The sequence below is a fragment of the Lissotriton helveticus genome, chromosome 6, assembly GCF_964261635.1.
Source record: "Lissotriton helveticus chromosome 6, aLisHel1.1, whole genome shotgun sequence".
Lineage (NCBI taxonomy): Eukaryota > Metazoa > Chordata > Amphibia > Caudata > Salamandridae > Lissotriton > Lissotriton helveticus.
In genome coordinates, this window is record NC_136067.1 from 1,061,884,504 (window position 1) to 1,062,172,861 (window position 288,358).

The 288,358-nt window shown below is 44.5% G+C and overlaps 1 protein-coding gene across 1 annotated transcript; it reads left to right on the forward strand.

The window, feature by feature from the left end:
• Window positions 1-32,125: 32,125 nt before the first annotated feature.
• Window positions 32,126-166,033, forward strand: LOC144763261 (interleukin-20 receptor subunit alpha-like). Its single transcript, XM_078648712.1, has 7 exons — window positions 32,126-32,510; window positions 83,945-84,080; window positions 123,483-123,664; window positions 127,526-127,695; window positions 136,131-136,275; window positions 140,787-140,923; window positions 163,410-166,033. Exons 1-7 carry the CDS (start codon window positions 32,417-32,419, stop codon window positions 164,223-164,225), a joined length of 1,680 nt encoding a protein of 559 aa, XP_078504838.1. The 5' UTR covers window positions 32,126-32,416; the 3' UTR covers window positions 164,226-166,033.
• The last annotated feature ends 122,325 nt before the right edge of the window (window positions 166,034-288,358 follow it).

Consider the following 288,358-nt stretch of genomic DNA (forward strand, 5'->3'; position numbering starts at 1 on the left):
CGATCGTCCTCTACTCTCTGTTGCTATCGCGGCACTCCTGGTGGTTCCCAGTCAGGACCGTAGATCACTCGGGAGAGGTCAGCTCGGAATCAGTGAAGTTCAGATGATCGGCTGTCAGACGAGGGTCTATCGGACAGGAGCTCTTTCCGATCGTTGCAGTTGTTCACTCTGTCGTCGGGACCTCTCCCACTGGATCCACGTGTCGCTGATGGGCCCAACGTTGGGCGCCAATTGTTAAAGATCAATTCAAAATGGTCAGGCGATTTCAGTAGATGTTTCCTAAGTTAAATTTGCCCGGCGTAAAACGCCTCTAATACCATACGAAGTTATTCAATAAAGAGGCAGGCGCTGGAGACAGGAAGACAGGAAACAAGTTTATTCCGTCGGAGTGGAACACATCAGATCAGACAACAAGGTATCGTCTCGAGGTGCTCCCCAACCTCTTTGAGACCTGGTCTTTTATACACTGGTTTAAGGCATGTGAACGTCCTTTATTACAACAGGGACATTGTGAAGTATGAGAACGACATCACCGGCACCCCCCCCAGTTCCGGCCCATTCCAACACATGACAACAGTAGAGGCCCTTTCCTCTCATATGATTGGGAGGGGCCATCACGCAGCTGAGTGTTCTGCCGATTCCTTTGGAATGTGTGCGCCTGATCGAATCTCAGGGGATGGGGAGGTCGTGATCAATAGTGGCTCCTTTCAGGGAGAGGCGAGTGAATACAGTAATGGGCAATAAACTGTATCCTCGGGCTAAGGGATGACCAGCGGTTCGTACAGGCAGTCGGGCTCAGAGGAAGGGGTCATCAAAGGAGGGGTATTCATGGACGGAAAGGAGGTGTTGGTCAGGCGCGGGGTGTGATTCCTTGAGACAGAGTCATGGGAGGGGAGGGTTCATGACTTGTGCATGTGAGTGCGGGGGCAGCCAGGGTGCACGGGGAAGACTTGCAAGGTTCAGGGAAGTGTGCTGACGGGCGATCGTGAACAGGGAGACCGTGGTACCTAAAATGGCTGTCGTGTGTGTTCGTACGTGAGTCTGCAAGATGGCGTAGATAATGTTCAGTACACAAACTAAAATTCCACCACATAATGTCCCTTAAAATCCCGTAAGAACAGTCGCACTCCTTCTGGAGAACAACAGATAACTGCTCCAAGATCTTTTAATGTCTTCATACCAAGTAAGTTTTCTGGACATGATTTAGTAAGTAGCAAGTCTGTGGTACGTGACAGTGGACCAACCCCGAGGGAGACTGGCTTCGATACTTCATTAACAATAGGCTTTCCTGAAAATCCCAGGGAAACATTCTGTGAGCCCGAGAGAGGTGCCCCTGGAACCTCGTCATGACTGATGGTAGTTCTGCTCGCCCCTGTGTCAATCAGAAACTTTCGGTCCTGACCTAGTACACGACTATGTACGTACGGACCCTCTTGATCTACAGGAACTTCAATAAGGGGCAAGCCAACTTCCCTCTCAAGGCTGTTTCATGAGAACTGTTGATATTCTGGATAGTCTGACTGTGTGTACTGATACATTTGTGGTGTGGCATGAACAGGCGGTGGTGGAGGTGGAAAACTCGCTACTGCCTGCTGTGTGTTCTGTTGGGTGCTATTTTGTCTAGGAGTGTATTGTCGTTCTTTTGTCTTGCCTGTAGCTATATTGTGTTTCAGAACTGTACATTCCTTTACATAGTGACCTGGCTGTTTGCAATAATTACAGTTCCCCTTGACATGTGTCGTGTTAATCTTGTTCGTATTTGCCGGTACCGTTTGGGCAACCAGCACCTTCATTTTTGTTTCTTTCATGCGTCTCTTTTCCTGATCCTGCTCTTCTCTAATCCTGTTCTGGTGATATTGTAGCATCTGTAACATTTGTGAAGGGCTGTTTGCTTGCCAAGTACTCTCAACCTTCAGTACTCTATTCTTGATCTGGGGTAAGGAATTCTCTACTAATTTGCTCACGAAAAGATGTGGATATGATTCGCTACCTGGCTTAAGGCCACTATTAATAGTAAAGCATTTCTCAAATCTAGAATAGAAATCACTCGTGTCCTCATCTTGTTTCTGTTTACAGGCTGAAATAGCATCCCAATCTTCCTTTTTCGTAATCAATAGTCTCGGTAAAACCTGTATCAGGAGTTCAGGCAGTTCCTTAGCTTTGTCCCCAAGACCTATTCCTGGGAGCCTGCCTTTGTCTTCTGTTTCCAGTGCAGCCCAACTTAACTTTTTCTCGCCTACCTCCCAGTCTTTTTCCTTAAGCTTTTCGTAAATACCTGCAGGCAACAGTACTTTCAGTAGCTTCAGAATGTCAGAGTACGTATAATCTATGCGGAGGATGTCTTTTAATTCTCGGTGAAACCCCCCTGGGTCTTTATCATGGCAGGGCAACATCTTTTTCATCTCTAGAATTTCTAATTTCGTCAAGGGAACATAAACATACACCCGTTGTAACACATTGTCCGCATTTTTGACGGGATGTACCTCTCGTAGGGGGTTCTGTCTGTCTACGTGTAAGTTATTTCTGTCATGATGTGAGGTTGGAAACATACATGTAGTCAAAGAATTTATGTCGTTGATCCAGGATGACATTAATTAATTCAGTACCCAGGCCTGTCCATCTGTCTAGAAGCAAGTCGTCCAATAATTTATACAATTGACCGGGATCGGAATATTGACTCTCATACAATGTTATTAAATGTTGAACCATGTAAATACCAGCCAAACGCTGTTCGTTCGGTGGAAGGCTCAAGAAAGTCTGGGCCAATATATCACTGCTGTATATATTAGAATTAGACACCCACTGGGTGGCTGACCGGGCCAACTCTATTTCGTGTGAGGTGGGAGGTCTCTCGCTCCCTATCCGTTGTTTCAGGGCTTTTTCAGTAGCTTGGAACAGATTTTCAAGGGAATATCTTTCTTTTATAGCTGACCCCTGTTTACGGTAGTCGAGGCACTTGGGCCTGTCAAACCGTCGTGCATTACCTACATAATTCATTTTGTCTTCTACCTCTTCCGTTGATGACTCACCCTTCTCGTCAGACCCTGTTCTGTGTATTGCCAATATTTCCTTTTGTATTTTCTTGTACATGCTCTCTGTCTGTCCCTGTTTATCATGTCGACCGGCATCTATGTGGTCACTCCATTCTATCAAACCAGATCTTACATCTCCGTCACCTCCGTCTTGTTCCCTGATCAGGCAATTAATAATAAAACGTAGGATATAATTCTTAACCCCTACCTTTCTGTGTTGCATGGCTTGTACTATACAATTGGGTTCCTCCCCCGTTCTAATGAAACGGTACATTTTATCTAGGTGCTCTTTCATGTCTGGTAAGTTTTCCAAATATGCGACAGCTTGTCTCAGTCTTAGTGAAATCACAAGCATTGGACCCTTTCCTGGTTCTGGATCATATATACAATGTGGAATTGCTACATCTACAGTAGGTAACCCTCCTACTGCCCCTGGCCCTACATCGTCTTTCACGAGTTGCTGGAGCTGATCCGCTGCTGGAGGCGGAGGGAAATCTGTATTTGCGTAATCTGGTATGGGCTCGTCTAGATACGATGAAATGAACGCCTTGGATGCTGTCGGCTCTGTTCTACGTACTCTATATGGCACAGGTGGTGGCGTTCGCGACCTACTGGGTGTTTCTGAGGTGGTCACTCTAGCTAGTTCTTCTGAGAGGACGGGGTAAATACCAGTAACGACGGCATTTCTTTCTCTATCAACCTGTTCTAATTTGACCCGTTCCCCCTCCTCCCATAGTTCCTTTTCTTTCGCTTTTTCCCCTGCTTGTTTAGTTCTCTCTGCTTTGTTCAATTCTTTCTCTGTTCTCCTATGTGACTCTTTGCGCCATAACTCAATGGCATCTTTCTGAGAGGGTCTTGATTTCTTTTTCCATAGCGCTTCCTCTACTCTCATAATGCATTCAGGATCCCATGTTCCCGAGACAGGCCATCTATATTTCTCCTCTAAGTCCTTTGTGTAATCTACCCATAAATCTAAAAACAAAATGGCGTCTAGCCCGTGCTTATTATACATAAAATGACCAGGTGTGTCTCTGGGCGGGATGTTGACTGACTCTTCTAGTATACCTTTCCTGGTCCCTATCTGACGCAATTTCGAAAACAGCGGCATGTTGAAACCAACACAATGGAAATACAATACACATAGAATAGACTGAAACAATCAACAATCATTCACACTACAACATTAAAACACTAAAACAGATACAGTCTAACCTGATACATGGAATAAAACACATACTTGAAAACAGTTAACTTTATGCACTGGAATACAGTACAACCATACCGGTCCCAAAAATGAGACACGTCTTTACCGTGCCCACGTTTACCGTGGACCCGTCTTTACCGTGCCCACGTTTTACCGTGGACCCGTCTTTACCGTGCCCATGTTTTACCGTGGACCCGTCTTTACCGTGCCCACGTTTTACCGTGGACCCGTCTTTACCGTGCCCGTTTGAACGGACACGTCTTTAACTTGATGCGTTCCCCATAGTGGTACTCACCGGGAAGCAGAACTTGAAGGCCTCGGAAACTTGATACTTGATACTACGCATGCGCCTCGGAACAGGTGGGCCTTCGGAACCTCGGACCTTGCTCTCTCACGGGTTGGGCTCTGGTTGGGATGATCCGCGATCCTCACCGCCTCGTGTGGACGCCTGGTCGCAGTCCGTCTCCTCCGTGGGCCTGAGGGAGTAAGCAGGAAGTCCCCCTGGCGTGTACACTTTGAAGTCCGTCACGGCTGTAGAAGGGGGCAAAGGCTGGACCTACGTCTCCGGCGTGTGGGGAAAGGGATTAGTCCCTATTCGGGCGCCGGATTAATGTGGTAAATAAAATATTACCCTGTCATAATTTCCTTAAATAAACAAAGTGTCATGCATTAAATGAGAGGCAGAGTCCGTGGTATCTGAGTCAAAGGGCTTTATTCCAATAACTCGAGTTAAGGGAGAATCTGTTCCATCACCTCTAAGGTTCAGGAAGGGTCTTCTAAACATTATTTTCTGATTACATATTTATACGTGCAATCTTGTACATAGGAGAGAAAAGAAGATAAGAGCATGTGGGCGTGCATGAGGGTATACACTTGATGAGTCATAGGTGAGTCATAGGTGGGTGGATACATGGAGGGGGGGTTGCATGGCAGGCTGGAACTTTGCCCTACTTGTGCGTGCAACTTGATCATGACGTGCAACTGACGTGTGACTGGGGGGAAAGCTGACATTCAGTCTAGCAGAGAGGCCTTTAGTGTCAGGGCGACCAGCACGTCTGGTATTATCTGATATCTTGAGTCCGGGGATGTTTTATCTGAAGCAAAGGTCGCTCATCACTAAGAGCCAGAGAGGGCATATATTTCTTCGTGCATTGCATGGGGCCGTGGGCTTTCTACGGATGCAAGCTCTGTAATTTACTTAAACGGAGACAGAAAGGCTAGGCCCTATCTCTGAAGACGGGTTCTGTTTACCTTCTTCACTGGGCAGGAATGTAATTCTGTACAACAAGCAGATAACTAATTTGCAAAACACTGTCTTGGCACCCCGTGCTGGGCCTCGGCTGAGCCAGAGGTATGCAAGGTCAGGGATACGTAACTGCAGCTCTCAGAGTGTCTGGAGACCTGGAGCCCTAATTCAGAAACAGGCTCAGGCTGAGCCACCAAACGGGTTCATCGTGACTTATTTAAAAGTGCACAATGCAAATACATGGGCCTTAAATGCTAACTTAATATTTCTTACATGGGAGACTTGAAGACTGGCATCCTAATGCAGGACGTAAATGCAGAGGCCTTGTGATTCAGGCCACTTAAGGGAAAATGCATGTATGACATGCACATACATTAAACATAGGGTACACGCAGGGGACATATTGGTCATGTAAAATTTCATCTTCCTCATTCCGATTAACGAATCTTGGTCAAAGTGTCATCATCAAGCCTCGCAGTCCGGTACCATGCCATCGTCTAACCTCTTACGATACAGGCACTGCGTCACCATCAAACCTCACAGTTTAGTCCCACCTCATTGTCAAGCCGCCGAGGGATGTCCTCGGATTGGGACTGAGTCGGCATCTAAGAGGACTGCATCAGTTCCGATTGGCGCAAAGCCGTCACTGAGTCAATTCTGATAGTTCTGGAAATCACCTTTCAACGGCCCATGACTGGATTGGGAGAACTTGGCAGGGCAGGACTCACAGATGTCAGAGTCTAGGTCTTGTTGCAGAGTTGCAGGAAGTCTTTGATGGCCCTGAGACAGAAGGACACCTCAGCAAAGCAAAAAGCATTTCCTTGAGATCAGCCATTCGACAAAGTGGCAATCCTTGTAGCACCGCAGTCCTTACTCCCGGCAGAGTTCTTCTCTAGTCCAGTAGTGTACTGTCTTGTTATGGTCAGATGCCCATTACTTATACCACGGTGTACCTTTGAAGTGGTGGTGACTTCAAAGCAAGACATTGAAGTGCAGGTACACTGACAAAATATCAACACCCAAAATATCCCCATACAAAAATATTGTGACCAAAATATTGATGTCAAAAATATCTACATCCTATACTTATAATGGCAAGTACAAAAATAACTTTTTTTAAATATCGATGTTGTAAATATAGTTGTACAAAATATAATTTTTTATATAATTATATATAAAATAAGTTTGTTATTAAATATATTAAGGAATACAATTAATTAAAACAAATATTTGATTTAATATTCATTTTAACAAATATAACAAATAAACTTAAGTTAAAAAGTTAAACACACATATATAATAATTTATATATATATATGTCTCAAAACAATTATTAAACTAATACTTTTAATGTGTTTATAATTTTAACATTATATAAAAACTTAACAAATAAATATATATATATATACATATTTACATATACTAATAACATAAAATCTATTTAAAAAAAATATTCTATTATAAATAAAACTTAAAAATCTTTAAACTTAAATTTCCCACTCCAGTCAGTGCAACAGCACGGAAAGTGTTGGATAGCTGAGGGGTAAAGATTACTATTCCCACTCCAATGAGTGCAACAATAAGGAAAGTGTTGGATCTCGGAGGGGTAAAAATTACTATTCCCACTCCAGTCAATGCAACAGTAGGGAAAGTGTTTGATAGAGGAGGAGGGGTAAAAATTACTATTCCCACTCCAATCAGTGCAGCAGTAGGGAAAGTGTTGGATAGCGAAGGGATAACATTTAATATTCCCACTCTAGTCAGTGCATCAATAGAGAAAGTGTTGGATAGATGAGGGGTAATGATTACTATTCCCACTCCAATGAGTGCAACAGTAAGGAAAGTGTTGGCTCTGAGAGGGGTAAAAATTACTATTCCCACTCCAGTCAGTGCAACAGTAAGGAAAGTGTTGGATAGAGGAGGGGTAAAAAGTACCATTCCCACTCCAAAGAGTGCAACAGTAGGGAAAGTGTTGGATAGCGGAGGATAGCAATTTCTATTCCCACTCCAGTCAGTGCATTAGTAGGGAAAGTGTTGGATAGCGAAATGATAAACTTGACTATTCCCACTCTAGTCAGTCCATCAATAGAGAAAGTGTTGGATAGCGGAGGGACAAAATTTACTATTTCCACTGAAGTCAGTGCACTAAAATATTTTTTTTTAAGTAATTAAAAAAATAACATTAATCACCCAATTTCAATATTTAATTGTCAATTCGTTAATTAATATCAATTAACAACGAATGATTTATTAATTAAAATATATTACTTCCCACCCTTTACCCCTATAAACCCCACAACCCGCACCTAAAATGAATTGCACAATTACCATAATTAATTGTAAGCTAATTAATTAATATACATTAACAATTAATTAATAATTAATTACAAATAAATTACTTCCTGCCCTTTACCCCTATAAACTCCACAACCGGCACCTAAAATTTACCAAAAACAATTGAAAATACAATACACATTATAAAACCTCAATTAAAAAATATTAATAAATAAATACATTCATTATTTTATTATAATTACAGTACTTCCCACCTTGTTTTCCTATAAACCCATAACCCACTACAGAAGTAAAAATTACAAAATAAAATCAAAATAAAATTCATAACTACTAAAAATGTAACACATATATTAATGAGCATAAACAATACATATGCAAAAAAATCACAAACATTTAAAATATATTCTAAAATACATAAAACTAATAGAAAAAATCGATATTTTAAACAAATATATTTTTGCAAGCAATAATAATGACTTCTATATTTTTAAAATCAATGTCTCTTACCTTAAAGTCAATATTCTTGGCCACGATATACTTGCTGTCGATATTTCTGTGTCACAATATTTAAAACTTGATATTAGTGTAAGTGGACATTTCCAATTCGATAATTTGACTGAATACCGAAGTGCAAAGGTCCCCTTTCATCCCAGCCCTGTCTACCTACCAAGCTATCTGTTGAGTTTAATCAGCAATTTGTGTGGGAAACAAAGCGGTGCCTATTTAGTTGTCAGCTCCCCCTCCCTGTTCTAGCCCATTAAGAGCTATCAGAATGTAGATTAATGCAGATGAGTTTTCTGTTACACCCACCCTTCCTGTGTTTATGGCTGTCTAGAGGAAATGCACAAAGTGTAGCTGTCACCCATCCCACATGTGTATTGGAGACAGGCTGCAAGGTACACAGAGCAGTAAGAGCAGAGAAATGTCTCCTTTCTATAAGTGCTATGCAAACAAATGATGGACGGAATGTTGGGTAAATCATACATTCACCCCCAGTCAAAAGATCTGGGTTAAATCCATTGTTCTTTTGCTCACCATGCCACCCAGTTTAGACCCAGCCATATGCAAATCAGTCTTTACCCTGTGCCTCATGGGAACAGTCCAGACCAAACTGCCAAGCCAGATCCTCCCTGGACCGGAAACAAGCATCCTGGGAATGGTTTCTGGGTATTACCCTTCATCAGCCAGGCTAGCTTGAATCCAGTGGCACAGTGAGCAAGGGAACCACGTCTGCGCATACCCATCCCACAAGGGTGAAAAGTGCTATGCAAACAAATGATGGACGGAATGTTGGATAAATCATACATTCACCCCCAGTCAAAAGATCTGTGTTAAATCCATTGTTCTTTTGCTCACAATGCCACCCCAGTTTAGACCCATCCATATGCAAATCAGTCTTGACACTGTGCCTCATGGAAACAGTCCAGACTGAACTGCCAAGCCAGGTCCTCCCTGGACCGGAAACAAGCATCCTGGGACCGGTTTCTGGGTATTACCCTTCATCAGCCAGGCTACCTTGAATCCAGTGGCACAGTGAGCACGGGACCCACGTCTGGGCATACCCATCCCACATAGCGTGAAATGTGCTAAGCAAACAAATGATTGATGGAATGTTGAAAAAAACCATACATTCACCCCCAGTCAAGAGATCTGAGTTAAATCCATCATTCTTTTGCTCACCATGCCACCCCAGTTTAGACCCAGCCATATGCAAATCAGTATTTACCCTGTGCCTCATGGGAACAGTCCAGACCAAACTGCCAAGCCAGATCCTCCCTGGACCGGAAACAAGCATCCTGGGAATGCTTTCTGGGTATTACCCTTCATCCGCAAGGCTAGCTTGAATCCAGTGGCACAGTGAGCAAGGGAACCACATCTGGGCATACCCATCCCACAAAGGGTGAAAAGTGCTATGCAAACAAATGATGGACGGAATGTTGGATAAATCATACATTCACCCCCAGTCAAAAGATCTGGGTTAAATCCATTGTTCTTTTGCTCACCATGCCACCCCAGTTTAGACCCAGTCATATGCAAATCAGTCTTTACCCTGTGCCTCATGGGAACTGTCCAGACCAAACTGCCAAGCCAGATCCTCCCTGGACCGGAAACAAGCATCCTAGGAATGGTTTCTGGGTATTACCCTTCATCAGCCAGGCTAGCTTGAATCCAGTGGCACAGTGAGCAAGGGAACCACGTCTGGGCATACCCATCCCACAAAGGGTGAAAAGTGCTATGCAAACAAATGATGGACGGAATGTTGGATAAATCATACATTCACCCCCAGTCAAAAGATCTGTGTTAAATCCATTCTTCTTTTGCTCACCATGCCACCCCAGTTTAGACCCATCCATATGCAAATCAGTCTTGACACTGTGCCTCATGGAAACAGTCCAGACTGAACTGCCAAGCCAGGTCCTCCCTGGACCGGAAACAAGCATCCTGGGAATGGTTTCTGGGTATTACCCTTCATCAGCCAGGCTACCTTTAATCCAGTGGCACAGTGAGCAAGGGACCCACGTCTGGGCATACCCATCCCACATAGCGTGAAATGTGCTAAGCAAACAAATGATGGATGGAATGTTGAAAAAACCATACATTCACCCCCAGTCAAGAGATCTGAGTTAAATCCATCATTCTTTTCTCACCATGCCACCCCAGTTTAGACCTAGCCATATGCAAATCAGTCTTGACCCTGTGACTCATGGGAACAGTCCAGACCAAACTGTCAAGCTAGGTCCTCCCTGGACCGGAAACAAGCATCCTGGGAATGCTTTCTGGGTATTAACCTTCATCAGCAAGGCCAGCTTGAATCCAGTGGCACAGTGAGCAAGGGAACCACATCTGGGCATACCCATCCCACAAAGGGTGAAAAGTGCTATGCAAACAAATGATGGACGGAATGTTGGATAAATCATACATTCACCCCCAGTCAAAAGATCTGGGTTGAAATCCATTGTTCTTTTGCTCACCATGCCACCCCAGTTTAGACCCAGTCATATGCAAATCAGTCTTTACCCTGTGCCTCATGGGAACAGTCCAGACCAAACTGCCAAGCCAGATCCTCCCTGGACCGGAAACAAGCATCCTAGGAATGGTTTCTGGGTATTACCCTTCATCAGCCAGGCTAGCTTGAATCCAGTGGCATAGTGAGCAAGGGAACCACGTCTGGGCATACCCATCCCACAAAGGGTGAAAAGTGCTATGCAAACAAATGATGGACGGAATGTTGGATAAATCATACATTCACCCCCAGTCAAAAGATCTGTGTTAAATCCATTGTTCTTTTGCTCACCATGCCACCCCAGTTTAGACCCATCCATATGCAAATCAGTCTTGACACTGTGCCTCATGGAAACAGTCCAGACTGAACTGCCAAGGCAGGTCCTCCCTGGACCGGAAACAAGCATCCTGGGAATGGTTTCTGGGTATTACCCTTCATCAGCCAGGCTACCTTGAATCCAGTGGCACAGTGAGCAAGGGACCCACGTCTGGGCATACCCATCCCACATAGCGTGAAATGTGCTAAGCAAACAAATGATGGATGGAATGTTGAAAAAACCATACAATCACCCCCAGTCAAGAGATCTGAGTTAAATCCATCATTCTTTTCTCACCATGCCACCCCAGTTTAGACCTAGCCATATGCAAATCAGTCTTGACCCTGTGACTCATGGGAACAGTCCAGACCAAACTGTCAAGCTAGGTCCTCCATGGACTGGAAACAAGCATCCAAGGACCAGTGTCCGGGTGTTACCCTTCATCAGCCAGGCTAGCTTGAATCCAGAGGTACAGTGAGCAAGGGACCCATGTCTGGGAATACCTATCCCACATAGGCCCAGATCTCTGTCTGGGGTGAATGTTTGACATTGTTCTGCATTCTGTCCATCAATTGTTGTTTTTGCATTTGTCACCCCGAGTGGGACTGGTATGCTCAGACGTGAGTCCCGTGCTCTCCATGCCACTGGGGTCAAGCTATCCTGGCTGATGAAGACTGAAAGCCTGAAACCGGTCCTAGGATGATTGTTTCCAGTCCAGGGGGGACCTGGCCTGGCAGTTCGGGCTGGACTGTTCCCATTGGGCGCAGGGGCAAGACTGATTTGCATATGGCTGGGTCCAAACTTGAATGGCATGGTGAGAAAAAAACCGATGGATTTAGGCCCAGATCTCTCTATTGGGGTGATTGTATGACATTGCTCTGCATTCTGACCATCAATTGTTGTTTTTGCATTTGTCACCCAGAGTGGGACAGGTATGCCCAGACGTGGGTCCCGTACTCTCCATGCCACTGGAGGTAAGCTATCCTGGCTGAAAGCCCGAAACCAGTCCTAGGATGCTTGTTTCCAGTCCAGGGACGACCTGGGCTGGCAGTCCGGGCTGGACTGTTCCCATTGGGTGCAGGGTCAAAACTGATTTGCTTATGGCTGGGTCCAAACTTGAATGGCATGGTGAGCAAAAAAACGATGAATTTAGGCCCAGATATCTGTACTGGGGCGAATGTATGACATTGTTCTACATTCTGTCCATCAATTGTTTTTGCATTTGTCACCCCAAGTGGGACGGGTATTCCCAGATGTGGGTCCCGTGCTCTCCATGCCACTGGAGTCAAGCTATCCTGGCTGATGAGGGCTGAAAGCACAAAACCGGGTCTAGGATGCTTGTTTCCAGTCCAGGAAAGACCTGGCCTGGCAGTTCGGGCTGGACTGTTCCATTTGGTGCAGGGTCAAGACTGATTTGCATATGGCTGGGTCCAAACTTGAATGGCATGGTGAGCAAAAAATGATGGATTTAGGCCCAGATCTCTGTACTGAGGTGAATGTATGACATTGTTCTGCATTCTGTCCATCAATTGTTGTTTGTGCATTCGCTACTTTCTATAAGTAACATTTCTAAAACAGTAATAATAAATCCACCTTTACCCGTAAAGAGGATTTCTCAGGACCATTCTAGAGGTATGAAGCATGATGCAGCTACTCCTTTCTAATCAGGAATTTCAGCTCAAAAGTGTTTTAAGGAATTCCCAATGCTAATCTATGAGAAGAGTTGGTCTCACAGCAGTGACAAATTAATTGAGCTGTTTGTCACTACCAGGACATGTAAAACCTAAATGTATATGTTCTTCCTTTTAGTTACGCAGCACCCTGCCCTTCAGGCTACCTAGGGCCTACCTTATGGGGGACTGTAAGTAATAAAGAGACGTTTAAGGCTTGGCAAGTGTTTTTTAATGCCAAGTCGAAGTGGCAGAATACTGCACACACAGGCCTTGCAGTGGCAGGCCTAAGACAGGTTTTAAAGGCTACTTGTGTGGGTTGGCAAAACCAGTGGTGCAGGCCCACTATTAGCATTTAGGTTACAGTCCCTGGGTGTATGGTATACCACGTTACTAGGGCCTTATAAGTATACTAAATATGCCAATCAGGTATACACCAATGTCACCATGTTTAGAGGAGAAACACTTGCACTTTAGCACTGGTTAGCAGTGGTAAAGTTCTCAGCGTGCTTAGGCCAACCAAAAGAGGAGGTAAAGAGGCAAACCGTTTAGGGGTAGACCACCCAAAGGAGATCTTTAGAGACGGAACATTTCTAAAGCCCAGGTCTTTCAGAATGTTAGGAGGAGTACACTTTGACATGGACAAAGGTCTCTCAACCTCAGGAGCAGCTCTTGCGGATCAAGACTAACTCCAGAAGAAGTCTTCAGCTGGGTCCAGGGGAAGTCCAGTTGGAATGGGTCAGCTGTGCTCTTCAGAAGAAGGACTTCTAGCAGCTTCTATTGTCCCTGTAGCTTAACAGGAGATCAGCCGACTAACTTGTAGATTCCACTTCTTTGTGCTGGGTACACATGGGACCAGATCCAGCCTTTCAGGTATCCTCGCAGGTCTCAACAGTAGGTGCAGTCCTTCTTCTGTCTTCCGGTGGAGTTCTGAAGAAGGGGCCCAGGGGTGCCACATTTATGCATGGCACTAGCCTGTGAAAGGGGCTGACTCCCAACTGCTCCCAAGCCAAGAGGGAACAAGTTCCCAGAGGTAACCCCACTGATCTTTGCAGCAGTTTCTATGTGCCGTACTGCAAATAGTCCCACATTACCACTCTATACCTAAATAGACATGGCAGAACCTTTCTTCCCCTGGGCAGAGATCTTGCGCCCACTCCGGAGATATGCTCAGGGAAGTGAACAGCTTTCGTCTGTGGGAAGTTCAAACAGGTTCTGGGAGCTGCTCCTCCCCCAATGGGATTGGTGCTTGCCTGAGTAGGTGGACAAAAGCAGGTCCTGCCTAGAAACAGCTAGAATGCGCCTGTGACAGGATTCGCCTCCTTGAAGTTAATGAAGTTCCTGGGCACAGTCCAGATGGTCCTTCTGGCAGAGGAACAGAACACCTCCCTACACTAAACACGTTTTTCTGAGTTCTAGGAGCAAGTCCACACCTCATCAAGGGTGCTATTCAGCTGCTGGGTGATAACTGGAAACTTAAGCAAATAGGCTTCTTGAGGCTTTAGGGAGTGAAAAAGTGACTTACTAAAAGTCCTTTTTCTAAAATATGCATTACAAATCCAACTTTACCAGTAAGTTGTGCTTGTAATAAATATTTTAAAAGTCCAATAATTAACTGTGTAGCTGTTTTCTAGGGGGATATACAATTATTAACCGCTAGAAAGAGTCAAAATTTTTGATTATCTAGGGTTGACTCTTACCGACAAAATGGGGTGGGGACCACAAATGGCTAAGGCAAATCTAAAACTAGTACAGACAAACGGGGGAATTTCTAAAGACCAAAAAAGCTGTGCAAATAAAATTATAAGCGTCCCACTGGAAATCTATAAAGTCCAAGCAAGATCATCTTCCCTTTATGGGGCGGAACTTTGGGGACATGTTTCCTCCACTGACTTAGTTATCACAGAAAACAACTTCATTAGGCAGATCCTAGCCCTGCCCAGAAGTACTCCTTTGTTCCACTTAGGCTGGATTTGATCATCAGGCCTTTAGCCGAAGTTATTGCCTCGCGCCCCCTTCTTTACTGGAGGAGGCTGTGGAGCACTCCCGAGCTGGAAAGCTATAAAAGGGAATTAAAGGTGGTTTTAGCCTCCCCAGGAGCAAGCAAAATTCCATGGCTACGATTTGTGAGACAGTCCTTAACACAAATTGGATATGAAAACCTGTGGCCACTTCATTAACTATTTCTAAGAATACTCTGGCCAGCGCTGTGAAGGACTTTAGACTTGCGAGGACCATCAGATCAGCATCATCAACAAGCCAGACTGGTGCCTTCCTGAGCCATAAGTCCATATACAGCTTTGAGCAAGAAATAGATGCTATCCAACCCATTTTGGCGAAGAAGCTGTACTTACAGTTTAGGTATGGAACATTGCCCCTTAATTCCACGACTGACAGGTGGATGGGGGGCCCAACTCATCTATGCCCTGGATTTAGAATAAAAAATTAAACCACCCTGCATGTTACCCTTTTCTGTCCAGCCTACTCATACATACGAAGAATGTGGTTGATACAATTATGTAACAATCTGGGTATAAGGGACTACCAAGCCTTTTTTAGGATCTTAAAGTCCGATATGAATCCTTTGATAGTAACTGCTATCACTAAATTGTTGTTCTCTATGTGGTATATAATAAGGAAACTACTTAAATAATATGGCATTCTCTATTTTTAAATTACTAAGACGCTACATTTATTCTGGATCAACAAAGGTTATTTTAACTTTCTATAAAATAAGGATTTTATATTATTTAAATTATTTAAATTTTTATTTCTTATGAATCTGTCTTCGCCCCTCCGAAATTGCATGATATATTTTAAAACTGATATTTACAAATGAACTGTGGTAATGTGAAGATGCTCATTTTATGTACTTTTATGGTTAAAACTAACCGAAATAAAGTTTATTAACAATAACAAACAAATATTAAACTGCATGTTGTATCCCAATGTTTTTCTATGGAATAGCTAATCCCACTAGAGTGAAAATTAAATGTGGAGCCATTTCACTGGAAAGACATGTTTAACATTAACCTTTATAATGTCCTAGTTTTACACACAGCGCACCCTGATTTATGGGCATTAAGGGTGATTTAATAATATTGAAAAGGAGGGTTTAGACCTGTCAAAAGGGAATATTTGATAGGTTGAATTTGCAGTTGTGAAACTGTGCAAATAGGCTACGGTGGTAGACCTGCAGTCATGTTTGCACTGTCACTGTAGTCTGTTGCATAATAGGAGCTGCAGTCCACCAGTGACATTTAACTTACAGGCCCTGGGCTCACTTTGAACCATATATTAGGGACTTATAGGTAAGGTAAATATGGCAATAAGGAGTGTAGCTAATTTCGACTTTTTAGGGGCCATAGCGTATGCACTGAGGCCTGGTTAGCAGAGTCCCAGGACACAGGGTAAAAAAAAGTAGTATTAGCCCCCAAAAATATGGGAGTGGTCATGCAAAAAGAGGCATGTTCAAACATTCACCACCAGCACTTTGAATACAGTGCTTCAGGACTGAACTGTAGGATACTGTTATATTCTGTAGCTTTCCTAATTACCCATTTCTTTTTCACCATATTTTTCCTTTTGAATTTATACACGGTCAAAACAAAATTAACAAATCATTATAAGCTGCAGGTCTGTTGATGGATCTTTGTATTGCGTGTTTTTGAACAATCGACAAACATTATATATGTCTGTGACTGGAAAATGTAGATTTAGATCAGATTTCAGTGCACAATCTTATAGAATGAAAACTTTGGGCTATACTCACAAAAGTACGTTCGGTAATAAATATATGTTCACTTTGATTTTAACTTTTTCACACCTGCCGGGAATTCTAAAAGGATTTTTTTTAAATATAATTTACGCTTTTAAACTTTTGTTTCAAAAAAATTATAATTTTTATTAAAAAAGCACTTCATTTTTCAACAAACTTTACTACATATTAAATACAAGTAAAAATAGATAGAGAGGGTGAGAATTTGTGTTGTTTAAACATTATTATGAGTACATTAAATTAATAGACTTAAATTAATTCATTATTTAGCAGGCATTTAATTTGATGAGTTAATGTGCAGTAACATTCCATTGTTTTGTACGTTAGATGTAAATATTTGAAGCTAATTTATATTTTTATTGCACATTAAAATATGTTTCATATTTTTTTTAACAATTATAAACTTGAAGAACCTTCCCTATGATTTCCCACAGGGAGAGGATCTTCGCCTAAATGAACAAAGTTAATAACAGTAACTTACATTCGTAAATTCTGTTGCAGAAGGGTCCACCTCCAGGTTTCAGGAGGTGGACGGAAAGTACATAGCTTCCTAAAAATACCTCTTCACATATTAATGTGTGTTTCAGCATTGCTGGTCAAGTATACCACTTCAACTGTTGTTGTTTCAGAGATATGTTTACTTTTAAAGAGCTACGAAGTCACTATGTGCTTTGCAAATGGTATTATTACTAATGTATGTGGTAATACATAAATTTGCCGAGGTATATGCTAAATAGCTTGCTGATTTTCTCATCTGTTTGCTTTCTGTGCTTGGGCAGGTGTGTGTGTGTGTGTGTGTGCGTGTGTGCGTGCGTGCACAAGGCAGTGACATTACAGGGCCTATTTGGAAAACTTTTGTCCAGGGGAACAAAAGGGGAACAAAGACACAAGGTCTGACTAAGGTGGCCAACCGTCCGTAATTTTCACGAGAAACAAGAGTTATATCCTGAGCATATTACACAATCAGTCAGAGTCCTTAATAAGTCAACATCAAAAGGTCTTCTCAATCTTCTTTTATTTCTTAAAACTTCTCCAAGAACAGTCCTAGCCGCCAACACGTGTTTCGTCTTTTTGTGGTGTGAGCCACAGACTTCCTCAGGGCTAATATTACACAGTGTTCCTAAAGGACCAGCAAAGTTCAAATGAAATAGAGACTATAATGTATATATCGAATTTCTAAGGATTTAATGTGGTCCTGTTCCATGAGACAAATAAATAGTCTCTCCAGTTCTCTTGGTGTTAGAAGAAAAACCAACATGTACCCGTAAATAGCAGCGTAGCAAGTAACCAGGTATAAAGAACGGACCGTCCGCAAATTAGCCCTTAAATCCATTGTCCGAGATGAATGTCTTCACGGACAGCATTTGTCCATAATTTCAGCCTCTCTGCTAAAGTACAAAAGTTTATTTACACAATTTAATTTCTCCAGCTACAGTGCAAGGGAGTATCCTGTGCTCATTTCTTAGAGGGGCAGAGGGCTGAAAAGAAATAAGCCCAGGGTGTCTGCTTCCCCAAAGAAATGCAAATGTGTGAAAGGCTGATTGGGAGGTGTTTTTTGCTGCAATCCTTGGAGCTTCTTGATGACAAGATATTTTGTTTTTGCAAGGTACAGTTAGTAGACAGAGTTCCTAAACTCGAAAATCTATTGAAAGACCAAGAGATTAGGACAGAGAAAGCTGTGAAAGAGGAGTTAAGCGACAGAGAGAAACATGCAGCAAACTTGAGAAATCAAAAGGCACAGAGATGGAATTGCTAAATACCAGCTGATGTGCGATTTATTTTCCACTGCTGTATTACAAGCCGTGGTATAGCCACTTAGGAGTTTGGCAAAGAGAATATGGTCCTCTAACTATACATTTTCTACTTTATGAAATAGTTTGCAAAAGTGTGCAATAGCACCATAACTGTAGGATGACTCAGTGAGTCAAATTCCCATTGCTGACTTTCGTATATCCTACAGCACACGTGTCTGAATCCTGTCAGGGTTCTCTCAGCTATTTACCCTTCCAAGTCTGATAAACTGTTTCCAACTCTGTGTGTCAAAAAAGAAACTTTGTAAATAGGAAGTTATTCTTATTCTCTGATCCTCTGAGACATAAAAAACATGTCTATTTATTTACTTATATACTATTGCGCGACCTCCTCTGATGTGTGTATAAAACGTACCTTTTGCACTGTATTTTTGTCCTGAATTTTGACCTTCTGTCCTGAATTTTTGACTTGAATTTGACCCTTTGTCCTGAATTTTTACACTCACCGTCCTGAATTTGCACCCATGCCAGTTGGTCATCGTAGGACTGACCCGGTACAAGCAGCACAGGACAATTAAAACTAAGCCTATTTCTGCAACTTATTACATACCTGAAGATAACGTGCAACTTTCATACTAGATGTGAATATGTATGATTTTGTAAATTCGACTAAAACTTCGTCACTGAAATGAAGTTTGAAAAAGCTTCCACTGTTATTTTTAAGCACACACTTCTCAACATTTCCTTATTTTAATATTTTTCAGCCGGCTACTGCCACTCATGGGGAATATTATTTTTAGGGTGAATATTCTCCCAGGACGAAAATGTGGAATGTAGTTTATGAATGATTTGATAACATCAACGCACTCCTCTGCCAGGAAAAGCCCTAAGAATCCGGAAGTGCAAAGTATGCTTGTCGTTTTCACGTTCTTATACAACAAATCATGACCGATCCTGTTAAACAAGAATTGGAAAAAAATAGCCGTAGTTTCTGTGTGTTTTTGCAGAACCACATAGCCAGATACAAAAATAACATTTTAATGCTAGACTGCTACTTAAGTTTCACCCACCCTCAGGGGCTTCCAAAACTGAGTGATCGCTTCAACGTATAAGGAAGAATTTTTTAATGATAGGTAACTAAGGAGCAGCCTTTGTCACTGAACGCAATTGTGTTTCTAAAACAGGGGCTTACGCCTTGCTAATTTTATATTACCACTCCTTGTGGTGGACAGTGATTGGTCGGATGAACTGAATATATAGAACACGAGCCTTAGCCACCGTTGTTTTCGTTCTGAACTCAGTGTAATTGTGAAAAAGGATACCGAACAGATTGTGTCCAGCTGTTTGCAGGTGATGGGTACAGGCAGGGCTTTAAGTGGGTCGGGTCCTGCCGGTGTTCAGCACCGGTAGTTCTAAAAAACCAGCTGCTGAGACGGGTCCCTATCGGGCTCCATTTTTGCTCTCACCCTCAAGGTGAAAAAAAAATCTTCACTCTACATCTATACCACCCTTCACTGCCTTTGAGGTAACTTCAAAGAGACTTGTTATAGTTAATTCACAACCTCATCATTTCAGAATTGAAGCATTTTCAATATTCTACACAACGAAGCCATAGTTGTTGCCTCCTTATCTTACACAACTAACAACCATTGGAAAAGACAAAAGCCCTGACTTCTTGTAGGTGTAATGTTACTTGTATTATATATCTGTATACAATAACAGAAGCAGAAAAATACCAGTCGGGTGGCACACTACACTAAGCACAGATTTTTAGCTTGCATATTTTTAAGCCACACCCTTAATTTTCATCAGCCACGCCTCTTTGAGAGACCCCCTAGTTTTTTCATTCCACTTAAAGCCCTGGGTATGGGCATTCATTTTTGAAGACAGGAACATGTGTTTCGTGACCCAGAGAAAGACAGAAAAGAGAGAAAGAAAGATGGAGAGAAAGGTAGGAAAATAGTGGCAAAAAAAGAAAGCAGGCATGAAAAATAATCTGCACGAGGGAGATAAAGAAATAAGATGTGTAAGGTAGTTCCAGAAATGAAGTGGAATCAAGGCTACGTATTCATCAATTCTAGCTCGGCAACGTTTACGTCTGGTTCCTAGGAAAAACTTTGTGGCCATGCACTTTTTAAAAATTGTTACTGATTACGCATGGTGCGGGACACAGAATACGTGCACCTGCACAGGAGGTTGGTGTGTGAGTGCTTACAGCCTTATTGCCTAGCAACTGTCAGGCCTTAAAAGAGGTTCATTGTCATTTCTCCTCATTGTGCAGCCAATGGCATGGCTATGTCATACCGTTGCTCATAAGGCAATTAAAAGCATTTAATGTCTTCAGCAGAGAGTACCACCGAAAAAGTGTTCCAAAATAAAACATGCTTGAAGAAAATGTGTAATGTGTTGTGCCTGCCATCCACTAATATCAATGTTAGAATGTTTCCAAAGACACGGGCCTTCCTGGAATTACAAAATAGGCAAGAGTTTCTGCACATAGCTCTTGACCACAGACTGATAGCTTCTGTTTGTCACTGCAGACAGCTGCCAAGGAAATGTAATAATGATGCTGAGTATTATTTCATCTGTAGTTCGACAGTAGGGAGCATGTAGACTTGAAAATGTTCATAACCAAAAGTGAGAGAGAGATGGGTAAGTAAGAACTCCTTCACTCCCAACCAATAATAAATGTAACTAGAGAACAAGTTAGCTACCTATAAATATTGTCGTTATTGAGACACGTTCCTCATAATCTTTAAGGCTGGCATGCCTTGGAACCCACAGGGTGTTTAAAAAGAACCCTCACTCACCAACCTGGTTGGTGACATGCTTCATCATAGGGTTACCACCCTGGTCGCCAAATGCTTCCAGGGTGAGCTACGACGCCTGATTATAGCAGAGCTGGTTTTCTTGGGGATCAGTGACTATGCGTGTGATGGTGTAGAACGGTGTTAAAATTGGCTCGGGATCTCCTATCACCAATACTGAATGCGTTTAATAATAGTGGAGGTCCCGGTGACATTCTTTTGAAAATGTACCTCATCCCCTCCGCTACCTCATTTCGGTGTATTAGGTGATTTGATGCTTCATTGGATAAATATCTCTGTCCAGTGTGCCTTGTATATGGGATTTAATGAGCTGAGGTGAAACTTAGGACCAGATTTACTTAGGCTTTGCCCCATTGCAAAGTGATGCAAAGCGCTGAATTGGTATTTACTTTCAGGGCAAAGGTATTTTGCACTTTAAGGATGTCCTTTTTTATGCACAAAAATCCGATTTGTGGGATCCTTCAGAAGGATGCCTAGGAAAAGGAATTTGTACTGGAAGGGTATCCTTCTGTACAAATCCTGTGCTATGCAGTGAGCACTCACCTCTATACCATGGTAGGAGACTGTGCATCACATAAGACCGCCTAGTTAGAGCACCAGCATGGGTAATGACAGCATCAGCCACGCAATCCTAGTAGATATGACTGCACTGTTTCTCTCCCTTGCGCAACACCTCACAGCAATTTTGTTTGCTGTGCTACGTTCCATGACACATTAGTAAATTTGCCCCTTGGTTTTTTAGTACTCAGTATGAGATGACACAGTAGAGGTTTGTCCTAAGTGAGATGGGACACTGGGGACCTAGAAGTCTCTAATGTGAAAGGTCTTTAAACAACTTAGCTCTCATTTCTTTTAGCCCTGAACTGATTTAGGTGCTGCCTTTTGTTTATTCAACTGTAGTTCCACATGTCTGAGAGAACCTTTTTATTTATTTCAGCTTGTCCCAAGTCTGGGCGTCCCTTCGGATCTGGCACCTCGCTGGGGATTCACCTTCACCAACCTGCACCAATATTTAGGTAGTTGGTTTCCCCAATTTCTGGTATCGAACCCCACATACCGCATGATTTCCTCAGTGCTAGGTTCAGGTGACATTTTTTCCTCCCAATAACCTTAATCCAAATGGGAGTTTGCACTCAAATCAAAATCATAAGCAGTATGCCGATTTCTTAATTTTTTTCCTCGCACAAATTTCACCAAAATTTCAACTATTACAGCTCATGCAGGGGGCGAATCGTAGAATGTTACTGTTCTATTTTTCAGCCAGAAGTGTGAAACTCAAAATGCAGAGGTATTACCACACTCGGTAATACCATACCCTCATAGAAGATTTAGAGGATATGTCGAGTAAACAGAGCAATTTTATGAACAACATCGTGTTGGTTCCAAGCAGTGAACCAAGATGTATGGAAGGTTAATAGCCAACACGTTCTGTAGAAACTCCTCTCTACAGGTCCGCAAAGGAGTTCTTGCCGCCCCAGACCTCGTAGCACTTTTCGTGAACCTCTTACAGGTTTGCCTGCGTGTTGGACCCGGCCTCGTGGCGTGGTCCTACCCCTCCCGCATGGCGGGCCCCGGACGACATCGGCCCTCCATTCAGCCCGGGTCGGCCTCGGGCACACCTCTGCACGACTCACAAACCACCAGATCCGCCACCCGGCGGCCCACAACCACTGACACGGCACACTCGGGCCGCCCCAGCATTACCGGTCCGGTGCCCACCCCGGACCCTCATTCCAGGCCCGACGCCATCTTGGGCCCATCACGTCACAGACACGTGGTCCCGGACCAGCCGCGGCCACAGCCCCAGCGAGCCCGCCATCGAGGCACAAAGAACCCTCCGGGTGGTAGAGTGGCCACTCAACCAGAGACAAGGAGAGGGGAGTTTCGATGGCTCTCCGACCGTCCCCGGACGCCTGGTTTCGATCGGCCTCTGGCCTCCCTGAGCGATGGCTCCACCCCCCTGCTGGGTGTCTGGACACCATCATCCCGGCCACTCTGACCCCCAGGCGAGAGGGTCCGGACATCAAAGGACTCCAGACCTATATCTGGGCCAGCCCCGGAGTAGGACGGCAGTTGTATCCCGGAGTCGAGAAGCCCTGCTAACGCTGACGCGGCTGACCCTGAGACAAACTCCCCTTGCTGTTCTACCTGGAGCCTGCTGGCGCTGCCGCGGTCCATCTTCGCTGTAACCATCTGGGAGCCTGCTGGCGCTGCCGCGGCCTACATTCGCTGAACCATCTTGGAACCTGCTGGCGCTGCCGCGGTCCACACTCGCTAAACCATCTTGGAACCTGCTGGCGCTGCCGCGGTCCACACTCGCTGAACCATCTTGGAACCTGCTGGCGCTGCCGCGGTCCACACTCGCTGAACCATCTTGGAACCTGCTGGCGCTGCCGCGGTCCACACTCGCTGAACCATCTTGGAACCTGCTGGCGCTGCCGCGGTCCACACTCGCTGAACCATCTTGGAACCTGCTGGCGCTGCCGCGGTCCGCACTCGCTGAACCATCTTGGAGCCTGCTGGCGTTGCCGCGGCCCAACCTTCCGGAACTCCCCAGCTCGAGGATTGAGAGCTGTGCGTAGAGTCTCCTTGCAACCGACCATCTCTAAGACTGTCCCGCTACCTTGCCCTTTGTCACAAGACTTTCCAGGTCTCGGGATCTGCTGTATATATTGAAACGATACTTATTGCCAGATAAAGATTGAAAACTCTATCTACGTGTGGTGTACATTTGTAGGGGTGTGGTTACTCTGCTGTACGATTCTAGGAGAGGGCCCTCACGTCGGAGGCCCCTCGACATCGCTCGGTCCCTTCTCTGAAGGAGGGGTAGACCTAGGGGTGGTCAGTCAGACACCTTCTGCCTCCCCCGGGTTCGCCTTTCTAACATTGGTGGCAGGCGCTGCGATCCGAGCCAACGCAAAATCGTACAGAGAGTGATTTACCCGCTACGACGGAAAAACACACAGAGACCATGACGACCCAAGGAACCAACCTACCTGTCGAATTCCAGAAAGAGAAGATAGAAGAATACAGCCACAAAGAACTAAAACAATTCTGTAAAGACATGGGTATCGCTACCACTGGCCTGAGCACAAAAGAGGACTTCAAATCGGCCCTACAAGCCTGGGTGGGAACCCGAGACAGACCACCCCAAGAGGAGAATAGCCCGAACGGGCAACAGGAAACCAGCGCACCCCCGACGGGGGAAAGAACCGCAACACTAAACGCGGACCTCATCTATGAAGACGCTCGAGAACGAGAGCGCAACCGGCTAAACGAATTGGAGCTGGCACGACTCCGGCTAGATGGAGAACTCCAGCTAGCGGAGAAAAAGATAGCCCTCGAGCAACTACGGCTGGAGGGGGATCTAGAAGAGAAACGGAGACAACGTGACCTCGAAGAAAAACGGCTAGCATATGAACACGAACGAGGCCTGAGAGAACTAGAAATCCAAGCCAAGGTCAACGAAGAAAGCGCGGCCGGGGCCAAGACCTCGGCCCCTCCCGTGGACACCAAGGTTCACCTACCGAAAGATGTAGTCAAAGAATACTACAAGAACGATGATATCCAGCAATGGTTCAAAGCCTACGAGGTGGCCATGACCGCCCATCGGGTGCCCCTGAAGGAACCTGTCCGACCTGCCAAGCCAGCGGAAAGAGTGGGGGGAGAATCAAGGCCCCACTCCAACCGTTTCCCGTGGTGACCACTCCCTTCGAGCGAGCAGGGATCGACATCGTGGGGCCCCTGGATCCTCCAACCTCTCAGGGGCACCGCTTCATCCTCGTCCTGGTGGACCATGCCACCCGCTACCCAGAAGCTATCCCCCTCCGGACTATCACAGCCCCCGTAGTGGGTCGGGCGCTAATGGGGATCTTCTCTAGAGTCGGCTTCCCCCGAGAGGTCGTAAGTGATCGGGGCACAAACTTTATATCGAAATATATGCGGTCCCTGTGGCAACAGTGCGGGGTCGCGTATAAGTTCACCACCCCGTATCACCCTCAAGGGAATGGACTAGTGGAGCGATTTAATAGGACCCTGAAAGGAATGATCAAGGGCCTAGAAGAGCCCCTCCGGCGCAAATGGGACGTTCTGCTGCCATGCCTCCTATTCGCCTACCGGGAGGTACCCCAGAAGTCCCTGGGGTTCAGCCCCTTTGAACTTTTATATGGACACCCTGTGCGAGGCCCCCTCAGCCTGGTCAAGGAAGGCTGGGAGCTGGCCGCCTCCGATACTCCGCCCGATGTTTTCCGATACCTTTTCACTCTCCGCAACCAGACTCGGAAGTTCCGGGAACTGGCCGAAACCAACTTGAAGGCCAGTCAAGAGGAGATGAAGCGCTGGTATGATGAAAATGCCTCGTCCATTGAATTCGAGCCGGGCCGCGAAAGCTATCGGTCGAAGCAGATCGGTGGGCGAGCAACCGCGTCCACCGGAACACCACAGGAGAATACGGACGAGGGTCCCCGGGGAACCACCGGCCGCGAGGCGGCGGGTCTGGCATCAGCCGAGGCCGAGACCTCCCGCCGGGGTCTTCGCCCGCCTCCTCTACACCAGCCTCCAGCCCGAGGGGGGCCCATCCAGCCCGACCAGGACCACGCCCCAACGTTACGTGCCACAGATGCCAGCGGCTGGGGCACTATGCCAATGATCCTCTCTGCCCCATGAACCAGCGGCCCGGCACCACCGGGCCCCCCGGTCGACAAATCGCTGCAGCCGCTCTGAGCGAAGAAAAGGATGAAGAAGAAGAGGTCCCTATGGAACCAGAAGAATGGGAGTCCGCGGCCATGTGCCTCGCCTCCCTGGCGACGAAGACATGATCCCCCGAGACCAGATTCCGATCAACACCCAGAAGTACCGCCAGTGGGTCACCATCAACGGACGCCGGGCCGAGGCTCTCCGTGACACGGGGGCCAGCATAACCGCCGTCCGCTGCCATCTGGTGACCCCAGAACAAATCTTGCCCCACGTTCTGTGCCCTGTCCGGTCAGCGGACAATTCCGAGAGCCGGTGCCAGATGGCTCGCATCCCCTTCGAGTGGGGAGGAGTGTCCGGCATGCTGAAAGTCACCGTCCGAGACGATGCCCCGGTGGACTGCCTCCTAGGGAACGACCTGGAAAGTTCCCCCTGGGCACAGATCGAGCGAAGAGAGCATCTGGGGATGCTAGGCCTTCCTGAATGGTTTTGCGTAACGACCCGCTCCATGTCCACCCGGGACGCCGTCCCAACCGAAGACAATCTGCCCGAAGAACCTGAATGGCCGGCACCTCCGCCACCCGCCACTGCCACAGCCGAACCCGAACTGGGGCCACAGGGCCCCAGCCATGAAGAACTTCCCGAGCTCGGGCCCCTTCCCGAACTAGCCCAGTGGCGCCAAGAAGGGGGCCCCACCCGCGAGCAGTTCCGTCGGGAACAAAAGACATGTCCTTCCCTCGAGGGACTCCGAGAACAAGCCGCCACGCCAGCCACAGGAGACTCCTCAGGGTCCCACTAGATCTATTGGGACCAGGACCTCCTGTACAGTGAACAAAAGATCGCCGAGCTGGGGGCCGGCCGAGTGCTAGTCGTCCCCCTCCACTTCAGAGACTATCTCTTAAACCTGGCACATGATGTGCCCCTCGCCGGGCACCTGGGGCAGGACAAAACCTACAGCCGCCTGGTGACCCACTTTTATTGGCTGAAGATGCGCAGCGATGTGTACAACCACTGCCGAACCTGTCCGACCTGCCAAGCCAGCGGAAAGAGTGGGGGGAGAATCAAGGCCCCACTCCAACCGTTTCCCGTGGTGACCACTCCCTTCGAGCGAGCAGGGATCGACATCGTGGGGCCCCTGGATCCTCCAACCTCTCAGGGGCACCGCTTCATCCTCGTCCTGGTGGACCATGCCACCCGCTACCCAGAAGCTATCCCCCTCCGGACTATCACAGCCCCCGTAGTGGGTCGGGCGCTAATGGGGATCTTCTCTAGAGTCGGCTTCCCCCGAGAGGTCGTAAGTGATCGGGGCACAAACTTTATATCGAAATATATGCGGTCCCTGTGGCAACAGTGCGGGGTCGCGTATAAGTTCACCACCCCGTATCACCCTCAAGGGAATGGACTAGTGGAGCGATTTAATAGGACCCTGAAAGGAATGATCAAGGGCCTAGAAGAGCCCCTCCGGCGCAAATGGGACGTTCTGCTGCCATGCCTCCTATTCGCCTACCGGGAGGTACCCCAGAAGTCCCTGGGGTTCAGCCCCTTTGAACTTTTATATGGACACCCTGTGCGAGGCCCCCTCAGCCTGGTCAAGGAAGGCTGGGAGCTGGCCGCCTCCGATACTCCGCCCGATGTTTTCCGATACCTTTTCACTCTCCGCAACCAGACTCGGAAGTTCCGGGAACTGGCCGAAACCAACTTGAAGGCCAGTCAAGAGGAGATGAAGCGCTGGTATGATGAAAATGCCTCGTCCATTGAATTCGAGCCGGGCGAGCAGGTCTGGGTCATGTCCCCGGTCGACCCCGGCGCCCTCCAGGACAAATGGACGGGGCCCTTCAAAGTGGTGGAGCGCAAGAGCCCCATCACCTACCTAGTGGACATGGAGTCCCCCGGGAACCCCCTCCGGGTCCTACACACCAACCGGCTCAAGCCCCACTTTCTCTGCACCGAACTGAGCCTGTTGTTGGCTACCGATGACGGAGCAGAGGACGACTCCGAGCCTCTACCAGACCTCCTGAGCACCTCCGAGAAAGATGGCTCCATCGAGGGGGTCTCCCTCTCTCCCGCGCTGACACCCAAACAGCGCCAGGACTGCCAGAAACTGCTGTGTCAATTTGCGAACTTATTTTCCCTCACCCCCGGGGTCACCCAGTGGTGTGTTCACGACGTCGACACCGGGGACAGTCCGCCCGTGCGGCACCGAGCCTACCGCGTCCCCGACCAAGTCCGAGCCTGCATCCAAGCCGAAGTTTCCAAGATGCTAGCCCTAGGGGTAGTCGAACCCTCAGACAGTCCATGGGCCAGTCCCGTTGTCCTGGTCCCTAAGGCCGCCGCCCCCGGGGTGCCCCCGGAGCTGCGGTTCTCTGTCGACTACCGGGGACTGAATGCCGTCACCAGGACCGACGCGCATCCCATTCCCCGAGCGGATGAACTGATCGATCGCCTGGGAGCCGCAAGGTACCTCAGCACCTTCGACCTCACGGCCGGATACTGGCAAATCGGCCTCACGCCAGGGGCACAAGAACGATCCGCTTTCTCGACCCCCGATGGCCACTTCCACTTCAACGTGATGCCCTTCGGCATGAAGAATGCTCCGGCCACCTTCCAGAGACTAGTGAATCGGGTGCTGGCAGGGCTGGAAGAGTTCAGTGCCGCCTATCTGGACGATATTGCGGTGTACAGCCTCTGTTGGGACGAGCACCTGACCCACCTCTGGAAGGTCCTGACGGCCCTCCAACGGGCCGGACTAACAATAAAAGCCAGCAAGTGCCAGATCGGTCAAGGGTCCGTGACCTATCTGGGACACCAAGTGGGGAGCGGCCAAGTGGCTCCCCTTCAACCCAAAATCGACGCCATCCAGGCCTGGGAGCCCCCCGTCACCCAGACCGCCGTCCGAGCCTTCCTGGGGCTCGCTGGATACCATCAGCGGTTCATAAAGGACTATGGGAGCATTGTGGGGGCCCTCACAGAACTAACCTCCAAGAGACTACCCCCGAAGGTGCACTGGACCCCCGAGTGCCAAGTAGCCTTTGAGACACTAAAGACTGCCATGTGCACCGCCCCGGTGCTCCAGGCCCCCGACTACAGCCGAGAGTTCATCGTCCAAACTGACGCCTCGGAACACGGCATTGGGGCCGTACTCTCCCAAATGAACTCTGACGGAGTCGACCTTCCTGTGGCCTTCATCAGCCGACGCCTGCTGGCCCGAGAACAACGATGGAGCACCATCGAGAGGGAAGCATTTGCCGTCGTATGGGCCCTAAAGAAGCTCCGGCCCTACCTCTTCGGCACCCACTTCCGAGTACAGACCGACCACCGGCCCCTGCGGTGGTTGATGCAGATGCGGGGCGAAAACCCGAAGTTGCTACGTTGGTCCATCTCCCTCCAAGGGATGAACTTCACCGTGGAGCATCGCCCTGGCAACGACCACGCCAACGCTGACGGCCTCTCCATATTCTTCCGCCTTGGCGAGGAGAATCCCCAAGAAGATGGGTGACTCTCCCCTGCCTTCAGCTGGAGGGGACGTGTGTTGGACCCGGCCTCGGGGCGTGGTCCTACCCCTCCCGCATGGCGGGCCCCGGACGACATCGGCCCTCCATCCAGCCCGGGTCGGCCTCGGGCACACCTCTGCACGACTCACAAACCACCAGATCCGCCACCCGGCGGCCCACAACCACTGACACGGCACACTCGGGCCGCCCCAGCATTACCGGTCCGGTGCCCACCCCGGACCCTCATTCCAGGCCCGACGCCATCTTGGGCCCATCACGTCACAGACACGTGATCCCGGACCAGCCGCGGCCACGGCCCCAGCGAGCCCGCCATCGAGGCACCAAGAACCCTCCGGGTGGTAGAGTGGCCACTCAACCAGAGACAAGGAGAGGGGGATGGCTCTCCGACCGTCCCCGGACGCCTGGTTTCGATCGGCCTCCGGCCTCCCTGAGCGATGGCTCCACCCCCCTGCTGGGTGTCTGGACACCATCATCCCGGCCCCTCTGACCCCCAGGCGGGAGGGTCCGGACATCAAAGGACTCCAGACCTATATCTGGGCCAGCCCCGGAGTAGGACGGCAGTTGTATCCCGGAGTCGAGAAGCCCTGCTGACGCTGTCGCGGGTGACCCTGAGACGAACTCCCCTTGCTGTTCTACCTGGAGCCTGCTGGCGCTGCCGCGGTCCATCTTCGCTGTAACCATCTGGGAGCCTGCTGGCGCTGCAGCGGCCCACATTCGCTGAACCATCTTGGAACCTGCTGGCGCTGCCTCGGTCCACACTCGCTAAACCATCTTGGAACCTGCTGGCGCTGCCGCGGTCCACACTCGCTGAACCATCTTGGAACCTGCTGGCGCTGCCGCGGTCCACACTCGCTGAACCATCTTGGAACCTGCTGGCGCTGCCGCGGTCCACACTCGCTGAACCATCTTGGAACCTGCTGGCGCTGCCGCGGTCCGCACTCGCTGAACCATCTTGGAACCTGCTGGCGCTGCCGCGGTCCGCACTCGCTGAACCATCTTGGAGCCTGCTGGCGCTGCCGCGGCCCAACCTTCCGGAACTCCCCAGCTCGAGGATTGAGAGCTGTGCATAGAGTCTCCTTGCAACCGACCATCTCTAAGACTGTCCCGCTACCTTGCCCTTTGTAACGAGACTTTCCAGGTCTCGGGATCTGCTGTATATATTGAAACGATACTTATTGCCAGATAAAGATTGAAAACTCTATCTACTTGTGGTGTACATTTGTAGGGGTGTGGTTACTCTGCTGTACGATTCTAGGAGAGGGCCCTCACGTCAGAGGCCCCTCGACATCGCTCGGTCCCTTCTCTGAAGGAGGGGTAGACCTAGGGGTGGTCAGTCAGACACCTTCTGCCTCCCCCGGGTTCGCCTTTCTAACACTGCGCATAGCACGATTGCATCTGGGACTCTATTGACTTGCTGCATTGAGAAAGCCCCAGGCCTCAGCGCCAGGAAGGGGCGAAACGTGTTGGTGGTTAATGTTCCATACATATTGGTTCACTGCTTACAACCAGCACTTTGGTGTCAACACAATTGCTCTGTCTAATTCAAATATTTGGACCTACAGAGCTATATACTTCAAAAATACTTACCTACCCGACTCACCCTCTAAATCTTCTATGGCTTATGCCTTAATGGATAAAGGGCCTCCCACCTTGATGATAATCCATACCCTTCATTATAGTTTTTCCCCTCCAAATAAGAGATGACTCTCAATGAGGCTTGTGAAGCTGTTCTGGCTTTAATATATAATATTTACCCACCAGAGTATGTTTGCTGTAGCACTTAAAAAACTCCCTTGATATTATAGGGCTCTGTTGTGTACAATTTTGTCGTTCGTGTTTTTGCTGGATGACTTAAACCACAACAGCATGGTGGAGGCAACATTCAATGCGTTTTCCTCTAGTGTGGGTGCTCACTGCTAGGTTCAACACCTTCACCCTGGAGAAGCACATCCGACAGTACATCTAAGTAACTTGTGGTGACCTCTCATTGAGGCTGGGCCATGTTTCCTCCCCTTCCTAGGAGTAGGCGCCACATCACAATAAGAGGGATAAGAGGATGGAATAAAGTTAGCCTGATAAAGAAAGTGGTTTGTAAGCGTGCTTAATTTGTACTTTGGCTTTCAGACCAGGAAGCAGTTAGCAATCGCTTTATTCAGATCACTTCTGAAAACGGCTATATTTTCTTTTAACTGAACATCTTTTTCCAACTTAATGAACTCTGTACCTCATGTTTAGTTATTGCAAGATTTGGAAGCACAGAAAAGTGATGCGGCTCAGTGTACTCAACACACATATTGCTTTTTTCACTATAAAAGTTGCTACAAAAACAATACCCTCAGCGATCACTTAATCTGAAACGAAACTGAACCTTGCCTCTTGGCTCACAAAGGGCAACATCGTTAGGGCTATCTTTTAAGTCTTTTTGAAGGCTCCGTTTAGAAATTACTTGTATTCGTAAATGTCAACCATGCAGCCATGTAATCTAATGATTTTAATTGAACGATACATAAAAAAACGAATTTAAAATTTCTAAGAGTATTGTCATTTTAATGCACATTTGATTTCTAAATTGAATTACTTAATGTGATTCGACAGCTCGGCTCCTGTGTCTACAATTAGGCTCTCACAGCGCATTTCAGGAACTATAGGCGTGAGAGTGTTTTCATTCTCACAGTCGCCGTGTTTTTAACTACGCACTTGCTGTCATTCCGTTTCAAAGGACAGATACCACACACCGCAGCGTAGCTGTATAGGTGTGAGGCGAGGCGGCAAATGGGCGAAAGGTGTGAGGTGAGGCGGTTGTGGGCGGATCAGCCCTGCAGCTCGCACCCGTGCGGCCGCCCACACCGGCATTCCTGCACTGCCCACACACACAGCACGTCCGAGAGTGAAGCAGGTGTATGAAGGGAGGGACCGCGAGCGCCTCGCCCCGCCATGTCCAGAGCGCAGGTGTCGCTGCCGGAGCAGCGGCGGGAGGATACCTAGAGGAGAGCTCCGGCCTGGCCTGACGGATCCCCGCCATGCCGCCCGGGAGGCCTGGGCGCTTCCAGCCAGACATCAACACGAGCTCCACATTTCACTTTCAGTGATGCAGCCAGCCCACTGGAGGTGGGCGAAGGGCCCCGCCTGGGCGCCGTGGATCCTGGCGGCTCTGCTACTGCTCCCCCTGCAGGTGGAATCAGGTAACAGTCACAAGCTAAGCAACAGGGACCTTAGTCAGAGGTCGTAGTACCTCTAAAGTAGGGACAGTGGTGTCATCCTGAGCATACTGGGGGCGGGGTTAGTGAGTGTGGAGGCTGGTCAGAGATTAGCAAATTAAAAAAAGATATTCCATGACCAGGGTCGGACTAGTAAAAAAATAGGCCTTGGAACCAAAGTAATAGTTGCCCCCACTAGCGAACCAGATAGCTGAAAAGGGTCCCTCGTTTGCAAATCAGACCAGTTTTAAACTTGTAAAAACACAATGCAAGGATATTATGCACGATATGAGAGACTGGATTCATTTATGTTTCTGGCAATCAACGTTTGTAGTAATATCAGGATAATCCACAGGAAAAACCTGGACCACCGGGCCATAAAAAAGACCCACAAACTTCTAAAAAAAAAGGCCAAGATACCGATCTGTCAGACCAGTCCATTGGACACTACCCGATTGCCCTATAAGCCGGTCCGACTCTATCTCTAACTATTTTGTTGTGTTTCATTTACAGGTAACTGATTATATTCAATATATATACCTTAAATTAAAAATACATGCAAGTTAAACACATTTGTGTACAATGAAGCGATGTGTTTAATGCAGTCACGTCAGGTGGCTGATTATGCAAACGAACTGGGACAGATTTGATTCCTGTTTGGTGCACTTTGGAACACTGTCATGTGTATTTATAGTGCTACGAGATCTCAGCTTGTAATGAAACCACTGTAACTATGTTAGTCATTAGTTTAAAAATGTTGATAGACTGCCACAGTTTAAGAACTGTAATAAACTATAAGATAAACTGCTGCAAAACGTGCAAAAGATTTTAGTGCTTAAAGTGCTTTCGAAAGTTATAATTTTTGTAACACACAATCGAGTGCAAATCTTGAAAAGGAAACCTATAAAAAAAAGAAGTTATTCCACAACTGGTATTGTCTTTACAGAACCTCTAAAAAAGAATAACTCTTTGTCACAATACAGCTTCAAAGAATTCTATCAATTAAAGCCTATTCTGTCCCCCAATAAACCTTTGGATTTGCTACTTAACCAACTGCTCATATTTCATTGTTTTCCGGTAGCAGTGCACCCTGGGGAGAAGGCTTGTTTCTTCTTTAACTGTCTGGCTCTTCTTTCACTTCAAAGTACAGGAGATTAGCTCATCTCCCTTCTGCCCAAGCCAACTCGAGATCGGCATTGACTGTTCAGGAACGGTCATATTTTAGCAAAAAAATGTGGGGACTGTTTTACTAAAGTTACAAAAAGCATGGTAACAGGGTTCCCACAAGACCCCATTCACTGCGACCTCTGCCCTCAGCTGAACTTCAAGGGTTGTCAGCTTTGTTTCATTTTGCCTGACACTTGCATTTCAAAGGTACCATGGCCCTAATCCATGTAAGGAAAATTCAATCCACCTGTCCATGGTTTGGTAATGAAAACCTTCTGTACCTGGAATCCAGTTGGCCCTGGTGCCACTACACCTGCTGAACTATTTACAGCTATATCCCTGCTGTCTGGTTGCAGTGTTGGTATGTTTAAACCCCTCTTCGTGTACTCAGCCTGATACGAACATTTTTGATATATTCTACATTTAGTTCCCCACCTCGACCTCTAAATTTGCTCGTTTTGGTATTAGTGGAACCCGAAGACTAAATTGAGCCTGGGTTCTGTGCGAAAGCTACCTGCTGCCAAGGGGCACAATTTATGTGCCCTTCGCCTCTTGACACATAAGTGTGTAACAGTAACTCACGTGTGGCAACATAATGAATGAATATTTTTATTTGTATAACGAATGAGCTATATCACAAAACACAGACTATTATGTAGCAGTATTGTAATTTCCCCAGTCAATCCTGAATCCAGAATTCAGTATCTAGGCGGCTGTAGAGAAGCATAGAGCTAAAGGCTTAAATATGCTAGTGAGTTTACAAACCAGCATCGAGTTTCGAGAGAGCAGGGGCCCAATTCAAAAAGATTTTTCTGTGAGTAGATACCATTTACTCTAGTAATACTCCTGACTTACTCCAAATTCAAAGAAAATGCATCTAAATCTCTGTGACTCGGATACCTACTGTTTAGACACCGAGGAAGCTGGAAAATGTTTGAGCATATCTAAGAAAATAAAGTTATGCATATTTTGGTAACGTTAGTTCGGATCACCACTGTTTTTTCTTGACAGATCGCTTATCTTTCAGTCAGCCCCACAGCCATGCCTGTGCCTCTCAACTTCTGTCATTGTGTCATTAATCTGGGGACTTATGCTAGAGCTCTGAGTAATATCCTGGGCCTACTGGCACAACCATGTCCATCATGTACTCTGGTTTGATGTACTAGGTACAGTTGCACGCCGTGCCCATTTGACAGGGGTTATGGACACAAGGCTTGATAGCCAAGCCTTGTCTGAGTGCCAGTTCAGCATAGCCATGGGCCCAGACCCTATAGGTGAATTGGCAGTTGTACATGGCCCTTGATACAGGGTGTGTTGAAGTGCGTCGGTAGTTAATTTGACGTGTTAAAGATATTATGGTTGAAAATAATTTCGAATGTAAATTACAAACCTGGCTCTATTCCTACCTGGCTCAATGCTCTCCTTATGAAATTTATGTTAACTCATTCTTAATCTCTTATGTATGAGCTGAATTGCGCATTGCACTTTTATGGCCTCGCTATGTATTTCATGTCTTATCCTAATGTTTAATCTTTTATGTGTGAGCTGCACTGTACATTGTACTTTTATGGTCATATGACCGAAATATCGTTTTTGATGATTTGTATCCATCTAAGAATAGCAATTTTATACTTTCCACTCCTGTTTCAGTGCCTCAGTAGATTAGGTTGCACATTTTCATAACAATATTTGTCCACTGTAGGAAAGTGACCCTTTTTGGATTGTTGCCCCCCACTTTTTGCCTGATGTTGATGCTCTTTGACTTTGTGTGCCCAGGATTCATGCCAACCAGGTACTCGGGGCCTATATTCTTTCCCTGAATCTGTACTGTTACACACCCAAATTGACAACTCTCTGGCCACATGTAAGTACCTTATAAAAGGTACCCTGGGTACCCATGGCACTGTGACCAGGGAAGGCCTCTAAGGCCTGCAGCACTTATTGGGCCACCCTTAGAGGCCCTGTACCTTTTCACACACACTGCCATTGCAGGCTGAGTGTTTTGATGCGGAATAAAGTGAGGAGTCGACATGGCACACATCCCCATGTGCTGTGCCTACAACCCACTGCCTAAGCCAAATGTCAGCCACCCCTCTAGCTGGGTGGACTATGCCTCTGGTGAGGGTACAGGTGCATGAACTATGTACACCTACAGTGTCTTAGTCCATTCTTTGAATTATAAGTGCAGTAATGCCATAAAGAGTATATGGCCTGGGAGTTTGTCATTACGAACGCCACAGCTCCATAATGGCTTTACTGAAAACTAGGAAGTTTGATATCAAACTTCTCAGCCCATTAAACCCACACTGATGTAAGTGTGGGATTTAATGAAAAATGCAAGCAGAGGGCATCTTAGCGATGCCCCAGCAAACAACTGAAACTCTAGTGTCCTGGCTGAGTGGCAGCTTGCCAGCTGCCACCACCAGACATGTTTCTGAACCGCTGGTTGAGAGCTGTTGCTCATGGGGTCCTGAAACAAAGCACATCCTGGGTCGGGGTGCCAAGCTTCCTCCCCCATGATGGGCAGGGTCCATGAAGGGGAAGCCTCAAAGGCTTTCCGCCTTTGTAAGCTGACCCAGCCCTTGCTGTTCCCAGCAACTGGCCCCCACCAGTTCTGACCCCCACTTTGGGCCGGAGATTCAGCGGGAACACCAACATAGGCGGAGAGGTGTGCCCACCTTTGCCAACCCATCCCCACAGGTGGGTGAGGCGAGGCACAGAAGAACTCTGTCACCACCATCTTGAAGATGGGGTGACCTAGCCAACCAGTGTGAGGCTTTCATGTCCCCCTCCCACTGGAGGTTGGCTTAATAGGGGGTGTGCCCACCCCAAGGAAGGGGTCCATTGGTCCCTACCTTTACCTACCTGAAACGCCCCTAAATTTAGTATTTAGGGGCACCCCTGAATCTTGCCTCCTCAGACAAGAAGAAGAATGACCGAAGAGCCATGCTTAAGGAAGAAGAGGAGGACACCAACTGACTTGGCCCAAGCCCTACCGGCCTGTCCCGATCTCAACCTGCTCCAGCGGACTCCCGGTGAGTCCTGCAGCCAGCAGCCCAGCAGAACCTGGAGGACTTGCCCTACCTTCCCCAACCAGACTTTGTATCCCATAAGCACGGGTCTGGCTGCGGCCAAATCTGCAAGTCTGCACAACTCTGCACCCACGCCCACTGCCTGAGTTTTAGTGGCCCAACACCACAAAGAGGTCTCCCCAGCGATCCTGACCTGCCTCAATTCTCCCAACGACACCTGCAGCCCCTTTATGGAGGATGACCACGATCAGAGCGAGTAAGGAGAATCTGACTCCAAAAGACACACCTGCACCCGACACTCCACGTCCTTGGATGACCCAACCTATGGTGTGTCGCCATCCCATGACATCCTAACTTACCTCTCCAACCATTGGTTGCCTCCAGAAGATCTTCATGCCCAAGCCTGCATTGTTTGTTCAAACCGGAGAATCCCCATTGAAAGTGACAGGCTTCTGACCCCAAAACAGCACCCTGCAACTGTCCGACCTAGTGCCTCTGTGGGTGTACCCTGGGTGGTGACTTGAACCGCCCCTTTGCCTTGAATTTAAGTCCAGGAGCTTTGCTCTCTCAACCTTGTGGCCTACTCGTGAGCAGCCACCAATCGGAGGTCCCCATCCTCCATTGGAGAATATTAGGCCTCAGCACTCTGCACCCAGCCCCTAGAGCCGCTTAGGGTGCTTTGAGACAGCATCCTTGACCCTGGGGGGAACCTTGTTCTAACCCAAGAAATTCACCTCTCAAGACCTTTTACTTACCTGCAAAATGATAACCCTATTTTCCTTTATAGGATTGCATTGACTGTTTTCCTCAGAAAAACTTATAAGTGTGAGAGTGTTTTGTATGTGAACCTAACACACTGTGTTTTCCAAAAAACTGTTTCACTTGCCTTTTATCTAGAAAATGTCCCAGTGTGATATCTAGACATATCACAGTGAATACGAAAAGTAATCTGAAAAGTAATCATACTATACCTCCAAAGTAACTTAAAAGAAAACTCAACTGTTTCTAAATAATTTACCTACCTGTATACAAAATAAGTACTTACAACTGCATTCAACTCCATTGTTTTTGCAAAGTATTATTTCACTCACCTGCACCAGACCTGGCTTGGTTCTAGAAATAAAATATAACTAATTAATGTTTTTATACAAACAAATTGGTCTGAGTTCAGTCTTCAAGTGTGTGACATCATTTCTTGCCTGGGTGTGTACAATAAAAGGCCACACTACCACAAAGAGAGAGTAAGATATTATCTACTTTTACCTCTGCCTCCCTTTGGGGTTCCACTGGGCTCTGTGCACACTATACCTGACTTTGGTATAGTATATACAGAGCCAGCTTCCTACAATCACCAGGTGGTGCTCTCCAGCAATGCAATCTGCTGTCTTAATTTTTATTATATTTAGTATAACTTTACCAATTTTAGTGTGCAGAGAGAATGACTGACAAGAAGTCGACCTTGTCTAGAAATAACGAACCTTATTTTGATTGAAGTGCTTAAAAGAATTCATTTGCATATTCATACTACAGAAATAGAAGTCTCCCGAAAAGCAGCGGGTTTTACAATTGGGTAACCAAGGAATTAAACACTATTGTTCAAGTACCCACTAAAAGATATATATATATATATATATATATATATCACACAGCTTGGCTCAAAGTTAATGTGGTCCAAAGGCGCTCTCTCAACCGGTGCCGAACTACTAAGCAGAGCCCTGCTTTTAAATATTCTCCAAATCCCTTGAGTTAAGGGAGAAAGTCCGCAATCAACAAAAGCGATTCTTCCCAGTTTTCTTTTATTTGTCAAAGATTCAGCATAATTAAGTACAAAAAACCAACGCGTTTCGCAACTAACCAGTCGCTTGTTCACGGTAAGTTTCCGTGAACAAGCGACTGGTTAGTTGCGAAACGCGTTGGTTTTTTGTACTTAATTATGCTGAATCTTTGACAAATAAAAGAAAACTGGGAAGAATCGCTTTTGTTGAGTGCGGACTTTCTCCCTTAACTCAAGGGATTTGGAGAATATATATATATATATATATACACATACACACACACACACACACTTAAAGCGTAACTTTCTATTATAATCCAATATTGTCAATGTGGGTTTCTGAAGACAAAATAAACCATGAGGTATAAGGCTGTACTTCCATATTTTGCATTACATGTGTATTTGTATGCGTCTTTTATGAAAAATATACATTTTCTGTAAACTGTTGGGTTGTCTGCAGTAAGAACTTAAGACCTACCTGGTATATTTAAACATCACAACAAAAACAATATTAAAGAACATACCATTTTGATAATATGGATCGGTATCTAATTTCAGTGAAAAAATAAATCCAAGGGCACTGGCAGTTTCTAAATTTGGAATCTGAGTTAGCTGCTCAGCTTTCCTATATTAAACATTAAAAACAAGAAACAGAATTTAAGACATATGAGTAGAACCTGAATGTGTTATAATAAAAAACGTTTTGGGTAAATGTGCTATTACATAGACAAATATTGTTGTAATCATTTATCTTCATGTGAGACATACCACAGAGAACAGTAGGCCCTCCAAAGTACGCATTGCTTTAAATTTCAATCTGCGCCAGTGGTCAGACCTAGATAAGGAGCTTGAGAACACCATAGACAGATATGCATAGGAGTTACCCATATCCACACGCCCAATTTAATCTTGTTAACTACCAACTAGATCTAAGTTTCTTCTGAACACAAACCAATTTATTTGTGTGAACACATCGTTAGTCACACAATAACAGGTTAAAACAGGAATCTTTGAAGGTCAGTAGTAGACTGGTCCATGCTAACTAAATCACCTGCAGACAGCATATGGCCTGTATGTGGTGGTTCAGTTTTAGGATAACAATAATGAGTGCTAGCTATATAAGAGTGCAAATGAGCAATATACGAATAAAAAAAAACAGGGGCCATTATGTAATCTTGCTTCAGGCTATTATAATTTGGAATCTGAGAAGATAGTTTTTCATTAAGGGATAACTCAATCTTGGCCCAGTTATTGATGTGAAGCTGCAAAAAACATGAGAGCAACCATACCGGGATGCCCATGGAAATCAATTTTACATAATCAGAGGCTTAAGTAGAGGGCTGAAGGGGACTTCAATGTACCAGCGAGCTGCCTCCCACAGTGTGAAACTGTGATCCACTACGGAACAGTCCGGCTTAAAGCCAGCCTGCTCCATGAGAATCAAGTAATGTTACAGTTATTAAGTTTAATTAGTACTACTTTTGTAAAGATATTTTCGGGCATATTAATGAACTATATCAAATGATAACATGAAAAATTACATCTTGAGCCCTTCCTGAAAAGACTCTTTTTGAAAAATAGTTTGAGACAGCGGCCCATTTTCAAAATCCAGGTATAAATGCAATATCAATAACCCACTTAAAATAGGGACAAAGATGTTGCATGAAATCCCTAAATACAACCTGGTAAATCAGTTTGTCTTACAGTGCAAGAGAAAGTCATGCAGTGATTTGAGTTCAGTATTTTCCACAGTGATTGATGCCAGCGTTTTTTTTCTCAAAGAATAAGACAAAGTAAAATCATTAACATGAGTACACTCATAGGTTCTAAAACACCAGGCAAACCAATCTGTATAAGCGATCGGGCTCTAAGGGCAATCCACACTGCACTTTTTCCCTCATTGACAGAAACCCCCAAGAAACACTTGAATCCATTTTTTTAATCATCATTTCCTACTTTTTCTTGTAATATAATTTATCTTTTCCCCAACGAGATTTCTGTTCAGTACACTCCCCATTAAGGCTACCCAACATTTCAAGGGTTCTATTGCCATGAAATTTGTTGAAATAACATCAGAATATTATTTCTTGTCTCAGATATTCTACATCAAACCATAATGCATATTTAAAGCTTATAATGTTCGCACAAAAACCAGCCTAGCTTTTCATGCAGTTCATTGTAAATATATTCCATGATATGAAACCAAGGAATCCCTTTTATCAAATGGAAGAAAAGGCTCGGGATTATCTTGCAAATACTTTGTTCTTTTAATCTCCATTGAGGAATATCATATATGAAGTTGTTCTGAATATTCTTTAGGAATAATAGGTGTATGGTGTTGGCTACCATCCATAGACCAAAATTCAATTAAAGAAGGGAGTGATCACTATGATCAAGTAGAAAATGCAGAAACATTGTGCCACTTGCCAAATAGTTAAGGAGAAACAAAAAAAACACTTTTCTTTTCATGTTTTGAAGAAAGAAAAAATGAGAGCCAGTCCTTTACTTAAAGTAAGTGCTTCATTTTTCTGGAAGGGGCTTGTGAAATGTATTTTGAGGTAGAGTAACTTACAAGTGGAGTCCCTTGATTACTCCTAGAGTCTACTAATGGTTGAGCAGCAGCAGAGGGATTGGTAGTTTAAAACGTATTTGTCATTTGAAGTTCCTCTCCCATTTCAGTCATCAAGGAAGATTGACCATTTGCAGCTAAAATGCCCTGGAGTGTGATTTGTATATGCAAGATGCAGTTGTGTCAGAGTCGCAGCAGGGAAGCTGATTAAAATAGTGTTAATCCTACTCAATTTAGCTGCTACATTATCACTGAAAAAAGCTGAGAAAAGGAGTGGAGAATAAGTGACCCACTGGCTCTAGCTAATGGAAAGGTTCAGTAAAAGAGTGATTTGGTTGAGCTAAACTTCAGCTCTAACAAAGGCCTGTTGTGCTTGATCCCTTGGCCAATAGTGATTGTTTCTTGCTAGATCAATTAGAAAATATTTAGCCACAAACCTTCTTACTAAGGCTGCCATCTGCAAGTCATTGTTCGAGCTCTAGGTGTCAGCCCGCATTGTGGCACCATTCCCTTTGCGCCAAGTGGGAACCCTCCTCCTCCAGATCTCAATGGCAGGCCCTCTTGATGCATTACAATATCCCCCACCATTATAAAATTGAACCAGACCCCCACCACCAGTAAAATAGGACAGCAAAATAAAACTTAAAACCTACAAACACAAGACAAGCATTCCTGGTCTGTACACTTAGCTTATACACTTGTCAGTATTTCAGTGACATGCTGGTTGTGCTTATTGCTTTGACGAGTCGCTGATTTCCCGCATCAGTGTCAGCGCTTAAAAGAGGGTGTGAGTGTGAAAAACAAAGCTATCAACCAATCAGTACATGGGGTATGACCCAACAGCCACAGGCACTGCTCTACACAAACCTATTCCTCACAACATCTCAAAGTGACTTATTCACAGGTCAGCTTCAAAATAAAAGATGCAATAACAGTTCACTCGGATTAGCCACAATAGTTTCCTCTTCATTGGATCGCATTGACATTGGGACATAAAAAGAGGGTATGTGCATAGCAAGGAAAACAATCAACCAGTCTGGCTGGAAGTTATGACCAGCCCCTACAGATGATACTCAACGCAATCCTGTTCACCACCAAACCTTAAAGTGACTCTTGCACAGAGCAGCTTCAAATTCAAACATGCAATGTCAGTCCACTCACAATAGTCTCTCAGTGATTCCTCTCCCACCTTATCTGGAGGGAAGTAAATCCGACAATCTAGGCCTCCCATCATCCTAGTGAAATATGAGATTTCGAACTACTTCACAGTTGGGATGTATCCAGATAGGTTTGTTCATCTTTTCAGAGCATAGAATATATGGTGTAGACATTTAAAGTGAAGTAATAGGTGTGGCTGTTACAATGGAAAACCCACCTCATCTGGCCACATATATATTCCCAGTCAAGGTCTGGTACTACAGTACCCACCATTAACTCCCACTTGGTCTTACTGGTAAAATTGGGTCACACACTATCACTTATGGGAAGTTTGGAGTCCAATCTCCAACCTCCCCACAAATGTGTGGCCCTTTCCAGTACAGTACAGGCTTGGTTTGATTCACAAATCCACCAGTGGACCGGCCATTGCTTGTGGGTTCCTTAAATGAGTCAATGTCAGAAGAGTATTTAGATCTCCCATATTCTGCTCCTGTTCCAGACTTAGTCATTAGCAAAGCCAATAGGTCTCGTGTTGGCTGCCAGTCTTTCGTTTTGACAATTTTTCTTTTGTTCTGTCATGATTTTTGCAAAACCTTATTGATTGAAAAGCAAAACTATTGTTTTGGTCTTCAAAAGTACACATTTCCCATAACACACAGTGAAGTCAGTGGCTGACACATGATGCATACTGGAATGGGTGGACGAAAAATGTGAATGACATGAGAGACTAAAGGATGAATTCTGGCTGAAAACGCCTATAAGTAATTTTGCTAAACACACAATTTTAGTAATATCACAAGATCCTGGCTAAACCCACTCTTGAAAAAGAAGCCAATTGGTCTAGAGTTGGCTGCTACCTTCTTGCTTTTGCTAATGCTTTAAAAAAATATTTATTACATATAGAGGTTTGAAAATTTAGATAAATAGAGAGGCCTGCAAAGGCAGATTGATAGAGAGAGTTTGATAGATAGATCTTATATATAGATAGAAAGATAGAAAGAAAGATAGATAGAGTTACAAAGGTAGATATAGATAGCCATCAGGCAGAAGAGTCTATTTCACATTTTATCTTTTTCTGTCCTGGATATGCCAGGCCTTGGCATTACCGGATAATTCTGTTTTGTAGACAGTTTAGGTGGTGGTCACTACCTTCAGGTGCTCAGACGTCTAAGCACAGAAACAAGAGAGGTGGTAATATGTGCTGTTGCTAAATATCTTCAACGGAGCTGGGTCATAAGAGCTAAAATCATGGCCACCTCTCACATGGCACAAGAAAACAGTGATCGTAAGCCTGTGCTTTTGCTCTTATTCTCTAACAAATGCTGTATTTGTAATCCTCTGGACTATTCTGAATACGGACCGTGGGATGTACTTACTGAATAAAGTGGTCTTATCTGTCTTGATTTTTCGATTATCGTGTTTTTACCACAATACTTGGTATTGTTTTTAAAATAGTTTTTAATCTAGTGGATTTTATATTAACTTGTATGTTTTTGTGGTAGTTTACATATTTAGTCTGTTTGAAAAAAACGAATAAAGCTGATAATGATGATGAGATATAGATAACTAGGGTTCCAAAGATGTAGCTGATAGCTAGACAACTGTAAAGACAGACAGACAGTTAGATAGAGTTGCAAAGCTAGGTAGATAGGGTTACAAAATAGATAGATTAGATAGATAGATAGATAGATAGATAGATAGATAGATTGATAGACGTGCAGGTGTATAGACAGGTGGGTAGATCTACAAACAAATAGATTTGAAAAGATAGATAGATAGATCGATAGATAAATAGATAGATTGATAGAATAAAGCTGATAACGATGATGGGATATAGATAACTAGGGTTCCAAAGATGTAGCTAATAGCTAGCCAACTGGATAGATAGAGAGACAGTTAGATAGAGTTGCAAAGCTAGGTAGGTAGGGTTACAAAATAGATAGATAGATAGATAGATAGATAGATGGATGGATGGATAGACGTGCAGGTGTGTAGACAAGTGGATAGATATACAAACAGATAGATTTGAAAAGATTGATAGATGGAAAGATAGATAGATAGCTAGATAGCTAGATAGATAGATAGGCAGGTAGGTAAATAGCTAGGTAGATAGGTAGATGGAAAATACAGGTGTATGGAGTGGTGAAAATATAGGTTGATAGATAAAGTGGTTATTAGGATTCTTGCCATGCCCAGCCAGTCATCCACCTCCCATACATTTATCTCTTTGCAGTTTGTTATATTTTGTTCCACTATGATCCAATTCAGTGCCTCTGGTCACGCCAGAGCCCTCCTCTTTGATGTAGGACTTAGTCAATGTAGCCGGTTTTACCAAGACTGGACCTCTGCTCAGTGTAGCTTAGCACACTAAGGGCCTGATTACGAGTTTGGCAGATATCCTGTTCTGCCAAACTCGTAGTCAGGCTGTAAGTCCTCAAAGTGGCTAATACTGCCCCAGAAGCCTCATAAGGATGTTCATGAATAAATAAGGTATCTGGGAAGCACCTCCATCTTCAACTAAGGGATAGGGCAGTCATGAATACCATCAGTTTAGTCCATCTTGACAAAGAGTTATTCATTTGTCTAGAGCAATCCTATAATTACTAGTCACACCTAAGCTCCGCATTGTCTGTGGCTGTCTAGGAGGAAGACACAAAGCCCTACTGTCACCCATACCCAGTCATGGGGCCCAGAGACAGGCGACTGGCACAAATGGCTCAGCCAAGAAAATGTAAACTTTCTAAAAGTGGCAGTTCAGGCTGGACTGTTCCCATGGGGAGCTGGGTCAAGACATATTTGCATATGGCTGGGTTCAAACTGGAGTGGCGTGGTGAGCAAAAAACTATGGATTAAACCCAGATCTGTGACTGGGGGTGAATGTTTGATTTATTCAGCATTCCATCCATCAATTGTTCTTTTAATTGTCTAAAATAGGCTTTTTCAAAACTGTAATTTAAAATCTGGCTTGATCATAAGTTAGGGTTGAAATTCCATTTCCAAAGACATCAAACATGAACCGATTGAATGTTCCCATTGAGGAATTTCACGTATAAAAGGTAATAAGGTAATTCCAAGGTTATCCTATTGAAGATGTCGGCCTAACAGTAGTGTAAAATGATGTTAAGAGTTTTTCACTTCCAGGACATTTAAAACTTAAAAGTACATGTCCTACTTTCAAAATACATTACACCCTGCCCTCTTAGCTGTCCAGGGCCTACCCCAGGAATGACGTCTATGTACTGAAATGGAAGATTTGGGCCTAGCTAGTGGTTTACTTTTCCTGCTCCATATGGCAGTTTAGGACTGCACACACACTGGCTGCAATGACAGACTTCTGATATGTTTAAAGTGGTACTTAAGTGGGTGACACAATCAGTGCTGCTGGCCCACTAGTAAGTAAGTAAGGGGCATATGTATGAAACAAGTTTTAATTAGCAAACGCTGCGATTCGCAAAAAAACAGCATTTGCGAATAAAAAAAAGCGATGTCTGAGCCTTTTTCGTATCGCATTTTTAAGGAATCTCTAATTTTGTGATTTCTTAATTTTGCGTAAGCATTTAAGGAATCGCAATTGCGATTCCTTAAATGCTATGTAATAAGCACCCAAGTTGTGCAATTTCTAATTAAGAAATCGCAAATTACCACCAACTTCAAATTGGTGGTAATATGCGATTTCTTTCAAAAATGCACTTTTGGGCATTTTTCAAGGTGCCATGTGGCGCACATACATGCCCTTAGGGCATGTATGTACGCCATATGCGCAAACATGTTCATTTCAGGAGTGCATCAGGGTGTCCTTATGACACCCTTGCACCCTTGAAATGATTCTCAATTTGCGATTCCCAAATTGCGAATCGCAAATTGAGAATGACTTCCCATTCATTCCTATGGGCCTCCTGGCCCATAGGAATGAATGGGAAGGTATTCCTTAATTGCGATTTCACAATTTGCTAATCGCAATTAAGGAATACCAAGAAATCGATCGCAAAAAAATTGTGAATTTTTAAATACTTCCCGTTTTGCAATTCTCAAATAGCGATTCTCAAAAAATCGCTATCTGAGAAACGCAAAAACGGATTTTCATACATATGCCCCTAAGTAATTTTATTGATTGTTTAGTTGAAAATCTTTTCAACATACATTAGCAAACATGGACCAGCAATCAATAAAAGGGTAAAAGCCTATATAAAGCGTTAAATACTGGAGCCAGTCCAGGACAGCTGTATCACTTGTATGTATTAATTCACATAAATAGGCAATCAGTGTTTAAATAAAATCCTCATTGGAGGATTGAGTGCTGGAGCTGGGAAGGCCAGTCTGTGAATAGAGTGCTTAATGCTTTGTGTATGATGGAACTGCACCAACTAGTCCAGGGATGAAGTGCTTGAAGTTTTGATATGGCAGTAACGCCCCAGGATCAGGTTGGAATCGGGTTGAATTTCTGCCAACACCATGTTAAAGTCCGACTGAGAGGATCCTTGAGATAACAGGTGCAAAATCCATTTTGAAGAACACAGCGGATCAGATACTGTACCCTTCCAGCATATTGGAGGCATAGTTGAGAAACCTCACAGCCTTGCATGATGATTGCACCGAGGTACCTCTTAGCAGGGCTATAACTGCTGGGCGACATGACCTAACATGTAAAGAGCTTATGGTTGGTCATAAGAGATTCCGCCTTTGATTTAGCATGGCCAGACACACACATAGTAGATGGAACAGCATTTTATTGGTATATTCGCAAACGTGGCACTGTTTATTGGTCCAAGACTGCTTCCAGGAAGGGACAAGGTCCTTGGATGGGAGGACGCCAAGGCGATTAAGCATCGGATCTTGTTTCCTGGCCACAGAAAAGTGGGAGGCCAGATTGTGCTGTGGGCCCTAGGCACGCAAATGCAGCCTTGTCTGAGGTGTGTGATAAAAGCTTGGCTGCTCTGTTGGTGAGTTGTTTAAATGCAGCGTATTCCATTGAGGTGTGCCAAGCATCCTAATTACAGTGCTTTGATTGAGTAGGAATTACAGCGTACAATTAATTATTTTCGTGGGCCTGCTTTTCGATTTCCAGCCAGCACCTGTGTGTCAGCAAATAGGCTTCGGCAGTTCTCAGCCTCCAGCACAGTTTGACTAAGGCCCCATTCCATACTGGGCCCTGACTGTACAGGCCAAACTAAAGCAGAATTTGGGCTTGTGAGATGTGTGGGGTATCACAAAGAGCATTTTGAAGAAGCACAATTGTAGTATGTTTAAAGTCACCACATCTTTCCCTTTAAGCAGTTCTGAGCCATAGGAACCAGGCCCATTAGTAGCAAATAATTTACAGACCCTGACTACATCTCCCTTTTAGGGACTTACAAGTCAATTAATTATGCCAATTGAGTAAAAGCCAATCTAACATGTTTTAAGGAGAGAGCACAAGCATTTTAGCACTGGTTAGCAGTGGTAAAGTTCACAGAGTCCTAAGGGCATCAAAACAAAGATTTATTTATTTATAAAGTTTTATATAGTGCAAACAAGATCCCGAAGGATATCAGAGGGCTTTACAAAAGGATGAAAGGAAGGACAAAAATGCAATATCGACATCAAGTAAGAATACAAAACAAATGATTTAAGGAGAGTAATACAATAAACATGTATATAGCGGGCTACGAAGGAGGGCACACAATGAGGTAAAGAAGAGCAGCATCAAAGGATGGTACAATGGTTATAGGATCAATGACTTCGAGCAAGTGAGCCTAGCCCAGTTAGGGTAAGAATTTGTTCATTTGGAATCTTTTGGCTTCCAGTTTGAAAGCAGTCGTTGAGGAGGTTCTGCGTACTTCCAGTGGAAGAGAGTTCCATATCTTCGGGGCAGCGCCAGAGAAGGCTCAGTGACAAGTTCTGTTTTTGCTACGGATGAGTGGTTTTAGGAGGAAAGTGTTAGCGCTTCTTGAGGCTCTACCACCATAGGATAATTCAAGCTTTTGCACTAGGTACCTGGGAGTTTTGAAGCCCAGGACTTTGTGCGTCAGAACGGCAATCTTTAACTGGATTCGAGCTTCAAAGGGCAACCATTTAAGAGATTTTAGGACTGGGGATTTGTGCTCATTTCGTTTGTAACCTCTGACCAGTCTAGCTGCAGCGTGCAATGATGCCCTTAGTGGAGCCAGGGTGTATTTGGGTAGGCCACAGAGCGTAATGCTGCCGTAGTCTAGCCTCAGCAAGACAAGTGCTTGGACCACCTGCTTGAAATCCTTTTGTGGAAGGAATGGTTTGATATTTCTAAGTGTCCTCATCAAGTGATTAGCTCCCTTACACACATTGCTGATATGATTTTTCATATTCAGGTGCTTGTCCAGGGTGATTCCGATAGCAAAACAGGAGGTCTGAAGGCAACAAGTTAGGTGGAAGATCATGCCAAGGATGCCAGTTCTAACATAAACCTAAATATCAATGGCCCTGACACAATGAGATTGTTATGCCATTGCAGGGAGTGTCATTATTCCAAGTTCCTGTTTGGGACCACTGGGCTTTCCCCAGAAGTCCTGAACATGACAAAATGCAGTCCCAACTTCCATTGTCAATAGGGTGCAAAGTCTGGCAATTATTGATTGATGGCCAAGTGTTTGTCAAACTGTTGGTCAAAGGATTCTGTTGGCAAGACCAGCAGATGCCCTGCCGTCTGAAACATGGTATTTCCTGCATATTGTAAATAGAACAGGGGAACTGTGAGTCTAATAGACCGGATACTCGCCAAACCTTTTCAGCAAAATATCTTGTCTGCCAAACTCTACTTAGGTCCCTTAGTCTAATCCCACTTCTTTTGTATTATCAGTCAGATGCATCAGATAAGACCTTTTCCAATTTATACTTGTTCCTGAGCATTGACCAAATTCCGTTATTGCTTCAATCAAAGAGTGCAATTATCCCTAGCTGTTTTTAAAGATCTTTTTATTGCAAATACATAAAAAAAGAATGTGATCATGTTTGGCATGTTGTCACTCAATAGGAAAACATAAACATATGGTGACAAATTCCACCCAGACCATGCAATCCCCGCACCTCCAGCCAACCCCTTAAGAGATCACAAGGTGGTAATAAAGTCAGGATGTCTTTGATACCCAGCATCTCTAGTGACATCAGAAATTGGGGTACACAGCTCTCCCCAATATGCATTCCATTTCCCCCATATTCTAGTCTATTTATTCGGACAACCCCGCCCTCGTAGACCACTCTCTTTGCTTACATACACCAGGCCATGTCCCTCTTCCAATCAGTGGTAACTGAGCTCCTCAGTCGTGGCACATTACGTTTAGCTACAATCAACCCCAGTTTGAGCCAGAGAGACAGTCCATACAGGTAAGATCTGTTTCATCCCAGATATTCAGGAGCACCAGTCCACTGACAGTACCTTGTCACTCCCACCCACTCTATTGAGACATTCAATCACCTCCACCCAATAGCTTTGGAGCACCGGGCAACTCCATAACATATGAAAAAATGTTCCCTCCTGACCGCATTTGTTGGGGCACAATGCCATATTAATCAATGTGGTATAGACGTAATAACACCTGTGGTGGATTTTGAGCTGCACCAGGCGTAATCTTGATGTAATAGCTACCTCCCAGGGGAACGTCAAACCCTCAGGCCATTCAGTGTCCTCCAGGCTCCCTAAATCACATTCCTATTTCTATTGCAGGCAGATCAAAGGGTCAGGGGAGTTATTTAACAATGTTCTGTACATAAGTGAGGTCTCTTTTTTGGCATATAGTCATGTAAAATCCTCATAAAGTGTATGGTGGTACTGTATGTGTAGTGGGCAAGAAAAATAAAACTGCAGACCCCCTCCTGTGCAGCACAAAGAATGGAATTATGGTTCAGCCTCTGTTGAACATCCTCACTGATACAGAATTCACTGATTCTTTTCTGTGCTTGTTCTTTTGTAGGATATTTACACATGCCTACATTTCAGAAATATTAGTCGCAGCTCCACAAGTGAGTAAGAGAGCAATAAGGAAACCTTTGAACACATCATGAATCTTACTTCGAGTTCTTTATCATTCAACTGATGTCTTTAAAGTGACACGGACTATGGCATAACATCTTGAATTACCTTCTCTTTAAAAAAACACTTATTGAATCAAGTGCACATTGCTGCAGTATTAAGTATACCAATTTCTAACTAAGTGTTATTAATTTCCCATTATCCTTCACTCCCATGCCAGTCAAGATGCTTGAAAATCAGGTGAAAGAGCCATACACCCATGTTCTGTGGGAAGGACGATGTTTTGCTTGCACTTAACTAGTCCAAGTCAACATCTGGTGGCCAAGATAGAACTTTTCTGCACAGATAAAAGTCTCTCGGTGAACAAAGAAGAATGATTGTGTATGGACCCAACAACACCAAAACAAAAGTAAATCTTACTAGAAAACTACCCTATTGAAAAAGTGAAAGCATTTACAAAACTGGCGATAACCCTGGAGACACCATTAGAAAACAGTTATTAGAAATGGAGTCCAAAGCTAGGGTAGATTAGTCAATACATTGATGGACTTTCCTGCTTAGGGCGATAGAACACGGACCCTGTCCCACAACTGCAGGGGCCTGTTCCAGTTTACACCTCTCTGAACCAAGTGGCATTTCTCTGACTATGTTCTCAAGGCCCATTAAGCTAAACCATGGTGATCTCTTCTCCTCATGTGTACACCACATCTGTGAAGCACCGAACTTTACCTTGCTCACAAATGTATCCCAGTCAGCAGAGTGTGTCCCCATGGCCAACAAAGTGATGTGGCCCATTCCACCCCTTGGTTATGACTTCGGTTCCCAACCTAGGGAAAACTCTGTCCATAAGGAGAACAACCAGGAGGGGCCACTGACAGCTGTCAGTGTCAAGAGTCATGCCCCAGACCAACCAGGGGTCTCTGACGTCTGCAGTTTCTCAAAGTGGCGGGCAGTAGTCCCAGAAACCATGCACCCTTTTTACACTTCACCTCCCACCAGCTCAGGGGTGGTATCCTGAGACTGGTCCGTCAGCCCAGGGTCTGTACCCTGAGACTGAACAGGAGACAGGGGTGGACTCTCCCTCACCCTCTTCCTCTCTTTGGTATCTTGTACTTTTCGCTTGGGAGAAGTACCCCCAGAAAATTGAACTGGTAGGTGGCTCGTGGCAGTCGCCACTCCCAGTTATACTGGCACCTGGGGCAACACATTTCCCAGAACGCAGTCTATGGGCATCTATGGACTAACTACGACCCTCCTCTGGGTTACCTCCCCACCTCATTATAGGCACATCAGGGCCAAAGTGTGGAAGAAGTCCTGCCCATGGGTTGAAGTTGCCCTACACACCTTGGTCGTGTACTGTTCTGGACAAACTAGTCTTTCCACATCATAGTGTGGCTAGTCCCTGTGTCTCTTAGAGCATTGACTTTGACCCCATTCACTCCCCCCTGGTGTAAGTGACGACTCCCACCCTCAGGGATCACTACCTTACCCTCTGAGTCCACCTCCCAACTAAGGGATATTATGGCATGGTCTACGACATGCCCTGGGGACTACCTTCCCCTAAAGCCACATTGGCCACCCCTGTAGTGATACCATCAGTGGATAGTTTCTTTGGACAGACAGGGCCCTCCTGCTTGTGAACTAAATGGGAGCACTCAAAGCAGTAGGGTTGTAAATGTGGTTCTCTGGCCACCGACCACCGGAACCTCCCCCTGTTTCTCTGAAGGGGCATGGGATTCCTCTCCTTCCCCCTTACCCTTGGACCTGTCTGTGTCTCCCTTGACCTCCCCCAGACTCTGCTGAGGGGAGCCTGAACCACCCTTCCTGGTTGGTTCTCCCACATACAACCTCTAGTGGACCCTGATACTCACCCAGCGGCCCGCCTCCTGAGCAAGCTTCCTGACCTCAGAAAGCTTGCTGTCCATCAAGTCCTGGCGCAACTCTGGGGAACACAAACCAGACAACCACACAATCAAATTGTACTGTCCCTGATAATGTTTGACTTCACTGCCCTTCACCCAACCATCCAGTGCTCAGTAAAAAGTATCTATACACTCAAGCCATGCCTGGGAATTAAGTTTATTGCTCTGCCTAAACATGTCCCAGTGCCTTGCTGGGGTAGGACCATACCTAGTGATCAGGGCATACTTCATGGCTGGGTAGGTGAGCTCACGTGTGTCCCTTAAGGCCAACAATGCGTCCCTCCACTGTAAAGTAGTTCCACAAACCCACCCTCCAATATTTTTCATGGACCAGGTGCATGTAGAGAGCTGACTCATACCCCTGAAACCACCTGTGTATGTCATCCTCCTTGGTATACTCTTTCCCTATGCCCTTGGTATGTGCACTTTAAAATCAGACTGCACTTTTGAATTGCTGCCACCATCTGTGCTAGACTTGGCCTTCAATTACAGATCCTTCAAGCTCAGTTTCTGAGCTAAAATCATGTTTCTCCCCTCTACTGCCAATTTATCCTGCTTCTCTGTTCAGTTTGACTAGTTCCAACTGGAGCTCCCTCTAATGCTTCATCTTGAGCTTTTCCAGCTCCATCTGGTGCTACCTAGCTCCCACCCATCCTCCAATTCCTCTGGAGACAGACCTCTTGAAGAAACACTGCTTTTTGCTCTAGAAGATGCCTTCCTCCCTGGTGGATCCTAATTCACAAAATTCTCATTCAGGCTCTGCTCCTCCATATTTACGTTATCATTCTCATCCTCTGTTTTCCCACCAGCCTCCTCTCCTGGTAACCAGGCCCTCAGAACCTTTTACAGCTCCTCCTTCTTAGTGATGCCTCTAATAGGACATTTGAACTTCTTGCAGACTTTTTGTCCTGAGATACTGTATAGGCCTCCAACCTCTCTAGCTCAGACACCAAATCTGCAGGTACTGATGATGGCTCTCCAAACTGAGACCTGATTGTGGATCAAAATCAAGCGTTAAAAAAACAGAGAGAAGAAAAACAGTATGCAAACACAAGTCCTTTCCTCACCGCTGACCACCAGTGTTAGAAATGGGACCTCTAGTTGGTAGTGATTTGCACCTTGTCCAAGTAGGGACCCTCACTCTTGTCAGGGTAAGGAAGTCTCACAGCTAAGATAACCCTAGATCACCCCTTGGTAGCTTGGCATGAGCTGTCAGGCTTATCTCAGAGGCAATGTGAAAAGCGTTTATACATACACACTCAATAATACAATTATTATTAAATACTGCAAATACAGTCCATTGCAGTATAGAACAATAGTCAATAATTATCTCCATAAAACAAAACCAAAATGACAAACATCCAACATACACAAGTCAAGATATCACTTTTCAAAGATTAAGCAAGTTTAGTCCATAAAAATCAATGGATGCGTTTCTTTTAGTGCAAAGTAGCTTGGATGCGTCAAAAATCAACAACAAATTAGGTGCAGGGAAGGTGAGGTGCCGGAAAAGCAAAGCGATGCGTCGGTTGCTTACTCCACAGGGGAGGTGATGCCTAGTTTCCTTACTTCCAGGGGAGGTGATGCATCAGCTCCTTACTGTCAGGGGAGGTGATGCGTTGCTTCCTTACTGAAAGGGGAGGTGATGTTTTGATATCCGGACACCCAGCCTTAGTTCCATACTGTGGTGCGACGGTGATGAAGAGTCGGTGTCGAGGGACGATGTATGAAAATCCACATGCGCTGCATCGATGAGATGTCCCGATTTCATAGCTGCCTAGCTGGTGCTGCGTCGATTCTTCATAAGTGAGGCAGGTGCTGCAACAGAGTCGGAGCAGGTGCCACGGGCGTCAGTGACACGGTGCTCGGGACTCACGCTTCAGCGATTGTTCAGCTGGAAAGCAAGGGCTGCATTGAGAAAACAGGCGATGAGAATTGATGCGTGGATTTGATTTTCTCAGCTGGTTATACTCCCAAGGGCACTGGAACTGTATTTGGAACCACTTGGCAAGTCAGGGCTCTCAGCAGAAGAGCCCACGTTCTGCTGGGTGAAGTCTTTGATGGCTCTGAGACTTCTTAACAGGTGACAAGCACGCACAAGCCCTTGGAGACCCTTGGAAGCAGGATGCAGAAAGCAAAGTCCAGTCCTTTCACTCCCAGGACAGAAGCAGCAAGCAGGAAGCAGCTGACCAGCACAACAAAGCAACGGGCAGAGTGGTAGTCCCTCCACCAGAACCAGATCCTGGCACAATGTCGTCAGTCCAGAAGTGTTCTGACTTTTGGGTGTCAGAGGTCCAATACTTATACCCCTTTCTGCCTTTGAAGTAGGCAAACTTCAAAGGAAAGTCCTTTGTAGTGCACAATGCCTGCCTTTCCCTGACCTGGCTCCAGACACACTACAGGGGGTGAAGGCAGCTTACTGTGACAACTCCTTACACCACTCTAGCTCAGGAAGGCCCTTCAGCCTGGTGATAGCCCATCTGGAAATGCAAGGAATACCTCCCTTCCCTTTGTGTCACTGTCTAGAGTGAATGCACAAGAGCCCAACTGTCAGCCAACCCAGACATGTATTCTACAGACAGGCAGAGGCAAAGAATGGTTATGCAAGAAAATGCCCACGTTGTAAAAGTGGCAATTTCAAACATACAACTTAAAAACCAGCTACACCAAAAGATAATGAATAAATGAATGAATGAAAGTGGATTTATAACAGCGCGATTGCTGCCCTGAGGCATCCAAGCGCTAAAAAAGGAACCAGATGACGGGGTGAGAGAGGGAGTGTGCCAGAAAAGAAAGGGGAGCTAAGATTCATTAGACAGAATTGAACAGGTGTGTTTTTAGTTGTTTACGAAAGGAGACGAGGTCAGGATTGGATCTCAAATGAGACGGGAGGGAGTTCCAGATCTTGGCGGCGTTGAAGGCAAACGTCCTTCCACCCGATCTAGTCCTTTTAACTCTGGGGACTGTTGCCATGAAAGCCTGACTAGAACGCAGGTCTCTACCTGGGCGGTACTGGCTTACTAGACTGCGAGTGATTAGGGATCCCGAATCCCAGAAAGCCTGGTGAGCAATACACATTGCTTTAAAAAAGACTCTCTTACGCACTGGGAGCCAATGAAGATTGGTCAGTGCCGCTTTAACTGGCAGTCTGCGAGGAATCTGTAGCAGAGTACGGGCAGCACAGTTTTGTACCAGCTGTAATCTCTTTAAGGTGTACTCTGGTGCACCTAGGTATAGGACGTTGTTAGAGTCCAATCATGACTGAATCAGGCCCTGTATGGCTATCTGCTTTGCCTCCATTGGGAGCAAAGGAAGAACTTTTTTCAATGTCCTAAGCAATGCAAAGCAGATGGCTGAGAGCTTTGTGACCTGGGTGTTAAGTGAGAGACTCCTGTCCAGCCATACCCCTAGGCTTTTGATGTTATCTTTCGGGGCCGGGGGGGGGACCTAGACAGGTGGGCCACAGTAAGTTGAAGAAGGTGGGATCGGCAGGGCCCAGGACCATGAGCTCCGTTTTGTCACCATTAAGTTTTAATGATGACTGAGTCATCCAAGACTTCACCTCCTCCAGACATTCGGTCAGTCCACCTGACCGTGGCTGGAGAGCCTCCTGCGCTAATGAGACCACCAACTGGGTATCGTCCGCATAGGATATGATCTTGACTCCATACGGACGAACTACCTCAGCCAGTGGCCTCATATAGATATTAAAAAGCGCGGGGCTTAAAGAGGAGCCCTGAGGGACTCCGCACTTCAGGGGGATGCTAGAAGACACTGTCTGTCCATCAAACACTTGGAATGACCTATTGCTCAGGAAAGATTTTAACCAGAGCCACGCCTTGTCCACAATGCCGACATTCGAAAGACGGTTCAGTAGGGTGACATGACTGACCGTGTCGAACGCCGCGCTGAGATCAAGGAGGATCACTGCCACTGATCCTCCCTGATCAAGAATTTTCCTGGACTCCTCAATGACCATTAGGAGGGCGGACTCTGTTCCATGCTTAGGCCTAAACCCTGTCTGGGTGGTGTCTAACAGCTGGTTATCTTCAAGAAAGCTGACCAGCTGGAGATTAACATACCTCTCCACGATTTTGCTCACCCAGGGAAGCAGGGAAATTGGACGATAGTTCCCGAAGTCCGATGGATCCAAATTGGGCTTCTTTATCAGTGCTCGGACCATCGCCCGTTTCCAAGCAGGAGGGACAATGCGAGAGGCGATGGAGGCATTTAGAAGGTTCCTAATGATTGGTAGGACAGTCTGAGAGACCAGCATCATGGCTTCAGGGGGTGCCGGATCAGATGGGGATCCAGATTTTACTTTCCTGGCCATGGACTCTAAGACTTCGAGATCCATGCAAGGAAAGTGACCGAGCAGAGGTGGAGAGACTGGAGCAAAGTCTGACGCCCTAGTTTTATCCTGAATTAGCAGAGGAGTGGGAGTAAGAGGGTTAGGGAAGGAGGCATATATTTTATTTACTTTGGCTGAAAAGAATTCGGCCAAGTCATTACATTGGGAGACAGACTTTTCCTCCAAAGCACTTGGAGGGGAGAGTTTTGTAAGTTTTTTCAAAGTTTGAAAGATTTCCCTAGGTTTGGATTTTGCAGCTAGGATCTTGTCAGAGAAGTACGCTGCTTGGGCAACTTTTACTTCCTTTTTATAGGCTTTTATCGCCTCTCGATATCGAGTCTTTTCCTCCATGGAATAGTCTATGCGCCATTTTCTTTCAATTTTTCGGCATTGGCGCTTTTTGTTCCTGAGGGCCTCCGAGTACCACGGTGCTGTTTTATGGAGGCGTTTTACCGTTGTTTTCTTAAGGGGGAGGATGGTTTCAAGAGACTGCAGAATCCAGTTTTCATAGGCCTGGTTAGCCAGACATGGATCCTCGTTGTTAGGGGGAAGTTCTTTCATCAGTGTGTTTTTCCATTCCTCTGTAGGTATCCGTGCCCAAGATCTGGCATGTCTTATCGACGGTTTTACCGGACTAGATTTCTGAGTGAACCAAGTAAAGGGCACCAAAGAGTGGTCAGTCCACGGGAGGGGGAGCGGAAGCCCAACTCACAGTTACTGAACACTGGGTCTAACAGGTGTCCCTTCACGTGGGTCGATGTTTTTACTCGTTGGGTAAGTTGCAGCGCAGCCAGGTCATCGGCTAAAGTAGTAGCCGACAGATCCAGCAGTGAATCAAAATGAAAATTGAGGTCGCCTAACACAGTGTAGTTGGCGGCAGTGCTAACGTGTGGCGCCATAATTACTGGTAGGAGATTATGAAATTGTTTAGGGGGACCAGGTGGGCGATATATCAATGTGCCCGAAAAGCAATGGTTGGGAGAGAACTCCAGCGAGAAAGCTAGGCTCTCACAGTCTGGAACGGTTTCTGGGATAAGTCTGCAATGATATTGTTCTTTAAATATAATTGCTAGCCCTCCACCTCTACCCTCCGGACGATCTTGTCGGGTGATTTGATAGCCCGAGGGGAGGGAGGTTACAACGGCAGGATCGGAATCGGACGTCAGCCATGTTTCGGACAGAAATACTGCGTCCGGCAGACGCTCTTCCAATAGAAGAGAAATTTCCACCTTGTGTTTTGGTAGGGATCTGCAGTTAAGTAGAAACATATGATATTCCTGCTTCGGTGTTTTGGTCTGCCACCGATTGAGAGGGACATTGCAATTTGGGCAGATGACTGGCAGGGATGTTACCTCATAGCGATGCAATTCACAGATCGGTCCAGAGGACCTCATGCCATGGAGAACATCCGCACTGTAGGCGATGGGCTGTTTGGAATAAGATGTAGGGGACGTGGCCTCTGGCCCGGACTCGGCGCGGACGAGCGCAGACGAGCTTGCCTTATGCGTGCCTTTGGCGCGCAATCGTCGCGCCCGCTGCGCGTCCTGTATAGACACATGATTTATAGAGGCAGGAAAGACGGAATGTGGGCGTGGCCTAGCCCGGTGGGCGTGGCCTGTGTCCTGGGCAATGGCGGCAGGGGAAAACAAACAACCCTCGCCGGTGGCAGCGTTATACTCGGCTGTCAGCGGCGGATGTTCGTGGCAAGAGCGAGGTGCTCAGGGCGGTGAGTGCAAGGTTAAAAACACAAACACAATTTGGCAGTTTTAAAAGCAATTCGCACTACTCCCGGCTCAAGCCTCAGGAGGTTCCAAATTTTATACAGGCAGCGCTTGTATTCAGCGCGCTCTATATAGCGATGAGGGCGGAATGTGGGCGTGGCCTAGCCGCACAAAAAGTTCCAAGTCCAACACAGTACATACAACACTGCATTAGATAGGGTGGGATTGCTGGAGTATGGAAAATTCTCAAAAATGTACAGAACAAATATGTCCAGATTCACACGAAAGCACTGTAAATCAACATGGATAGTAAATTACATTATGGTGCCAAAATTGAATGCTTGAAACCTAACTCGCACCAAATTAGCACTGCTCACAGTTGCCGTCAGAGAGGACACCTATCCCATAAGTGCATACGCTGACTAGAATGCTCTCTTCCCGTTCAAGAACCTTATTCCTTATTCCATTTGAAGCTCACCATATGAACTCAGCCAGAAACAACATGGACACATTTAGCTGTGCAGAAAAAAAACATCTATTGTGTTAGAGTAGGCTAAATTCAGAAACCCAAAGACCTCTTTCTAGATCATGGCTAAAATTGAAAAAGAGATTTTATGAGAAAGACCGTACCCAATAATGGTAAGGAATTTGTAATAATAATATATAAACCCCACAGCCACTCAGAATTCACCATGAAAGAAAGCCAAAAACAACTGACCACAAGAAGAGGAGGAGAGGTTACACAAATAAGTGCCTTGATGGCCTTAGATAGCTGCATTCCAGACGGGTTGCAATGAAGCTGCTGAGGTAGTGAGTTTGACTTCTGGATAGCAGGGACACAGTGTTCCCTCTTGTGATTCGTGCAACTCAATAAACACAATTTCGATTTTAAAGTGACTCTGGTGTCATTACTACAATTTGGCAATGATCGCCATCAGCAATAGCCACATCCCAAGAGGCAGCACAGAGAAGGAATCAAGTAATTAAGAAGATACAACCATCAAATTCTATTATCAAAACTAGCACAGGAGCCAAAACCTACAAAGAAATTCATGACTACCTGCTACGTACAGGTGGGAGAAATGAAGCACTAGTAAAAGACTCATTTAATTGTCATAAAATATTGCTGCTCTAACATTAATGCTGGGCAAGCGCGAGTAACTTAAGTGTCACGTACCATTTTAACAACCAGCATAACAAACCATATCAATCTGACTGACCCGCTCCGCCATAGAACCGTACGGCATGAGCTTTCCATGTTTAGAGTGCACTGTGAAAACAATTGAAAGGTACAACAACATGTGCATCACTGTGCACGCACTCTGGAGAGAAATAAATCAATAAAGGACTCAGGTCAAGCCCTGGATAGCCTTACGGGCAGGAGCCCAGAGTGGGTTCTCTCAGAACTATTCTCCAAATCACTGCAATCATAGACAAGGACCCATTTCAGCATACAAAACAAGTGACATGCGTGCACCACGTTCTCTGGATCCACATGATATATAGTAGGCAAAGAAGATCATTGCATCCAGGGAGAACACAGTTGTATACCTATAAATTAGCAAATGCCTATTTTTTTACAACCCCAAGAATTTACCAGCCACACTATTGGTGTACTATTTAAAAATTAAAAAAGGGCGTATCTCATCCATTCAAATTTCTATTGATGTGGAGCTAAAACCCTCAAAGACCAATCTATCATGGAAGATCCTCAATTCATAACTAAACCACCCAATTTCTTATCCCAGCCTAGTCAACCTGTAACAGAATGAGAAACCTGGATAGATTTATTTTATTTATTTAATTTCTTATATAGCGCAGGAATAGACTCCTTACGGAGTATCTCCGCACTGGAAAACTATCTGGTAGCAATGGATTTTACTCCAGAATAAAAAAAAGACATAATGAGTAAATTCATTTGGAAAGTAAGGACAACATACAGTCATGTTTTTACCAACTGCAGTAGATCTTTAAGGCCACCCAATAACAGGCATTTATAAAGAGGCAAGACAAAGCTCAGAAACGAGATTTGCAAAATTAGTGAACGTGGCAATAGCAAAACACAGTCACAAAGGTTGGATGAGACAGAGGAGGAGTTTATAGCACGATTGAGAGAGTTTGCAATAAAGAGCTAATTCGGTAACATCACAGAAGAATTGTAAAAGACCACCTAATTGTGCGATGTTTCAATGCAAAAATGCAAAAGAGACTTTGGCCAGGAAGGAACCTAACACTAAGAAAGGCTATTGAAAAAGCAAAGATCATTGAGGAATCATTTGCATGTATGAAGGAGATGGAACACGAAGACCATAAACAAGACAGAGAGGTTCCAGTGACTGTAGATATGAACAATGATGTTAATTGGACTCATAAAATTCATAGGAAATAGTTACTACGATGGGGAGTGGTGCATTTGAAAAAAAAGGTAGTGACAGTGAAACTATGCACCAGATATAGAAGTAACTACTACTCTTCAAATTTTAAGAATTGTTTTGCATTTGACAAGGGGTATGGAAAATATGGTGTAATGGGCACTTTGCCACAGTTTGCAGAAGTAGATGCAAAGGAAGAGCAGCATCATTAGAAGATGGGAACAGATTAGGGAAAAGATATTGAGTATGCTGGAAATAGATGGGAATGAGCATTCGGGAAGGAAGGAAGAAAAGACCCAAGGCAACAATCACAGTTAATGCTAAATTGGTATATCTAATGGTGAACTCCGGATCAATGTTTACCAGAGCACCTGGAGATCTGTGGGAGCAAACATGGAAAAGGTAGGATCTAGAACCGAAGAATATTAATCCAGCAGGATTTCAAGGAAGTACAATTGATGTTTTGGGATTAATGAAATCTCTTATAGTGTTTACCGACAGGACGATAAAAGTGGTGGGGGCTTATTTTGTTGATGGGGACCTGCGTGTGATTTGAAATAAAAAAAGCAAAACGAATTTCGTTTTGCACACGCAGGTCCCCATCAACGAAATAAGCCCCCAGCACGGCAGCACACACAACTGCCCGGTAGCCAGTCCGGCCCTGCTTGGAATAGGCCAAGGATGGTTAGAGCAGATTGGGAGTGTTGAGGGATATGCCCATAAGATTATTTTGATTGAAGTAGCAGTACTGGTGAGGCATAAACCAAAATGGATACCAGTGTTGTTCAGGTAAGAAGTTAAAGGGTTGCTTGAGGAGATGGTTCGAAAGGATGTGATAGAACCTGTGGAGTCAGCCCAGTTGTTATCAACAGTGGTCATCTGAAGAACGATGGGAGGTTGTGTTTTTGTGTCAACCTTTGTTCTTTGAATCAAAATGTTGTCTTCATAATAGTAGTGGTATTGGCCCAGATGAATGGGAGTGTAGAGAGAATGTGGCCTTTGCTTTTTCCTCATTGACAGATGCTGAGAGGATAATCTGTCATTGAGAAGGGGGCACTGGTAGCTGCATGGGCCATGGAGTACTTTTGAATCTACATTTGGTGGATAAGTGTAACTATTAGGACTTACCACAAGCCATTGTTGAAAGTGTTGTTTCCAGGTTGCATGATTAACGTGTCAACTAGAATAGAAAGACTGGCTTTGAGGCTACAAGATTTCAAGTATAACTTAGAAGATATACCTGGACGGAGTAATACATTGGCAGACTAATTATCTTGCTTACTGTTGCCTGCACATGTAGAGAGTGAAACTATAACGTTGATGAAGTGATTGCCAGCGTGAATGATAATCTAGGAGTGTGTAAATGGGCAATAACACAAGAGGAATTGATGGGTGCTTTTTAAGAAGGTAAGATTTTAGACAGGGGTAAACAATTGCTAATGAAGACACGTGTGAGAGAGAGTTGTGTGAGTTGATGTGAGACTTTATTAGAAAGTCTTGGATGAGTTGTCCCTTTGTAGGAAATGGAAGGTTAATGGTAGTTAAGGTTGTGGTAGAGTGCACACCAAATGGATTGGATTTGTAGTTTGTGAGTGCAACACCATCTACAATGATCAAAGTACTCAGCAAAGTTTTTGCTAGAGAAGGTGTGCCAACATATTCAGTTGCAGACAATGATACACAGTAAACATTGAAGGAAATGAGAAACGCTCTGCTTCAAACTAGAGTTTGGGCTGGACTGTTCCCATGAGGCACAGGGTCAGACTGATTTGCATATAGCCATGTCTGAACTGGGGTGGCAGAGTGGGCTAAAGAACGGTGATGGATCAAACCCAGATCTTTTGACTGGGTGTGAGTGTTTGATTGGTTCGAATGCTCCGTCCATCACCACCACCCTTTTGTACCATCAAACTAGAGTGAAGCATTGAAGGGCCTCGGGTAGCAACATAAAGGCAAATAGCATTGTGGAGAGGGCGAATAGGTTGGTTAAGGGAGTATTTGAAATTGCATTTTAGAGCAAGCTGGCCGTGGAGAAGGCACAATTGAATGTTGTAGTGGTGTATAAGATGTGTGTGAACAGTGTAACTAGTCACACACCATTCATGATGATGAGAGGAAAAGAAGGGCAAATTAACTGGTTCCAGGGGGGATGAATCAAGAAGATGAAAACAAATTCAAGATTCCAGGGAGCGTTAGGTTAAAGTGAAACCTGAATGGTTGGGAACTGGTCTCTTGAAGTTCAGAGGACTTTACTAGATGCAAAGCATGAAGGGAAATTATGTGGAATTGACTAATGGACAGCAGTAGAACAGTATAACAGAGAAGCAGTGAAAAATGTAGTGGACAAATATTTATGAGTGATTTTGAGTACTTGGTTGGTTCACCAAAGATAGGTGCTCCTGTTGGAACTGGCGATGTGAATGAATCACAAAGGAAGTTAAGTGGTGAGGGAAGTGTACGACCATTGTGAGTGAATCCCCAAAGAACTCAAAGGACGCCAGGTAGACTAATGTGGTTTGTGGGATGACTTGTGCTAGCCCACTCTTCCCTAACACTCATGTGAGGTTTCCCTCAACCATGCCACACAAATGCGGCTTTATCTGCAGTTATTCATTAGATAATGTTTACTACTTGTAAGTTGTGTATGGGCCACTTTTTAACCAGGGTTCCTTGTGTGTGATGTTTGTATGAGTGTTGTGTTGGGTTGGGCGTTGTTTGGATCGTGTACTGTTATATGTATAAGTAGTCATGTGTTTTTCCTCAAATTAAATTGTAGAAAATAGGGGGATGTGTAGAAGAGAGTATCTGTGTGCGTAGCCGGCAGTGAAATGCTGGGACGCCTGCTTTCAAGGTGTGTTGCTATGGAGCTGTTGAGGCAGTCAGTTGGACTCCTGGTTGCAGGGACGCAGCGTTCTCTCTTGTGGCCTGCACAACTCAATAAACCTGCATTTCTACCTTGGAGTGAATCAGGTGTCGTTACTACAGATATGTTCAACTGTGCAGAAAGAAACATCTCATTTGTCAGTCTAGGCTGAATTCAGAAACCCAGAGAACCTTTTCCAGATCAAGGCTAAAATAAAAATGAAAACATTATGAGAACAAGTGTGACCAACAGGAGTAAGAAAAATGTTAATTATAAAACATAAAGCCCACAGCCACTCAGAATTCACCCTGGGAGGAAACCAAAACCAATTGACCAAACAAAAGGGGGTGCAGTTACACAAATAAACGCACTGACTAATATTGAAGCAAGGATTAATGCTCTTAAGGCTATGATGACTATCAAATGCTTTCCCACACCAACTTCCCAGTTTACACATGCAACTATGCAGTGCCTAGCATGTCACTGATGTTTACATACCTCAACCTTGTTGCAGATTGTGGGCATAAAAGCATCTCACTTTAAAATTACACAACGAATCCAGTACTGTTTTGTGACAAAATAGTGTAACCAATATATCATCTGCCAGAAACATAATGTCCTAAATACGTATTACCTTTCAATATTCTGCATTTAGCTAGAACACCCTGTCACCCCCAGGACACTGAACACATATTTGGCTTAGCTTAGACAAAGGTTACCAAATTTATATCACCCACAGTGGAATAGAGTCCCTATGCCTCCTCGTTAAACTAGTTGTGTACACAATCTTATTCTTCACCTGGAGTGAAAGCTGAAACAACCTGTGACAAGCTTGTGCTTAAGTGACAAGAAAGATGGGGGTTCGGCCCCTGAAGAACTAAAGAAGGTGGGCCCCCGAAAGTGGGGTGTATGCGAGCATAGATGTCAGGACAGGCTCAAGAGTAACAATGACAACTTCATGTGGATATAGTGTCCATGAGAAAACTCAGTCCTTGACTGCCTTCTGTGTCAGTTCTTAGAGAGGAGCCTGACCAGACCTGAATATCCCTCTCTCCAACCTAAGTCAATGGTTTATCTCTGAGTCAGTCAGCAGTAACACCACTCTCTAGCTTCTGACCAAATCCTTGGGGCCGGCACTTATTGTTTTTCAAAATAAGATCTATATTAAGGCGAAAGGTGTAGAGTCATTCTCAGGAAAGTTACCATATTCGGCATATAAATGAAGTTATAGCAGATCGCGTACCATAAACAAATAACCAATGAAAAGTAAAGGTTCTGAGTTCATTTTCAATGCAATGAATGATGAATGGTGAAGTATTTCTAAATTAGTAGCCATTTTAAGTTCTTCCTAAAATCATCAAAAGAAGGATTAGTGTGACTCTTCTGTGATTGAGTTCCATATCTTGTGAGCACTTCCGGAGAAGGATTGTGAGCAGTTTTTTTCCGTTTCATGGTTCAATAAGTAAAGATTCAGCACCGCGGATAGGTCAGCAACCCCTAGAAAAGGCGAATTTTTGAGCCAGCTATTTGGGGGTGCCACAAGTTAAGACTTTGTGTGTGCAGGCTGTTTTGAAAATGCTCCTGGCTTCATCGGGAGCCAGTTGAGAGAGAATATTCCATGTATATATAAAAGAGTAATACACGAGTACTTCTTTATGTACTTTGAAATGCATTTGTGAATATGTTCCTTTGCCTGTTAAAAGCAACTCACTCTCTATCAGAAGCTCTGGCTCAGACGTATAACTGAAGTGCTTCATATACCAATCCACCCTTCTGAGGTCAAACACTACACAATAATTTTACCTCATACCACTTTGGGTTCTCTTGGTTCCACCAAGTCATCTCTTCTCTAATTCTTCTTCATCCTTAACGTTTCTGGTCATCGTTCTCATGGAAACCCAAGAGTGACTAACTCACAAATTCCATGAACATGAGGTAAAACTGAGCACACTCATGAATTAGCTGAACACAATTGTGCCTTATAGTTTGAAGAAGAGAAACACGTCACATGCTTACAATGGCTCCAAAACAATAGTAAGTTGCTTTTCCCTACAAATGAAAGCAGAACACATCTTCCGTGAATTGGTGAAGGCTAAATATGACCAGGCTTGAGTGTTCGTTACCCAGTTGGTACTATCAAGGCCGAACTGGCCATTTTGTCATGCTGGCATTTTCCCAGGTGTCTGCAGCGAGGGAGATTTTGTCAGAGCAGCATGGACTGCCATGACCCAACCATGAAGCCCCAATATGTTGTCTGCTTCCTGCAATGTGGAGCTGGTTAGAATAATTTAGCTATGGTTGATTTTGGTTTCCTGTGAGATATTCTAAATGGCACAGATAAAAGGGCAGGACATGGTTCCCACACCCTTACAACCCTGCAGTTGTCTGCCCATTCTCCAGTTCCATTGTTTCCTTCTAACCCATCTTTCTGGCTTTATCACTCTTTGCTTCATCACCCAGCCATGGCCAGTGCAGGTAAGAGCGTTGGGTCCGGGTGGGGCGTTGGGGCCGGGTTGAGGGGGGGGGGGGGAGTATGGGGGTTTTGACAGATGATGATGAGGGAAAATTAAATAAATAATTAATTTTCCCTTGTCGTCGTCTGTCGAAATTCCCCCCACCCTGCCTCACCGGTCTTACCTGCACAGCCACGGCTGTCATCACCTCTGCAATACAAATTCATACCTGCTTAAAATAGCTGCACAAGTGCTGTGGCCCACACAGGCTTACATAAACACCCAAGAAAAAAGGCTCAACTTTGAAAAACCTTGCCTAGGCAGTGGGAACACTAAACAACCATTGGCAAAGTCAGTGCGTGTTGCCTTTGGGACCTATTAGCTTTGCCAATGGCTTTTATGCTGCTATACGCATGTGCACGCATGCGTGTGCCTACAGAATGACGCAGGTGTGTTTTCTTTTTACATATCAATCCAGGCAAAGCATTTTTTAAGCGGGTGGCGAAGCAACACTGGGGCGTGGAATAGCCAAGCAACACGCACAGTCTTCACATATTGTGGCTTTCAATGTTGCCACCCGCTATCTGGGAAGCACAGTGCTGAAGTCCAAACCAATCATCAAACACGTGATAGTCACTTTTATTCTTAAATAAACAAACAAGTTGATCTTCCAGCATGTTCACTTTAGTACAGCTCTTCTTTCTGCCTGGAATTCAATGAGAGACTGAGAAGTGGTATTGGAAGTTCTTAAATAAGCGAGGGCTTTATCCACAAACTCCTAGGCTGCAACTCCAAAATGCCATTATGCTATTTACAGAAGCAATTTTACAAGTCAGTAAACCCATTCCGACTCGCAAAAGGGGTTTTGTGACCCTCTCCCAACTGTAATTAGGGTGGGCCCCACCCGGAGGGCCCACCCCGACCTATTTGCGGTTCGGGGGCCCTCCCTATTTGCGATTCGGACAGCAATGTATCAATGTTTTTTCACTGCAATTATTGTCATACACCCTTGATCAGATGCAAACACCTACAGAGGGGGTAGTATCTGAATTGCAAGAGGGAATCTGTACCCGTGGCAGACCCTGTACTCATTAGAAGCACACGAGGCTTTCCCTGTACCTGTGCCTGGCATAAAGACTAATTATCACCTTTTCGGTGGGACTGACATTTACTTTTGGGATTCATTCATTAGTCATCGATATTACACTCTAGGAGAATCGGTGAAGACAAGAAGGATCTTGTTGGACTGACTGCAAAACACCTTGCAATTTAAAGTTTATTTTAAAGATTAGCCTGGAAAGTGCCAAGAAATGTGGACAAAATCCATTTCCTTTATTTCCCTTTTGGATTGAATGTGTTTTGTTCTTTCGTTTTAATTTGATCTTTGGTTCTTAGAAAGATAACAATGAGTGGGGTAGGAGTCTAGGCTGGTAGGGAGCATCAGAAACATGCGGTATCCCAGGCAACTAAGTTTCTGGTCTGCCCACAAGCAACACTACAACTGGCATATTCTCCAGCCCTCTGCTGGTCTAGCTCTAATCTGGCAATATCACTTTCCACCCTAAATAAATAAATTAGTTTACTAGAATCCTAAAAGTAAATGTCTTTGAATAGCACAACGCTGATATATTTCATCATGTCCCTGTGTTACAGTACATAGGTACATTATATGACGCATACTCAGCCACCCCTATTAAGTAGAATGCCGCAGACTGTCGACCTAAACGGACAAAAAGATCCAAAAGCAACGACATGGGTTGTTGATCAATTATGTGATGGTACATGCAAATAACCTGAAGATGTTGCTTAAACTGCACATACATTCACAGAAATACTGTATTATGAGAGTAGTGGGTATGCTTTTTTGCACTAACAACATTAGGGCCGGTTCGCAAAAGCATTTGAAGTAAGAGGAGTAGTATTACAGGAGTACTCTTTTACATACTCCTAATTACCTTTGTGAATCAGTGCTGAACCTTCCAACTCCCTGTTTGTAAAAGTGCACACAGTCTTATGGAAATTGACCACAATACCTCAGATTCCTTAATAGTAAAAGTGCACAGAGGGCACCGTCCCTTCTATTTGTGCTAACTTTGTATTTCACAAAGGCATGTAAGAGTACATGGAAGTGTAACACAGGAGATATACTTTACAAAATGCCTTTGTTAATCAGCTTCAAAATATGCAGAGGCAGGATTGCACATTTAATTTCTTGGCCCACACAATTTACTTTGATAAATGTGTTGTCGTCTGAAAAGGAGGAATCGTGTAAACAGATTTACTAGAACATACTTTTGCTTAGACAATATATGATATATATATTCCCTACTGGCGATAGCCAGTAGGTATATATAGTTAGGACCTAGTTTCCATAGGAAATCCACAATATTCTATTGGGAATAACTTTGGCGTCGATTGAGGAAATTGCGTGAAATTTTCCAACATTTTGGCCAGCTCAGTTCTGCTCCTTCCCTGAAAGATTTGGGGAGATTCGTCAAGCGGGGGCCGAGAAAAAAGGGGGGTCCCAAAACATGTTTTCCCCATGTTAATTTCCATAGGACGTTCAGACACGGCTACAGCCCGAACCGCTGAATGGAATTACACCAAACTTTGCAAAATTGTAGGGACTGGTACGCAGAAGTGCCCTTTCTATATTTGGTGAAAATTGCTCCAGTGGTTTTTATGAAAATTAACTTAAAAAACACATATATATCTATATAAGCTTACTGTAAGCTTACTGTAAGCTTACTGTAAGCTTCCCGAGTATGAGCTGCATTCTGATTGGCTGCCAATGTCTGTCAACACACCAAAACAGAAATTGTTGGCAGCCATCTTGTACCTCGGTAGACTGAGGCCCAGGAAAGCAGAAAAACAAACGTGTAGAACTCAAAAAGGGGGCAGGGTAGAAGCACCCTGACCCCTAGGCCTGCTCAGGGGGTCCCACAAGGACCCCCCAGCCCCCCCCCACCCCACCCCCATTTTTTTTTTTTTTTTAAATCGCGGGATACGCCTGAGATCTGATTGGCTGTCAGCACTTCATCCAAGAAGTGTTGGCAGCCATCTTGGGACCAATATACATGATAGCACCTCATTAAAAAGCATTGTAGTTAATTGAGGGTTTTAGGACTTTAGGTACATTATAAATCATTTGTTGATGGTACCATATTCATTTTAGGAATTGTGGTGTGTTCTAAGGTGATTTTACAATATGAAAAAGCCTTCTGCTGGGATATCATGAATCAAGTTTGAAAGAAAACTATTATCTCATGCTTTTCCCACAGTGGTTTGGAAGGGGCTCTATAAGCAACACCGAAAGCATATTTTCTGTAAATTCACATTATCTTTCTCAGTCATGTGAGAATGAAGTCTGACATTCTCAGTAAAACATGTACATCCAATAAGGACAGAGACTGTCAGTTGATTCCTTTGTGTTCTACTGCAGCCTCCTAGAGTGTTCCAAAGAACAACTAGAGCGCTAATAGTCCTACTTATTACAAAGGTATGGCACACCTGAAGCCATCTTGATTGGAATAAAGTGGTTACTCTTAAAACATTTAATTTAAAAAGGAACAAAATGAGGGGGTATATTTTGCCATAGAAAGTATGATTAGTGCTGCAGAAAGAAAAATTAGGGCACATTTTGAGTGACTTCTCAAATCCTCTTCTATTTCATTAAAATAATTCTGACATGCAGACTGAAACATGCACTTTGAATACCAGCAGCAGACTTCCCTGGTGAGCAGTAGCTTTACTACAGTGATCTAATGAGCAACTAGAGTGCTAACATTCAGAATTTATGGCAAATGTGTGACACATCTGAATGCCTTCTTGATGGAACCAAAGTAAACAAGCATTGAAAATGCAATAGATCTCGCCCTCGTTTAAGTTAAAGCCATTCTGTTTGTAATGAGGTGGCTTTTTAGCTTTGCTTTTATTAGTGTTTTTAAAACTTTCATGTAAATAATATGCATATGTATGCATATATGTATATGTATGCATGCATTTATATTTGTATTTATATAGATATGCAGATTATATATGTTTATATATGTATGTATATATATATATATACACATACATATATATAAATGCATATGCATATATATGCATATATATGTGTATATGTGTGCGTGTAGAGAGAGGTAGAGGTAGAGGTGTAGAGGTAGAGGTGTAGAGGTAGAGGTGTAGAGGTAGAGGTGTAGAGGTAGAGGTGTAGAGGTAGAGGTGTAGAGGTAGAGGTGTAGAGGTAGAGGTGTAGAGGTAGAGGTGTAGAGGTAGAGGTGTAGAGGTAGAGGTGTAGAGGTGTAGAGGTGTAGAGGTGTAGAGGTGTAGAGGTGTAGAGGTGTAGAGGTGTAGAGGTGTAGAGGTGTAGAGGTGTAGAGGTGTAGAGGTGTAGAGGTAGAGGTGTAGAGGTAGAGGTGTAGAGGTAGAGGTGTAGAGGTAGAGGTGTAGAGGTAGAGGTAGAGGTGTAGAGGTAGAGGTAGAGACTAGTAGAGAGAGAGAGTAATAGAGAGTAGAGAGTGAGTAGTAGAGAGTAGTAGAGTGAGTAGTAGAGAGTAGTAGAGAGTGAGTAGTAGAGAGTGAGTAGTAGAGAGTGAGTAGTAGAGAGTTAGTAGAGAGTGAGTAGTAGAGAGTAGTAGAGCGTGAGTAGTAGAGAGTAGTAGAGCGTGAGTAGCAGAGAGTAGTAGAGAGAGAGTAGTAGAGAGTGAGTAGTAGAGAGTAGAGAATGAGTAGTAGAGAGTGAGTATTAGAGAGTAGTGGAGTAGTAGAGAGTAAGTAGTAGAGAGTAGTGGAGAATATTCCAAAGTTTGGCACAGCACCACTTGCACAATAAGTCCAATCAAATCATATCACTTAGAGTCCTTATTGAAGCGCTGAATCTTGGTGTATATTCAAATGCTTTTATTTTCTTTAAGTTTATGTACCACAGCCAGCCGACGCGTTTCGTTCTGTACAACAGAACTTCTTTAGGACGTTCTTATTTCCTTCAAGTTATGTCGGTATCCTGTTGTCATATAACTAGATATTTCTTCCAAATGTTAGACGAGACGTAAGTACATTCTTATTCAAAGTGACTAGGTATCAATTTTAGTTAAAGCAAAGGGGTAACCCTGTTTCCCTCAGAACCTGGGCATTTGTGGTTTAAGTAAAAAACGGTTCTGTTGGGTCGGACCAATTTCTTTGGGAGAAACTCATTAAATGTAAACAAAAACAACAGCTCTCTGATACAAGTCCAACAATTGAGAAATGAATGCTCAAAGACTTGAGATTGTATGATCAATCTATTGTATTAAAAATTCAAACATTTAGTATCCGAATTGTACTCATTCATGGATAACTTTCAATGCATGTTGTGACTGTCAAAAATGAAGTGACTTTTTGTGAAGGGTGCTCAATGAATGACAGAATATACAGTGCAATAGATTTCTTATATACAAATATATACAAGTATTTTCATTGGCCAGATGACAATTCTAAACCAAGGATTCCTAGTGTTTCTATCGGGATCCTGGTCCTTCTGGGCCTATGATGTTCGGTATCAATTTTACCCACACAATTCGGGCAGACTTGAGTAATTTATAGCATCCTCAAAGTCAGTCTTTCAAAAATTTCAAAGTATAGGACATGATAATCCAAACCCAAATATTTCTCAAGAAAAGTCATTTTCAATCGTTCGGAATATCGGCGTTTGGCAGATATGACCCAGGGACCCCCAGTATGCAAGGGGAATTAGTCCCCCCTCTGCAAATGCGCCAGTGGCCTGCATTGCAGAGAGGTGTAAAAAGGGGCATAGCCTCATTACACCTCTGTGCAATGCAGCCCCCTGGCGCATACTGGAGGTTCCAGGTGGGCTAGTAGGCCCCCAGGGACCCCCAGTATGCAAGGGGAATTAGTTTCCCCTCTTCAAACATGCACGGGGCTGCGTTGCAGAGAGGTGTAAAAAAGGGTGTGGCCTCATTACACCTCTCTGCAATGCAGCCCCCTGGCGCATACTGGAGGCTCCTGGTGGGCTAGTTGGCCCCCAGGGGCCACCAGTATGCAAGGGGAATTAGTTCCCCCTCTTCAAACATGCACGGGGGCTGCGTTGCAGAGAGGTGTAAAAAGGGGCGTGGCTTCATTACACCTCTCTGCAATGCAGTCCCCTGGCACATACTGGAGATTCCTGGTGGGCTTTCAGGTCTTATATAGTTAGGAATTAGCATTTAAAAAACCTTGCAAATTCACTGAAAAAACCATAGGTTTCAGGCCTTATATAGGTAGGAATTAGCATTTAAAAAAAACCTTTAAAATTCACTCAATAAACTATAAGTTTTAGGGGTGTTCTAGTTAGCTGGACATTTCACTCATACAAAACCATTGAAATTGCTCCTATATAGTTAGTTGTACTAACTATATTTCGCGCACCCGCAATCCACTGCTGATGATGTCACATATTACATCATTCATGACATGGTCAGTGACATCACTGATGACATCTCAAATGACATCACTGATGACATCACTGATGACATCATCCACGTGACCATCACATACACCTTTCCATACACTAGTAAAATCTTTCATCACTCTTTGTAAAATACAGAGTATCATATTTGAATCCATTGTTACAGCAATACAAGTATCTAAAAGCCCACTCAGTGATTCATAGATGTATACACACATCTAATCACTTACCTGTAGATTCACTCATACATGCTGTCAATGAACAATAGAACACTATCAAAAATACTTATACACCTAAATCGATATTACACACCAGCACACATCCTATTCACATATGAAGTCATCCTACTCACTTATGAAAACAATGGATCATACTTACATATTTACTTAGCTACACACTTCTACAAACACAACTTCATCTATTCATTTAGATAGTAAGTCATACTTAGTGAATTATAAAATCATTATTACAAGTATGAAGTTATCCATACAGTCACTCACACAATCATTGAGTCTTATGTATACTTATTTATATACAACAACTGACACATACACTGCCTTTTATTTTTCTAGTTTGTTGGACATGTTCCATTGAAAAATATATTTGCTCATCACCACACCCATAAAGATATTCACTCACCGAAACAACTGTTAGAACATGTAGTTTTAACTTCATATATCTAGTGAATCAACTATTCACACATCTTTGGGCAGTCACACCCCCCCCACGGAACCACACACACATTCACTCTCCCATACAAATACTCAGTTAACTAATCAATAACTAATATAGACTTTCACATAGCTAGTAACCAACTGGAGAACCAGTTTACACAACAACTGACAAAGTGATACAGATATTCAAACAGTTTAGTCACTATCCACTATATTTAGTGAGACACTATAAATTGGTCAAGTAAACAGTCAATTACACTGCTACTAAATCCTCCATCCAAATATTTATTTTTATATATCCACTCATTCTTCAATGCAAATTGCTATATATATAATGCATATTTAAATAACGAAGCAAACCACATTCACTGGATGATGTCATCAGTGATGTCATCAGTGATGTCATTTGAGATGTCATCAGTGATGTCACTGACCATGTCATGAATGATGTAATATGTGACATCATCAGCAGTGGATTGCGGGTGCGCGAAATATAGTTAGTACAACTAACTATATAGGAGCAATTTCAATGGTTTTGTATGAGTGAAATGTCCAGCTAACTATAACACCCCTAAAACTTATAGTTTTTGAGTGAATTTTAAAGGTTTTTTAAATGCTAATTCCTAACTATATAAGGCCTGAAACCTATGGTTTTTTCAGTGAATATATATATATATATATATATTCACTGAAAAAAACATAGGTTATAGACCATATATAGTTAGGAATTAGCATTTACAAAACCTTGAAAATTCACTGAAAAAACCATAGGTTATAGACCATATATAGTTAGGAATTAGCATTTAAAAAACCTTATTTTACTCACACAAAACCATTGAAATTCCATATATAGTTAGTTGCACTAACTATATATCGCGCACCCGCAATCCACTGCTGATCATGTCACATATTACATCATTCATGACATGGTCAGTGACATCACTGATGACATCACTGATGACATCTCAAATGACATCACTGATGACTACATCCAGTGACTGTATAATTCTGTAAAGTTAAAATATGTCTTACATATTGAAGAATGAGTGGATGTATAAGTGTCTTGATGAAGGATTTAGTAGGGGCATGGCTGACTGTATGAGTGACTGATTAAATGTGTCTCACTGAGTGCATGGGTTAGTGACTAAACTGTCTTAATTTGTGCATCATTATGTCTGTTGTTCTGTAAACTGCTGCATGTGTTGATCATTAGCTATATGATTAACTGTATGGGTTATTGATTGGTTGCCCAAGCATTTGTATGGGAGACTGAGTGTGTGTCTGGGTGGCTGGGAGGTGTATGACTCTCTGCATAGATGTGTGAGCAGTTGATTGACTAGATGTATGGGTTCAAAAGTGCATGTGGAAACAGCTGTATGGGCGGTTGACTGTGTGCATGAGTGTATTGGTGAGTGAATGGATATCTCAGTGCTACATGTCAAAGTAACTACATATGTAAAACACAGTACATGTGAGAGTTGACATATATAAATAACTGTGCATAAGAGCCAGTGAATGTGTGAGTGGCTGTATGGATCATTGTGAACTTGTATCCAGGATTGTATAAGTGAGTAAATATGTTTTAGTATATGTTTGAATAAGTAAGGTGTGTATAACTGTATAGTTGAGGAAATGGAGGTGTGATTGATTCTTTGCATGACTGACTAAGTGTCTGAGTAACTCCATGGATGAGTGACAGTCTATGAGTGTCTGTTTACACTGAGTGTATCTAAGGTTATATTAGAGTCTGAAGAGGTTCATCGTATTATCACATGAATGATGTCATCAGTGATGTGATCAGTAATGTCAAATGAGATGTCATCAGTGATGTCATTTGAGATGTCATCAGTGATGTCATCAGTGATGTCATTTGAGATGTCATCAGTGATGTCATCAGTGATGTCATTTGAGATGTCATCAGTGGTGTCATCAGTGATGTCATTTGAGATGTCATCAGTGATGTCATCAGTGATGTCACTGACCATGTCATGAATGATGTAATATGTGACATGATCAGCAGTGGATTGCGGGTGCGCGATATATAGTTAGTGCAACTAACTATATATGGAATTTCAATGGTTTTGTGTGAGTAAAATAAGGTTTTTTAAATGCTAATTCCTAACTATATATGGTCTATAACCTATGGTTTTTTCAGTGAATTTTCAAGGTTTTGTAAATGCTAATTCCTAACTATATATGGTCTATAACCTATGGTTTTTTCAGTGAATTTCAATGTTTTTTTAATAGCAAATATCATAAGCTGTTGAATGTCAAGTACGTGGTAAGTGAAAACATTTTCGTGTTTATGCACACTGATCTGCTTTGAATGGTGCCCCCCCCCTCATTTCTATTAGGAGTACTCTCTCTTTGCAGATAGTGAAAGGTAGTTAACGCAGGCCTTTGCCCCCGTTGTAATCCGTCGTGCCTGCTTCTCTCTCCATTTGATTGATTGTTATCCAAGTATTTACTGTTTTAGAATTAGTTCTCTTTGGTTCATTCTCTATTTACAAACAAACACAGAGTCGCAATACTCTGTTTAGTCTTTGCAGATAACGAAAAATCGTGTAAAAAAAAAGAAAAGGAATCGAGCAAAATCAGTAGGCCACTAATGGGATCTCTTTTTGACCTCGCTAAAATAGAAACATTAGGAACAACCCCTCATGACAAATACGAAACTAGTGAGATGAACTGAACTCCACACCATGATGGCTGCAAAACAGCTCGGCTCCGCCACCCACCCCGCCCAAAATAACGATAAAGAGCGGCTGCCATGATTGGTTGCGGAATGGCCACGACGGAGCTACGAAATGGTGCTGCTCTCATGCTAACCCCAGCTTCAGTCTGAAACATCCAGAAACACTGTAGACTACCAATTCGATCAGTTCCGGTAGCGCCCCAATGTAACCCGGTAGAGAAGAACTAGCCCTCCCCTCTTTGACTGATGGTTCTTGTTGCCTGTCCCTTCTGTTGTCATTTAACAGAACTATTTAGCCTGCTGAAAGGGGTTGTGTTCCGACCGCTGGTTGGTGGAGACATTTTGACTATATTCTGTACCTGCGTTGTCGCGTAATGCGTCATATGACGCGCCGCGTTAGCGCATCCGGAAGTCATCCGGGGCGCGCAGCGCGTAACGTAAGCATAACAAGTCATGTGACTTGTTAATAAAACTTTTCATTGGTTCATTTTACTTTTCTTATTGTAATGATGAAAGGCTTGGTCATATGACCTAAAAATTACGCTTTTCATTACTTCCGAACATTATTTTTTCTTAAATATATGTTATAATGTTCCAGGCTAATGTACTTTCCCGGAAATTTTACAACTGTCCTGCAAGTAAAATATATTCTTTTTTCGAGAAAAAGAGCGTTTCTTCGTCCCATGACGGAGCCGTTGAGCAAAAGAGGGTCGACCTGCTGTCTTAGTCGCCGATACGCCTGAATATGAGATTCTTATCGATCACTTTATGTTGCAGGAATAGAAAACACAACAGCCCTTGACCATTTATCTTTACTGCGTTCCTTCGTATTATACCTTTTACCCTTCATGTAATTGGTCTGCTTTATTTCACTTGCCTTTTAATGATTCTAAAACAGTCACTATTATTAAAAACTTTACCAATGTATATACTACTACCATGTTTTCTTTTAAAAACCTTTATTGTGAAAATTTCATTATACAAATACGAGCCTATAACCACGTGGGCCTGCCACGGAGCAAACTGTAATCGTATATGATGAATAGACATTTACACTGTAGAGGAACGTAACGGGCGGGCCATTAGGTTGCAAGAACTAAGGTGTCTAACAGTTACGGAATCGGTGGACGTACATTTTATAATTAAAATACGACAGGGCCAGTTACAATAAAATTATCTAGATATACATTTGCGGGCAAGTACCATGGGTGACGTTAATTCGAACTTTCAACAGTACAGTAATCAATAACACATCAGAACTTAATATCAATAGGGATGTCGAAATATTCAATCAATTCTCGTCCCCGCCCGCCATGTGCTTCAAAACTGCATACGTATCTCGTGATTTCAAGGTTCTGCAACCAGTACACAACAAGGAGTTACGAGTCCCATTTATTCCGGCGCCATTTTGGGCGAGGACGGGCAGGTCCAGGATATAGTCAAAATGTCTCTACCAACCATCGACTATGATGATGTTCATATGCTGTATTTATTAGAGTAACACTCATCTGTCCACATGAAATTAATTTGCCACAATCTAAACATGTCATTTTAATCTTTCCAAAGTTCTTCTAAATATTTGGGACCGTTTCCCTTGCCTCTGAAGCTCTCAGTGCCACTTCTTTGATGAATGTACTAGCAGGTCAGGGGTTCTCCTCCAAATCTCTCTTTTATGCAGCACTATAATTAATTGGTGCCACCTCTCCATATGACGATGCATGGTATAGTTACCACAACTATATTTTTTTTCGGTTCCTCTGGAGAGTTCATCGTGGCAGATGAAGCGTGTAACGTACCGGGCATTTACCTTTTTTTGCATGTACAGGAAAGGAAAAAAAAATCGAGCGTCCGAGTTCTAAGGTGTCCCAGGGCCATTTTAGTGGACCAGGCCCAAATCCAAAGAACAGGCCGCCATTTTGAGAGTCCTCTTGCAGCCGCCTCTCGCTGTAGCATCAAGAGCAGCCGAAACTCAGCTGAATGGCAACTGAAACGGTAAAGGGGCGCCCCACTACAGCAGACGAGCCTCCACCTAGGAAGGCCCATTCACGCCGGCTCCCCCCCCCCTTCGGGCACCCCACGCCGTTATTCGGAGCAGTATTGTAGGATGGCCACACCAGTGCGGCAACTTGCTAGACATCACCTCGGTGGTAACCGAATCTCAACGCCTTGTGGTGTCTTCTATTCAGAAAACATTGTTATGCTGCCTTCGACCTATTCGCCGCAAGTGCGCACACAACTCAACTGCATAGCTTGCTAGACACCACCTCGGTGCCATCCGGATCTTGGAATGTCAGCACCTTTTGGTGTCTTCTCTTCAGAAAATATTGTTGCGCTGCCTTTGGCCCCATTCGCACATCAGTCCGCTACTGACACCATCTCACAGGCTAATGGGGCGCCCCACGCCGACTTTCAGCATTGTAGAATGACCACACCAGTACAGCAACTTGCTAGACATCACCTCGGTGCCATCCGGATCTCGGCGCCCCACTGCAGATGAAGTGCCTCTCAACTATGAAACCACCACGGTGACATCCGGATCTTGGCGCGTTGTGCTGCCTTCGGCCTATTCGCACATCGGTCCGCTACTGACGCCATCTCACAGGCTAATGGGGCGACCCACGCCGAGTTTCAGCATTGTAGGATGACCACACCAGTACAGCAACTTGCTAGACATCACCTCGGTGCCATCCGAATCTTGGCATCTCAACGCCTAGTGTTATCTTCCATACAAAAAATATTGTTACGCTGCCTTTGGCCCCATTCGCACATCAGTCCGCAACTTAGACATCACCTCGGTGCCATCCGGATCTTGGCATCTCAGCGCCTTGTGGTGTCAGTCAGAAAATATTGTTGCGCTGCCTTTGGCCCCATTCGCACATCGGTCCGCTACTGACACCATCTCACAGGCCAACAGGGCGCCCCACGCCGACTTTTACCATTGTACGATGGCCACACCAGTGCCACAACTTGCTAGACACCACCTCGGTGCCATCCGGATCTTGGCATCTCAGCGCCTTGTGGTGTCTTCAAATCAGAAAATATTGTTGCGCTGCCTTTGGCCCCATTCGCACATCGGTCCGCTACTGACGCCATCTCACAGGCCAACGGGGCGCCCCACGCTGACTTTCAACATTGTAGGATGGCCACAGAAGTGCGACAACTTACTAGACACCACCTCGGTGCCATCCGGATCTTGGCGCGTTGTGCTGCCTTCGGCCTATTCGCACATCGGTCCGCTACTGACGCAAACTCACAGGCCAACGGGGCGCCCCACGCCGACTTTCAGCATTGTTGGATGGCCACACCAGTGCGGCAACTTACTAGACACCACCTCGGTGCCATCCGGATCTTGGCGCGTTGTGCTGCCTTCGGCCTATTCGCACATCGGTCCGCTACTGACGCAAACTCACAGGCCAACGGGGCGCCCCACGCCGACTTTCAGCATTGTAGGATGGCCACACCAGTGCTGCAACTTGCTGGACACCACCTCTGTGCCATCCGGATCTTGGCGCGTTGTATTGCCTTCGGCCTATTCGCACATCGGTCCGCTACTGACGCCGCCTCACGTGCCAAAGAATTTTCTCCGCATTTTATACCCTATGCCGCATAACAGGTCATGTGACTTGTTTATAAAACTTTTCATTGGTTCATTTTACTTTTGGTTTCCTAATGATGGAAGGCTTGATCATATGACCTAAAAACAACACTTTTCATTGGATGAAAACTTTTTTTTTTCCCCAAACGATGAAAGCCCCACCTTGTTTCTGGATGTTTCAGACTGAAGCTGGCGTCAGCATGAGAGCACCACCATCTCGTAGCTCCGTCGTGGTCATTCCGCGAGCAATCATGGCAGCCGCTCCCCACCAGAAGCCTGCAGGAGTCGGGGCCCCCAAAACTTTTGATGAATTCTCAAGGCGGAGGGGACGCTTTCGAGAATGGGGTCCAAGACCTAGCAGACAAGCGTCCGATTTCCAAGGTGTCCCAGGGCCATTTCAGTGGACCAGGCCCAAAAAGGAAAGAGCCTGCCGCCATTTTGAGAGTCCTGTGACAGCCGCCTATCGCTGCACCGCAAGAGTGAGCGCAACTCAGCTGAATTGCGGCTTTTGACACAGTGGACCAAAAACGGACGGAATGGCAACTGAAACGGTAAAGGGGCGCCCCACTACAACAGATGACACTCCACCTGGAGAGGCCCGTTCACGCCGCCTCCCCCGGGGCGCCCCACGCCGTTATTCGGAGCAGCATTGTAGGATACCAAAACCAGTGCGGCAACTTACTGGACATCACCTTGGTGCCATCGTTCTGCTGCCTTGGAACTATTCGCACAACAGTTTGCTACTGATGACCCACCCCCCGCGACGCCCCACGCCGTTATTTGCTGGGTGGCAACTTACTAGACATCACTTTCGTGTCATCTAGATTTCGGCGCGTTCTGCTGCCTTGGAACTATTCGCACAACAGTTTGCTACTGATGACCCACCCCCCGCGACGCCCCACGCCGGAAATCTGGACGTTGTGCTGCGTTGGGACTATTCGCACAGCCGACCGCTACTTCGTTGTTTTTCCCTAAAAATGTTTATATGTTATTACTATTTTTGTTTTCTTGTATATATTTATAAATTATTAAAGTTTTATAATCTTACTACTTTGTCGGAGTGCTATATATTTTTAATGTGACACATAATTGTAAAAACTTTGATGTACAAAGAGTCATCCCTGGAATCTTCCGCTTCACGCTCGGTCCCCTCCCCAATCACAATACAGGATGGTTTTCAGATAATAGCAACGCTTCTGCTGTGACGGATCTCATCGAGTGTGGGCCTTGATCTACTATAACTCCTTTGAAGAGGGGTGATTCTTTACAGCTGTGGCCATAAACTACATCTGCAGGGCTAGCTGATAGCCTAGGACCGGCCTGGACAATCGGACACAGAGGAAAAGGAGTGTCAGAGGGTGCGGTAGTGAATAGGGCGAAAGGGAGGTGTCGGGCGGGCACAGGGTGTGATTCTCAGGGAAGAGCAGCGCAGATGGGGGTAGGTTTATTACCCATGCATGAGACAGAGAGCGGGGGTGACCACTGCCTGGGTGAGATGCTTGCGAGGGTGGGGAGCCATGCTAAGGATCGACAGCGTGCACAGAGTGGGTCTGGTCAAGGCATCTAAAATGGCTGCCGTGCACGACAAAAGTGTGGCATTTGAAAAAAGACAAGATGGCGCAGACAATGTTTTTCAACACTTCCTGATTTCCTTCGAATCGAACGTTAACAGACGTTGGGGCATATTACCAAAGTTAAGCGATATTTATCCCTAACGATGCATTGCAAAGATTTTTTTACCGTCAGAAATTATCGCAGATAAACCTTGCTATTATCAAGGTTTATCGCAAATACGATAAAAAACGACCGCAATGCATTAATATCGCTGAAAATTCAGCGATATTCATGCATTACCGAGCTAATGCTCTTAGCCATGTTATCCACCTCCCATTGGATAACATGGCTAAGAACTGCTCAGGGCAGCTGTTACTTTTTGGAGATATTCGCGCTTATCTCGAATATTTCCAAAAGTTGATAATAGGAGATAGCGATGTTAGCGACTGTTTCCAGTCGCTAACATCTTGGCATGCCCACTTTGCATGTCATTAGTGATAAATATCACTCACATGCAAAGTGGGGCCCAAGATGGTCGCTATCTCCTACTAGCCGTCGCTAACTGGTGTTAGCAACAGCTAGGTAATACAGATATAATTTTATCTCCGCGAAGCGGAGCGCTGTTACAGATATATATCTTGTTTTTGAACGTTAATTTCTCAAAATGCACTGAAGCACATATATTGAGACCTAGCAAAGGCACATCGGGCTACCAGTCCCTAATATTTTACCAAGTTTCGTGCAAATCCATTCAGCCGTTCGATTATTATTATTATTATTTTTTTTTGCCCCGCGGGGCCCTTTTAAAACCTCCACATCAAACCTAGGGGGTCAGCGAGGATCTACTATGCCCCCTTATGGTCATTTGCCCCTTCGCTTTGGCCTCCTCTTGTCTCTCGATCCTACCGAGAGACAAGATGGCGGCCGCTACGGACTGTTTGGAATGTTTACAGACACCGGAGAGCCAATCAGCTTCGCTTCGCAAAGCTCCGTAACGCGAAAAGTACGCGAAGCGGTGCGCTGTTACAGATATATATCTTTTTTTGAACGTTAATTTCTCAAAATCCACTGAAGCACATATATTGAGACCTAGCAAAGGCACATCGGGCTACCAGTCCCTACAATTTTGCCAAGTTTCGTGCAAATCCATTCAGCCGTTCGATTATTATTATTATTTTTTTTTTTTGCCCCGCGGGGCCCTTTTAAAACCTCCACATCAAACCTAGGGGGTCAGCGAGGATCTACTATTCCCCCTTATGGTCATTTGCCCCTTCGCTTTGGCCTCCTCTTGTCTCTCGATCCTACCGAGAGACAAGATGGCGGCCGCTACGGACTGTTTGGAATGTTGACAGACGCCGGAGAACCAATCAGCTTCGCTTCACAAAGCTCCGTTGCGCGAAAAGTACGCGTCCTGGAGCGCTGCCCGGTCCGCTGTTACAGATATATATCTTTTTTTAAACGTTAATTTCTCAAAATCCACTGGAGCACATATATTGAGACCTACAAAAGGCACATCGGGCTACCAGTCCCTACAATTTTGCCAAGTTTCGTGCAAATCCATTCAGCCGTTCGGGCTAAAAGTGAGGCCAACCGCCCTATGGAAAACTCAATGTTAAAAACACGTTTTGGGACCCCCCTTTTTTCTCAGCCCCCCCTTGACGAACCCCCCCCAAATTTTCAAGGGCTGCTCAGAAACAAAATGTGCCATTTTCCTGAAAATTTCAGCCAATTCCGTCCACAAACGCCAAAGTTATTAGACATAGAATTTTCAAAAATCCCATAGAGAAAAAATCCTAACTATATATACCTACTGGCGACCGCCAGTAGGTAATATATATATATATATATATATATATATATATATATAATTTTTTTTAAAGCTTAAGTATGGGTGCACAAGCAGCATTTCCACAAAAAAAGAGCTGTACTAAGCACTGACATGGTGCAGTGGGATGTAAACGGTTTGGATGACTTATACTCACAAAATACTTGTGTATTTTTTTGTAGTAGTTTTTATAGAGCGCAGATTTGACCCGAAGGTTTCAGAATAATGACCTGAGGGACATACATATGTCCTTCTTATTTGCAGCTTCTCTTCATGCATATAGTTAGGTTATGTCATGCATACACACAGAGAGGCACAGAGAGTGATGTGCCACATGTTGGTGAGCTGCACAGGTCCAAAAGATGATGTGCACCTTGGGGAACACTGGATGATGTAACTCAGGAGAGCCCAGAGTGTTGTGCATGACGGGTACTCCTATTATGATATTATTATTTAGGATCATCTCACGTTTCTACGTACGTACTGATGCTGCCTGGCCTTTCACGGGACTCGATTTTACCAGCCAATAAAGTCTCTTGAGTCTTCGCCTGCAACAGCAGCCAGGCTTCGGAAATGGTCCTGACTGGCCATTTTCTCTGCGAAATGGGGAGCATACAATTGTTGCCCGCGCCAGAAATATTAGAACATTTAAACTATGAAAGTGTTTTACTGGCAATGACATTCAAAGCCCATGAGCATGACTATAGAGTTTTGGCAACATTAGTTTTCACAGGGATCAGAAGAGACGTCTCTTTGAATGCATATGATTTAATTTTATACAGGATGTAAGCCAATTCACAGGGAATGGAGAAAAAATCGTGCTATGTTTTGGAATTTATCACTGTTGCCAGACACCTTGTGCAAAGTGACAACGCATTGATTGATTTAGAGTGTACATAGGCACTTGATAAATCACAATTACAAAAGTCAATTTCTCCATGGAATATGTGCTGATACATTTATCTATTTGATCTACTTTGCATAAAATTTACTATTACTTGTATTTTCTCTTTTTCCTATGATATTTTATTGCTTTGTTGCTATTTCTGTATTTTATTGAATAACCCAATAAAAAATTTCAACAAAAAAAAAAAGTCAATTTCTCTTTGCACAGCAGAATTACAGCATTTCCCTGACCCAGGGGCTGTGCAGGAAGAAGCATGGATCAGTATGAGCTGTTTTATGCCAGCATTTAAATGAGAATCAAATGACTGATTGTTTTGACTGTTTTTCCATAGTTGATTGGCTCTTATTTTGGTATATTTCAGAAAGTAACCAGCAGGAATGCTCTTTGCCAAAACCACGTAATGTCCACTTCATATCTAGAAACATGGCGGCGGTCGTGCATTGGTTTCCCCCATTAGGACTTGGCGATGGAGCGCTTTACTCTGTGCAGTACAGAATGTAAGTTTTCTTTGCTGTATCAATGTTTTTTGGTAATACTTAAAACACTGCTCCAGAGTTGAGGTAGCCAATAACTAACATCTGCTGACCATCTCTAAATCCAGAGCTGCTTCACAAACCATCTTGATGCTAACATGTATGTATGCATGTTTCTAGTTTCATAAATCAAAATTTCCTATCACAGCCTTCTCTATTTTTAACATGGTATTCAAGTTAATTCTAGAACCTTTATGTGACCAATTCAGACATAGTGAAATGCATTCTGGTTCCAACAATAATCCCAAAATTGTCAGATAGACTTTGGACCAATTTCAAAATGTATTATGTGCTGAAGTCCGACTTCTATGCCTAAATGTGATTCACAAAGGCAAGATTGGGTGTTTCTGAGAAGCAATGTGTCACACGTATGTACATTTTACTGTGTCCTTAATCATAATTTTAGTGGGGAAAATATGATCCCAGTGCAAACCAGTGTTACTTTTCCTGAGCTGATACTCGTGGCATGCTGGTATAGCTTGCCAACCTAAAGTATAAAAAAATAATAATGGACTGGGATGCAGCCTGAGCAATTACTTGGGGCTGTGATTGATTCAAGCCTTCCATCTATCACCCTCTTGTACTCTTTAGTGTGTAGTCCTAAGCGGGATGGGTATGCCCAAGCGTGGGTCCTGTGCTCACTGTGTTATTGAAGCCAAGCTATACCTAACTGATCAGCCCTGACTATGGTGTTAAGGGTCCTGGGTTCCTTGTGTTGCAGTTTCGGGAGGACCTGGCCTGGTGGTTCAGTCTGAACTGTTCCATTGGAGCAGGGTCCAGACTGATTTGACTATGGTGGGGTCCAAACTGAAGTGGCATGGTTTGCAAAATAATTAAGGACCGGGATGCGGTGCAGGTAATTACCAGTGGCTGAGATTAATTCAAGCATTCCACTGATCACTTTTTGGTACTCTTTTTATGCATATTATTTGTATTCTTTGGTATGCTGTATCAACTGATGTTTCTTGGCCAGTTGTCTTCCTGTGTCAGCCTCGTTCCCAGATATTATGAATTATATCATGGGCCACTTTCATGTCATTTTGATCTTGGGAAGTTTTATAATCTGAGCTGACCAGTGGGAAAGGAATCAGTGTCTTCATTTAGAACCATCTATAGGCAAGCGGTGTGATGCACCTGTTATTGAAGTAATTCTTGCTAACTCACTGGCCATGACTACTCTACAAATCGTTCCAAACATTCATGATCTGTTCAGAATATATTTGATATAACCAAAGGCAACAGCTCTAAGATGACAACATGGCAACAGCTCTAAGATGACAACATTATCTTCACAAAAAATCTTCAAAATTGAACAAGCTGTCTGTGCCCAAAAGTGACAAATGTCAACTACCGAAATCAAGCACATGTCCAAAGCAAGGAGGTCAACTTTTAAACCAATCACCAGTATGTCTCTTTCCAGGGAGGTCACTCACAACAAACCTCCTAACACTGATGTCTCAATCTCCACTTCTTTAGCAAAAATACAAAATAAAAATAAGTCCAGGATAGGGCTTGATTTAGATTTTGGAGTATGGGTTACTCTGTCACAGTGGTGACGTATATCCCGTTCGCCGATATATAAATCCCATTATATCCTATGGTATTTATAATTTGGTGGATGGGATATTTGTCGACGGAGAGGATAAACATCACTGTTGAAAATCACTGTTGTGATGGAGTAACCCGTCTGCCAAAATCTAAATCAGGCCCAAAGTTTCTTAGTAGCATATATGCCTCTCATAAGCATAAAACAGTACCTCACTTCTTAGAAATGTACACGTTAAGCCAATTCTTAAAACACACTGGATCCAAACAACTGTAGGCGCTCCCCTTTCCTCCGTTATTAGCCATTTGGCGGGTGCTCAAGAGTTGTCACATTCACATGCCTGTGTTACTGCTCTAACATTGTGCTGCCATCACTTGCTTGTATAGAGTCCTGGTAGCAAACCTGTTCCCTTTTGTGCATAAGGACATGTGCGCCTGACCCTTCTTTAAATATGTGTGTTACCGGTATTTCAGGGGTTGCAGTAATTATTGAGCACAACTTATAGGGACTATCTGATATCTACGTTCCCAGGTGTGATTTCAGTGGGACTTACTCGCCCCAGCAGTATCTCTTTGTCTAGGATTCTGAGATGACTGGCCCCATCCAAACTAGGGGCAATTGTTTCTACCTATTTGTGGGATTCTGCCACATTCTTCCTACTGTAGCAGCGACCCAACATTTGTTGGCCAAGGGACGCACTAAGGCACACAAGGTCAGCGGGCACATACTTGCAACACTGACCTATCTTGAGATCCTTACTTGACAGAATCGGGGTACTATTACCTCAAATAATCGATCAAGAAGAAAGCACCTGAATTAGTCTCTAAATTACCGTTTTAATTAAAAGTCAAAAAACAATATTACACCAGCCAGTATGGAGTATTCCACCAATTTCACATTCTCATAGTGTAGTGAACAATATTAGTGGATAATGGTGTTAAAAAAATTTTTTTAACCCAGAGAAATGTGCTATCTTCACGTTACTGAAATTTAGCAAAATTCCAAAACCATTTGAGAGCAAAATGTTGGATTATTTTTCCTTGCAGGTGAAAATGTTTCACGGGCGACATTTTCCACTTGAAACAGTCTAATGACGTTTTTTCTGTGACTTTTAAATGTAGGGTGTGACCACACTTTCAATTTTCAAGAAAAATACAGAGAAATGACTTTTGATAAATTTCACATTGTTTTTATGGAATTACAGCAAAATAGATTTGCGCCTTTGCACACCTTTAGTCAAAAGTGTATTGTGGATCTAATAATATTCGACAATGTCTTCATCCAGTTGCATTCTTAGATCATCTAGAATGGATGTTATTACCATCTCACTACGATGCACAAGTCTTAAACCTGTCTTCATTTTATGCAAGATGCCTTTGCATATGATAAAGGGTGTCATTGACCTGATGTAGTCTGCTCCAGTAGTGTTGGAGAGTAGGAATCGTAAACTAGGCAGAAGTTTGGCAATTCTGTCCAATCTGCCAAAGGCAATATGACAGTGCCGGAAGGGCTGTTGTGACAGATCAATGTGTGGGGTGGTTCTTTGGCTATTTGTGTGCCTATTTTATTGTTTGGTGGGCCAGTTGTTCATAATGAGTTCCTTCATAGTACCACAAACGTTGCCTGCATCAAGCACAAATGCATGAAGTCTCCAAAACCTTGCAAAGCTCATATACAGTGTCTATAAAAGTTCCAATCTTTCCCCTTTTACAAATGTGTACATTTGTTTAGCTATCTGATTCGCTAATGGAGCCATTTTTATTTTGGTGTCCAGTTCTATTTGCTATGCCAGTCCGATCCTGACATTTTTATATAGTCCATTAGGAATCTGCAGTTATGACTGACTGCTGCAGTTGTGAAGGTCTTAGCTGGAAGGTGTTCGAGTGAGACCCAGAAGCTCTGCTACATCTATTCAGATCATCAAACTGGGAAGTATAGACAAACAATCTAGTCTGCCTGTCTGTGGGCTCACACACCATTCATTGCACATACATTCAAAACATTTTAAAAGAGATTGGCCCGTGTACCTGACTTTAGCGTAGTCACTTAGGGACCGAATGCGAGTCTGGCAGTCTACAGACCGCAGGACTCGTGAAGGCTCCTGACCCCCCTATTACGATTAGGGCAGTTGGACCGTCATTGCCCTGCACAGCCTCCAGGGATCCGCTGTTCCCTGCGGTGTTGCGGCTGTCAGGAGGCATCAATATGCTTGGCTCACCGCAGTCCCACCAAACATATTAGGAGTTTCCTCTCTGCCATGGTTTTCAGGGCAGTTCCGCCCTATGAAACCCCTTGCGGAGAGGAAACAAAGGGGGTCCTACATGGTTGTATGATGGTACAACATTAGTAAAAACATTGCCTGCCTTTAAAACACATTTGTTACCCCACATTTGTTTAACACTCATATATATGCTTTACCTTTTTCACATGCCATTACCATGCATTACTGAGGTAAGTATAAATATATATATTTATTTTTTATCTTTTTGGGGGGCGACCCCCCATATTTGCCTTAAATACGTGGTAAAGACCTAGACGTGCTAAACAAATGCAGGGAACAAATGTGTGGTAAAGGCACTGCGATGTAAAAATCACGTTGCAAAGACTGTATCTTGCCCTCATTGGCCCACTTGTGCCCCTGCACCCTGGGGTGCCAGCAGGGGGCACAACATGTGCCCCCCGATGTGCATGCATCCCAGTACCTGCACAGCATGGACATTTCAGTCCATGCCATGCAGGACTGTTTTTGGCCGTCCCATTGCAGTGCCCATTTTTGGAGGCACCACCGTGGGAAAGCCAAAATAATGCCAGACAGAAGAGAGGAAACTCCCAATCTGGCAGGTGGCCCGACCACGGCTTAGGCAGTGCAGCAGCAGGGCGGACCGGCGCCGCATCGCCAAAGTCGCATTCAGACCCTTATGCGGTGACTGAGTTACTCCAAATAATAATGCCCTCAATCGGGGCAGCTGCTTCTTCATACCAAAATAAGATTTTTTTCCTCGCAAATTAGTACCCATGTTTCATCACAAAAAACTCAACTGCATTGGCTTGAGGTCCATAATCCTTCAAATGATTTTCTCTTCAGAGCTCACCTACAGAGCCTTAGGCCAATGTTGCAAAATTGTTGAATAAAGCATTTGTACTGGTGCTAGAGAGTGTAAACATCACAGCCATCCAGAAGAGTGTGCATCACTGTAAGCAAGCAAGAGAAAACGTGTCACCAGCAGTAGGATGGCATTTGCTAACAGTACAAGCAGCAAAAGTGGCACCATTTTGGAGTAGGTGGTGCAGAAAGACTGCCTTATCACGTGGTAAAAACCTTTGCTCTGGCTCTAGGTGGTAGAGAGAACATTGAAGTAAGAGATAGGAGAAAGTAATGGAGGAGGTAGGTAAGTGATACAGCGGGTGATAGAGTGGGAAACAGAAAGGTGTGGGAAAGTGTGTTGAAGAGAGTAGGTTGGGAGAGAAGACGGCACGAGAGATGCAGGAGAAGAGTATGAGAGAAGTGCGGAAATGGAAACTGGGTCGAAATATATATCAAGGTAAAAGAAGACGAAAACGAGAAGAGATTGAGAAAAGAGGTAAGTGTGAGATGTCAAAACAGAGAGAGGAGTATCCCCTATGAAGTTAAAGGACAGACGTATCTGGAGGGCAGGTTTTTTTGGCAAGAAGGAGACTATTCATCCTTTTGTTTAAAACCCCTCACTCACCAACCTAGTGGTGACATGCTTCATCATCGGGGTCCACCCTGGCGTCCTAGCGACACCAGGGTGTGCTGCGACACCTGTACTACAGTGGAGCGGGTTGTGACTGTGGGTGTGAAAAAATTAAATGTTAAAAATTGTCCTGGTTGTACTCAGAGCAGAGGACGTTAGGAGTAGGTCTGAGCTGATTCTTCCCGCCAGTAACTAATATGTTACTCCTATGGCATTGAACCTACGCCCTGCCCGATGAAGCCCTGAGAGCTCATAATCGAGTCTCTTTTTCACTCTTTCATCTGCTCACTTATTTTACTGAGCAGTCTATACCACTGGCCGTTTTGCCAGTAGGTACACAGGGGATCAAGGTACGGGTGAGCTTTTTAGGGAGCACACACCCCCTGTCCACCTGTTTTTCTGGTCCTGATGAATACCGGGCAATCGCCCTTATGGTAGAAACATGTTGACCACTCAACACATATAGAGATCCCCTGGTCGTAACTTCCCTACCAGGATCTCGCCCTCTTATTTTTTAACATTGTTCAGTTGCTCTATAATTAAAATTTTATTTTTGAGTACAACCAGGACAATTTTTAACATTTAATTTTTTCACACCCACAGTCACAACCCGCTCCACTGTAGTACAGGTGTCGCAGCACACCCTGGTGTCGCTAGGACGCCAGGGTGGACCCCGATGATGAAGCATGTCACCACTAGGTTGGTGAGTGAGGGGTTTTAAACAAAAGGATGAATAGTCTCCTTCTTGCCAAAAAAACCTGCCCTCCAGATACGTCTGTCCTTTAACTTCATAGGGGATACTCCTCTCTCTGTTTTGACATAATTCCTCCTAGGGGAATAGGAGTGATCTCTAGTTCACTTCTGAGTGAACAAACTCCCTTACTCTCTCCTTTGATTGTAGCGTAAGTGTGAGATGGACAGATGCACAAGAAGGAAGGTGTGATGAAAAGAAACAGAAATAGGGGAAAAGAAAGGAAAAGATCAAATGGATGTGGGGAGGGAATGCATAGAAAGAGACTAAAAGAGAGAGGCGTTGAATATGCAAAACATTGCCGGGAAATAGAACATATTTGGCAATGGAGTGGGGAGAATATAAAAGCAGCAAGGCACTGCGTTTCTGTGTTTTGACATTTTGCTGTTTGAATTTTTCTTCGGCTCAGAAAAAATCCCTTGCTGGGGCTCAGGCTGCTGCGTCTGGGCCTCAAAAAGGAGCCAGATGCTTATTAATTTTTGTATGTGGCTAAGAAATAATCCAAACAATGACTGGCTCTCTCCTGGGTCGCATGTCTGTGCCCCAACAGGAAGCCAGACTCTGTTAGTGTTTTGGGCTCCTCTAGGCTCACCATAAGTCCCTGGCCATGCCATTTCAATTAGCTGTCACCCTCACCGATATGTTAAAAGATGCCTGAAGTTTCTGACCGTGTAACACAGATTGTATCCATGTTCAATTCGGATCACTGCAGGGTCAGGACCCTTGATCTTTTGAGTCCAAGTGTAAAAATGTATGCTGCATATCTGGGTCACGAAGTTTTCATGAATGTGGGTACTGACCCATGTCCACCTCTAGGCTTGTGCATCTTAATGTTAGTGAGTGCATATTAGTCAATTGTAAAGCTGACCCCAAATGAGCTCTTGATATATTTAATTCATTTGAGTCAGTGCCTTGAATTCCAGCAAGGAGGCAGTGGCCATTTCACTTCAAGGTCATCCTCTGGGCTGTTATTTTCTTCCTGAAACAGTCCTGTTCCCAGGTGGTAGATGGGGAATGGGATGGCCATTGTTTTTAAATACCCCTATCAGGTGCCCAGAATCGTGGGCACAGTTTCTTTTATCATTTGAAGCTTTCGAAGTTACCAAAATGTTATTCAGAAAAGTCAAAATTTCTTTCATGAAGGTTTATAGATCCCTCCTAAAACCTGATGCCACTTTAACTTCATCTTTAGTAGATGGCACTATAACATAAGGAATAGTATAGTTTACTATTCCAACACCTTCCCTACTGTTGCGTAGGCTGGAGTTGGAATAGTAAATTATATATTCCTAATGTTACGGCGCCATCTACTGCAAGTCGATGTAATGACTTGCATCATAATCGCATTGCGTGGTAACAACGCCGTCGTTGTAACTACCGCATTGTAAAGGCACGCGATGTAATGACTCGCGTAGTAAAGAGTCATATTCCTGATTCAGAATATTGCCATAAACATTTGACACATGCACACTCTTTAGTTATCCATAGTGACCCATCAGCAATGACATTCAAACGCTTCCCTATAATTGGGAAGGATCATTTCAGTTTTTTAGAGCACTTTCTCACCTGTTGTTGCTTTTGATTAGTCCTGCTTGACTCGGTAACTTCTTGTCATGCACTAACCAAACTATATTGTTGCCAGTCGCGGATTGTGCAGGTAAGAGAGGTGTGGGTGGGGGGAGATTCCAACAGATGACTATGAGGGAAAATTAGTCAAATCCCTCCCCCCCCCAACCCACCACCCACCGTTCTTACCTGCACGGACCGCGGCTGATTGTTGCCTCCCTTCACTTTCATTACATAACAATGGATTCTCCAAAAAATAACCAGAAGGACCTGGGTAGTTAATGATACATAACAGTGATCCAATCGGAAAGATCCCCTCTGTGGATAAGGTTGTAATGAATAAACTTATCCCAAATGTTTCTCAAGAGACCCAACTCATATAACTTAAGGATGGGAGTAGGCACTCTTTTTAACCGCAAGGGACAGTTAGCTTCCAATTATAACATAGCACTTCTTTCCTGAGCACCCTTTCACATATCTCTTTAGGAGCAGCCATATATGTATATAATATACCCATTTTTGGTGTTTTTCAAAATACAGAAAAATTCATGCATTCAAATATGTTTCCTGGTTTTGAGATGTTCTAATGGGAAGTTGACTCTTCCTTGCGGTTAAAAAGAGTACCTACTCCCATCCTTAAGTTCTATGGGTTGGGTCTATTGAGAAACATTTGGGATACGTTTATTCATTAAAAGCTTATTCACAGAGTGGATCATCCCTTCACTTCCAAGCCAGTGGACATTGGACCTGCCATTGTACTTTCCCCAGATAAAACTAGTACTCACCTCTTCAGTCATGCCAAACACATATTAATGAGTAGATAGAGGCTGCCTTGCGAATCTCAGACTGTGGTAATAGTCTAACTAAACATGTAAATCTATTTAAATGGACACAACATTTCTGAAGCATTTCTGAAGTATACAGCTAGCCATGAGTATCCCAGCTTTGAGCCCAGATAGTAACTAGGAAATGGAACTGTTAGATAAGGTCGTTCCTGTGAGAAAACCCATGTCTTCTACTGTGGCTGAAATGACGATAATTGTAAACTCGCCTCAGAGGCAAAGGAAGCTAATTCCAGAGAGGTGGTCCGAGAAAAGAGAAGGATCTCTGATGCTTAAGTAATTCAATCGTATTTAACATAACCTGTTTTTTATAATTACATACAACAAAAGTTTCTAAATGAGGTTGTAAATAAAGAATTGATACCCATACAATGAGGAACAATAAAACAAGGCAGAGTAGTAACACACTATGATGATTTGAAGCATGGAAAATTGATGATATAGGGGACAGCTGTTATGAACATGTTTACAAATCTCCAGGTTGTTCATATTGTTGGGCTGAAACCAGGATGTTCATTTTACGAGGCCAAACCTGTGATTTTCAGATCCTGTGTTTTGGGTTTCAGTTCTCTGTTCTGCCAGGGCTTTTTACAGGTTTCCGTTACCACAACAATGCGGTTTTTGTTTCATGATAGTACTTGGTTCCGATCATACCTAAATACTATGACCTCAAATTCGTTTTTAGGCGTGACAACGTGTATTTTGATCAGTTTAGTGTGGATTTAGGTTTGTTTTTGGCCCGAGGATTTCTACTTTTTATTTGACCTTATAATTTCTTGTTTTGTAGGAGAGCCCATTATACAATCGTAATTTAAATGTTGCCGCTTTAGCTGACACCTTCAGGGGGGTTCAGTTCCTGCTTGGGACCAATCACTTGTTTTTACAATTCACTGTTAGTCTTTGCGGTTGCTTTGAGCGATTCTAAAATTATCCTGGTGCATCCACTAAGCTGTGTGGGGAATCACCAGAGATGTAGGTTATTGACTGTGCTTTCGTTAGTTTTCACATACTTCATTTCCTCCAAAAATACTGTCCTTTCTTTGCCTGCCCAAGAGGACGAAAGGGGGTCCCATTGACCCTCAGACTTACCCTGCAGTCACTCACTGCACCTGCCTGCAGGGGGATCTCTAACCGCTCTTGAAAATAAGGAGGGTTGCTGCCTGCACAGAGAAACATGGAGCAGCTTTGAAGCTGCCACTCCTTATTTCATTAATGGGCTGCCCCCAGGACCACATATGTTTATAGCCGCCCTGGGGGCAGTGCATTCATTGTAATTAGGTGTACTGTCCCAGTTTGTGTCTGGCGCACCTGCTTATAGGTGTGCTGTGGTGCAAACAAGGACTGTGCGGCCTATATGTAATACGGACCCTGATGTTGGTTGCATTCTGTTCCTTGGTACAAAGTTCTCAGCTCTTACATTGAGTCTTTACTTGAGTTGTACATGGTCATTCATTTGTTTTGTAGCAATGAGTTCATGGCCACGAGCCAATCATAGAGACAAATGGGGCATGATTATCCATGGGCTACAACAACTGATTTGCGTACTAAAAGGAATTAGCATTTAACTAGTAATATAGTTATAGGACCTAGTAGCAGGTTCTCAATCTCCATAGGTAAATACCACCATTGAGAAGGTGCTAGAGAGCTCAGCAGCAAGATGTCCACTGCACAGCACACACGGCCATCGGACCCACGCCTGGATGAACCCCCGCTGATTCAATCAGAGCGGAACCCCTTGATTTACTCCCCCGTACTCCGGACATATCGGATGTGCAGCAATTGAAGTCCCCGCCTAGATCTGATAACCGATACATAACGCATGACCCAGTTCTTACCCTCACTACCCTCGTGATCTCAGGGCTATCGCAACCCCAATGAGGCGCCCGTGACCACTCTGACAGCTCAGAATCGTACGCTGCTTTCCGTTTGGAACCGCAACAAGGCCAGTTCCACTCCTCTCCTGCTTGGCCACCACATTATTAATTCACCACTACCCGGTCCTGAAGACGATCCTGAGACACGCGGATCGAAATGTCATCGACAACACAGCGCATTAAATGGTGCAACTCCCTCAGTGGCTCACCTGAATTACTACCTGTAAAACTGTACTTAATTGGATTGCAATATATTTTTGAGCCTCTGTTTTCACCATCCACACTGTATATATTGCTCCACTTGCACACCTTGCGCTGTCCACGCTGTCCACAATTGTCACTTGCGTCGCCACCTTTGTCACATGCACATACCGAGCACCAAGTGCAATTCGGGTTGTTTATTAATTCACTTTAATACAGTGCTGCTATAAATGTATTCATGATCTATGCTTAAATATACGATGCGATGAGCACGTTCCAAAACCAATTGAGTCTCCTTTTTCTTTCGAAGTAATGCCTTTGGCATACATGTCTAATTGTCCATGTATTGATACTTGTTGAAATATTGTCTGCTTATTATACACTGCACAGCAAGACTTTTTTAATCCGTTATTTACCTTTTGGTGTTTCTGCGTTATATATGCATGTAGAGCCCTGGCAATATGCTCAATACTGAGGTGACTCTAGCTATTTGGCCACAAGTGCACCCAGGGTGGTGAGATTGCGGGTCGATATCCTGCTGTTGGGGCTTTAACCACCAGTGAAGCAATCTGTCATTTGGCTCTTTAGGAAAGTAGGATTTTTCTGCATAGTTACCACCACTGTTTGCTTGGTGCTGTGCTGGCTTTTGACTAGTCTGACTGGCATCCTGCTAATCAGGACCCCAGTCTATCTGCTTTCTCCCTAAATTGTTATGTTATGTACATAGGTACCCTCCAGATTGGCTACTGGGGTACCCTTGTCAGTCCCAGGTATATGGTACCCATGTACCCAGGGCATAGGTACCCTAGAGGCCTCCCATGGGTTGAAGCATGTATTATGCCACCTATGAGAGGTCATGCAAAATGGAACAACAGGCCTGCCATTGCAGTCTGTGTAAGATGGTGCATGTAGCACTTACTTTAGATATAGTTTTACTATATCTATGGGTCACTGTACTTAAAACCTATAAGTCACCACTATAATAGGCCTTAACAATCCCGAAGGCATGGTGCTTGGTTCTAAGTGAGAGGGTGCCACTGCATGAGCAGGACACCCCTGTAGCCCACGGAGTCCATTCTCCTGGGTTGTCAGTTCATCAGCCGTTTACAACATATAGAGTGGCATTATGCGACCGCGTGATGACCAACTTTAAAAAACGGCTGAAAGTAACCCTATCGTGTTTGGTGTCAAACATTGCGGAATCATACCCCAGTATGATTCTACCCCTCAGAAACGAGCTTTGTGAGGTCCCTGTTGTTCCCAGTTGCAGCCTTCTAGTCCCGGACAACATAAAATGGTTGCTGCAGACCAGAGATATATTTCTGCCCTCCTGTTGCTGAGCCAAGCTCGATCAGGGGAAGACAGAACAATAGGCATCCTGTCACAGGGAGGTGTGACCACCTCCCAGACAGGATTTTGTGTATTAGGCCTGGGTGGGTGCTCTTGCCAGCAACTGAAAGTCTGCATGAGGGGCACATTTGGTGTCCCTGTGCATAGTCCAGTTCAAACCAGTCCTGGGAGCCTTTGGCTCCTGCTCTGGTGTGAAACTGGACAAAGGACATGGGAGTAACCTCCCCACTGTCCTTACCCTCCCTTTGGAGGGTCCCCTGAATCTGTCCAACCCTCTCCTATGGGTACAAAAGGACTTACCTGGCTGTAGAACCCTAGATTCGATGTGGACAAGATTCTGAACCAGAAACTACTGAACTTCGACCGTCTGGACACTCTGTACTTCGCTGGTCTTCTTTTGGGCCCGACTTCATCTCCCTCTCAGTTTGAAGCATCGTCTGTGCCCATGCACCATACAGGCTCCATGTAAGACCTGTGGAGCATCAAGGACAACTGAAGGACAACCGAAGATATCTCCCTTGGAGTGAAGGAGTCACTCCACTGTAACCGCAAGCACCACACCACAACCAACGGGTCGCTGCCCCTGAGCTCCTACGGACTCTGAAGGCTCCAGCAACACAGAAGCTGGGTTTCCAAGTCCCTTGAGGTCCAAGCTGTCCTCTCACCAAGTTTGAGGTCAGAATCCCTCGTGGGGGCTGCAATACCCATATCTCTGTGCACTGCGTCCATTTGCGAGTGCATTTGCTTGTTGGCGATTCCCGAGCAAGTGCATTGGGCTACGAGTAACCCCGACCTCTGACACTATTTCTTCCAAAGAACTCTGGCTTCCTTGCACTGGGTGCTCCGTGGGCTGTTGCTTTGTGAAACTGCCTGAGCACCCCTCGCGACTCCTGTGCCTCTGGCCTGTGGATCCCTTTGAGGGTCAACTTTGCTTTCTTTAGGCTCCTCGGGTTGTTCCAGATCTGCCCTGAGTCCGCTGTGTTTGGTGAGTCTCCTGGACCTTGCTGGTCCGAACAGTAACCTTCTTTGACCTTCTGCATGGGTTGCCGGTGCCAAGGCTTGTTGGTGGTCCAGCCAGACACCGACCCCTCCGTACTCGACATCCTTTGTGGGACAGCTCATATCCAGCTCCTGGTTGTCCTTGATATCTCCTGGTCCCGGTGACTGCAGAGTCAAGAACCCCTTCAATGCTTTCAGGTACTCTTCAACTAGAATCCACCTTTGTATTCCAATGGACACTTTTCTGCCTTCAGCGGCTCTTCTTCAAAGTCCTCCATTGGGTTTGACTGCTGTTTCTGACGCCACTTCAGACCTATGCACCCGGCTTCCCTGGTTTAGGTAACTCTGCTACTACGGTATCCACGGGTGGGGTGGCTCTCCAACCTCCTAAGTTCCACAGGGTTTCTTCGAATTCCAATGGGAAAGGTCCTCAAACTTTAAAACTTCTGCCATGACTCTCCCATAGAATTTTACGGCGCATGCTGTTGTGTTCCCAAACTGCACCCGTCCTCCGTGGGGTCCAAACTTACTCACCTTGGATGGTTCCTTGAACTGTGATAAGACTGGGCCGGGCCTACCCTTTTGGACTGGGGCTGCTCTTCGCGCTGGTTGCCTGAGAGGCGGTGGGACCTCTCCTCAGTCCTTGGGCCTAGTCGGACCCATCTGGCCTCGAAATAACTGTACATATAGAGCTCTCCCCTCACTAGCCCCCACATCAGGACATTTGGCCTGCTCCTGCCCCCCAATTGTGACTCTGCTGGCATTGCGTTAAGGTAGGGCCCTGAAGGATTTACTGGTTAATTGCAGAGCCCCTCACACCATCCTAGACTGCGGTACAGCAGTAGCCTGGGAGTGCTGCCCTTGACCAAACAAGTGCATTACAAACCAGCACTGTGTGGTCTCTTATGGGGCTTCCAGCGGTTGGGTTTGCTCATGCCCCCTGTCCCATGCCGATGTGAGGCTGAGAAGTGGCAGGACCCTGCATACGCCTCCCCCACTGGCCTGTGCAATATGGGGAAGATGGAAGTGTGCCAGTCAAAACTGGCATATGAAGGAAAGCACTAGACGATTAATGTGTATCAAGATATATGAACATAAGATCCCCCAGAGCAACCCCAAAGTGCCTCCATGCAGGATACATATCTCAAGGAGATACCAGTGGAAGTAAAGAATAGTCTACATACCATTGAAGCCAAGATTGACCTCCTAGCAAGCCAAATTGATTGAATAAAAGACAACTAGACAAACATGAAGAAAACACAAGGAGATGATGGACGGAAAGCTGAAACTTTTCAGACACTCACTCCCAGTCACAGATCTGGGTTGAATCCATCCTCATTCCTTAGATCACTTCGCCACTCAAGTCCAAACCCACCCATATGCACATTAGTCTTGACCCAGTTCCTCATGGGAACAGTCCAGCCTGAACTGCCAAGCCAGGTCTTCCCTGGACAGGAAATAAGTATCCTGATACAGGTTTCGGAGTAACACCCCTCATCACCCCTCATCAGCCTGGCTAGCTTGAATCCAGTGGCAAAGTGAGCAATCTTTGCCAAACTCCTCGCAAATTGCTTACTTCCTCTGCTGCCAGATATCGTTCTCACAGACCAGTCAGGATTTATGCTGGGCCACTCCACAATTCTCAACCTTCACACACTGTCCACCCTAATTCATGGTATAGACCCCCAGCTCACTGCAGTTGCTGCTCAATTGGATGCTGCAAAGACATTCGACTCATTAGAGTGGCCATATTTATTCTGCTTGCTCCAGCGACTTGGTTTTAGCCCCCGGTTCATGCATCTGATTGATTTTTTTATATGCTTCTCAGATAACATGGCTTCTTCTCAACAGGTTGATCTCTGATCCATTCCCTGGCATGCACAAACTAGGTAGAGGTGCCGCCTAACTCTAGTCCAAACTCAACATCATGGCCCGGAGTATTTTTAGTGTCCTTGTATGCCGATGATGTCACATTATACATATGAGAACCCCAAACAAACTTGGCTTCCATCATCCATGATGTAATCAGATTTGGTAGCTATTCAGGCATTCACATCAATTAGACTAAATCTACTCTATTCCCCCTTACCTTCGTAACATAACTGTTCGAATCTGAATATCCCATACAGTGTGCTACTGACCAGGTGCGCTAACTGGGTATAAAGCTCAGCGTAAACACGGACGAACTCTGGAGGGCCAACTATGGCAGGGCCATAACGTGGTGAGAGGACGGGGTTGTCTCTCTCCATGACGGGGAGGATTGCTATTGCAAAAACTGTCTTTTTACCCACATTTCTTTATCTCTTTATCAACCTTCCACTCCTACTTACTACACACTTTTTGCAGCCACTACCCTCCAATGTAATATCCCTAGTCTGGGCCAACAGGCAGCCGTGGATCGCGTGGGAGATGGCCTGAATGCACCTCACATGACTCTACACAGCGCACAAGCCCAATGCATTCATTTATCGCTATGTCCCACGTGCTTTCATCCTCACACAACAAAACAAATACCATCACTAAGTGGTGAGGACGGGGGCATCTTGGGGTGTTTGGGGTGTGACGCCCCCCAAATAAATTTACTCTTGGCTTGATATTTGTGTCTAGGAGCCCTCAGTCGGCTCTGCTTAGTCTGTGTTAGTTTTGTCATCCTGATTTCACTAAAAAAGTTAACTTGCCAATTGTTAGGGCCAGGAACTTAAATATCTATAGGTCCAGATTTACAAAGAGTTTTGTTTGGGTTTGCATCAGTTTTTTGTCACAGCCCAGATCTAAAATCCTTTTTTGGTATTTGTAAAGCCATAAAAAAGTAAATTTGGGTGGCTATGTAAAAACAATAGAGTAATGCAAGGTAGTGCAAGTTACTTTGCCTCTGGTACGCATTCGATAGGTGATGCATTGGTGTTCCCGTGCATCCACCCATGGATTAAGGCACAAACCCAAATTTACATAGGCCTAGTTCTAATTTTCCAAAGATTTTTGTGACTGATTTGCATCACTTTTTAGATCTAGCCCGGCTCAAAATCATTTGTGTATTTACAATGCCACCCAAATGCTGATTTGTGTGGCTTTGTAATGAAAAGTAACACAACACAGTGCATAACACTGGCCTATGTTACTCTGCGCCAGGTAGGAGTTTCATGGGTAGCGCATGGAAGTTCCTGTGTATCCATCCATGCGTTTTACTGCAAACCCATATTCACAAAGAGTTGTAGACATGAGTTTGTGCCAAAATGGTGCACCTGTCTGAGACTTGGGCAATGAGGAGAAATATTTGTATTTCTCCTTATGATTTCCTCTTTGTATGCAAAGAGGAAAAACCCTCCAAGGATAATTTGGTGCAGAAAGGAACACCTTCCTGTACATAAACTATCCTGACCATCATTTCTAAAGAGTGCCTGCATTGGCACTAGGCAGCCCAAAGTGTGCCAGCGTATGGCAAGAGCAGAACTGTGTGATTTCCTTGAAGAGATGGCACAGTTATGTTCTCTTCAGGTGGCATGATGTATCACAACAACTTTGCATGTTGTACGGTGTTGTGCCACTTTTTTATAAAAAATATCCCTTAGTGACCAGTTTACCAAAGAAGTAGCTAATGTGCTCTCATAGAATTACTCATGAAATGGATGCAGATTTACTATTTTTTTTTAATTCAGAATCATTGGCATTAGTTGGCTTGGAAAGCTACACCACTCTCAGGGTTCCAAGCATACTGCTGGCATCCAAATACCCAAAAGGTGATAGGACGAATGCTTACAAATAGTATAACCACTGGCAATCCCTTGGAGTAGCATTCCAACCCACTGTTTTTCACCTAATATGCCACTCTAGACGGAGGGCCTGATTTAGGATTTAGAAGACAGAGTAAAGGTAGACATGATGACTTAGGACTTTACTTAGATGTTGTTGCTTTATGCAGAGAACCCTTTTTTCAATATCATAGACATCGGGTAACCTGCTGTTAATTCTCTTAGACTTTCTGATTGCCTTCCACACACTCAACCACAGTGTATTAGTACTACATTTGCAGGATGTGGTAGGAATTATGCCGTTAGCCAGGGAGATTAAACAGAAGTACTATAATTATGAGGTGTTGTCTTGTAATTGTCAAATAACTGGCTAAGACTTATGAGGAGAAAACTGAGCTTTTGATTACTGTCTCACCTTAATGAAAATCGCTATATGTAGTATGGAAATCCCAGTAAAAAAAGTTAAAACCATTGGGGTGTTCTTTGATGCAAGTGTGACTATTGATTGTCAAAAAACTGCAACTGTTGTACTAGCCTCCCATTTGCATCTCAGCAGAATTCGCAGTTTTTGAAAAAAAGCCAAAGTAGGGCAAAATGTACTTTGGGCTAAAGTGAATGTTTTGTAATGTACTATTTGTGTTACAATACAAAACATTGTCTACCTCCAAGTACTTATGAATGCACCAGTATGGGAAGTTGTCAATGCAGCTAGATGGGAACATACAGTAAGACAGCCTTTAAAGCAGTTGCCAGTGAAAAAAATAGCTGCAATTCAAACCCTAGCCTGACACAAAAGACAATATATGGACATTCTCTTCAGTTCCTTAAAAACCAGCATTACCCTCTGTCATTCTTGTCATCCCTCCAATCAAGAGGAAAAGAAATGCCAGTGCATCCTAAATGTAACCAAAATATGGTAGGTAGTTGGACTATCCATCTGAAATGCGCAAGCTGTGGAACGAAGTACCAAGCCACCTGTGCCTAAATGGTGAGCTTCCATCCTTCTGGAGGAATTTAAAATTAGCCTGTTCTATTGGCTATGAGGTACAACTTCAACAACCTTAACTAAGCAAGTGATGTGGGGCTACCATTTTAAGCATTATATAAATACCCGATCTTCTAATCACCCTGAACTGGAAACAAGCATCCTAGTACTGGTTTTGGGGTTTCACCCCTCATCAGCCAGGATAGCTTGACTTCCAGTGGCATGGAGAGCACGGGCACGTCCCACTCGGGGTGACAAATGCAAAAAGAACAATTGATTGACAGAATGCAGAACAATGTCATACATTCACCCCAGTACAGAGTTCTGGGCCCAAACCCATAATTTTTTGTTCCCCTTGCCATTCCCCATTTGTCTTTTGATTTCTCGCCGTAAGTGTGCCGGGTATGCCCAGACGTGTGTCTCAGGCTCACTGTGCCACTGTGTTCAAGCTGTCCTGGCTGATGAGGGGTGAATTCCCGAAACCGGTCCCAGGATGCTTGTTTCTAGTGCAGGGAAGACCTGGCTTGGCAGTTTGGGCTGGACTGTTCGCATGAGGCACAGGGTCGGTCAAGACTGATTTGCATATGGCCAGGTCTAAACTGAGGTGGCATGGTGAGGTGAGCAAAAGAATGATGGATTTAACCCAGATCTCTTAGTGGGGGTGAAATGTTTTGATTTGTTCTGCATTCTGTACATCAATTGTGTGTCGTTTGGTTTCTCTCCCTAAGTGCGCCGGGTTTTCCCAGACGTAAGTCCTGGGCTCACTGTGCCATTGGATTCAAGCTATCCTGGCTGATGAGGGGTGAAATCCCGAAACCGGTCCTAGGATGCTTGTTTTTCGGTCCAGGGAGGTTCTGGCTTGGCAGTTCGGGCTGGACTGTTTACATGAGTCACAGGGTCAAGACTGATTTGCATATGGCCAGGTCTAAACTGGGGTGGCATGGTGAGCAAAAGAAGGATGGATTTAACCCAGATCTCTTGACTGAGGTTGAATGTTTTGATTTGTTCTGCATTCGGTACATCAATTGTGTGTCTTTTCATTTCTCGCCTTAAGTGCGCCGGGTAAGCCCAGACGTGTGTCCCAGGCTCAATGTGCCACTGGATTCAAGCTATCCTGGCTGATGAGGGGTGAAACCCCGAAACTGCTCCTAGGATGCTTGTTTACGGTCCAGGGAGGACCTGGCTTGGCAGTTCCGGCAGGACTGTTCCCATGAGGCACAGGGTCAAAACTGATTTGCATATGGCCAGGTCTAAACTTGGGTGGCATGGTGAGCAAAAGAATGATGGATTTAACCTAGATCTCTTGACTGGGGGTGAATGTTTTGATTTGTTCTGCATTCCGTCCATCAATTGTGTGTCTTTTGACTTTTAGAAAGTTGGCATTTTCCTGCCTTAGCCATTTAGTGCCTGCAGCCTATCGCTGGGTTGCTCAACTAGTTGTAGATGACAGTTGAGATTTCAGTATTCCTCCTAGACAGCCACACACTATAGAGAGCGTAGGTGTGCCTGGATGGGCCATCACTGGAGAGATTGGAGGGTGGAGCTAGGCACAGCCTAACTTACACTTGAACAGGCTTTGTCCTGCCTTCACACAAAGGCTGCATACCCCCTGTAATTAGTCTGGAGCCAAGGAAAAGTCTGTTACATATATTAGAGCCCAGACACCAACTCCTCAGAACACTTCTGGAGCTGTGGATATTCTGTCAGAAAGAGGGACTGCTGTGCTGCTGAAAGGACTGCCACTCTGCTGGAATGCTGCTCTGAAGGACTGCTTCTTTGAAGGACTCCTGGCCTACTGTGCTGAATGGTTTCCTGCTGCCCTCTTGCCTGGGTGAGACAAACAGAACCTGCATCCCAGGAGCCAAAGTGACTCCAAGGGCTAGTTGGCTGGCATCCTGACAGGAGCCTCAGGGACAGAAGACTCCAACAACCTTGAACCCAGCACCTAGACTCTGCCATCAGTGAGTCCTCCAAGTGGTGCTACCTCAGTCCTGGACCCTTGAAAGTGGGCCTGAAGGTGCTCTGCCTGCCCATCTGTGGATCCAGCGCAACCAACGCATCTTCTCTGCTGCGCAGTATAATCCCAAGCAGAATCAATGCATCACGTCTGCTACAAGGGTTTTTTCAGTGCAAGGACTCCGCATCGACCTAGCAGCCTGCATCCAACCGCCGATGTGCACAGCTTTACCGACACGGGCCCTTGCATTGCAACTCTCTCATCAATGGCAACCTTGATGTCAAAACAGGTTCTTGCATTGCACGCACATCCTTGAAGCGGGACCTCGCAACCCTCTGCAACCAGGGTTTAAGGTACTCTTATTCAATGGGCCTACCTGAGTCCCTGTAGCTGGCCCAGACTCTATCGTGGTTGACCTGAACTTGTGACTTTGTCCTGGTCTGGCGTGACCAGATATCCACAATTAGTGCTTTGTGCTTTCTGACACTATATTTACTGAATCTTTAAACTTGCATATCTCTGGCTCAACTAATTGGATTTTTGTCTTTTTGGTCTTGATGTATTAATTAAGCTGTACTATATTCTTCTGATTTGGTGTGGTATTTTCCTTGTATTGTGTTGTCACAATATTACTGTTTGAAGTGCTGCATAAATACTTTGCACATTGCCTCTGAGTTAAGCCTGACTGTTCTGTGCCAACCTACCAGAGAGTTGAGCACAGGTTAATTTGAGGTTTGCTTGTGCCTTACCCTGTGGTTGCTGCTTGAGCTGCTTGAGTAGTGTTTCACCTGCCTCGATCAATAACCCCAATTACTCACAAAGGCAAAAAGTCAGGAGTGTTACTGTAGAATGTCAGCACTAGAGACAGGAAGAACTAAACCAGTAACTGATCATTAAGATCTTGGACGGTGAACAGCAATAGCAGCACTGTAGAAGAGACAACACTTGCACAATTTTTTTACATCAGTAGATTGTTTTTCACTAGATTCCTTTTTCCAGTATAAATAACTTGTGCGCAACAATCACTCTGCCATGCCTTTCTCTATAAAGGCATTTTTTCAGAAAGGTTCTATTGTCAACATCACCACAAGATGCCTGACTCACTGTTGCAGTACGCAGAACTACACAAGATCTCCATATGGTCTCAAAACAACAGTTACAAATCATTCTTCACACGTCTCCCAGACTTACTCTTCAATCACTGGACATCAGAAACACTGCACCACTTAATACGGTTCACAACTTGACAGAAGTGTCTCTATCTCCAAGCTCTGAAATTGAGTACAGAATAGCTTTCTGCACTCAAATCAAAGACTTGCATTCTGGAGGGTAAATTAAAGTCCATGACAGAACAAGATGGCAAACTCCTATACAACAGAATGATCCTCATGAAAGTGAACATCATATTATGTTACATGTGTTGATGACATGAACCGAACCCAATGGAACTGTCAAGGTTCTGCCTTTATATCTTCAAAGCAGAGTACAGTCACACACATACTGGCAGCCAACACTGTGGTGCTTTCCTGTTTAACTGCAAGAATGCACTTACCCTTGGTGCATCTAAATGTCTGCTTCACAAGCTATGATGAATTCACTGTATGAAGGCTCTTCCTGCATCTCTAGATGATCACCGTAACCCAGACCTAAGTGTCTTTCACTGGCTCCCAATTGCAGCAAGAATCTTCTTCTTTGCCGTTATGACATAGCGTTGTGAATTGCATGGAGCTAATTCCTCCTTTCTTCTGAGGAAAATTTGCAGATAGTGCCACACATAAATTCTCTGCTCAAAGATACCCCTCAGAATAAAAATCACAAGCTGCAACACATCCCAAAAAAGAGTGATCAATCTTTTCAGTCAAAACTGCAAAGTTTTGCTATGCATTTCCAGCTCCGGTAATAAGTCTTTGCGACAACCTCGCCTTTTCCAAAGCCCTGTAAACATTGCTGTTTTGATTCACCTGTTCCACATGGTGAGACCATCTTGGTTAGCGTGGATATATGAACTATTCACACTAGTGAAAACAGAAGATAGGCCTCTCTTTTCACGCAATAACATAGTAAGAACACTCATAGGAAAAAACTGGACTGCTGAACACACAGGATTGCTTCATAAAGCTTCATTGACTTTGCTTTGCCTGCTGATCTCTGTCCTTTGATTGGAGCACATCCTTGATCCTCATGCACGTCAACCACTGACACATAGCTCACTTATCATCACTATACATACCCATCAATAGGCTCTTCACCTCTGCACTGTGACTATTCTATTAACGTGCAGTACATCGCACTTCCATCTCCAGACATGACCACCCCATTACGCTTCTACATACTTCAAGGTTACAACAAGATCACATCTACAGAACCTCTGAGCAACGCGTCCCTGCAAACAAAGTTACCAAGCAACATCCTTCTCAGTGACACACACATGCCACTCCAGGCCTCCCTAAGGGCAAGGTAGCAGTGCTTTGTTGCTAACACAACAGAGTACTACATAAATGCAATGACAAAGAGAATGTCCAGTCACCAGAAGTTCATTGCTAAAAGTCTTTATATACAATGTAGTAGGAACATGAGCATGACAGTGTTTCATGCGCCAATGCGGAAGTGGCTGGGTATGCTTTGCTATGACCCACCTGCTGTTTATGAAATAAGGAGATCTTCATCTTTCCAGTCTGCCAGAACGTCTGACCACTTTTGAAGATCTGTTGGGCCCTCGGGTGAGCTGGTCAAAATCATGTGTTTTTTGGCGCCCCCTCACAGGTTGGTCTTGGGCAAGTCACACTCGCAGTGGGTAGATCGCTCATTTCGATACCTGGGGGATAATATTTATCACAAAACATTGGATCCCCTGGTTAGCCCAGATCGCCATTTGAAGAACCCCCCCTTTATCTGGAAAAGGTTGTTTAGCCATTGCAAAAATGGTAATGCTTCTGCTTCAGCCTCTGCTTCAACACTCTCCCAGTAATTCCCCGTTAGTCGCTTTTTCGAGCTCGGCACCTCCTACTTAGGGATCATATCTGGCACTGTGGCAGTTGCAGAGTGGCTCAAACCAAACTGAAGCTACCACAGGATTCAGGTGGCCTTGGTGCCCCGAACTTTGAACATTATTTCCTAGTGGCACAGCTGCATTGGCTGGCCCGCTGGCTGGCAGGCTATGATTTGGCAGACACCAGTGCAGCCCTTTCCGCTTTGTCCAAGGTGACACTTTTGGCCCTCTGGAGCTCGGCTTCCCCGGATGCTCCCGTGCCTGGTGCGATTGGCGCTCTACTGTCTTTGGAGAAGTTATTGGCTCACTCGCAGCTATCCTTTCTATGCTCCCTCTACTCCCCTAACGGTACTCGCTGGCAGAACAGGTCCCCTTTCTAAGCGAGCTCATCAAGCTTAGGACCAAGCTAATCATTCTACTCTTGGCTATCTGTTTGCCAATGGTTAACTGCTCTCGTTCAAAAAATTGGTAGATCAATATCGACTTCATGAAGGGCAGTTCCTAGCCTATAGTCTCCTTCACAATGTCCTAAGAGACCGCTGGCAGTTCGATACCTCTGAACCATCCACGAATACCCTGGTAAATATCCTACACCCTATAGGGAGCGGGGGTAGAGTGGTAACGTGACATATGAGAGCCATGATCATGCATACACAGCACTCTTTACAATCTCTCTGTGACACCTTGGAGACTGAGTTTGGCTCAGCCCTCCATGACAGGGAATGGCAGAGGGCATTGATACGCCCGCACAGGATCGCCCATGATGCCAGATTACAACTGACTCAATTCTACATATGACTTAGGGCGTACCTTTCACCACAGCGATTGCACCGTATCTTCCTGACTGTCCGTGACACATGTGCCCGGTGCAAACTCCAGAGGCAGATCTCCAGCGTGTCTTATGGGACTGGCCGACCCTGGCTCAGTTTTGGCGAGGCGTCCTATTGGCTATATCCTCGACCATGGGCCGCCCTCTAGTGAACAGTTGGAAAGCAAGCGCATTATTCATCTACAAGCACCAAAACAGGTATGAGACAGCAGCTTGTTTCACTGATCTGGCCCTGGTGAAACATGCCATGACCATGCACTGTAAAAGTGACAACACTACAGAGAAAAAATGTGCTAGGGGCCGATGGCTCTGTCCTACAGCACCCCTCTGGGGCCACCTACTCTCATGATTCCTAGATTCTGACCAGGAGCCGCACACTTCTCCCTCCTAATGGAATTCCCTCCATTACTCACTCCAGGGAGTTCCTGTCATAATAGTCTGCAATCGGGCATCATCCCTGCTTAATGTTGATCAGGAAATCAACACCCCTATGTCAACCCCGCTCTTCGCCACAGGACATGTATTGAGTAGGACCCATCTACATCTGCATAATCTTTCCCCTTTCCTGAGCCAATCCCTCGGCTCGTTCCTGGATGCCCTCAAGCGGGTTGAATTCTGACCTGGCAGCTGACAGGGTACTATGGAGTCCTCCTTGACTGTCCACTTCTGAGACTTTGATACCCTCTCGCGTTGGATGCTGGACTTCAAAGCATACCCTGTTAACCACTGTACCCATACACTTCTCCGAAATGTAATCTGAGGCTGTTGAACCTGTTTACAAAAACAATATAATTTGTTTACAAAAAAATGATACAGGCAGATCCCCTATGGTCTGTTCGAAAAACAACCTTTTGAACTTCTTCGAGTTCGGAATTACACATGGGTATAGATTCACACACCCCTGCGACTCTTGCCCCTCGACGTGCCCTTACACCCGCTCATCCCCGGATGTTCAGCTCGCAGTTTTTGCATATGCACTTTTATTATCACCCAAACGATGCTTCTTTTAAGGTTCGAAAAACCCACTCTTCAAATATATTGTCATTTATAACACATCTAGCTAGGCCTGGTGCCTCAAAACAGCTATTTTTGCATTGCATTCTTTTCCCTGCTTAAGTAAGGGCCCTGTGTAAAAAGCCGGTAATGTTCCCACCTTTACTTTAACTTCTCTACATTTAAAATGCTCTCCTGAAATGAAGGAACGTGTAGGGTGACCCCCTCACTCCAGGTTACTACGTACACTCTCTCCAGTCCTGAAATTTTCAACTACCAATCATTGATTTCAGGAGTTAAGTGGAAGGCAAAGTAAGACTACAACAACCAAAATGCATCATGATAACGCATAAACTTCAGGAACTGGAAAAATTGTCCATACTGACGTGAAGGGAGGTGGTCACTTTGGGAACATGTTAACGTGGAAACTATTGACCTGAATGCTACCTCAAGTCGGAAGAACACCTTTAAACTGCACTCATTATTTGGCATGCTTCTTGTTTGCAGCTGAGGGTTGGGGTTATTATTCCAAGTATTGCTCCAGCTGTATCCATGTAGGTTCTTGAACACAAGATGGCTGACCACAAAATGCTAAAGATGTGAAGTGGAACTGGATGAAGCGAAAAGAGGGTATGCTTTGTAAAAAGTCAACTGACACCTGGGAGTTTGGCAATACTTGAATTCCATTAATAAATCCAGAATTCCACCTATTTTATATATTATTCTGAATTGCTTTCCGAAACAGATTTAAAGTGGTTAAACGATGTCTTGTTATTAGCAGAAAAGCTAAGTGGTCCTTCCTAGAATGGGGTAAACTGATAATTAAAGAATGTATTACAGAATTGCTTACATGAGCTAGTTGAAAAAGGTTATATCATGAAACAAGAATGAGCCATACAATGTTTACACCAGGCTTGTCCAAAATATGGGGCCCCATTCAACAAGCCATTTATGAGTATGTGTAATTTTATAAGTGTACGACCTAAACGTGCATGAGACTGCAAAACCCACAGGCCCATTCTAAATGTGCGCGCAAGCAACAAAAGGCCAACCAGTGCCACTACAGCAGAAACCCCTCTGCATGTAAATAAGTACTACGCAAATGATGTAGTGAGTGTGGACATGGAGGAGGGTCTAAAAAGGGAAAATATATACTATTAAATCGGAAGGGAACTGGAATACTCTAGGGAGGGCTATTCACGCCATGTGACACACCAATAAAAGACTAGGTCAGGCCCAAATTACTAAAGTTACACCCAAAACTACTCAGATAGTACTAAAGGCCAAACGGGTTTAAATGCAATCCTACTCAACACACCGCACCAGGACTCCCATAGGAATGGAATGGAATTACACAGAAATCATTGGAGGCTGCAAATAACAGTACCAGGACAAAGAAAAAAAGCTTCAATGGGCTGCTGTTGCTGGTCAGTACAATAGTGCATACTCAGGGTCTAGGAAGTGTAGAGGAGATGATTCGCAACACACGTTTTCATTGCGTCAGTGTGGAGATTTGGTGTTCCACTTAGGTGTGGTGCAACTATTGTGTAAATGAGTGTTTATTGTGTTGGACTCAAAATGGTATTCCACATGCTGAGCTTTATTTTGAGCCTGCATGTGATTTTATATTTAGTTCAGGCACAGCCGGCTCAAGTATGGTTTATGATCAGGCAGCATCACATGCTTCACTTTCTCTGGCAGTCAGCGTGCCAGGCTTAGGTTAGCTCGCCGCCAGCCATGGCCCATGCGTACGGCCAGTGGGCCCATGTCCCAACCTTTTTACCAACAAGAAGAGTGTCTGTCAAGCTGGACAAAGGTCAGCTTGACAGACACTCTTCTTGTTCATGTCAGGCAGCCAAGAGCTAGACATGTGCTAAATGCTCAGGCTGCTGGCTGCTTCAGCTGAACTTTGCTAGGCTGAGGCTTTCACAGCCGTGTGGGCGTGACCTCAGCCAGGCAAAAGTGCCTTGCAGCCCTCCCCCTGGTGACGAGGAGGAGCGTCACGGATTGCTTTGTACCCAGGTGCTTTAGTTTTAAGCCCTCAAGTGTCTATGGCCGAGTGTCAATCCGTAACACCTCATCACAGATTAGGGTGGGCCCGGTGCTGTCAGCAGTCTCACTGAGCCCCCTCTTCTCTGTGATGAGTGAGGGATTGTTGCCTTCCGGCCTCTCGTCAGCTCATGAGGGAAGTCAGCAGTTTCAAGCCTCCGAGGCTTCAATGAAAGTAAAGTGTGTTTTTTTATGTTTGCTGTATGTATGTATGAATGTATGTGTATTTGAGTGAGTGTTCTGAATGGATGTGTGTGTGGGTGTGAATGCATGGGTGAGAGTGAGTGTGTATGTGTGCAAGTGTGCCCCCCACCTCCTTCCCAGATAAAAATTACAGGCCACCACTGACCATCACAGCAAGTAGACGTACAGACAGAGGCATGTTGTAAGGTGGTACACATGGGAGGAAGAGTGCATAGCACAGGGAACTCTGGCATACTGAGGATTCCCACCAGTGCATGACATCAAATCTCTCTCTGGCGTGAAAACGAAGTGAGAGCCACCATTAACGTTAATGGTGAGCAAACAATAGCGGGAAGTATCTTAGTTCAAGAGACCAGAATGCCTAGGAAGGCTGGCAGGTGTGCCTGTAAAGGGCAAGTGTTGGAGTGTTGAGTAAGTGTGCAGTGCTGCCAGAAAATGTTGTGTTACAAATAAGGAGTTGCCTGAGCTCCTGGTCAGCGCCCCTCTTCTTGGCTGCTGCTTGCACCACAATTGACTATAAGAACAACATAGCTAGCACCTTAAATCCTGAAAGATTTCCAATTAGAATGAAATGCTCACAGAGAGGTTTTACAGACAAATCTGAGAAGTATTTGGACTGCAGAAATTGAGATTTGAGAAGGATTGCTAAGTGGCTGTGTGGCAAAGAACCCCTTCCTTGCTTGAACAGAATTGAATTATGTAATAATGACAAACAACTACAGAGGGTCGAATGCCTAGGGAGGCTCATGGGTGTGCCTAGTAAAGCATAGGTGCTCGAGTGGAGAGGGACTGCGCTGCCATAAGATATTGAGTTTAAGCCTTGCCAGCAGCACAGCTCCTAGTCCAGTCAAGGAGAAAAGCTGACGTGAAGCGAGAGCTCCTGCACTTGGGCTCTTGAAGACTGTCTGTCTGCCACTGTGCTTAATTTGAGCTGGTGGTTGCCAGTGGGGCCCGTTAGCACTCATTTTTAAGGTTTGGCACTTATTCCTTCTCATCAGACTTTGACCCAGCGCAAGAGAGCTATAACCCCTTCGCTGCGGGGGTAATTCCTCCACGGCGCGGGGGGGCCAGGGGGGGGAGGGGGGGCGGCGCCGCGGTGCTCGTGACGAGCCCAGCTCGTCATGAGTCACAGTAGAGCTGTACTCATGACGAGCTGGGCTCATCACGACTCCACCCACTGATTATTTGGCCTGCACAGGTGGGGAATCAATCGCACGTGGACGAACCGCAGCAGTTCGTCATGAGCACAGCTCTACTGTGACTCATGACGAGCTGGGCTCATCATGAGCATGGAAGAGGTTAAACACAAAAGGGGAATCGAAGGAGGAAGAGGAAGATTGAAAAATAAATACAACGAAAGAAGAAGGAATGGAAAAGAACCTGAAAGAGTGTGATAAACAGGCAGTGAGTGTCTAGTGGTGCAATAAACACTAAGCAGCCTTGGTAATCAACACCCTCGACATTCAATAGCACTGACCAGAGTTTATGAATAAAACTGTGGGAACCAGCGCTTATTCTTTTACAAATTAAGCAATAGAGCAACCACAGACTGAGGGAGACTGACATAGGTCCAGGTGACTGTACCTATTTAAAGATATCTGATTATCTGCTGTAATGAAAGTACAACTAACTTGAGCAATAAAATGTGAATATTTACATGAAAACGTGCCTCGTGCTAAATACATCAATATAAAACCATAAGTGCAGCATTGGGATACGATAACTAACTTCCTGAATAAATTACCACTAGACTTACTTTTGGGAAAGTATTAATATTTGCCTCCATGGACGTCATTTAGGGGCCACCAGGGGCCGCAGGTGCGTCGCCTGGCGACCCCCTGCCCTTTATTTGTGACCCTAGGCTTCAGAGGTGGCAAAATCTGTGCCAGGAACACAGTGGCAGCTCATCCTGATGGATGTCGGTTGAGGGCTCCACGCTTTTTCTTTCTTTTCTTTCATTTTTTATTACACTAATAGAGAATAATATTACATTATCCACTATTAGTTTAATAAAACATGGCGTACAAATAGCTGGAATATGACCTTCCCTGGCAGTGGAGGTAAGTAATGCAAATGCTTTCCAATGCCTAATATGTGTATGCTTGCTGGTGAGAGTGTGTTTACGTGACCCAGACTGTGTGTATGTGTAAGTGAAAGTGAAGGTCAAGGCCGTGTGGTGTGACTTCCGCTAGCCCTGGCATTTTGGGTAGTTGATGTCCATATTTACCTCCATGTTTTTCTGCTGCACGGTCTAATTAAAAGAGCTTTTTCCGCATTCCGTTCAGATATTGTTTGCATATAACTTGTACATGCTGTGAAGCGCTCTGATACCTCCGGGTCCAGCTAGCGCTATACAAAACTTTAATAAATAAATAAATAAAATGAGTGAAGAATTGGGTAGGCATTAAAGTTTGCATGATCTTATCTCCCTCTGGGCCTTACGTCCATGCAGCCATGGCTCCTATAACACACACACTGTCTACCTTGGCTTGTCAGTAGTGGCTTTGACGCAACATCAATGTAACTCCTTCCACAGTAGTAGTTCTACAATCTCACTTCTGCCTAATGCACTCTGTCATAGTTTCGCTATTAGTCGTGTCTCTTATTTATGAATTATGAATAATTTCCACTGCCATTCATTTAGTCCTGGTGTGTTGACTAATTCTGTTCTGTTTCTCAGCCAGCATGCTCTCTGCTTCTAGTTATCCTGTAATTGTATTTCCACTTATGCCGGTTTATAGAAGTACTGTTCCCATCTGGAACATTATACTTGGTCTAGGCTAGCTCATTCGCCCATTAATTTATGGTCTTTTTATGACAGTTTCCTACTTTTGTCATCAAGGTGATGAGTAGTCTCCCTGTAGGGTGGAGGGAAAATTGAACCATATATGGTACATCTGGGACAATTTTGAAATTAGGAACAGTGTATTTTCAGACATTAGCCAAAGGTTGCCCCTATTTTCAACAGTATCATACTGTATGGCACAGCTCTTCTCAAGGAAGTTGAATATTCCCTTTCCCCTTTTTGAAAAGGCAAGTCACTACATCAAGATATTGTAGAAAAGTGCTGGTGTTTTTCTCATTACTTATACATTCTATTTATGAACCGCCTTCCCAGCTCATTCTACTGTCACTACCTTTCTGTGATGCCTTTTTTGGCAAAGATCGTGCCTTATCACTTCCTGATGTGACATGACTTCTTATGATCTTCTCAAATATGGTGCGTCCTCCACGTGGCTGACAAAAAAATGTAACCTGATCCCTCACCTAAAAATTTGGATAGAACACTTTTGCACCCCGTGGCCTGCGTTTATGCAATGATGCGTCAAATTTACAACCCCTCAATTTGCACAATTTGCCACGCTGCAGAATTCTATGATAAACTAGTTTAGCAAATTTGATTTTGCTGTTTGTGCAAAACATAAAATAAACTTTGCATTCCCTCTGTTTACTGTTGGTTATCATAAACAAATACAGTCAATATTTCCATACATTGATTTCTCATCCCATGCTCAGATTTTTAGCCTGTCAACATCCATCCAGTGAATTAGCATGCATTTATGAATTAATATTCATGTTTTACATTTTAACGTTGGAGAGGAAATATAATATATAATCCAGTAAAAAAACAGAAATAACAAAATATACTCTACCAGAAAATGATGTCCTCCGAACTATATGGTGAAGGTAATTTTGTCGGAAGAGAAATCACCAGATGAAAATTGCAGTTAGAGAGGAATTTATCTTATCACTTCTTTCTAGAGACTTCTATTTTGCCAGCTCTCACTGCATCAGAGTCCCTACGGGATGATTCTTAAAACCATTTATGTGTAAGAGAAGAGTACTTCAAGACTTTCGTATACGTCCCAAAACACCCAACCCCCAATTGCAAAGAGGACACAGCCCTTTCTGTTTGTACTAATTGTATATGAATATTGCATGTTAGGTACAGTAAGGCAACTTCACAAAGACATATGAGTACGTAAAAGAATACTACCAGAGTACTGCTTTATGTACTGTAAGATATGTTCCTGAATAATTGTGCTTCTTTCGAACAAACTATAAAATGAAACAGACGTGCACGCCAATGTTTAAGATCTGTGCCCAAGTACTTTCCTGATATCTGCTTTCAATAATTGTCCTAAGTCAGATCAGGGTGGCAGTTTGTAGGCATAAAGGAACCTTGGTGATTGCCGACACTTCTCTTATTCGCTTTTGCTTTCACTTCCATATACAATGCATGACTCACAACGTTTTATTTACTCATGAGTAGGTGTTTTGTTGGCAGTTCAGTCTCATGGTTACTTAACAAAAAAGTAACAGCTGGTCCTGCCGGCTGCGGTTTCTGCTACAGGCGTTTCACGTCCGCAAAACCTACACCGCGCCTTGTGCCCAGGTGCATTAACAAACAACACTCTTTGCCCAGCACTCCCCTTGAATGTGTTGCGCCCAGAAGAAATTTCGAATACCAGCTTGGTGCGAAAACAGCTCTACAGGAAATTGCTTTACTTTGGCATGCTTAGGTCATACATGGATTGAGTGTCATGCATACTCCCCAGCACACTGTGATCAGGGGCTATTTGTAAAAGCTAAGCAACCTCTGAAGGTGAGCTAGTCTTGGTTAGAACAGACTACAGAAATAAGCCGAAAAGTGGTGTGAGAAAAGCATTTACAATTATGACTTTTAGTTCCACACACAAAACCACAAATCATAGCATCGTACAAATTGCCATGATGCAGAACCTAGAACGGCCAACCACGTACTTACTGGACACACCATGCCTGGTGGTCGCGGACGAATTGGTTTCCTGCAGCACTGTTCTTTATCTTGTTTTATCTGGTGTTCGCAGTTTGCAGTCCGAGTTGGTCACTATGACAGGCAGGAGATTAGGAAGAATGTTGTGTTTTAGGGTCCTATTCAGATCTCAGCGGATGGAATACTTCATCACAAACGTGATAGATATCCTGTCTGCCGTATTACAATCTCCATAGGTAATAATGGAATCGTAATATGTTGGACGGGATATCTTTCATGTTTGTGACTGAGAATTTCCTACTGCCTAGATCTAAATCAGGCCCATAGTCAGTTGAGGTGGTTAGCAGCTCTCCTCCCCCCCTTTTTTTCTGTGAGAGATATAACATATAGGTTTGTGGCAAGCACAGCAGACATTCTTGTTTTGGTGCCTCTTGGCTCATGCTGCCCACGAAGAGGTACTAGGACACTCCTCCTGCACACTTCCCATGTTCACCACCCCCTTGGACTGCTGACTTTGTTTCAAGGGCATGCTGCCCATCCCAGTTCACAGAAAACCAGGGCAGTGGTTCACCCGCCTCCATTTGATCTTTCCCCACTTTCGCACACTGCTTGGCACCATACACTCACTCCTACCTGCACCCAGTCTCAACGTAGAGTGACTTTGTTGTACTAGTTTTTTCAGTGAAGCCCACCGTTATGTTGGAGTGAGGATTGTGAGTCATGGCACACTGTTGATGTTGTCTATGTATTGCCTCCCCTGCTATCGTCCCCCTCCCAACACCTATGGGAAATTGTTGGGATATGGGGTCAATGCGTCCAGTCAGTAGCCCTTGCAGCTTTCCCTTCCTGCTGTCATCAGTTGATTTTGGTGATTATTGGGGAGAGTCAGGGTTTCATGCCTGTCTCATTTATGGCCAGAGGTTTCTTCTCCACCTTTCCTTTCCTTTTGTAGCCTCCCGCCTCTTTGGAAATGTATTTCAGGCACATCCCCCACTGCTGTTTGCCTTTCATCAAGTTCTGGGTCTCGGTGGGCCTGTTGTTCTGAGTTATGGATGGCGGTAATTGTAGATCCTCTTGAGGTTTACAGCCTTTTGCTGTACACATACTGTCATTCCATAGCGTGAATTTTCCTGTGCCGTGCTCCGCCAAGACCTTGGTGTCTATAGTGTTTTGTCTTTCGTGCCTTTTCTTCCCACAGGCTAGCTGTGCTGTCTAGAGCTTAAGAGGTGATTTCTAGGGCAGTGGAAAGTTTCTGGTATCTAGGCACCTTCTCTTTATGGCATAGCCAAATAAGCAATTGCTGGAAGCCTGTGTGGAGGTGCATGATGCTTGCAGACATGGAACTCTGGAACAAAGATGCCCCTCCCCATCCCTTTGAGGATTCAAAGTCCCTGCGTATCACAAATAATAGAGTCTGTGAACCCTTGGCTAGCCCACTTGAGTGGCAAACAGAATATAGTAACAGACCCACCTGACTGTTAATGGTAGAACCATATCTTCTGCCATGTCATCTTCCCAGAGGTTTCCAAGATATTTCAGTTTTCTATTGAACTGTCATTCTTAGGGTATATTAACCTGCCCTCCATTCATTGAGGCAGCTGGGCACCAGAAAATACCCACTCCGGAGACAAAGGAACTTTGTTTCCAAGCAGGATGGCCTCAAGCTTGTCTGTATTGTTAGACAATGGGACTGAAAAGCTGCCATTGCTAGAATTGCAGTGCAAATTTCCATTTGCCCATTGAAAAATATATTTCTATGGCTGCTCTGTATGAAGCTTATTTTTCGATTCATTCAACTTCTTGGAGTGGACACTATTTATTTATTATAAACACTGTTGGGACAGGAATGTCCCCTGCATGGTAAACAGGTCTGTGCCCCTGCCCTGAGTGCCTGACTGCTTGTAAATGCCTTTACCTGTATTTTGGCCCTTGCATCACACTAATCTAGCATGATCACAGAGGCCTAAGACGGAGGATGAGGTCATCTTGCCTAGACAGTAGAAGTACATTCCTGCATTCTTGTGGCTAGAAGGTGGTGAGCCTGACACTGAAATGTGGAGGATGGAAATAGGGCTACCTTTAAAAATTCCATGAAGAGTTTGTTAGCAAAAAGCTGCTGGTTTGTTCTGCCTGCACACTGCCAGTTGGTGGATGGTAGGGGTGAGGGTGGAACTGCAATTTCTGATGTTCAATGTTAGGAAGTTTTTAGTGTAGGCCTTCTATCTTTTATGCTCCTGATTACTGTCTACACGCTTATAGCAAAGCTGGGGGAGGTTTTCTTAGTAACAATGGCCCCTTGTTGAGTTGATGCTGTGATCCCCACTTTAGTTTTAAAACTAAATCTATGTGGTAATAACTGTGCTCCTGGTGACTGGCCCATTTTTCATTTTTCTTTTAATAACTCTTAATCGTGGTTGCTTTTTGGCACCTGTTGCATTTTGGTACTCTTCTAATACATAGGGAGAGTTGCTGTTGCAAACGGTTTGCTCTTTGATATTATGTATTATCCTTGATACTCCAAATGTATTACCTTATGTATGGTGAATACATCAATTTGAAAACCTGGTTGTTTAATCTTTTTAATTTTATTGCCTTTTGCACTTTTTGCACTTTTTCAGTTAAGGGGTCGGCTGCACTGAACAACTGTTACCTCCTATGTCAATGTTAAACAGTTAGCTGGATTTTGCTGGGGATTTCTAAATGGACCCCTGATAGGAGATTTAATACCAACACATTGTCTCTTATTTAGATTTGGCCTTTTAGCATTTCCTGTTTTGTATGCATTGTGTATACCTATGTGAATGCCAGTTAAGGTAGTATTAGTATTTGTAAGGTATATTTAGGAATAGGTTTCAGTTTCCTTTTAATATTTAAAATTTAGTTTTTTAACTTTTTAAATGGCTTTCTTCAGTCAACGTACTTAACGCCTTAGCTGCGGCTGTTATTTCGGCACAGTGCTGGGCGTTCCAAAGAGTGGGCGGGGCAGCGTCGGCTGTTGAACGTTCGCAGCACCAGCCAGGTAGTGCTCCGAACGTTAAGCGGCCGACGGCAGCAGCTATGAGGTCAAGCTTTCGTCTATGTACTGATGCCATTGCAATGTATTTATGTATGTACACATTTTATGATCTTGACGATTAGAATAATGCATGTTGATGATGTTTCAGGAAAGCTGATGACAGCCAGGTGCAGAGCTCTTGATCTTCATTGTTCTTATTCTTTCGATGCTTCTGCTTGGAGTCAGTAGTTGTGCTACCTGCTATAGGAACCATCACTTTGCACAAAGGCTGTGTGTGGAGCACAGGGCATTTCAAAGAGAGCAGCCTCAAAGTGGTTCTTTGGTTTGAAAAGGTGGATCCACGATCTCCTGTCTAGAAAATGTGTCTTAAAGTTAGATCCGAATGACCCCACTTTGTCTCGGTCCCACGTTATTTTTGACCTAAGTAGGGAGTGCTCCGCAGAGTACTTGAAGAGCTGCTGTTTAATCAAGGCAAGTGTCTGCCTGGCAACCAGTCTCCCAGAAATGAGGGGATATCACCTGAAGGCTGCACTTTCTGCTTGAGGAGGGGAAGAGGGTCTGTCTGGTGCCTCGAAACATGTCTGCCTGCTGAAATAGGGAAGAGGTGTGCCTGACCCTACAGATGAAGAGGCTGCTCAGGAGGAGAATTTCAGCATGTTCCCTGCATGAGGAACAGCCAGAGAAAGTGGACTGTATTAGAGAGTGAAGTCTAGAGGACCATGAGTGGGTCTCCCAGTCTCGCTGCGCAGTTGAGAACTACCCAAAGATTTCACCAAATCAAGTATGACCATGTCAGGGTCGGCTCTAGGCATGTGCAAGCTGTGCACCTGCACAGGGCCACCAAACCCCAGGGGCCACCACGCCAATATATATCCTTAATATATTAATCCTCTGAGGATGGATACATATTTGCGTGGTGGCCCCTGGCAGGGATTTGGCGGCCTCCGGCTCTGTTCCACTTCTAAACACCCTGACCCCCTCCCCTCTTTACTGGCCTGCGCGCTCCTCCCCGCCCGGACCCCCTCTTCCGGGCCCCCTACCTACGCTCCTTGCCCAGGGCCACCATGAGCCTAGAGCCGCCGCTGACAACCACTGCTGGGCACAAGCTTGTGCTGCTTTCTGACATCAGAAGGAAACAGGCCAAATCACCACTAAGTGAAACCTGGTCGGCCTGGGAGGCTGCAGCTAAACATCACTGCTGAGTGGTTCCCGGTCAGCCTGGAGGCCATAATAAATACTGTAAATGCCCATCGACCCTAGTGGCATAGGGAAGCTGCCATAAAGAGGGAAGGCACAGGCAGCGCCCTTCAAATTACCCGATCTGCAAGATTGTCTCACAGCTACCATGAGGTTTCATTGTGAACTGGACCAATGACCTGAGAACCACTCCTAGGAATTCAAGCATGAGGTCTTCAGATTTCTCCCTTCTGCCAAAATAAACCTGCGGTAAAAACTTTTGAACCAGGTGCACATCTAAACCTATGGGGTTAATAGTGACCTAATCTGCAACCATGCCTAATTCAAGTCTCAAATCTCACAATACTGGGGATTGAAGCTAATAGGGTCACCGCGAAGGAGAGAGCATACTGGAATGGGTAGGTGTGGCACTTTCTGGTATTACAACAAGGCATAACTGCCCTGTATTCTCTAATCTCATTGAACTGTGTTTGGATTTAGCTCTGATGTATAAATAAAGTCCTACTGTCTACTAAAAGACAAACCCTGCACTGGAAATTAAGTTATTATGTGGATTGGATGACTCTTGAGTTCTGAGCTCCTGCCCCCAAATGGCCTCCCTGAGAAGTTTGTGATGTTACACCCTCGCTACTCAGAGAGTCAAGTGGAAAAAGGATTGTACTTGGCCCAGTTTGCTGCGTCACAGTAGGACAAACTCCTGGACACCAATGCCAAACGGCTACAACCACCACACCTAGAACCCAATAGCTCCTATCTCCCCAGTTGCCCCACTACTTTGATCCAACATGCACACTTCAAAATGATTTGTCTATAAGCACCTACCAATGCAAGAAACAATCATACGACAAAAATACATTGCGTCACTATAGCTATATCAGTGTGAAGGAGAGGCTTAGGAAGTGAGCCAGAATGTTGTACCAACTTCCTGAAGCTTAACAGAATGAGATTAGCTTTCATTTCTTGCAACAGAGCCAGCAGATGGGAAGATGCAGTATGTGAATGATTATCGGAGGGTTTGAAAGAATACCTTTGAGCCCTGAAAACATTTATTCACACGACTCGGAAATCAGTGGTTTCTTTATCTCTAGCAAATTACCCGCATTGTCAAAAACGCCGACCCTCTTCATGTTAGAACCTGGTACAGTGGATGGAGTTTCAAGATTGCTAGAAGTGTCCGGATAATGTGCCACCATTTAAGGTGGGTGGGGGTTGCATGGTTATGTACTTGTATTCAGTACGAAAGTTGAATAAAACAGATTCCAAAACGCAGTTTGCTAGAAGTCAAGGTCCCCACGCTGCAGACATCATCTGATTTATCCTATCAAGAGAGAAGGCAGCACTGGAGGGTGTCCAAAGTGTGATGTGAACGCATATCTGCACAGCAAAAGTTATTCACTCACACGGGGACAAAGGTTCACTAACTGAATGTGATCTTGTGCTTTTAACTGTGGCTTTGCCCATGAGCAGTCCCACATCAGTACAAAAAGAAGGCAGACATTTGAGATATGGGTCAGGCTGATGGCCAAGCATGAATTGTGAGTTACCTGGAAGTAAAAGTGTATTTCACCAATCAGTAAGGAGGGAAAGAAACTGCAATGGGTTTCACACCAAGAGACCAGATTATGAAATAGAGGAGAGTCGAAGCCCACAAGCAGAGTACCTGGTTCCAATTTAATGTGCTGATAAGCAATATGGACTTTCTAGATCAAGTATACCACTCGTGATACTATTTACACACATTTATGGTATCATTCAAGGTTGCATTCTCTGGGTGAGTTTCACTGTAGTGACCTGGTGAGATGAGTAAAGACAGTCGGGAGCCGAGGGGATCAGCTCACCAGGAGCATAGGTGTAGACATCACTAGTGTACCAGGTTTTCAAAATGTCACCAGTTCATAAATGGCAAGAGTTTGTTTTTGAATAAATTGGAGGACGAGAAGTACTCCTACCTGGGTTTATTGACACGGATGGTGACAAGTCAATATAATAAAGTGTGTTGCCTATTCAAGCATGAATAGGCAACCATGCTCCCTCTTATTGTCACTTTGGAACAGTGTTTATGGAAACCTTGGAAATGTATTTTTGTTGATAAAGGTTTCACGATCAGGTCTTCAGGACTGGATTGTCATCTTAGATCCATGGGAATCAGATATGTTCAAAGGCATATAAGGCTGGAGTGTCCATCGCAGGTACAGAGGATCAAACTTCCATAATAACCACTGAATGTTTAAATGATTTCTGTTTAGATTTGTTTTATGCAAATGCACCTTCTGTATATGTGCTAAAAAATATGTCTGGGCTCCGTCTCTCCTGGGAATACTCCTGTAAATACATTGAGCACCCTTTTGAACTTAGTTCCCCCTCCCAGTTACCGTCCATCACAATTTTCTGCCTCGGAAATGGGGAAAACATATGGCACCTGGAATTATCAAGTCCAATTCAGCATGTTTTTCCTGATTAAACAGCCATCTTTTAACACATTTGGTTTTATCTGGTGCTTCCCAGCCCTTGCTAAAGCTTTTGGAATTAAATGAGGCAGTATCCCCAGAAACATTGATCCACCCATCTTGGAATTGGCCCTTTAGCAGGTAGTGGTAACTAATAAATTGAATATTCAGCAAAAGTGTGTGACTGTGAACTATATTTTGCACACAAAGGGGCCTATTCGCAAACTGTATATTTTAGTACGTATAGTAGTACTACTCAAGTACTAAAAAATTCAATTCACAAACCTGTGGCTAGAGACTTGTTCCTCCACCTGTCTTTTGTCTTCTATGCAGAGGTCTACACCACAGTGGCGAACATCTCTGCGCATGTAAATATTTGTTTTAGTAGCAAATGTGGCAGGGAGAAAGGGGAGTAGATTGAACATTTAGAATACTACTAAATGGGAGAGCTTTAGGTAGATTTAAGGAGTGATTTAGAGAGAGGTATACTAAAACAAAGACACACTGACAAAAAAGTATGGTAATTGCTATTCTCAAACTAGAATTCTATAGCGCTAACGGTGTCAAAACAGGCTCAACTGTATTGCAGTCCAGCAGTCACATATGACCAACAACTGGTACTGGAATACACTCTTCTAGAGAACAGGGAAGGCAGGGAAATCAAATAACACCCAAAAGGAACTAATGTTAAATACACTACTTAGGTATGAGATTTAAATTATAAATGTATACTCTTTTTAGCGTTAGAACATTATTTATAATTAATAATGATTATTTAATTTAAAATTAAATAATAAACTTAATTTAAAAAAACTTTACACCTGTATTAAAAATTTAAGAATTAAAAAGTAGCAAATCAATTCAAAACATAACTTTTAACTTAATTTACTATATATTAATAAAATTAAAAATGTTAGTAAGAATGGTATTTTTTTTAAATTTCTGTTTAAAAATTATTCCCCAAAAAATTTCTATATTTAAATTAGTTATTTAATACACATTTAATTTGATGAGTTAATATACTCTAACATCATATGTATTAGTTCTAGGTTACAATAGCGTAGCGTTTCCTGGGTTAGGGAACGTCCCTCTGAGCACAGCAATACGAAATCGCTGGGAGCGATATTATAAGTCTGTCAGAGGTTTGAACAAGAATGTGATCTCTAAAATGCCAGAAGTCTTGTCAAAGGTTTAATGATGAAACGATATTGAGTCAAACACATTGTAGTTCAAAACACATCAGCTTGTAAGCATTTTGTATGTAGCATTTCACAAATCCCATTAGGGAGCCCTAATTATGCCCACTCTGATGCCTGTTGCCTTATTTCCTTTTCCCTTTATACCATACAGGTATGGCCCTGATACATGGCAGTACAAACTGGAGTGCACAAACATTAACAGAACCTGGTGTGATCTTACAAATGAGACCTATGACTATGAGGAACAATACTACGCAAGAGTTATGGTCGCCTTCAATGGAGGCAACTGCTCAAAGTGGGCACGTACAGACAGATTTAGTCCTACTGCGAACAGTAAGTCAGATTTTCTTACACATAGATGTTTATGACTTCATGTATTTGCACAAGAGCATGCTCCATTTTTATATTGAATATTTAAGTACATATCATTCATTTAGCTCATGAAAAGTCATGTTTTGTATGCACATATCTGTGTATATTATATATTGATCAACATATTTTAGAAAGTCGGTCAGAATCTGCTGTATGTGTTCTCAATGATTCCAATAATGTCAAGGAACAGTAGTGGACCGACCTCTGGCGTTGGGGAGATGAAAGCTAGTTCTGGCTACTAATAATCCACTGTGAGAGCAGCACCAGGGTGTCTCTCTTGTCTTGGCAATTTCCCTGAGCCTATCGGAGCTTCATGCAGCGCTGAACTGTTGCTTCTATGTCCCAGTTCTAGGGTGCTACAAAATTAGCTGAGAAGTGGACAGGTCACATTGTAGCTTGAAGCCAAGCCGAGGTACTCTTTGATGCTGCCCTTATCAGAACCAACTAGGCCATTTGTCCTTTTTTATTTATTTCTTACATAGGTCTTGTACCTCTCACTGGGGGTCTCTGAGGACTTACAATTGGCAGACCCCAGGGCAGTGGAGGACTGCCCATGAGGGCGGGAAGAAGGGGACTATTGTGGCTATTGTTTGTCAGTGGTGCTACTACTTTACAGTTGGGGCCAGTGTAACGTGGCAAGGCTGCTTTGTAATGTTGGTCAATATGGATGCTGAGTTGCAGTGATGCTTAACAAAGATGGCCAGTTTTGATGTTTACTGGTTTATAAGTTCAGGGGCAGCTGGTAGGGGATGGAGTTAGAACATTTTTTTTAAAAAGAACTTACCTGTCACTTTAGAACTGTGGGTCGCCAGTCGCTGCCTCTCCTCGGTCTTCGCTGTATCCTACCTCCCAGAAGCACCCAGGCTCCCAGACTCCCCAAGCCAAACACGACGCTGCCTTACAGTAGTGTTGTGATTGGTCCGAGCACTGTGGTGTGGCTCTCAGACAGGGACTAGGAGGCTGTGCATGTTCTCCTCCCAGGCTGTATAACACAGCTTGTGGAGAACATGCAAAGTGTGCATGAAGGTTTGGCCGGCTCAAACCAGCCGGCCAAAAAGTCATGCGCACTTAAAGTACAGCAGCCACTCCTTTTCCCTCTGGGTCACGGAAGCCTAGCCCCGTCCCACCCCAACATGGAGCTTGGAGCCAGACTAAAAACAAGTTCAGTTATTATCATTTTATTTTTCCTTTGCACTGCTCTGAAAGCAGTGGGGAGACGCCCCCCCCCCGCCTTAGAGGAGAAGCCACCGCTGTTTATAATACAAGTTTGTTTGAATACTGCAAGGCAGTAGGGTTTTGAAGTGGAGTCTAGTAGTAATGGCATAGCAATGGTGCTCTACAAAGAGGGTCAGGTTGGGTACTGCATGGCAATCTTGCTTTTCAATGAGTGGTGCAGTATGTACTGCCTGACAATTGTGCTTTGCACGGTGATCACTGTGAATTGTGCATGGCAGTGGTATCCCACAGCTGGAGATGCTGGATGCTAATTAGTGTTATTAGTGTGTGGGGAACGAGAAAACTGGCTTGGGAATGTGAGCTTTACATACTAGGGTGTGATGTGGATGCAGACATGTCAGAGGTTTTTACATACTGAGTCAATGGGAACACTGTCTTCAGTGCAGCACTTGGAACCTAATGGTCTCTCAGTCTGAGGCCCAGGCCTTCTAAATCGAGAACTTAAGTGTACTAGGTAACCTGAAGTAGTCCTAATTTCCTGAACAGCAGATGTCACGCGCTAAGCAGCTAAATGGTGCAAAGAAGGGGCTTGGCTAACCGTGACCAACTAACATAATCTTCCTGTGTGTGAAATGTACTTGTGTAATCTCCACTTGATGTATACGATCATGTAAATTGTCTCCCGACCCCTCATGTAATGTACAACGCTCGGTTGGTTCACGCAGTAGAAATACCAGTACATACGTTGACCTCAGCATGTTTTTAAATCGCTCTATTATGTCACTTGTTGTCAGCAAAGTACTAAATGCTCCACACTGCGTAAAAGGGCGAGGAACACATAGCCTACTCATAATCCTTGGCATACCATTTAGAACACATGTATGATTAAAATCCAGATTATAAAAGAAAAACAATAGTGATAATAACCAGTTAAGGTGATCTATACACTATAAGTTTACCCAGTGCATTGCTCATAACCTTACATATCGTAGACAATATCACAAATTACAGAATCTATGATATCATTGGTGACATCACATATCACATCACAAATGACAACATCAAGTACATTACCAAGGCGACTATGGAATCAGAGCTATAAGTGCAGGACCTGCACATCAAGTGATGTGCTCCACATATCCCAAAAGAGTAAGTCATGTGAGGAGGACAACGGATGAGTTGGTGATGGTCAGATGTAATCTCAACTACTCAGAATCAAGTGTTACTTGTCACAGTCTTGTTATGCCTCGTAAGAGCTGCCCTACTGGCATAGATTCTTGAGTACCATGGTATGGGATCGTTTTTGTGTGGTGTTTTTCACTTTACTACTGTTTGAAGTGTTGCACAAATACTTTACACATTTCCTTTACGTTAAGCCTGACTGCTCTGCACCACACTACCAGAGAGTTGAGCACAGGTTAATTTAGAGTTGGCTTGTGCCTCACCCTGTCTACCAACAAGGAGCTCAGAGGGAAAATAGGGTCATAGGTCGCCCTCCACTCAAGTGGCAAGTGGAGTATGGTTGGATAAGTAGTAACCACACTCACTTTTTTAAGAATCCACAACCAACACTAAGGAGAAAGAATAAAATTTGTTATCCGTGTTGTTTGTGGTATTTATGTTGTTTTGACTTCATATTTGTTATTTGTTGTCTATCTACACTGCACGTATTCACAAACACATTTCTTGTTTGTTTATTGGACACAATTGCTTTCGAGCTTGATGGCGCCAATGATGAGATCAGGGCAATCCTGGTGAGTACCTGCCAGGTTCCCATTGGTGGTGCGCCCGTGAGGTGCCATCTCGCTCACACACTCTTTTTTTCCTTTGTCTGAGCTTGACACTTGGGTGTGTGTTGTTCGTTGTCTCACAGCTGCTGTTTTACAAAAGGGACAGGGAAAGTTTTAAATATGGCACAATGTGGATGTATATCCTACCCCATCAATTGAAAGAGGGGAGGTTAGTTGTAATGTCTTACGACATATGGTACACCATTAAGTTTAGAAATTAGTTAGTGCCTTTGGGTCTAGGTCTATTTTTGTGGTAATTGTGCCTCACCCTGACAAGAATTTTGGTTGCTGCTTGACCAGTGCTCACACCCTAGTCAAACAACGCCCCAATTTCTTACAGTAAAAAGTAAAGGTTATAAGTGACTGCTTGTCACAACACTTGTTAAACAACAGTAAAAATACAAAAGAAAATCAGAAAATCCCCCAAAAATAACAAAAACTGAAAAAGAACGGTTCTTATGAGATTCATTGACAAAATCAATCAAAGAGCTTGTCTAAATTAATTCTTAGGCCTTATGTTCTTCCTCACACCCTTTCCTCTGCAATATCAACACTAGAAGAGAGATCAGTCACTGCAAATGTGTAAGGTAAGAAATTTGTACACAAGTACATGTTCACTAAACATATTACTCTTGCATTTGTGGACTTTCTTCCCACATCTATATTACCACTGCTTATCAACACCTGATTGTGCATCTGGACTTGTTTTATCTCTGATGCCACTGGGAACCACAGTGAAGACCTGCTTGAAAAATTAAGTACTTATGTGTTTGACATGCTTCACATATTTTCTAGGAGTTAGTTGTTTTCTTTCTAAGCCTTAAATTCATACTATATGCCTTTTTGTTTTTTCTAGCTAAAATTGATCCTCCCATTGTCAGATTATCTTCTGGTGATAGATTCATTTCTATAAACCTGTCTTCGCCAGAAAAGTGGAAGAGAAACCCGAAAGACAAATCTTTGTATCAAATCTTCCCTCTTGTAGAATTTAAAGTCTCCATACTGAACACCAAAACAAAAAGTGAGGTAAGTTCATTTGTTGCCAAATGTATGTACACTTCTCACCATTGTTTGTTTCAGACAATTGTGGCAAATATGATCTCATCATAAACACCTTAGGTTGTCTTAACAAGCGGTTTGCCACCAGAGATGGACTGCACAACTATGCTTTGGACAGAAATGAACAATACTATCTGCCATGTGGCTGTTGACCAGATTTTTAACATGAGTGTATATTATCATTCCAAACTGACTTGGAAGAGCTGTGCCATGAGTGAGCTTATTTCTGAGTTGCCGTCTTATATGAAATGCACACTACATTATAGATCGTATCATTTGAGATATGCAGGCTTACATTCAAAACAGAGTGGTAAGCAGATGTTGTCAATCTCATGTCATTCCAATTGTTTGGACACACACATACATTCATGTGTAATGTCTCCTTGAACAGTATATAGTAATGTACATCTGCTTAATATTGGTTTGGGAATTGTATTTGTTGCAGTCTCCACATACACTCCTACTAATAGAGTACCTTATTCTGTGCATGTTTTATTACACAAGTAGTTATTTCACAATTATAATAGGTATATCACTTACTATTACAGTAACAGTACCAACAATATGGTCTGATGTTCTTGTTAGGCAAGGCTGCAGAGGATTCTAACTTAGCGAGGTCAGAGACTTCTGTAGGCCTTTAAATGGGCTGACACTGAACAAGGAGACTGTAACCTTTAAACCACATAGGTGATCCTTCTTGCCCCAATGCTAGTGATAGACAGTGCAGTGACTATCACCTTGCTACTGATTAGATGCAGAATGTTATTGTAAGGCGTTTGACAGCTGTAGTTAATATTGATAGATTAAATATAAAATATTTACAACAATAAGGAAACTTTAAATTATTTGTTGCTCTTGTTATGGGGTCCTTCAGTAGAAATTAGTTAGAATGAGACATCTTATCATTTTGAAAAGGCTAATGCAAGAAGTTGCCCAGATAACAAAGTTTTTCCTAAAATGGTTTCAAATTAAGGGTTAAAAAAATAATAGGCATTAGAAGGAAAAACATTCTGGAGACCGAGACACTAAAATAAGATAGTTTGAGAGAGATGCCGTTTTGTCGCGTCAGATGTCAGACGCCTGAAAACGCAGCCATAAGCTGTGCTTGTGCCCGCCAACAGCTATTATCCTATGCTTTGCTGGAGTGTGGTTCTTCTGACTCCTGTAGGCTGACTATCAATTGCAGTTTGTAGATTGCCACCTGGTGCCCACTGTCCGCAGATATTTACGGGCCCCCATGGGTACTGCGTTCCTCACAAGTGTAACTTTGCTTTGATTGCTTCCATATCATTTTTGACAGTAAAACTGCTGTTTGCTGACTCTGCCCTCTGCTGACTCTGCTCAAGATAGTTAAACTCTGACAGGAAAACGGCCATAGGTTTCCCCTGCTCACTAATTAATGTATACCTAAAAGGAAGGCACAATGTACATAGCATACACAATGGCCCTGGAATCTGTTTTTATGGAAACAGGGGCCGAATGCCAGGTCCAAGAGTCAAACCCAGAACTCAAGTGGATTTAAGTGAATTAAAGTTATAATATTAGTGGTGGATGGTAGTAGGGATAAAAAGAGAATAACGTACCCCCTATACTAACTGTCTATGGTCTGAACTCCAGTGCCATTTGAAGGTTCTTCAGACTTGAACCCTTCTTTGAATTGGGTATCGCTCAACTTTGACACAGTGTCCCCTATACCAATCAATCAGGGAATTGTAGGTGCGCTACTCACCTGTGATGGTCTCAAGGCACTGAGGTGGGGCGGGGGGTCCGCTGATCTGTTTAGCCAAAGAGCCATGTCTTGAGGGTCTTCCAGAAGGTGTTCAGGGAGGGGCGCGTCTGATGTCTGCCGGTACCTCATTCCAGGTCTTGGCTGCAATGTGAGAGAAGGATCTTCATCCTGTTCTGGCTCTGTGGATGCGCAGGGTTTCGGCCAGTGCGAGGTTGGAAGATCGGAGGTTTCTTTTGGGTACGTGGAAGTTGATTCTGTCGTTGAGGTATTTGGGTCCATTGTTCTGTAAGCATTTGTAGGCATGAGTGAGGATTTTGAAAGTGACTCTTTTCTCCACTGGGAGCCAGTGGAGACTTCATAGGTGTTGGCTGATGAGTTTGTGTCGGGGGATGCTGAGGACGAGTCTGGTGGCGGTGTTCTGTATTGTCTGGAATTTGCATAGTAGGGACTTATTGATGCCGGCCTAGAGTGCGTTTCCATAGTCCAGTCTGCTGGTGATGAGTGCGTGGGTGACCGTCTTCCTTGACTCAGGGGGATCCTCTTGAAGGTCTTGCGCAGGATGTTGAAGCAGCTGGATGTGAAGGCTTTGACCTGTCGGTTCATGGTGAGTGATGAGGCGAGTACGATGCCGAGGTTCTTGGCGTGGTCTGAAGGGGTAGGTGGGCTTCCGAGCATGGTCGGCCACCAGGTGCTGTCCCATGCAGAATGGGTGGTACAGAGGACGAGGACTTCTGTCTTCTCGGTGTTGAGCTTCAGGCAGCTGTTGGTCATCCAGACTGTGACGTCTTGCAATCCTTTCTGGAAGTTGAGTTTGGCAGTGGTGGGGTCTTTGGTGAGGGAGAAGATGAGCTGGGTGTCGTCGGCGTAGGATACGATGTTGAGGCCGTGTTGTCGGACGATGGCTGCGAGGGGAAGCCTTGTAGATGTTGAAGAGGGTGGGGCTCAGTGATGAACCCTGTGAGACTCTGCAGATGATTTTCGTGGGGTTGGAGAGGACGGGAGGGAGTCTGATCCTTTGGCGTCTTCGGATGAGGAATGATCGGATCCAGTCCAGGGCTGTTCCTTGTATGCCTGCGTCGTGTAGTCTGGTGACTAGTGTGCGGTGGGAGACGGTGTTGAAGGCTGCTGATAGGTCGAGTAGGATGAGGGCTAAGAAGTGGCCTTGGTCCAGGAGGGTTCGGATGTCATCTGTGGCAGCGAGTAGGGCGGTCTCTGTGCTGTATTTGCGCCGGAATCCGGATTGGGAGAGATCGAGGACGGCATTCTCTTCAATCAATCGTGTCAGTTTCCTGATGACTGTTTTGTCTGCAACTTTGGCTGCGAAGGGGAGGAGCAAGATGGGCCAATAGTCCTTGAGGTCGGTGGGGTCAGCTGTGGGCTTCTTGAGCATGGGTCCGACTTCTGCATGCTTCCAGTCATCTGGAAAGGGGCCTCTTTTGAAGGTGGTGTTGATGGTGCATTGTAGTTTGGGTGCGATGGTGGCCGCGGCTCTGTGGTAGATGTGAGGGGGGCAGGGGTTAGTGGGGGCCCCCAAGTGGATGCTTTTCATGGTTGAGGTGGTGTCTTCAGCCATGATTGATGTCCAGTTGGAGATGGTGAGCTGGCTGGTGTTTCTGAGGGGCAGGGGCCCATCTGTGGCACCTGGTGGAGGGTCGATGAAGTTTTCATAGAGGTATTTGATCTTGAGGTGGAAATAGGTTCCAAGCTTGTCGCAGAGGTCTTGGGATGGGGTGATGTCTTCGCTGAGTGGGTTGGTGAATTCTTGAATGACACTGAAAAGTTCCTTGGAGTTGGTGGAGTTGGCCAGGATTTTGTTGTGGATTAAGTTCCTCTTGGTGGCTCTGATATGGTTGTGGTTGGCGTCATGGCGTTCTTGTAGGTAGTGTGGTTTTCGGTTGTCTTGGTGTTTCTCCAGTTCTTCTCCAGGCATCTGCGGCTATGTCTGGCTTCTTGGAGAATGGTGGTGAATCAGGCGAATTTCCTGGGGCGTTGTCTGTCGGGGCTGCGTAGCGGGGCAAGCTCATCTGTGCAGTTGGAGATCCAGATAGGAGTTCTCTGGCTGCGTTGTTTGCGTCGGGTGCCAAGGTGTGGTTGTCTTGGGTGAGGGTGGAGTTAAGTTGCTTGTCGGTAACCTTGCTCCAGTTCCTTAGTGGTGGGTGTGGGCTGGTTTGGGTGCCTTGGGTTTGTTGATGGCGAAGTGTACGCAGTGGTGGTCGGTCCATGGCGGCTTCTTTGTGTGGCTGAATTGGACGCTGTTTCCTGCCACGAAGATGGAGTCGAGGGTGTGTCCTGCTCTGTGGGTCGGTGTGTTGATTAACTCTGATGCTGGCGAGATTGTCACGAAGGATAGTGGAGTTGGGGTTGCTGGGGTTGTTGAGGTGAAAGTTCAGGTCTCCAATGAGTATCTAGTTTGTTGAAGTGATGGCGTGGTGGCGAAGTGTGTTCGGGGGCCGGGGAGTCTGTAGATGTGGGTTCCTCGGAGTGTGGCTTTGGGGGTGGTCTGGATCTGGAAGTGCAGGTTTTCGGCGGAGGGGAAGGTTTCGCTGGAGGTGGTGAGGCGGAAGGTGCTCTTGTGGGTGATGGCGAGGCCCCCTCCTGGGTGGTTGGGGCAGTCTTTCCTCTGGATCTTGTATCCGTCTTGGATGGCGGTGCTGATGTCAGGGGAGGCCGATGCGTTGGTCCAGGTCTCTGTGAAGAAGGCGATGTCGGGCGAGAGAGAGTAGAGTAGGTTCCAGATTTCCATGGCGTGTTTGTGTACGGAGCATATGTTCAAGAGGATACATTTAGGCTGTCGCCCGTGCTGGTGTCGGCGGTGTTGGAGGCCGGGGTGGCAGTGAGGGTCTGGCGGCTGTGGAGGCAGGAGAACTGGCCGTGGGTCATGTTCGGTGAGGCCTGTTGGCATTCTTAAAGTCTTCCATGGTTGAGTGTGAGGAGGGTGGTGGTGCCGCTGCGATGGGTAGTGGGAGGTCCAGGGTTCCTAGCGCTGGCTACGGATGGGCAGAGACGGGCCTTTGGCATGCCGGTGGCGCGACCACGCAGCGGCCGCCATTAAGTAGGGGAGGTGGGAGGGAGGAGAGGCTGGGAGGCGGGAGAGGGGGAATTCCGGGGGGGAGGGGCCGTAGGGGCAGCAGCGGCTAAAGGCGAAAGGAACAGGCAGGCATGAGAAAATAAAAACAGTAGTGGAATTAGAGCAAGACACAGAGGGGCACAATAACAGTGGCACAACAGGGAAAAATTAAGAAAATAAACAGCTGAGAAAGGTTACAGTGGTTGCGGGCAGTCTGGTCCAAGTTGGAGTGGGCAGCAGGCGCAGAAGGGGGCAGCAGCCTTGAACCTCCCAAGGAGTAGGTCGGGTCTGGAGGCAAGAGACGGCACAGCGAAGCTGCGGGGAGAGAGTGGACCTAGACCGAGGGTCGGAGGTCTTACCCTGGGATAAATTCATGTTCTCTTAAATAGGTTGTTGTTTTATAATCTCTTTTCATCCCTTGGATGTCTAGTAGAATGTAGGGAAAACCATGCTGACTGTGGTGGCCAGCTTGTCTTTGATTTCAACATTTTGCTTATGTTCATTGTGGGGGGTTAGAAACCCAGAAACATTCTTTTATTCATAGTCTAAAGCACAGACTTTTATTAATATGATGACTTAATATTAAGCCACTGCATCTACATGATCTTACTCCCTTTGTATTGGTTGCAAATATATAACATTATCAGGTTCAAAACACTTTCAGGCACATGCATCAATATAGACTTTTGCGATTCCTTAATTGCGATTATTAAGGAATCGCAAATAAGGAATTGCCAAAGCCTATGCATGTAGGAATCGCTATAAAATTAGCGATTCCCAAACATTCCTTAATTGCGACTCGCAAATTTCGAGTCGCAATTAAGGAATGCCCTCCCATCATTCCTTTCGGCCTGTAGGCCCATAGAAATGAATGGGAGATTACATGCACAATTTGCGAGTACCGGTACTCGCAAATTGCCATGCAATGTCAAGGGTGCAAGGGTGTCAAAAGGACACCCTGTTGCACCCCCTGAAATTGATCTGTGCACGCATGTTGCGCGCACACATGCCCCAAGGGCATGTGTATGTGTAACCTACAACTTTGAAAAGTGCACTTTAAATTGCGAGAGGTTGACAGGTTGATGCATCGCAGAAGCCCTATTTGCGGGCGCAAATTGCACCGTTTGTGCTCACAAAAATGGTTGATGCATGTGCCTGTTTATGATCTAAGGTAAGAGGAACTAGAAGCAATGAAGGGGACAGAAGCAATGACTCAAGTCTCTGTCCCTCCTGAACTTCAGAGGACCACTCTGTCATAGCACGTACAGAGGCCCATGACTCAGAGCTTGTCAGCAGAGGACCTGTAGATGGGGAGGCAGAAAAGCATCAGCTGCTCTCTTGCCCGCAAGTGTAGAGAAGATATGGAGGAGACAGAGATACAGTAGGCTTGGGAAGTTCGGGATCCAGCAGCAGAAGAGTAACAGATTCTGATCTGCCCAACTGCCTGCTGCATGAAGACAGAAAAGTTATGAATTTCCAGATGTAACATTGGGATTGGTACTGTCAATTGTTTGCCAATGATTTCTTTATCTCAATTTGTATATGTTCTACTTCAACGTCAGGAGTCCTTTAGTTCAACTGGCTTTGAAATGCTGTTGGTCCTAGGTTTAGTTGATGAATCTTAGCTTTTATGGACAGCTATTACACTTCTGGAAAAATGAACACCAAAAATAAGTATATGTGTAGATATATATATATACACACACACACATATATATATATATATATATATATATATAATCTTTTTAATGAGACCGTTGGTTTTTACCATGTATTTGCTGCTGGAAATTTTAAGCATTTTGCAATATTGAAATCTTTTATGTGTAGTATACTTTTTATGCCTTCATTGTGATAGCGAAATAAATTTATTCTGACTGAAGTTAGTCTGCCTAGTTTTGAAACTCGTTGGTACTCCCAATAAATCTAGGAACTGCTGTAGTGCAGGAAGCGGGTGAATGAACTCTTTGGGCACACTGGCGATTGAAAAGGTATAGACATTTCAAGGGCATGTACCAGAGGAGTGGCAAGTGGGCAAAACTGGATGGTGTGGGAAGTAGAGCTTGATCTCCTTCAAGCTTGACCTTTGTAACCAGTATCGATAAGAACATCTAGAAAACTGGGATACTGCAGGATTCAGGCTTTAATCCCTCCCCTTCAGATGTATTGTCTAAAGGTGTGAAAAAACTGCTCCGTTGTCTTTTGTCAACATTTTGTTTTCACCTTTTGAAATATCTAGAGTTTAAGGCTGGATAAAACAGCAGATTCCGAATTCCACAAGAACATTTTGCTTACAGGCAGTTTTCAGGTGGAGAGAGTTTCCAACATTGTAAAGTTTTGAAGTTGGCCACCTTCACAAAACTCGCTGAATAGTAGATCATGGCGATAGTTTTGCACTGTACCTCTGTTACTCAGGCAGGATTGGATATTTTAAATATATTGGAGTTAGGATTCCTTATCTTTGGAATAGAGGTCATAAGAGAAGTGCTTGCCAAGGACTGCACCAAGATAGGAAAGCACCTCGAAGGACTTCCATGGAAAGAATGATCCCTTCTGAAGATGAATGAAGGTTTAAACCGCTAAAGCCAAAGGAACCATCGCATTGACTTTCACTCCATTCACCTGCAACATTACATCCCCTTCCTAGACCCTTGCCCAAGAGGACAGTTGAATGTACACTTAGTACATTACCCCCTTTCTTTCCTATTTCTTTGTTTTATTCCCCCAGCCTGTGAAAGAAACAAATACTGTTCCCCTACATCCATTCATACATTTTTATATCCTCTAGTAAATGTGTTGTAGTGTTATTTTTGTAGCAGTTACATTTATTTTACCAGGTGCACTATGAAAACAACATAACTGTTGGCTGAGATATTTGAGTTTCGTTCAGGGTGTACATGAATCAATTATAGGCCAACCCTTCAGTTTGTTTTTTTCACAGCCTGTTACCTCAGGCCATCGAGGGGTTAAATCTAGTTGTGTCAAGGGAGACATGCTAGCGTTGGTTTTATTGGTCAAGCAGGTCACAGCCTGTCAGCTTCAACCAAGGTACCATACTAATAGTTCTTTACTTGCAAGGACTTGGATTAGTTCCGTAGGGGTCACTGACATAATATTGATTACCAAAATATCCCCGTACACAAATATCCCAAAACCCTATAACCATCCCTTAATGCTGCCATTCACTAAACCTAAAAACCACTCACTACCCCTTAATGCTACCAGTCCCTGAACTCTACCAACACTATACTACCTCCTAATGCTTCCCTTCCCTGAATCCTAAAAACTCCCACTAGCCCTCTGTGCCCTACCCTCCTTACTGTAAATGCTCCTCTGTACTTTAGTAGGAGGATGCTCCCTTGCCCCTGCTCCCAGTACACTTACCTTTGCTGTACAAGTCACAAAATGTTTCGATTTATTTTTTGGGCATACCACATTTATTATGCAATTTCTTTGCAGTCTACTTTTTTCCCCACAATATTTTTACTGCAAAGTTTTAGCCCTTGTAGCTTGCAGCAGATATATATTAGTTAAGTGATCCTTTTGAGTTACATGTTGTTAATAATTTGTACTGGCTCTTGTAAATACAATGTTCATTTTCCTTTGTAGTGGAATTTGTCTGGCAAAAATAGTTTCCTGAATGTAACTAAACTAGACCCAAATTCTACTTACTGTGTTACTGCGGAGAGCTATATTCCTGGACCATACGGAACCAGCCAGCCTTCAAAAACTGTGTGTGCAACAACACTGGCAGGTAAGCAGTCCGCACCAGAACTATACGGCCTGAATTTGCGTTATTTCAATAAATACCTTAGCAAAAATACCTTAAAAGAATTGCCTTAACAGAGACATGCATTCACAAAGACACCGCTGCAAACCAATCTCAAGAACAATGTTTAAATTAATTTTAGGACACCTAAAATAAAATTTCTACAACAAATTCCGTTACAACATAACTATATTTATCATCTTTCTCTAAAGCATAATCTAACCCCAAATATAGCCCTACCTAAAATCTTAACTCAAAACGTAACACTAAAAATATCCTTTACCTTAATCTTAACTGTGACCATAATCCTTGCTCTGACAAGGAGCCTTAGTCTAAACCATAGCCACATTCATTTTACTAACCTTTATCATTTTATTTTGTTAGATATGTACACCCTTTATCTATTGTTTTACCTAATCTCAAAATATATATTTCATTAATGAGTTGTATATGTCTTTGCATTAATCAAAATAATTTTCTTTCTGACAACTGTTTTGGACGGGTTTGCTGTTGTATGTCCGGTGTAAAGGCATTTCTTTATTAAGGTTTCTCTGTATTAACGTAATTCCACACCTCCTACAGTCAAACACAAAATATTTATATTTCATTTTGTAGCCATTCTACATATTTTAGACAAAAAAAGCAAACAAGCAGAAACTTTCAAGCAGTGTTGTGACTGGTGAAATAAACATGTGTGTAGTACTAGTACCAGTACATTTGCTAATGACAACATGAATGGACAGATTTACTTGGAAAGGATGCACCGCAGCATCAAACATAGCTGCGTTGTGTGAAAGTGTGGTAGCAGGACAGCGCCATATCTTCAAAGATATGACACATGCTGCTGTCACCCTCTGTGCTGGCATGCTTTAGGCTGCCAAGCACCACGCACGCATGACTAGCATAGGTTTTGTACTAGAAAGGGAACCTTCCAGTACAAAATGCTATACCTAGATATAGTTTAAAACTTTTCTAACATTTGAAGGTGTGCTGTATATTACATTGAGAGATATGGGAAACCCAACAAACCCTTGTAGGCTTGGGCAATAAACAGTGCAATGTAAAGATAGTCTACAAGGGAATTTGTTTCTAGTACAATTGTGATTTTTTTCAATTCAATTTGGCGAGTAAGTCATGTAAGATCAACCTCTAACGTGTCCACAGGTCAACAACAACAAATGTGGATGAAAGGTAGAAAGCACATGGAGAGTCCTATATATATATAGAAATAGTTTATATATTTTGTATATCAAAAGTTAATTCAGGGGGGATACATAAAAAGGAATGAACCATCAGCAAAAAATGTAATGAAAAGATGTATAAATCAATTAAACAAACAGTTCATAACATGCATCAGCTCCTAAAGTGAACGGAGAGCATCTGTAAACCAAAAGTGAATAAACGTTACTCTTCAGGCAATACATTTCTTTGGAGTTGATGGGGGAGTCGACGTTTCGGTCTTGGAAGCCTTAGTCTATAAGACCATCATCGGGACAATTGATTTTTGCAGGAGAAGCCCCTTCTATTAGAAAAGAGGTTGATGCGGAAAAACACAATATATGTGATCTTGTTGCAAGGTGGCAGTCAGCACCGTATTGCTGTCGATCTGTCAAAATTAATATTCTTGGAAGAGAAGAGAGACCCAGCATCAATGATGGAATACTCTTAGAGTACGTAGTTACTCAAAATTATTTCCCAACAGGAAATCCTCAAAATAGGTGATCCAGCAACTGAAAGTGCATGCATCAGTTGCTGGATCACCTACTTTGCTAAGGCTGCCAAGACCTAACCCCATCGACCACGCACATAACCTCAGAACTGTCCTGGCAGCCAACTAACCATGAAGCAATAGATCAACGCTATCTCCTTTGCCTGCTTCAACACCCTTCGCATGCTCTGCAAGATCTTTAGTTGGATCCCCTTCTCCACCAGGAAACCGGTCACCCATGCCCTCGTCTCCAGCTGCCCTGACTGCAGTAATGCACTATATGCAGGGACAACCAAACAGCTCCTAAAGCACCTCCAGATCATCCAGAACACAGCAGCAAGGCTCACCCTTAACCTCCCCGGAAGAACCGGCATCACCCCTCACCTTAAACCTCTTTACTGGTCTCCCCGTCTAGGAAAGATTCCTATTCAAACTCCTCACACATGCCTACAAATCACTTCACAAAACACAACCTATCTACCTCAACAACCGTCTGACGTTCCACTGACCAGCCAGGGAGTTCTGCTCTTCCTCCCTCGTCCACATTCCCTGCATCCACCTGAGCCCCTGCAGAGGTCATTCCTTCCCCTACCTCGCTGCCAAGCCCTGGCACAACCTCCCCCTGCATCTATACACCTCCGCACCTCCCCATCAATTGAAGAGTTCAAGAAGAAGCTCAAGACATGGCTCTTTGACCGAGGCCCGCAAAACCCCAGTGCCTGGAGACCCCCCCTCCCACCCCCCCGGGTGACAAGTCGTGATCGACAAGAACCAACTGATTGATTGATTGATTGTTTTCCAAAGGCACAGTTCTACGCAATCAGAATCCCAACAACGTTTGTACAAGATCGTTAGACATGTGATTATAAGTCACTGTGGCGAACCAAGATGACTTAGACTGAAGTTTTAACAGCTTTTATGGCCGAAATATAGCCTAAAAAAAAGATTAAGTCCCAAATATCTTTGCAAAAATATTTCCACATTGGAGTTTATAATAAAAAATGTACATCCGATAGAGTGAAATTTTTGTTAGACCACAGCATTTATAGCAGACAAATTTATTATCGATATTTGACATACAACCGATAGAGGGATGCTGTATAAATTCAAGAACCTAGTTCTATTTTGAGAAATTATCAGAGGTGGGAAGCTGAAATGGCACCCATTTAAGAGTTAGACAGGATAGCACCAGTAAAGACGTTGATCTTCGTGAAGCCACTTTCTCTACTGGCTCTTCTGCTGATGGTTACAAAAAGTTAGTTGCTGCGCATTCAGCTGTGTGTCTTGCACTGTGCACTGAAAAGGTAAGAAGTCCACAATGACTACAAATCCTCCAGTGATTCCCAAATTTAGTGGAGGGCTGCCTTTCCCAGTACTAGAAAATACTTGTATGCATTAGAACTCTGATAATAAATTATTAGGAGGCATGATATACTACCACTACTGGGCCTTCGTTGAAGTAACCATATCTTGGAAAGCCCTCTAAATAAGCGCCTTTACTTCTATACATATGAATTTAGAATTCTCACCATCATTGGAAGAGATTTCCTTTAAGAATGTGTGGAATGGAAGGTGCAGATGAATTATTAATATCTGAAGAGGTCAATCTGTACCTTTAAACAAGACTTATGGGTAACAGAAACTCAGAGTTAAAATTAGGAGGGGATATATTAGGTTCTGAACCCAGTTTTGAGACAGAAGACCAGAAGGTCAGTAACACAGGTTGAGAATCTTCCAAAGTTCATAAAGTCTAAATGCATGATATCGGCCATTTACAGATAAAGTAAGAGAAGATTTACAAGATGTGCAAGAAGATATAGAAGATATTGCAGGAGTAGGACGCCCTTATTTCATGCTTCCAAGGGGAGTTGATAATAATGTGTTTCTGTGTCCAATGCATGTAATCGTGTTAAACATGAAAGTACTCAAGCCAGCTGAATTGTTCATCACGTGTAGGTAACAACCCCAAAGACAGGAGCAGCTCCTCCACTAAGGTCGAGGGGCGCCGCTCCACTGAGCAGGTCAAAGAGGAAAAAATAAAATGAGAATAACTCATTATTATTATCATTTTATTTTTCCCCTTGCTCAGCTGGGTAGGGGCAGGACTGCACTGCTCACAGAGAAGGGAAGGATTGTATTGCCCACTCCAAGTGTGTAGGACACGTTGTCCAGCTGTCTCGGACCGGTCAAACCATTATGAGCACTTTGCATGTTCTCCACTCAGGCTGCATTATAGCCTGCATGAAGAACATGCCCAGCCTCCCATTCTATGGCTGAGCGCCGATCCACGGTGCTCAGACTAATCACGTTACATTGCGATGTGATTGGCTTTCAGGAGGCTGGGAGCCGGGTGCTTCCTGCCCTGGAAGCAGACGAAGAGAGAGAGTAGGCGGCAGACAGGTAAGTGGTTTTTTTTCTTCATTCCTCCCCCCACCCCCCAGGCCCACGACTCGCTTCTCTACTGCTGTTAAATACCAGCCACCACTGCCCAAAGAGGTCAATATAGGGATCCGTTATTGAAAGATATTATTCCGGGTACTATACACTGCAGATGCTCAATAATAAATGTTTGAAACAAAACTAAGTTAATAATTACAAGTCAGTACAGTGGATGTAAGTGGTTGACATGACTTGACGTGATGTGTAGTATGTAAAGTGTGAACTTTAAAGAATATACACCAGATGGAAAGTTATACGCGGAACTGATGTTCCTTAGCATTTAATTGTACTCGGTGCAGTAGATAATGTTATAATAAAGGTTTGTCCTGTGTTTTCCCTTTCTTACTAGACAACACTGAAAGCCTCATGCTAATCCTTTTCGGTTATGTTCTGCCTGCTGTTGTTGCAGTCCTTCTCACGTCAGCTATGAGCTATGCTGCGTACAAGTACATCCATGTTGATGAGCCAAAAAGTCCTACAAGTCTGGTAAGTTTGGTGGGATAATTCATTCTTTTTTTGTTTAATGAAGCAACATTTGTGAATGAATATCAGGTGGGTGAAGGTTTGCATGTTAGATTTGCAAACAGTTTTTTGAAAGCCAAGAATAGGACCCTCTCAGGTGTGTAGCCAATTTCAACATGTTTTAGGAGTCAGAGCGCATGCACTAGGGCCTGGTTAACATTGTCCCGGTGCACAGCTGCATGAGTCCAGAACAAATGGGAGTGAACATACAAAAGATAAATTTTCTTACACCTGCTTTGTCTATTGCAGAAGGGTAAAAATACGTTTTTACTACTCAATTCATCTTTGTGTAGTTGTGAAGGGTAATGAAGTAAGCTTGCTTACTATTGGGGCTGGGACCCAGGGCCGGACTGGCAACTGAAACCGGCCCTGGCAAACTGCTCGGCCGGCTTCCCCTCCAAGGGGGAGGGGGGTGGCTGAGCTGGTTTCTAAGGCCGGTTTCGGCAAATTTTGTTATCGGGAGCCGTTATTCCTGGGCCCAGGTAACTAAAATGGCCCCCCTGAGGCCCAAATTGGCCCCCACCCTGGCGGCCCACCGGGGAAATGCCAGGTGCCCACTATGGCCAGTCCGGCCCTACTGGCACCACAATCTCACAAGCTTTTTGCAAACTCTCTTCTGTTGGCATATTTTATCAGTGAACCAGGGCTCAGAGGACCTAGTCTGCACGTGAAACAACCTTTTCCTAGGAACTATAACATCTAAGGCTATGTTGGCCAATCTATTAATGGACTCGCTCAACTCAAAAGTGTCAGCCTTATTCAGGAGGTGGCACCCACTCCATGGCGGAGGAGCGTCACTGCCAGCCAGCCTCAAAATTCAAAAAATAAAACAATAAAAAAAGTGTCTATTTTCGTTTTCTTTTTCTTCCATTGAATGAAGCTTGGGAGAAAGGGCAACATGGGGTAAGGAAGGAGGGAGAGTGGTTAGCACTGTGATTCACTGTGCATGATGTTTTGGCTGGCCATCTCAGGGCGGCCAAAGAATCATGCGCAGAGAAGCTCTCTCCAACCCCAGTTGCATTTCCGGGTTGAAGATAGCAGTCACAGGCTTCCAGTCTCCCTTGGAGAGCAAATCGAGGGCACTCAGACCAATCCTGACTCTGCTGTCATGCATGACAGCAGCATCAGGATTGGCCACATGGGAGGCTGGAAGCCTATGCTGCAGGAGGAAGAAACAGAAGAGCAGTGTTTCAGCTGGTGCGATTCAGCAAGTCCTTTTTTTTAACGTTTTATTTTATTGTCTTTTTCATCTGTCGTACCAACCCTGCCCATCCACTCTGACGGCACACCAGTTCCTGCTGTTCAGGGGATCAGAACTAAATGATTAAGGGATTAGTATTCAGAACTATTATAAATGACTCCTGCAACATTTTACACCAAGTTGTGGCACATATGATTGATTATTGTTTGGAGTCCTCTTATGTGCCTTACGATTAAGAAGCAATTTGAACAAAATCAAATAGTGATCATTCCATGGTAGGTGGAGTGTTTGGTTATGGAGAAATCTTAGAAATAATAGAAAAAACAAGAACCAAAGTGTGCTCCATGATATGGGTGGGACCTTGAATGAACTGTTTGAGACACAGAGAGGGACACAAATCCAGAGATTCTCTAAAACTGGTCTGAAAAGAGCTGTCCACATATAGGTTGAATAAGAACTGACAAAATCACAGAAAACAAAACAAATTAGCATTACAATTGAGATCAGGGTGAGGAGGACTATAAATTGTAATCACAAGATGGAAAGCAACACTTTAAAACCATGCGACTCCACTGCATGAAAGTCATCTTGTTGTAGAGAGGAAATGGAGTAAAACCCTTTAATAATAACTGCTCCCCCCACCTCTACCTACCTGCCTTTCAAATCTAATTACCTCAAAACCATTGGGCATGGCTAATGCACTGGCAGTTTGGTCTGGACTATTCCCATGGGGCACAGTGTCAAGACTGATTTGCATATGGCTGTGTCCAAACTGGGGTGGCGTAGTGGGCAAAAGAACGATGGATTTAACACAGATCTTTTGACAGGGGAGAATGTTTGCATTGTCAGCATTCCTTCCATCATTTGTTTGCTAATGCGCTGGCTGGGCGGGAAGCCTCCTGAAGCCAAGTTTCATTTATAAAGAAAACAAATCCAAATCATAGTGAAAAATAAGGTCATATCCTTCTAAAATAGTGTTTGGGTAAAGCATATACATTAATAAGTCTGCAATGAGGCCAGAAAAGGGTTGTTGATGAAGTTGATATTGAATATGGATTTGGGTCCCAAGATTGTGGTTGCTACTACAGGTAAACGCGGGGAAGTGAATGTTGCTCGCAGCCTTGGGACAGCATTTGAGACTTTGGCTGTTTTCTTCACTACGGGAGAAAAGCGGAAAATCGGCGTACCTTGCCAGGATTGACCGGGGAGGCTCTGAAGGCAGTGTTGTGTGTGAGGACGGGACTGCGAGTCCCAGCAGGAGCAGCGCTTCGATCACCAGCGCACCTGCGACTCTTCCCGCCCTCCCTCCTCCCCCTGCTGCTTAAAGAGGCTCACGGCCCCCGCTCCGCGGGAGCCGCTCGCAGCCTTGGGACAGCATTTGAGACTTTGGCTGTTTTCTTCACTACGGGGGAAAAGCGGAAAATCGGCGTACCTTGCCAGGATTGACCGGGGAGGCTCTGAAGGCAGTGTTGTGTGTGAGGACGGGACTGCGAGTCCCAGCAGGAGCAGCGCTTCGATCACCAGCGCACCTGCGACTCTTCCCGCCCTCCCTCCTCCCCCTGCTGCTTAAAGAGGCTCGCGGCCCCCGCTCCGCGGGAGCCGCTCGCAGCCTTGGGACAGCATTTGAGACTTTGGCTGTTTTCTTCACTACGGGGGAAAAGCGGAAAATCAGCGTACCTTGCCAGGATTGACCGGGGAGGCTCTGAAGGCAGTGTTGTGTGTGAGGACGGGACTGCGAGTCCCAGCAGGAGCAGCGCTTCGATCACCAGCGCACCTGCGACTCTTCCCGCCCACCCTCCTATCTACTTAACCCCGCCCTTGTACGCGCACGCGGGACGCGCGCGGGTCGCAGCCCGGGCGAAGCCCGGGACAAGGGCGGGACCGTCTGCGGCCGTCCGCGGTCGGACGAGGTTGGGTTGGGCCAGGACCCCTGCTAAACTTCCCTTTTGACATGATTGGACATTATTAGTGCAGCACACAAAGGTATTTTATCATCATTGTCTGTTATCTTCTGGGAAGGTTATAGACTGCTCTGCAACGCACGGAAGAACACCCCACTTTGTATTCCACCATGACATTGAGATCAGGGAAGGAACGTCTAGTTCAGCTAAATACATCAAAGGGTGTAGTTTCAGGCCCCTTAGATGCTTTTATCACCAGAGATACTGGGATCCTTGAAAAGGAAATCGAAATGGTTGAAAAAAGGTTGTCATTAGATTTAGTCTCTGGAAAGCGCTCTTCCATAGGGGGCTTAGCATTAGCGAAAAGCCCTGTTTCTCATGCAGCATCTAACTGCATTTACTCCATCGAGACAGAGGCAATAGTCCATGTAGATGGAGAAGGGGTTTTGCCAGTGTTACCATTGGATTATGGGGCCCAGAAACTTGGTGTAATTCTGTCAAGGGATGGGGAGGATTGCCCAAACACAGGGGTAGACGATTATAATCTGGTTACCCCACCTCAACTCATTGACATTACTCCACCTAATGTAGCGGAGGGGATTCAAACGAGCTCAAATTTGATATCCCGAAAGAGGAAACATGTTTCAAGCCCCCAGGGGGAAAAAGATCAAAAACAGCCCAAACTGAATGATGATCATTTTAGCGGGTCAACTTCAGCCCCACAATCACCCCAAGGTTTTCCTCATGTGTTTTGTCCTTCATACGCTTCCCTGGGGCCTTCTAATACCTGCCCAACCTGCCTCAATAGTGACGCCATCTTGCTGGTCAAGATTGAGGCTATACTAAAAACCATCTTGCTTCCGGTTCTGGAGAGAACAAGATTGATGACCTCCAAAATCGACGCAATGGAAACAGTGGTTAACACCAATATGGGCATTTTGCAAAAACTCTCCACACCTAGTCCTGCGGTGGGGGCACATAATTTGATATCAGGTAAAACACAAACAGCTAGCAATTCAATTGTGAAACAGGCAACCAAGCCGGTACCATCTGGGGTATCTATTAATAAAATGATAGCTGGGGCTAGGACTACCAATACGACTATCACTGCTAATGGAAGTACCCCAACTAAAGCACTAGGGAGAAACTACCCACCTAAATCTCATCCAGACAAAGTGAATCCGCCCATGCTAGATAGCAGGCCAAAGCAATCTGACAGTATTCCACCTCAGATGATTAGTAGGGGGAAACCTAATCCCCAATCCTCCAGGACACCATTGGAGGGTAAACAAAAGATGCGCCCAACACCCCGAGCAAATCTGCCCCCAGAAGCGGCCCAATATACCATAGTCTTAACTGGTGTAGCCCCCTTAAGAGACGGTATTAAGGAGACGCAAGGAGAACTGCGCAATAAAGTAATATACTGGTTAAATAAAAACCGTCCCCTACCACCATCATCACCCACAGAAATTTTATTTGTGAGAAGAGTAGATTGGGTGGGCTATGGTACCAAAGACTTGGAAGGGGACTGTATTTTGATCTCGTTTAAAGATCCATGGGTTGTGGAGCTTATACGAAGGAAAGCCAGGTTTGCCCGTCAGGGCGATGTTCAATCCCTAGATCTCTCCTATTTCTACCCACACACAAATAGTAACCGCCCTACTGGTACCAGCCAGTGGAGAGTGAGAGACGGGAGGTATAAAGGACCCAGAACACCACTCCCATCCCAGTATCCACTACTCTTCAACCACTTTGGACCGTTGTCTGACCTGGAGATGGTAGGCTGACGGTGTTCTCCCGGTCTGACGAGTGGCTCCATTGCTGTTGATGTGAGGGAAGGACAAACTCCACACCTAAATTCACTGATATCCGAAATAGGTGATCAGATTGTACCAGATAAAATAGCTGAAATAGTGGTTATGGCACAGGGGGAATGTTTGCAAAATAGCAATGTTGATGCAACAGGGGATAGAATCCTGTCCATTAGGTCTACCCCAACAAACGCCTCCTTCCCAGCCATCCCATGTAATATCATTGTAGAATCTACAACAACATTTAATATTGTGTCCTGGAATGTTGCAGGAATAAAAGCCCGCATGGTTTCAGAGGATTGGCTGGATTTTATCACTAAATATGATGTCGTGCTATTACAAGAGACATGGGCAATCGAACCTGTACACATAAATGGTTACTTAAACTTCTTTAAACCAGCAATTAAAAGTAGTAAAGGGCGAGCATCAGGGGGATTGTTTATATGGGTCAAACAGGCATGGGGATTCAAAATCACAGAATTCTATGTGGATAACCCCGACCTACTGACCATCCGGTTGAGCAAGAAAGGCGGTCAAGATATGCTAATCTGTAACATCTATTCCCGTGGCCTCCCTGGTGGTCGGTGTCCCCCAATTGTGGATGTCCTGGATAGACAACTAGCGGGATGGAATAAAGGCTCCCTAATCCTTCTAGCTGGTGATTTGAACTGTACCATAGAGCCGCTCTACGTTGCAGGGGACAGTTGGGGGTCCGCGGAGGGCGTAACATGGAATATACCGGACCTACTGATTAGTAAACCCGTGAAAGCAACGGAGGCTGCTCTAAATTGGACTGCATTATGTCTTACTTGGGGGCTAAGGGCAGTAAATGGACGTTCACCCGCTGACCTTGGTGCCAATTTTACTTTTGACAATGGACTAAGGAAAAGTCGTATAGACTATTTTCTTCTCAAAATGGAATTTTGGTCAATCATGGTCGACATGGAAGTTGTCCCTCGCCCAGAAAGCGATCACAACCCGCTGTCACTGAAATTAAGGATGGATGGTCTGATAAGAACAGAAGACCCAGTTCCCACGGCGCAAGGGGTTGTAACTCTATCAAATGACCGTAGGAGGCTGAAATGGTCTAACATTTCGAGGGATGAATCCATCCAGATTAATATTGAGAAAGTGGTTATGCTTGCCCTAAACAAAATGCTTACAGATGACACTGGGAAGGGTATCTTAGAACCAAATGAAATTTTGGATATACATGAATTATGTTTTGATGAGCTCAAGTTACTTCTCTCGAAACCCTGTCAGAATGGAGCTGGCCGACCACTCGCCACTCGAGCAAAGTGGTACATCAAGGAATGCAGGGTGGCACACAGTAACCTAGTAGAAAAAGTTAAATCTAGGAATATGTGTGATGTAAAGGAGGCCAGGAAAAAGTATAAAAGAGTTCAGTGGGAGGCTAAAAGGACGTGGGAGGATGGTTATTGGGCCGACCTGTTGGATGCCACTAAGTCCAACAATCAAGCAAGATTTTGGGATATAGTTAAATGGGGGAAGGATGTTGATTCCCGTACCCCAACCAATCATGTGTCACCAGAAGTCTGGATAACACACTATTCGTCCCAATTTCGCATGGTGGGCATTGATCTCCCCCCTACACTAAACAAGCTGCATGCAACACCCACTTGTGGAGAAACTCTGACCTTTACTATCACTGAGACAGAGTCTGCCCTTGGCTTGACTCAGCGGGGGAAAGCCCCAGGGTTTGGATCAAATACCTGCGGACTTGTTTAAATCAAATGCAGATCTCTGGGTGCCATACATAACTAACATAGCCAACGCATTGGCAAAGGGTGCATGCATTCCTAAAACATGGAAGGGGGCTGAGATCGTCCCTATATATAAAAAAGGAGACGGGTCTAATCCGGGCAATTATCGCCCGATTAGTTTAATTGACTGCCTCCAAAAAGTTTTTGCCCGCATGATCCTGGCCAGAGTGCAGGGGTGGATGGACTCAGAAAATATACTGTCTCCAATGCAGGCAGGTTTTCGATCTGGGACGAGCACCATCGACCAGGTATTTCGATTTTGCATGATCTTCTGGAAGGTGGTTATGCTCGGCGGTGGCACCATTTTTGCCGCATTTATTGACCTAAAATTAGCCTTCGATCTGGTACCTAGAGGTAAATTGTGGCAGGTACTGAGGGACTTAGGGTTACCGGTCGAACTACTAGAGTTAATCATTAGAATGCACGAAGAGAATTATGCAAGGGTAAGGTGGGGAGGACAAGGACAACATACAGATTCATTCCCGGTAAGCCGTGGAGTTCGCCAGGGCTGTGTCCTCGCGCCCACTCTTTTCCTGCTCTTTATAGATCAGGTAGTAAAATTTTTCTCTGATACCCACACTGATGCCCCATCTCTGGCAGGGACCAAATTCCCCATGCTCATCTTCGCGGATGACACCTTACTCCTATCCAAGACACGGTCAGGCCTACAGCGGGCATTGAACCGTTTTGAGGAGTTTTGTGCAAATAATGACCTCCAAATAAACGTGAGTAAAACCAAGTTCATGGTTTTAACCAGGAATAACCTTCTACGGAGCAACGTAAAAATGAGTGGGGTTAACCTAGAACAGGTTGAAACCATGACTTACCTGGGGGTCACCTTGGATCGCCGTTTGTCATGGAAAGAGCAGATTGCGGCCCAACAGCTAAAATTTGCCCAACTGACGGGTTGTCTTTTGCGTGAGCAGAAGAGATCAATAACTAAACGGGTTATCCCTGCCATGAAAATTTATGATTCTAAAATAAATGCTGCTATACTCTATGGGGCTGATTTATGGGGATTCATGGATTTGTCAAGCCTCTATAAAATCAAGTGTAAATTCCTCCGGAACCTGGTAGGGTTACCACAATCCTCTCCCTCGATACCTCTCTGCCATGATATGGGAAGCCTTCCCATTAACGATATGGCAAAATTTAGAGTAGTGGCTCTTTGGAGGCGTTTGTGGACCTCGCCGGATCTCACACTATTTGCAAAAGTACTAGCAGATGTGAGGGCGATGGGGGGTTCAGAAAGAATCCCATGGCTTCAATCAGTGAAAAAGAGTTTACAAGATATGGGCCTAAACGATCTGTGGGTATCTCCTAGTACCAACACTTTCCCCTCTAAAAAAGAATTCAAAGAATTATTTTGGGCCTCAAGGCGTCAATCCTTGGTAATTGCTTCCAGTGCTGGTAGTCTAACAGGAAGATTCCTATGCTTCAAGCAGGACTCTTCCCGGGAGACCTACTGGGATATCATTACTCGATCACTGGACAAGAAACTATATCATCAGTTTCGAGTAGGAGCCCTACCGCTGAATTCATTTACTTCATCTTGGGGAAAAACATCTTCATGTTTTTGTTGCTGGTGCCCTGGTCAAAAGGAAACAGAGGGTCACTTATTGTTTGTTTGCCCGCAGTATTTAGAACCGCGCACTACATGGCTAAAACCCCTGTTTCAGCGCCTATCCTGTAAAAGGTCTTCAGAAGCAATATGGGTCTTGAAAACTAATACCTCGGAAACCGTTGTGGTATGCTTGGCTAAATTTTTGGGCTGGGCGTGGGTAATACGGGCAAGAAGGAACTCTCACTAAACTGCTTTAGGCTAGAGCTCACTAATCCGGCACTTTGAAATGTGTTAGCTTAGTTTATTTTTTAGGCTCAGATGTAATTATGTCTTTGTATATTCTGATGGTTTAATAATTTGTTTTAGCTGTGACTTAAGTGTAATAACATGTTTAATGTTTTAACTTTCAATTTACTGTATTATGGTCGAAATATTTCGTATTTGTTTTTTTTAAATGTGTCTTTTATGATTTTATTATCGAAATAAAGACATTAAAAACCTGAAAACCTGAATGTTGCCTTTAGGGACTCAATCTCAGAACTAGACTTACCCAAGCATACCTTTGTGAGGGAGATTGGGCAGAATAACTGGGGCTGGTCACCGTACTGGCACCGAACTGACAAATGCAGGTTACCTTGCTTTTGGCGCAATAGAGGTGCATCTGCTGTGCAGACTCGCTCCACCCACTTTAAAATAGGTGGAGTCATCGCCTCTGCACATAATAGACCACCATAAGTCTAATAAATTGCCTAATTGATTTTTGTCGCCCCCCCAAAATGGCTATGGCACCAAGCAGAAAGCCCAACTAAAGATGACAAAATCGTTCAATTCCATTAAAAACATATTAAAGACCTTTTTGCAGCAAAATACAATATTAGCAGAAACAAACACCAAACAGTGTGGCTCACAATATATCAGAATGCCTATTTAGGAATGGCGGTACAAAAGGGGGTGGTGATGGACGGAGCATCTGAACCAATCAAACACTCACACCCAGTCAAAAGATCTGGGTTTGATCCATCACCGTTCTTTAGCCCACTCTGCCACCCCAGTTCAGACATGGCTATATGCAAATCAGTCTGACCCTGTGCCTCATGGGAACAGTCCAGCCCGAACTTCCAAGCCATGCCTTCCCTGGACCGGAAACAAGCTTCCCAGGACCGGTTTCTGGCATTACAGCCGTCTTCAGCCCGCTTTGCTTGAAACCAGTGGCAAAGTGAGCAAGGGACTCACGTCTGAGCATACCCTGCCACACTTATGGCGGCCAAAAGTGGTACAAAAGGGGGTGGTGATGGACGGAGCATCTGAACCAATCAAACACTCACACCCAGTCAAAAGATCTGGGTTTGACCCATCACCGTTCTTTAGCCCACTCTGCCACCCCAGTTCAGACATGGCTATATGCAAATCATTCTGACCCTGTGCCTCATGGGAACAGTCCAGCCCGAACTGCCAAGCCATGCCTTCCCTGGACCGGAAACAAGCTTCCGAGGACCGGTTTCTGGCATTACAGCCGTCTTCAGCCCGGCTTGCTTGAATCCAGTAGCAAAGTGAGCCAGGGACTCACGTCTGAGCATACCCTGCCACACTTATGGCGGCCAAAAGCGGTACAAAAGGGGGTGGTGATGGACGGAGCATCTGAACCAATCAAACACTCGCACCCAGTCAAAAGATCTGGGTTTGATCCATCACCGTTCTTTAGCCCACTCTACCACCCCAGTTCAGACATGGCTATATGCAAATCAGTCTGACCCTGTGCCTCATGGGAACAGTCCAGCCCGAACTGCCAAGCCATGCCTTCCCTGGACCGGAAACAAGCTTCCGAAGACCGGTTTCTGGCATTACAGCCGTCTTCAGCCCGGCTTGCTTGAATCCAGTGGCAAAGTGAGCAAGGGACTCACGTCTGAGCATAACCTGCCACACTTATGGTGGCCAAAAGCGGTACAAAAGGGGGTGCTGATGGACGGAGCATCTGAACCAATCAAACACTCACACCCAGTCGAAAGATCTGGGTTTGATCCATCACTGTTCTTTAGCCCACTCTGCCACCCCAGTTCAGACATGGCTATATGCAAATCAGTCTGACCCTGTGCCTCATGGGAACAGTCCAGCCCGAACTGCCAAGCCATGCCTTCCCTGGACCGGAAACAAGCTTCCGAGGACCGGTTTCTGGCATTACAGCCCTCTTCAGCCCAGCTTGCTTGAATCCAGTGGCAAAGTGAGCAAGGGACTCATGTCTGAGCATACCCTGCCACACTTATGGCGGCCAAAAGCGGTACAAAAGGGGGTGGTGATGGACGGAGCATCTGAACCAATCAAACACTCACGCCCAGTCAAAAGATCTGGGTTTGATGGATGTATGACGTTACCACGCATACTTTTAGCACGCATACCTTTACAACGCAATTTTTACAACGCAGGATCCATTACAACGAAGTACCATTACAACGCATTTTTTTACAACACAAATACCTTTAAAACGCATACCATTACAACGTAAGTATAGGTACGTATATAATATTTTAAAAAATGTAAGTTATTAAATTCAATATAATTTAATTTTATTTAATTTTTATTTAATTTAATTTAATTATTTTTTAAACCCAAACCTACCCCTGAACCCTAAAAATACCCCTTTACCCAAAAACCCAAACCTACCCCTGAACCCTAAAAATACCCTTTTACCCAAAAACCCAAACCTACCTCTGAACCCTAAAAATACCCCTTTACCCAAAAACCCAAACCTAGCCCTGAACCCTAAAAATACCCTTTTACCCAAAAACCAAAACCTAGCCCTGAACCCTAAAAATACCCCTTTACCCAAAAACCCAAACCTAGCCTTGAACCCTAAAAATACCCCTATACCCAAAAACCCAAACCTACCCCTGAACCCTAAAAATACCCCTTTACCCAAAAACCCAAACCTAGCCCTGAACCCTAAAAATACCCCTTTACCCAAAAACCCAAACCTAGCTCTGAACCCTAAAAATACCCCTTTACCCAAAAACCCAAACCTAGCCCTGAACCCTAAAAATACCCCTTTACCCAAAAACCCAAACCTAGCCCTAAACCCTAAAAATACCCTTTTACCCAAAAACCCAAACCTAGCCCTGAACCCTAAAAATACCCCTTTACCCAAAAACCCAAACCTAGCCCTGAACCCTAAAAATACCCCTTTACCCAAAAACCCAATCCTATAACACTTTTACTATAATAATATGCTTACCTATACTTACGTTGTAATGGTATGCGTTGTAAAGGTATTTGCGTTGTAAAACAATGCGTTGTAATGGTACTTCGTTGTAATGGATCCTGCGTTGTAAAAGTTGCGTTGTAAAAGTAGTCCGTTGTAAAAGTTGCGTTGTAACGGTTGTTTACTGGGTTTGATCCATCACCGTTCTTTAGCCCACTCTGCCACCCCAGTTCAGACATGGCTATATGCAAATCAGTCTGACCCTGTGCCTCATGCGAACAGTCCAGCCCGAACTTCCAAGCCATGCCTTCCCTGGACTGGAAACAAGCTTCCGAGGACCGGTTTCTGGCATTACAGCCGTCTTCAGCCCGGCTTGCTTGAATCCAGTAGCAAAGTGAGCAAGGGACTCACGTCTGAGCATACCCTGCCACACTTATGGCGGCCAAAAGCGGTACAACAGGGGGTGGTGATGGACGGAGCATCTGAACCAATCAAACACTCACATCCAGTCAAAAGATCTGGGTTTGATCCATCACCGTTCTTTAGCCCACTCTGCCACCCCAGTTCAGACATGGCTATATGCAAATCAGTCTGACCCTGTGCCTCATGGGAACAGTCTAGCCCAAACTGCCAAGCCATGCTTTCCCTGGACCGGAAACAAGCTTCCAAGGACCGGTTTCTGGCATTACAGCCGTCTTCAGCCCGGCTTGCTTGAATCCAGTGGCAAAGTGAGCAAGGGACTCACGTCTGAGCATACCCTGCCACACTTATGGCGGACAAAAGCGGTACAAAAGGGGGTGGTGATGGACGGAGCATCTGAACCAATCAAACACTCACACCCAGTCAAAAGATCTGGGTTTGATCCATCACCGTTCTTTAGCCCACTCTGCCACCCCAGTTCAGACATGGCTATATGCAAATCAGTCTGACCCTGTGCCTCATGGGAACAGTCCAGCCCGAACTGCCAAGCTATGCCTTCCCTGGGCCGGAAACAAGCTTCCGAGGACCGGTTTCTGGCAGTGCAGGAATGGCAGCGCAGACACATTTGTCCTGCTTTGAATAGGTGGAACCTATGCCTCTGCGCAAAGTAGGCGACCAGAAGATTTGAGCATTGACCAAAATATTTGAATCCCCTCCAAGATTCCAACCGCTTGTCAATGGCATCTCAAAATTGTTGAAAAAGCTTCCACATAAAACAAAGAGCTACCCTAAACAGATGGCATCAAAATGTATGCTGCTACTGTAAAACACTTATTTAAAAACCTTTAGCACAAAATATACCAAACAGCGTGGCTCACAATATATCCACATGCTTGTTAGAGACAGTGGCGCAGGATGCTCCCACCTGCTTTTAAATAGGTGGAGCCTCTTCACATAGTAGGCTGCAAGAAGACTGGAGCATTGCCTACGAGATTTCAATACCCCCCAAGATGGCTTCTGCTTGTCAATGGCACTGAGCGGGAAGCCCAACTAAAAATCACAAAATTGTTCAAAACAATTTCCCATAAAATAAATAGCAACCAGAAACAGATGGTGTCATATCATTTGTTCGGTGTAAATAAAATACCTATTAAAAAAAAATCAGCAGCAAAATACACATTTACCAGCAAAATGCAACATGCAGACTGGCTCATGATAAATCTAAATGCATGCTTAGAAATTTTTATTACAGAGCACTATAATGCCACCATCATTGATGTAGCCAAGCAAGCATTGGCACATTTGATAGGTCTGACCTTGGCAAACTGTGCAATGGTTTTTTATTGCAAGCCAAGAGAAATATTTCAGTCAAAAGGGAACAGATGTTTGGAATACAGATTTTATTCAAGGGACATAAGTAACAGCATTTCCTTATTTTCTAAAATTCCACAGGATAATAAACAGTACCCGTAAGCATTTGCTCTTTCAAGAAACAATCTGAAACAATAGAAGGAAGATGGGTGAGGGAAAAACCCATATATGGAGAAAGGGACCATGGAATAAAATGATGTGTGTATTAAATTGACGTGATGACCCAAATACAAGATTTTAGTGCAGTGAATTAGGCAGAAATGTGACTCTGAATCTAAACAGTAAATAAAGTTTCAGACCCCATTTGGGAGGGGCTGCAGAGCAGGCAGGGGCCACTGGGACACATTTGTGGAGGATCTGGCCATTTGCCTCTAAGTGCTTGGGTCTTTCGTACTATGGTTTTTCAGACTGGGCTAAGTGCAACCACTTCAGCATTTGACTCTCAGTCATTGAAATAGTGAGCGCTCACAGGCTTCACAGGTATGTTAGTGTGGGGAACCAAAGAATGAGATCTCAAAAGACACCTAGAACATGGTTGTCCAGCCCAGAACTTCACTTAGCAAAAAGAAAAATACTTTATTACACAATAAGGTGCAATATACACATTAACGGAAAATGTATTAACTACCTGATAAGCAGGTGAAATGCTAATGCAACTATACTTATCCCACTCTCCTCGTTCTATCCCCCCTGTTTAGTGCTTCCACTATTTGGTTTTAGTATTTCAGGGCAATATTAATGTTCAGTCTCTCACGTTGTGGTATGCCTCACGTAGGCCTACCACTCTAAGTCTATGCTCACTGAAGTCTTGAACGCTGAAGTCGAGACACTGCCATAAAAGCCACACAACAGTGTCCCAAAAAAAGAGATGCCTGTCTTCAGTCGCTGTTCCTTTTACGGGAATGACCGCATCAGCTGTAGGTAATCCGTCCAGTTCAACATGTCTACTCCCTCCAGACTGGTAGGTCTTGTTAATAGTCTCTGAGCCGCCCTGTGTTAGGGCAGTGTATGTAGTCCTCCTTCCAGATACAGATAGTGGTGTGGCAACTTAGTAACTTTTAAGAGCAATGGCTGGCCCACCAACACACCTGAGGTACAGTTTTTATCAGTAGAGAAGTGGAAGCACTGGGTTGTGGGACATTTTGCTATTCCCCTCAAATTGCAGAACTTTCCATCACAGAAATGTGATGGAATTTTCAGTTTAGAACCCAATTGTAATATTTTCAGGGCATTCTGGGTTAAAAAAAGTGATGCCATCCTCACAAGCCACAACACCCAGCACTCCCTCTGGTGAGTAGTTTTCAAAATTGTTTTCTGGGTGTAAGAAATTGGCTTATTTGTTAAAGGGTGATGACCCACCTTAAGTAATAAACACAATCCTTATCAGTATGAGCCACTCAAGTCACTAAATAATCAGAGCTCAACCCACTGGTAACTATGGCATAGAGCAGACAGGCTTAGATAGAAGCAATGTATAAAGTATTTGTTCAGTACCAAATCTATATATATAAAAACCAAAGTATGTCCATTTGTTATTTATGCATTACTACACCATTCATCCGATCGGCATTAAACTTTGGGAAGTTGTTGAGTACACTCCCGTGAAGGTTTCTGGCTAAACAAAAATTAAGAAATTGTTTTTAAAGTTGTTGAGTACACTCCCGCGAAGGTTTCTGGTAAAAAAAAATGTGTTAAATATCGGCCCCTCGGCACCCCAGGGCCCTCATAATCTTTCAAATACTGAACGTTTACAGTTTCTGGTGCGACTCGCTTTTGCAATGATCATCAACAAAGCACAAGGACAATCGCTGCAAGTGTGTGGACTAGATTAGGAGAATCCGTGCTTCTCACATAGACAACTGTATGTGGCCAGCTCACGCGTCGGAAAACCTTCTGAATTATTCGTCTACGCACCAGACGAAAACCAAAAAATATTGTGTATCCACAAGTACTCGAATAAAAAAACAGAATTAAAACAACACTTTGAAATGTTTTCCCTATTAAAATGAATAATTTTCAATAAAAATGACACAATGTAAATTGAATGTTATCATAACAAGTTTACTTAAATTTCCTTTCTTCTGAGATCGCAGCAACGCGCGACGGGTAAGCTAGTTAGTAATAAAATCAAAACACAGGAAGAATCACAAACCAATTTAGAAACATAGAGTACATTTTAATAAATTAAATAAATTCAGTGACACTAAAACAACAAAAAGCTAATAAGGGGAACCGGAGATATGAATTTATGAAGTTTTAAATAAAGACAGTGCCAAAAAGCCAGGACCTGCAATGGAGCAAGGGATGGATACAGGGACCCGGCTTGACCAGGTTGGAAGTTTTACCTTGGCACTTAGGCTAAAAATGGAAGTCTAAAATCTCCAGCAGCACAAGGCAGTAGGCTGTAGCTAAGGAGGACTTCACAAGGTTGCATAGCCGTTGGATGAGGTCCCATTTTGGTAGGAAAGTTCCAAGAGGGACAAATTCGAATTTTTCACCCAAGAAATGTCCATCACAAGCTGAATACTGTAGGTGCCTTTGCTCCGTCAAGATTTCTATATTCACACTTAGTCACTTTTTTAGAGCTTGAATTCCTTCAGTGGGGAAAGGCTGGAAGCAGTAGCATAAGAGGGCTCCAAGACACTGGTTACCTTCTGTGCAAAGTCCTGTTGAAATATATTTGCTGCTGAGGAAAAGTTCAGAGCGGGAGACACCTGAATCTTCAGCCCTTGGTCAGATTGGCTTGGCAGGTTTGTCCCAGTTTTCCACAGGTCTTTGGAGACCAAATGTTTCTGAATCCAGGATTTCAGTGATGGTAGGAGAGGTCCACACAGACTCAGCCAAGGGTTCTTGGACCTCCGAAACTGTACTTGGGTGTCAGGACTCACTGACGAAGAGGCCAACAGTAGTGTCCAGGGCAGGACCAGTTGAAAATGGTCCACGTAAATCTTCAGGAGAGTCTTCTTGTAGCTTTGATAGGTCAGACATATAAACCTTGGAGTCCACCTCTTTGCTCTGGGTAAAAGGGAGAGAGCAGGTCCAGGAATTTAAAGGCTCTTTTTGGGTCTCAGACAGCAGGTTCACTCCTCTTCTGATTTTCCTTAGTTTCAGTAGTGTTCTGAGGAGGATAATGAGGATGCCACATGTATACCTAGCACTATCTACTGAGTAGGGTGACCCCTCCCTCTTCCCTAACCAATGGGATAAAAGTTCCCAGTGATTACCCTAACCATACTTGCAGCATTTGCTGTGTGCTCCACTGCAAGCAATCCAACAGTGCCCTTCTCTGCCTTAATCCAAGATAGTGGAACCTTTCTCCCCTTGTGCAAAGACGGTGTGCCCACCCCAGAGGCATGGACAGGGGCATGAGTAACCCCTCCTCTATGATCACTTCAAATCAGTTCTAGGGGCAGCTCCCTCCCCACTGGGATTAAAGCAACCTGTGAGGACATCTTTAATTTTAGATCTTTATATATCCTACTTTTTATTAACATGAACCCTGTCTGATGGGCCAACTTTGGCATAACTTATTAATATTTGAATGGAAAAGTGTAGACCTGCAAAAAGGGTTTATTTGGACAGGTCAAATTGCTGAAGCTGATGTTTGCACTGCCAGTGTAGTGGATGACAAAATAGGTGTTCCAGTCCACTAGTGGCATTTACCTTACAGGCCCTGGGTACACTTTGTGCTAATTCCTATCGACTTTAGGGAAGTGAAATATGCCAAGTAGGTTTATGCTACACACAGTTGTGCCATTTTAATGGGAAGTGCAGCATTGTCTGATATTTGCTATTATCTATTACATTTCTTTGTATTTTTGGCTTCTGTAAGTCAGTGTCCCCAATAACACCTTTTCAAAAAACTCACTCTGAATTTCCTGGCATTATTGGTAATCTAGAACTTGGATTGGTTCAAATGATTACTTAACCTTAAACTCAGATTCTTGTGGATATTTCAAAATAAATACTTTTTTCACCTCCACTTTATATTAATTAGAATTTTAACTATCAAGTGATGCATGTTCTGTACTTAATGAAACTATATAAACCACAGCTCCACTGTTGGCTGTGGGTATCATGGGATTGTTAACAAATTAGAAGCATTAAAAATGTATGCAACTGGAATGGGGCTATTCACAAATATAAACTTACATGTGAGCAGATCTACACATTTAACTTTACTCTGTTGTAAGTGTACTACTTTTGGCTCTACACCATTTATGTGTGTGTATTTACTACGGAGTGTAGACATATATATCTCCATCCCTTGAATTGAGGGGGTGGAGTCTAATTTCTGAGTGCAAAGTGACTAATAGAAAGTTTCACACATAGGCACCAGGATAGAAAATCTCCCTTCAGTAAAGTATATGGAAAATGTAAAAAGTATATTAAACATTTTTCAAAATTTGAAAAAATGTTTTACTGTTAAAAATTCATGGTAAATAATTATATTCACTTTTAATGTAGAATAATATAAACATGTTACAGCTTGAAAACATAATCTTAAATTAAAATTTTAATTATTTTAAATATATTAAATAAAAATAAAAATTATTTTTATGAGTGATAACACATCAAACTGTAGTCATACGTTAAAGGCGCACTAAACACAAGAATCATAATGTTTTGGAAATCCAAGGGGTACTATACCCAAATGATACATTAAAAATGTTGTGCATGTTGAAACATCGCTTAAAAAGCAATGCATACTAAACTAATGAAAACCAAATCTCTGAAATGCAATATCCTGACTAAAGCGCGATTGTCCTTTTTGTATATATATATAAAGTTTATTCAAAAAATGCGCACTACAAATCCCATAATGCCCATCATGGCAGAGATGGGTATATAAAGCGAAATCAAAGAAGGAATAACCCTGAAGAAAGCTGTGTGAGAGCTGTCATTGTTTTAGGGCTGGGGCATTACAATTAGGACGATCGCTCACATGGTCTAATGGTACGCCAGGGAAGCTCTGGTGTATCTGCGTCAACTAGAATACTCTGATCCTATTATGCTGGCTACCCTGTCGGATTTATGAGAGCTCTCCAGGCTTAACGTGAACTGGGTTAAGTCTAACCTGTTTCCATTGGGTGGAATGGGGGAGGTTCTTTTACAGGGACTACTGTCGGTGAGACTCTCTTGGGAGACCTCTAATGTTAGGTATCTTGGGATAAGGATGAAGAGGATCCTGAGATATCGATTCCCTCAATATTGGCAGGGTGCTGGAAGGTCTAAAACCCTCTGTGAGATTCTAGAACACTCTCCGGTTGTCCTTGATGGGCAAGCTAGCATTGGAAAAGATGAATATCTTACTGCGCTGCCTTTATATCTTCCAGGGTCCAATGTATTATATCCCTAGAAAATATTTTGCTGAACTGGATAGATTGATTGTGGAACTGCTTTGGACCTCAGGGAGAAAGAGGGTAGGCCTGGCTATTCTCAAGGGGACCTGGACGTAGTGGGAATTGGAATTTGCATGTTTGGAGCTCTATTATCTGGCTGCTCAATTGCAGCATTGAGTGCACTGGTTCGATGAGGTGGACAATTGGGATAAAAAGTTGTTGGAGGGCACCTTGCAGAGGTTCCACTACCAGCGCTCCTTATGTTGGGTGCTGGAGTTCCAAGCTCAGTCTCATACATGACCTGGCAGGTGTGTCACACCTGGGATAGGGATGCACCAGCCATGTTATGTTATGCTATGTTAATCAATTTCATAGAGTGCACAGCTGCCCAGCCCGGGAACCCCAGCACTGACCGTAGGATAAGCAACGAACTGTCTAAAAGGTTTTTAACAGAAAAGTTATCTGAAAATATGGGTTTTTAGTAGCTTACTAAAACTTAACAGTGAGGTAAGCAAATTAATCACCTCCGCAGCTCGCTCTCTTTATTCCAGGGACAGCAAGGAGGGAGAGGTGGTTCGACCTTAGTGCTCTGGGGGCTGTATGTACAGTAGTGAGTTGCTGCAGGACATGTGGAACAGGTCAATATTTTGACCTGTGGGCAATGCATAGGGCCTTCAATTCTATTAGTTTGTTGATAGGTAACCAGTGCAATTGCACAAGAGCCGTGCATGCTGAATTCAACTTGGGCAAACCCAAAAGGGCTCGTGCTGCAGCATTTTGAGTGACCTGCAATTTCTTTGTGATGTTAGCTGGGCTGCCCCAGTACAGGAAGTTGCCGTAGTCGAGGCATGAGAGGATCAGGCCTTGGACCATCATCCTCCAACACTCCATAGGAAGCCACTTGAGCATTTTTCTAAGGGATTTTAGAAGGCCAAAACAAGTACCAGTCACTTTCTTTGCCTGGGAGATCATGGTCAAATCTTTGTCCAAGGTAACACCAAGGCTCTTACCATCAGATTGATGGGTGGGGGACTCAACCAGACAAGGGGGGCATATAAGTTCTTCCCAGAGCGATGGGTTGTTGCTCATACCATCACCTCTGTTTTGTCTCCATTCAGCTTAAGGGAAGTTGCCGCCATCCAGCTGGCCACCTGTTTTAAGCATGTATTAAATTTCTTAGAGGTGCATATGGTGTCAGGTGACATGGAGATGAAAATCTGAGTATTGTCTGTGTAGGATACCATAGTAAAACCATGGGCACAGAGGTCTAACATATATGTTGAAGAGTGTAAAGCTCAAGGAGGAGCCCTGCGGCACTCTACATTCCAACTTATGGGCATCCGACAAGAAGGGTCCTTCACTAATTTGGAAGCTTCTGCTGGTTTAAAATGCAGTTAGCCATTTTAATGCTGTTCCTGTAATCCCTATTGCTTTCATCCTGTCACTCAAGACTGAGTGAGAGGCGGTGTTGAAAGCTACACTCAAATCAAGAAGAGTGAGTGCAGCTGACCCGCCTCAATCTAAGGTAATTCTCAAGTGTTTAGTGGCCAACAGAAGAGCTGTCTTTATGCTACAACCAGGGCGGAAACCAATTTGTGAGTAATGCAGCATATTATTGATATCCAGAAAGTTCAAGAGAAACCATATAGTAGTTTCTATAAGATTTTACTTATCCCTGGCAGCAATGAGATAGGCCTGTAGTTTTCTGGCCTATCAAGGTCTGGGGAGGCCTTCATTAGCCGGATGATAGCGTGCTTCCATGTGTCAGAGACACATCCATCCTCCAGAGGTGTTGTATACGGCAATTAAGGCAGATGATATAACCTCCTCTCCATTCAGCAGGATGTTTATTGGGGCCTCTGGAAACTGCCCTTTTGTGCTGATTTGCGGAACAGTGTTCGTCAACCGGTGGCATGCTGGGAGTTGTGAAACCCTGCGAAATCTATATCCCAATGATAAATTTGTTACACTGGCCGATGCTATGGAAGCCATTAACTTGGGGCCAGGGCAATTTTTACAGTTTGACAAGACTGCAGTTACAGCAAGAGGAATCTGGCTAACATTTCTGGATGCACCCCAGGAGTCCCACACTCTTGTGTCACAGCTCAAAATAGCTGGGGGCGCAAGTTGATATCCCATCTTTGCAGGGCACTGCGGAAGGACTTCCCATTGCGCACCCTAACAATTCAGGGTAGAGAGCAGGATATACTGGGTGACCCACTTACAGTAAAGGAGTGGGAAGGTATATTTGAGGGGGTGAAGAGGACGTCCACCAATGCACAATTTAAAAAACTTCAATATAATGTACCCCACCAGGAGTACATATTCCTAACAACATTGCAGGCTATTTATCCTGGGAGGGTGTTCTCCTGTCCATGCTGTTTTTCAGCTGGAGCAGAATTCTTGCTCATGCTGTCGGGGTGCTCCAGGCTTGACACGGATTGGCAAGACTGAGTACAGCTACTGGATGGGATATCCCCAGATGTATTTGTCGCGGCCGCGATTTCGCGGCAGTGCGGCACTTCCGCCAGATGGGTGGGGCCGCGTCGGCCGTCTGCAGCACTAGCGAGGTAGTGGTCCCATGGGCCAACGGCCGACGGCAGCACTCCAGGAGTTAAACAGAGCTTGCTAGGTATGATTCCAGTACGAAAGAAGAAACATTTGAAAATTTATATTGCTAGGACTAGTGATTGCTGAGCATAGGGTGGTGATCCAATGGATCTCCCTTGGCCATACCTTGGTGGACAATTGGATGAGAGACATGACAGAGTGGACAGTGGAGGAAGAAAGTCACATGCGCATATCTTGTAGTGACAATAAATTAGAGGATAATTTACTGCCATGGGCGGCGAGGCTCACTTAGGTCCTCGAGTTGCCATATGCTAGACCACCGTGAGAAATCCTTGGGACATTGGATGAGTAGTACAGAGGTGATACATGGAATGCTAGGTGGGATGGGAACATGTGGAGGGGGGAAGGAGATTTGGCGATGCAGAGTGTATCTGGAGCACCATGAGCCTCTGGTGCCCACCCCTTAAGCATGCACTCTCGACAGCTCTCCTTCGACGACTTTAGTGAATGTCCTATATATTGTCCCGTGCGGGTGTTAGTGATGCACAGTGGGTGGGGGTGAGGGTATGTTAATGTGATATGAAATATGCTATAACTTTGTGTTCCTGATTATAACCAATGGCAATAAAAATGTATAGTTAAAAAAAAAAACAAGAATATCTGACCTGCAAAGGTCCGTATCTGGGGGGATAATGTGATAAGTGGGACAGAGGAAGTGAGTGCTTCCACTTATGACGTCACCGCTGTGAAAACAACTTTTGTTACCCACAGCTGAGATTTAATAGCATTAACTAACCAGATTCAGAATGTGGTACTCACTCTACTGGTACTCAATGGGAGACATACACAACAAAATGATTATCTTTGTTAAAGCTCAAAATTCTCATTCCTTCTTCAATGAAAACTACTGTTGAGTTCATTACAATCATTTGTTGAGTAATCTATTAAATGAAATCTGTTTTATCTATAAAGGTATTGGATAGTACATGAACTTTACTAATGCTAAACATTTTTTTAAGTGATGTTTTATATAAATGCTATTTCTAGAGGATATATTTTATGGAACGTGTTTTATTTCTGAAACTCATTTGATGCTGGTTGACTCGCCACATCATTCTTGGATTAATTTGTAAAGGAAGCTCAAGTCTGGACCTTGCCGGTGAGTGACCATAGAAATAAAATTAAAAGACAGTTCAAATGTTGATCCACCTTACAGGCAGCTTGACAGACGAAATTCATTGGAACTTGTGTTTTCATGCAGAAACTAATTTTTTCAATTACTCACTTTTCAGCAACAGCTTCAAATCGAACGTTGTCGTGAGAAATTCCTTACTCCTGAGATCAACAACTTCATCAGTATCATTGTGATGAGTGACTCACACCCACCCTGGAAAAATCAGGATTGGGCCATAACTCAAAACGGAAGCACAGTTGGAAAAGTTCTTGAAGAGTTAATACCACAAGTGCAGCATTCAGGTTATTTACTTCAGTCCCCAGAATTGGCATCTGGGCTGCACGAGGGCCCATCATACAACCGACAGCAGCCATGTCTAGGCGCTTCATCTGGGTGTGATCCCGAATCTCAAAGTACTTTATCAAGTGAAACATATGGGCTAGTTTTGCGTGCATCAAACTCTGCTCCAGTGCAAGAACAGAATTATCGGATCCAGAATGGCATGTGTCCAGCTGACATTGCCTACAGGTCACAGGTTAGTACAAACCTTCCAGGTGAAAGGACGCATGAGTTGGACTGTCCACAGCAGACCACAATGCAGTTAGGAATATCACCAGTGACGACCAATGTGGATCCGAGTATAAACAATTTCTTACAAACACAAACTGAAGCAAAGGCAGATGAAGGAGCATGTAATACTATTGTATTAGACTGGGATTGCAGAACTGGCCGGCTTAATATTCCCAGTCTCTATGATCTTGATATTGAACCTGATGAAGAAGAAGGACAAATATGTGGTGAGTGTGACCAACATCCAGGAGATGGACTTTTGTCCAAAGTGTATGTGAAGCAGGCCTCACAGGAATCCACAGAAGAAGAGGACTTGTGTCTCTTGCAGTTCAGCGGAAAATGGGATTTGCACATACAAATGTAACTTCAGAGATTTCGGGTTCTCTAGCTAGACATTTGTGGAATATGCCATCAGTATGTTTGCCACCCTGAAGCTCATGCCAATGCTTCTGCCCCTTGCTACTTTAGAATTTGACAGTTTGTTTATTTTTTTTCTCTTGTTGTGTCTGTCACTGCTCTGCAGTGATGCCTGTCACACATGTACTTGTGTTCACATTTCCTTTTGTGTAGTAGTGCAATATGATCATCTTGAGCTCTGTCTTGCACGGTACCACAAACTCTTGCACAGATGCCCCTCAAATGTTCCTCACATTTTCTTTTTTCGTTTTTTCTGTGGTCTCGTTATTTTATGTTCATTGAAAAAAAAGTAATCCGAGGTTGACCACACCTTAAAGATGTCTTTTCTTTTTCTGTGTAACTGCATAGTAATTGTGGGTAGAAGCCTGGTTTACTTTATTACAAGCCTTTCTAAATCAGATAGACCTTCCTCCAAGCTTTCCTTTCGATGGACCTTCCTCCAAGCTTTTCTTTCACCTGGTGCTTAATTCTCTGCCAGTGAGGTATTTTTTCATTTATTTATCCGGCGTTTGGTGTTTGACACCTTACCTTTATATCTGAATTATCACTTAACTGTGAAAAAACTGTCATATATATAATATTTGTAAATTTTGAACTTCTTCCACGTGAGATATATGGATTGCTTCTTCGCTTTTGAAAGAGGCTTCCATAATATGAATGAAGAATGAAATAATTTATAGAGCGTGCAATACCCGAGGGTGTTTTATCGCTACACAGACTATAGACAAGGAGACCTCCTGCCAGATGGACACATCTGGAAAGCGCATTGATCTATTGAGTAAACAGCCAGGTCTTCAGTTGTTTTTTTTCTTAATTAATTATTGTTCCTCAGCTCTTGTTGATTTCCTTTCTTATTTCCCCACTTTAAACTGTCTATTGCTTTGTTATTGTTGTTCTCTTTTGCCTTTCTAATGTCCCCACCACTTCTACTAAACCTAGGCCTTCTGTTTTTTGTTGTGCACAAAAGTATTAAAGATGGAGCATCTCTGTATGCATTTAAGCATACTCCATCACAACAGTGACAGAGTGTGCTTACCGCCAACATTATAGCCCCAGCCAAATTTAAATGTGGGCAGACCACAGTTTGACCATGGCGGAGGCTACTTGGTCTTCTCCACAGCCAAACTGCTCCGATGGATTAGATGATGTTGGCGAAGTGGCTATATGTCCATCTGCCCAATTAGGATGGGCGGACATATACCTGTCCGTCATTGCCAGGCAAACCATAGCAGTAAGGGGCAGTAATAAACAAAGAATAATGACTCCCATGAATAGTGTGGCATTTTATTTTTTGTTTTGCAATACCTCTGTCCGCAAAAATATAAATTGGCCCCTCAATTTGTGACTCTTTACTTTCCCTCTTCCTCCCTAGTCTTTCTCGCTGGCTCACTTATACTCACATTCCCCATTCTCTCTTCCCCTCTCCTTTATTCCAATCCTGGATTTAGCTCTTTACTTACTCTTGTTTGTCCATAAAGTGTGGTAGTCAACTTACTTGATTACATTTAAAACCTTTTAAAAACATTAAATGCTAATGCTTTGCATATATTTCATAGCGTTTTGACATTTGAGCATGTTCTCATTTTAACTTCTATAACTTATTAATTTTTACAGATGTTATGCTTGTAAAATTGCAGTTCATTTTACCATAAGATAGTAATAACACTATGACTAAATGTTTGTATTTTTGCACGTATTCCCAAAAATGCCCAAATATGAAAATAATAATTTTTTCAATAAAGTTTTTAAAAAACAGATGTGTCTTCCCTTACTGTATAAAACACCATTAATGGTTGTTTTAAAAAAATATATATATATATCTTTCGAAAGTGCTTTTTACTACTAAGTGATACATTTTATAACAGATGGCTTCTCAATGTGTATGATACTCACATACCCCCCATTATTTAGTGGAAGTGTAGGGAATAAAAAGAGAGCTGTGCACATCGACGTCTATTCACCGAAATGCCTGGGGTGGCGGAAGTGACATCACGCGCCCTTTGGCCTCCACTTTCACTCACACACACATACTTACACACAAATTCACACTTCTACACTCTCTCACACATAAACACATTCTCACCCAGCAAGCACGCACCCTACATTTAAATGCATTTTTTTACTTACCTCAGCTGCCATGGAAGGCCATATTCTCTCTTCTTGTCCTCCATTTTTATTACACTTTTAGTGAATAATATATTTCATTTATTCACTATTGGTGTAATAGAAAATTGACGGAAAATAAAGAGGGTGGAGCCCCAGCTGCCAATGCGTTCCTGGCACTAAATTTGCCACCTCTGAGACAAGGGGTGCAAAGGCAGTCCTAGTGGTAGCAAAGGGCAACCCATGCCTGCCACAGCGCTGGGATGCCCCCAGGTAGCCATGCGCTATACAAGAGCCTTTTCCATTCCATTCCATGTGTCACATCTGCGACCCCTGGCAACCCCTAAACGATGTCCATGACTGTGCAGTTATGAAACATAGACTAAGAGACTAATTTAGAAGTGGGTAGTAATGAAACATCTACCAGATACCTTTGGCTGTCTTTCTGCCACCTCTTTGATCTGCTGCCCCATTCAGTCAGAGGGCCAGCCTGGTAGAAAATGTTAAATTTGTCAGTCCAGCTGCTATTACTATGGTGGAGGTGCTGCTTCTGCCACAAAAAGAACAGGCAGCCAGGCTGCCATAATGGACTTGGTCACTTGTCTAGGTATGCAAAATGCTTACTATAAATTGTTTGAACGTTTAGCTGTACCCTATCGTTATATGTAAGTGAATAACTTTGCTTTTTAAACTGGGAATTCTTCAGTGACACAGTCTGTCTGTGATGTGTGCGTAGCCCAGACTGAGCTAGGGCTGAGTCTTCCATTGCAAACTCATAGTCATAAATGGGCCTTAGGAAGAAAGTGTTCAAAAATGTCAAAACCAAGAAAACAAATACAAAATGGTTGAGGAATTTTGAGAAAAGGTGCCATGGTACCTCCTGTAAACAGTAATATTCGGACAGGTTGTTTGAGAGCAACTTTGGGAACATTAATGCTTGTAAAGTCCTAAGCACAATCAGTTGCATGGAACGTCTTAGCATTGTACATTATTTACTTCAGTGGAATCTGCATGTGGCTCAAAATAAGTAACCCACAGCAAATGCAATTGTTAAAACACCAAGGCCCAAGCTTTCTAAAATCTCATGCAACACAGCACAGCAGCCAAAATGCTGTGTTGCGTGAGGAGGAGAGAGCAGAAGAGCACTATATGTACAGAAATATGGCACTCTCCTTCCCTCTCCCTAGTGCAGGTGCTGAAATTTGCTGCAGTGCGCCATGCACACACCTTTGCACACACCTTTGCACCATAGTGCAAGGGTGTATGTGTGAGTCTGGCATAGGTTTTGTACTGAAAGAATACCCTTCCAGTACACAATACTATGCCTGGACTAACTTTAAACTGTTCCCATTTTGTATGTGTGCTGTACAGTGTAGCACACATAGAGAGTCGGAAAAGAAAAGAGAGATAAAAGTATTTCTCAGTGAGAGCGCCGATTTCAAATGGCTACTATTTTTGGCTGCAAAACCATGAGTACTTTTTTTAGCAGATAGGGTTTTGGGTGGTTGCATGGGAACGCCAAATGCCAGTGGCGTAGCTGGGAGGGGTGGGGGGCATACCGCCACAGGCGGCATGAGTTTTGGGTGCGGGCCGGCCACTCCTCCCCCACTCTTACCTGCGCTGAAAGACTAGCCTGCTCCCCCTAAACCCCCCCCCCGCTCTTACCTGCGGCCTAGAAACGCCACTGGCCAATGCACCACCCACGAAACGCCCCCTTGCTGTTAAGTAGTGCAAAGCAGTGCTATATGCTGCTTAGAGTTACTTTCAAGTGATTTTCCAGCGCAAATCGAGCTTTGCACTGGAAAGGAAAATTGCTAAAAAAGATGTTGCGTAGATTTGTGTCACTCTTGTGATGGACACAGCGCAAAACTGTAGTGAATATACCCCCAAGTGTTATATGTTCTCTGTGTTACCTTTCTCTATCTTCTGGACTGCCAACTTTTACAGGACTCGTGAGTTCTTTCAACTTCTGCAGTCATCTAAATAAATATAATATTCACTCTGGAAGCTCTCTGGAAGCACCATATCAAATGAGTGTGTTGAAGTACGTTGTTTTCCATATTCCACAGACGGTAATGTCACGCACACAGAAATATACTAAGATATTGGAAACATCTACTAACTGATCATTAGAGTTTGCATGCAGATTTGCTCTTCGCGTAATGCCTTAGGAGCTGACGCAGAATACGAAAACGTGATTTAACTACATTTAAATTGAAAAACCTAGTTATAACAACACCATCCATCATTTTCCAGGCTTCTCCCTATGAAAAAGCTAGAGTAACATATCCATTTTGTTGTTAAAGGCATAGGTAGATAGATAGATGGATGGATGGATGGATGGATGGATAGATAGATAGATAGAGCCACAATTTTCTTCAAGCTCATCTTTCTGCTTGTTCTTGGAGCACATTTTTGTCTCCCTGGCCACCACAACCAGCATGATAAGTCTGTCCCTCCTCCACCAAATCTTTGCTTGAATGTTCTCAACCTATGAAATCATGAACTTTCTTGGTTAACCCATTACTGGGACACTGATAAAAGTCTTTCAGGGGCACCTTTAGCCTGGTGTCTTTTATTAAGGCTGTGTGAGTCATGAGCCTTCCATCTTTGGACCTGTAGAGTGGGGCTGGCTCTGTCTCCGTGAAAGTACCAATAAAATGTATCTATGTTAGATTGTTGATAACACAACTAATGTCTGAATTCATATTTTAGCCTAAATATTGTTTGCAAAAATATCACTGGATTGGGTGTAGATTTTTCTATCATTAATACTTTTGTAAACAATAATTAGGAGGCAATATTTTGTAAGATGATAGGCCATGATATTCTGGTACCACAGCATTCAAATGTTTGATATTTTACACAATAATGATCACTGTTCTAGTATTATACGTCTTTATCACCATCCTTGCAGTCTTTACAGCTGTTCTTCTAATATTCTTATTAGAGCACACAAACCCTCCATCTGCCCTGGTCCTGCTCCTCCTGTACCTACTACGGCATTGAAAATTGAATAATACCTGTTCCCCTCTCTGAACACTACCCGTGCCCCATTTATTTTTATTTGTACATGCAATGCCTGCTGTCTCTGTAATATGGCTGTGTCTTATTCATATTTAAAAAAAGTACACCTTTTGCCCTTTCATCCTTCTCCTGCCTTCTTCGATACACTTAGCTGTCCCCAGAGAAAAGGTGGTTGCCTGGTATCCCTTAAATCCCTTAGAATCTGGTTTGGATAAGAGTTAGCTCACAACTTGAGTAGGATCTCACAGGGTTTGGGCCAGAATCTTAGATGTATGGGTTTCCTGGTGTTTGCATCTCCCCAGAATATTCCAGTCTCCCTTGTGACTCTATAGAGTGTTCCTAATATCTTTCCTGTGTCTTTCCCTGTCTCCCCCTGTCTCTTCCCATCCCTCCCCAATCTCTTACTCCTCTTGTCCCATGTCTTACGGGTGTCATTCTCTGTCTCCCCAGTGTCATGACGCATCCCCTCAGTATTTTCTTGTGTCATATCAGTATCTTCCCGGTACTTCCAAGTGTCCTCCTGTGTCTCACCATGCCTTACATTGTGATTCTGCACCACCACATGTCCATGTATTCCCATGATCCCAAGATTCTGTTTCCCCAGTGGCTTTTTGGAGAGTTGTTCTTCGTTATCAGCTTGCCCTTTCTTCAGCCCAGTCAGGATTAGAGCATTTAAAAACAGTTTACAATGCTTCTTTGAATTTCTGAGGATTGGTGTGCACTTTAGGGAACTGATGGATGATGTAAAAGTCAGATGGAGGTTAAGGAAGACAATTTGTCAACACCCTTGTCCAGGTCCAAGGTACTCTTGCAAGAATAAGAAGGCATCAGATTGGATGTGCAGAATGCCACTGGAATCCTCAGTGTTGTCATCTCTAGATGAAAGTGGCACTCTATCAAGCTAGGAGGCGTTCACAATTTCAAGCTATTTGTCTACAGTCAGCCTTAGTCTATCTTAGGTAGTAGACTGTGTGCCTGGCTGCTCCCAACCAGTGTTTTGGATTGGTGGCTGTAGGAAGGTGGAATCTGACTATATGTTTACCCCAAATTTTTTCCTGATGTTTTGCTGGTTTTCGACTTAGTTGCCCTGGGACACTGCTTTCTCTATAAAATGGACTCCATGTACTTTAGGTACATACCAGATTAGTTACTGGGTCACCCTTGTGAGCCCCTGTATAGTGTACCATAGGTACCCAGGGCATAGGTGTACCCTAGGCCTACCAGGAGCTGCAGCATGTATTGTGCCACCCCTGGTTTGCCTTCCAAACTGACACCACAGGTCTGTTCACACAGCCTGGGCAAGGTGATGTAATCACCCCTTACTTAGATATAGTATACCTATATATGCCTTTATATATAGACATACACCTATAAGCCACTCCTATGATAGGCCTCGACAATCCTGGAGGCAGAGTGCTTGGTTTTATGTGAGAGGGTGCCCTAGCATGAGCTGAGCCCCTCTGCAACTTTCGGAACCATCTCCTTATAGCTGTTCTATGATCTAGCCATACCATATACATATACTCTTAAGTGCATTATAATCCTCGCGGTGAATGCTAACTTTGGTTTGGCTTTATAAAAACATGTCATGTAAGGTGTCAAACACTTTGGAATACTACCCCCCCCCCGCCAATTCTGGCAGTGGGGGTAGCATTCCACCCTTCTAGAGGGAAAAGACATGTGAGTTACTGCTTTACCTGGTTAAAGTTAACAGAGCCTCAGCATCTGAACTCCAGCAAAGGCGGCCTGGACAATAGGTTTCCTGTCCAGGGAGGTGCCAGCACCTCCCCAGACAGGGGTTTTGTGCATTGAGGGGTTTTGTGCATTGGGGCAGGGAGGGCTGCATTCAGTGAATGCATCTAGACTCAGCCTGGGGCACACAAGGTGCCCCATGCAGGTGCCCCATGCATAGCCCGGTTCAAACCAGTTGCTGGGGAACTCCAGCCCCAGCTCTGGCGCGAAACTGGACAAAGGGAATGGGGTGTAACCACCCTCTTCTCAGGTCCACCCATAGGAGGGACCTAGTCAGGTAATCGAGCCTCCATCCTTAGTATAAGTATAGGAGCTGTGTCCCCAGGACTTTAGATTATCCTGGATGAATCTTTGAAAGACATATCTTGGACCTACTACATTCCATTCTGACTGGAAGACGGAAGACATCTCCCTTGTGGTCAAGGAGTGACCACCCTGTGCAAACCGGCACCAACAGCAACTTCGCCGGTCTGCAGTTTCAAGGCTCCCATCGGAACTCGAAGACTCTGGGACTCAAGAACTGGACTTCCAGTTCCACATCCACAGCAAAGCTGAGACCCGTGGCGGACACGAGGGAAGTGGGACTGGACATCTTGGACATCCTGCATTTTGCTCCCTGCACTCCTTTCCTGAAGCCTCAGTATGGTGTGCATTGGGTTACGAGAAGCCCCAGCCCCGAGCACCATTTGCACCGAAGCCCAGGCCCCCACACTCCGCGAGTGTCCCTTGGGCCCCACCTTTGCATTTGAGCTTGACATATCTTCCTGGTTCCTTTCCCGTTGGCTAGTGAGCCTCCTGAAGACTCCATCTTGAATTTACTATGCTGACCTGGTTGCTCCAGGCTTGCTTCAGCTTCCCTGAGAAGGAGAAGTGCCCCAGACCTTGCTGGTCTGCAACAGAGCCAATCTCGACATCCTGCGTTGGTCGCAGTTGCCAAGGCTTGTTGGGTCCAATCCGGATACCAACACTGCAGTCATCTAGATCCATCGTGGAACAGCTCGAATCCAGCGCCTGGTCATCGTCAATGCCTCCTGGAATCTCGTGGCTGAAGAGACAAACTCACCTTCCTCACCTTCAAGCACTTGACATTGCCTGGTTCCTTCCTGGTACCTTCCTGGTCACTGGCTAGTGACCCCGACTCTGTCCCCTCTGCTTTCAGGTTCTTCACATCACCGATCCACCCTTGGATCCACCCGGACACTTTTCCTCCTGTCGCCTGCAGCACTTCTTTGCAGCTCTCCATAGAAACCGACGACAAAACCCGACACGAAAAGACACCTATGCACCCGGCTTCTCTGGGTGAGGTAACACGAGTACTCATGTGCTCCCGTGGGTCTTGAATCTCAAAGTGTCCTAGTTTAAAAGGGTTCCATCCTAGTCCATCCGGAAGTGTCCTTAAATTGCATATTTGTAACTTCTTTGTTTCCCATGGAAAGTCAATGGTAACCCGCATCTGTGTTTAGACACTGCACACGTCTAACGTGGGCCTCCTACTTCCTAACCTTTGGTTGTTTAGTATAGCCCCAGCGATTGCACAGGCCCCAGGCCTGCTTTCTAACTCTCACGTGGTACTTATACCACTTTCTTAGTATATGGTTTGTGAGGCCCTAGGGTATAACGTATACTGTGCAACTTATTGTATATTAACTGTGTGACTTGTATTGTATTTTTACCTCTGACCTCATAAAGAGTGCAGAGGGGTTGTGTTTAGATTAAATACATATATATTTGATGTATACCTTGTGTGGTGTCCTTTCATTTGGTATTCAAGGGATTATATATGGTAAACCACCTTGCTTTACTCGCCTACTGGAGCCTTAGCCTGATGACTGCTGGTTCATGCTACCACTAGGATAGCTTTCTATAAGGTTGACTTTACAACCACCATCAATAAGGGTCGATTAGACTGGTACAAGGTGCCCACTAGAACTAGTGGACATCATATGCCAGGCTAACTTCTCACAGTGGCATGAGTATAAAGTTTTCTTCAAATGTAAATATGGGGTTGTATCAGGCTCTCGTCTCATTTTAGTGCCTATCAGGCTACTGTCAGTTGTGTGGCTGGCACACTGCTGCCCACAGCACTTGCTTGCATGGTCCCTGCCTGTTGCCCTAGCCACACAACCATTGGTTGGTGCTGCACCATTCCAAGGTGTGATCATAGTACACTCCCCATTGCAAAATGTGGTTTGGTCCAGTAACATGTAAATGGGGGAGGGATCAGAAAAACCAAATGCAATACAGACCCCGTTTACCCATAAATAAAAACTCTTACTTCTTTATATTTACACAAAGTAATTAGTAATTGCATACATCATAATCTCATTCTCTTAAACTTCAAGACTCTTACACTGTTCCATTAACACACCAAACTGTAAAAGCTTAAGCCCTTTATAACTAGCAGATGTGGTATAGTGGGTTTGCTGCTGAATTTGAACAGCTGGTCATAGATTAAAATCCCACGTTGGCACTTTACTTAAAATCATATTATCCTTGCAAAGCTCCAGTAATTAAACGGTGTAAATTTCCTATTAGACTTCTTCCAATGCCCCTTGTAAATGTTTCATTGCACCCCAGTACCCATACATACTGCATACTGCACAATACAATGGGATAAACATACCCCAGGCATTATATCACCAATATTTCATCTTTACCGGCACAGGCATTAAAGCTATAGTTACCAGTGGGGCTGGTGAAATACAGCCTAGTGGCCACTCCATAGTATAAGGGTTTTGATGTCAGTCTTTTATCTAGAGGCTAGACCAGACACCCTGCCTCAAGAGTTTGTGACACAAATGATGTATGATTTTTCACAACAATGAATTGAGAGAGCCGAGCCAGAGCAGAGTCAATGGGCTTGCTTGGCTTTTAGAGCCACAGCATTAGCTAAGTCACCCACATACTTGGCATGTAAAACAAGCAACTAACATGCAGAATTGTAAAAGAGTGTTTTGTCTAGCATACCAAAGTGTTTCACTACAGTATATTAGATTGTATCACCATTGCCCTGACAACAGTACCACTCATGAACCGTTAATGAAACCAGTTGTCATGCAAACCCTAGAAGTGGCCTAAGTTGATATTACAAATATAGCAACATGATAGTCTATTAAGCCATGTGAAAAAGAGGTTTTTGTACAGAACCGTGCTTGAACTTCTAAATTTCATAGGTGTTCTCAAGTGTGATGATGGAGGAAATGGTAGACTCAGTGAAAAACACAATTTAGTCAAGCGGGAAAGCCAGGGTTTACCCCAGGTTTCCTGGATTCACGTTGTTCAATTCAGCAACTGTAAAAAAAGTTGCTCCTCTTTTTCATCAAAAATAAGTGCTAGTGTCCAAATGTTTTCTCAGGAGGGAGTGGAGAAGGGGTGTAGGTGGGGGGTTTGGAACTGGCCTGTTCTGCAGGGTTATCCCCAAACCTTTTACCTTCCTCCGGCTATTTTTCTGACCTTTTTGTTGGCTTTAGGATTGTGAGAACTTAACCACTGCGCACCAGCGCTTAAGTGCATGTGATCTATCCTCTAAACATGGTATGATTGGTTTACAACTGTTTGGGGCATTTGATTTACTTATAAGTCCCTTGTAAAGTGGTATACCATATACCAAGGGCCTGTAAACTAAATGCTACTAGAGGGCCTGAAGCACTGATTGTACAATCCACAGAAGTAGCCTTTCTAACTTTTCTCAGACCTGCCATCACAGGTCCTGTGAGTTCAGTTTACTGCCACTTCAACTTGGCCCTACACAGGGTGCTGTGGAAGTAAAAGGTAGGGCATATACTGTTAGGTTTTGCATGTCCTGAAAGTGACAAACAGCCAATTTCTTTTTTACTACTGTGAATCCTACTCCTCTCATAGGTTAGCATTGAGAATTCCCTTATATACTTTAAAAGTGGTAATTCCTGATCAGAAAGGAGTACCATTGCCATGTTTGATATGTTTAGAATGGTAGTGATAAATCCTACTTACTGGATTTCACATTGCTATCTTAGAAATGCTAGAAGTGTTTATAACACTTTGTGCTTTTCAGTCTGTCTCCAATACACATCTGGGCTTAGTGACAGCTGCACTTTGTGCATTCTTTCCAGACAGCCACATCATAGGAAGGGCTGGGTGTGACAGGGGATACATCTGCATTCTGATAGTCCTCCTGGGCAGGGAGAGGGTGAGGTGGTCCACACTTACATCTGAAATGGTTGTGTCTTTCCCTCACACAAAGGGCTGATTTACCTCCTACTGGTAGTCTGGAACCAGGGTGGAGTTGAAAGGGATCCTTGTGCACTTGTGGGAGTGTTTTTGAAGTCATCCCCTATAACAAAGACATTTTTGGGTATAAGTACTGGGGCTCTGACCTCATATCTTTGGACACTGCATGCGACTTGTAACTAGACGCTGCTGGCTCTACATCTGCACATTGGTAGGAGGACTGTTGTGCTGCCAGGAGAAACTGCCATTCCTGCTAACTGCTTTGCTTTGTTGGCCTAAATGCTGGGCTATAGGAGGGTCAGCCACTCTGCAATTTGCCTGAATGTGCTGGCCTGCCACTTGTTACCTGCTTTTAGGCCCCCAAGTATTCTCCAAGAACTTCTTGGCTTGCCCCCTGTTTTTCAGAGTCTCAGGGAACAAAAGACTGCATCATCGTTATTGCCTTGGGACTCTGAGTCCAGCAATTAGAAAAACTGCCAATCCCACCGGTGCTTCAGCCCTCTCGAGCACTGTGGTTCATGCTGATTCCCACCGTGTGGGGGAGAACGTCGGATTGCCCCCACTGCAGAGCTTACCCCAACTCCACACTCTCCAAGGATCAAGAGTCGCCGCAGCACCTAGGGAAGCCCGAGCTTCATGAGCCAGAAGTTTGCCCAGCAAAGCAGAGCATTCAGCCAACATAACGTAGACAACAGAGGGAGATTGTTGTGCTGACATATCAGCAGGTTCTACACTGTTCGCCAGCATTACCAGCTTGCCTGTGCCTCGAGGAGGAGTCCCGCAGCTGGACACACCTCCGACCTGAGCCGGGCATCACCTACCCGCCTTCCTGCAAGAAGAGCCTTGTGACGTGGGCCGTAGCCAGGTAAGCAAGGTACTGTCCTGTTGAAAGAGGACCTGTGTGGCCCCATCAGCTGACCTGTGATCTCACTGGTGGCTGAGAATCTTTCTTTTCACCATTCCCAGAAGACCAAAGGGATCCTGTTGGTCAAGTGTTATTTTAGGTCTCTGTACCTAAGTGATCGGGAGGGCTACAATAACACGGTATCCCATCGGGCATAGTGCATTGGCGCTCCCACGTCAAAAAATGTCATGTGTCTGCTGGTAAATCTACAGCAACTAACCTATAAGCAGCGACTATTTTTGAGAGCACTGTGAATACTTTTATGCATTCACTGTGATACTTGACAATTACATAACTTGAAAGGTATACATATGATTGAGGTTGTTTTGTTCTTATATTAATCAGATAAACCTGCTTTATTTTTAGAACCCTGGGTGCCGTCTCTTTTTTGTTGTATTAATTGTGTTACTGTGTGTGTGTTTCACAAATGCTTTACACATTGCCACTGCAGATAAGCCTGCGTGCTCTGAGCCAAGCTACCAGAAGCTGAGCACAGGTTATCTTTGGTGTGTGTCTGAGTTATCCTGACTAGAGTGGGGGGTTCTGCCTGGCTTGGGTGCCTACCTTATTCAAACAAAAAAAACATTTGTAACAGGGCTTTACCTTCGTCTCTTCATTTTAATCACTTCATACTCCCAAACGCCTCTGATAGCTGTCCTCCTGGCACTAGATTCGGCCTGCCTAGACAGCAGCACACATCTCATCCAGGATTACATACCACAGTCCTTTTTATTTCCTTTATGGTCCGTGGAAATAGGAGAAGGGCTATCAATACAACACATGCTAAACTATAATTGTATGGGCTAGCCTCCTATTTTCGTGGGCCATGGTGGAAATAAATAAAGGTCCACTTAGCTGTCTCCGCTGCTCTGTGAATTAAGGCAGCTGCAGACATGGGTCGGAACAGTTTGAGTGGCAAAAAGTCCAGGTAAGGTGAAATAAGGTTGGGTTGTGCAAACCAACAATTGGCATATATTAAGCATTAGAACATTGGAATGTTGGGAGCTCCATTGAAAACAATGGAGTGCTCCGAGCTTCTAATGGCTGGTATAAGCCTGGAGCTCCAACATTCCAATGTTTCTTTGTTCACAGCTCTGGCTGTGAACAAAGGCTTCAAGGACCCTGAGGGGATTCTAATCCCCTCAGGGTCCCATAAGGCTTTGTTCTTTTTGTTAGAACATTCTTCCCTCTCGTGTCAGAATGTTCTAATAGCCTAATACCCTTATAGCCCTTCGTAGCTGGGCTATACCGGCTATTAAAGTCCCTCTCCCTTGTTAAAGGCCCTCCTCTTCGGCTCGGGGCCTTTAACGCTGGAGAGGGTCTTTAATAGCCGGTATAGCCCTCTACGGCGGGCTATAAGGCTATAGTGATGTCAAATCAAGTTGACACAAGAAGTACCTCTAGAAAAAATTACAAAGTTAAGAAAAAGCAGGGCACTCTAATTAAATGTTGATTTCACATATTCTCTTACCTAACCAAGAAACTACTTTCAGATGATTTCACAAGAGACTCAATACGTTCAGTGTAGGCAATTATGGACATTAACAAAGCTAAGGTCTGGGAGAGACCACGGAGTGCCAATGACACAACTAAATTGCACAGGTCTGCTGCAGACAGACTTTCACATAACCTCTTTGGTACAGGAGCAGCCAGTCAACTGAGTAGACCTTCAAGACCTTGGTAAGTGTTGCAAAAGTGTAAACGTTGTTGGAGAGGGACACGGTAATAAGGAATTTTCAAATGTTCTGCTCACACAACAGACTGACAAATCTTTAGCACAACATCCCTTGTTTACACTTTCATAGCACTCTCCGGGGTATTTACTATTAGTTCCTTTTCCAAACAACTGGAGTGCAGGACATCACAATCTCATTTGTTGGATGGGTGATGAAGGGCTTGCAGCTGCAGTTTAGGGCCTTGCTGACAGATCCCACATGAAGGCTCAGCTCGTTTTTGGCTTAACAATCCCAGAGCACCTCGAGTTAAGCAAGAACGTGGCAATTGCCTCAAGCCTGGTGCGATCCTTCAAAGGCTCACCTACCTCTATTTCTTACCCATGACCACCAAGAGATGTTGATAGCCACGGACCCGTGCTACTGCATTTCTCCACATTGCAACTCCTAATTCCCTCTCCCTCTGGTCTTTCCCAATGACGTGCTGGTTTCCAGCCTCGTTGTTGGTCCTTTGTCAGCAGAGCTACAGTCGATGCTTCTGCTGTACACTGCCAGTGGCGAGTTATCTGCATAGATAGCACTTGTGATAATTGGGTTGTTGTTTGAGGGGGTGAAAACCCTACTCTAACAACAGCCACAATCCTTGTCAGGGTGAGCAACAAAAAGTCACTAAATTAACCTTTGCTTAACCTTCTCCCAGGTTGGCACAAAAACAGCCAGGCTTCACTTAGAGACATTGTGTAAAGTATTTATGATGCACTAAAACAGTAATAAAGTGAAAACAAAACACAAGAAAAATACCACACTCATTTAGAAAAATCTAGTGAATTTGAATCAATGATTACATTATTTGACAACAAAACAACCAAAATCCAATCAGTACAACTGGAGTTATTACTTTTAAAGTGTAAAATAGCACCAAAAGATCAATACGCCATCTGTGGACATCTAGTCATGTGAAACAGGGACAATGTCGAAAGTTATGGATGAGGTTCAGATGCACGAAGTGGATTGGGACCTGTCTTCGCTGACCTTTAAACTTAGAAGAATGTTTCAAGAAAAATATCTGAGAGCATAAAGTTCAGTGGGGCAAGGCACCAGCTGTGTCCGAGGAGGAGACTATGTTGTTGGGGAGCCCCCAGACAAGGCTGCGGTGAAGATTTGGTCTATACCAGCACATTGAGAACTGCTTACAAGGGTGCAGGACTGGAGGTGCACCACTTGTAGAGTCAGGACTCGCTCAGGCTGGGTCAAGGTGTGGGTTCAGGAGGGTTAGAGTATTTTCTGTCAGTGAACCTCTGATCGTGAGGCCAGCCAACTAGCACTTGGAGTCACTGTGGAAGTCTTGGGTTCAGGCAGGAAAGCAAGTCTCAAAAAGAGGTGCAGTCCTTTGAGGGCGCAGGGCAGTCTTCAAGCAGCATGGCAGTCCTCTTGGTGCAGCAGGACATTCCTCTGAAGTACACAGAAGGCCACAGGCAGCAGGGCAATCCTCTGAGACTCCTTCCTTAGGTCCAAAATTGAACTGAAGAGTGGGTCTGAGGGTCTTATTTTCATACCAGATGCCAGATTTGAAGTGTAAGTAGCTTCTGATTCCCCCCCTAATGTCTAGATTATCCTGCCTCCCTGACATGGTTCTAGTCAGTCCGGGGGCACAATAGGCCAGTGGATTATTTTGTGTGTGACCTGAGGCAGAGTCTTTGAAGTGCAAGCAGAGCTGTGCGCAGCTACGCCCTCTCTTCCTGCTTTGGATCGCCCATCCTGTCAACAATCAGTCCCTCTATTGTGTGGCTTTCTGGGAGCAATACACAAAGGCCAACTATTAAAAGTAATAAGGTAACCCAATTGTATCCTATAGGAAAGGTAAGCTTCACAGTAGTGAAAAACGAATCTGTAAGTTTTTCACCACTAGAGCATGTAAAACTTAAAAGTACATGTACAACTTTTTAAGTATACTGCACGCAACCCTCTCTCTAGGCTATGTAGGCTGTACCCTAAGTGTGACTTATATGAATTAAATAGGGAGGTCTGGGCTGGCACCAGGCTTACATTTCCAGGTCATCTGGCAGTTTAAAACTTCACAAGCAGGCTGCAATGGCAGGGTTGAGACATGTTTAAAGGGTTGCGTATGTGGGTGGCACAATAAGTGCTGCAGGCCACCTTACTTGGGACTTATAAGGAAATAAATATACCAATCAGGCGTAAGTCAATTTCACCATATTTTATGGAGTGCGCACAAGCACTTTAGCACTGGTTAGCGTATAGCCAGCAAAACAAATTCAGCAGCACAGGAAGGGTGAAGGTGAAATGTTTGGGGGAAGACCACCATAGGCTGATGGGTCTAACAGTCCTCCTGCTCAATAACTGCATACAGTTCTCTTTCATCTGTGGAAGAACTTGTGGTGGCTAGTGAAAAGTATTGTGGGCACCAAAGGACCCCGTCTGCCTTGCAAAGGCACCATAAACAAAGAAAGGGGCTGCATGTAACATGTCAAGAAGTGAGATCATCTCTGTGGACTTGTTGGACAGACAATAGTGAGAATTCATATAATCCAGTGGAAAATTGCAGCATCATCAGAGGCAGTGGGTCTTTAACACTTTGTATATGACACACCATATGCAAACAGTAAAGCAGGCAGGGATGTACCTTACACTGTGCACACGTCAATGATCCGCGAGGACAAATAGGTGCTCCTACTTCACAGCCACGTCTTTCATAGTGGGAAGTATGGAACTACTCGTAGTAGCATACCAATAGTTCAGCACTGTCTATTGCATAAGAAGGCCCCTAGTTTGTTGACGACCTTCGTTACACAGACTATATTTGTCTCTTCAAACCTCACCCAACTACATGTGGAAGACAGCAGGGATTCAGTGACTGCTGACATGTACAGTCCCAAACATTTATGGCTGTTAGTTACAATGTACAAGGTATCATATGCCAAAGTCCAAACTACAATGGATGAAATCAACTTTAAAAACATTTTATTGCTTATTTGGTATTGCTAAGTAGCTTAGTCAATCTGGTGTTATTAGCCGCAGTTTTTGAATGCGCTTTTTAACATCGCTGTTACACATAGACAGGTCCATCCAGGCTAAAGAGAAAAACACAGTTTTTTCCCTGTACGCTACCCATTGTAATCGTCCTGCACCGCTAACAGTCACCAATGATAGACATTTTAGAATGTTGCTTTATTTGATGACATCAGCTTAGATTTTGAGATGTTGTGTGACATCATTCATCGCAATGATGAGCCCTTTAACACAAACATTTAAATCAGGGTTGAGCGACACAACTGAATCCCTGCAACTGGAATGTGATTCCTTTGTACCAGACTCATCATAACATACTACCTTACATTGTCATAGTGGCATGTTGCTCCAATGGCATGATACACAAATCGGTTCTCGAAGCACTCGCTTCAGTGGAAAGTGATCCAGGCCTATGTTAAACTGCCTATGTACCAACTAATTGATAAATAACACTGGAGCATAAAACAGTATATGTCAACTCGTTATATAACAATATTCATATCTGCACTGAAGTAATCACATGATGGCATTGAATTTAATATGCATTTTCTAGCATCTAGTACAGATTCAGATCAATTTTAATCCATTTTCTCCCTGCCATTTCCAAGCCAAGTAGTGTTTTCTAGTAATGGGGCTCCCAAAGGTAAACCTGTGGGTTCAAATAAGGCCTATCTTTAGTAGGACGCCCATTCGGTGACTCAAGGGCTACCATTGAAGCCAGGTCACCCCATCACCATGGACTCCTCACATACTCACACAGTCACAGTCAGCTCAAAATTGTGGGCCTCATTTATAATCCCATTCCACCCCCAGTGCATCACTTTTTTAGACACACCGGCAGCCCAGTGTGCCTGCCCATATTTACAAGGCCACGTTAGGACACCCTGCATAACTTTTTATGGCCTTGTAAATATGAGCCCCTTTCACTCACTACTCTGTGTGAAAGGGACATTCCATGGGTGTTGCTGTGGGTGTTCCCACTCAACATCCATGGAACCTGATACATTCCTAGATTTACAAAGTGTTGTAAACCTGGGAATGTGTCAGAATCCTACACCTCCCCATGCGAGGCATGAAGTGGCGCAACGAGGAGAAATTCTTTCATTTCGCCTTGTTTTATGCTCGTTCTATGTGTGCTGCATTCTGCAAGGAGCAAAATGCCTTTAAAGATTGTTTTTGTGCAGAAAGGTGTTCCTTCCCGCACAACAATAATCATTCTTGCAACGCAGGCACCTTTGCACCATGGCGCAGGTTGTCTGCATTGGCCCACGGCTGCTGTTTGTGCAACGGAGCAGGGGAGAAGGACAGGAATGCGCCAACACGCATCAAAATACAGTAAATTAGGGCCTGTGTTCCTTACAGGTCCATTTTGAGGTGGTGTCATGCTGCAGAGGACTGATCTACAGATTTTTTCTGCTGATCCTTAGAAAGCAAGTACCCCAGAAACAATCTTTATTTTATATTTCTGACAATGACTTCTGTGATAAGCCATTTGGAGTTTACCAAAAAAACGAATTTTTATATCTGATGGGATAGTGTTTAAAAAATGAGTTTGTGGGGGCATGGCTCCAGCATTGACATGATGCAAAATCGCTAGCTGAGAGCTCCTAGCCTGACCTCTATATATGCCCCTAAAATAATTCCTCAATAATGTCTCTTGGACATAGAGCACCCCTAAGGTTCAGCAGCACCAACCTCTAGATAACTGCACCTAGGGGCACATTTATGAGTCCCTTTGTGCTACTCAACGTGTTGCAAGAGGGAGGCTAATTAAAAATGAGATTATGACGCCATGCAAGGCCACCTTGTGTGGCTCTGAGTGGCACCATAAATCTCGATTAAAGCATCTCAGCGCAGATCGCTGTGTTGCATTACTCTGCGCCAGAGAGGCATTTCCATGGGCATTGCGTGGGTGTTCCCATGCAACATCCATGGATTTTGATGCATTCCCAGATTTACAAGAAGTGAGAGACCTGGGAATGCACCAAAAATGTACCCCTCGCTAAGTGAGGCATAACGAGGAGAAATATGTTTATTTCTCCTCGTTTTTACTCCTCTTTCTACATGTGCTGCATTCTGCAGCATACATGGAAAGAGGAAAAAGCCTTAGAGGAGCCCCTTCCTGCACAAACGCAATCCTCTTTACAACGCAGGATCCCTTGCACAATGGTGCACAGGTGCCTACATTGACGATAGGCAGCAAAAGGGCACCAGCCCAGGGCAAAAGGTAGTAATAGGCTGTATTGACTTAAATATATATGGGACATTACTGCATTTTTCCTGTTACACAGCACAGCAATGTGCCTTTCTGTACTACACTGTGGGACTTGGCCATTAATATAGCCCACAGTCACTGATTCTGAGCACCACAGGTAAAAGCCAGCAATGGGTGATGCCGGTGGAGCGGCCATCTTAGCTTTCTGAAAGAAATATGCTGAGCCTAGTGAGCAGTGGCCTTACATACAGGTATTACCTACACCTCCTACCTGCATACAAAAAACACGCTTGGGAGCCTCAAACAGGATTGGTCCAAATGTAAACAAGTTCCTCACTACCACTGCACACATAGAAACAGAGGATGCTGCCAAACATTTAATAAACCAAATGGTGTGTTCATGGAAGAAACGGGGAAAGGAATTAAAAGTCCAATGTAAAGAAACCAATACAAATGCATTATCAGCTGTAAAGAGAGATACTGACAATTCTTTCTTGTAGAACAACATTTATAATTCGATGTAGCTGTAGAGCACCCTCTGTTGTCTTATGAGTCCGTTGTTTGTGTTTTGCAAATTTGCTGCGGGGAGCCGTTGGTCGGCGCTGGTCAGTTGAGCGGAGCGCGGTGAGTCGGGAGCTCCATGCCCATTTGCTGATTTGCCGATACGCTGCAGGCCTCTTGCTGCTGAGACCCTGCTGAGACCCCCCTGCTCACTGCCGGCTACCTGCCACCTGTTTATTACTTGAGCAGGTGAAGCGGGGACGGTGACGGCGGGACGGCGGGAGCTGCGGTCCACGGGGGAGCACCTGACCCCGCCTCGACCTTGGCTTCGCATCATACCGCAACAGAGGCTGCAGCTGCAGCGAGCCACAGAGAAACTGAACGGCCGTGCAGTGGCGGCTGTAGAGGGTGGCGGAGCCTGAGCCTGAGGGAGACTGAAAAGAGGAGGGGAGGAGAGGACCTGCCACCCGCAGCGCTCGATTGTCCGACCAGCGATTGGTGAATCAGAGGTGAGCCTCCAGCGCTTTTTGTGGTCGAACCACCTCCACCAGTCGGTTTCAGGCTCAGTTGCTACCAACCCCTAGGTTACCCAACACTAAGCTACTCTAGCCAATGATTACTGGCAGGTGTGTTACGTGCGTTACGTGGGCTGGCTTGTGCCTGTTGCGCTGACAGGGGTTAAAGTTGGAGCAACCTGAAAAAAAAACAAATAAATAAATAAATAAACCAGCGTAAACGGCCCAGACAGGGCTGGGCTGATAAGGAGACTAGCCTATTGGGTCCCGCCTGACACCATTAAAACTATCTACTAACTCGCAACTAAGGCACTGTGCCCATAAAATGAGATCAGGAAGGACACGAGGAGGCCCAACAAGTAAAGGAAAAAAACGCAAACAAACGACTAAGATACCCGAGAAAACTAAAGGGTCTCCGCCAGCCAAACAGAGCTCCTTAATAGACATAACGTCGGACAAATCCATCTCCAACAACTTAAGAAGTGACACTACGGTTAACTCAGAAAGGAGCAAAAAAACAAACCAATCTTCATTCCAACCCAAAATCTATACAAAATTCTGTTTCCTAAAAAACGCAGGGGACACACTATTCTCAAAGATCAATGAGGAATTAGAATTACAATCGCCCCTGGAGTCAACTCAGATACCTCCGCCTTTCCAGTTTAAGGGCACACAGTTTTTACAGGATAAGGACAAGAATAAGAGCAAAGGAAAAAACAGCACAATGTCTATTTCCTTACCTCAAAAAACATCAACACCCCAGCCTCAGAACTCGGAGGCTAAGCGTAAGATCGGATCTGATGGACCAAGAACCGGGAAAAAACTGACCATAGATACCAACTTAGTTCAAGTACATTGGCCTAACAAAGCAATGGATAGGTCACTAGGAACACCTGATAATAGCATACTTAACATCAGCGACAACGCTAAGGATGATAACATGATGAACGATAAAAGGTCAGAGGTCACAAGCCTCTTGGAGGAACCTACAAACAAGAAGGGAACAGGAAGTGGAAACGAGCCTGTGAAGAGAAGGACTTGTCCATGATAGTCCTGGATACTACTTACAAACAACAAGAGCTTGGTGACAAAAAAACGGGAAGGACTTCTAGTAAAGACGAAAGACAAACAATCTCAGTGTCAGATGTAATAGAGATATCCTCTTACTTGGGGAAGGAAGAGTGGGAAGAACTCGTAGCTGCATACCCTCAAGATCAGAATAGCAGCGGGACGATTAAACACACACGGTCCATGAGAACTTAAGGTGTACAGGAAAAACAAGTGGAATCAAGCTTGCCAGAAGGAGCAGCAAACTTTAAGGGACCATCTGGATGTCAAGAAAAAACACCAAAACATCATGGGCAGGAAAGCGCCTGGCCCAGTCTCCTAAACACAGTACAACTCTTGGTGGACGCATTACACTACCAATCGGAGAAAATGGACGCCCAACTAACGCTATTAGACACTTTAGCTGTGTTTGTGGTTGCCATAGATGGGAAAATGGGTGCACTAAACACGCTTCTCCAGAGCAAATTGGGTCATCTACAAGAAACAAAGAGGAGCACCAGTAGTGGGTGCAAATGCGGCCCGATTATTGACAAGCTATCCACCCTTCCAACATTACTAACAGACCTGTGCTCACAACTCAAAAGACCTCCCCAGCAAGACAACATGCCGCACAACGAGATATGGGGTCACCCGTCAAAAAAAGACCCCAAAATTGCTCTTCATGTACAAACAGAAGTGGTCGCTAAAGAAAAATCTGGTGAAGACACAGATGCCATAAGAAAGTCTGAATTGACGAGCACAGGTACTCAGGCACAACCTAGAAAGAATGATCCAAGTAACTGCATAGCGGCCAAAGACATGGGTCCAAAGAGCCCTTTACCAACGGATATCATAGATGAAGATGTCAGTGACACAAAATCTAACGCGAAACAGAGACGAGCAAAAAAACGTAAAGGCAGAAAACATAAGCTCTGCTCAAAACGCGAAGGATTTAGGCAACTCTTTGGTCGATCTATTACCACAGAGCAAAACAAATCACAATCTGGGGAAGAGAAATCTTCAAGCCAAAAGTCCAATGAAATACGCCAAATATCAGAAATCCTGGAGAATCCAGTTAACAACGGATCAGATGAACAAAACGCCCATCTTCAACACGGCTAATTAGCATTTGCACAACCAACAAGGATCACCCCAACGCCTGTTGATATCGGCCTGGCAAATGCGCAAATAAATAACACAAAGATCAGCCACAACCTCCTGCAAAATACAGAACGAGGTCTTACCCCAGATAGAATCGACAAAAGAGTAGAAAGTCAAGGAACAGGCATAGGACTGACGGAAAGTCAATTACACGCTATCAATCAAGCAACTGCGATATTACATTCGCGGGGAGACTGCACAACTATAGAATCGGCATCAGCCAACCGGACAAGCAACGTGCATCTATTGGGCGGAAAGGGGAGACATACAGATCCCGAACTTCTTGTACCCCACCAAAGCACAATTGACCAAGCCTCAGGCGGTTAAATCAATACCGACACTTATATGGTAAAAACAAGATCAACAGAATATGTGGATCTAGAAACTCCCATAGACATCTACAATAGAGGGCGGTGCAGAAACGAACAAGGGAATATCCCAGAGGCTATATGGTTTAACCCAGACTACATCTCCAAAGGACGACATGATATCCTAAACAGAACAAATATACTACGACTACTATCCCACATCCCCTCATTGGCAAACGTATTAAGCACAGACCTGCTATCCATTGAATTTATAGACTTAGAAGGTACAGGAAGGGAAGCAACAAAGGCGACTTGGGCCTCGGGAAAAACAACGCAGAAAATTCTATCCGAAGCCGAGGTATTTAAGAACTGGGGCATTACGATAAAACCACACACAAAGCCAAGATACCCGGACATTCTATACTCAGAAGTAAAGCTGGAGCCCAGGGATAACGCTTCTAGCCACAGAACCTCGGTTCTTAGAGGCGCGGCAGGGCCATGTAGAACAGGTAGCAATGAGAACACCGAAATCACCTGCTGGTTAGGAGTGGACAGGGTAGTTTCAACTGAGATGAAAGATCCAAGACGGATTGTGAGAACTATAAAAAACAGCAACTGACAATCCGACCAAAACCCCCGGGAGCACACGCTAAACCAACTGCGCATATGCTCCTGGAACATCAATGGTCTATCAACCAAAATGCTGGATTTAGAATTTACAGCCTACATAAGATCTTTCGACATAGTGGTCCTGCAGGAGACATGGCTAGTCGAACCTACACATCTTCAAGGATACTTACGCTTTTTCACTGAGGCCAAAAGGTCAGCTAAGTACGGGCACCTCAAAGGCGGACTAGCGATTTACGTAGCAGTCACTAGTTTTGTCAGGATAGAAGAAATAGGCTCTTCTTCAGAAGCCAATCTTGCAATTAAGCTGGCCGCAGCACCCCAAGGTGAGGAGGAAGTCATTAGTGACTGCATGTTCATCAATGCCTACATCCATCCAAAAGGGAAAAAAAGCAGTTAAGGAATTATACAACTTCTTGGAAGAATGTTTTATGGGAAGGTCAACAACGAATATTGTGCTCACAGGGGATTTCAACCTTAACCTTATGGGTACGCCACAAGAAGAGGCAAACTTAGCTCAAAACATATTTTGGGACCTACCACTACAAGAGAAATTTCATACAACCAAACAAACAAAATTAGGAGCACAGACACTGGAAGAGTTGGAACATTTTAATATCAGAGCCCTAAACGGTAGGTTCGCGGGAGATAGTCCGCCAGCCCCAACTTATCACTCTACAAGGTCAAATAGCATATTAGATTATACTTTTATCTCACTACCTCTTTTTCATTATATAACCTCGTACCAGATAAGGAAAAAAATCGACAGTGACCATTGCCCTCAGGAAATGGTTTTGAATATAGTGAAACCTACACTCGAGCGATCAAACGCCCCAAAAGAGTCCATTTATACCGTTAACTTAAAAAAAATTAAGTATTCAGTAGCAATGGGTGAAATGTTAATAGGAAGTGCAAAACAAAACTTTTTGGAGCGCACTGGACTAAATGAGGTTACAAAATGGGAACAATTCACAATCACGATGTCAAACTACGCAACACAGCCCAAAGCAGTTGCAAAGATCGGCAAAATTGAAATCCTATCACGAGAGCACAGAGAAAAAATCAAGGAAGCGAAAAACATGATATACCACTTAATGAGGGAAATACAGCTGGACCCTAAAGAAATAGCAAAGCAAACTCATCTTCGGACATTGAAATCCACATTAAAAAAGTTGAAATGGGAAGCAACCAAATCAACAGAGGAGGACTTGTGGGCAAAACTTCACTCAGATACTAAACAGAATGATGGGGCGAGGTTCTGGAAACCCATCAACTCGCTGATACGTCCGGCAAACTTGGGGGTCTCATCAAACATTACACAGGAAACATGGGCATCCTATCTCGACACGTATTTCAATCAAGAACCACCTAAAACCAGGTCCTATCTACATCAGATAACAGAATAGTCGACAAAGCCAACATTGCTCAACAAACCCAATTGTGCACAAAAACTAAAGACAAATACGAACCTATCAACATCTCAAAGCTCCAACACAGCATTGAATGTAAAATTAAAAAAGGGAGAAGGGAAGGAGCTCCGGGACCTAATGGAATCCCCCTGATCCTCTTCAAGCAAGATGCGGGTTACTGGGCAGCAGCTCTTGAACCTCTTTTTTTGGAAATCAGGTGCACGAACATCTTGCCTGATTCCTGGAAGGGCTCTATCATAACCCCAATATACAAAGCAGGGGACAGGGCTCTTCCTCAAAACTACCGACTAGTGGCCCTAATAGATAACGAGGCGAAGTACTTCGCAGGATTACTGCGGGAGGAACTACAGGAATGGGCTGCAAAGAAATCGCTGACACCGGTTTATCAGACAGGCTTTGTCAAAACAGTGGGCACGATGACTAATATTCTAACCATGGGCCTACTAATAGATAAGGCAGAGACGAAAAAACTGCCACTACATCTCTGCTACATAGATTATAAAACGGCTTTCGACAACATCAACCGGAATCTCCTGTGGTCTAAACTAAAGAACTGGGGGATCTCAAAACCGCTGCTGGACCTGCTAATAAACCTGCACACAGAGACCTGGATACGGATAAAGGTGGGGGATGGCTCACTGCTGTCCAGGCGCATACCGACAAACACCGGTCTCAAGCAGGGCTGCGTCCTGGCCCCAACACTGTTTATTCTGTTTTTGGGTGACCTGGCGCCAAATTTGATTGACTGCAACTCACATGCCCCTAAACTAGGAGGGCTTAATGTACCATGCCTCTTATATGCGGACGATATTGTTCTTATAAGCCACGCTAAAGTAGGGCTTCAAAGACTCCTGAACATCACTCAGAGCTATTCAGAGGCAAATGATCTAAAAGCTAACCTCGAGAAAACCCAAGCTATGACCATCAGCAAAAGAAAAAGAAAAACCCTCACGTGGCTCTGGAACAAATCTCGCATTAAAGATACGACAATATATAAATATTTAGGCGCGAAAATTGACAACGGTGGACGATTCAGTGCACAAAGGTCTTGCATCAAAGGCAAAGGGATAGCCCTGGCAATTGCTTTAAAAACCTTGAACAATAAGCTATCTGGTCCATCATTAACACCATTGGTACAAGTTATCCGAGCTAAACTACTGCCTACAATCACTTATGGAAGTGAGGCTCTACGAGGCAGAGATGCAACAATACTTGACAGCACACTCATAGCCGCATACAGAATCATCTTTAGTCTTCCTAAGTGGACCTCCCCAGCACAGATCAGGCTGGAGTTTGGCATTCAACAACAGCTCCTGGCACGCCAGGGGGCCTACATCTGTGTATGGGACAAAGTGAGGAAATCTGCACAGGGAACATTGAACGAACATCTATGGAGGGAGATAGAGCAGTCTTCGACTTCGCCTGCAGCCAAATATCTTGCACAAAGTCTTGTAAACACTGGGCTGGAACAGCTTTGGGCATCCTCTTTAGATCATAAAACCTTCAATAATCTGGCAAAGAAATCTATCAAACACCAGTCGTGGGTACAAGATAAAACAGTTTTATCAAAAAGAACGCACGCTTGGATGACTCTGAATTCTTACTCGGCAAAAGCTCCTCAGAACTATTTGGGCTTGGGCTATGCCAAAAAGACAAAAATGTGTTTCTTAAAATACAGACTAGGGCTGCTGCCCTGCACCCAGCACTTCCCACACTGGTTAAAAAGGAAAGCAGGATTGTCTTGCCGGCTATGCGGTCATATACAAGAAGATATGGTTCACTTACTATGCTCTTGCGAGAAATTGCAAGAGGAGAGGAAACTTCTTTTAAAACAACACTTTATTCGGCTTGGGTTACGCACACGAAGGAGCGCAGTAATAACCTGTTTCTCATCTCAGGACCCTCAATTGAGCTGCGGCCTTGTAAAATCTTAAAGGCTGTTGAGAAAAAAATGCCAGGGCCAGAATCTTGAATTGACTTGGTTCCAACTCGCCTTGCAACACAAATCATGTTTAATTTTAAATACTGAGTGATAATTGAAAGGCTGATATGATTGTATAATTATGAAGAACAGAACTTAAATGTTCATACTATGATGGTTTTAAATATATGTGATTTTTATATTGTGCTTTAATTTTATATTTTGTATCGTATCGCATTGGTTTTAATTAACTGTGCAAATAAATTACTTACTTACTGTTGATACTGACAACTATTTATGTGCTATAAAGAGAAAAACATTTATTTACTGACAGTGAGAAGGTTGAATAACTGCATATACTATACCCCTCCAACCCAGTACCGGTGGAGTACAGATTAGTCTTCTGTCCAACCTTGCACAGGGAAATGTAGTACTGAACAATAAATCAGCCATACTGTAATCCACATTAGGTTTTAGCATGAAGGGGCATCAACCAGGGAGATACAGCCTGTGAGACTACCTACCTCTTTCCACAACTAGCACATTTCACTTTCCCCGTTGAAATGCGGTCAGCCTTGCTTACAAAAATTAATACTCTTAGCACTATAAACGGGGAGGCTGATGAAGCAACCTGCAAGCCTCCAACCTTAAGGAGACCTCAAAACCTGCTAGATCATGAGACAAGTCACTCAGCAAATTCAACAGTCTCGCAATCAGAAAGAAGACAGTAAGAGCGCTTTAATGTGGCCTCCACAAGGGCCAAAAACTAACCTGGGATAAAAAGAATATTTGCAAATGTCTAACAGATTTGCAAGAGGTGATAACATAAACCCTCATGGAACAGATGCAAGTTATGAAAATAGGCATGCAAGCAACTCTAATGGAATTAACAAAGGACGTCCAATCAATTACAGGGACGGTGAGCAACAATCACAGTTTCAGTATCACAGTTGCAAGCCAGTGTAGAAGAAATCCAGACCGCATTGTGGGTACCCTCCGAAGATCTGGAAGACCTTAGGAAATGTGAAGGTCGGTTCACGCAGAGATAATATCAGGATCCACGTTTCTAGAGGGAAAATGGAGGAACCAAGAGTGGGAGCATTCTATGTAAAGTTATTTAAGAACTTCCTTGGAGAAGGTATAATCAAAGACATAGGAATTGTGAGACCATACGCCCAGAACCAGAAAAACATTCACATGATATTCTGGCACAACTATAGTCGTCTGAAACTAGAGACAAGATCCTACATGCTTCTCAGAGATAATGAGCTATTGTGAAGGAGGACTGTACTATCCAGATATCACAAATGGTATACAGGCAACGATGGCCAGAAGAAAATCTTAACAGAAATAACAATAACATAAAAAGGTCATATCCTTTCACACTGATCTTCACAAATGACAGGAAGACACACTCAATATAAACAGAGAAAGAAGGTAAAGACTATTTGGGATTGCTGAACATAAGCGCATACCAGATAAGCCTGTTGAGGAAGATCAATAACCAATTAACAACAGGAGAATGGAAAAGAAAAACTGACAGACTAAAAGGGGGGAGAAAGGAAAATAAATAGCAGAAAGACGCCAAGAGACATGAGGAATTGCTAAGGGACAGTTTGGTGTACAATCCAAAAGGCACAAGGAAGACAACTTGAATGGTCAATATAAGAAATTGGGTTACTGGTTCAGGGGGTGAATCCCTACTCAAGCAGCAACCAGAATCCTCAGGTTGCGGCACAAGCAAAACCCATGTTAATCTGTGCTCAACCCTCTGGTAGTTTGGCACAGAGCAGTTAGATTTAAATTAGAGGCAATATGTAAAGTATTCCATTTTAATTAGAGTAAATTTTAATTGATAAATCAAGATCAAAACAACAAAAATCCAATCAGTAACACTGGAGATAACAAGTGATATAGATTTCAGTGAAAATAGTGCCAACTTTGATTATCTGGTTGTGTCGGACAAGTGCAAAGGCACAAGTTTAGGCCGACCATGATGGGCCATCTACAGGGAACTGGTTAGGCCAGCTGAAAAAATACTTTAAATCCTTGTTGTGAATGGATGTGGAGTTCTGTGTTGAGGATGCATCACGCCGCCGAGGTGATGTGAGCTTTGAGCGGGAAGATGTGTTGCACAGTGAAGGTTCTGAGGAGCTGGGAAGTGCAATGAAATGTCCTTGCATTGTGTCATGTAGCAGCAGTTCCAATTAGCTGCTATTGGCAGTGCTGAATCCTTGAATTGGGGAAGTCTGCACAGCAGAAGTGATGAGTCCATTCTGAGGACGATGTGCTGGTTCTGATGTGATGCACACCAGGGGAGATGTATCAGGTCTGCTGAATGCACAGATGGACTCGCGGAGCACCTTTGGCCCCCTTCGAAGAGTCCAGGACTGAGGTGGCACCACCTGGGAGGACAGGACTCACAGACGGCAGAGTCCATGTGCTGGGTTCAAGGTTGTTGGACGCCTGTTGTATTCCTCAGACTTCTGATCAGGAAGTCACCCAACTAGCCCTAAGAGTCACTCTGGGGTCCTAGGTTTAGAAATGCAGGCCCAGGCAAGAAAGCAGCAGGGAAGCTGGTCAGTGCAGCGGGCAGCATTCCCTCTAGGTGGTAGTAAAGCAGAGTGGCATTCCTTTCAGCAGCACAGCAGTTCTTCTTCCCAGCAGAGTTCATGGGTCCAGAAGTGTAATGAAGAGTTGGGGTCTGAGGTCCAATATTTATTCCTGTTGAAGGTTCTAGAAGTTTCCACCCCCTTCCTTCCTGCCCCCAGCATGTCTATGGTCACAAAAGACCAGGGTCAAACCCTTTGTGAGAGTGTTCAGGCAGAGCCTTTGTGATGTGCAAGTATGGTAGATGACAGCCCCCCCCCTCGTTAACTCAGAGTGGTCTATCCTGCCAACACCTAGCTTCCCTTTGTCTCATTTTCTGGGAGCAATGCACAAAGACCAACTGCCAGATATACCTTGTATTGTGACCCATGATCAAGCTGCAAATACTAAATGGTTTGAACAAGAAAATGTCAACTTTCTAAAAGAGGTAATTTCAGAATTGTGACAAAGAAATCGGACTTTACAATTAAAGATGGCTTTTAATTACAATTCTTTAGACCTGTCTACCTGCTCCAAGTTGAAAGTTATCACTTATTATATGTAATTAGATAACTAGAATGTTATCGTATAGGGCGGTAGGCCTCACAGTAGTGAAAAATTAATTTGAGGGTTTTGTAATACCAGGATATGTAAAGCTTAAAAGTACATGTCCAACCTTTTTTTTAAATACACTGCACCTAGCCTCTGGGCTGTTCAGTGCCTACTCTAGGGGTGACTGATATGTATTAAACAGGAAGATTTGGGCCTACCATAAGGTTTATTTTGCCAGGTTGAAATTCCATTTTAAACTGCACATACAGGCTTTAATGGCAGGCCTGAGACATGTTTAAAGAACTACTTAAGTGGGCGGAGCAATCAGTGCTGCTAGTAGCATTTAATTTACAGGCTCTGGGCACATGTAGTAACACTTTACTAGGCACTTACAAGTACATTAGATGGGCCAGTTAAGTGGAAGCCAATTGCACTTTATTTTAAGGCGAGAGCACAAGCGCTTTAGAACTGGTTAGCAGTGGGAAAGTGCCCAGAGTCCCAAAAGTCAACAAAAACAGGTTCAGAAAACAGTAGGATGAAGGCTAAAAGTCTGGAGATGATCTTGCATATAGGACCAAGTCCAACAGTCATAATGGAAACCAAATGGAGTTAGTGGGGTCACTGGCTACAGATGTGGCTTCTTGGTTATGCCAATATTTGCTTCACACTTAATAACTCATTTAGTTACTCTTTTGTTAGTTGTATTGTTGTTGATTTGGGAGGGAGTGGTGGAAACAGAAATGCAGACCAACTCCAAAGGGGTGTTAATTCCCTGTCCTTCTTGTATAACATGCTAATTGCCCATGAAAGCCAATCTAATGGAAGTAAATTGGATACCTGATGGTTAGAATAGAAACTTGGAAATTAGGGGGTATACATCCTCCTTTAAGTAGACATAGAATGTGTACATCCACAGGCAGAGAGGCACCTTACATGATATTCCTGCAAGTACCCCACTTGTTGTTAAAAGATACAATATTAATGGTTGTTTGCCACATCTAAAGGTGTAATGTTAGCAACACACAAACCTCTACCACTGGAGGTAACGGAAACCATGATAGACACACAAGATGGGACATATGTGAAAACTGGGGGAGAGTGATATTACGCTAGTGGCCTCATACACTCGCATTTTAATGTAATTCACCACCCTGATCTGGATAAATGTATCTACTCCTCAAATAATTTCACAGGTGGGGGGATGTTTCAAACTCTTCTGCCAAGAATGTCACCTGTAGAGTTAATTGATTTGTGGAGATAAACCCACCCAATTGAAAAAGACTTCGGGCATATTATCAAGGGGCATCGATAATATTATCGCCGCTTTAGAGCTCCAATCGCATCGTTAATGAGATGCAAAGGAGCGTGCCTGACAAAACCCCGTGGGAAAATATCGCAAACTCAGCTTCGCGATATTCGCAAAGAGGGGTAGCGATATTTGAAATCACGTTAAGTATGCCTTAACGCAGGAATTTAACGTCTGTTAAATTCCTGACTAAAAGCATACCTAACATGGGGGTGGCTTGTGTGGCTAAGACCACAGGCCCTATCATCAAGGATATCGCCATTTTCTAAGGAACATCTCTGGAAAACTAGCGATGTTCCATGGAAAACACCACTATCGCTGGAATAATTATCGCCATTGTGCTATGCCTTGTTGATACAGCGCCAGCATGGCGATAATTTCCAGTGATAGCCGGTGATATAAATGCTCATGCTAAGAGCGGCCAGCGATAATTATCGCTGCCGCTTGATAATATGCCCCTTCACCTTTTTTCCCACAGCCACAGATCTTCTCCAGAACAAACCAGATATGGGTAGAGAAGCACTGTTGAGTCAGACAATTAGAGCGGCGATGAGCCTGATAGCTATCACCGACCATGCACCTGTTATATAGAATATTACATGGGGAGAACACAGGAATTTGACTAAACTAATTGATGCATCTATACTGAAAGATAAACACTATGAGAAGGAGAAGATGGATCAAATAGTGGAATACTTTCAAAACAACAAACACACAGAGTTGCAGCCTGCCATGATCTGGAACACCTTCAAGGCATTAATTAAAGGCAAAGTAAGAGTGAATATGTCGTACCTGAGGTAGATGCGGGTCCTGACCAAAAGTACCTTAGATGTAGATCTAAATATCAAAGAACAGCAATGTAAAGAGAGGAAGACCCTTTCACTCCTGAAAGAAATGGCTCAAAAAAGAACTTAGCTCGACCTATTAACAACAGAAAAGTCTTAAAGAGCTTTATTGTGTCTTAAACAAAGATTTTATGAAAAAGATAAAGCTCACAAATTATTGGCGTCAAAGCAGAGACATGCTAAAGATCTCTCATATATAGCAAACATTATGAAACAAGATGGAGCTCTTGCTAAAACAGAAGTTGAAAAATTGGCTCAATTTTAACAGTACTATCACGCACTGTATCCTGATGACCCTAGCAGATCATGTAAAGCAGTAGCTGTGGTCATCCCCCTTTACAACAATATGGTGGTGTGTTAGCATTCAAAGTAATTTGTACAAAATTAGAACTCCTGGGGATTAAATAAACTTTTAAGTTAGAGAGCAGATAGAGGAACTCTCCCCTTTAAATTGGTGAATAAAGCCACTAAACACCTAAGCTGCAGATTACAACAACATTTCAGAAGATGTTTAAGGCAAACTACCCACCTTTAACAAAAGAAGTAAAGAACGTCCTTGCTAAGTGGGGACCAATGGTCTTCTTGTGGATGGGAAGAATAGCATCCTTGAAGATGAGAATACTACAGAGATTATGGTACGTTTTTCATGCACTGCCAGTCTCAATTCCCCAACAACAGAAATCAATTCCAATCACCATGCAATAAATTCATCTGGGAAAGCCGGAAACAAAGAATAGACAAGAAGATGTTGCAGAGATGAGGGATGTGGGAGGATTGTGCCTACGCAAAATCAAGAAATATTATATGGCGGCCCAACTGAGGGACATTTTTGCGTGGTCCCATCTTGAAACAGAAAAACACTGCCCTAATATGGAGATGCACCTATTTGGCAGACTAACTTGGGATACAAGTTTGCTACCCAAAAATGCAAGACCATAATTACAAAACCAACCATGGAGATATGAGACTCCCTAATGCACCCCACATAGTTCATATCCTTCATGTCACCCTTCACCCAAAACTTAATAATTCAAGTTTTAAACCTGCAACAGATGCAATACAATTTGTGCAGTGGAGAGGGGAAGCCAATATTAAGAGATCCATTTTAGGACTAATCTTTTAAATATTTTACTCAATGTAAAATAGACCCTAATCTACTAGAATCTAACAAACTTCGATAACATTAGGTCATGTTCCCCCAGAATAAAGGGGCAAGAACAAGAGAAGTAACACATTTTGATGCTATGAAACAACCAAAGATCTTGTCCAGTTATGCTTTACAGAATGCACAATCAGACACCCATAAATGGGATTACGCACAGAAATGGGACAGGGAAATGGAAACCATAAAAAAGGAGTTGGCCAAGCAATGTTCCCTCTAAGTTTTTTTCCTCTCTGTGCGGCAGTGTAAGGTCTCTGTGTGCTGCAACCAAGACTATGGGCGCCAGGAACCAGACCACGCGTGGGGGTGCAGCTCCAAATATCACTCCAAACTTTTGCTTATAAAAGTGAAAAGACAGTGCATCACATACACATGCAGCACCACATGAATGGTCTTAAAGCAGGTTTTCAATTTAGATACACATGCCAAGACATGAATTGGGTACACAGGCAAGTACACTTCGGGTTCAGAAAAGCACACGACTCCAATAGTGGTACCTTAATATGATTTTACTAAAGATCCTCAACTCGAGCACTGTTCATAGGGTGGGGAAATGTTAGGAGCCTATACAAGATCGCATATATACACAATTACAGAACATATTTATATGTGCAAGCTACGGAGTAATGTGTGGATATTCCGTCAGAGATAGTTTGTGAAATGTGTGACATCCAGGAAAACATGTAGTGTGGAAGAGGGCCATTCACACAAGTTAAGTGTCATCCGACATCCTACACTGGTATAAAATAAACGAAATATATATGAGAGAGGGTCTATGGAGAGATGATGGGCACTCTTGGAAAGTGGCTGTGGGTGAACTTGTGGAAAAGAGAGCTATGAGAGGAGGGCGCCAAAAAAAATGTTGTACTGGGTGCCACCTGCGAAAGCTGGTTATGTGCAGCTGTGTCAACCTCTCAAAGTTAATTTTTGTGAAAAGATGGAATCTTCTTGCTGTAGACTGCAGCGTTCATCTTCATTTGGCAACTTCAACAATTGCCAAATACTGCGGGAAACTGTGCTTAATTTGAAAAACAATAAGTGCCGGGGCTCAAAGCTTAGCTCAGAAGATGTGCATTGTTTTCCGTCTGTGTTTGTGGATGAAAGTTTGTTGAGGAAAAATATGTAACGGTCCACAGAAATTACTGCTGCTGGGCGTGGGATCACTGGATTCACTTGAAGATGACTAGTACAAAGCAATTGGGCCAAGCTGTGGTTCAATTTATAGCAGGACCTCACCCGAAGCAGACAAGTTTTGGATAATTTGTGGCAAAATTGTACGGCTACGACGATATTCTTGAATGTTTCATGTTATAACTATCACTCAGTTCCATGAAATATCATTTACTCGCCATTGAAGCACTTTAATATGATGAAAAATTAATGTTTTTCTATTTTCTAGTCTACCATTTTCCTCACATTTGTTACCCGAGTTACATCTTTTGTGGCTCGGCTCGTGATCTGGCTCTTAGAGCCAGGCCAGACCAAGGTTCAGCTCTCCCCAAGGCTGTCCGTGTCCCCTAAGAAATGTAGTCTCTTCTATGCCCTTTGATGCTGCAGCACCTGCCGCACCCCAGCCAGTGCTCCGAAGTAGCTACAAAGCGACATGTTCTAGGTCTGCACTAAAACCCTAAAATAACAAGGATTTGCAATGCAACAGGTCTCGCATTTTCAGGAGTTTGAGCTATTGGCATTGTAAATAGCAATGCCTTTTATTTAAGTGTTTTGAAAACCTGCAAGCGGTGCATAAACACGCACTTTGTAGTTATAGTCCTTGCTTACGAGAAGCAAGGCTGGCTGTAAAAAGCGGAGCAGTTACTGCCAGCCTTGCTCCTGGTACACAAGAACTATAAGTAAAAAGTGTGTGCTTACGCACAGCTTGCAGGTTTTCAAAACACTTAAATAAAAGGCATTGTCATTTACAATGCCAATAGCCCAAACTCTCGCAAATGTGACACCTATTGCATTGCAAATAGTTGTTTATTTTCCATTGTACATAGTAGGCAGGTCCTGGCCCACTTAGAGCAGAAGCTTCTAATCACTGTCACGAAGAACTCGAGGCACAAGAACCACATGTGTGATATTTGTGGGCTGTGGACGAAAAGCTAATGTGTGAGGAGGAAGCTCTCTATCTCAAAGTTACAGAAATCACTACAGACCACTGGAATAAGACTGTGCCCTTGGGCGCGAGATGTGCATTTTATGTGGCAGGTTGAGTTTGTGACGCTTTCTATGGAATTTGATAAAGTCCATCATTAATAAATGAATGTCTCCAGTCAATGTCTTCATGCGGGGTAGGCCAACATTATATTTCCTTAAGTCGGCATCTACTAAAGAGACTGCACAGTATTACAAGGAGCTCCCACGCCTGTCATCTGCTGTCTTTAGTTAATGATAGGGCTATAAGTCTTCATTTCCAAGTTTCCTCATGAAGGGAATTAGGTCTAAATGTGGTATTTTTCAGACATGATTTACGCTGGCAGCATAATTTAAAAATTATCAGGCCCATTTTTGTTGCATAAGATAGGTTTCCAAAAGCATCCCCCCTGGACGAAAGCTAATATAAAAGTACCGTACAGGCAAGGACAACTTCATACCTCCAATAATACTTGATAATTTCGGAATCTCCTTTTCAGTCATCAGTCGGGCTGATTTCGTGATTTCTATCTCCTAATAAAGTGTGGCGTGTGGCCAGCTTGCAACAAGTGTCTGCCGCAAGGAGTGCAGTGCCAGGGGGTGCAACGGTACAATCCTTGTCATTTTGGGCAAGTCACTTATTCTCCCAGTGCCTAAAGCAAAATGAACGTGCGCTTGTACAATGTAAGTGGTGTTTCTTTAAAGTGCTGAGCGCTCCAATACATCCCAGTCGAGTCAAGGCTATGTAGAAAACTAAGTAAAAAGTAAACATCACATGAAAACATACTCTGCAGTAAATGAGGCCGGAGGAGGAGCGTAGAAGGGGAGGCTGATGATAACAAATAAGTGTGGACAGCTGCAGCAAGTCTCTTTTTGCAGTTTTTTTATAGCGCTATCTCGACGCAAGGGTATCAGAGCGCTTTACATGAGCACCAGTTGCATTACAGACGGACACCTTCATCTTTAGGCACGGGGAGATTAAGTAATTTGCACAGAATCACAGGGTGTTTGAGCTTCCCACCGGACTCGAAGCTGGTTCCCTAGCTTCAGAGTCGGCAGCTCTGGCCCTTAAGGCACAACATTTGTACCAAAACAGAGCTGTTACCTCCAATTCAATCAATATTCCATTGCAGCATAGTGCTGTATCTATATTGCTCCAAGTACAATTATTATGTTCAAGTTGAGAACTTTAGCTCAAACTCTCAATACTACAACTATGTAGAAGGATGCAAAATTAGAACCCACCAATCCATATCCCTGTATCAACATTTATACTGCAAACAATTATTCTGTACGGACCAGAGAGAGTACCGGAAAGTAGGCACTCTCATTAGAAAAGAAGGAGCCCAGCAACCCGCGGCTCTTGTGAAAAGTCTTTCTCCTTCAGTGTGAACCAGCCTCTCCCGACGCCCACTATTGGAGGCGCTTTGCTCCAGGCGCTGCAGTCTCTCTGACAATGGTGAGGCGCAGTCTAGCAGACGCCAGTAAAGGGCTGGATATTCTGGTGTTCGAAGCTCCGGCGTCCCTGCTGTCTGCAGCTTTGAAGTTACTCCTGTTCAGCTATATTCCAGTTTTTGACACTTGTCATCTCTTTTGGTGTTCGCAATACTTCCGGTCTGTTGTGCCCAGCGACCTCCTTGTTATGTTTTGGGTTCATAATCCGCCCCTGGCGTAAGGGGCGTGTAGTGTGGAAGTCATGTGACCGCCTATAATAAAGAAAGGCTCCGCACGCACGTACGCCATTCTGAGACGGGCGCACGGAGAGCCAGCAAGTTAATTCCCGTGTCTGCATCCTTTATTTCTAGGGCCACGTGTCAGGCCTAGTGCCGATTAGCTAAGTTGGTCCAACCTGTCTGAAGGACACAACAATTGGCGACGAGGGTGGCTGCTGGATCCTCGCTGGGTGAGAGTACCTGCCTCCTGCCCCGTGTGGCGGCCGCGAGCCTGTCCCTCGGCTCGTGGTGCTCGTGCCGTGCGGCGGACCCCACCTCCGCGCAAGCGCGCCTGGGAGGATGGCGACGATTCCGCCCATCGAACCCTTTGTGGTGGAGGGTGCGCCCTCAGCGCTCGCTCCCAAATGGAAGGAGTGGGTGGATAGACTACTAGTGTTCTTTGAAGCTACGAAGACGCACAAGGAACAGAAACGGGCCATGGTGTTACATCTCGGCGGCAAGGACATACACTCCATTGCTCGGACCCTACCGGAGGCGACCCCCAGAACTCATCACACGCTGATTAATGCCCTCAATGCCCATTTTGAGCCCATGGCCAATCAAGATTATGAACGATTTGTGTTTAGACAAGCGCGCCAGCTGCCCGAGGAATCGCTGGACACATATCACACCAGGCTCAAAAGGTTGGCGCTCACGTGTGGGTTTCAAGATACCACTGAGGAAATTCGGGGGCAAATCATACAGGGATGTGCGTCGGCCAAATTAAGGGAACGGATTCTGGAGGAGTCTGGCAAGCCGCTGACGGACATCCTAACTCTTGGCCGCACGAAAGAACTCTCCAAAGCTAGGGCTGCGCACATGGAAGCGGCGTTGCAGGCATCGGTCAAAGTGGAACCGGTCAACAAGATACAGACACACACGCCCACCAAGTGGCCCAAGAGACCGCCCATTCAGGGTGGAGCGTCGGGACAGTCATGTGGGTATTGTGGAGGTCCGCGACACCAGATGGCAGAATGCCCAGCACGGGGCAAGCGGTGTTCGGGATGTGGCCGGCAGAATCACTTTGAAAAGGTGTGCCGATCGAAGAACTTCCGTAAACCACGCCCCGCTGTGCAGGCCATAGTGGAGGGGGAACAGAGTCACAGTGACATGGATGATGACGAAGAGGAAGAACGGTCGGTGCACAAGGTGCACATGATTGGCACCGCTGCCCGCCGCACCAGGCCCCTGCCCCAATGCGCCATACAGGTAGCGGACCAAGATCTTATAGCCGTGGTGGACACGGGCGCATCCATAAACTTGATGAGTGTTTCCCTCTACAGGACCATGACCACGCCTCCAGCACTGCGTCCCACCCCCATCACTGTCTTCGCGTATGGGCAAGACACCCCTCTCGAGATTAGAGGAAAGTTCAAAGCGGTAATCCGCCATGGGAACAAGACGATCAAAACCAATGTCTTCGTGTCAGAAGAAGGCCAAGGCATGCTGCTGAGTTGCAGAGCGGCTGAAGACCTGGGAGTGGTGACATTCGCCTTCGGGGTCCATGAGGAATCTGTCCAACATCTCCTCATGGAGTACCCGGACCTTTTCGAGGGCATTGGCAAGTTCAAAGGCCGAGAAATTCATCTGCACATTGACCCAACGGTGCAGCCGGTGGCTCTGCGACACCGCCGCATTGCGTTCCATCTACGGCCGCTGGTGGAAGAAGAACTGCACAAACTGGAAGCGGCAGGCATAATCGAAAAAGTTTCGGGTCCCACCCCATGGGTTTCGCCCATCGTGGTCACCCGGAAACCGAAGCAACCCGGAGCGGTCAGGATATGCGTGGACATGCGCCTCCCGAATGCTGCCATAAAACGGGAGCGCCACATCACGCCCACCATAGATGACCTCATCGGAGAGATGGCAGGTGCCCGTTGGTTTTCCAAGCTGGACTTGCGGTCAGGGTACCACCAGTTGGTGTTGGACATGGAGTCGCGCAACATCACTACTTTCTCCACTCACATCGGCCTTCGAAGATACACTCGCCTCAGCTTCGGAATCTCCAGTGCAGCGGAGGTGTTCCAGAATGTCATCCAGGAGCTAATCGCTGGAATACCTGGAGTGATAAATGTCAGTGATGACATAATGATACATGCCCGCACCATCCCGGAGCACAATCAAAGGCTGGCCCAAGTGTTTCGGAGACTCAAAGACGCAGGACTAACGCTCCACCGAGAGAAGTGTGAATTCCTGCGGGACCGGCTAGGGTTCTTTGGTTACGTCTTCTCAGCCGAGGGTGTCAACCCGGACCCGGATAAGGTGAAGGACATCAAAGATGCGCCACCCCCGCAGACCGTTACTGAAGTCCGGAGTTTCCTGGGCATGGTCAACTATTGTGGCCGGTTCATCAGAGACTTGGCTAACCTCACGCTCCCCCTGCGGGACCTCACCAAAGACTCCACTCCCTGGCACTGGGGGCCTGAGCAAGAGAAAGCCTTCCGAGACATCAAAGAGTCTCTGTCCAACAACACCACTCTCGCCTTCTTTGATCCCCGCAACTTCACGCTTATTGCTGTGGATGCGGGGCCTGCTGGACTGGGAGCGGTTCTCATGCAAAGGAAGAGAGACGACATCGACTGGACGCCTGTTGCTTTTGCGAGCAGATCTCTCACGGACACGGAACAGAGGTACTCGCAGATTGAGAAGGAAGCGATTGCCATTCATTGGGGGTGCCGACATTTTCACCTCTACATATATGGCAAGCCATTCACTGTGGTGACCGATCACAAACCCCTGCTGTCCCTGTTTGCGGGAACCTCATCCAAACCCCCGCCTCGCATAGAAAAGTGGCTGCTTCAACTGCAGGAGTACAACTGTACAATCGAGTATCAGCCCGGAGCCAAGAACCCGGCAGATTATCTGTCCCGACATCCCAGACCAGCCACGGCTGAGGAGATGGAGGAAGCTGAAGAAACAGAGGCCTATGTCAGGTGGGTGGTGGCGCGATCTTGCCCTCGTCCCATCTCTCTTAGCGACATTGTGAGTGTCACAGCGCAGGACGCCTGCCTCCAGAGGGCCAAAGAACTTGTTCACACGACTAACTGGAATCGGGCCAAGGAGGGGTGGAAGATGCTCACGCCCGAAGCTCAGAAAATAATGGAGAGTCTGTACCATGTCCGAGAGGAGCTCAATGAAGATGAGGCCGGATGCCTTCTGCGGGGGCATCGCTTGGTGATACCCTCAGCCCTCACTGATCAAGTCATACAGTTAGCGCACGTAGGTCACCAAGGCATGGTTAAAACCAAGGCACGCTTACGGACAAAGGTGTGGTTTCCTCTGATGGATGACATGGTGGAGCAGGTGGTGAGGGCATGCGCTGCATGTCAGGTGACGGGGGAAGCTCCTCGGGCAGCCCCGATTGCCGTGGAACCTCGTCCACAACAGCCATGGGACAAGGTCAGCATGGACTTTGGCAGCCTCCCGGATGGGAACTACACGCTGGTCATGATTGATGACCATTCCAAGTATCCGGAAGTGGAAATAATAGCCAGCACCAGCGCAGAGTGTGTGATCCCGAAGGTAGAGAAGATTATTGCCACCCATGGAGCTATGTGCGAAATCCGCACAGACAATGGACCTCCATTTCAAGGACAGGAACTGGCCACCTATCTGTCATCTCTGGGCATTCGGCATCGACGAATCACTCCCCGATGGCCACAAGCGAATGGGGAAGCGGAACGCTTCATGAGGACCCTTAATAAAGTGATTCGCATTGCTCATGACAAAGGACAGTCTGTGGAGATGGCCATTTTCACGTTTCTTCGCAGCTACCGACAAACCCCCCATTCAACTACCGGGATAGCCCCGGCGCATCTCCTGATGGGACGGATTGTACCTGATTCCATTCCTCACCACCCTCAATGGGCCCCTGCCCCCGTGAATGAAGAAATAATTGCCCGCAAGCGAGAGACTGCATTTGCTAAAATCAGCCACAAGAGAGGAGCCATGGTGACACAATTCAGCAGAGGAGATGTGGTGCTTCTCCGTAACAGGGTGACGAGTGGAAAGTTTCGCTTGAATTATGAGAGAAGACCCTGGCGAGTGGTTGGTGTTAAAGGAACACGCATCACTGTGGTCCGCGGTAGGGAGACTGTAACCAGGAATGTGTCGCACTTTAAACATTTCCATGGGGGTTTGAGCGCCTCGGATTCACCACCTCTGGTAACAGAAACTGAAACTGCCCAGGACTTGCCAGGCAGGGAGCCGACGCCCAGTCTCGAGATCACACAGAGTAGCACTCCGAGGGCGGTGATCAAGGAAACAGAAGGCGGTGCGGAGGCCCAGGAAGGGGTGTCAGATCCGGAGGAGCCCGACATGGAGGCGCCTGAGACCGGCTCCGCCCCAGAGACAGACTGTTCAAGCCAGAGGGGCGTGGATCAAAGGCTGAGACGTAACCCGACGCCTTCCTGTCGACTACGCGATTATCTCACGTAAGACTGTTCTATGTATCAGAGTTAAATACAATGTTCTGTAATGTGCCCTACGGGTTGGGAGCAAGTTTTGAAAGTGAACTTGAAGTCTATGAAGAATAGTACAATAGACTACCCCTCAAGACGGAAGGGCGCAGCTGTTTGAGAATTATTGTTTTAAGTTTTTCTTGTTTTAGGAGGAATGTTATGTTTTGGGTTCATAATCCGCCCCTGGCGTAAGGGGCGTGTAGTGTGGAAGTCATGTGACCGCCTATAATAAAGAAAGGCTCCGCACGCACGTACGCCATTCTGAGACGGGCGCACGGAGAGCCAGCAAGTTAATTCCCGTGTCTGCATCCTTTATTTCTAGGGCCACGTGTCAGGCCTAGTGCCGATTAGCTAAGTTGGTCCAACCTGTCTGAAGGACACAACACTCCTGGAGTTGTCTCAGCGCCCAATTCCTCTGCAGTGTCTCCGAATCGATTGCACTCCAGCTGTCTCGCTCCGGAGGGAGACTGTACAATTAAGAAAAGAAAAGCAGTATCTCCAACACAGCGTGTGCTAAAGCACACATTGTGTTGGAGACACTGTTTTTCCTTTCTAAACAGTGTAAGTTTCGGGGCTGATTGTAAACCCTTTGAGGTATTATTAATGTTAATTGCTGCGCACACGGACGCCCCAATTAACATGAATACGGTCTCGAAGGATTGTCCTTGTGTGCGCGCTAAATTCAGCGCACTGCGCGCTTGGGGTGTCTTCCGTGCGCGCGCGCCCGCCCGCGCGGGTTATTGGGAACAGTGTGGCCAAGTAGTACAGGGACATCCCAAAGATGACCTGTAGTGTGCTAAGAAGGGAAACCAGGTGCAAGATTATGTATAAGTGCTGTATGACCCCACATAAATTGCACAGTATCTTCCCAAACACAGATGGAAGATGTTGGGGCGGGTGTAATATGGAGGGCTCTGTTACACAGGTATGTTGGTTATTCCCATTGAGTAAAATATTTTGGAAAGACACATTAAGTCATATGAAAACCCCATAGGCCTCCAGACTCCAGTTGACCCTATGATAAAAATATTGAGCATCAGTCAAAGGAATACAGAGGGACAGAATGGTGGTAACACAAATACTCCGCGTGGCATTTCAGGACATTGCAATAAACTGGATAAGACTACTTCCCCCCAGATGATATCATTTGGGTATGAAGACTATGGGCATTGATAGCAACAGAAGTGTCACCAAACAAACTAAACAGTGACCCGAGGAGATTCAACTCTACCTGGAAAACGGTCATGAACTATCTTCAAGAAGGCACAGCCAGTTTATAATGTCCACGAACACCTGAGATCCTGAAGTTCAACTGGTCCCCGGAAGCATCCACATGAGCACGATAGAGATGTTCCACAGGGAAGAAATGTATTCATGAAAGTTCCAAAGATGAGTGGATAACACAAGAATGGTGGAAACAAAACAAACTCTGAATATGCGTGTAGGTACGGTTGTGGAAACAATGGGATTATTTGTAAGGGCGTAATTCAGAAGTTATTGAAACCTATGTTATTGAACGTACAGCCCTTTGAAACTTAATGGAGCATTTTACAAAAATGTGTTTTTGAACCTTTGGTGCAGACTTGGATCGTTATCGCCTTTCTCCCCGCCCCTTCCAAGGCAAGTAGTGTGTCCTGGCATTTTGGTGTAACCTATAAATAATTAATCCACTCTAGACTATCTATTCAGCCCACCGTCCATCTGCATAAACTCCTGAAGCCCCCACTACCGATCACACCTAACTCCTAGTAATTGAATCTACCACAAGAAGACTGAAGTAAACGTACGGAATAATGAGAGCACAAGACTAATATCAGTAACCAGCAATAACCACTGGATTAACCCCTGACCGAGGGTTCAGGAGTAGCACGCTACTCACCACATAATACTCAATGCCTCATCAGGGGTGCATTCACAGCATAAATGCAATCACAATACAAAACATCAAGGAAAGGGAAGAGCGCTGAAGAATTTTGCACCTGGTTTACAAAACACAAGCTCAAAAATGTTGTCTGTCAAGTCCTGTAAGGTGTGCTCTTTTTTTTAACTTTGCTGGAAAATATGATTACAGACCAGGAAGTTATTTTTAAACATTTCTCTTTCGGAGTTTCCATAGCACATTGTGTCTTATTTTCAGTACGACACACCTAGATTGTATGCAAAGGACCCAGCTCAGTCATCCAGTAAGGTTGTTTCGCTAGATAATGTGTACTTTTAGCACTGCCGCTAAAGCGGCGATAATGGGCTTGATAATATGCCCTTGTGAATTCCCATAGCAGCCCAGGTTAACACCAGAACCTGGGCTGCTATGGGAATTCACAAGAGCATATTATCAAGCCTATTATTCGATAATAGACTTGATAATATGCTCTTGTGAATTCCCATAGCAGCCCAGGTTCTGGTGTTAACCTGGGCTGCTATGGGAATTCACAAGGGCATATTATCAAGCCCATTAGCACCGCTTTAGCGGCAGTTTCCTGCCGCTAAAGCGTTGATAATTTTATCGACGTTCTTGATAATATGCCCCTTCATGTCGTCCAAGAGAATGCACATTCAGACATGGCCGCCATGATAGACAACTATACAACATTTCAAGGTTGACCAGCCTTGTCTTACTCACCGATGCAACCATGCAGGTCAAACACGTTGGCATTTATGCGATCAGGTCATCGCAGATGGGTAGTATTTATAGCCATGTGTTTTATTCAAGTGTTTGACAAAACAGGCACATGTAGAAGTTTTAGTCTGTGGTTTGTGCTATTCGCATCATTTACTCACTGTGAGGAAATCTTCAGTTTACAACTTGTCTCTGCTCTTCATCGCAGTAGACCGATACGGCGGGACACCGAAATATTGTTCTTTATGGGACTAATAGTTTCAACAATTTTTTGCAAATTAGTTCTTCGTTTCAGAATGCAATATGGCAAATATGTTGTGTTTTATTGGCCCATCGTGGTTCCACAATGCTTCATTTTGGTCAGGTAATTATTGCTTTTTGGCATTACCTGCCAGCTGTACTAAACGTGTTCTCTTAGGATTAGTGTCTTCAAGCTGTGCACATCTGGTTCACATTTGATTACAGGCCTTCCCATGACACCCCATATCTTGCTCAGGACGTACATGTTGAGCTGGAACCTTCCTCATCATTCCTGGAAGCAGAATGGGAAATCTGAGTAAAGAGGCAAATCATTGCTGATTCTGGGCATGCTGGGAACGGTAGTAGGCTTCGAATATTCCGCTTACATAGGGGAGCACCAAGCTAGCTGTAGCAAACCTCACAGGCCTTCAGGCCAAACCCAGGTTATGAATGTATTCTTTTATACAGTACTTCTTACTTTTCTTACTATGCAGGGTCAAGAAAAGGTATTTCTGTGTGAAATGTAGTGGTGCTGAATTTCCTGACACACAGAGAACGCAGTGTAAGAGGTCATTGGTGAGACTTGTAGCTGACACGCCGACTACGGCAGCCGTGAGGAGCAAGCACTTAAGCACTTTAACCGCCCTACTGCAGTGAGACTTTGGGAAGCTAACAGCAATATTTGCTATTCTGCTATTTTCAGTGAGTTGTGTGCACTGGCTTCTTAGACAAAAGGAATAGAGCAAACACAACCACTTACCATGGAGCATGACTGCTGTCACCTATAGAGAGACTCAAAGAGACATGCATAGCTGCGGCTGGCTAGTAACCTTGTATACTTACTTGGAGAACAATTTAAGAGAATCACAATGAAAGCTTCTTTCATATGAAACCCTGAGGCTTCACTAGACTCTCATTGTTTAATTCAGAAGCTAAGCAGGGGGAACCAGGGCTAAGACCTGACTTGGTCACCTTTTGTCTTTTCATGGCCCTTACCAGTGCTTTAAATGGACAGGTTCTGTCCGGTACTGAGTATCTGCACTTCTTAAATTTGAGAGTGAGTACCTGCAATTCTCAGCACTGCTGCAATATAATGGGAGAGTAACAACACTTTTCAAGAGCAAACAGGTACTCTGGATTCTATCTTTCCATTTAAAGGATTGGGCCATACTTAGGATTTGATTTAGATCTTGGCAGTAGTACCACCATCCTGCCACGGTGGTGGTCTGAAATTCTCCGTCAAGCTCAGGGCGGTCCACCCGCTCTATTTAGATGTATTCTGGCTGACTCTCGGTCCACGTCGACAGAGTGTTTACTGCCACGTATGCGGCTCACCTCTGCCGATGCAGTGGACTCCAATGCTGGCGAATTGTACTCCATCGCCGTCAGGGTGGTGGGATTGTGCCAAGACGATTTAAATGTCACAGTTGTGCTGGCGAAGTTCTGGCGGCGGGGTGCCAATGGAGGAAATCCGTTGCGGGACGCGATCAACATTGGAATATTCCTGTTGCTGTCGGCTGGATTTTAGCATCACACACCTGATGTATTTAGGCTAATTGTTTGCACCTGCATACCACACTATAAAGCATGCAACAACATTACCTTAAGTACAGCCACTGGTTCACATGCAATGTCAAGGGAGTTCAGTATGCTTTGTTCCCACTAACGCATGTGGCTTGAGCAACTGATGGCACACATTGGCTTATACCCAACACATGTCATAGAATGAGTCCAATGCAATCTTGTAAACTTTCATACAATAACTGTGAAATTTGTCTTGGTACAAGATATGGACACCCAAAGTATGTGTCTGTCTTTTCCACGATCAACCCATGGTCTATTTGCACTTCGAAACAGCACCATATAACTGCAAATGTCACAACTTTTAATGTCCAAATGAAGATGACAAGCTGAAGATACCTAAAACAAATTGAAACATTAAGAGAAGTAACAAAACATAACAAAATTGACACATTAGAAAGTCATCTTTTTGAGGACACATTTTCAAAAACACAATCTGAGATAAATCATAAAAGTGAACACAATAGTCAATGTGTCAAAATTTTGAACAACTAAGTCCTATGGCCTGGATTTCCCTGAACGTACCCTTCCTAAAAAATGTCTAGCACATTCTTTTTTACTCATTACATCAATAGTTAGTTTAACAGTTAATATGATAATATGTAAAGAGATACTTACAATCATGAGAGGAAGTTGTCAATAACATCCTCACGTAACCCAACTCCTTCCTCTTCATCACTATCATCTTCATTCGGCATTTCAGGAGCCTACCCAGTGGCTCTCCTTGGTCTCCATCCTCTGCAATGTAAGGGATGTTCTGTCGCAGGGCTATTTTGTGCAGCATGCAGCAGGCCATGGTGATTTGGCATACCTTATCGGGTGAGTAGAGGAGGGCTACGCCAGTCTTGACCAGATAGCGAAATCTGTCCTTCATCAGCCCAAAAGCCTGCTCCACTGGCCTCTTGTGTTCTTCCATGAGCCTCATTGAAGCAGACTTCCCCTGGAGTCTCCTAAATTGGGAAAAAAATAAGAGCTGAGATATGTAACATCAATTCAGATGTTTCACCTTGAAATTACCTAAATAATATACTGTCATATTGTACTTACCAACATGCCAGGCCCTCTCACATCTAAGTTGTGACATTGGCAGGGGTATGCTGCTGTTACATAGGAAAAAGGAATCTTGTGCTGATCTGAGGAAATGTGCATAGACACTTGCGATGTACAGATCAGCTAAGCAGACAACTTGCACATTGAATAGAAGTGCTTCCAATTCCGCAAGACTTGTTTCCTGTTATATGGTGACACTAAGACAATATATGTGCCATCAATAGCTCCAACCGCATGTGGTAGGTGACCCAAAGAATAGAAATCACCCATTCGCAAAATCCTCACGTTGTGGAAACTGGAAGAAGCTGTGCTCGTCATTCAAGAAAGAAATTCTTGTAGCACACCACTGAAAGTTGGTTGCCTTAGTGTATTGGAATGATCCTGTGGCCACAAAATAAAGTACTGGCATGAGTTTGACAATTGGTGTAATAGATGTGGGATTAGGATTTCTGTTGTTAGGCAGAAAATCTGACTTCAACTGATGATATAAATCCAGTCTAGTTTGGCTATTCAATCTAAACCTTTTGATAATATCCTGTTCTTCCATGGTGGCAAGGTCTGGAAATGGGTGGTACACTTGATGCTGTCATCTCCTCACTCTCGCAGGGTTCAAATGTCTGTATTGGAAAAATTGTGAACATTTTAAAACATTTTACACTTAAATAATTTTTGATTATTAACACATATATAATGTTGTGCTACAAATATATATGGTTTCACAACATATTTTATTAGAACCTTTTTGTGGTCCTTTTTACTTCACAAATGTCATTTTGTAGCTGTCAATATATTAAATTTGAAAGAATATGTAAATAATACATTTGTAATGTATTATTTACGCATTCTTTTTTTTCAACCTAAATTCTGTCAACGGAGGTGTACACAACACCACAAAATATTGCATTTAACTACAGTAACGCACTACAGAGTAATGTTTTTTTTTAAAGCATGAGTGTCCTTTGACATTTGAGTATGTAAACAAAGTAGTCACCATTTTGATTGGTGGTGACACACTTAACAGTCAAAAACACATTATTTAAGCTTCTAAAATGGCGGGCGCCTGACCTTGCTGTCAGGACATTTGTAATCAGACATCTGCGACAGAAGATGACCATGTAGTGGGTGTTCAACTCCATGATGGACAAAGCCATAGGCTAACTTGAGTGAAAGCAATGGACCAAGGACAAATACTGTGTCTGTCTCCACTGAAGATCGAGTACCTTGCATTCATGTACCCGGCGGTTCGTAAAAAGCTCACTTGCCTCCTAATACTGCAGTCATCAAGACCTCCTCTACTTTTGCAGCTGTTTGTTACATCTAGGAGCAACAACACCAGGTCAAGCAGGTGAGAGGGCCCCTGCCTTCTCACCAGAAGAGCTGGGGTTGCTGGCACAGGAGGTCCTCTCCCTGTTTGGCAGCTCTATGGCTCACCAGAGGACCAGGTACATGTTTTAAATGTTTATGGGAATTTGTCTAACTGTTTTCTTTCCATCAACACATGCTTCAATGCCCATTTGAGTTCCTGAGTGAAGTGTAGTGATTGATGTGAAGTTTAGTATGTGTTGAGTATTTAATGCCCTAGATTCTATTTGGTGTGTATGTACAGATATATCTATGTATATATTTGAAGTGCATGTGAAATGTTGAAATCTCACATCATGTAGATTAGAAAACACATATTATCTTTACAACCGTAAACATATATGCATTTTGTACAAATCAAATGAAAATGCTTTTTGCTCTGTGTATCGTCCAACAAATCATTCAGCCTAGATCAGGGGTATCCAAACAGTTATTTGGGAGCTACCAGTAGCTCCCAGACAACTTCAGAGTAGCACACAACCTTGAGGTCAGTTATTAGATGGCCACAAGGTCATTTTTCATATAAAAGTTAAGGGAAGGCTGTGCTCATTTGACATTATGATCATCAGGCTGCAGATATCAGGGTAAGTTGTCTAGCCTTGGGTAGTTTACAATATTTTGCACTGATCTGAAGTAGCTCACACCACAGAAAATGGAGAAGCCCCCTGGGCTAGATGATGTCACTAACCTTGATTAGAAAGTGTAAGACATGACAAGGGATGAGGGTAGTCAACAGAACACTACAAAGGTGTGTATTAATATATTTATTTTGCTCAGCATTTGAAAATTCACATGTTGTATGGTAACTTATGAGTCATGCTTGTGATACATCAATACAGACAAACAAAAAGTCACAAAATATTTTTTTCCTTTCATTTCTTGTCTCCACATAAATCAACGCCCATCAGAAGTGGGACATCGAGAAGACCATCACCAGGAAGGTACGGACCCTGGGTGTCTTCATGCGCCGTGGCCTTCATTGCAGGAAGAGGTGGGAGGACCTACAACGCTGGACCAGAAACTCAGCCGAAGTCAAGCTCGGACAGTCCTCCCAACGTGGGAAACACATGCGCTGGACCCTGATATTCTTGCTGCAGCCTATCACAAGCTTGATGGGCAGTTGAGAGCCCAACAGCAGAAACCAGGGGGCAAGTTTTTATTTGAGTTTCACATTTCACAGTTTTACTGTTACAGCCAGGATTTGTCCCACCCACATTAAGGGTGATCCATGTCCATGTCCAATGCACTAGAAAAGTTAATGAAGTTGTAAGGTTTGCACAATGTGTATACTGATGTCTTTTGTCTAGTAGTTTGTTGGAAAGGATCCCACCAGATTTCTGTTGACTACCAAAGGGCTGTTCTGGGCAGACACATGACTGCCTAAACTACCTATATACATTAAGTTGTTTGATGTCATGAGGGACAGTTGTTCCATGTAGGCCACTAGACTTTGTTCTGTCTGGTGTGATGCTACTTCACTATTGTGGATGATGTAATGGTAGATCGATTACATGTGAAATAGCAGAAATTGGAGGTTCATAGGGTAACAATACAGGTAATGGGCCATACAATGTCTGAAATGGCAAGGAAAATCGATAATATAGATAAAAGGGGCTCAACAAATAAATATAATTGCCCGAAGTTAGTATAAAAATGGTCCACTTTACCAACAATCCTCTCAACTATAGTCGCCGACCTGAAACATTTACACCAGCTAGGAACACAAGCCACTGTGGGAATGGGAGACGGAACCAATAATATTAGGGCACAGACAGCGACAAAAGAAATTCAGTGGCAGTTGGCAGGGGATGAGGGTGGCGGGGGAGAGGGGTGGAGAGAATGTTTGTTGTTTAATCCACTTACCTTTTGCTGTCTTTCTCCTTCGGTCCGTTCAGCCACCTTCTCTTCTGCTTCCGTAGTGGAAGGAAGCAAGAAGCACACAGGCTCCCTCCCCTAAGCCAATCACAATGCTGCAACTGTGATTGGCTTAGCATATGAGCTGCCACTTAAGAAATTATTCAAAGGGATAATGTCTCCATAGCACTCGGTGTGGAAGGAAATCTTAAGGCTGATGCTACCACAAGTCTCACCATCATCGGTAGCAAACAGCCTCTGCCAGCAGAGTCAGTGAAAGACCCAGATGGTAAAGAAAGGACAAACTAGAAAACTCTGATGGGGCTGTCATAGAGAGTAAAAAACTGCCTTAAAAAGCAAGAAAGGCATAAAAAAAAGATGAAGCATCAGCATGTGGAAGAAGGAGGGCTACAGATCTGGCATGAGCTGTTGGCAGCGCCAACCAAAATAGACAGTACAACTGACACAGTCTTTTCAATCTTTCTCACCAACAGGGGAAGAACGCAGAACAACAAACCTGCAAGAAAGACGCCCCTTCTACCGCAAATAGGACTGTATATGCACAAGTCATGCGACAAAAGGCTGGTGAGAATAGCTATTCAATAAAGATCAAAGGAATAACGGAACTCTCCAGAAAGGACCTGTATAAATCAGTCCGGGATCAAGAGGATACAAGGAGTCCAGAGAGCAAGGGCCTCTTCCACATTGGGCCGAATTCCTAAACTCCAAAAATAGCATCACCAGACACCTTCATGCCAACCATAAGTGACTCTATTGAGGACTCCCCAAACAGAACACCAAGGACAATCACAAAGGCTCAAGTCTGGGGACACCAACCAAGTGACAATGGCCAGCTAACAAATGGTAAATGAAATGGCGGACATCTCACTGCAGAGACAGGCAGTGTAATTACATCAGAAGAGAGAAATGATGTCCCTGTGGAGCTAACTCACGCAACCAGTACGGACTGCAAGGCCTCAACCAGCCAAGAGGGTCTGGCACGTACCAGCTATGGGCCAAATATTCCTTTCGCAATAACAGAATCAGGGTAAGTGTCAAACACAGCCACACTTGAGATTTCGGTGGGAAATTTCCAGCCCACAAAAACAGACACCGGGCGTCACATGGCATAGAATGTCTTAAGCCAGCATAAAGCGAGGTACCACATAAGACATAGTCACCTAATATTATAAATGTCTGGGCAATTTAGATGCCCTCAATTGTTGCAACATTCTTAAACTCCTCCAGTACATGGCCTCACTAGCCCCCATCAAAAGTGAAGATCTAAAAAGTGTGCAGTTCTCATATTTTCTTCTGTGTCCTTCCTCATGCTAAGATTCCTCACACCTTCTCTACTTTTGGATGTTGCTTCTGAAGCGATGCGCACAACTCCTAGAGGCTGGCACTTGAGTTGCAGGTGCACCATGTAATATTGAGCAAGTTCTGGTGTTACCTGATCTGGGACATTACAAAGCCTTATTTCAAGATATCTTGGACACATTTCCTGCCCCCTTTCAAGGTGCTCTTCTCAACTGAGAGACAGAAAGCGTGAAATGGTCTCTCAATGTCAGCAATAAAAACCTCTAGACCTAGACCAAAGAGAATTGACCCACCAAAATATTTGCAGCGAGGTTCCCTTTGTTTTCATTTATGCAATGTAGAATGGGTTGGAGAGAGTTTCACTGCGCATGAAGGTTTGGCCGGCCTGAGCCGGCCGGCCGAACGAACAGTCATGTGCAGTGAAGAAAGTGCTCGCACCACTCCCCTCAGTGTTGTTACCCCCAGGCCCCACCCCCAAGTTGACAGGAAAGGAGAAATACAATGAGTGTTATTTTTCTTTTCCTGACATTTGTAGGTGGGCGACACTCCTCCGCCATAGCGAAGGAGCCTCTACTGCTGGACATGTTGATATAGTATGCATTTTTAGTGGCTATGGCCTTAAAGCACATTTTAGAAGGGAATGGACCTGGAAGGTGCAAGATCAATTATTGCAAAGCTTACATTTCTAGAGTAAGACCATGTAAAAATTGGAAATTCTATCATGCTGTGCAAATATGTTTGGTGGAAACATACTCGTAGGCAAGGGTGTATTTATTGGGGCGAGGGGTTAATAAGGAAAACTCTTGCTGTTGTTTGCTATGGGGCTGTGATGAGCCATTTGTTCTTTGCCTTTTAATCATAGCATTGCAGATATTAAAAAATGCTAAAGGTCTGTTTTTAAATAATGTGTCCAGAATCACAAGATAATGTGCTGACGCTGGGCTTGGACCTTATTCCCCAGTTCCAAAATTTGGTCACATCACCTCCCTTTTTACACAGTAACAAACAATTGATGGTTGTTTACATTCTGCATGCCTATCTTATCTTGCTTAGTTGTGACATATACTGCAAGGTTTTAAAAAAAGACAAACCTCAGCCCTCCATCTTTCTTTATTTTTGTTCACAATGCAGGGAGTCACAGCCAGGGTTGGAGAATGGAGTCAATTACAGGGTATTTCCGGCCATGTCATCCCTGGCAGCCCCATGGCAATGCCTTCTGTGCTAAACTGTGCCAGCCAGGATGTCCTGGAGGAGATGAGAGGCTAAATGGAATGGAGCAGTACGGATTTAGGGGCATATTTACTAAGATATCACGCAGCGCAGCAAGTCACCTTGCTGACCTGCGCTGCGTGATAGGAAAAAAGGCAGGAATGTACCATGCACCATGGCGCAAGGGTGCCTACGTTGTAAGCAAGACTGTTTTTCGCAGCAAGGGACAACTTCCTGCACAAAAACAATCCCCTGAGGCATATTCCTCTTTCCATGTGTGCTACAAAATGCAGCATACAGAGAAAGAAGAAATAACAAGGAGAAATAAATATTTTTCTCCTTGCTACGCCTCACCTGTGGAGGTGTAGCCTTGTGAAGCATTCCCAGGTCTACCACTAATGGGGAATCTGGGAATTCTCCGAAATTCATGTGTGGAAAATCCCGCTCCACCAATGGAACACCTTCCAGGTGCAGAGTAACAATGCAGTGATTTGTACCTTGCGTGACCCTAAGTGGATATATAAATCCAGAGTAACTAATCGCAGCGCAATTCTCTGCGTTGCATTTCTGTGCCCGAGGAAGGCATTCCGTGGGTGGTGCGTGGCTGTTCCCACACAAAACCCATGGATGTTGATGCATTCCCTAATTTACTGTTAGTCTTAGACCTGGGAATGCGCCAAAACTGCTACGCCTCCACAGGTGAGGCGTATTGAGGAGAAATATGTTTATTTCTCATCATGTTTTCCTCTTTCTATGTGTTCCGCATTACACAGCACACTTAGAATGAGGAAAATGCCTCAGGGAATGGTTTTGTGCAGGAAGGGCACCATTCCTGCTCAAAAAGAAATCCTTCTAACAGCACAGGCACCCTGGCACCATGGTACAAGAGAGGTGACTTGCTGTGCTGCGTATTAGAATGATAAATATGCCCTTGCATGACTAGAAAGAAGAACATGGAGGACAGCAGCTCCTTGTCATGATCTGCTGTGGACATACTGCATGCTGAAGTTTTAGGCTACCAAAACATCACAGTGTTTGTGGTGGTCTGGGTGACAAATCGCTGTAAAAAAGTTGGCATCAAGTACATTAGTTCTGACATGTTAAGCTGTATCTGCTGTGTGCTAGATGAGGTTATTTATGTTGGGTGTGTGGGTGGAGTGTGGGTTTATATTGAATGCCTGATTGTGTGACGGTAGAGAAGGTGTGGAGAGCTATGGCAGTTAGCACAAGGTGTCGTTTTGGTGAAGTGCTGTGGTGCAAGCTGAGAGGAACAGCAGCCCTGTCCATTGTTCCTTAGCAGGCCCAGAGAGGGCCAAACAATTGATGCCCTTGTCCATGTCTGCCCTTGGCTGGTGGTGCCCTAGTGGTGGAATGTCCTCAGACAGTTAGTGAAATTGGGAAGTGGCAGTGATTGCACAAATGGTAGTGAGGACCTCTTATCACTTGACAGCGGGATTCCTGGCACTGCTTGGCTCAGTTTAAATTACTGCCTGTAGTGTGAAATGGCATGTAGGTGCAGGAGGCGGCCCGTGCAGGTAAGAGCGGTGGGGCTGGGTTGGGGGGAATTCGACCACGAGGGAAAATTAAATTAGAAAAATTCCCTTGTTGTCGTCAGTCGACACCCCGCCACCACCCCCCACCAGGTCCACCGCCCCACTGCTCTTACCTGCACGGGCCACAGATGTGTAGGTGGTGATTGGATGAGGGCAGAGAGGACCTTTAGTCACATGACCACAGGCCTTGTACTCTGTCTGGAGTGATAGAGCTTCTGCTTCTGGCCTGGAGTTCATTGAGTAGCTCAGAATAGGCTTCTCTCTGTCGTGGAAAACATGGGTAGGCTTTATTTTTTTTAAGTAACACTGGGCCTAGCACATTGCCTTCGAAGTGACCTGCCCATAGGGCATTAGTGACCTCTGCTTAGCTTTGTTTAAATGCGTCTCTCCGGTGGAAACTGGCAGATGGACAGTGATTGGCCTGAAGGCAGCAAGGGCTTCTGGTCATGTCACACCAGGCCTGGCATGTTGGGTTTCTGGAGTGATCCTGCTGGGGGCTAGAGGGCATTTGATGGCGTTGTCTGGCTTGGTGTGAGCTTTTCTTTGTGACTGGAAATAGGAGGTGCGTGGTGATCGCCTCGAGTGCCTAGTAACGTGACCCTAGACCTCCAGCACTGTCAACCATGTATGGAATGTACATTCTTCTTGGAACCATGGCGTGCTTCTAAAGCATTCTAATAATAGAACGCAAATCAATGTGCTCTGTATGTACAAAATCCTGGGTGTAGCCACTGTTTAGCTATAACAACTGCCTGGCTGAGTAAGAAGCAGCTTTAAAAAGTCATGCAGTACAGGGCATGTTGGCATAAAATGAGCGTGCCCCTGATGTCAAATCATTGGAGAACTGAAAAGAAAGGTATATAATGTGATAAAAATGCAATGAAGCATTTTTAATAAATACCTGCCTGTCTTCTGACCAGTAAAGTTCAAACAAACAGCACACCTTACAGGCTGGACAGGTGTCAGTCATTCCTAAAGCTGTGCTTTGTTAATCCAGGGCTGATGTCTTCAGCACGCTTCCTCTTACTGCATGTGATGCACATGCACGTGCCACTAGCTTACCTTCTCAGAAACCTTGCGGCTTGAGTTACTAGCCGCACAAAACTTGACCAAGGATGTTGGATCTCAGGGTCATATTACCAAGATGTGCTTTAAAAAATCGCACATCGCACATTTCTCTATCGCCGGATTTTTATCGCTGTGTTAGCGCGTCATTATCAACGCGCAACACGTAGGCGATATTAAATCCGGCGATAGCTGGCGATAGGGAACATTAGTGCGTAAAAACAAGCGTTGTTGTCACGCGCTAATGTGTGCCTTGATAATATGGGGGGGGTGGATTCAGCTTTATGATCCACACCCCCGTGTTATCAATGCCTAACACCTGATCAGAGCAGGCGTTGGGAGACCTGCGATAAACGAGTTTATCGCAGGTCTCCTTCTCCCAACGCCTGCCTTGGTAATAGGGTGTTCCCACCTCCAACCACATTTTACATGTGGTTGGACGTGGGAACGCCCACTTTGCATGTCATTAGCGATATTTCTAGCTGACATGCAAAGTGGGCTTGAGGCAGGCGTTAGCATGTCCTTGTTAATAGGGCGCTAGAAGTATCGCCGCTTTCTCGGCACAATTCGCCGAAAAAGCGGTGATACTTCACCTTGGTAATATGGCCCTAATTTTTTTCCATTAATCGCATTTTATGCTGCATAATTTGCTGCTCTATGCTGCATCATTTGCTATCCCTTGGCTGCATGATTGAACATGGATCAGTTGCTATCCCTTGCTGCATGATGGGCTTGACTTCGGTTGTTTGGATGTTGATGGTAAATCAATTAAATGAACGAAGTCAACTGGACCTTCTATTGACAGATCAATGAGTGACGCGTTTCCCATATTGTAAGGTAAGTGGCTGAGGCACTGTATTTGGATGTTACGTAGTACCCTGTCTGCCAAACCTTTGCTCTGTTTGCTCAGTTCTGAGCTGGGCAGACAGTGTTCCCACAGTGCTGCCCCTGCTGCCTCTGCCTGCTGAAAACCTTCTCAAACATCTTGACCTAGTAGGGGCCATCAGAGTGCGGGTATTAGACCAGTTGCTCTATTTAGTGCATGGTCTGATTGTTTCCGTTTGTCACCACCAGGTAAAACCTGGAACTCACAAACAGAAAAAAAAGAATGAATGACACTCACACTCTGGGAGCACACTAACTGAGTGTGGGGGGGAGGGGGGGTATTAGTATTTTGTTATTTAGAAACAAACTTCCACTTAGACGGTTCTGTTTCTGAAAAATAAAAACCTCTGGGGGCATATTAGCAAGGGCTGGCGATACAATTATCGCCGCTTTAGCGTCCGTTTTTGGGCAAAAAGCGGCGAGAATTATATCGCAATATCATCAAGGACGTGTTTCCTTGATGTAGAGCCCGTTTTTTCACAGCCTCGCATCGCTAATGAGGTGCAAAGAAGGCGTGGCTGTGAAAACAACACATGTTAATATCGTGAAGGCAGCTTCGCGATATTAACAAGGAGGTGCAGTGATAAAAAAAATCGCGCTACCTCAGCCTTAACTCAGGAATTTAACGTCTGTTAAATTCCTGACTAAGGCATACTTTTAATGGGAGATGGATTATGCTGATACGACCACAGGGTCACCGTATCAGCAATGTTATCGCTGTTTTCAATGGAACGTCGGTGGAAAACTAGCGATGTTCCATTGAAAACACCGCTATCGCTGAACTATTATCGCCATACCTCTATGCGTTGTAAATATAGCATTATCATGGCGATAATATTCAGCGATAGACAGCGATAATATTTCTATTGCTGGCCGTTGATAATATGCCCCCTGGTGTGTGGCCATTAGAAACATAGCAAGCGTGCACCAAATCTGTTGTTATGCCTACACAGGAGCTGCCGTGGCTGTATCACCTCAGAACCGGCGGATGAGAGTCCATTCAAGGCGATGGAGGCAGCGGCGTAGCGTGGGTTGCCAGTGCAAGGCAGGTATCCTTCCACTTTTGTTTCAAAATGCTGTACCCCTAAAAATGCCCCTGATAATTTTGCTCCCGGGGCAACCGTACCTGTGGCCCCCCACGCTACGCCACTGGATGGAGGTAATTACTCCCACCACTCTGATGGATGCCGGCCGCCTGCCATACCTTAAATCAAACCCTGAGTCTTGGGGTCAAAGGAAAGTTCAAATGGATAGATACTCACATACATACCAGTTGTGAAGGGTACGTACATTTCAATTAGTAATTAAGAAAACGACTGTCAGACATCGGCAAGAGCTCCAGCAGGAAATGAATTGTCTTGTTAACTCATATTATCCTGCTTCTCAGGTGCTGGGGTGTTGTGTGCCAGCCAATTTGATTATATGTGGTCAAGCACACGCTTCTCTGTTTTGGAATAAAATGTCTTCGTTTGAGGTTTGACTACGAAGGAAGTTGCTTTTGGGACATGGCAATAGCACCACTCAGTGGTACTTTAATATATTGATTATTTTCAAACACAATGAGCTTCTTAACCGGCTGAATAAAATGCTATTAAAAGTAAGGAAGCCCATATGTTATTACTGATATTCTTCTCAATGTAATTTTTGATGTTGCAATACCGGAATTATTGATGTTTTCTACATTCGTATTCAATAAACTCATCTTTTGAAACTTGAGAGTAAAGAAAAACAGTGTATACCTGTAGTCTGTATCTATATATGTATACGTTTATTACACAATAGTGTAATTATGGTTAGGTCATAGCTCTCACTTAAAACCTGTTTTTTTAATTTTTCTTAAAGACTGTGGAGCTGTTTGACGAATTTGAACGAGATTTCCCAAACCAAAGGTTAAATTGGTCTGGTTTGGGCAGGTTCATGCAGATCCATTAAGGGAGACAGGGGAGGTAAGAAAAAGTGACATTTCCCATCTTAACTCCTATAAGCGTCTTTGCTCTATGTTACAGAAAAAAGACTGCTTATACCAATCATAACACATTTTGAATGTAAGTAGAACTTTGTTCAAGCCAGTGCTTTTATTTGGTTTGCCGTAAATCCGTTCAGCGTTGTTTGTGAAATTAGCATTAGCCTTACAATATTGTGTCAGGTGTGCATGAAAGGGTGAAAAAACTAGAGATATTTGGACCGCTAGTCTGCAAACTGTTGCATTTCTTTTTAAAATGATTACATTTTGTTGAGTAAGGGATAATCTTTTCCCGCAGTTAATTTTGGGTACGTGAATCTAAAACTATGTTCATGGACCCGGTGCCTCACATTTGCCTAAAAAAAAAATGAGAATTTACATAATTCCTTATTTAGGGCCTCAATACGATGTTGAGTGAGCCTATGACGGCACGTCGGAGGCACACAAACTGACAACGTAGATTTACAGTCCAACCGCTTAATTACAATTTAGGCAGTCGGAGTGTAAACCGGCTGTTATTCCTGTCGGTTTCAGACAGGCTTTTTTTCATGTTGGGGTTTCCAAAATGAAAGGCCTGTCAGAAAGCAAATTTGGTGTCTCCTAGTAGGGCTCCCATGTGCCTCCACAATCTCCGGTTGGGAGCCTGGTAAATCCCTGCACTGTGTGGCAGGCACCATGGAACTCGGTGCAGGGATTTACACAAACTCCCATTTCTATATGGGAGCTTGTGCTGCGGGCGGAAACCGCACGCTGCAGAAGCTCCCTTAGAAAAATGGGAGTTTGTAACTGCACCATGTGTGGTCACATTGTAATTAGATGGTTGGAACTGCCGGCCTATGGTTGATCGTTCGCCCAACATCGTAATAAGTCCCTTAGTGTCAATTGCATTTCCTACGTAAACCTATGGCATTCACAGATGACTAAACTTAAGTAGCATTTGTTTTATCTTCCTTAAGTGGGAATGCTGATTAAGGGCTGATGGCAAGGGCACAAGTTACAGTTACTTTTGGGCACAAGTAAAATTACTTGAGATAACTTTAACTGGTAAATTTCAGTGGCTTTGTTTGTTTAAAAGGATATGTTTTAACTGACAGTTTCATCTTACTAAAAAAAAAATCTTTAGGAATTTTTTAAAATGTAAAATTATATTTTATTACCATACATAACGCCAACCACACCACATGTAACATCAACCCCATAATCCATCTTCATCCAGCCCCCATGAGCAGCCAACCCCATGCCATGCATAGCCATTGACTCTGCTTGGCATGGGGTTAGTATCAGCAATCTCCAAGCTGTGTTTGGATTTTGGAGGGCATGCACTACGTCCAACCCCTCACAGACAGCCAACTCCATGCAACACATGGCTATGTGATGTTACAATATGAAGGCTGTCATTTTAAGTAAGGCAGACATACTTGCTTTGCCAAAGGGTCCAAACACCAAAATATAAAAATGTGGGCCTATTGGCTTAATGAAGGGGTCAGCATATCAACATATATAAAGCACACCTATTGTTTTTGTCAAAAAATCAACAATAATTAATTATAATCAAATATATAATGAATTCACACAGTGCAATTTTTAATAACAGTGCTCATCATAAACATTTGTAATAAAGTTGTATTTAAAAAAAATCTAAGATTTAGGAAGGAGCATCTCATAATGTCATAGACATCCAAAAAACAAAGAGTCACATGGGGTTCTGTACTCCAGCTGAACAGCAGGAAGCTCCAGATAGGAGTGCTTAAAAAAATATTGTAAGCTCTACTGGGGTCATGGATTTAAAGGCCAGGATACTTACAGTTTTTTTGTAAATCTTGCTGGGGGGCTGTTGCACTCCTTGTAGCCTCTGCCACTTCTATGGGCACCACCAGGATCTTTAAAAATGTGAGTAAGAATCCCTTGTAGGGCTTTATGGGGTGCTCTTTGCTTGGATCTCTGAAAAAAAAATGAGTGGCTTCTGACACTCATATATTATTCATTTTTTAATGTATTTTTTGAGTGTCCTGATGATCACCATGGAAAACCACTTGTTTCATTTTTGATGGGCCCCTCCTACTGCACCCAGTACAGGGTTTTTTGGTGCATTGAGACGGCACCAGGGCACCCAAATATGGCCCTGGGGATGGGGTCACCAGAGCAACTTTTGGCTCGTGGAGGGAGCTATGTATTTTCCCTTGAAAAAATAGAAAGGCCCTGGGGATGGGGTTCCCGGGGCCACTGTTGGCTCAGGGAAGGGTCTGCATGCCTCCTCCTCTATAAAAATGCCCCTGGGGATCGGGTTCTCAGGTCCCTAAAGGCTCAGGTAGGGGGGGCTCTATGCCCCTCACATCTTAATTAAAGAAAACATCCCCAGGATGGGGCCCCTGGTCCTAAAGGGTCTGAGAGGTGAACCATAATTTCCCACAAAACAAATTATTGCTGGCTCCCACGGGCACCCATGATGGGTGCTGGAGGGGAGTGGAGGAGGTCCAGGGGCCCTGGGACACCCCCTGCAGGCTCCACCACAAAAAATGACCTGTCCGTCTTAGTGGACACAGAGACACCCAAAATAAAATGTTGAATAATAAATAGTAAATTAGCAGCAGAAACCTCCCATTTGCTATTCACTGCTCTTAGGAAGGAGTGCCCATAATGCCTTAGGCATACAAAAAAACAAATGGGTGGAATGTTTGAATTAATCTCAACCACTAGTAATTACTCGAGCCGCATCCCAATTCTTTGTTATTTTGCACACCATGCCACCTCAGTTTGGATCTAGCTATATTCAAATCAGTTTACCCTGCTCCACTGGCACAGTCCAGCCCAACCTGCAAGGACAAGTCCTTGCTGGCCCAGAACTCAAGCAACCTAGGACCAGTTTCACCCTAGTTAGGGCTCATCAGCCAGGTATAACTTGGTTCCAGTGACCCAGTGTGTACGGGAGCCACATCTGGGCATACCCATCCCACTTAGGGCGACACACAAAGAAGACAAAAAAGTGATGGATTGAATGCTTACATTCATCTCTAAGAAAAGCCATCAAATAAAATGATCAGTAGTCTAACAACCTTATGACAATTATACATTATAAAAATAAACATAAATTATTCATAAAACTGAAAATGAATCAAATCATAAAAATATTAATACAAAAATATATTTGAAACATCTATTAACATTTAAATAATAAACTTGGCATTTTATATATAAAAATAGTTCATACTTCCACATTAAAACAAATATAACACTATATTGAAATAACCTTATAAAATAACACTCTGGCACCCCCTTTACAAAACTATTGCCCCCGGGATTTGGCCGCCCCGGTGGCCAATTACCAAAGAAGCGCAGGAGCCCGCACCTCGGGGTTTTTTTTATCGGCAAGATGCGCGGATTTTGCCAATTTAAAAAAAAAAAAAATGTTTTGGGCTTTGGGGTCCTTGTGGGACCCGCTGAGCAGGCCTAGGGGGTCAGGTGTTTCTACCCTGCCCCCTTTTTGCATTTTTTGCGTTTCTTTTGCTAATTTCTTGTGCCTCTGTTCTACCAAGCCACAAGATGGCTGCCAACACTTCCTGATTTGGAGTGTTGACAGACAATTAGAATACAGCTCGTGCACGGCAGGGTGCGCTTAGGATGCGCGGATCCTCCGCGGCCATAGATATATATGTACTTTTAAATGTGTTTTTCTCAGGAACTACTGAAAGGATTTACACCATTTAAGCAAAAGGCACGAGTCTGAACTGAGGACTACCTCTTTGCCAAATTTGGTGTAATTCCGGTAAGCAGTTCGGGCTGTAGTTGCGGCTTAAGGGCCCTATGGAAAATTGCATAGGGAAAACACGTTTTGGGACCCCCTTTTTTCTCGGCCCCTGCTTCACGAATCACCCAGAGACTTTCAGGGTAGGAGCGGACCGGAGTGCCCCACCAGCTTAAAAAATTTCGAGAAGATTCGTCAACCGGCGCCAAAGTTATTCCAAATAGAATGTTGCAGATTTCCTCTGGAAAATAGGTCCTAACTATAACTACCTAATTTTAAAATTATATAAAAATTTAACAAATATAAAATATATTTCTGACCCAGAAAGAGCAACAAAAGCATTATCGTGTGCGAGGATGGCTCACTGTACCTTAATCTAACTTAGTTTGTTCGTAGGTTCCTCATTGCGGGAGTGGTGCACTGTGGCCGTGGTTTCCTGGCAGGGAGCACAGCGGTATTCAACAACGGAGGAACTTTCCCTGTCCGCTGTCTGTGAAACGACTCCCAGCCAATGAAAACACTTGGACTGTATTTTAAACAGCAGCTACGTGGTAAAACTCACCTTGGCACATTCAGCTACTTAACCAGCACTGATGAGGCACACGCCGAAACGCGTCTGCCGGACGCTGATACTGTGGACATCGCGAAGCTTGATAAATGTGCACCGGTGGAAATAAATCACTTTTGGGAAACCTAAGCATGTGTCAGACCTGTCTTTTTAAAAAAGCAGGATTGGAGGAGTATGTTAAGGTGGAGGTCGGCTCTGCCTCATCTGACACGCCCCTCGGTCTGGAGCTCCGCATAATAACCGACAAACTTTCCTGGCTTGGAGTACTTAGAAGGCACATATGCGGTGCCCCCCCAAACCCGGAGTGTCTCGAAGGTAATGGGGAGAGGGAGCAGACATTGCGTTTGCTTAAAGGTTTGCCCAGTGGTGACGAATACCGACCTGTGTTTCCCGCAACTAAAGGACCCAGAAAGAGCAACAAAAGCATTATCGTGTGCGAGGATGGGTCACTGTACCTTAATCTGACTTTGTTTGTTCATAGGTTCCTCATTGCGGGAGTGGTGCACTGTGGCCGTGGTTTCCTGGCAGGGAGCACAGCGGTATTCAACAACGGAGGAACTTTCCCTGTCCGCTGTCTGTGAGAATGACTCCCAGCCAATTAAAAATTGGACTGTATTTTAAACAGCAGCTACGTGGTAAAACTCACCTTGGCACATTCAGCTACTTAACCGGCACTGATGAGGCACACGCCGAAACGCGTCTGCCGGACGCTGATACTGTGGACATCACGAAGCTTGATAAATGTGCACCGGTGGAAATAAATCACTTTTGGGAAACCTAAGCATGTGTCAGACCTGTCTTTTTAAAAAAGCAGGATTGGAGGAATATATATAGGGGGCTAGGAGCTGGTGGTGAAGACAACAAGGTGCAGCAGTTTTAAGAGGGCAAAGGCAAGCAACCCACCGGGGAAACAAAGATGAGGGAAGATCGAATCACGCGCCAGCTCACTTGAGTAAGACAAGCTTCACTACAGATCCCAGAAGGCTGCAGGTACGGCCACACCCACTGGGGGCTGGGTTTCTTAAGCATAAGTAGTGGCATCTGTTGCAGCGTGACTCTTTCAACATCGAGCCCCTGAAGAAGTGATAAACTCACGAAACGCGTCAGGCTCGCATGCATATGCTTTGATTGTTCGGACTATTCCTGACTGCAGCCTTCACCCAATAAATCCCTCAGCTATAATTACCTGTCTGTGGCTTCTTTCGTTTGGAGGCAACTCTTTGATTTGGATAGTAACGGCTGTGCCTAGCCGTGAGAGAAGCCCGCCGTGTCAAAGCGGACCCATACCCCGCCAAGCTGACGTGTGCAAGGGGGCTAGGAGCTGGTGGTGAAGACAACGAGGTGCAGCAGTTTTAAGAGAGCAAAGGCAAGCAACCCACCGGGGAAACAAAGATGAGGGAAGATCGAATCACGAGCCAGCTCACTTGAGTAAGACAAGCTTCACTACAGATCCCAGAAGGCTGCAGGTACGGCCACACCCACTGGGGGCTGGGTTTCTTAAGCATAAGTAGTGGCATCTGTTGCAGCGTGACTCTTTCAACATCGAGCCTCTGAAGAAGTGATAAACTCACGAAACGCGTCAGGCTCGCATGCATATGCTTTGATTGTTCAGACTATTCCTGACTGCAGCCTTCACCCAATAAATCCCTCAGCTATAATTACCTGTCTGTGGCTTCTTTCGTTTGGAGGCAACTCTTTGATTTGGATAGTAACGGCTGTGCCTAGCCGTGAGAGAAGCCCGCCGTGTCAAAGCGGACCCATGCCCCGCCAAGCTGACGTGTGCAAGGGGGCTAGGAGCTGGTGGTGAAGACAAAGAGGTGCAGCAGTTTTAAGAGAGCAAAGGCAAGCAACCCACCGGGGAAACAAAGATGAGGGAAGATCGAATCACGCGCCAGCTCACTTGAGTAAGACAAGCTTCACTACAGATCCCAGAAGGCTGCAGGTACGGCCACACCCACTGGGGGCTGGGTTTCTTAAGCATAAGTAGTGGCATCTGTTGCAGCGTGACTCTTTCAACATCGAGCCTCTGAAGAAGTTATAAACTCACGAAACGCGTCAGGCTCGCATGCATATGCTTTGATTGTTCGGACTATTCCTGACTGCAGCCTTCACCCAATAACTCCCTCAGCTATAATTACCTGTCTGTGGCTTCTTTCGTTTGGAGGCAACTCTTTGATTGGATAGTAACGGCTGTGCCTAGCCGTGAGAGAAGCCCGCCGTGTCAAAGCGGACCCATGCCCCGCCAAGCTGACGTGTGCAAGGGGCTAGGAGCTGGTGGTGAAGACAACGAGGTGCAGCAGTTTTAAGAGAGCAAAGGCAAGCAACCCACCGGGGAAACAAAGATGAGGGAAGATCGAATCACGCGCCAGCTCACTTGAGTAAGACAAGCTTCACTACAGATCCCAGAAGGCTGCAGGTACGGCCACACCCACTGGGGGCTGGGTTTCTTAAGCATAAGTAGTGGCATCTGTTGCAGCGTGACTCTTTCAACATCGAGCCTCTGAAGAAGTGATAAATTCACGAAACGCGTCAGGCTCGCATGCATATGCTTTGATTGTTCGGACTATTCCTGACTGCAGCCTTTACCCAATAAATCCCTCAGCTATAATTACCTGTCTGTGGCTTCTTTTGTTTGGAGGCAACTCGTTGATTTGGATAGTTACGGCTGTGCCTAGCCGTGAGAGAAGCCCGCCGTGTCAAAGCGGACCCATGCCCCGCCAAGCTGACGTGTGCAAGGGGGCTAGGAGCTGGTGGTGAAGACAACGAGGTGCAGCAGTTTTAAGAGAGCAAAGGCAAGCAACCCACCGGGGAAACAAAGATGAGGGAAGATCGAATCACGCGCCAGCTCACTTGAGTAAGACAAGCTTCACTACAGATCCCAGAAGGCTGCAGGTACGGCCACACCCACTGGGGGCTGGGTTTCTTAAGCATAAGTAGTGGCATCTGTTGCAGCGTGACTCTTTCAACATCGAGCCTCTAAAGAAGTGATAAACTCACGAAACGCGTCAGGCTCGCATGCATATGCTTTGATTGTTCAGACTATTCCTGACTGCAGCCTTCACCCAATAAATCCCTCAGCTATAATTACCTGTCTGTGGCTTCTTTCGTTTGGAGGCAACTCTTTGATTTGGATAGTAACGGCTGTGCCTAGCCGTGAGAGAAGCCTGCCGTGTCAAAGCGGACCCATGCCCCGCCAAGCTGACGTGTGCAAGGGGGCTAGGAGCTGGTGGTGAAGACAACGAGGTGCAGCAGTTTTAAGAGAGCAAAGGCAAGCAACCCACCGGGGAAACAAAGATGAGGGAAGATCGAATCACGCGCCAGCTCACTTGAGTAAGACAAGCTTCACTAAAGATCCCAGAAGGCTGCAGGTACGGCCACACCCACTGGGGGCTGGGTTTCTTAAGCATAAGTAGTGGCATCTGTTGCAGCGTGACTCTTTCAACAGCGAGCCTCTGAAGAAGTGATAAACTCACGAAACGCGTCAGGCTCGCATGCATATGCTTTGATTGTTCGGACTATTCCTGACTGCAGCCTTCACCCAATAAATCCCTCAGCTATAATTACCTGTCTGTGGCTTCTTTCGTTTGGAGGCAACTCTTTGATTTGGATAGTAACGGCTGTGCCTAGCCGTGAGAGAAGCCCGCCGTGTCAAAGCGGACCCATGCCCCGCCAAGCTGACGTGTGCAAGGGGGCTAGGAGCTGGTGGTGAAGACAACGAGGTGCAGCAGTTTTAGGAGAGCAAAGGCAAGCAACCCACCGGGGAAACAAAGATGAGGGAAGATCGAATCACGCGCCAGCTCACTTGAGTAAGACAAGCTTCACTACAGATCCCAGAAGGCTGCAGGTACGGCCACACCCACTGGGGACTGGGTTTCTTAAGCATAAGTAGTGGCATCTGTTGCAGCGTGACTCTTTCAACATCGAGCCTCTGAAGAAGTGATAAACTCACGAAACGCGTCAGGCTCGCATGCATATGCTTTCATTGTTCGGACTATTCCTGACTGCAGCCTTCACCCAATAAATCCCTCAGCTATAATTACCTGTCTGTGGCTTCTTTCGTTTGGAGGCAACTCTTTGATTTGGATATATATATATATATATATATATATATATATATATATATATATATATATATATATATATATATATATATATATGTGTGTGTGTGTGTGTGAGTACCAATAACATAAAATCTAATGAAAAGACATTCAAATATAAATTAAAACATTAAACTATCTAAAAATCTTCAAACTTAAATGTCCCACTCCAGTCAGTGCAGCAGAGGGAAAGTGTTGGATAGTGGAGGAGTAAAAAATACTATTCCCACTCCAGTGAGTGCAACAGTAGGGAAAGTGTTGGATAGCAGAGGGGTACAAATTACTATTCCCACTTCAGTGAGTGTTACAGTAGGGAAAGTGTTGAATAGAGGAGGGTTACAAATTATTATTCCCACTCCAGTGAGTGCAAAAGTAGGGAAAGTGTTGGATAGCGAAGGGGTAAAACGTACTATTTCCACACCAGCCAGTGCAACAGTAGGGAAAGTGTTGGATAGCGTAGGGGTAAAAATTACTTTTCCCACTCCAGTGAGTGCAACAGTAGGGAAAGTGTTGGATAGTGGCAGGATAACATTTACTATTCCCACTCCAATCGGTGCATTACAATGCACAATACTTTTGGGGCAACAATGGGGTAAGTGTTGGATAGCGAAGGGGTAAACATTACTATTCCCACTCCAGTGAATGCAACAGTAGGGAAAGTGTTGGATAGTGACAGGATAAAATGTACTATTCCCACTCAAGTGAGTGTAACAGTAGGGAAAGTGGTGGATAGCGGAGGGGTGAAAATTACTATTTCCACTACAGTGAGGGAAAGTGTTGGATAGCGTGGGGCGGGGGGGGATTACTATTCCCACTCCAGTGAGTGCAACAGTAGGGAAAGAGTTGGATAGATAAGGGGTAAAAATTACTATCCCCACTCCAGTGAGTCCAACAGAAGGAAAGTGTTAAATAGCTGCAGGACAAAAATGTACTATTCTCACCTTCAGTGAGTGTACCAGTAGGGAAAGTGTTGGCTAGATGAGGGGTAAAAAATACTATTTCCACACCAGTGAGTGCAAAAGTAGGGAAAGTGTTGGATAGCAAAGGGGTAAAAATAACTATTCCCACACCAGTCAGTGCAACAGTAGGGAAAGTGTTGGATAGTGGCAGGATAACATTTACTATTCCCACTCCAATCAGTGCATTACAATGCATGATACGTTTGGGGCATTAGTGGGGTAAGTGTAGGATAGTGTAGGGGTAAAAAGTACTATTCCCATTCCAGTGAGTGTAACAGTAGGGAAAGTGTTGAATAGCGGAGGGGTAAAAATTACTATTCCCACTCCAGTGAGTGCAACAGTAGGGAAAGTGTTGGATAGTGGCAGGATAACATTTACTATTCCCAATCCAATCATTGCAACAGTAGTGGAAGTTTTGGATAGCGGTGGGGTAAAAATTACTATTCCCACACTAGTCAGTGCAACAGTAGGGGAATTGTTGGATAGAGGAGGGGTAGAAATTATATTCCCACTTTAATAATTGTAACAGTAGGGAAAGTGTTGGCTAGTGGAAGTGTAATAATTTCTATTACCACTCCAGTGAGTGCAACAGTAGGGAAAGTGTTGGATTGCAGAGGGGTAACAATTAATATTCTCACTCCAGTCAGTTCTAAATTAAAAACAAAGAAAATATTAACAGCAAAAATATTTAAAAACCAAACAATATATAAATATGTTAAAAAGAAACATACAAATATATTTAATATTATTATTTTTTAAACATAGTGTTTGTTAAATACATATGACAAATATTATATTAAATAAAAAACAATAATTTTCAAACAAATTCCTATTTTTTATTAGAAATTATTTTGATACAAAAACATTATTATTAGATAAATTTATTTTTTATTTCCTACCCTATAGCGCCAAACAATTCACAACCCACATCTAAATTTTAAAAAAGTACTTACTTAACTAACATAATTAATTACCAATTAAAGAAATATTATTAATTAAAAAAACAAAATAAAACTAATAAAAATGTATTATCTTCTCCCACTCTTCCCCTATAATCCCCACAACCCACAGCTAAAAACATTAATTACACAATTAAAACTTATTTTCAATTAAAAAACAAATAGCATGTAACAACTAATTATAAAGTAAAATTAATTTAGTCCCCACACTGTGACCCTATAAAAGTAAAACCCACACACCAAAAAATATAAACAAATACCCTAATTAGATATCAATTAATTAATTAATATTAATGATCAATTAATTATTAATTTATTAAACAGAAATTGCTTCCCACCCTTTACCCCTATAAACCCCACAACCCACACCTAAAATTAATTACACAATTTCCATATTTAATTTTTAATCAATTAATTAATATAAATTAACAACTAATTATTAATCAATCAAAATTAGTCTCTACCCTTTACCCCTATAAATTCCACAAACTGCACCTAAAGTTAATTACACAATTTCCTTAATTCATTTCAATCAATTAATTAATATAAATTAACAAATTTTTAATTAGTCAAAATTACTTCCCACCCTTTGCCCCTATAAATCCCATGACCCATATCTAAACAAAATTACACAGTTACCATAATTAATTACCAATTAATTAATTAACTATAATTAACAACTAAATAATAATTATTTACAAATAAATTATTTTCCACCCTTTACCCCTATAAACACCACAAACCCTACCTAAAGAAATTACTCAATTACCATAAACAATTACCAATTAATTCATATTAATTTACCAGCCAATTAATATTTAATTACAAATAAATTACGATCCATAGTTAACACTATAACATCTCAATTAAATAAATATTAATAAATACAAAATACTAATTGATGTATTATTAATAAATTCCTTCTCACCCCATTCCCTTATAAACTCACAACTATCTAGGGAACTAAAAAACTCAAAATGTACTTAAAATAAAATTGATAACTACTAAAAATGTGACACATATATTAAAAAACATAAACAATACTTATACAAAAAAACATACATCAAATACTTTTAAAATATAAACTAAAATGCATAACACTAGTTAAACAATCGATATTTTAGGAAACTATATTTTTGCAAACTATATCAATATTAATATTTTTTAAATGATATTTCTTACCTTAAATTCGATATTCTTGACCACGATATTCTTGCTGTAGCTATTTCTGTGTCACGATATTTCCAACTGGATATTTGTGTAAGTCGACATTTCCAACTCAATATTCTGTCTGAATACCCGCAGGATGCGAGAAAGCTGCATATAGCTTCGGCTATGCCCAAAGAGGTTCAGTGGGTCTGACCGAACCCATTAGTAATCTCCGTAGTAACCCTTTTGGCACAAAGCCGGGAAGCAAACCAAAACAAAGGTAGAGATTCTAACATCCGTTTTGAGCCTTTCACACTTGTCAGTGACTTAGCCAAAGATGAGGATGTACACTGGGGCATACCTGCTATTGATACCAGTCCAGTCGAGCACCTGACAGATTCCCCTAGAAATAATCAATATTTCTTTGATGCACGGTCTTTGTGCATCTAATGGCTGCTCAACCTCTGAAAGCAAGCCTGCTCCAGCCTTTAAAAGGGAACATAACAAGAACCATTGAAGCTATTTATTTAGCAACTTATGAATGTGGAGGGAGATGTCTGATTTCTGTGTAGCACCAAGGGACGAGAACAACCATGACCATATAATTCTTTATATGGCAAGCACACTGACGAATAACTTATTGGATGGTTTAACCGCAAAAGAAAATGATTTAATCATCACAAATAACATAAAAAATGTTAAATGGGTGACTCTAGAATCCATTGAGGCAGTCTTGGATTCTATATATGCCAATACCTCCATAACAATTGACCTTTTCAAAATGCATATGCACTCCCAAATAACATCCTTGAAATCCATAACACAATTTTCAGAGAGCTTACTTTGTGTAACCAACGGTAGAGGAGCTAGATGGCAGCATACAATACTATGTATGCCAAAACACTCTAGGTACTGAACAATCTCTTAATTAAGACCTACACTGCAGCAGCACGTAAAGCCCAGAATATAGGGAAGGCCCCAGGGGGCATATTATTAAGGGCTTAGCGCTTACATATTTATCACCGGCTATCTCTGGAATTTATCGCCCGGTTCGCGCGTTATAGACAACGCGCATCGCAGAGGCGATATAAATTCCAGAGATAGTGGGGATATCGCCGTCTTCCATGGTGGAAAACGGCGATATCCTAGATGATAGGTCCTGTGGTCTTATCCACACAATCCACACCCATGTTAGGTATGCCTTAGTCAGGTATTTAACAGACGGTAAATTCCTGCGTTAAGGCATACTTAACGTGATTTTATATATCGCTAACCCTCGGTAATAATATCGCGAAGCTGCCTTCGCGATATTATCCCATGTTGTTTTCACAGCCATGCCTCCTTTGCATCTCATTATCGATGCGAGGCGTGTAAAAACGGGCGATAAGTCAAGGAATCACACGCTAACGTGTCCTTGATGATAATGCGATAATATTATCGCTGCTTTTTGCCCGAAAACAGGCTCTAAAGCAGCAATAATATTATCGTCGCCCCTTGATGATATGCGCCCAGGTTTGGACAAAATCCCAGTTGATCTTTTGTGCTCTGATCCTCAAACAACAGTGCCTTATATAGACACCCTCTCAATTGCAATGTTAGAGGGAGGCCCAATACCAGATACGTGGAATGGTGTGGAGATAGTACACATATTAAAAATAGGATCCCCAAACGAACCAAGCAGCAATCAGCTAATTAAAAAACATATTCTGCAAACAGTTATTATATAAACTTACTGCCTGGCTGACAGAGAATCATATTTTATGCCAAGTTCAGGCTGACTTTAGGCCTAAAACAAGTATGATAGACCAGGTCTGTTTATTGTTGCTGATCAGATAGGTGAAAGACTGTGAAGATGAGTGCAATTGCTTGCATGTAGCTTTCGTTGATTTCCGAGCAGTGTTCGACATGGTAAATATGCTGTGGCAAGTCGTTGCTGATCTAAAAAGTCCATCCGACTTGTTAGCAGACGTTTATATTCAGAAAACTTTGCTCAAGTCAAAAAGGGCTTTTTGCTAGCCCCAGCACTATTTCTCCTTTTCATAATTGGCTGTATAGAATTTTTGTCCATCTGCAAGAATGATTCGACTTTACTAGCAGGCATCAAAGTGCCTGCCTTGCTTTTCACAGACGACACTTTATTGATTTCCAAACCACAAAAAGGGCTCCAGATACTGACTGGTATATTTGGCTCATCTTGGGTCGGTCAGTCAGTCAAAAAGATTGTTTATACAGACCATAGGTCCTTAAACATACACATATCAATCTTCCATTAAAAAACCCATCTTGGAATGTAATCTATATAACAATCGTGTAAAACTCCACTTCCATTAAACATCTTCTAAAATATAGCCTGTGTAGAAATTGTTTAAGTTCCAAATACCATTTATAAAAACAACAAGTATACATTTGATCAAAGCAATACCAGTAATAAAACTTCAGCTCTACACATTTAAAAACACTTTTTTTACTTCAAGCATAAACTTCTCTATTGCACATGCTACATCTAATGAGTGCATTTCAGTTAACCACTCTGCTGCGTGTGCACGATTTCTAGCATCATATTTTAAGAAAATTGGCCATAGACACAGTTTTCGTGCATCAAGAACTTTTAGACAAATATAAAATATTGCATTTTGTGCCTAGGTTACAGGTACACGTCCCTTCGTGGTCTTTAATAGCCATGTTAATCCTATCATTCACATAACATGGATTAATTCCAATCCATACTTCTAATAGTTCTTTCCTAAGCCAACGATTGGGAAGTATATCCATATATGGGAACTGTTGATCGTTTTGGCATGACTTAGGGCCATATGTATCAAGCTAATTAGCATTCGCAAAGGCCGAAATTCTGCGAATTTCGGCCTTTGCGAATGCTAATTAGACAAATGGTATGTATCAAACATGTTTGATGCAAAATAAGGAATAGCAAAATTTGCTATTCCTTATTTTGCGATTGCACCTAAGGAATCGCAAATTTTGCGATTCCTTAAATGCAATGTATCAAACAAAAAATATGCAAAAAATGCCATTATGGATTCGCAAATTACCACCAACTTCTAGTTGGTGGTAATTTGCGAATTCTTTTCAAAAAGCTTTTTTCCAAAAAACAAAAGGTGCCATATGACGCCCATACATATGTGCGCCATATGCCCCCAAATGTCTTTTTCAGGGGTGCAGCAGGGTGTTCTTGAGACACCCCTGCACCCTTGGAAAATTCCTAATTTGCGATTAGCAAATTGCTAATCGCAAATTGCACTTTCATTCCTATGGGCCTCCTGGCCCAAGGAAATGAATGGGTAATTTGCGATTAGCAATTTGCTAATTGCAAATTAGGAATGCTAAGGATTCGCTATTGAAAAGGGATTTTCAGCCTGATTCATGAAGCGAAATAGCGCCCGCAATCGCTGCGAAAATGCAATTGCGGGTGCAAAATACGGAATTGGCATTCAAGAACAAAATAGCGAATTCGCAAACACAGAATAGCGATTATAATAGCGATTACGCTATAATAGTCGCAGATTCCCGGTAGTCGAGCATTAGCGATACGGAAATAGCGACCAACCACGGAATCTGCGAAAAGAATAGCGAAACGCAATATATTCTCTATCGGCATTCATGAAAAATATACAATAGCGAAAAACCCCAAAATCGCACTTTTGCGTGGCGCAAATTAAGGACAACTCAAAGCAGGTGGTAACCATAAAAGCCATGATTAAGTAAAATTTGAAAAACAGTTGGCCAATCACCAACAGGTCCAGGCCTGACCAATCACACATAAGGACATTCAGCAGCAGCATTAGGCGTTCCACAATGCCAGGAATGTACATGGTGGTGAGGCGGCGAAGGCTACAGCGAGCAGCACGGAGGAGACGCATGAGGCAGGAAAGGATTTACCGGCAGCGGGTCACCTTGCTGGGCCAAACCAGAGAACAGATATATGCTAAATACAGGCTGAATGGGGAAATGATCATCTGGCTGATACATGAACTTGACCCCCTCATGCAGCACCCAACAAGGCGAAACAATTCGGTGCCTACACATGTGCAGGTATTGTGCAGCCTGCACCTCCTGGCCTCCGGCAGTTTCCAGGGCATAGTAGCGGCTGCTGGGGGGATATCCCAGCCCACCATGTCACGCTGCCTCCACACTTTCGTTGACGCCATGCTCACCCAGCTCCACCGCCACATCACATTTCCCACGAGCCAACAGGAATTGGACCTGACAAAACTACAATTTTATAATGTAGCCCATTTTCCCCATGTCCTCGGCTGCATAGACTGTACCCACGTCGCCATCTGCCCACCAGCTGCCACGGAGTATATGTACCGCAACAGGAAGTCCTACCACTCCCTCAACATACAGATGGTCTGCAATGCCAAGACCATCATCACTGACATTGTCGCCCAGTACCCAGGGAGTACCCATGACTCCTTTATCTTCAGGCACAGCGGACTCCACACACGACTGCTCAGGGGAGAGTTTGGGGAAGGACACCTACTTGGTAAGTACACTTTGTCGACAATGTCACATTGCAATGAAGTCACTGCGCTGCACAGGCAATCAACATCTGCTCCTCTCATTCAGGTGACAGTGGCTACGCCCTACGGGAATACCTCCTGACCCCTTACCTCAACCCTGCCACACCTCAGCAACGGCGCTACAATGTTGCGCACATCCGGACAAGGAACTGTATAGAAAGGACATTTGGGCTGCTCAAGAGCAGGTTCCGTATACTGCACAAGACAGGTGGGGCCATGTATTACAGTCCTGCTGCGTGCTGCCGCATTGTGGCTGTCTGTGCAATGCTTCATAACATTGCAACCAAGCGCCGGATACCTGTTGAGATCTCAGGCAGTGAATCAGAAGGGGACGACCGGCCACCAGCACATGCGCACCATGCACGCGGGGAGAACCCAGCTGAAGGCCACAGACGTCGCAACCACATCACAGAGAACAATTTCTAGCCCACCCTCTTCCCCCACCCCACATATCACAATTGCATGCAAAATGTAATGATTACACAAGGCTAATGTGTGCTGCAAAATAAATATATTTGTTTCATTCACAAAAAAAAGGTAATCAGTACAACTATTTACAACTAACAGTATTCCTTCATACTGCAGTGTGAAAGTACATGGCAGGCTTATAGTCAGCCTGTGCCAGTGTTTTTCTGACAGAGTCAATTGCGCCTCCTGCGCGTTATGCCCAAGCGCCTCTGAGGCTCATCCTCTTCCGGGGCACCTGTACCTGGCGTTGCCCTGGTGCTGCGCCTAAGTGGCGGGACTAGTGTGGCAGATTGGCTGCTGACGCTGGAAGCCCCCTCACTGCCATCGTCACCCCCTACAGTGGCAGGTAGAGCAGGAGGGTGTAGTGCCGTTACCGCCGTGGTTAGGTGCTCCAGGACCCTGGTGATGTCCTCACAGCACTGTACTAGTTGGTGCTGCTGTGTGAGTGACCGCCGCGACAACTGTGAGGTGGCATTTGCAGCCACATAATTAGACCTGCTGTAGGAGGCCAGCCGGCTCATGAGCTGGTGGTGGCGCCGGCTTGCTGCACTGCACTGCTTGATCATCGCAGCAGTGTTTTCCTCCATGGCTGCAGTCATGCGGCCCATGGCCGCCATCATGCGGTCCATGCGGTCTCCCACTCCGGCCACATTGCGCCCAATTTTGTGCAGCTGGAGCTGAATGGCACCTTGCTGCTGTGACTGGCGCTGATGGATCCTCAGCATGCGTCTTTCTACGCTCAAACAGGCATGGCGCTGTCCATTGCCCCTCCTGCTGATTGGAGCTGTGGTGTGATGGCGAGAACTCCCACGCCTGCTCTGCTGGCCTGTCACAGTGGCTGGCCGCTGTGTTGGCGCTGTCGCAGGCCCAGATGTCGTAGCACCAGCTGCAGGTGGTGTCACAGCAGGCGTTGCTGGTGCGGCAGGGACTGGAGGCACATTAGTGGGGTGCCTGGCTCTGGCTGCGGGTGGAACGGCAGATGCAGAGGCCACAACGGTGGGGGGCCTGGCCTTGGCTGCGGGTGGAACGGCAGATGCAGGGGCCACAACGGTGGGGGGCCTGGCCTTGGCTGCGGGTGGAACGGCAGATGCAGGGGCCACAACGGTGGGGGGCCTGGCCTTGGCTGCGGGTGGAACGGCAGATGCAGGGGCCACAACGGTGGGGGGCCTGGCTGCTGGTGTTGTTGCAGCGGCAGGGGCTGGTGCCTGGGTTTCCGGTTGAAAATCCTCCTCCTGGGCCTCCTCATCTATCTGCAGCCTCTCACTGTCACTGCTTTCTGCGCCACCTGTGAGGGTAAGTGGATACTCATTAGTTGCATGTGACTGTCAGACGTGCTGATGTTACATGCATGCTGGGTGACATTCCCTGGATGGCTGTGGATTTGCGTACTTTGGAACCTGTCTGGCTGCATTGTGGTACTACTACATTGTGGACATACTACATCTCCCACAATGCTTCAGGGCATTTCCTGATGCGCAACAAAGGCATGACTAAGGGCCATTATGTGAGCCTATTTGGTCAGGGACGGTCATAGGGGACAGGGTCGCAGTCGCATGCCACTTACCTTGGGTGTCTTGGCTGGGGCGGGAGGAGTCCAGAAGTGTGACGCCAACGCACGCCTCCCTCTCAAGGGTGTTCTCCACCTGGTCCTCCAAGGGTGTGTTGAGAGGGACTGTAGGTCCGCCACCTCCAGTGCCCGATGCCTCTCCAAGGCGCTCCGCCACCCTCTCCTTGGCACGACCTCGGAGGTCATACTATCGCTTCTTGAGCTCCTCCAATGACCTATCGGCCACACCCGCGGAGTTCACACTGGAGGCTATTCCCAGCCAGATCCTCCTTTTGTCTTGCTCTGGGACCTTCCTGGAGTTGATCCCAAAGAGTCTGTCGTGGTTGGCCACCACCCCTTCTATCAGATTCTCGAGCTCCTGCTCTGAGAACTTCAGCTTCCTCTTACGCCCTGCGCTGTTGCTGGGGCCAGGAACAGGTTCCTCAGACATGGCAGCAGTTTGGTAGTAATTTCGCTATCACAAGATTAGCTGCTGCTTTCCGACTTGCTCCCTCGAGGTTTGCCTCACTGTGGTGTTTGGGGGTGGGAACTGCCTGCTTCCTGGTTGTGATGTCATCACTGTGCTCGAAAAGCGACTTCCCGTTTTCCCGATCGCGCGAGATTGCGACTCGCATTCCCGATCGCACGAGATTGCGACTCGCATTCCCGATCGCACGAGATTGCGACTCACATTCCCGACGCAAGTAGCCGGAAATAGCGATTATTCTGCGATTATAGTTAGTCGCTAACGGATTTAGCGCCCGCGTGCGAGTCGCTTTTTTTTTCCCATAATGTACATGAATTCTGATTTGCGAGTTCTCAATAGCGATTCGCATTTTATCGCTATTTGAGACTCGCAAATGCAGTTTTTCATGAATCAGGCTGTTTGTACATACATACCGTTTTGCATTTCCTAAATAGCGATTCCTTAAAATTCGCTATTTAGGAAATGCAAAATAGTTTGATGATACATATGGCCCTTAATCATAAAAGATACAGCTCATTTTGTGGTAATTACTGCCTGGGGATAAAAAAATGAATTCATGGTGTTTAACCCCAAGAGGTCGTCAGGCTGCAGGATAACTTTGGGCTGCAGCATGCTTGAAATGGTAAAAGATTTTCATTACTTAGGCATTAGGTTGTCTAACTTAGATGCCTGGGGCGAGAAGTTGCAAAGAACAAGCTGCTGCTAAAACATAGGACCGCTGCCATAGCTTGATTTATTATGGGAACCTCAAAGCACACAATATCCCCAGCTGTGGAGATCTCTAGCGCACAGGCAGTTAATGGGGCACTACATGGGCAGAACTCTGGGGTCATTCTGGAGATGGAAGCCTTGCAGCAGCAGAGGATAACTTTATAAGATCGCTGCTCAAGCTCTCACATAGTTCTCCCCTCCTGCTTCTTCACCTAGATTTGGCCTTAAAAACAATAACTGAGCTTGCTAGACTTAAGCCATTCTTGTACTGGATCAGAGTCCGGTTTGCTCGAGAACTGGGTCACTCTAGATCATCATTATTATTAATATTATTATTATTATTATTATTATTATTATTGCATTCTTGTACAGAGTGTAACTACCCGTAGGGTTTCCCAGTACTTAGATGGCAGACTAAACAGCGTAAGGAGTGATGCTAGAATTAACCAGGTTTTAGGCTCATCCGCAAAAGGGGTAGATTAGAATAACCAGGTTTTCAGCTTCCTGCGGAAGGCGAAATGGGAGGTACAACTATGAAGAGCTTCCGGGAGACCGTTCCACAATTTGGGGCCGAGTGAAGAGAAAGAGTGCTGACTCATCCTAACTTGTCAAACTCTGGAAACTGCGAAAAGAGAATGATGGCTTGACTGCAGGGTGCGGGAAGGGTGGTAAGGAGTGACAAGATTTAGCAGATACTGATTTTGCAGATCATGGCTTCCTGATGTCATTAATAGACCACAAGCATCAAATATTTCATAGTTACAGTATGTCAATAAGACACTAGTAAACTTAGGACTGAGAGACTTTTGGTCTAATACATCATCTACCCACCTCAATGCACCTTCTATATTTTAAAAAAAAATGATTTTGGTGTGTACTGGAAAATCAAATGAAACCAGCCTTGTTGAGGACTTTAGCACACTCTTTTCTAAACATAAAATCTGACTACAAATTCAAGGACTTTTTAGAGCATTTGCATCCCCCTGTGTGCAGAAAACTGTATGTACAACTAATACTGAGCACCCTTCCTTTGGCCTCCTTCCCGAGCAGATGGTTAACATCTAGATCTGAACATAGGGCCTGATTATAATGTTGGTGGGACCGCCACTGACACGCCGTAGGTGGTGATCCGAATAACCGGCAGCCCTTTGGACCGACCGCCACATTATGATGCTGGTGGTTGGATCCTATGCGGTCGGGGTCCACACCACCGACTCCACCAGGATCTCAGATTCCGACGAGGTGGTGGTCAGAGTCATGAGCCAAGCACCACCATTGGGATTTGAATGTCACTTTCCGACAGCCTGTACATGGCAGGAGCACCGCTATGTACATGCTGTTGCAAAGACCCGTCCGTTGTGGGCCACTACAATGTGGCCCTAGGGGCACATGTAGTGCCCCCACTAACCTACATGCACCACATGGTGCCTGGTAAACAGTCCATGGACGTGCAAGAAGTGCTCCTCACGGCAGCTTGTGCTGCGGCCCTTTTCCTGGGATGCAGCACAAGCCGCCACGTAAAAGAACACTTTCCGCTGCCAGTCCAACAGTCGCATCCTAATGCCGTGGTCAGACAGCCAACTGCTTGTCGGGCGGTCTGTTGCCTGCCGCGATAGCAGTCAGCGGTCCGACTGACAGCTCTTGTAATAACCCCCAATATCACTATAAGGTTTCTTGAGGTCGCGAGGGACCGGGGTAAATCCAAAGTTCATGCCAACCTCGATGGAGGGCAGGCTGGCAATGAGGCTCACGCAGTTCCAGCTGAAAACGTACCTTGGATGGAGCAAAGTATCGACTAATGGCACGATATATAAATCTTTTCCACTCACTCGACTGGCTGCATTGTCGTTGACCTCCATTGAGATGCAGGCAATGAGCCATCATCGGGCCACGCAAGCTGTAGAACCTCTGTTGTCGGACAGCCTAGAAGGGAGATATGTCAGTTCTGATCAGCGCAAAGCTGACGATGCATCAATTTTATAGCAAAACGCCTGCAGACCCCACTTCCGAGGGCCAGGAATGGAGGGCGCACCTCAGACAAGGGTAGGACTCAAATATGGCAGAGTCCAGCAGCACCACCAGAATTGTAGAAAGGATTTTGAATCCCTGAGATTTCAGAAAACAGGATGAGATGCCAGCAAACCCTTGGAGTCACTCTGGGTTCAAGGTAGATGGTCCAGTCCTTGTCCGAAGCAGGGCAGAGGTCAGCAGGGAAACTCAGAAAAGCAGAGAAACAGTTCCTCAGAACAGCCATGGCAATCCTTACAGTACATTGGTCTTAACTCCAGCAGAGTTATTTTCAGGTCCAGCAGTGTACAGATTTGGTAGGGTCAGAGCCCCAGTACTTATACCGAAATGGGGCCTTAGAAGTAGGAGGTGGCTTCAAAGAAGCTCCTTGAAATGCACAGGTCCCCTGTCATCCCAGCCATGTCTGCCAGGATGTCTATGGGGGTCATCAGTCCTTTGTGTGGAGACAGGACACAGCCTATTCAGATGTAAGTGTGAGCTCCTTTCCCCCTTCTTGCCCAGGAAGGCGATCAGAATGCAGAAGAATGCAGATTAGTCCTTTGTCACAACCACCCTTCATGTGTTTGTGGCTATCTAGAGGGAATGCACAAGGTGTAGCTGTCACCTAGCCCAGACGTTTATTGGAGACAGAGAAATGCTCACTTTCTAATAGTAATGTGACATCCAACTTTACCACTAAAGAGGATTTATTATTACCATTCCAAAGTTATGAAACATGACTGACCTACTCCTCTTTAATCAGGGATTACATCTTACAAGTGTGCTAAGGAATTCCCAATGCTAACCCATGAGAGGAGTAGGCCTCACAGTAGTGAAAAATGAATTTAGCTATTTGTCACTACTTGAATATGTAAAACTTAAAAGAACATGCCATACCTTTTACTTACACAGCACCATGCCCTTAGGGCTATCCAGGGCCAACCTTTGGGGTAACCTATGTGTAATAAAAGGGGAAGTTAATACTTGGCAAGTGGTTTTGAATGCCAAATCAAAGTGGCAGTAAACTGCACACAAAGGGCCCTGCAATGGCAGACCGGAGACAGGTTTGAAAGGCTACTTGTGTGGGTGGCACAACCAGCGCTTCAGCTCCACTAGTAGTATTTAGATTACAGGCCCTGGGTATATGGTATACCACTTTACAAGAAACTTACAGGTAAACTAAATATGCCAAACAGGTATACACCAATGTCATCATGTTTAAACTGTATTTTCTTGGGCCTGTGCACTTTGTTGTTTGGCCAGCAGGGGGGTAAAGTTCTATTCAAACAGTATTGTTAGATTTGGAGTTAGTGAAGCCTTTACCTGCGGAAGTCCAAAGTGTGGATTGAGCCTGTCTGTCTCCTAGGAGATTCTGAACAGGAAAAACAGCTGCCCAGCCCCCACCCCCAGGCCAGCAGACCATTGGCTATTCAGCTACCAGGCAAGTCTGAGCCCTCCTCTCACATCTGCCCAGGCCCCTTAAGGCCTTGCTGGGTGCACCCCAAATCATTCTCCTTCATCTTGTGAATTGTAGCCTACCTGTGCCCCAGATTGCAGTGAGCAGAGTCCAGGAAGTGGTAAGGAGACAGACTAGTGCTGTCTCTTCCCAAAACAAAAGTTGTTTAAAAAACGATTTTCCCTTTCTGGATTACTGTCTTTGCATGTGGTTGTTACAGTTTAAAATTGAAGTTTTGACCTGCCTGTGATTTCATATGTTATCACCTGTTTTGTGTTTTAAACTTGTGGTTTTCCGTGCCTATGATTGCTTGCATTTAACGTGTTGAATTGTGGGATTTGCAGTCCAACCTCTGTAGTTTGTCCCTCTCATTCCTTGGTGACAAATCTTTTTTACCTCCAAATTTCTCCTTTGCTCTGTGCTAAAACCTGTGTGTTAAAACAGTGCACCCCCAGCCACCATTTTGTGTTCACAAGCCAGTGAGGCCAGCCCCCCTGCCTCACCCCCTCCCAACAACAGGGATATTCTACATCAGAGGGTGCTTCCGTGAGCTGTTTAAACTGTATTTACTGGGGCCTGTGCACTTTGTTTTTTGGCCAGCAGGGGGAGCAAAGTTCTATTCAAACAGTATTGTTAGATTTGGGGTTAGTGAAGCCTTTACCTGCAGAAGTGCAAAGTGTGGATTGAGCCTGTCTGTCTCCTCGGAGATTCTGAATAGGAGAAGCAGCTTCCAACTCCCTGGCCAGCAAACCTTGTCTGAGGTCGCTGGGACCTTATATGGTCTGCTAGTGGTTGGCACATGTGTACAATGATTGGTGGTTGTATCTGGTGTTTCTATTGGGTTGGGGTTAATGTCCTCATTGGTTGGGTATTTGAGTGTTCTGATTGGTTTCTGGGTCTGTGATTCAATCATTGTAGGGTTGGGACTAGGGCTAGGGTTAGGATTTCTATTGGAAGTAGGGACTAGGGCTACCTGTATCTTTGGCTGCTTGGACTTGGGTTCGGACTAGTGGTAGGGCTAAGACCTTTATTGGACGTAGAGATCAGGGTTTTTAAACTGATTGGGTGCTTGGACTAGGGCTAAGATTGGCTGTAAGGTCCTGGTCTCCTATTGGTCCTAGATTTTTAGTGCTAGTGTTGTGATTGGATAGTGTCAGGGCTAGGGTTTCCATTGGCTGAAGGGGTCACCTGATTACTAGGGCTATAAAAAAGGCTGGCTTAGGGCGTCTCAGCCCGGGCATCGAGGCTAAGGGTCGAGAGGACAAGGGCAGTTGCCTGTTGGAGCCTGTTAAGGACGGAGAGGACAAGAGTAGTTGCCTGTTTGAGCCTGTTCGAGACTGGCCGGGACTAGGCCCAGAACTGCTGCCCTTTTTCTCATTTAGCGATACCCAGCCCACACCATCCACATCCAGAAACACAGCAAAACACTCACAACAAATGTACACCACGCACAACACTATGCACAGATTAATGTACCAGCATGCACACCAACCCAACCAAACCACATCTACACCCCCTACTATCCCAACTACCACACATATCCACCATCACCCACAAACAGTACACAACTCTATCCTATACCACTAACCAATATACTCATCACTAACACAACGCCAATCAACACCATACATAACTACATCCCATTCAGACACACTCTCCCTGCAGTATTTACACCTAACAGACCACCTTTTATCATTAACAAACATATAATGATCCTTCCATCAGTTGTCCAACAAACACCCCCTCTCCCTTCTACCATGATAACACTAACACACAACACACACACTGAACACCACCACACTTTGTAACTCTTGAAAAAAACAGTCTAAGATAAGCACTCTTACCTCTACTTCATTCCCTCCTACACACAACATACACTCTACTCATAAAAACATCACCACCCCCTTTACGTCACAACCTCCTCTCACAAACAATACTACACAACCAAATCCAGTGCATGAAACATATACATCAGCACCCCTTTTCACTACAACTCAAAAGCAAAACATATCACATACACCAGCACAACAAGATCTTTAGAGCACAACACCTCATAATACTTACCGTCACAAAATACATACATATACCCACCTTTCAAAGCACACAAAGGAACAAACTCCAATGCCAAGCTTTCACTCTTCCACCACACCTAACACAGATACAGCAATACAGCGCCTCTCTTCTAACCGCCTCTCATCCATTGGACAATTTAGAACATTACGACATGACCCACATGCTGCACCACCTCCCCTGACTCATACACCTTCCGCCTTAAACACACGCAAAAAATATAAGCAACATGCCACACCTCACAACTTTGCTTCCCCAAGTCTACCTCACAACAATGTTACACCACAAAAGCAACACAGCTCTCCAACTCACTTTCAAACACCATCTCCAACACATACACATGCAGACCCATCAAAATGTCTTCTTAGCATGCTGGATGAGGAACACGATACAGAACAGCTACACGATTGCTATCCTATTACAGCTAATACCAGCACTAAAAACACACCTGCTACACACCCACACAATTCTGATCACTCTTCTACAAAACAAAGTCCCACTATCACCAAAGGCCACTCTCTACACTGTCTTCTAATAAATGCTCGATCCCTCTCTAAAAACAAGCATCACACCTACGACCTTCTCACTGATGCAAAACCAGACATACTATTCATAACCGAATCATGGTTGGGAGAGGATATGGCTCCAGTCCTGCATGAAGCCATTCCTCTAGGCTATCAAATAATCTCCCAAAATCGTATAGCCAAAAAAGGAGGTGGTCTAGCTGTTGTATTCAGGCAAACAATACACATCACTAAAGTTGACAACATCTCCATAAAGAATTGTGAGTCTCTTCTAACTAGATGCAATCCTACACGGTCTTCCACCTGTAACTTCCTGCTCCTTTACAGACCTCCACCTAGCAAGGCAACATTCCCAGACGCACTTGTAGACACAGTTTCAAACCATATAACAATACACTCCAACCTATGCATTCTGGGTGACCTTAACATTTGGTTTGATAAAACCAATATGACCCATCCAAAAACAATAATCACCGGCCTAGACGCATTGAACCTGCATCAGATTGTCCACAATCTGACACACACCGCTGGACATATCCTAGATGTAATTTTTGCTAATACTGAACTAGTAACCTTTCAAACTATAACCCCAGTTACATGGTCAGACCATCCCATGCTTGCTTTCCAACATAAAACAACACTAAGCCACTCACCTAAAACTACCTTACATCCATCCACCTATCGGCCGTGGAACAAACTCAATTAGGAACACTTGGAAACACAACTAACATCCAGTATAAATCTGGAAACCATAAATTCTGTTCAGAATCTATATGAGTGGCTACAGGAAGCTTTTGACATCCTGATACCACTCAAAACCACACAACAGAACAAAAGAAAAAAAGCGCCTTGGAGAAACATAGAAATAAAAGACATAAAACAACAAATTAGAAAGCTGCAACGTACCTGGCTCAAAACAAACGCCAAACAAGACAAACTTCACCTACAGAAAATTAATAGATTATATAAGCCGGCTATCAAAAAAGCTAAGGAAAGCTACTATTCAGACAGAATTCAAACCGCTAAATGTGCAAATAATGAATTCTATGAAATACTCAATGAATTTCGAAAACCAAATTGCCTAGAAGGAACTCATCCTGTTACTCAAGATTTCACAGACAAACTGGCAAATCATTACACGGACAAAGCAGACACGTTGAACTCGTACTTAAAACAGAAACAAAGCACCAGCACTAACCCTTGTACAAAACAACTATCCAAGAATGCTCTAATCAAGCCTCTTGGTTCCTTTCAACACATCTCGCACGATGAATTTATGGACCTGGTCAAAGCAAGCAGGCCTGCCGGCAGCCCTTCTGACCCCTGTCCACCACAAACTCTCAAGACAATTCTTTTAACAACCTCTGCTGCCATTCCAGTAAGAAGAATCATCAACGATTCCTTAACTACTGGAGTATTTCCAGAAGAACTCAAAAAGTCATACATACGCCCTTTACTGAGAAAACAAACTTGGACCCCCTGAACCCTGACAACTACAGACCCATTACAAATGGACCTTTCCTGGACAAACTGACAGAAAGAGCAGTGTTCGCCCAGATGTCACAATTCATTGAAGAGAATGACATACTTTCAGATTTCCAAACAGGATTCCGTCCGGGACTGAATCTGCCCTCCTTGCCATCTGGGATGACCTAAAGAATACAGTTGACCGCAACGGGGTTGCTGCGCTTCTCCTCTTGGACCTCTCAGGTTGACCATGACACCCTGAAACAAAGACTTTATGAAGCCGGCATAGAGGGAACTGCTCTAGACTGGATCGCGTCCTACCTTCGAAACAGAACTAATGTCATCCATACTCCACCTTTCTCGTCCAAACCGTACTCAACAAAAGCAGGGGTCCCTCAAGGTTCTATCATCTCGCCCATGCTTTTCAACATCTACATGAAGTCTTTACCAGTACTGATCAATAAATTTCACCTCACGTGCTACAACTATGCAGATGACACGCAAATACTCCTTCAACTGGAATGCCCCAAAGACATTGGAAAATCATCACTTTTCAGCTGTCTCAGAGCCGTGGATCAGTGGATGACTTGGAGCCATCTCAAATTGAATGCTTCAAAAACTGAAATACTCACGTGTGGTGATTGGAAAAATTACAACCCGCTCGCCGCATGGCCTGATGAACTGGGATCACTTCCTAAAGTATTGAAGGAAGTAAGAAACCTCAGAATGACCATGGACTCCAAGCTGTTGATGAATGCCCAAGTGGATAAACTAGCAAGATCAAGCTTTGCTACTATAAAAATGCTGCAACGAATTTTCCCTCATTTGGGATTTCCACACAAGGTCCAAGCTTCTATCTCCCTTGTTTTATCCAAACTCGATTAGGCTAATGGCCTTTACCACGGATCACCTTTAACGACCATGAAAAGACTACAATGGATTCAGAACTCGGCTGCCAGACTACTCTTGCATATCAAACCACGAGACCACATCTCCCCTGCCTTGAAAGCCCTGCATTGGTTACCGGTTGCCAGAAGATCCACGTTCAAGCTGCTTTGTATTACCCACAAAGCAATACATGGAATAGGACCACTCTTCATCAGGAATAAAATCACCAAACGCATTCAACAAAGGAACCTCCGCTCTAAAGGAGCATCTCGCCTCAAAATCCCACCATACAAGAAAAAAACCATGGGTGGCACATCCTTCTCTGTTCAAGCAGCCAAACTATGGAACTCTTTACCCCCAACATAAGATCCACCGACAACCACCTTATTTCTTCAGAAAACTACTCAAGATTTGGCTCTTCCCCACATAAGCACCATACGGAAACAGAAATTTACAGCATATCCCTCTGTATATAAGCATTTGTTTTCACTGTTGATATGTACCTATCTTTGTGTATTACGTTATCAAACATGTAAAATAATTATGTTGTTTAGAGAAAAGAAAGAAAAAATAATAATAATAATAATAATATTAATCAATAAATAAAAATCATCTTTGGTCTACATGTACATACTTCCATTGTGCATCTATGTACCTTCCATGTACTTGGATCTTTGTGTCTGTTACTTTTCTCCTGAAAAAGCATATCCAATGCCCTACCCTCTTTCTCATCCTGTGCCTCAATCAATATATTTAATCTAAATATACTTACTTCCTTTATGTATCTATATACTTTCAATGTACTTATGGGTCTATACATTTATCACTTTCTTCTAATTTAGCATTTCCAATGCTCTAGCCTATTTCTCAGCCTATACTTCGCTCAATATATCTTCTAGCCCAACCTTCTGACTCATCTCAAACTTCTTTCTACTAGTCCTTCCAATGCACTACCTTATCTCTCATCCTATACATCTATCAATATATCCTCTACATCCACTCTCTCATTTATCCCAAACCCCATACCACTACTATGATTGCCAAAATAACCCTTTCTAGACTCTCTCCTGCTCTACCCCTCCTTGCATCATCTGACACCCTTTTACAACACCGATCCCCTAAAACAAACCTTTCTAAACTCTCCCCTCTGACTCCTCCCCTCCAAAACTCCTTTTTACTCATCCAAAAGCCTCTTCCTACTGCTAAGACCTAAAAATAAAAAATCATTCACTCTTTTATCCCTCCACTATCCTTTTCAATCAAAATTAACAGACTAACATGTTCACTTCTCAAATTCCAAATTCAACTATACTAATATACTGCCCAAATAACTGAATAACATATCTACTACTCAAATTACTTCATATTTATACTATACTAATTTTCAACACTAATCCATTATGGGTTCCGGAGTGGCGTGCTACTCGCCAGAAAAGCGCTTCATCACCCATCAGGGATAACAAGTGCTATATGAATGCAAATCTTTCTTCCTCTTTTATTCCTCCGCTATCCTTATCACTCCAAGTAACAGACTAATATCCCCCACTAAAATTACCTCATATTTCACCTTATTAATTCACCTCTAATCCTTTATAGGCTTCCTAAATGCGTCAACAAGTGATAAATAAATACAAACCTTTGTCCTCCTCTGTCCTTCTGCTATCATTCCAAATCCAAATAACTGACTAACCTATCCACCACTTAAAATGTACTTGCATGTTTCACTATACTGATTCAACACTAATCCTCTATGGGTCCCGGAGTGGCGTGCTACCCGCCGAAAAAGCGATTTGATGCCTCGTCAGGGGTAGTAAGCGCTATATAAATGCAATTACAATACAAAAGCAGAAACAAAGTCACTATAACCATCTTTCTGCGGATCTTCAACTCCACTGTGATTATTAAAAATCTACATATGTCTCTTGTAGAAGGCATGCATCAACTCTTTTGGATCCTCTGGAGATCTCAAAACCATTGCCCAATTAATGTCTTTCTCTAGCACCTTATTTTTCAAATGCTCAATCACATGTTTGTATTTCTCAACAACCACATCAGAAAGAACATTAGTAGGCACAACCCTAATGGTTCTTTAGTTCTTCATGCAACAGCAACCTTACATTCAGACCAAAAATCACTAGGAACTATAATCTTAAACAACTAATTCAACTCAGTCCAGAGCAATTTCAAAATAGTAGGTCACCAATGAAACTCCTTGTACCCCTTTTCAGGTTCCACTTGCAGTTTTGGAAAATGTGTCATGAAAGCATGAAGATCATCTCTTGTCCAAGGCTTGTCCACATAATTCCCTCCATGTACTTTTCTAATTTATAATGCTAAAGCTGTCCCTATTTCTAAATCACTTCTCTCTCGCAATTACATTTTTAAAAGTCCAACAATAACTCACTCAAAAGGAGTTTCTTAACAACAGCAGTAGGAACAGGCGAGTCAATTAGAAACTAGAGAAATGGCTGTAGTATTTCAAACCAGTATTTGGCAATGCTGTCATTGTAATCTCAGTTGGGGCACTCACTATTGTACTCAATTCAATTCAAAACAGCTTTATTCGGTGTAAGATTTACATCCATAAAAGCATACTTATACAAGCAAGGATGAAATTAATCAAAGGTACAATATATAAATTAAAAAATTCAACAATTTACAGTTAATATTTTATAGAGAAGCCAAGGGATCTGTAATAAGAATACGTTTAGGAGTCGGAGGGGGGCAACTTACATACAATAAATTCATGTTGATGTTCTTACTATAAAAGACATTCCATAAAACATTATTTAGTGCAACTATAGTCATTGTATGCTATGGACAGCTCTATGCACAATGTATTAATTAGGGCAATTATAAAAGTCTATATTTCGCAGTTACATTCAATCTAATGTTACATTATTCATTTACACAAGAATATAATATTTACATAATATGATAAACCTTGTGCAACACGAATACATAATGTGCAAAGACTACATATAAAAATCACTATACACTACTAACTAAAAAGGATTAAATAATTAAGAAATGTAATGTCTGCGTATATGTTGTAGCGCCACTAATTATCGTCATCAGGTTTCTCGTATAGTAATGCGTCTAAATGTGCTAATTCCTTTCTTTTCCTAATTGCGCATACAATAAAGCGTACAACTGTGCATATAGTCTTCATATTATCCAAGCTACATAAAAAATTTAAATCATTTTTATTATTATACAGTCTATTAGTGAGAAAAAGAGGTTTTAAAATTGATTTCCTTATATTGCTGTAGAGGGTGCAAAATAATATAAAATGTGGCGTGGACTGGGGGGTTTTCCCATTACATGGACAATTTGGTAGCTTCTAGGGTCCTTTTTCATTGTCACGAAATGCTATTATGTGGTGTACTGTGCCAAATCTTAGCCTTGTCAAATAGAATCTGCGATGGGCATATCGTTTTTAGGTATATTTGTATACCCAGCCATGAGGGGATTTGACAATAGGTAGTAACGCTGTATTTGTATTTAACCTCATCAGTTCTGACACAGTCCATAACCAATATATATCTCAGCTTCAGCTCGTTTTTTACTAATATCTTGTATAGATGTCAGGTCCCCTTTATTAAAATCTATCATGCATTCCATCAATACATTTTGAATGTACTCAAGCCATGGGATTTTTTTTCCAATTGTCAAGGGCCAGGCAATCCTTTATTATATCTGTAGTAAATTTTGTCTCATCTTTTGCCCACAGCCTTCGCCAAAAAGTAAGTCCAGCTATTCTAATAATGTCACTTATATATGGTACAGCCAATTCTCTATGTACAATATAAGCGCTGTAGAGCTTGGTACTGCCAGGACTCTTTTCAGAAATTAGTTTTCTTGTATTTGTAGGGTGACAGTACTTGCTCTCCCCCATATTTCAGCTCCATAGCAGGCACCAGTCACACACTTTGGGGCATATTATCAAGAACGGCGATAAAATTATCGCCGCTTTAGCGGCAGGAAACTGCCGCTAAAACGGCGATAATGGGCTTGATAATATGTCTTTGAGAATTCCCATAGCGAGGAGCGGAGGCATGCAGTTCCAGGTTTAGAGGCGGAGAGCGCGTCATTTAACATTCCAAGACCGAAAGGGTCCATCTGCCCTCCCCTCCTATGGGGCCATTTTGACCTCGTCTCAGGGTAAGCGCAGTGGGGGACATGTTCCCCAAAACATTGGTGCACAGATTATGTTTCACTTGACTGATGCACTAAATAGTCACTCACGATAGCAAATGGGGTGATTGTGGCTCAATCAGATATTGTGTTTGCTAATCACAGAAACAGTGTTATTAGGTTTACCTTTGTTTTTATTACAGGCATACAAGACATAGCCAGTCCAGGAGTGGAGTGTGATCACTTTCACCCCACCAAGTCGAACCCTCCCACCAGAGTGTGGTAAGAGCGGAGCCCGTTAGTCCAAGGTCCTGATGAATGCCGCGGACCCAGATGGGCCTTTAGGCAGAAACATGTTGACCTCACTCAGAGCGGTGTGGGGATACTAATTTCCCTATGACACCGATCACCCTATTTTAACTACCATATGGATGCCGGCACTATTAAAATTTAAGCTGACACCCATAATGGCCTTTTAAATCACTGTATATATTATTTGGGCCCCCACTTAGTTTAGAAGTGCATCCCTGTCGTCAGGTGTATGCCCACCCTCTATCAAACCGAGTTTTTAGAGGGTGAGGACTGGTCAATGATGAAGCATGACACCCGGTGGTGTGTGAGACCAGTCCTTCACTTTTTGTGAGATGCCTGCACTCACATTCCTACACTGTAACTTACACTAGCAACACTAAGACTGGGAGCGGCTCATTGTGGTACACAATTCCCATAGCAGCCCAGGTTCTGGTGTTAACCTGGGCTGCTAAGGGAATTCACAAGGGCATATTATCAAGCCCATTATCGCCATTTTAGCGGCAGTGTCCTGCCGCTAAAGCGGCGATAGTTTTATCGCCGTTCTTGATAATATGCCCCTTTGTTCTATACAGAGTGAGTATCTCCCTCACGGGCTTATTTCCCATTTTCGCTGAAAATCTAAAAATTCCCTCGGCTACTCTTAAAAATGTCAAATTACATGAATCAATGTGTGGTTTCCAGCTGCCCTTTCTATTAAAAAGGAGGCCCAAATAAACAAAAGTTGGCACTCTACCTATAACTACTCCTCCCATGTTATGTCGTCTGTTCTTCATTTTGGTCTTTCCACATGTCATGACAAATGTTTTAGTAAGGTTTAACTGTAAATCCTTTTCTGTCATGTACTGGGCAAACTTCTCAATTCTCAACGGACATTGTAGTCCGTTCGCTGTCCTTGATAGAAGGACAGCGTAATTCGCATAAAGTAGTACTGGAGTTGTACGTCTTTTGCAAAAAAGCGTCCACATTGTTAATATATAAAGAGAACAATAGTGGTGCCAATACACAACCTTGAAGGCAACTGGGGGTTGGGCCCACTGGGAAAGAGGGTAGGTCGGGCCACTAGTAAATGCAGAAAAAATGGGGATTTTACCTATGCCTCTGTTGTGAATAAACCAATGAATGCTGAATTGGGTAAACCAAATTTTATTAGTTTAACCAGACTTTCAAGTCTTTTGAATTCATTTGTTTTTTAAATCAATCAGTTATTTTAGTTTAGGCAAAACAAAGAACATTATCAACTTCACGAATTGCCATATACTCTACAATACATAAATATTCCACAAAAATACCAACATTAATACAATACTGGAGACATGACTACATAAATAATAATTACATGTATATACAATTCCAATACCAGAGTGCTCTTAGATACAGTGAAAAAATAGCGCTGTTATCTAATAGTACAGTCTTGATCCTGATTATTCACCACACTTTTGGACGAAAAGCAGTATCGAGTATCTCAACCCAATGCAGCATATATCTGCTTATATGCAAAGTTCGAATTCCAGGGCTGCACTTTTCATAAACTGTGGTCTGTGCCGTGGGTACTCACTTCCTGTTTGAGCCAGTACTGTTTGGTGTGATGTGGACGTGTAAACAAAACGAGCGATAAGATTGTGAAATATTCGGACCATCGGCAGCGGCACATAGAAGCCCCGTGCCAGACGGGTTAAGAAATCAAGTACATTCATTTATCCACAGCGGGGTCGAACCGCCTCAGGGCGGACTCAAAAATATGTGATCCAGGTGAGGATCATTTTCTCTGCCGGTGGAAGTGACACAAATGTGACGTCGGCACCAACATTTGAAAATGAGTACCCACGGCACAGACCACAGTTTATGAAAAGTGCAGCCCTGGAATTCGAACTTAGCAGTTTCCATGGACCAGACTTTGACAGCCCTGATGAGAGTCTTTTGATTCATCCAAGGGACTTGAAACGTGTCGGCATTGTTCATTTTTGTTACATTCATTTGATTGTGATTATTGCAGAACAATTCTAGATTTGCATATAAGCAGATATATGCTGCATTGGGTTGAGATACTCGATACTGCTTTTCGTCCAAAAGTGTGGTGAATAATCAGGATCAAGACTGTACTATTAGATAACAGCGCTATTTTTTCACTGTATCTAAGAGCACTCTGGTATTGGAATTGTATATACATGTAATTATTATTTATGTAGTCATGTCTCCAGTATTGTATTAATGTTGGTATTTTTGTGGAATATTTATGTATTGTAGAGTATATGGCAATTCGTGAAGTTGATAATGTTCTTTGTTTTGCCTAAACTAAAATAACTGATTGATTTAAAAAACAAATGAATTCAAAAGACTTGAAAGTCTGGTTAAACTAATAAAATTTGGTTTACCCAATTCAGCATTCATTGGTTTATTCACAACAGAGGCATAGGTAAAATACACAACCTTGGCATACGCCTCTTGTAAACATAAAATCCTGTGTACATTCTCCCTTACTACCAAAACCTACTCTGGAAGTTAAAAAAAGTGTAAATTTGGGATATAAATATGATAATGTCTTTGGTGCTCCTAATGCCTTTAGGGTTTGCCACAATTTAGCGTGGTTGACGAAGTCAAACGCACTTGTGAGGTCCACATAATAAAGGTGTAGGGCCCCCTCCTTTGCCAATGTTTACTTTCCTATAAGGAGTTCTAAATGTAGGCACTGTTCCACCGTTCCAATACCTCGTCTGACCCCAAACTGGGCTTCTGAGAGAATGTTATTCTCATCCACCCAGTCTTCTAACCTACCCAGGAGGATCCTTACCATTAATTTTAGAGTTGAATCCAGAAGAGATATTGGGCGGTAGCAGTTTGCCTTTCCTCTGTTTCCCTTTTTAAAAATGGGTACAATAATACTTTGGGACCATGATGCAGGTATGACTCCTCCCATTGCAGCATTTAGAACATTCAATAAAATCGGGGTCCAAATTTCCATATTACTTTTAAAAACATCGATAGGTACCCCATCCGGTCCTGCTGCTTTCCCACTGGCACTCTTTAAAAGGGCTGTTTTAATTTCCACTGACGTACTTGGTACTGATTTTACGGGTTCAACTAATATAAAGATGCTATTTTGTATTGTAGTAGCACTATGAGCGCCTGGATTAAAGATGGACTGAAAATGCATAATCCAGTCTTGCGGAGGAACCACAATTTCAATTGTTAGAGTTGAATTATCTTTAAAATAAGGATGGTCAATGGTTTGCCAAAATAAGCTTGTATTTCTACTCTCGGCTGCCTGAATTAGGCTCACCCAAACGTCCTCTCGGATTTCGCTTTTCCTATGTCTTAGAGTTATTTTATATTCTTTCCTCAGTGTGCTTATTTTAGTACAGTTCCTGGGTTTTACTTTAAGAGCTGTTTTTAAAGCCCTATTTAGCCTAGAGAATTCTTTATTAAACCATCTGGGGTTGTTATGGCAGGACTTTTTCTTCTTTTTACTAGTTATATCATTCACTATTTCAGTCGTAATACTATGGAAGGCATTTACAACAACCAAATCTGAGGAGGAACTATTTAAACAAATATCAATATCCTTTTGATTTTTCCCTTTTAAATTTTCCAGAAAAAGTGTTGGATCTACACCTGACCATTTAATGAATACTCCATTATTTCCTTGCAGTGTTATGTCTGTATGTGTGGACTTACCCCTTTGTTGGTGGGCCCAGACCAAGTCTAAGTTGCAATTTAAGTGGATGATGGTCACTAAACAAATGTTCACTAATTATAATTTTCTCCACCAGACTTTTACACTTTGCTGATATAATAAAGTGATCTATATTTGATTAACCTCTCTCGCCTATGTAGGTCGGGATGGCAGTTTCACCCTCTGCATTTTCTGGTTTCAGGATTATTAAATTGTATTTAGAGATAATATTATTTATTGCTTCACCATACGGATCATGAGGAAAATAGGGAATCATATCACCAAAACTATCAATAAAACCACCAAGTCCAGGAGGACCGCCGCAGCTTTGGTATCGGGGACCAGAGAGTGTGATAATGCAAATAAAGTTCTAGTGTTATGCATCGTGGATCTGTCCGGTAAAAAACCTGCCTGATCAGGTCTGATCAGGAGCGGCATTAGTGGTTTGAGGCGCACAGCAAGCAAACTAGCAATGATCTTAGTATCCAAGTTTATGAGGGATAGGGGCCTGTAAGAATCGCAGTATTCTGGGTTTTTATCAGGTTTAAGTAGCGCGATTAGCATAGCTTCTCGCAGCGTGGGCGGGAGGACTTGTTTTTTGTGAGCTTCCCCGTACATCCGTACCAAGTGCGGAGCCAGGAGGTCCACAAAGGCTTTATAAAATTCTCCCGTAAACCCGTCCGGGCCCGGTGCTTTACCATTCGGTAGTGCTTTTATTACATCCGTTACTTCTTCCACCGTGACAGGTTGGGATAGATAGGCTCTATGAGTATCAGAGAGCCACGCGATCTCCATTCCAAGTTTGGCCCAAGGACGATCAGGACATTCAACAGGCATAAGAGGAGGAATCCAGGTTTTGAGACTCTTATCTGAGGACTTACAGATACAACAATCTGCAACAAAAAGATCAATATCCGAGTCCATAGCAGGCCACCAGAACACGTCACAAATTCTGCGCTTAGTGAGAGAACAACCCAAATGACCTTCATGGGCTTTCACAATGATATCTTTCCTAAATGCGAATGGAGGAATAATTTTGTCATTACGTAGTAGGATGCCATCCTCAATGGAAATTTTATGTTCAACCTTAGAGAAGGGTTGTAGAGAAGTAGACAAAACTTTCTCACGTGGCCAACCCATTTTGACAAAATTGCAAACTTCTTGAAGAACACTATCATTTTCAAAAGCTTTCCTCCACTCTATTTCAGAGCAAACATGTAATTCAGGGATGTCTACATAAGCAACTAAGCAATCATCACAGTCTTCCTCAATAAGATTCGAAAATGAGATATCAACATCATCATCACAAACTGGAGGTGGAAATCGGGACAAAAAATCTGCTCTCACATTTTTTCCACCTACAATATACACCACATCAAAATTATATTGTAACAGTCTAGTCACCATTCTCAAAATCCTAGGTGTACAACACTTGGTAACTCCACCACCCAAAATGTTAACTAAAGGTTTGTGATCTGTTTGAAGCAAAAAACGCCTACCCCATATAAATGGCCTAAACTTCTCAATAGCCCAGGTACACGCTAAGAGCTCCTTTTCTATTACGGAGTATTGTATTTCAGCTGACCCTGGATGCAAAACTGATTGTTCTTTCAATCCCACACTCATTTTGCGTCAAAGTGGCACCAAGCCCAACACGACTTGCATCAACAGTCAAACAACACGGCAAAGTAGGATCGAAAGGCTTGAGAACAGAATCTGAAGTCAAAGATATTTTGACCTCTTCAAAAGCTTTAACACATTCCTCACACCAAATAAATTTAACCCCCTTTTTCAAGAGATTACTAATAGGACGTACTATGGTCGCATAGTGGGGAATGAATCTGGCATAGTATTCACATATACCAAGAAGGGACTTCACACCAGTTTTGTCAGACGGAATTGGAGCCTTAGAAATGGCGTCTAAAAGCCCAGGTCTAGGTTTTATACCATCTTGTGTCAAGATGTGACCAAGATATTCTACTTCGGTACACATAAATTTACACTTTTCTAATTTAAGAACAACACCATGGTCTTGGAATAAACTTAATACATTGTTAAGGACAGAATCGTGGGAGGAAACATCTTTGCCAAAATTCAATACATCATCCTGAAAAACTGTCACTCCCTCAACACTTTTCAGGATATTGCTCATAACTCGCTGGAAAACCGATGCAGCTGAGGCTAAGCCGAAAGGCATGCGTCGATACTGAAAAGTGCCAAAAGGAGATATAAAAGCAGTCAGATGACGGGAGTCAGGATGTAGCTCAACCTGGTGGTATGCACTAGCTAAATCCAACTTGGTGAAAAATTTGGCACCTTTGGTGGCAGCAAACAGGTCATTAATGCGGGGAAGAGGGTGAGAATCAACCCAAATGACTTTGTTGACAGAGCGAAGGTCAACACAGACCCTAAGTTTGTTATCCCTTTTTCGAGCTACAACCAAAGGCGAAAGCCATAGAGAGGACTCTGCAGGTTCAATCACACCATTCTCGCACAGCATTTCAAGTTCTTTTTTCAAATCATCTCTAACGCTGAAAGGAACGCCCGAAGTTTATGTTTAATAGGTGTTGAACCCTCTTTAACAACAATTTTGTGTTTAAATCCTTTTATCTTACCCAATTTTGAACTGAAAACAGAAGGAAATTTGCATTTAAACATTTGTAGATAGTCAGTGCAGGTAGCGATAAAAACTTGTTCCTTAGCACCAGGTTTAAGTGTCATACCGAAGAGACCTTGATGAAATAATGTGCTAGAAAATAAAAGGTCACACTTGATAACAGTACAAAATGTCACAGAAGAAGTCCAGCTGTAGGAAGGAAGAGTTGTGTATACCAGAAATGACTTAACAACGATAATTGGTGAAAGCTGTGCGCATCAGCGATGTGCAGCGTGAATTGTATACAAGTAGCGTGAGTTATAAATGTCAAAATAATGGTAGATCAGCTGTGTGTATCAGCGATACACGGCTTGGATTTCGTGTAACTGCGGTGACTGATCGGTAGATAAGCTGTGTGCATCAGCGATGCACGGCTTGGATTTTGTGCAACTGCGGTGACTGTTCGGTAGATAAGCTGTGTGCATCAGCGATGCACGGCTTGAACAGTGCGCGCTGGTTGCTAGGATCCGCGGTGTCAGGTTGTTAGGGTATGTTGACGTCACAGGAGGTAAAGCAAAGTAACCAATCCGGAGTGTACAGACAGCTGTCCAATGAGGGAGAAGTTGTTGGAGTATCAGACGCGGTGACGGAGCACGCTGTAAAGACGCTGCTTGGGGAATGAAGATGACGAAACAGAAAAGCTGGAGCACGAGAGGTAAGGCTCGAGTAGGCGTCTCTGTGTAGACTTTGAAAGAAAACAGTTAACGGACGAATGTAACGCAGAGGCCTTAAATGTCATAGAAAAAACAGCATCAAAACGGAACAAGAGTTTCTAGAAAAAAAACGGGATTGTACCCAAAGACGCCGCCTTTCACAGGCAGAAAAGAAAATTCAAACACACAGACATAGAAAATCTCACAGTTTTGGTGAAGTTTCAGGAGATATAGTTGATATTCTTTTGTCTTCTGTCTTCAGATTTCTGTCTGGTGTTGAGGATGTCAATTGGTTGTAGATTGAAGTTCAAAGTAGGTACAGGAACAGTACAAGAGATGAGGCTCTCTCAGTATTCACGATGGCAGGCAGCTCAGCAGGCAGCTCAGCAGGTCCCAAGGAAGTTACATATGTTGAGCACGCATCGTCGCCAGTAAAATTATGTAGAAATCCATGGGAGTCAGAGTAGTAGTTTGAAAGGTTGTTTATTAAGTCTACAGATGTACAACAACCGTCTAGTCTTGTCGTGGTCAAAGCCAGAGTGCTCCCAACATGGAATGCACTCAATGAACACAACAGCATTCTAAGAAGCCATAGTAACAGAATACAGGGAAAACACATAGATATATATGCAATGTTAAAAGCATTAAAATACATAGAATATTACATTCTCCTATTGGGATACCACAGATTTCACAGTTAAAATCCCCCCCACCCACTATTGTACTCATAACCGCAGATGTAACTGATCCCTGCACTTGTAAACTCACATTATTCCCCGCTGCTCCCCTAACAAGTACTACAGCTGGACTAGTACAACTCAGTCCTTTTCTCTGTACTTCAACAGCATATGGAAGAGGTCTGGAATTCAAAAGATCATTAAAAAGATATCCTCTTTACCTGAATCTTGGTTTTTTTCCCCTCCTCCCTCACCAGTTTTCTCTTCATCTGTCGTCTTTGAGTATTGCAGGGAAAACTCGTACTACCTCCATCGTATCCTTCCTCAAGTATCTTTGCTTTTGATCCCTCTTTTTGTCAAGCCATTATCTAAATGAACTCTTCACCCGCTTCAACATTTTTTTTCTCCTTCTCTGTAGCCATCTGATTCCATTTGTTCAATGTTTCAGACTGTGTAGGTCGAGGTAACAGCTTTTTATCATTCATAGTTTTTCTCAGGCAACCTAGCTTTTTAATGTTAATGGTAACAGCTCCTTGTCAGGTGAGGTATATTAATCCCATTCAAAAATGCAGGTACACATAGGACTTAATATCCATGATCATTTCATATGCAGGAGTTCCCTCAGCAGGTAATTTCTGCCCCTCTGCATAAAGTACGCTAGGGGCTTTATGCTTTTTCAACATGGCACCCAATATTCTTGCTCAAAACAATCCGAAAACAGGCCAGCGAACAACAACCAACCCCAACACAGCAATACCAAAAATCAACAAATCCCAGCGCAAATCTGTCAGTGCCCAGCGAATGACAGTGCAGCTTATGTAGTGATGTCTCACCAATCCGAGCACAGCTCCTTGACTGACTAACAAATTACAGCACTACTCCTAAATCTTCACTGAGAAAATGTGAACAATTGCACAACCCTTTTCTCAATGAGCTGCACAGAAATAAACAAAGTAAATATTGCCTGCTAAACCTAAATAGAAAGAAAAGCAACAAATTAGAGTAAGTCAAATCTCACAACTAACAAACAAGAGAAGCACCTTCATGGCACAACATAAACGCAATTTACACTACTATGACCCTCATCTAGCAACAGTCCACCCTGGATCAATGTACCCACTCCTTTGAACTAAGGAGTAAACAACATGAGACTAGCTTAAGCACAAAATCTCCTAGAAAGGAAAACTCATTAGTACAAGAAAACTGTATCTTTGTGCATGCAGCATCTCATAAAACATACAACCTTGGTACAGACATGTCATGCCACAATAAGTCCAGATCTTGAATTTTAACAAATGTTATGACTAAACCAACCTAATAATAGACAAAAACCTTTTCAACACAAATCACAAATAAGAATAGTACATCCAAACAACAGTGAACAAACCACCAATTGAACCCCAAGTCTTCATTGCATATCTAGGTACCTCACATGTGGCATAACAATCCATCTCTCGACACAAGACTCAACACTTCCACAACACACAAAACGCACTCACAGACACCAAAATAATTCTGCCTATTCAAACCAGATCATTCAGGAACAGCACTGCGAGCAGGATCTCATCAAAATCCTCTATGATAATCAGCACTGGAAAACCCACTATCACCATAAACTGGGCAAAAGAAACATTTTAAAAGCAGAAAAGAGGTGCCCTTTAAAGTACAATATCCCTTTTGACCAAAAACTGTGGCCAGGTTTTACCCCCAAGTTTTAGACAGCTCAAACATTTACCTCACCCACAATGCCCACATTCATGAGACCGAGTTAAAACTTAATTTCATTAAGCAATGTATGCTTATGTTAAGGCACCTCCAAAAGCATCAAATATCAGAAAATTCTATCAATTTAATAAATGGGCCCACCAAATAATTGAGTTTTCTATCAAATAAAAATCAAATTACAAAAATTTGAAGTTTTAAAGAGGAAATGCAAGCAAGATCAAAAATTATTCTAAGTCCCATGTGGGTAGCAAAATCAACAGAGTAACGGACAGCATCCCTAGAAGTCTTCTCTGACTCACCCAAAAATCTATGGTTTTATACATTATTTTGTATATAAAATTACAAGGTCTGCAGACTCATGATGGTGTGGGCAAATGTATAATTACATCAACAAATCAGAACGCATGAAAAATAAATGTCATATTGCCTTAACACCTAATCACTTTCACACTATATGAATACTTTAATCAGCACCCTCTATGATAATGTCATTAGGTTGATGAACAATAATGTGTTAGATGAATGAAAAGGCACTGCCATTTAATGAAGAACCTAGGGAATGTTGCAGTTGTAACAGTGCTGGAAAATTTAATTGAGAGCAGAATAACAATAACGGTGGCAATCTAGGCATAAAAGTGATTACTGGATTAACAAAATGCAAAAAGGAGAGAATGAGTACATATGGAAATATAACAATAAGGGAATGATAAGGCAATCAAGGGGGTTTGAGAACTTCTTGCTGGGCAGGTAAAGAACAACAGGAAGCCATAGAGCCGTTCTCTTCGTAGCTAGCTGGGGGGGGAAACAAAGGTAGTGTCCAGTCTGTGATTATGACAAACATTATTCCACCATGCTTGGAAGGAAAGGTCAGATGAGGATTTCCAATGAGTGGTAATCTGTTGAAACGCAACAGCCAGCAATAGATCCACAATACGTATATCAAACTGAAATATGTCCCAGCAAGGTGAAAGGCTGCCTAGAAAAATGTGAGCATGGGAGAAAGGAATGCATGTTTGAAATATTACATTGATTTGAGCCCACACCCTAAGCCAAAAAGCGTGAACAGAGGGACATAAGAAGAGCATGTGGAACAGGGTGGCGAATGGAGCGGAGCATGACCAACATATATCTTGGGTGGAAGGGAACCTCTTATGAAGGGCAGAGGGGGTAAGGAGTAATCTATTGTAAATGAAGAACATGGATTGCGTGAGAGACGCCGCTCTGGATGATTTGCGTATCTTGAGCCACAACTTGTCCCAGGTGAGCAAAGGCCAAATCATATCAAAGTCGTGCTCCCACTGTAATTCCACCGTGGATTTGGGTCTAGGGGTGTCTGCCATGTGAAGGTGCTTATAAATGGCCGAAGCTTTAGGAGTTGTGTGAAGTAAAGAGTGTAGGCTTGAAGCAGGAGTAGGGGGAATGGAGAATGTCTGCATCTGCGCAAGTGATGTGTACATAGCCATTACCGCCGTTTTGAGCCGAGAGTAATTAGGAGCGAAAGAAGCAGGTAAGGCGTATATCGCTCTAAGGTCTGAGAAAGAGAGAAATGTAGAATGGGAGAACAATTGCGAAACCCACAAAAGACCCTTCTGCCTCCAGGACTTCCAGTAGAAGGGTTTAGAGCGAATGAGGAGGTGAGTGTTGTGCCATAAGGGGGAGGAGAGAAAATCCGCAATAGAGCTAGGAGGGGGGGGGGGAGGAAGCCAAAAGGAGTTTGGTCGTAAATCTGTGAATGGGTGTGGAAACAGAGGAGGGTTTACGGGAAAAAGCGAGATATTCTGCAAAGGAGAAAGGGGAAAGGAAGAGGTGTTCCAACTTGACCCACAAGGGGCATGGGTCGTCAGGATCCTGTAGCCAGAACGACGCTTGCCGGAGTAGGAAGGCTCTTTGATATGAGGGGAAATCTGGAAAGTTGACTCCGCCCTCAGAAGTAGGGCGAATCAGTCGTGCGATGGACATTCGTGGCTTTTTATTGTGCCAAAGGAAGGCTGACAGAATGGAGTTAATCTTTTTAAATGACTTTGCAGCGATAGGTACAGGAATATTGGATATGGTGTAAAGGATATTTGGGGTGAGCATCATTTTAATCGTGTCGAGGCGACCCCACCAGGAGAGGTAGAGAGGGTGCCATCGAGCAGTGAGATCGGAGATTTTCTGAATGCACTTATTTAAGCATAAGGAAATCGTATCGGGTATGGAGGGAGTGATGTGCAAGCCGAGATATTTGATGTGAGAGGAATTCCAGACAAAATTTGAGGCAGCGTAGTCTGCTTTGAAAGTAAATTTGGTCAATGGCAATATCTCACACTTATCATGGTTAAGCTTGTATCCTGAGATTAGGGAATAATCCTGCACCTCTTTCAAGAAAGCGGGAATAGAGGAATCAGGATCAGAAATGAACAGTAAAATGTCATCCGCGTATGCAGCAAGTTTGACGTAGGAATCAGTGGAATGAAAGCCGTGTATATTGGGATTTTGGCGCAACCTGGAGAGAAACAGTTCCAGGGCCAAATTGAAAAGGAAGGGAGAAAGGGGGCAACCCTGACGTACTCCTCTACCTAAATCAAAGAAGGGAGAGACCTTGCCATTAGCATAAACTGCAGCACGCGGGCGAGAGTATAAAAGGAAACCAAGGAAATGAAATTAGGGCCAAATCCAAACTGTTAGACCTGTCTGGCCTTTTGCGTAGTCCCTCTAATTTATTATTTATTTTATCCCCTTTTAGCCCCTCATGCCTTTATTTATATTTGTGTCCACTATATTTTTCAAGGTGTTGGTCTAGGGGATAGGTGCTCTTTCGCCCTCATAGTTCTTCACCTCAGGCCTAGAGGCCTTTCCTGACAGAAATTCCCTTGGAGTCACAAAATGGTGGCTACCAACTGTCACCACTGACAAACCTAGAACCTGTCCCATAGGATAGAGTAGGGCATTCCAGAACCTTCTGGTCCCTTCTGGACCTCTGAGGGTCAGCCTATAAAAGGCGGAATGCTGGTCAGCCATTTTGTCTTACCAGAGAGAGTCAGCAGGAGGACAGGCTGTAGCAGAAGGTGGGGGTAGGATAGTCAAAGGGTTGACCTCCTAGTCTAAGGACGCTGCCTTATTGATTCACCACCCTTCCTCCCTTGGGTTACTTGACTTGTCCCCGCTGCTTGGGATTACTGGAGACCCTGGGCGCCTGACCAACCCCTAGTCTGGAAGTACGGGGGTGTGAGAAGGAGAAGGAGACTGCGGCGCTGTGGAGCGCAGTCCTCTGCCTAGCTGGAAAAGACTGTAGACAGACTCTGCTGAGGGTTGCTAAGAAGAAGGGGAGTACCCTCTAGCCCTTCCAATCGATCCCCCCTCCTCTGGTAACGTGGGTCTGAACTGTCTTGAGATCTCCAGAGTGATAATCCTGCTCTGGGACGATATTAAGGATAGTGCCCCAGAGCAACTCGACTCCCGAATTTCTCCTTACCCTCGCTTGTGTCAAAATCCTGTGGGTACTGAGGGAAATTATCGTGCCCCTGCCGGGCGCCCCCTGCCTTCACCTCCAGCGGATTCCTGGTTTATGGCAGAGAGGCTCGGAGAAGCCGTCGAGCGGCAGTGTCCTGGTACTGCTTCTGCGTGGAGGAGAGGGAGAAGCGTCTCTCCTTGGTGTCAGCGCAGTGGAGGCGGGTCCGGTGGGAGTGTCCTGAGGCCCGAGGTGAGAGGCGGCGCCAGCGTGGGCGTCCCCCGCATGTCAGGAGGAGTAGTGCTTCCCTCGACCAGCGCGAAGGAGAGGTGAGGAGAAGCACCGGAGGAGTCTGTGGGGAAATCCCCTCGCGGGAGCTCCGCGGGAGGAGCGGTTGACTGGGGACGGGAGCGGAGCCCTTCCCACCCCCGGGAGAACCAACGCCGAGATCCCTGGCACTTGTGGTAAAAGGACTGAACCCTCCCGCTTGCAGGGCCGATTCACTGGCCGGAAGCCAGCCAAAGTAGCGGAATAGGTGAGGAGAGGGAGGGAAAGTAACGGAGGAGATCTGAAATCCTTTTGGTAACAGGTGAGAGTGAAGATTCTCCCCCAAAGCTTGGAGTGGGGAGGACTTATAAACAGCGACTAAACTGTCCTCATGTAGTCAGGCCTATAAGGAATTGGGCTAGGTAACAGTCGATGACTAAGAGAGGTGGATTGCATATACTCTGTAAAACCTTGGGAAACAGCTGAAGGTTGAATTAAACTCTTGAAATTTACTGCCAGAAGTATCTGAAGTTGCCAAATAGCCCTGTTTACAGGCAGAAGGAGGGAAGTTAGAGTTGAGAAGCTGTATATGCTGGCCTGTATTTATGAAGGAGCCAAATCTAGAAAATATTCCTTTAAAAGTATAAAACACTTCACAGAAGTCAAGTCTAACAAATTTTGGAGTCTAATGAAATGTGCTGTTGGTGCTGATTAATGATTTAAGTTAGCAACTTTAAAAGTATTATTATTTCCATGTCAAACTGTAATGTACTAAGCTGTGAATTCTAAAGACAAGAGAGCAAAGATTATTTTTATAAACAAGCTCATATTTTTCCAAACATTGGTGTAGCGTCCTTTTTGAGTGAAATTGCGTTGATTTACTGCTGGGTGGTTTGCAACCTTTACACATGTGCCTCTAAGTGATAGTGTCTTACCCTAGGCCACGCTACCCTAGGTGACCTGACATATTTAGGTTCCAACAAGTTGGTGTCTAGCGGTGGGATCCTGACTGTGGTTGCAACTACTCTGTAGTAATTGAGCGTAATTCACTAGCCTACACCAGGAGTTTTCTCCTAGCGGCCCTCCTAATTCTTATTTTTGTTTTTTTCAAATTTGTTCCTGGTGGTGGGGTGGAGGTAGCTTCAGGTTGCCTTGCAACTCTATTCTTCTTGTGTGTGTAGCTTTGAATTGCCTGTGGTAAAATGGAGTTTGCACTAGAAAAACTAGACACCTATTCGGTGGCTCAGCTAAAAGATTTCTGTCAACAATTGGGAGTGTTCTTTAAGCGTGGTGCCAAGAAGGGGGAACTCCAGACCAGTTTGAGGGCTTGGGTGGAAGCATGCAATGAGGAGGGAATGGTGGAAGAGGAGGAATCGGACAGAGGTACTGTCATTGATAGGACTGCGGAATGTTCCCCGGGGGTGGGTGAGATGTCAATCAGCCCCAAGGCAACCTCACGGGAGGGCAGCAGTGTGTCATCGAGAGGGTTGTCAGAAACCGAGTTAGCTGACAGGAGAGAGGATAGACTGTTAAGGTGGGAAATAGCAAAAATGGAGTTGGAAGAAAAGAGGGAGGGGAGGAGGTTAGAACAGGAGAAGGAAGAGCGGAGAATGGCTCATGAATTCAAACTAAAAGAGTTAGAACTCCAGGCCCTGCAACGGGGACCTTTTCCAACTCCAAATGGTGGCAGCGAAACCAGAGAACCAACCAGGGAGTCCAGACCCTACCTGCCTAAGGATATAATTGCCAGCTATAGTAAGGGGATGACATAGCCAAGTGGCTGGCAGCCTATGAGGTCTCCTTAAGAGCCCATGGGATCCAGGAGAAGCACTGGGGGGGTGGGTTGTATAAGTACATGCCTCCTACTGGTTGGGACACCTTGCTGGCCTTGGAATCAGAGGAGCAGACCAACTACCCCACCATGAAGCTAGCATTGGTCAGGAAGTTTGGGCTTACCCCGGAAAGGTATTGCCAGAAGTTCAGGGGGAGCCACAAGTTAAGCACCCAGAACTGGGTGGACTTCCTTGATTATGCAAGAAAGGCATTGGAGGGCTGGGTAAAGGGCAGTGAGGTGAGGGATTATGAGGGGTTGTATGATCTATTTTTGAAAGAGCACCCCCTCGAGAAATGCTTTCCCGAGCTGCGCCAACACCTGGTGGACAGCAAGCTGACCAATCCCCGGAAGCTTGCAGAGGAGGCGGACATCTGGGCAAGTACCCGGGTGTCCTCAAAGGGGACTGGAGGGGATTCCCAAAAGGCCGGACAGGGCACCCCCCAGAAGAAGGAGGGGGGAGATAAAAAGAGGGAGTTCTCTAAAGGTCCCCAAAACAATTTCCAGGGAAAGGGAACAGGTTTCACCCCTAAGGCAAAACCGCCCAGGAACCCTAATCCTGGCCAAAGCCAGCAGCCAAGGGTTCTCCACTGCTTCGAATGTGGTGGTGTTGGACATTATACGGGAGATGTCAGATGCCCAAAAAGACCACCCCCTCCCACCGGAGGAAAACCACCGGGAGTAGCTAGTGTAGCGCTCGGGGAGGAGTTGCCCTTAGATAAGGGGGGTGAGTGGGCGGGTGTCACCTTAGTGTCCCTGGGAGAACGGGAGATTGTTCCTAAGATCCTGGTGCCCCCAAATACTGTTAAGTATGGGCAATGGATCACCATCAATGGCCAGAGAGGGGAGGCTCTGAGAGATACAGGAGCCAGTATGACTATGGTGAGAAGTCAACTGGTGTCTCCAGAGCAGGTGGTTCCCAATGTACTCCACCCCGCCGCGATGGCTGACGGCAGAATGGGCCACTATCCCGTGGCTGAGGTTCCCTTTGAGTGGGAAGGGGTTGCAGGTTCACTTCGAGTTGCCGTAAGCCCTGCCGTGCCAGTTGATTGTCTGCTGGGGAATGATATGGAGCACAACGCTTGGAGAGAGGTGGAATACCGGACGCATTCTGCGATGCTGGGTACACCTGACTGGGCCTGTGTGAGCACAAGGTCTGCGACTACCCGGAGAGGGAGTACGCTTGGGTTGGAGCCTGGAACAATGGCCCAACCCGCTGCCAAAAAGGGACAGACCCGAAGACAGGAAGAGCCTGCTTCGGCTTCCGCACCCCATGTGACAGATCGGCCACCTGCGGTGGTGGACCAGGAGTCCGTGGAGGGGGAAGTAGACTCTCTGGAGGATTTACCCATCCCTGCTGAGTGGCATGTGGAGGGAGGACCTACCAGAGAGGAATTCTGTAAGGTGCAGAGGGAGTGCCCTACCCTTGAGGGACTGAGGCGTCAGGCTGAAGCCCAGGCAGCAGGTGATGTTACGGGACACTACCATATTTACTGGGAGGATGGACTCCTCTACAGTGAACCCAAGGTACCCTTACCTGGTTCATCAAGGGCCTTGGTAGTCCCGCAAAAATACCGAGCCTTTCTGCTGGAATTGGCTCATGCTATACCCTTGGCAGGACACTTAGGTCAGGACAAGACCTTCGCTCGGCTTGTCCTCCACTTTTACTGGCCTCAGATGAAAGTGGCGTCCAACACCTACTGTCGGACATGTGTATCCTGCCAGGCCAGAGGGAAAACAGGGGTGAAGCTGAAAGCTCCTCTGGAACCACTTCTCGTTGTTAGCACCCCCTTTGAAAGGGTGGGCATCGACATTGTAGGGCCATTGGATCCACCAACAACAGCTGGTCACAGGTTCGTCCTGGTTCTGGTGGATCATGCCACACGGTATCCAGAGGCAATTCCCCTAAGGACTGTCACTGCACCTGTGGTGGCTAGGGCCCTAATGGGGATCTTTACCCAAGTGGGTTTCCCCAAAGAAGTTGTGTCTGACAGGGGGACCAACTTTATGTCAGCTTACATGCGGGCAATGTGGAAGGAGTGCGGAGTGACCTAACGGTTCACCACTCCTTATCACCCCCAGTCGAATGGACTGGTTGAGAGGTTCAACAAAACCTTGAAGGGCATGATCAGAAGTCTGCCCGAAAGCCTGCGGAGGAAATGGGACGTCCTCCTACCCTGTTTGCTATTCTCCTACAGGGAAGTGCCACAGAAGGGAGTGGGCTTCAGCCCCTTTGAACTTCTGTATGGGCACCCTGTACGTGGTCCTCTCAGCCTGGTGAAGGATGGTTGGTTGAAGTCTCCCAGGAAACCCCCCCAGGATGTGGTGAGCTACATGCTGGCATTCAGGAGCCAAATGGCGAAGTTGTGGAAGCAAGCTTCTGACAACTTGGAGGCCAGCCAGGCAGTCATGAAAGAGTGGTATGACCACCACGCTCACCAGGTGGAATTGGAGCCTGGCCAGAAAGTGTGGGTGATGGAACCTGGAGAGCTTAGTGCCCTCCAGGATCGCTGGACAGGCCCATTTGAAGTGTTGAAAAAGAAGGGTAAGGCCACATACCTGGTGGACCTTAAGACCCCTCGACAGCCCCTACGGGTGCTGCATGCCAACCGACTCAAATCCCACCATGAGAGGCCCGAGGTCATCTTAATGATGGTGACTGATGGGGGAGAGGAAGCGGAAAGCGAACCTCTCCCAGACTTGTTCTCGTCTCAAGAGAAGGATGGATCAGTGGAGGGAGTGATTCTCTCTCCCACTCTAACTCCTAAACAGCGGGAGGACTGCCGCCAGATACTGGAGCAGTACTCTACGTTGTTCTCCCTTGTCCCGGGAAGGACTCACCTGTGTACCCATGATGTGGACACAGGGGACAGCCCACCAGTGAAGTCAAAGACCCACCGGCTGTCCGACAAGGTGAAGGCTAGCATCCATGGAGAGGTTGCCAAGATGCTAGAGCTAGGAGTTATAGAACCTTCCAGAAGCCCTTGGTCCAGCCCGGTGGTGCTAGTGCCAAAAGCCGCTCCACCAGGCACCACACCAGAACTGAGGTTCTGTGTGGATTACCGGGGACTGAACTCAGTTACAAAGACTGATGCTCATCCGATCCCTAGGGCGGATGAATTAATTGACCGGCTAGGAGCTGCCCAATACCTAAGTACCTTTGACCTCACTTCAGGGTACTGGCAGATCTCCTTGACAGATGGAGCAAAGGAAAGGTCAGCCTTCTCCACGCCTGAGGGACACTTCCAATTTTGTGTGATGCCCTTTGGGCTCAAAAATGCCCCTGCCACATTTCAGCGGCTGGTGAATCAGGTCCTCTCTGGAATGGAGAGTTTCTCCGCTGCCTACCTGGATGACATTGCTGTCTTCAGTAGCAGTTGGGAGGACCATTTGCAACATTTGCAAGCAGTTCTCCAGGCCCTGAAACAAGCTGGATTGACAATCAAGGCCAGCAAATGCCAGATTGGGCAGGGGTCGGTTGTGTACCTTGGACACTTGGTGGGTAGGGGGACAGTGCAGCCCCTGCAGGCAAATATTGAGGCAATCATGGCCTGGGAACCCCCCAAGACACAGACTGAGGTCCGAGCTTTCCTGGGCCTCACAGGCTACTACCGTCGCTTTGTGAAGGGGTATGGCACAATTGTAGCGCCCCTCACAGAGCTCACCTCCAAGAAACAACCTCGACGGGTAGTTTGGACGAACGCTTGTCAGCAAGCTTTTGAGAAACTGAAGCAGGCAATGTGTGCAGCACCGGTCCTGAGGGCCCCAGACTTCTCCAAGGAGTTCATTGTCCAGACAGATGCATCAGAACATGGCATTGGGGCAGTGTTATCGCAACTGAATGAAGAGGGCCTGGATCAGCCTGTAGTCTTCTTATCCAGGAGACTGCTTCCCCGGGAACAGAAGTGGAGTGCAATTGAGAGGGAAGCTTTCGCAGTGGTGTGGGCTCTGAAGAAGCTGCGGCCATACCTGTTTGGCTCGCACTTCCTGGTTCAGACTGACCACTGACCCCTTCGTTGGCTAATGCAGATGAAGGGGGAGAATCCCAAGCTGTTGAGGTGGTCCATCTCCCTACAGGGAATGGACTTCCGGGTGGAACATCGACCTGGAGTGGACCACGCCAATGCAGACGGTCTCTCCAGGTATTTCCGCCTTACTGATGAGGACTCCCAAGGGGTTGGGTAGCTCTCCCCACTTTCAGCTGGGGGGGACGCGTGTTAGACCTGTCTGGCCTTTTGCGTAGTCCCTCTAATGTATTATTTATTTTGTCCCCTTTTAGCCCCTCATGCCTTTATTTATTTTTGTGTCCACTAGATTTTTCAAGGTGTTGGTCTAGGGGATAGGTGCTCTTTCGCCCTCATAGTTCTTCACCTCAGGCCTAGAGGCCTTTCCTGACAGAAATTCCCTTGGAGTCACAAAATGGTGGCTACCAACTGTCACCACTGACAAACCTAGAACCTGTCCCATAGGATACAGTAGGGCATTCCAGAACCTTCTGGTCCCTTCTGGACCTCTGAGGGTCAGCCTATAAAAGGCGGAATGCTGGTCAGCCATTTTGTCTTACCAGAGAGAGTCAGCAGGAGGACAGGCTGTAGCAGAAGGTGGGGGTAGGATAGTCAAAGGGTTGACCTCCTAGTCTAAGGACGCTGCCTTATTGATTCACCACCCTTCCTCCCTTGGGTTACTTGACTTGTCCCCGCTGCTTGGGATTACTGGAGACCCTGGGCGCCTGACCCACCCCTAGTCTGGAAGTACGGGGGTGTGAGAAGGAGAAGGAGACTGCGGCGCTGTGTAGCGCAGTCCTCTGCCTAGCTGGAAAAGACTGTAGACAGACTCTGCTGAGGGTTGCTAAGAAGAAGGGGAGTACCCTCTAGCCCTTCCAATCGATCCCCCCTCCTCTGGTAACGTGGGTCTGAACTGTCTTGAGATCTCCAGAGTGATAATCCTGCTCTAGGACGATATTAAGGATAGTGCCCCAGAGCAACTCGACTCCCGAATTTCTCCTTACCCTCGCTTGTGTCAAAATCCTGTGGGTACTGAGGGAAATTATCGTGCCCCTGCCGGGCGCCCCCTGCCTTCACCTCCAGCGGATTCCTGGTTTATGGCAGAGAGGCTCGGAGAAGCCGTCGAGCGGCAGTGTCCTGGTACCGCTTCTGCGTGGAGGAGAGGGAGAAGCGTCTCTCCTTGGTGTCAGCGCAGTGGAGGCGGGTCCGGTGGGAGTGTCCTGAGGCCCGAGGTGAGAGACGGCGCCAGCGTGGGCGTCCCCCGCATGTCAGGAGGAGTAGTGCTTCCCTCGACCAGCGCGAAGGAGAGGTGAGGAGAAGCACCGGAGGAGTCTGTGGGGAAATCCCCTCGCGGGAGCTCCGCGGTAGGAGCGGCTGACTGGGGACGGGAGCGGAGCCCTTCCCACCCCCGGGAGAACCAACGCCGAGATCCCTGGCACTTGTGGTAAAAGGACTGAACCCTCCCGCATGCAGGGCCGATTCACTGGCCGGAAGCCAGCCAAAGTAGCGGAATAGGTGAGGAGAGGGAGGGAAAGTAACGGAGGAGATCTGCAATCCTTTTGGTAACTGGTGAGAGTGAAGATTCTCCCCCAAAGCTTGGAGTGGGGAGGACTTATAAACAGCGACTAAACTGTCCTCATGTAGTCAGGCCTATAAGGAATTGGGCTAGGTAACAGTCGATGACTAAGAGAGGTTGATTGCACATACTCTGTAAAACCTTGGGAAACAGCTGAAGGTTGAATTAAACTCTTGAAAATTACTGCCAGAAGTATCTGAAGTTGCCAAATAGCCCTGTTTACAGGCAGAAGGAGGGAAGTTAGAGTTGAGAAGCTGTATATGCTGGCCTGTATTTATGAAGGAGCCAAATCTAGAAAATATTCCTTTAAAAGTATAAAACACTTCACAGAAGTCAAGTCTAACAAATTTTGGAGTCTAATGTAATGTGCTGTTGGTGCTGATTAATGATTTAAGTTAGCAACTTTAAAAGTATTATTATTTCCATGTCAAACTGTAATGTACTAAGCTGTGAATTCTAAAGACAAGAGAGCAAAGATTATTTTTATAAACAAGCTCATATTTTTCCAAACATTGGTGTAGCGTCCTTTTTGAGTGAAATTGCGTTGATTTACTGCTGGGTGGTTTGCAACCTTTACACATGTGCCTCTAAGTGATAGTGTCTTACCCTAGGCCAGGCTACCCTAGGTGACCTGACATATTTAGGTTCCAACACAAACCATGTGAGAGCATGAAAGAGGTAGGACCATTCCACCCTATCGAACGCTTTTTCTGCGTCCAAGGCAATCGCAGCGAGTGAGGATTGCATATGTGAGGATTTTGTGAGAATGTTAAAAAGTAATCTGGTATTGTCTGTGATAAAGCGGCCTTTAACAAAGCCGGACTGTTCCTCACCCAAAAGATCAGGGAGGAGGGAGTCCAACCGAGCAGCTAAAGATTTGGCAAAGATCTTGTAATCTATATTCACCAGTAAGATTGGCCGGTAGTTCTTGCAGTGTTGGGCATCTTTACCTTCCTTGGGAATCAGGCAGATGTGTGCTTCTGAGAAGGTGCCAGAGGAGCCTTCGCAGGCAGAGAAGGAGTTAATAAGTAAATAGAGCTTGGGGAGGAGAAGTTTGGAAAAGTGGAGATAGAACTCGACGGTGAAGCCATCAGGTCCGGGAGCCTTATTTAATTTGAGGTGTTTGAGCGCAGTAAGCAGCTCTTCGAGAGTGATGTCAGACTCTAGAGCAGAGAGATCAAGGGGGAAGTGAGAGGGTTTGTGAATGGTAGAGAAGTAGTGAGTGAGTGATTGGGGAGTGGGTTGGGATTCCGAGGAGTACAAGGTCTTATAGAAGAGGGAACATTCTGAAAGAATGGCGGTGTCAGTACGCTGTAGAGTGGAGTTAGTGTCATAGATAGCAGCAATATTCAATTTATTGTGTTTGACTTTTAAATAATTAGCAAGGAGCTTACCCGCCCTGTTCTTATCCCCATAAAATTTAGCACTGGACTTCAATAAGTACAATGAGGCATCATCAGTAGATTTCTTATTGAAACGCATTTTAGCAGCCATCAGAGCAGTAAGGGAATCCTGGGAGTGGGAGGTAAAATAGGCGTGCTCCAGTCTCTTAATGTCCAACAAAATTTGTTTGATGGATGCACGGGCGAGTCTGCGTTTTTTAGACATAAAACGAATAATGAAATCTCGCGCAGCTGCCTTGAAAGCATCCCAAATAGTGTGGGTGGGAATAGTGGGAGTATCGTTGAGTAGAAAAAAGTCATCAAAAAAGGTGGTAAATGAAGAGGTGAAAGTGGGGTCTAGAAGGAGAGCATTATTGAAACGCCATCTCTTAGGACCATCAGATGGGGGAAGTACGTCAATAGTGATGAAGACAGGGGCATGATTTGAAAATAAAATTGGGCCAATTTCAGCAACAGCGAGAGTTTGGGTGAGATTATGGGAGAGGAAAATGTAATCAATCCGGGATTGAGAATGATGGGAGGGGGAATAAAAGGTGAATTCTCGCACAGTGGGATTACAAATCCGCCAAGCATCAACAAGTTTGTGCTGAGAAATTGCCTGGCAAAAAAGCTTGTGAGGTTTATTGGGGACGTAGTGAGTCGTGGAGTTCCTATCTACAAAAGGGTCTAGGGGATGGTTGCAGTCCCCTGCAAGGACGAAATTGTCATCAATAAATCGTGTGATGTGACGAGAGAACTCAGACCAAAAAAGAGGTTCGCCAACCAACAGTAGGGGCATAGACATTGAGAAAAGAGACTGGAGCACCTCTAAGTAGCAATTTAACATATGTCCATCTACCATTGGTATCTGACTCTTGGGAGGTGAAGGAAAGGGGAAGCGATTTCCTGCAGAGAATAGCAACACCATTTCGTTTCCCATCCCCAGGCGAGAAGAAAACCTCACCCACCCAACCTTTTTTAAGTTTAAGGGATTCAGAGTCAGATAGGTGAGTTTCCTGCAGGAAGGCTACATCAACATTCAACTTGGCAAGATGCGATAAGATTCTCTGACGTTTGATGGGGGAATTAATGCCTTTAACATTCCAGGAGACAATATTCAAAGCCATTGCGTGTAAATAAGCTTAAACAAAGTACAATAGGAGAGAGAAAAAAGAGAGCCCATGGGGGCAATATAAAATAGGACAATAAGGGAAATAAGCAAGACAGACGAGAAGGAAGAGAAAGGGAAGAAACCGTGGAGGAAAAGGGAAGCAAAAATAGAGGCTACAAAGAAGATATAGAGGGGAAGCGAGAGAATAACAGTGAAAAGAACAGCAGCGAAAGCAGGAGGGGACAACAAGGAAACAAGAATAGTAACTAAGAGGGAGAGTGTCAAGGGGCCTCGAACAAAAATAAGAAATGAAGAATTGAGATAAGAAAAAGAGCATAGTAAAGGAATGTGAGAGAAGGGATGAAATATGGAAAAAGTGTACCACGAAGATAAGAAAGGATGAAAAGGCCCAGAAAACAGTAAAAAGAAGAAGAAAGAGAGTAAGGAGTGAGAGAAAAACACTGTGAAAGAGAGTAACACTGAAGTAAACGAGATAATCAAAAAGAGCATAAAAGGAAGAACAAATGTTTCAAACGATATCATGTCAAAGAGGGAAAGGGGGCGGGTACTTACAGAAAATATCAAGGGGGAAGGACGATCAGGGAACAGGACACAAGAGATCACGACGGAGGTAATGGGAGGGAGGTAACGCCAACCAATGAAGGGTGAGCACGCGGAACAACGAAACGTCCAACCGGAGACACATGACGGAACGTTAAACAATATCTGCAAAAGGAGAAAAACAGGTTAGGAGAGAATAAAGGCAAGACTACGATCAAATAACAGGTGAACAAACTAGAAGTGAGTATGAACAATAACTACGAATAACCCAAGGGGCTAAGAGGATATCAAAAGTTACGAATTCAATAACAGATAAGCAAATGAAAACAGTAAACAGTAAACCGAGCAAATCGGACTAATCATCAGTGATAAGAACAGCGTCTAAGGTGGAAGTGAGGAAGAAGCACAGGAGAAATACATGTTGGCAGAACCACAAGATAACGGTGGCAATCAACCAGCATATCTCAGCTTGCCTGTGTGCTGCTGTTTTGCGAGGAGAGTAGTATGCAGGGGGGGAGAAAGAACATGAGTGATCAGAAAATGTAGTACTGCCATGTGTTTGTCTATTGGTGTTATTAATGTGGGATTCCTTTTCTAAGCTAGGCGATATAGCTCCAGCTGATTACATTGACCAATTTTATTTTGCCTATTCAATAGGAAATTGTCTGATGTATTCCCTCCTTCCATGTTGTTAAGGTGTGCAACTGATAATGTGATCAGGGACACAGAATATTTGAGTCATGTGTGATTTGCTATGCTTCTGACATAATGCCAGCCAATTGATGGTACAATGGAATAAAGATGGTATATGAGAATAACTTTACATATGTGTTGGTCAGACATGGTTGTGATCCTGAGCTAAACATTGTCTACATGCAACATGTCCATTCTTACATAAGTTGATCATTTTGGCATTGCAAAGTTGAGATGGGAGTACAATACACATTGCTAGATGTGAGATATACTACAGCAGGCAAAGAGATTCAGACTGTGTGAATTTGTTGAACTGAACAAAGAGAAAATCAATATTGTGCAAAAACAAACAGGGAAACAGAAAAGTGAAACAAGGCAGTCATGGTGAATGAAAATATAGTTGTAGATGCCAAATTGTTTGAAGACCAATATCCAAAATACTGCTCCCATCAGAAAGGTAAATGTGACCAGAAATAGTCCACATAGTGAATGTTTTACACACACTGGAGGAATTGGGTGTGAGGTCTCTTGCTGGTGGTGGTGGAGGTCTTGCCATCTGCACCTCCTGGAAATTTGTTTGGATGCTCCCGCTTGGTAGTGTGGAGGGGATCCACAGCTGCGGAAACAGGGGTGTCTGCAGGTGTGTCTCTTGAAGGGCCTCCCTTCCTGTAGCTGCAGCAGATGTAGATGAGCCCCATGTTGTTGGACCACAGGAAGTGGTAGATGGTGCTGGAAAAGCTCTGCACAGGTGTGTGTGGATCTATGGCAGCACCCCTAGGAGAGAGCCCATGTTGTTGTTATGGGCGTAGACACATTTTGTGACATCAATGCAGACAAACAGTTACAATAACATTGTTTTTTCTTTCATTTCTTGTATCGATACGCCCATCAAAAACAGAATTTATGGAAGGCCATCGCCAGGAAGGTGCCGAGCCTGTCCTGCCAATGTGTGAGGCACATGCACTGCACCCTGACTCCCTTAATCACCCTTATTCTTGTGGTGGCCTATCCGGAGCTTGATGGGCAGTTGAGAGCCCAACAGCAGCAATAATGGGGTAAGTTCTTATCAGAGTTTCACATGTTACATGGCCAATTTTTAATTACAGTCAGGATTTTTCCTATCACCATTAAGGATGATCCTTGTCCGATGCACAGGAAGAGTACTTGAAGGTGTAAATTGTGCACCACATGCATGATGATGTGCTTTGTCTATTAATTTGATAGAAAGGATCTCACCTAATTGCTGTTCCCAACCAAAGGACTGTTCTGAGCAGACACATGGCTGCCTAAACTCCAAATACACATCATGTTGTTTGATGTCATGAGGGACAGTTGTACCAAACAGGCCAATAGTGTTTATTGTGGCAGGTGTGATGCCCTTTCACTAATGTGCATGATGTAATGGTAACCCTATTCAGTGCTTTTTTTGTACCGGTGGTTTCCGGTGCTTAGCACCAGCACTTATTTACCAGGGCCGGGTCTAGACCTAAGTGGCAACTTACATCGACGACTGCACAACGTATGTCACAAAAATATAATGGACCGTACATTCTAACTCCACTCTCCCCGTTGAAGAGTGCTTAGCCAATAATGAATCCATGCCTGCCTTTCAGCCAGTGCTGCCAGTGGGCGTGCCACTGATTGGGCTGAATTTTGGTCCTGACTGGGTCTGCGCTGTGGCAACATGCGTAATATTTTTTAAATTCCACGCACCAGCCAGCCCTGCCCGGCCTTCAGCCCGCTATATCATCAGTCATGCGGCACACACACGCACGAGTAACCGTAACAGTAACCCAGTAAGTAACAAATGCTGCTTTTTCTTGACCAATGTCACTGTGATGTTTGCACTGTAAAAAACTTTGTATGAATGAATGTTGCGTAAAAACTCCCCCGAGCCCGAATTCGAGGCGTAGGATGATGGTGATGGGCATACACCGGCAGGTGCTGGGCCGGGAGCTCTCTTTCTATCTGAAGCAGCAAGTCTGGTCAGGTTTTTTCGGCTCTGGGGTTATGTTATGTTATGTTATGTTATATAGGGTCTTGTATAGCGCAACGGCTACTCCAAAGGAGTGTCCCGGCGCTTTTATGCTCCAGACCCAGAAAAGATAGCTAACAAACACAACAACAGACAGGTAACACAAAGAATGGAGACAGTAGAAATCTAATTGGAAAATAACCAAGTCTTAAGACCCTTCCTAAAGGCCAACAGATTGGGCGTGGACCGCAACGACAAAGGAAGGGAGTTCCACAGCTGAGGGGCCAAGTATCTAAAAGACCGTCCTCCCAGGCGTGCTCTCTTTATACGTGGGACCAGGGCCAAGGCCAAAGACTCCGATCTTAAAGATCGCGTCGGCTGGTAAAAAGCTAACCTTTTCTGTAGGTATTTAGCACCCGTGGCATGCAGTGCCTTGTGAGCTAATGTCAGAGCCTTGAACTTTATCCTCTTCCGTATGGGAAGCCAATGGAGGGATTGCAGCAGGTTTAAGGCACTGGCTCGACGATGCAAGCCAAAAATTGCTCGTGCTGCCGCGTTCTGGGTCACCTGCAAACGCTGTAAAAGGTATTCTGGGAGACCCAAATACAGAATGTTAGCGTAATCCAATCTGGATCCAATGAGGGCCTGAACAATTATTCTCCGGTGTTCCTGGGACAAAAGAGGAAAGAACTTTCGAAGCATCCGGAGGATGCCGAAACAGGTTCCAGTAAGGGTAGCCACCTGGGAATTAAGCGTAAGCCCATTATCAATTTTAATTCCCAGGTTCTTAGTCCAGATGGAAGCCTGAGCCGGAGGAAACATGTCAACAGGCCACCAATCATGCCAGTCCGGTTCCAGGGGACATCCAAAGAAAAGTATCTCAGATTTATCCGAGTTACACTTGAGGCTGTTCAGATGGAACCAATTAAAAACAGCCCCAAGGCACTCACGGATACTTTTCTCATCAAATTCTTCGCTCTTGCGGCAGGTGAAAAGAAGCTGGGTGTCGTCAGCATATGAGACGATCTGGGCCCCGAAGGACTCCACCAAAGTTGCCAGAGGGGTCATGAGGATGTTAAATAGAGTTGGGCTCAGTACTGAGCCCTGAGGAACTCCGACTCCCAATGGCGGCATTTCGGCAGATCCAGGAGGGGCCCAGACCGTTTGCCGGCGGTTGGCTAAGAAGGAACAAAACCAGTTAAGCACCGTCCCCCCAAGACCGATGTCATGGAGTCTTATGAGGAGATCCTCATGGGGGACGGTGTCGAAAGCCGCCGACAAGTCTAACATGACTAACATCACCCTGCCTCCGTCATCCAGCACCTCCTTTACAATCTCTGAGACTTCCAGAAGGGCCGTCTCGGTGCTTAGGCTGGATCGAAAGCCCGATTGAGACGCGTGGAGAAGCTCATTAGACTCCAGGAAGTTGGAAAGCACGCTATGAACGTGCTTCTCCAGGATTTTAGTCAGTGCTGGAAGGAGCGAAATTGGCCGATAGTTGGACGGGACATCTAGGGCAAGATTGGGCTTTTTAAGGAGGGGAATCACCATAGCCTGTTCCAGGTGGGCTTGTCCTTGGTGCTGGGCTTCGGAGCTGCCTATGCCTGCTATTACTTCAGCAACATCACCAAGCTGAGCTCTTGCCCACCCCAGGGCATACTGCAGCCAACTGGTTATTCTGGTTGGTGAGAGGGGGGGGGAAGGGGAGAGACAGTATTATTGCCAAGATAGAGGCAGCATTGAATAAACAAATTGAAGGACGGGGCAGAAGAAGTAAATCCAGCACGAGACAAATCCAATACCAGCGCCTAAAAACCTGTATAATAATATTTCCCAGAGGTGAATTGTTCCATCACTCTTCAATATCCTGCAGGAGTGGCTAAGTTAGAGAGGCTTAGAGCCAGCATCTTCTGCTGAATCTCGTTACCTTAGGTGATTCTCGGTTTGATAAGTTTGAGGCCGATCCAAGATTCCATCCCATACTTCCCCGTTTCATCAGAATACTTTTCAAAAGAGCTGTGGAAGTTGCTGAAAGCTGGTACCTTGCTCTGGCTCAGCTTGAGTCTCTCTCTCTTGGAGCATCAAACCCAAAATGAGATTAACTTTCATTTGGCTTCTGCGTGCCACCAACACTGAATCCTTACACACAAAGAATTAAAAACAGAACAGTTACCTTTGATGTAAAAAAAAGTAAAGAGAAAGAAATACCCATCTAGTGTTGCCAAATGTCAAGTAGTAGTCTATGATAGGAGTTAAGTTGCATGACCGGCCCTCACAGGAGTCCGTTGTTTCGGGCTGCATTAGTGTAGTGTTATTGCCTCATGACTGGAGTCAGTGCTGTATCAGTCAAGCACGACAACTTCTGTGGGGTCAAGTCCTCGAGCGCCAGCAATATATCAGCTAAGGGGCTTATAAAAGTGCACCAAACCCCAGGTTTTTCAAGGCAACAGAGGTGCCAACTTTGAGACTTTCTTAGCAATTCAGAATAAATATTTGCTGCAGCTATACAACGTGAATACAGAGAAAGTGGAGAGTGCAGTTGTGTTATGACACAGGTTTCACAGACCAAGGGTGTTTTTATTGTAATGGGTAGTAAAGTTTTGAACATGCTCTTTTGTTTTAGAGATCTATGAATGTCTACCGAATATCTCTGGAATTCGAACACCTGCACATTAAATGCAGGCACTGACATTTCAAGTGCTCGGTTGATTAATCTTTGATTACTTTTTTTAAAAATCGCAAACTGAAACTTTTTTTATTTTTTATTCTTTGATACGTCCATTATCTTGCCTGTCACATTCAGTCCAGCCATGTCTTTTCAGGCACCTAAGAGATACACATTGGGAGTTGTAGACTTTTTTAAACCTTGTACATGGCGACTGCTAATACCCAAATAAAATATTTTGCTGGCTAAAAATCCAACACTGTCTGAAGGAGTCACATAGTGTAAGATTATTTGAAAGCTATGTTTTTAATGTAGTAAGTGGTCTAGGCCATTTACATTGCTACTACTTGATCCCCATATACAACCAAATAAAAATCTGGTTCACCTATTTGATGAAAGAGTAATATTCAACTCTCATCGTGCATGAAAACCAGCAAAAAATGGCAGTGGCAGCAGCAGGGCAAGTATTTTTTAAAACACACGCAGATTGAAAAAAGAGAAGTGCCAGTGGTAATGTGCATGAGAGTGAGAGAGTTTGTTTGAGAAAATCTGAGTATGAGAGAGCATGTGAGAGTGCATAATAATTTGAGCATATGTGAGTGTGTGTGTGTGCACACAATGTGTGTGTGTTGATGTGAGTATAGCAGGGTGTACGTGTTATGCTTTGGATTGTATTCCTGGTCCTGGCATACTTGAGATAGTTCTTGGCAAATGGGCAAGGACACCCTTGGCATATGAATACTTATCCTGGCATATTGGATATGTAAGTTTTGGTAGGTGATGTAACCCATGGCAAAATGCTGGTTTGACATATTTGAGGTCATTCTTGGCATAGGAGAGAGCACCCATAGCTTAGGGGCACACAAGTCAAATTCTGGTCTTTGCCTACCAGAGGTAATATTTAAATATGGGGGACCTATGGCGCATAAGGGATAGGTGTGTATATGACAACACAAAGCACATATACACATCCCCAGTATTGTCCTTCCCTAAATCGGCACATTTGAGCACCTGGACTTCATATTTTACAAATTAAGCACTGGTTACACCGTCTGTTTTAGAGGTGGAGAAGTGGCAGAGGCTTGCACACAGAACCATGTCTGGCTGTGCCATACAAACTCCTGGCTTGCAGCCTGTCGAACACTAGGATACAAGTTCATAAAAGAGGTCATCCAGCCCTTTTTAGGGCAAGGTGACGACCATTAGTCCATTCCTGGGAGAGCTACACGAGTCATGGTGGCTCTGGAAGGGCAAATCAAACAATAATCCCAGTGCACAATTTAGAAAATAAACTCCCTGAGCGCCAAAGCCAATGAGTGCCAGGGCTAATGTGTTGTGACTTGATTGTCACCTCTCCTTTCTCTTAGTCACATCTTCCCTACTGTTCAGCCAGGATGAGTGTTGGAATGTGTGGTGATGTCACGGAATGCTTGGGTGCCTGGTGATGTGCTGAGTGTCAGTTGGTGTGAGCCGGCTGAGCAGCAGGGAGGCTGCTCCTGGTGGGGTTACCTTACATCTTATTTACCATTGTATCTGTGGTATATAAATAAATAATACCGGATCTATTTTTGAATGAATGAATGAATAACAGATAGCTCAATAAATAAGAGTCAAGATTCGAGGTAGTAGGAGTTTTGCAGGTTTAATACAGCATAAGGACAGGAACAGGACAACCTGCATAGGAATAGGATGACAGGGCCCAGCAGGACAACTGGGGCCCAGCAGCTGCTGGGGCTGGGTCTGGGATGAGCGCGCTAACTTTTGATAACAATACACGAGCATATATACATAGCGCGAACACATAGCATTACATTGCAGTAGGCGTAGCAGTGGGTGGAACAGAAGGCATGACGCGTAGCAGTCGCGAAAGATAACAGTAAAAGTAGGTGTAACTGGGCGTATACATAGACATGTGGTGCAGACGTAACAGAATATGTCATGAATGGGGCGGAAACCATGGAGGGGGCTACCTAAGGAGCCGGGACCTCTAACCTGGTGGTGCGCGCAAACTGGCAATGACGTGTTACGAGGAGAAGCTGGGGGCTATGAACTCTGTGCTAGGAGCAGAGACTAAAGTCTGGAGGGTCGGAGCGACATGTACCTAAACCCTATCTAGTATCTGATGTTTAGAGAACATGTTGATATAAACTAGAAGTCAGGAGGGGAAAAGCTAACTTGACTTTAAGACTGGACCATGCATTATTCTACATGTAGTGCGTGATGAAGAATATTAAATGACCATTAAATACAGTATTTCTCTTAACATGGAGCCGCATAGGCTAGACAATGACGGAAACTATTGATGCAGTTCAGTAGCTTAGGAATGCAGAGAAGGAGGACTAAACCGATAGCTGGAATCATAACATAGTCTTGGCAGACTCAGAGGCAGAGCCAAGCTGCACCGGGCACTGCGAGGCAGGAAGTAAGTGAAAGGTCGAGGATACAGGTGGGGGCTGGATCGCTCCTCAGCGAGGCTTCAGGAGACAGGAGCTGAATCTGATGTCCGGGCCCTTTTGAGGCCTAGGAACGGGGACTTTATAATGAAATAACGTGCACACTGAGAAGCGTGGCAACATTACTTTACATAGGCCTGATATCCGTAGTATTCACGAGGACTGGAAAATGACATACCAGAGGTGGACACAACTGTAATTGCGTCTTGAATCGGACATGGGGAATAACATATGCATATTAGTCATGCACACATAACATATGAGGATGACACGTAGGGACACAGAACATGGCAAAATTTACTTTTCCACACATCTCGAATTGTCTTGGAACAGGATTTAGAACGGGGCTTGGGACTAGGAATACAAGAGGTAGCACACATGCCGCAAATCGCAGGGCCACATTGTATACAGAGGCAGCAGCTGAATATGATCGCTACTGCGATACCTAGAAAGGGCAGGACTTTCCATCCCCAGGCGGAAATTATATTCCAGAACCAACCGGACCATGTCCAGGTGCCTGGATCTTGGTGTAACAGATGGGCAATTTTGTGAAGTCTGGTTATAGCTGAATAAACAGACGGCGCGTTATTTGGAATGAAAATGCAGCAACTAGATCCGAGGACTCTACAGGCCCCGCCCCTATCGGCCAGTATGACGTCAAGGACGAGACGATTCTGGAGCACAACAATTCTCATAAAGGATTGCTCTTCGGTTAAGTTACCTAGAGCGGAGGCAGTCTCATCTACTACAGCTTCAAGGGTTCTTGTTAACCTACGGATTAGCTTACTGTTTACGACTGTACCTAAATAAGGGAACACACCTTTATCAATATCAATGAATTGCTCTGCAGCAGTTTCAGTATAATCGACAATCGGGAGGTTTCTCTTGTGTCTAGTATGTACTAGGTAGGAATTCCTATGGTAGTCAGGTGGGGCTAGAAAAACAGGTGGCAGTAGGAAGGCAATGTAACAGGTTCCCTCCCAATCGAGGGGCAGACGAACATATGCAGTTTGACCACAAACAAAATAAGAATGACGTGAAGCTTTAAAAATAGATTTCCCACTGTCACTATACTGGATAATAGTAATACAATCACTATGTCCTACGTGTACAGAACCAAAATTACGATCACATAATTCGCCTTTGACTGGTAGTACTGAAATAGCAGGTGAGTCTGGAGTAGTATCAGACTGAACATTCAGGACCATGAAATTCGACGAATAATTACCTAAATTATACACTTCATTTTCTAGATCTAAACCTGTTCTGTGGGGGAGACCTTGCTTGTCTGGGAAACATGTACTGTTAAGAAAGGACATGTCTGTTAAGGAGGACGTTAACGTGGACCATGCTCCACACGAACCATTATGTGAAAAAGGATAAGGAAAGAGTGGCAGAACTCCCTTTGACGTCTGGAAAGGGGGGAGTCGACCACACACCCAACAATTAGTGGCATTGCTGGTCTGGTGTGAGTAATGTAACATGCGGATAAATGAGTTATTACGCATAGCGAGGCGATATGAATATTCGTGAGGAGGCAGATCACTAAACGTGTGCTCTACTGTAGCATTAGCAGACTTATTTACATGAGGAACTGGAAAATACAGGAAAAATGCGTAACTGGTGCAGGAAATCATTATGCTGATGAATAATATGAAACTCAAAAAAACGATACATCGGTTTGAGTTTTGACTAACTCTCTCACTATGGGGGTCTATTTTATACATGTCAGAAACAGTCTAACCGTTTCACCTAGGGGAGGACTTATACAATCAAACTGACTGACTTATTTTACTAGACCGGAGTTTTTGCTTATACTCCTGCTGCGGAGTTTTCTCTAACAGGGGAGGGGTTGTAGCAATGTCTTTTGCGGGACAGTCCTTAGGAACAATGTTTTGACAAGTCTTGATATCCTGGGAAATGTCTTTAGAGACCGGCTTTAATCCGTAGAATTTCTTGACGTGCGAAAGGTGCACCCAGCCCTTGCGTCCTTCCAACTTCACGGCTGTACGGGTGGTGAGGAGGACCTGTCGGGGCTCTTTCCATCGAGGCTCCAGCGGACTTGATCTGTCAAAGTTCCGGACCATCACCATGGATCCTGGAACGATTTCGTGCGGTGCCACCTCGGTATTGTCTGGAAATGCGGCGGCAACCTGTGAACGACATGAGTTGAGGGCAGACATCAAGGAAGCTAGGTAATCTGTCAGCATATTACATGAAACATCAGTAATACTTCGGGGTCTAGGAGTACCCCACATGTTAGGGGGGCGGCCGAAAACGACCTCATACGGGGACAGACCTGATCTGGAATGTGCGACCATGCGCATGTAAAACAAAGCGACTGGCAGAGCTACTAGCCAGTCCACACCCTTATCTTTACATATTTTTGCAATTCGAATTTTCAGAGTCTGATTATGTCTCTCGACTAGACCGGCTGCTTCAGGATGGCGTACACAATGAAACTTCCACTGGTACCCTAACAACAGGGAAACGTGCTTCATCAACTCGGATGAGAATGGCTGGCCGTTATCAGAATATACGACTCTAGGGAGTCCATATCGAGGGAAGAATTCACGAACCAACTGCTTAGCAGTGGTCGCGGCTGTGTAATCTGAGACTGGATATGCTTCTGTCCACCTGGACAAAGCGCATACAACTACAAGAACATACTTGAAACCTCGACATCGCTCCATCTGAATATAATCCATCTGGAGGACCTCAAATGGGTGGTCAGGAGGCTGAAAACCACCTTGTTCCACCGGGACACTTTTACCTGGATTAA

What these genes read in the sequence shown, in the direction of transcription:
- LOC144763261 (XM_078648712.1), top strand. Translation starts at nt 32,417, where the DNA reads ATGCAGCCAGCCCACTGGAGGTGGGCGAAGGGCCCCGCCTGGGCGCCG. An exon ending in TACTCTGTGCAGTACAGAAT is followed by an intron (nt 84,081 to 123,482) that starts GTAAGTTTTCTT and finishes TATACCATACAG; the next exon opens with GTATGGCCCTGATACATGGC. An exon ending in ATTTAGTCCTACTGCGAACA is followed by an intron (nt 123,665 to 127,525) that starts GTAAGTCAGATT and finishes TGTTTTTTCTAG; the next exon opens with CTAAAATTGATCCTCCCATT.